The sequence below is a fragment of the Betta splendens genome, chromosome 22 (genome assembly GCF_900634795.4).
Source record: "Betta splendens chromosome 22, fBetSpl5.4, whole genome shotgun sequence".
NCBI lineage: Eukaryota > Metazoa > Chordata > Actinopteri > Anabantiformes > Osphronemidae > Betta > Betta splendens.
In genome coordinates this window covers 15004213-15289991 of record NC_040900.2, presented here as the reverse complement: position 1 = coordinate 15289991, position 285779 = coordinate 15004213, and the positions used below count along the sequence as shown (strand labels likewise).

Sequence of the window (285779 nt, the reverse complement as noted above, 5' to 3'; positions counted from 1 at the left end):
GGCATCTACTCTGGAGCCGGTATGGCTGCTTGCAGCTGCCGCGCTCGACAGAGTAGACGTCGGGCCTGATCGGGTGTGCATAGCACTTGTTCGACGGGTGGTGCCCTCTGGCTGGAACAAGACCTGAGCGTGGCTCGACTGGACTGGGACCTGAACAGGACTCGACTGGACTGGGACCTGGACGGGACTCGACTGGACTGGGACCTGAGCGTGACTCGACTGGACTGGGGCCTGAGCGTGACTCGACTGCACTGGGGCTAGCGCCTGAACGGAGCTCGACTGGACTGGGGCTATCGCCTGAACGGAGCTCAACTCGACTGGGGCTAGCGCCGGAACAGAGCTCGACTCGACTGGGGCTAGCGCCTGAACGGAGCTCGACTGGACTGGGACTAGAGCCTGAACGGAGCTCGACTGGACTGGGGCTGGAGCCTGAGCAGAGCACGACTGGACTGGGGCTGGAACTTGAGCATGACAGGGCTGCGCTGGAACCTGGACGTGGCTCGACGGGACTGGAACCTGAACGTGACTCGACGGGACTGGAACCTGAACGTGACCGGCCTGAGCTGGACTTTGGATGCGACAAGGCTGAGCTGGAGCCTGAACGGAGCACGACTGAACTGGGGTGGACACCGAGCGAGGCTCGGCTGAACTGGGGCTGGACACCGAGCGGGGCTCGGCTGGGCTGGAAACCGAGCAGAGCACGGCTGGGCTGGAAACTGAGCAGCGGGGACCGCGGGCTGATCTGGTATGGGGGGAGGAGCGGAGGAGTCAGCTGAATCCGGGGGCATCGAGGGCGCTACAAGAGCTGGCGCAATCCGAGCGGACGGCGTGGGGGCTGGTGTGGTGCGGAGCGCGCTGTTTAACTCTCCGAGTCGCGCGCACATCCGCTCGTAGAGACGACGGACACTGGGGCGTTCTAGCACGCTGTCCTCGTCCTCCAAGGTCCACACCGCCACCTCCACGGCGGTTCGCTGGATTTCCGGGTTGGGCGCCCTTCGGTAATTCTCCGCGAGGATCTTAAAATAATTGCGTAGGTCGCTGGGTAGCTCGGCGCATGTAAACTCCATTCTCCCCGCGGGTGAATGATATTCGCAGCCAAAAAAAAACAAGAAACAAAAACAGTCACTGACCTGGACGGAGACTGAGCGCTGGCTGGGTCCAAGTCTGGCCAGATCGTTCTGTCACGAACGCACGGATGAGGACCCAAATGCACAGCGTAACACAGCTTGACGGTGGTAAAAGGATGGTTTATTCCAGGTTACGGGATCAGTTCAGGCAGAGTCATACACGAGAGGTTATGCGGGTTTAAACGAGGTCAGGCAGAGACAGCGTCAGGGACAGGCAAGGTTCATACACGAAAGGCAGGTTTACAATACCAAGTCGTCAGGCGGGGAATCGTGGTCAGGCAGGCAGGCAAGGTCGGTAACATGCAGAACAGAAGACCAGGGCAGACAAGACAGGCAGGGATTAGGCAGGCTCGGAATCAGCAGTCAAAAACAGGGTACCCGATACACGGCAGGACTGGATCAATGAACTGGAAAATGACAGTAACACACATACAACGATCTGGCGGAGAACTAAGGACACAGGTGGTGGTTAAATACAAGAAGTGATTCCTGATTTAAAACAGGTGTGTGTAATGACCATGTGAAGCAGGAACAGCTGTGACATGACATAAACTGGAAGTGAAGCTCGAACTGAAACAGAAACCTGGGAGACTACCAAAATAAACCCGGAAATGGAAACTAGAACCCCAAACCATGATAATATGGCCAATGAACAAAGTCCTTTTCAAAATAAAACTGAGCACAGAACCAGAACCTGACAGCGGTGTGTTCTTCCTTCATTTGGCAGTTCTAGTTTATTTAGAAATGCCTCTATGGCTGAAGTGGATGGATCTATTTGGGATGTATATAACTCTTGGTGTAAGTTTTTAAAGGCATCACTTATTTCATGGGGATCATGAGTGATGTTCCCTTTCTTATTAATTATTGAATGGATGTTTTTTCTTTATTATTTTTTTAATTGGTTGGCTAGAAATTTACCACATTTGTTAGCATGGTCAAAGTTCTCCCAGCGTAACTGATCTATCTGAAACTCCATTTTGCGATCGAATATATTATTAAATTTCAACTTTAGATTTCTTTCATTGGTTGGACAGGGACCCATTCTAGTAATAATGTAATAAACCTCTAATTCTGGGTTGAATGTGTAACTGTCTTAATCAAGGAAATGGACACTGGTGTATGATCACTGATTGTGATAGAGTGAATATTGGTGTCAGAGACAGTCACAGCTTTGCTTACCCTGTCCAACTCTGGGTTAAATACTATATATTTAAATATATTTGTGTGTTGTCTATGTATGTGCACATGTTTTGCCTGTGCAGTAGATGTTTGTGTGTGGCTGCTGAAGGGCTACATAGCTGGTTGAGTACGTGGGAAAATGCAGAAGAGAGGGATGTACACAGTGTGGAGTAAAAGTAGGTTATGGAAAAAGAGTAAAGGAAAGGAAAATTAAAGTGGAAGAAAAGTAATGGGCCTGAGCACTTTTAAACTGTGGAGTGAGTGACATTAAAATGACAATAAACATTTAACTGAAAAATCTGTTTGAATACTGGACGTAAAGTTATAATACAGTCGTAGCACTTCAATGTGTCAGCCTTTACGGCAATCTGTTTGCATTTTCAGCGCGGTATCACCGGGTTTTCAGCGCGTTGGAGCTGTGTTGCGTCTATTTGGCCTATAGGTGGCGATCAACCCCCACACTGGCCTTTATGAGGCTGTCTTATACTTATGTTATATAGGCCCATGTAGAGCTACGTCACAACGCCTCCGTGGTGTAATGGTTTGTTTATTGTTAACAGCCTTGACGTGTCCATTTTTTACCCCGGGTTCGAATCCCGGTGGAAGCAGAAGTTGTAATTACTGAACATTTTTATATTTTGGCATACACGAAAATAACAAATGATTAATAGGGCTGGCTGCCTGTATTATTTAGCAGAGCTACAGCCATGTTACCAAGAGGTTCACCAGCCGCATTCGGCAGTGAGTCATAGACGGACGTTGTTCTGCCCGCTTTCATGTAGACACGGAACTCTTCACTGTTTTTTTTAAACGTAGATTTTGTTGATTTCGTTATTCATTTACAACAACATGCAAATGCTAAAAATTTTCTGAAAAGATGACTGTACACCCATCAAGTTTGGGTGAACAGAAAACGCTTGAAAGTGTTTCCGTTTTATATTCCGTTTATTTCGTTATTCCTCCTTTCACCTGTACCACATAAAGTCATTGCAGAGCTACAGCCATGTTCCTACAAAGTTAACCAGCTGTTTATCAAAAAAAATCCCATACGGTTTGCACTGTCATGTCACCAAAAATTACGAAAAAACGAGTTTTATTAGATGTGCATTGAAAATATAAACAGAAAACGCTTGAAAGCGTTTCCTTTTTATATTCCGTTTATTTCGTTATTTTCCCTTTCACCTGTACCACATAAAGTCATTGCAGAGCTAGAGCCATGTTCCCAAGAGGTTCACCAGCCGCTTTCAGCGTGACGCACGCATGGACGTTGTTCTGCCCGCTTTCATGTAGACACAAAACTCATCAAAGTAAAAGAGAGCTCAGTGCAGCATTTGCAATTACAACAGGCTGAAAGAGGAGGCTGTGGCAGAGGAACACAGGTCTTTGTCCTGTATGTTGATGCGCCCACCCCCACAGTCAGCGCTTACCTTTGCTACGGGGCTGATAGCCCCGCCCACTTTTATTATCAGACAGATATGAAAGTGAGACTAACAAAATAAACGGAATGTAAAGTAAAATGCTTTCAAGAGTTTTGTGTACATCAAAGCAGACAAATCACATGTGAACGTTTTATTTTTTTTTTGTAAATAAAAATAATGTTTGCCCTGTTCAAACCTGGTGAATAAAAACGATTCTGATTCTGAAAGCGGCTGATCAACTTCGTAGGAACACATTTCATATGGTACAGGTGAAAGGGACACTAACAACCCAACGCAGCCGAGGCTGTAGCAGCCGAGAAACAATTTATTTATTTTTATTATATGATATTCTCTACACGTTAGCAGTGGTAGTCTGCCAGACCTGTGTAAAATACCATAAGAAGAGCGTTTAAAAAAGTCAAGTGAAAGGTTTTGGCGTCTCACAGCCACGTAGGTGCAGCTGATCACGCGCCCGATCTCCCATGGAGCTTTTTCTTTGTCTCGGAGCTAAAGTATTTTACACCTATTGACCGAGTGGAGACAATATGTTAATGTCTCTGTGCCAATACGTAGTAGGGGGTGGGGTTTGAAGTTTGCTTTTGGAACTGAATCAGCATCAGACGCCGTAACTCGCGCGGAGCGAGTTCCAAATCCACTGTGTTGCCTGTGTAATAAAACATTGTTTTTCTGCAGATATTGTGGTAAATGTCATTACGGTAAAGTATAATACTGCAGCTTCCGTTTAAAGGGCACATTGCCTATGTCTTAGTGTTTTAACTGTTTAATTGCACCAAATCGTTGAAACCAAATGAGAAAACGGAAAGCGGCTTTAAATCTTTTCAGCTCGATTTTTCGTTTTTAACACGCTGCTTTGAATAAATGCCGTTTGTTTCTTTTTAATTGAGAAACAGAAAACGGTCCGTGTATGTTCCAACTGTTTGATTTGTCCCCCAGAATAAAATCCTTTTTTCCACAAAACGAGAAAACGGGAAACGGCTTTAAATCTAATTAAATTAGCTCGTTTATTTGGTTTTAACACGGTGCTGTGATTAAATTCCGTTTTTCGCTTATATCAAGACAAATAAGGAAGCGGATGTTCTTTGTATTTTATTTTCTGGACAATTAACCTAGAAAACGACTTGATTTATTCTAGAGGGGGAAATCAAACGTAGAACGTACACAGACCCGACACAGTACTTACACACGAGGACATACTGTATAAAGGCAGCAGCGAGATCAGCATTTGACAACAAACACTAGCGCGCATTGACAACTTGATCGAAGTCATCTGCCTATGAATAGGTGGCTCCTCAGCACCATCGTTGGAACGTCACATCACTGTCTGCTTCAGACGGTGACGCCACTTCCCCGATTCTCTCGTTGCCTGCATTATCACATGCATACATTTCTGGTTAAGCTCTACCTGGACACATCATCTATCATAAGGGCTTTTCATTCAGAGTCAGAGCAAACTATAGGTCATTAAATTTTAAGAGTTTGGTTAAACTTAAGCGCTGCTATAACGAGAGAACGACTTGGTTTTTTGTTCTCTGCTTTTTTCTCAAAACGAAAAATCAGCTTTAAATCCAACTCCGTGCCTTGTGTCGAAAAAACAACAACACTTGAATTCCGTTTGTCGCTCATATAAAGAGAGGACGAAACGAAACGAATCCAGTTTGTTTTGTATTTTTTCCTCATGATCAACACACCAGAAGACGAGTGCAAATATGCATATAAAATACATTTATAACACAGATTGATGAATCTGAAAAATAAAAAAAAAAATATAGATTCCTATTTTATGTTATTATACTTATATTATTCTATTGGATTGGCTGGAGGAGGGACTGTGTCTCTCGGCTGGCCTGAAAACTGTGTAAAAACATCAGCAGCTTCGGCAATTGACAACAAACACTAGCCCACACTAGCGAGCAAAGGCACATAATAATCTATACTATTTATATTAATTAATTTATAAAAAATTTCAATATAATATAAAATGAACTACTCTACATTTAATGATACAATACCATGCCATCGTTTTTTGTGCTTAATGTGCAGACACAGATAGAAATGAACAGTCTGACCTCACATCTTTGCGCCACCTGGTGGTTAAAACAAGACTAGCACCCTGATTTTTTTCATCTTGCTGCAGGATTAAAAATGCTTAGTCGGGGACGCACCCGTGGCGCGCTGGCGACGCGCACATACTGCGGTAAAAAAGGTGGTCGCTTTGAAGTGCTACGACTGTACTTAGTTACCTTTGCATCTATTATTTTCTTTTAACAAACCTTTTATCTTAAGCCATTGTTGTTACATACCACCTGCTAATAGAGCCAAGGAGTTGCTTCCCGGTCTAGGTAGAGCTTTCCATTGACGGACAATTTGTCGACGCTGATGACAGCCCTGCAGCCTCCTGCTGCGGAAAACGCGGAAACGGCGGTTTCCGCGTTTTCCTCCGCCTGTTCTGGAATCCTCGAGAACACCAGGTGGTCTCTCATGCCGCAGGCCTGCAGATCAATGATGCTTTCTTCTAATTTTTTTTTTATTTTCGTTTGCCAGCTGAGCCACATCCTCCGCCGTGAATTACTCCTGTCAAATGAGCCGCTGTTCGCTTTTCCGTGGTCAAATCAGCCGTCGCTATAGATAAGGGGCATGATTTGTGCGATAGTTACGGTAACAGTCTTCAAACAGTCAACAAAATATGAGAAATTATGGAATTTACTGTGTATGTTTGCAAAGACTCGAAATGTATAAAAGCACAATTTGCCTCTATTCTAAAACTTGGCTTTGAATAAAATTACTTCCTCAAAGTAATAAAGCATTGTTCTTTCACAGTGCTACTACCACAGCAAATATGAATTGATTTTACTGCATCGTTTTGGAAAAAGCCATTACCAAAGTTTCTTACAGTAAACAGCGTTGAAACTAATGACTGAACTTTGACCTCTCATAAAATGAGTTCCTTAAATTATTAGAACACTGTTACTTCACAGTACTATTTAGTACTTTATAGATATCAGACGAACGGGATCTTTTGTTTGGAGGTGTGTCTTTTTCTCCATTACTAGACGCTCGAAGCACACTCTGATTTGTTTGTGATAAAAATATTAGATATACTGATTGTACATTATAAAAGCAGACACCAGAATATTCTTAATTTTTTACATTACTGATCACGCTTAAAATGATTTCAAACTTTTGAAATGTGTGGCCTCTTAATACAATGACTTTATGCTGCCTTCCACAGAATTTCGGTACAATGACCTGGTTTCCCCTCACTTCCTGGATGTAATTGCCAACCTATCAGGCTGCACAGCCCATCGGCGCATCAACAACTGCTCAGACATTTGCTTTCACCAGAAGTATCGCAGTCACGATGGCACCTGCAACAACCTTCAGCACTCAATGTGGGGAGCATCACTCACTGCCTTTGAACGACTCCTGAAGTCCGTCTATGACAATGGCTTCAACCTACCAAGGGGCGCCACTAACCGGCTGCACAATGCATACAGGTTGCCGCTGCCGAGACTGGTGTCCACCACAATGATTGGAACAGAGACTATCACTCCTGATGACCGCTACACTCACATGCTGATGCAGTGGGGTCAGTTTCTAGACCATGATTTGGATTCAACAGTGGTAGCCCTAAGCCAGTCGCGGTTCTCTGATGGCCAGCTATGTTCTCAGGTCTGCACTAATGATCCACCATGCTTCCCTATACAGTTCCCACCCAATGACCAACGGCAGCTGAGAAGTGGCGCCCGGTGTATGTTTTTTGTCCGATCCAGCCCAGTTTGTGGCAGCGGGATGACATCGCTACTCATGAACAGTGTATATCCAAGAGAGCAAATCAACCAGATAACCTCCTATATTGATGCCTCAAATGTCTATGGCAGCTCACAACGTGAATCGGAAGAGATCAGAGATTTGGCCAGTCAAAGAGGTCTGCTCCGACAAGGTATCATACAGCGAACAGGAAAACCACTTCTGCCCTTTGCCACTGGGCCACCCACTGAGTGCATGAGGGATGAAAACGAGAGTCCAATTCCATGTTTCTTAGCTGGAGACCACCGCGCCAATGAACAGCTTGGCTTGACGTCCATGCACACAGTTTGGTTCAGGGAACACAACCGTATAGCCACAGAGCTACTGAGGCTGAATCCGCACTGGGATGGAGACACAATCTACCATGAGGCTAGGAAGATAGTCGGGGCTCAAATGCAGCACATCACCTATAGTCACTGGTTGCCAAAGGTAACAGCTGCAGTATCAGCTATAGACTTGAATTATATAGATATTTAAGTTTCATATTTTAATATTTTGTGATGATGTTGGTTTAATTTTCAACATTCTTTTTCCCCATCTCCTAGATACTGGGAGAAGCTGGTATGAAGATTTTGGGTTCCTATAAATGTTATTACCCCAATGTTAATGCAGGGATTTTCAACGCTTTTGCCACTGCTGCGTTCCGCTTTGGTCACACTCTAATCAACCCGATACTCTACCGATTAGATGAGCACTTCAACCCTATCCCACAGGGACACATTTCTCTACATCGGGCCTTTTTTTCCCCGTTCCGGATCGTAAACGAAGGTGGCATTGACCCGATATTGCGTGGACTTTTTGGGGTAGCTGGTAAAATGCGAGTTTCCACACAGTTGCTGAACACTGAGCTGACAGAGCGATTGTTCTCAATGGCCCACACTGTGGCTCTGGACCTGGCAGCTATGAATGTACAGAGAGGACGAGACCATGGCATCCCACCGTACAATGACTATCGAACATTCTGTAACCTGACCACGGCTCAGACGTTTGATGATTTGAGGAACGAAATTAAAAATAATCATGTTCGTGAGAAATTACAGAGGTAATAAATCTGTCTACCTTATTAATACTATTATTAACTTTGGTATCAGTGGGACCAGTGTTATAGTCATACAGCAGTAACGGCCAAGTAAATGTAGAATTGGATCTTTTCAGACTCACAGTTTAGTGATCTTGATTATGTTTTTTTGTATGGTAGGCTGTATGGCACTCCTCTGAACATTGACCTCTTTCCTGCCCTAATGGTTGAAGATTTGGTCCCTGGCAGCAGACTTGGGCCAACCCTTATGTGCCTACTGGCAACTCAATTCAAACGTGTTCGTGATGGTGACAGGTACAGTAAAAGTACTCCAATATCTCATATTTTTGTAAAATATAAAGCTTAAAATTCTAAATAAAACACTAAGCATATATACATCATCAGAATAAAAAAGAACTTTATTGCCAGGTCCTGTATAGTGCACTTTATAGAACTATGAACTTTTCTTGGTGTTGGCACACCCAGGCAGCCATCTATGGCGACACATCCCATCTGACAGAACCAGGCTGCAGTACAAAACAATACAATACAAAAACACACGCACACAGTACAAGTAGAAACCTTGCTGGAATTATTTCTTGGGTTCATCAGGACAGATCGATAAGGTCGGAAAGCAGACGGTGAGACTGTAAGGTGGGGGTATCTGCATCAGTATAGTGAAGTGTTGTTTATAGATGTATGACAGAGGCCGACTAAGATGTTTACAAGCTAGTTAAACAGTTGTCCTTGAAGGAGACACAATAAGAGAAAGATAAAGGCACAGCTGGTGAGCTAGATTGGACGCGGGAAGGGATGGGTGAGGGAGAAGGGACAGAATAATACACAGCCAATTCTAATAGTAATTTTAACAATCTATGACTAATTTGTCCAGATTAATAGTCCAATCGGTCAGAACTCAGGGCTTCATCACCTCTTGTGGGACCATGGGTCACCCGTGACATCTCCTCAAGCCTGTCAGACAAGGCTGTCTCCATAGTAACCAAGTGTTCAGTCTGTCTGCAGATGTTATCCATCTGTCTCTTGTCCTTCTCCAAGTGGGCTGAGATCCTAGTCAGTCCTGTAATCCAGGCATTTGAACGGGCTGAGATGTTACTTGTTAGTCCATCAATCCGGGCCATCCTCTGGTGTAATTCTGCCAGCCGAGTATCCCTGGACCCCAGGGGCATTTGTAACTCCAAGGTCGGTGGACGTGCCAATAAGCCGTCCGCAGATTTCTCAACCTTCCGATAAAGCAGGGCACCGCCAAGGCTAATCATGAATAGCCCTGTCATCAAAATATGAATAGATCCTCTGCATCCTCGATGCGCAGTGGCTCCATCGAGGATTTGGTATATTTAAAGTTGATGGATCTAGACAGTACTTTCTGTCATTTGAAGGAAGTTTGTTTGTCTTCTCTAATAGTGATAATTTTATTAGTAAAGTAGTTCATAAAGTGATTGCTGCTGAGATTTAAGGGGATAGTAGGCTCAACACAGCTATGACTCTTAGTCAGCCTGGCTACAGTGCTGAAAAGAAACCTGGGGTTGTTTTTGTTTTCCTCAATTAGGGAGGAATAATATCTTTTTCTAGCAGCACAAAGTGTTTTTTTATATATTATATGACTGTCCTTCCATGCAATGCAGTTTACATTTATTTTGTTTAGAACACCACTGCCTTTCTAGTTGTCTGCCACTGTGATAGTCACTGGATTCTGTTCAGGGAGGTTGCTGTGGTCTTATCTCAGGTCCACCAGCCACTGTGCATCTCTGTTGTGTGATGCCTCCCTCTCCCATATCCCTTTCCAGTACTGTTCAGTTTCCAGCCTTGGTGGGTCTGCTCTGCTGTTATTACCCTGCCATTGCGAGTACACTTTCGCAGGTTGTGTTGCGAACAGCCGGTTTATTCGTCTGGCTTCGTTATCTCTGGTGTATCTCTTTAGGCGGCTGGCCAAGGCTTGTAGCCTTTGCTTGGCAGTTTCGAGTGCTTCAGGTATGGTCATCTGGTTGTACCTCTTGGGCATCGGTCTTTTCATTGCACCTCTCTTCGCCTCTCTTATTTGGCTCACATCCCTCCGAGCTGCCTTGATTTTCCTTCCAACCTTTGTTTCCATGGTGGGTATTGTTTCTCATGGTTGTTCTTATAGCCAAGCACCTCTAGGATCACTGATGCTGAAGCGTATATCAGCTCATTGGTTTCAGTGATTGTAGTGGTAGGAATCGCTCTCAATGCTTAGTGCACTGTATCTTACTTCTTACTATGTTGTTTAGATTCTGGTATGAAAACCCAGGTGTGTTCACTCCTGCCCAGCTGACACAGTTGAAGCAAGCCTCTCTGGCACGGGTCTTGTGTGACAATGGTGATAACATAACGCGCATCCAACATGATGTTTTCACGGTGGCTGAGCTTCCCCATGGCTTTGGCAGCTGCGATGACGTCCCTCACATTGATCTGCGCATGTGGCAAGACTGCTGTGAAGGTAATAGTTTGTGTATGTGAATATATTCGTTATCAGTGATGTCCTTTATGTCAGTTTTTACAGTTTTGTTGTTTAATCACAATTTGAATAGTGATAAGGTCAACCAAAAGATAATGGTAAATAGTGTGGTCCATTTAATGAAGTTTCATTTTTTGCCATTCTCCTGTTGTTTGTGACCCATCAGACTGCAGAACCAAAGGTCAATTCAATGCACTGTCATACCACTTCAGGGGGCGCAGATCAGCTGAGCACAGCTACAGAGAGGATACACCTGCCAACAACATTCAAGAAAACAGGTACCATAACATAATCATCAAGAATAAGTGATGTGATTCATGCTACTGCATTAAGGTGATTATAATTTAGAGGGGAAATTAAAGAATCTTGTGCTTGATTACATAGTTATTTTGTAATTCCTATATTGATAAGTAACTACCATTCAGTTCATTTCTAATTACCCCCCAAAAAACTGAAAATGTAGTGTATGGTGTACAGATTTAGCATGAGTCTTATGTTTGTGCTTCCACCCTTGCAGCCCAGAGGAGAAACCTGTAGAGCATTTTGTAAATGTGACTCTGATCTCCAAGAAACACACTAAACCCTCAGAGAACTTCCAGGATTTTGTGTCTGACATGCAGAAGACAATTGCAAGCTTACAAAAACAGGTGATTTTCCACTTTTACACCCACAGATTAATGTCTGAGCATTGTTACCCTTTTGAACATGCTTTATTCTGTGATGGACTGGTTCTCTGTGTGTCTAAGATTTTATCTCTGTTTATAGTAAATATAGTATAGAATTACTAGCTAAAGTTTTATTATACATGTTGTTGCACGGGTGGAAATCAACCCTTCCAGAGAGAGGAAGAGTTGTACAGACTGATGGCACCGGTAGGAAGGTGTTAGGGAATTTGTTAGTTCCCTTTGTAAATCTTAAATAAAGCAGACACAAACAGTTGAGACCTTCTTCAGGATTTTACTTGCAAGGAGTGAGCAGTTTACAGCGAAGGCAACTTCCTCTCACTAAAGAGAAGACCAGGATTCAGCTCCTAATATGTATTGCATTCTGGGAGGTGCATAGTCACACAGAACATAGGAAATATTTTCTGCACAAAGCATTGGTCACATCAGATAAGGATGCTACACACCGGTACTCCCAATTTCTTGCAGAGCAGAAGGGAGGAAACTTCAAAGCTATAGCACAGCTAACGAGGCTTCAGCAAAATATGTTTCAATGATTAAATGCAGTATTTTTCCAACAGAAGGATCTCCGGTGGCGTTCTGTGGAGAACCTAATACTGATCAGCCTGTGGCTGAAGGTGCTCCTCTGTCCATCCACACACTGTGTAGAGGGTGGGAGGTGTTGTCTAGGATAGAGTGGGGTTGGACCAGCATCCTCCTCTCAGCTACAGCATGTAGGGGGTCCAGCTCCACCCCCAGAACAGAACCCGCCCTCCTGATCACCTTGTCCAGTCTGTTACTGTCTGCTACATTCATGCTGCTGCTCCACAGACCACAGCCTAAAACACTGGACCCACAGACTCATAGAACATCCTCAGCATGGAGCTGCAGACGTTAAAGCACCTGAGCCTCCTCAGGAAGTACATCCTGCTCTAACCCTTCTTGTTCACAGTTGACGAGTTCTGTGTCCAGTCCCGTTTATTGTCCCAAGTACAATCCCAGGTATTTGTACTCAGTCGTGAGATAGTGAGAGAGGGGACTTGCAGATTTCCTGAAGTCTATTACCAGCTCTTAGTTTTACTGATATTTATTCAGTTGGAGGTGGTTCTGTCCACACCAGTCCACAAAGCTATAGCCACCACTTCCTGGTACTCTGTGACATCACCACCCTGGATACGTCCTATAATAGCAGAGTCATCAGAGAACCTCTGGAGATGACAGAGAGTTGTACCTGAAGTCTGAGGTGCACAGGGTGAAGAGGAAGGAGACAGGACTGTCCCCTGTGAGGCTCCTGTGCTGCAGAGCACGGTGTCAGACACACAGTTCTGCAGGTGGATGTACTGGGGGCGGTTGGTGAGGTAGTCCATGATCCATGAGATCAGAGGGAACTCAACCTGCATGTCCTTCATTTTCTCTCCCAGCAGCACAGGCTGGATGGTGTTAAATGCACTGAAGAAATCAAATACATGACCCAAATGTCCTGATAATGAGTAAGATACTGTCAGTTAAAGTTCAATCTATATAGTGCAGATATGTTTTTCATAAACATGTCAGCAGTGCAGTTAATTTGTAAGGATCCTGTAACATGCTGCAGACACTGAAAAGCAGAACTACAGTATCGAGCCCAGTGTGTATTACTGTAGCTGAAACTTTGTTGCACATACTGTAAAGTGTGGAATGGACATACACAAACTTGCTCATATATTTTGTATGTCACTCGAGTCAGTGTTGAAACAAGCATTTTCTTTGTCCTTGTATTTTTGTAGATTAAAAGACTTGAAGCTCATGTGAGTAAGACTGACTGCACTGATAGTGAGGGAGAAGAGCGTGCAAATGGAGCCCGGTGGAAAAAGGATGCCTGCACCGCATGTGAATGCAGAGTAAGTTAGTGACACATAAAGGTACAGTACAGTGCGAATGATTGTCACCACACAAACGCATGCACACGGTTCCCGTTCTGCTACCTTTTTACAGGAGCTAATCGTGTTCAGCTCTGTTTCAGAACACGGTTTGTGTGTCTGGTTCAATGTCAGGCGTTGCACCTTCGCCACCTTTTGGCACAACCCTTCACCTGATACATTGTCTCCCTACAGTGTGCAACTGGTATTTCTCTGCCTTTTATTTTTTTTTATCTCTGACACATTATCAGGGCCAGCTGCTGGCAGAGACGATGGCAGCTGTGTGCCAAAATTGTCTGCCTCAGATATTCAGTCATCTCTTTCCATTCCATTTAACCCTTCGTTGCCATCTTACCTACAGTATTCAGTTAACTCTCAGTATACTACATCTATTCATACTCCTTTCTCATTTATAAGACAAAGACAACCTCTTTCTTTTGGTTGACCTCATCACATTGTTGCTCTAAAGCTTGAGTTCTGTTTAGGTCAAGTTACTACGAAAATTAACTTATGCTTCTGTCTTTCCTGCATCTTGATATTTTTATTGTTGCAGATTTGTTTCCCTGAGTTGAACTAATATGCTGCCACTTCTTTGCCCCTACAGGATGCCCAAGTAACCTGCTTTGTCGAGTCTTGTCCACCCACTGACTGCGAACAGCCTGTAAAAGTAAAAAGCGCGTGCTGCCCAAAATGCCTTAAGCAAGAAGTTGTTGACAAGCTGCAAGAAGCACATACCCGCCTTGATTAACCCTCAGGACCCCCCCCAGCAACTCCAGTGTCTGAAAGCCACATACTCACATACAGACATCCACAGGGGATGAAACAGGTGTGCTAAGCACCTCGACATAGCCTCTTTTTTTTTGGGCTTGCCCCCTTCAGGGCCAGCAGCCCAAAACTTGATTTGCAATCCTTTGACAACAAGCCAACAATCACTAAATGGATTTATTTCTGAACCGATGGTTGGATGAATGGGTGGCGTGTAAACAAGACAGACAAACCTCTCCTCCAATGAAGTGTAAAAGAATGCCACTGCGTTTGTCCTTCTGCAAACCATACTTGATGGCAGAGCGCAGGGTCAGTTGCCGTCAACAAGCAGGAAAGGGAAGTAAATTGATAGATGGCAGCCATTTTGTTGTCTCACAAAAATTACTCAGGTTAGAGAAAAAATGGTGCTATTTCCCCGTTTTCATCAATGACTCAAACACTATTTACAAGCCTTCAAAGTATTTTCTTTAGTATGGAAGGTAGTATATACACTCCTCATATGCCTTTTAATAGTAAGCCACAAATGAGAGGACTGTTTAATTTTAATTAAAGGTATTTCTTCGTTTACTCCATAGTGATTTATATCTGTCTTATATCTGTTTTTTTCTTCTCTTTTTGTATAAAAATACTTACATACAGTATGAAGATAATGTGAAGCCCAACAAAAGTGTTTCTCAGTATATTGCAAAAGAGAAGTCTACTGATTTTTGCACCTCTGGACAATTTATTAGTCAACCCACATATCTACACATCTGCTGGCCTGTCCTGCACTTGAGTAAAGTGAAGAGATGTGGCAATTTACATCCCAGGACCCTTGATTCAGCCCTTTTCTTGTATTTTGTGCTTTAAGAAAGCAGTGAAAGAATATCCTTTTATTACCACTGTCCATTGTCCAACTGTTTTTCTCAAATATGATGATTAGCTTTTAAAATTTGATAAATAGCATGTGTCAGCCTGTGAAACTATGTATGAATCTTGTAATGAGGTCATGCTTCAGCCTTTTGTACTGCTAACTTTACCACAGCAGTATTCTCCTCATGTAGGGTCTTTAGTCACTACTAAAGGACTGCTTCCACCACTGCTGGCTGTTCTTCTCTGCCCTTGTGGACCTGCAGTACTAGCCCCAGTGTACATAAGGACACGTTTGCATGCATTCCTTTGGTCAAGCAGCCACTTTGTCTTCTACTCTTCTTTCTACAATTCTTTTCCTCGCGTGCCTTACATTTTTGACTGTCTTGGTCTCAAGTGTTACTATAGCTTAGGAATGTGTGACCTGGTTATTTTACATTGCCATGTTACAGGTTTCAAGACTGGGGTGACGTCACTTAGCAGAACGTGTTTAGTGCACAGGCTTCTCCAGCTCTCTGACCCTCATTCCACTGTAATGGAAGCCATATGGGAGGGGAAACAAGGCTAATGCTGGGGGAGGGTGCTGATGACTGGGATACCGTGTCAATCAAAACGAGTCTTAGCCACCATATTGCAATTGTGAGACAGATGTATTCCTGTTAGCTGTACCCTGCCCCATGCACTGTGTGTAACAAATGTCACATTTGTTTACATGTTTTGCGTTGCTGCTTCTGTGTTAAAGCAGCTACAACTGCAGTGTCTTTACATGCTTATGTCCTGAGCAAGAGTCTGTCACTACAGAAATAACCATTCAGGGTCCCAGGTGGCCTATGGGGGAGGCAGTCACACTGGTAGATTGTTATCATATCACGTTTCAATGTACTGGACAGGTTTGTACATCAAAATGTGTGTTTACAGATGTGTAATTTGTTTGTCCTTGACTTTTTGTAACATTGTGAAATAACTATTACCATATCGTTATCTGATATGATTGATTTTCTGACTGATGATTATGAGTCATTTGCGGAATAAATGCTTTTTGGCTCAAGGTTTAGACTACAAAGCACTGTGAGCTTTATTAATTACCGGTCTGTATTGTCATATACAGTATTTGTTGCATTAGCCTTGTCGTTGTGGTGCCCTCTTTTTATTCACAAGCTTCCAAGTGTCAATAGAATGCACTGCTCTGCAAGACTGAACATGTTTTACCTGCACTGTACGTCAACATGTGGTCAGTGTGGCTGTAGTACCTACCATGATATTTGTATTGTTTGCCAAAGAATGGTTTGCACTGTAATGTATGCCTGTCAATCAGTAATATTAAACACATAAGACGGATTAATTACAGTCACAAATGTTGATGCCTGTTCCTTTTCAGGTCCTGAACAACCTCACAGGTGTGACCTGTCATCGCTTCATACAGTATTTCATTTTCCAAACTCACATTTGCGGATTTTTAAGTTGCTTCTTACAACACAGCTGTGCCCAATAGCCTCAGCTGTGCTAGCATTTGATTTATGCTTCTACATACAGTACATGTAGCTACATTTTTCCATCTTTGTGTACCTCTCACTATTCCATGTGCTCCTAACTGTAGAATCAGTGCTGGCTTCCAGGATGGAGGTTCTGGACCAGACAACTGGACCAGGAAATGAGGATTCCAGTGACTGTGCAGATAAAAAAGCATTGCTTCAAGCAAGGCAGGGAAAAACATTATCATCTTTCCTTAGTATTGTAGTTTTCAGCTTTACATCACAGGCCAACACACGACACAAAACTAATGTTCACCCAGGGAGCTCACAATCAGACTAAATGAGAACGAAAGAACCAAAAATCAGCCTAGAGCAGAAAAAACATTTTGGAAAACTTGCTGCACAAAGCTGGATAATAAAGCACTAAACATCTAAGGAAAACTAAAAGAGTGACTAACAGATAAAACTGAACTGTGGATTCAAAAGTTAGAGGTTGGGAACAAGGAGTGAATAGCTAAAGGCGAGAAAAATTAATTAGGGACAACACATTAGCAACTAAAACAACATGGTACAAATACACATTACATATACACTACTATTGTCCTTCGCCAGAAGTGTCCAGCGAGTATAATGCCTCGAAGGTTGTTTTCACTCTACCAAGATCAGTCGGTAAATGGTGGTTTGTCACCACCAGAAAGTTGGAAATGTCATGCGATAGCTTCCTGCTAGTGTCTAGTGAGAAGCAGTTACTGTACATGTAAACCTACTGGTATTCACACAGATTATCAGGTTTAAACCTATCATACATACCTAAAGTAAATTCTGTTTACACAGTGTTTATTCAGATATTAATTTTATTTTGTGGTGACACAGAAAAAAAGCCAAGCGACCATTACTTACTGAAGTGGCATACTGTATATTAAAGTTGTAATAACAAGTCAATGCAGGTCCACAGACTTGCTTTGTTTTGAAGATTTGAATATAAGTGGCATTAAACAGTAAGTAAACATTATGACAGTCTTAATTTTATCTTTGACTTTACAGCAGATGGACTGTACATACATTACCCCTACCTGCTTGTCCATAAGGTCATGATATATTAACATAAGAGTGTGCTGGACTGTATGTAGGCAGATGCTGCTGGTTTTGATATTTCTGGTCTTGCTAGACACACTGTCTCATTCCCATTTTCTCCTCTTTGAGGTGTTTCCAGTTCCCAACGTTCAAGTTCAGCTTACATGATTTATAGCCATAATTCAGCGCCAGACAGTGTGTTTCATTTGACTCCTCTCCCTAGGGCGGCTTTGAAAATACCAAACTCCTTTCCACGCTGTTCTTTGCTGACAAATAGACTAAACAGGTTAAGAGATAAGAGAAGCCAAGTTATCTTTGGTGAAGTACACACAGCTATCATGTCGTGTCTGTGTGTGTTTATGTGTAGCTGAACAGTGTGTGAGGAGAATATACAGATTATACAGCGTAAATGTAAGAGAATCTGACTGAGCTGGCAGGATGGGATGGCCCTGTGCATGACCAACAGACTGGTTGACTGATGGGTTTGCTGAAAGATTTGCCCTGTCCTGAGTGGACACCAGTGGGGTACAGTCTGACCCAGCATGATAACCCTCTCATTGCCAGAACCCTTGATCAGCTGTGCTATAGACCTGAAGTGGATTAGATAATGGAGCATGTGAATAGAGTGCATGTTCATACACACAAGACCAAAACAAGAGACTGTCTTGAAGTTAAAACTTTCATTAAAGGAAAGATATCCTGAATTGGAAATGGCTAATGATATACAGTACAGTATTTTATTCTCAGTTTGACATATATTTAGATGAATGTGCAAAAAGTTCTAGTATACTTTGAGTTGTTGCTAAACAGAGACATACAATTTTTTTATCAGGAGGATTCTACTATGTGACAATGCTGTGAGCAAGGAAGAACCAAAGTTGCGACTGTGGGCTAAACACTGTCAACAGCAGGAGATTCCAAATAATCTGCTGTTTGCTTCTGTTGAATTGCGTGATTGCAGTTCATGTTATTGTTATGGTCACATACCAGGATGTTGTATTGTCAAACACAAGCGGGAGCATCATAGAGGGGCAGACAACAATTCATAGGGAATTCCCAGTCTGGAGTTAACTTCAGTACAAACTGCTACTATGAATCGTAGATAGAGTACTGTGTGTAATACCATTGAGAGACTACAATTTTAGGATGAAATCCATGTATTAATTCATATTCTAATGGAATGTACAATAAAGCAAACATCTCTAAGGAAATAACTGCTTTAGTAGCAGTAGTAGTAGTCGAACTTTAAGTTCATGGCAGAACAATGGCTCTCACACTACACTATTACAATAATGCACACTACCGAACGTAATAAATAGAACTCTGTTACTGGTTGGACGGGCGAGGCTCTATTTGAATAGAATTGAATATCTCTGCACTGCTACTCCCTGAGTTGTCATCCCCGACATCTGCAGCACCTCTTCAAATTTAGATCAGTTTAGAATAAAATTAATCCTATAATCACTGTTGTCTGCTTATAACAAGCAGAGCTGGCTGCGGACAGAAATGCGTAAGATTGTCTAAATCTGCTGTTAATGTTGGCCAGAGTAGTGTGTCATGCTCGAGTAGTTTGCAGCTGGGTTACAGAGGCACAACACTGATAAGTTTTCTCCACACAGCCTCAGTCAGAGTTACATATGCGCTGTGGAATTTTGTTGTGAAGCAACACAAAAAAAATGTTACCCTTGAAGACATGTTGCGTCTATCTACAAAAAACACCCTGAATTCACTGAACGACAAATCATTATGCATGAACCGTGTTTGCATGTTATCAGGCCTCATCTTTTATGAGAGTTCCTAAAAATATGATTCAGCAGCCAGACAGTGAATCTCCATCCTTAGATATACAGTACACTCAGATCAGCTGTGGTCAAAAAAACCTATGTGCAGTAAATGAGCAAAGATACAAACATATGTTGAATCCTGCTATCAACCTGTTTTCTGGTTTCTGAAAGAGGTCATCAGGGAATTATAGTAGATTATTTAGCACTTTGATTTTGTTGTGTTTATTCTTAGAAGACAAAAGAAATGGCAAATGTTTATATGCAGGCAAATAAAAGCAATAAAGGCACTATGACCACTATGTCCCTGGTATTGATTAATGCTCTGGAGCACTTCCAAACAGCTGTAGCTAACATTTCCAGGATGTCTCTAGGCCAAGCTCAAAGCCTAGGATGATTGTGTTACATAAAAAGCATTCTTCTCGAATGTTGTCTGCACAGCTACAATGAGGGATTGTGGATTATTTATGTCACACTATTGTTATCGTTCACCACCATCTGGTAAAGACCTTGTTAGGATTGAACAAAGGTAAAGACTCTGAAAACCCTGGTCTCTGCTCACCAAACAATACACAGTACAGTACCACGCTGCTACAATAAAGCCTTTCAGCTGCAATGACTCCAGAGAAAATGAATCATACCTTCATTGTGGTAAAAGAGTCAAAGGCGTAAGGCCATTACCGAACACCAGATGTTATATGAAGGTAAGGGAAGCAAAACATTTTGACCATGATGAAGGTACCAGGGATCATCTTATAGAAGAAAGACACAGTGCTTGTTACAGCATGTCTATAACATGTCAAACTAAAAGAAACTAAAAGAAGTGGAATGAGCCTGGGGCGAGAGGGGCCGTCTCTAAACCATCACCCTGACATGCTCTGTGCACAATGTCATTGCTCCGAAGACAAATGGTGATACAGCACCTGGTGCTCTGATCCCTGGATGGAACGGGTTTTCGGCAGTGCTTAGATTCTTTTCTGTACTGTTATTGTAGAGAACATTACTTGCACTGATCAGTATTCTTATATTATCATCATATGAAATCACTTTGTCTCATATGAAAGGTGTTACTCAAAGTGAAGGACTCATACATTGTTTTGGTTCAATCTTCTACCATTAGAAGTCACCTGTTTGTCTGCAGCATTAAGAAAATGTCACAGGACAAATACAGTTTTTGATTTATCAGATCAATTTGTTTGAGTCACAACTTCACAGGATATAGCAGTGTAATTAATGTTGATAATGGTTTTGTTCCATAGTGTCTCCTTGAAAAATCCCAGTGAAGCTTGATGTGTGTACAGGTATATCTATTACTGTAAATGGGAATTGGTCTTTAAAATTACAACTCAGCTATAACATGCCTTTTATTTTCGTGTGCCATAGCGTGTTGTTCTTCTTGCTGGTGATGATGACGTATGGCTGTTGTTATTGTTACTCACACATGGCCTCTTCCTGCTATTACAAGCTCATAGGAAACTCATTCCATGCATTTTTACAGGACAACCCGGTTCCCTACGTACCCACACACACAGAACAGTCAGGCAAACAAGAGAAGGGGAAGCAAAACATGCTGGGTGGCTTTTTCACAATGAGAAACTGACTTTTAGTGTCTTTATAGAAATCATGTTCATCCATTAACTCAACAAAGCTGACTGAGGACATCCAGTGGTGGACGGAGCCTAAAATGCAGTGGAGCTTGACATTTAGTGAACGTGGTAAAATTTTCCATAAAGAGGCAGATGAGAGAGTTGTCCTTTTGTGCGATTTATTAAAATAAAGAAGAAAATAAAAATAATGGTGAAAGCAAAAAAAAGCATGGATGTTGATCGTGCACATCAACAAACCAAAAACCAGCTGGGGAGATCAGTGCACACACCACGAAGGTGTGATGCAAAGAGCCCCCGATCCTCAAGTTGTTTCTGCCTTTTAACCCCTTTCTCTGGCTCTGGTGGAATGTCTCTCTGCAGCAATGGAATTGTTTGCGCCACCTTATCTCGCTGTGAGTGAGAATGTTTGCTTTCTCACTTCTGCATCGTCATGTCTTGTTATCCAAAGGAAGGAACACCAAGCTTCCAAGACGAGATGCATTCGCTTTAACAGCCTTGGGTCTGGTGGGGAGTCAGATAGGATGGAGCCAGAGTCCAGGTGTAAAAGACAAACATATATCATAAATTATTAGTCAGTTAAATGGAACATCAGATGTTTAGACTTGATGTACGTCAGGGCACAAGAGATTATTTGTTTGTGTAAGAATGTTCAGTTCAGTATTGCACCTAACCAGCACATGACGACTGTGTTGGATAAGAAACAGCACAAAGGCTCGTTTTTTTTTCCATTACAGTGAACCCTTGCAGAAATATGAACTAAAACATAAGCAGACTTTTTTAAGCTAGTGGCTGACGTCAGGGTTTAGTTGTTCCCCGCTGAGCATGTGACAGGAGGGTAAAAAGTATTAAGGCATTTATTTGAGTTCCCCCAAGACGATGAATCAGGAAGGTTCTGTAAAATAGGGGGATTCCTCCTGTTATTTATATAACATTTTTTCTGAATTGGGTTTAATTATCGAATTTTAACAAATGTGTTAAAGTTTCAGGTCATATTTGTAAAACAAACATCCAAAATGTTTATGATAATTCTCTCTGTTCTGGTATTGGAAATAATTGTATTATAATAATTGTAACTGTATAACGTTAGTGTGTTAGTTAGACACAGGCAGAATGGTTGGACCTGGGACTGAACTGGACAGAGGCAGAATGGTTGGACCTGGGACTGGACACCTGGGACTGGTTGAAGCAGAGACTGAACTGGACACAGGCAGGATGGTTTTACCTGGGACTGGACTGAACACAGGCAGGACGGTTGGAGCAGAGATTGGACTGGACACAGGCAGGATGGTTGGACCTGGGACTGGACACAGGCAGGATGGTTGGACCTGGGACTGGACACAGGCAGGATGGTTGCACCAGGGACTGGACACAGGCAGGATGGTTGGAGCAGAGATTGGACTGGACACAGGCAGGATGGTTGGACCTGGGACTGGACACAGGCAGGATGGTTGGACCTGGGACTGGACACAGGCAGGACGGTTGGAGCAGAGATTGGACTGGACACAGGCAGGATGGTTGCACCAGGGACTGGACACAGGCAGGATGGTTGGAGCAGAGATTGGACTGGACACAGGCAGGACGGTTGGAGCAGAGATTGGACTGGACACAGGCAGGATGGTTGGACCTGGGACTGAAAACAGGCAGGTTGGTTGGACCAGAGACTAAACTGGACACAGGCAGGATGGTTGGACCTGAGACTGGACACATGGTTGGATCTGCAGCTGCCCATCACAGACACAAACCTTTGAGTCTGATGATACCTGTAGGTGAGGACAGAATGGAGGCAGCAGGCTATGTTATATGTTTATTGCAGCCTTACTTAGAGATGGTTCCTGTGACTAACAATCATTGCCAGTGACCTGAACCATCTCTAACTATAAGCTTTATTAAAAAGAAGGTTTTAAGCCTGATCTTAAAGGTGGAGAGTGTGTCAGCTTCTCGAAACCTGAACAGGGTGTCACAATGGCACAATGGTGGCTTTAAGCAAATTAGTGTTTTAATAAGAACATAGTCAGGCAAGCAATGGTCAAACACAGGTTGGCAAAAACAAGATCCGACAAGGCGTGGGCAAAGACGTGGTCAAAGAACAGGCAGAGGTCAAACACACTAGACTGGACTATCAGAGACTGGGCTAGAATCAGAACGGTATTACCAAACTGGGTCATGCACGGGAACTGTGACACTCGACAATGCTGGCCATGGAATGAACACAGACAACCCGGCAAGGCGCTGGGGTGAGAGGTGGTGCTTAAGTACTGAACTACTGATTACTGATGATGTGCAGGTGAGGTTAACGAGGGCTGGAAGTAAAGCTGGTCTGACTGGATATGGGAGCTAAACAGGAAGTGGTGACAAAATAAGACCGGAAATGACTAAGACAGTGAAGTAGTTGACTGAGGTTGTGACACAGGGAGCTGGTTCCAGAGGAGAGGAGCTTGGTAGCTAAAGGCTCTGCCTCGCGTTCTACCTTTAATTTGTATTGGTATTCTTGTATTCCTATTTATTTTTTAACTGTTGGTTGTACGCTCTAGCTAACATGATATTTATAACAGATAACATCAGGTGCAGTATATTATCTTTATATACTCTTCTTGAAAAAACTAAACTGTCAATCGCAATACAGCATTTAGTTCAGTACATGCTGCTAAACTGCTTAAGGTAAGACATTAATCAGCATCATTATTTGGAAAATATTCCATGGCAAAAAGTAACATGGTTACAACAAAAGTAACAGACAACAAAAGACCATTGTGAGTATGGATTTCCACCGACAGTTTGATGATGACCTGAAAACTACCCCCACACAGCGTCAGAGCAAGACTTACATGATGCTATGATGTGCATAGCCTCCAGATCAACCTCACAAGCTTGTTCGGGCAAATAACAATAAATACAACTCTTATCAAAGGTAAATGATATAAACTAGCAATATATTTGTTGCAATATATTTATATTTTGGCTACAAATTAAATGATTTTTATTGTAGTGTTATACAGTAGGCGATACTAGATTAAGTAAATATCTACATTATTTGAGTTTCAGTTGTGTTTGGTTTAAATTCATTGTTTTATGCTTATCTTGCCACCAAAGCCACATGACCTTGCAAATTATGCTGATGGGTGGTTTGTGGTCTATGCTCAGTGTTTCAGTTTCCTGGAAATAATAGGGCACAGACACCAAAATGAGGAAAAAGTGAGACAGTAGTTCAAACTAAGCGGAAATGACTAACGCTTTAGGCACATAGAGTACATGATCTGCTCTCACTGATCTACATGTTAGTATGTGATCGTGCTCTGGACCGTTGGCTTCTCAGACTGGGCTGAGGTGAAACAGGGCCCCATCAGTGATATTCATGACACTGTTCTTTAGAAACTTGTGTGGTTTTTGACCTCATTTCTCTGTGTTGTTTGTACAATTTCCTGACTTGTTTGTGCTTACAATAACCTGACATCTGTTACCTTTAAAAATGGCAACATGTTCTGACATTTGTCACAACTGACACATAACCACAGAACATAATACAGAACAGGGCGGCACGGTGGTGCGGTGGGTAGCACTGTCGCCTCACAGCAAGAAGGTTCTGGGTTCGATTCCCGGAGGCGGCCCTGGTGCCTTTCTGTGTGGAGTTTGCACGTTCTCCCCGTGTTTGCGTGGGTTCTCTCCGGGTTCTCCGGCTTCCTCCCACGGTCCAAAGACGTGCATTAGGTTGATTGGCTTCTCTCCATTGCCCGTAGGTGTGTGTGTGAATGGTTGTGTGTCTATGTGTTGCCCTGCGATGGACTGGCGACCCATCCAGGGTGTACCCTGCCTCTCGCCCGTAGCCAGCTGGGATAGGCTCCAGCACCCCCGTGACCCCGCACTAGGGAGTAAGCGGTTAAGAAAATGGATGGATGGATGGATAATACAAGGAAGATTTGTTGCAATGTTGGTTATCCCCCCAAGAATTCAGCAACAGCAGCAGTAGCAACAACAACAACAACAACAACAACTATTGTTGTTATACTGTATGCCTCTTAAAAAGATCCAATAGAGTTCAGTGCATTTGTTAAAGTAACTGCTATCCATGCATTTAATGATACTCTAATCAGTTAGTTAAGAAAGATTTGGGCAACAAAACTGGTTTTCTCGTTTTGAAACAAATTTGGTGCATGAATCGTGTCTGCTCATGCCGCTGTTATCTGTAAACAACTGCAAGCTGTCATTTACTTCCACAGTTATTGGATACAATTCTCCACCTATTTCATACAGCTCACACAGCATCACAGGGTGGACATTCATTGCTGGAGCCTTGAGTTAGAAGAGCTTTTTTATCTAAACCACCACTCTGTTAGTGGACCTACACTTCAACATGACAGACACTATTTCTACCTCATGTGCCACACGAGCTTCAAGGTGTGAATTTCCTAAACCATTTCAACACTGTGTAAATACAATAACAGATTTTGTTGCACTTCTCCTATCTAAATTCTCAAATTTCTCTTATTTTGATTGAGCTAAAATTGGTTGTTTGAACAGATTAAATCATTTCCTGTTGTTTTCTGGTTAAAAGAATCATTTTTATCATTTCTACAGCAAATTTTACATATATACTGTATATATTATATTTCCCACAACCCTCATAAGGATAAGTGATGAGTCTGTGAGAGTACAGCATGTCCAAATGCAATGCCAATAAACTTTCTGATCAATACAAACAGTTTATTGAAGGAGCAGGATTTTCAAAAAGGTCAGTACCACAAACAAAAACTGACTTTACAATCTGCATTGGCTTAGGTCTCAAAGCATGTGTAAAAAATATAAAATTCTCATTTAGGAAACCATCATTTAACCATGATATATCTGCAAGCGTATATGCTGCCACACACAAGATGTATGTGATAGTAGACAGCATGTATCTAAGTCTATAGAATGCATTATGATAAAAATTCAGAATCTTCTCACACATCAGGGTGTACAATATTTTGTGCACTTCATTCAGTCTCATAGAACACAAGCAGCTACAGCTACACAAACACATAAAAATACTGTAGTTATTTGTTATTTACTAAAGTTATTTGCATATAAAATTCACCCTATATAAAATGACACTCATGCTTTCATCTTTGACCTACATCAGAACTTGAGAAGGTGAGAGGCTCCTGCTTCCTTGGCATAAACCCAGTCATGCAGTAAAGGACGACAGGTGGTTGGAGCCTTCTGAAGGCTTGGACCCTGATATGCATATTTCAGTTGTTGCACGCGATGAGCGAGCGGAGTATATATATTTTTTACTAAGGCACCAAAGGTCAAACATAATTTGCCAGAAGTGATTTCTGAACTTCACGCCAATGAAGGCATAGAGGATGGGATTGAGACAGCAGTGGAGGTATGCTATGCTCCGGGAAATGGCCAGAACCCGGAGTCTAAATTGTTCTTCCTCACAATCCCTCTCCTTAAAAAGAGACAAGGTATGAAAGAGAAGAACCACATTATATGGAAGCTGACACACAATGAAGACCACAACAACTGCCAGGACCACGCGGACAGCCTTGTGCCTCTTGGTGCTCTGTGCTCTCAGCAGGGTGTACACAATGCTGGAGTAGCAGAATACCATAACCACCAGAGGCAGAAGGAAGCCCACTGCCATTTGAAGGCTGGGAACCAGCACCTTCATCAGCTTTGCTTTTTCACTTGTCCTGAAAGTCATTTGACAAGTCACAGTGACAGACACAGACCATAGATTGTGCTCTTCATAGCGTTCAGTGTAGATGAGTGTGGGCACAGTTAAAGTCACTGCAATCACCCAAAGACCTGAGCAGATAAGACGACTGTAGATCAGAGTGCGTGAGCGAGCCGCAAAAAACCTTCTTGCCTGAACTATGGCGAAGTAGCGATCGCCACTAATGCACGCCAGCAGAAGCATTCCACTGTACAGGTTGATGCTGTAGGCTGATCTCAGCATCTTGCAAACTGCAAGACCCATTAACCAACTATGCTGCTCGTTGTATATAATAAAAGGCAGAGCCACTACAAAGATCAGATCTGCCACAGCCACGTTATACAGATACACATCTGTCATCGTCTTGGTTCTTTTGTAGAATACGTAGGTGATGATTACAAGAAGGTTGCCGATCAGGCCGAAGGCACAGATGATTCCGTGGATGTAGGTTTGAATGGTGACCTCCATTGGGTTGGGGTCCAGGTTGCAGAGGCCTTCTTCTTCATCGTCTAAACCGGTGTAATTATACGCTGTCCATGACTCAGTGCTCTCCATCTGAAGCACAGTAAAAAAGCATATGACACAGAACTTTAAAAGAGAAACAAACAATAGATTTACATATGGAGAACCCAAACCTTACCTTAACCATAATCAAATATAAAGGAAAAAGGAAATAAATGTACTCATTTTTAAATTATGAATATACAAATATATAAAACTTTGGAAAAAGAAATGTATAAATCCTTATATTTCCAGTAAAACACTTATTAATGTTCACGTTTATTTATTTTTCAATTTTTTTAAAGAAAGATTTATGCATTTAGCTTTTCCTTTTCTCAAGCCGTTTTTCTTTTTCTTTTTGGCAAAGTGTAGGCAAATGAGCCGGGCGTGTCTTAATTGTGTCACTGCACAGTCATTGCTCGCAGAACTTCGTTCGACCTCGAGGCTCAGCCTCTGGGAAACTTTATCCAGTAGTTCAAAAACCACCGTGGGTATTTCTCTGCCCGTATTGTCCGATAAACTGAACAGGTTTTCCCGAATCAAATCGATTTAAAACACCATGACGTCTGGTGTAAAACCTTCTGAATTGTCCGCAAGATGCCTTAAGTTGTTTTCTATCTGCCGAAGTTCCATTGCTAATGCTAGCTAGACCATGATGCATTGCTGTAGCATTCACCCAGGGTCCAAAGGAGATGAATCGATCAGGAAACGCTTCACAAATTGACCAATGACTGTGCAGTGACACACGCCCGGCTCATTTGCCTACACTTTGCCAAAAAGAAAAACAGCCTGAGAAAAGGAAAAGCTAAACGCATAAATCTTTCTTTTAAAAAAAAAAAAAGAAAAATAAATAAATGTGAACATTAATAAGTGTTTTGCTCAAAATATAAGCATTTATACATTTATTTTTCCAACGTTTTATATGTATATTCATAATTTAAAAATTCGTACATTTATTTCCTTTTTCCTTCATATTTGATTATGGCGGTTTCGGTTCCCCATATTTACAAGCTAATGGTAGAACAATATTTGCAATAGGGTAAAGTCCAGTTTGAGTTTTGGTACTTTTTTATGCCACTTTTCCAACTGAATACATTTTTTTTAATTGCAGCTTTGATTTTTTTTTTTTTTTTTTATAATTGTTGCCACTAGTTGACAAACCCAGTAGGGGTTAAAATAAGATGATCAGATATAAGGGGAAATGAGCTGTAGATGGCTGCAAAAGTGCAAAGAATATACAAACATGCAAATCAGTAAAGATTTGAGAATAAACAATCATGTGTTGTTGTTAACAGAGTTAAAGCAATAACAGATCAACTAAACTAAACTATACAACTAAAACCCAAGTTAAACGACAAGGTAAAATTGCACTATTTCTACTATTATTACACACTTGCAAGAAATAAAACATCTAAAATTGCATAAAAGGGTGAGAGTTGGATGTGTGAAGTCAATCAACATTGCATGGTGTCAGAACTGTCATTGAAATAGAAATATATAAACTTTTAAACTTCCAATAATATAATATGTTTACCGTTTTGGAATTAAATGTTTTGTAATTGCAAAAATTAGTGCATCTTCAAAAGAAACTACAACTCAGATGTTTTGCCATATGTCGCCAAACTGAAAATGTTTTGATGTGAACCTTGAATACTTGTCTGTGTACAGGATGAAAGCCAAAATGTTCTAGTTCAGCTCTTCCTCTGGTAGTGACCCAATTTCTCCCCCATTAGACATTTAGTGCCTGCACACAAAAAATATGCTGCAAGTGGCTGCACCCTGTGTTTTGCCTGATGTTAAGAATTGATTAGATTCTTGTCTATAAACATCTTGTACAGTATCTATCACTCACAATCAGTATTGGCATATGTAACAATGCCATTGAGCACCTACACCTATACATCACCACTTAACTTCTGTTTGCAGAAAAACAAATAATCAGTCTTTCTCTTCCTCTAGAACATTAAACTTCCCTTGTGTCCCTTCCCTTTCGTTTATTGGCTGACAATTATGCATCACCTCATTTTCAGCACTTTGCAAATGCACATTGTGGCACATGAAATGTTAACAATGACTTCTTCAAAAGCCTGTTGTAAGTAAAAAAACTTAATCATGTGATGATAACTCTTGTTTCAGCATTTTCACTTCTCAGAAACCAGCAACGTGAAATTATATATAGAAGGTGTAGTTGCACCTTTCAGTGACGAAGGTATTGCGTTTAGGATAAATCTAACTACAGGACAAGTCTTAAAAGAAAAGAATATGAAAACTTCTCATCTTTAAAACTTGTTTTGATCATTTCCAGAATTTTCTGAATAATTTTAATACACTATTTGGAAATCCAGAGTCATTTAATATTTTAAGCAAATCATAACTTAGTAACTTGAAAAAAATCAGTTTTAACATTAAAAAGTATGTTCTACAGTAAGTGTCAGTATCTTCTAAGTTTCCCTTATACAGTGTCAAAGACAAATACATAGTTTAAATAAATAATGCAAGTAGAACAAAGGCATCATAATATCTTACAGTACTATGCGGTTACTGAGCTGAACTCTGAGTTTAGAACATACGTACCTTTCAGAGTGACTCCTCAGTGTGTTTTTACACCTGTGGGTAAGATGAGGCGAAGTCTAAACAAAAGCTGTATCGTCCTCTTACTCAGTCAAGCTTTATGTTGCGAGTTCTGTGGGCTCAAACTGGTCTGAAAAGATAAAGATAAAGCCACAATCTTACAAGCTCTGCTTCTGTGTGTGTTCACACAGCTTCCTGCTTTCGATCTCAAAATCTTTGACTGCTCCCCACCTATATTCACATGCCCTCCTCATCTTATGGTTCCTGTAACTAAATACCACATTGTCCTCACTGAACATTTTATTTAAGTTTTCTGTCATTTCTCTCAACCTCATCAGCTTCACTTCGTCTTTACATGTGTCTAAACCACATGTACTGTATCAATCACATGAGAAACTTTTCAGACCCATTCACTTTTTGCACATTTTTTTATCTTTTAAAGAGAAAATGTGCAACTATAAATCTCACATTTGGATGATGGTTCTGACAACTGTCACCTTAATCTCACATACGCTGGAGCATCTAGAAAAATGTGCTGAGGCATGTTTCTGAGAAATCATGTTTCTGGCAGCCTGTCCCATCTCCAGAGAACTCTTCAAGCTCTGATCGAGTAACATTTTTGGTCTTTGCAAAATTGTGAAATGTGCAGAAAGGTCATCGAGGCCTACTTTGAAGAAAACATTAAAATATAATCTCTGTAACATATTTGAAGTACAGTTTTACACAAGACCCAATGAAAGCATGCTTCCTACTCTCAGTCTCACTTTCTCTCTTTGAACCTACATGCAGGTGTATTCCCGCAAGCATCCCACATGCAGAAACTGCCTTGCATGCCCTCAAACCTCAGGTTTTGTTGAAAAATAATTATTTCGGTTTCAAGTGGTATCTTAGATCTTTACTTTGGTGTCTAGTTGATGAAGATGTTTGTGTTTGATCTGAAGTATATGTCGCATATGTGGCAAAAAATAGTATTCAGTAATCTAGAGAAGAGGCTCCCAACCTTTTTTGTGCCACGGACAGGTTTAATGTCACATGATATCGGTTTGTGGCAGAAATATACAACTAGATAAAAGCATACCATTTTTTAGTAGAACAAGGAGACAGTGGTCTGGGTCTGTCATTATGCACCGAAGTCGTGTTATTTACCATCAAATTTGACAACTTACACTAAAGTGTAAAGTATCACTTTTAATTACAACAAAATGTAGAGCAAAAGTACATAAGCAGTATTTCATGTATATCCATCCATCCATTTTCTGTACCGCTTATTCCCTAATGCGGGGTCACGGGGTGCTGGAGCCTATCCCAGCTGGCTATGGGCGAGAGGCAGGGTACACCCTGGACAGGTCGCCAGTCCATCGCAGGGCAACACATAGACAGACAACCATTCACTCACACACTCACACCTACGGGCAATGGAGAGAAGCCAATCAACCTAATGCACGTCTTTGGACCGTGGGAGGAAGCCGGAGAACCCGGAGAGAACCCACGCAAACACGGGGAGAACGTGCAAACTTCACACAGAAAGGCACCAAAGCCGCCTCCGGGAATCGAACCCAGAACCTTCTTGCTGTGAGGCGACGGTGCTATTTCCGCCCTATTTCATGTATAGTTTTCAACAATTACAACCGATTTCTTATTACAAAAACAGGAACTAGCGACCCTATTTGCGCTGCGGTAAACCTTAAAATACGAGCGCAGCACATTTTTGTAGCGCGACGGCTCACTGAACTTGTCGTAATAACAAGTAGGACTCCTGGTATTGTCTTTTAAATGCAGCTTTTCGGTGTAGTCGCAGGCTCGTCTTCTGTCTTCTAACTGTCTCTTCTAAGCTGTGCAAAGAAACTTGTTTGCTTGGGGGTTTTAATATAGCGGTAATGTATAACGTGTTAGCGAGCGGAGCAGTCTGCAGAAGAAGCGGTGATGTGTCGTTCGCTAGGCGGCTCCACGAGCCGAAGCTTCACCCGCTATTGGTCAGCTCTGTTAAAAAACAATGCTCAGAGCGGTACTTCTTTTATGGGCACGCCATTCGTTCAGTTCAATCAAGTGCGAGGACAGACTAGATTCATACCTTTATTTGAAAGACGTACAGTACAGTAAGGGGCCAGACCGCACACCGCGGTCAAATGAACCGTCGCTATGTTGGAGGTGCGCGATTCGTGCGATAGTTACGGTAACAGTGTTACCGTCACTGAGAAGAGCGGAGACACTTACTCTAATAAGCAATGGCGGTTATTTTAGGATTATTGTCTTAAAAATACAAAGGTAAATTTAATAAATTATGGATTTTACTGTGTACGTTTGAAAATATTCACTGATGGAAAATATGAAGAGGCAATTTGCCTCTATTCTAAAACTTGGATTTGAATAAAATGAGTTCCTCAAATTTGTACATCACCAGTCCTTTACAGTTCTACTTACTGTAGTATCTCCTGGACTACTACTGTACCACAGAAAATATAATACTTTTACTGTATAGTTTTGGAGTAATACATTGGTAAAGTATCATACTGTACGTTGAATTGACATCAATAGCTGAAATTTGACCTTCCATAAAACTACTTCAACGACTACTGATGTTTTATTGATGTATTCATTTCATGGAAAGTCAAAGTTCAGCTACTGATGTCAATTTAACGTATAGTACGATATTTTATTGATGGATTCCTCCAAAACTATACAGTACAAGTATTTGATATTTGCTGTGGTAGTCGTCCATGAAATACTAAGTTGAACTGTAAAGGAACGGTGATGTACCAATTTGAGAAACAGGAGTTATTGAAGGTCAAATTTCAGCTATTGATGTCAATTCAGCTTACTGTATGATAATTTGTTTATGTATTGCTCTTCTCAGTGATCGCAACACTGTTACCGTAACTATCGCATGAGTCGTGCTCCTCGAAAATAGGTAGACGCTCTTACTGCAAGACAGCGAGTGTAGTGGTACAGGTACACAGACGAGAAAGCCAGATTTAAAATCAAAAAAGTGAAGAAATGACCAACATCGAAAAAGAAGCAGCATCTGGTTGCATTATAAATGAAAACGTGAGTGCAGACTTTGTAAAATGAAAATATCTGTCAGAGCAGGGTTAACAACCAACCTGCACAGACACCTAAGAACCTAAGAGCTAAAGGAGAGAGGGCAAGCGAGATTGCCATCAGCTAACCATGGAGAAGTGTTGCAGTTCTGAGCCAAGTACGTTTGCTGCTGCATTCACCATTTGTTAATTTAAAGGTTTGATAAAAATGCTAAACATGTGAATTGATTGTGTAAATTTTAATAGACAAAATGCATAGAAATAAGTCTTTTATAAAAACACGGAATAAACAAATGATTAGAAACCCACAAACCATTTATAATTGGTAATTTAGCCTAACATATAAGTGATAATAGGCTAAATATAGTAATAAAAGAGTCGCTTGGGAGTCACAAGAGAGAGTTGAGCCAAAAGAGCCAGTGTCAAGAGTGAGTTGTATTCGGATTTAGGTTCCGGTAGTTTTCCAAAATAAAACATGTCATAGTCTGGGGTTTTGTGTTTCATTTCCTGCCTTATTTTGAAGACTATTTCCGGTTTCTGTTTAGTCATTCCATGTTTCACTTTACGTTTCTAGTCATGTAATTCGTCAGCTGTTTTCAATACGGCCATTTAGTTCTGTATTTGTGCAGAATGACCTCAGCAATGACTTTATGAACTACTTCACTAATAAAATTACCACCATTAGAGAACACATTCAGCAGCAACTTCCTCCAAATGACAGAAAGCACTGTCTATATCCATCAACTTTATATTTACCAAATCCTCTGTCTTACCTAGACAGCTTCTTCCCCATAACTCATATGGAGTTAACCTCAATAATCAACTCTTCCAAGTCGTCCACTTGTCTTTTAGATCCAATCCCAACCAGATTACTCAAAGAGGTTCTACCTTTAATCAGCTCGTCCATATTAAATCAAATTAACCAATCTTTACATTTAGGCTATGTACCACAGGCTTTTAAGGTGGCTGTGGTCAAACAATTATTGACAATTATCTGAGTGGGAATAACCTGTACGAAGATTTTCAGTCAGGATTTAGAAGCTTCAATAGTCTAGTTTCTGTCCTTGTCCTGTTAGATCTTAGTGCTGCATTTGATACAATTGATAATAACATTCTATTACAGAGACTAGAACATAGAATCGGAAGTAAAGGAAGAGCAGTGGGATGGTTTAAATCCTATTTGTTGAACAGATTCCAGTTTGTTCATGTTAATGAGAAATTCTCCACATGCACAAGGATTAGCTATGGAGGACCACAGGGTTGGTTGTGCTTGGTCCAATTCTGTTTAGCCTATACATGTCTCCTCTAGGTGAGATTATTAGAAAGCATTCTATTAATTTCCATTGTTATGCAGATTATACTCAGCTATATATGTCTTTGGAACCAAATGAAACAGATCAACTAGTAAAAATTCAAAGACATCAAATCCTGGATGTGCCAAAACGTCCTTCAACTAAATTCAGATAAAACTGAAATTCTTTTTATTGAGCCTAAAAATGAGTCAGCCACCCTGGATGGCATAACATTAGCTTCAGATTCTACTGTGAGGAACCTTGGTGTCATCTTTGACCAGGATCTCTGTTTTACATCATACATTAAACAAATCTCCAGAACCGCCTACTTCCACCTTAGAAATATAGTTAAAATCAGAAGCATCCACTCTCAGAGCGATGCAGAGAAACTGATCCATGCATTTGTTACCTCTAGGCTGGACTACTGTAACTCCTTACTTATAGGATGTCCTAACAGCTCCTTAAAAAGCCTACAGCTTATTCAAAATGCTGCAGCCAGAGTTCTGACAGGACTTAGAAAGAGAGATCACATTTCTCCTACATTAGCTTCTCTGCACTGGCTGCCTGTAAAATGTAGGATAGAATTTAAAAGTCTCCTACTCACCTACAAAGTACTCAATGATAAAGCTCCTTCTTATCTTAAAGACCTCATAGTTCCTTGTGCTCCTAGCAGAATGCTTTGATCTCTACTTGTGGTTCCTAGAGTCTTTAAATGTAGAACGGGAGGCAGAGCTTTTAGCTACCAAGTTCCTCTCCTCTGGAACCAGCTCCCTCTTCAGGTTTGAGAAGCTGACACACCCTCCACCTTTAAGATTAGGCTTAAAACCTTCCTTTTTAATAAAGCTTATAGTTAGAGATGGTTCAGGTCACTGGCAATAATTGTTAGTCACAGGAACCATCTCTTAGTTAAGCTGCAGTAGACATAGACTGCTGGGGGACTTAATTTATACACTGAGCTCCTCTGTTTCCTTCTACCTCTTCTGACCAATAACCTCCCATCATTGTCCCATGTTTAACTAACCTTGTTTCTTTCTCTCCCGTAGTTGTGCTTCTCTCTCTCTCTCTCTCTCTCTCTCTCTAATACTGACCTCTCTCACTCTGTCCTCACCTACAGGTATCATTGGACTCATTGGTGTCTGTGATGGGCAGCTGCGGATCCAACTATCCTGCCTGTATCCAGTCCCTGGTCCAACCATCCTGCCTGTGCTCTGTTGTTGCTTGTTGTTGCTTGTTGTTGTTGTTGCTGTGCTTTTCTCTCTCTCTCTCCCCTCACCCCAACCGGTCGAGGCAGATGGCCGCCCACATCCAGTCTGGTTCTGCTGGACGTTTCTTCCTCGTTAGAGGGAGTTTTTCCTCTCCACTGTTGCTGTCAAATTAAATGCTTGCTGTATGTGGGATTTGTTGGGTTAAGTTGTGTAAGCTCTTAACCCTTACTTTGTAAAGTGCCTTGAGATAACTTTGTTGTGATTTGAAACTATATAAATAAAAAAAATTGAATTGAATATTTAAGCACCAGTACTTACCTGAATTCTCTGCCAGATCGTTGATTTTGTTCCGTTCCAGCATTCTGTTACTTGTCTACCTGTTACCCCTCCGTCAGATTGCCTGTCTCGCCTTCTGGATTCTCCCTGTCGGTTCTGTAGCCTGGATCTTTTGTCGTGTATGATCTCCTGCCTGTTTTGACCCGTTTACCTGCCTGCCGTCTCGTACCGTTGCCAATCTGTCTTCCTGTTTTTGACCTGAGCACTATTAAAGTGTTTTATCTGCACCTACAGTACGAGTCTCTGAAGCTGTGCATGTGGGTGCGCCGCCTCCTCTCAAACCCTGACAAAACATCGTTCAGAATCACACAATAAATTAAACAGAAATAATGTAAGTTGAGTATTCCTTCGCAGCCCGGTACTAATTGACCAATGACTTGATCTAGATGGTTGCTTTCACTGAACATGGGTACCAGATAAAACTGTTATTTCAGTGATGATGGCAATCGGTTCCTGAAGTTCCCTCGAAATACTGTATTAGTGTTTCTGATGAATGTCCTTAATTTATGTGCTTTAATACGAAATCTTATATCATAAGGGTGTTTCTTGTTTTAATGCCAATTTTAACACACTTTGTGTGAAATACTCAATCCCTATGTAGGTTAATAACCTATAAACACCTGTGGAGCTTTTAATTAACAAAACAAAGGCACCTTTTGTTATGTATCTGACATTACAGGATGTGAATAATGTTCACTTTCTACACAAACGTTTCACACAAACAAAAACATTATATACTGGAAAGAAAATACACTCCTGTTGAGCACCACAGCTGTCTCAGTTGTAGCCACAGTTGTGGCCATGGTTATGCAAGATAACGAAGCGCCTACAGTAGGTTAAGTGTAGGTTAAGGTTTTAACGAACAGCGAACGAATCTCAATATACAAATTAGTTCAGATGGAAAAACAAAACTTGGAAGTCTGCATGTTTTGTTGGACTAGGTCAGGCCTAAGTGTGGCCAGTGGGGGGTGCATGTGCACAACATGGTTTTAAAGCAGTTGGGAATAATTACCAGTGACACTAAATTACTGGGGACATTTTTTAACTTTGAACATTTAGATCTTGAAAGACCACGCACTGTAAAAAACAAATATCTACTGACATTCTTTTTTTTTCTTTAAAATAACTTATATTATTTTTACACCTATATCTAGAGAAAGGCATGCCTTTATTGACTTGTCTTTATTCACTGAGTAGATTTGTTGCAAACGGATGCAAAGTATCAAGCTACCAAAAGGCCAAGATTCGTTGGCAAAACGCTCGTTTGACACGAACTGCGCCTCGCCTGGAGCACAGTGAAGGGCAAGCGGCAACAGCTGGAGGCGGAGATAAAACGTTGCGTTAACGCTACAGTCTGTGCAAGAGTGCTCACGTACTGAGATCGGATAGAGAATGAATAAGGTGCTTCTAGTGTAAGCTACCCTCATTATAAAACTTCCACTAATGATCCCCAACATTGTGTAGAACAAGGTTCTCTGAAGCGTTACGTTGTGGCCGCCGTGGTTACACAACCTGCATGTATGCATGACATCCGATCCAACAAAGCTCAGGCGCATAATAAAAATAAATCTCCAAGGATGGAAGAGCCCTGCATCATCTTGGAGGGGAAACTCATTCTTTCTTCGGACAAAAACACCATTGGAGTTTAGTAAGTTGGATTTGTTGGGTTTTATATATAGTTTTTATGGTTTGTGTTATGTAATGTCTTAAACCTTACTTTCTAAATGGCAATATTGTAAATACTGTAAACTTAAGTTCTACAATTAAGTTAAATTTCATATTGTAGCCAGACAACTAGCAATGACTTAATGAATGTCACCAGATGACTGCCTTCATTCACTCGAAAAATATCTCTTTCCTCCAGCGTCAAAAATGAAATTCTAAGTATACTGTGAAAATTGTAGCGCTAGACTCTGTTATTTTGAAGGTTACAGGCGGAAGTGGATGTGTTTGTTGTTGTTAGCTTCATACAGATGGCACTTTCCTACCTTGGTGCGCAGCCATGAATGTGGGCAAGTCCACGCGCTCTCGCGGAAACCCGCTCTGCAGGTTATCCAGGTGGATACCAGCTATAAGTAGGACACCTCCGCTCGTGCTTTGGACCTAAGTGTCAGAGACGTCTTCTGTCAGACACCATGAGTAAGTCCAGCACGCTCAAAGTCAGGAGTCTGTTTAAGCTCAAATCCCCTGATAAGGAGAGCAAGGAGCGAAAACGGGCCGGCTCCGTGAGTGATGGAGGCAAAGCGAAGACGTTACCGGGGAGCCCCGGCCCTTTCAGTCCGGGTGAAGATCCCACTTTACCCGACAATGTTCTAGCAACATCACCCAAAGAAAAGAAGAAAAAGCGACTATTCTCTTTGGGACGAAAAAAGTCCAGGCACAAAGAAGATGACGGCTTCCCCGACACTGATGAACTGGATAGTTTCGGCACCAACGTGTAAGCAATGCGTTATTAATTAACATTTTCCTGCCACAGGTATTGATAGACCAGTATAATGAAGTGTTGTTGTTTACCAGTGGCATTTACATAACTTCAGCTATGATACTTACGTCACTGTCACAGTGTCATACGTGTAAATAACGAAATCACTAGGCCTATAAAAACCGTCTGTTTATAAAGCAAATGCCACTAATAGTTAAAAGAGCTCGCTCGAGCCATTATTGTTAAACACAGTATGCAGAGTTGTGATAAATGGTGTTTAGTCCTGGGCAACACGTGTAGGTGGAAACCCCTGACGCCCATGGCTTCTCTAAGCTGCACATTCAAAGCAGTGCTCCTCACAGCTGAAAAGGTCGAGGGAGGCGGTGGATTGTGCGAGAAGCGACTTCTGGTCGAGTGACTGTTTTCCCCTTGGCACTTTTTTCTGGAGCTGCAGCAGAGCTAGTTTAGTCATGCATCTCCTTTGTTGCAAATTTGAAAAATGCAGTGCGGTGAAGTGCACAAATGAAGTGAGAAGCACAGGGTGCAGTTTAATTGCAAAAGTTGTGGTGTGCTTAATGTAGTTCGAAATTGAATCATACCAAACAAGATGAACAGAATAAGTACTTTACGAGGCCTACTTCCCTTTGAGCAAAGCGCTGGACCTCTTCAGTCTGGTTTATTGACCAACAATATGAAAATCCCTTGATGGGAACATTTACAAGTATCCATAAATATTACAGCAAGTCACTCCCCCTTGGGCAAATAAAGTCAGTTAACCTCAGGTAGTCAGACGAATGACACACACGTAAAGTTTCAGGCATTTATTCCGGATATTTCCGATATTTCTGTTTTCATTCTCTGTGCATTTGATCCACATTTATCTCAAGCCACATTGATGACAGTGTGGCTTTTATTTTCTCTGGTTCAAGTGTAATAATCACATGCTGACATGTTAAGGTTTATTGACAGAAGCTGTTGTGATCTGTTAGTCAAGCCATGCATGAGATGTAACGTACTGTACATATTGAATAACCGGCTGTGCAGGTGTGACACATTTCCTGTTAAAGCAATTTAACAGCTGTGACTCAGTCAAGTTGATATTTTGTCTGAGTTGGTCTGGATCTCAGTAAATATGTCGATAACAGGCGGCTGAGCAACACATTAGTGGCATCACCATCTGCTTGTTGACAAGGAAATAAAAGTGACTGAGTGCCTGACTGTAAGTGTCTTGGTTTGTTGTTAATTACAAAAACAACCTTGTTCATTTTGTTTAATATTTTGAAAAGCATGAGAGCTGTGCCAAGTTTTAGGAATTTTTGTCTCCTGATCTGATTTGTGGGCTTCTCTATTCATATGTTTTACAGTTCTTGGGCATGAACCCTAAGTTGTTCTTGGTATAGTTGGTATATTGGTGGATATGAATTAACAAGTTATTCATTTTATTTGAGTTTAAACCTGGCCAGTCAGGCTTTGTTGTGCATTACAGATATGACCAAAAAGGAGCTCAGATTTATTGACCAAGCTCAGCCATAGTAAACAATCATCTTGTTTTTTTGTTTACCGATATTCCTGCTTATTTTCACGGATACCTATGACAATCTTTTTGGACATTAATATTGGACACAATGAAACACTTTAGACCCAGAGAAAATCCCTGCCTTTCCATCATCTATAACAGTGTTTTTCAACCTTTTTTGACCAAGGTACATTTTTTCATTAAACAAGAAGAAATCACAAATCACACCACCAACTGAAAATGTTAAAAAAAGCAATTCTGTAGCCTATATTACCAATATACAGTCATTTCTATAAGTGTTACAAACACGCTCTCACGAGCACACTGGGACCCACTAACACTGGGCTGAGTGGCAGAGGGAAAAAGTGGGCAGATCGCCAGCCAGATGCCACTAAACTCATCTGCACTCCCCGTGACTGCACTGGGCCCGCTCTACCAATGAATGGGCCAGACTGAAATAAGCCCCTCACTGAGGAAACTGGACTCAGGGCCAGGTTCAACTTGGAGCCAGTGGCCCAACTACACTAATCCCTCATTAGGAAGGCTTAACACAATTAAGAGTGTTTGCTGGCCAGGCCACTCAACCAAGAGTTGGCCTAAGTAAACAATACTAAGGGAGAACCCAAATGCAAAGACCCACTCAAACTTGTAAATCCAACATTTTAATACTCAGGTGCACACATAATTAAGGTGAAATCAAATACTTACGGGTACAAACATGGAAACCTAATTAACTACAATCAATGACTGGCAGGACAAAACATCCTACAAACAAAGTTCCCCAAATGAAAACACTGCTAATGCAGGAACATGAGCTAACAACAAGACATAGACCAAAACACCTACTGAAGCAGGACATGAATGTAAACACAGGACTTGACTTTACTTTTAAACACGGGACTTGAAATTAAACACAACAACATCAACTCACATCATGCAACTACAGACAGCACAAACAGAGAAACAAACATCACAGGAACATATGACCAACCAAAGTAGTAGTGACAGACCAATAGACACAGGGTCAGGACAAAACAAAACAAAAACAAACAGACATGACCAGACAAAGTGGCCAAACTTAAACATATTAAACAGGACAGACTACAAGCAATTCAATAACCAAACCAAAAAGAGCAAACAAACTGAGGGAGTCTATGAATCAACAGTCCATCGCTGCACAGGCACTGAAAGTCTTTACACAGTCACTGCCAACATGTTCATGGTGGGTGGTGGCAGAGAGAGTGTCTGCCCAGCAGCCGGTGACATCAAAATGACACTTTGAGTGCTTAGGTCCAGAGACAGCATTCTTTGGGGGGAGGCGGCGTCAGAACAAGACCTCTCCAGGAGTTTTGTGGAGAGTGAAGACATCCTTCAGGTGGAGGCCAGACAGTCGTGGCAGACCAAACAGTCCGAGTAGGAACAGGGACAAACAAGGTCCTCTTTGAACCACCAAGAACAGGAACAAAAGGGTTCCTCCTTGGAGCACCACCAGGAACATGAATAAAAGGGGCCCTTACTGGACCACCACAAACAGAAGGCGTCCTCGTCCTCTGTGGACCACCAAACCAATCTGTAGCAAACACAGGTCCACCAGTACGATTTGCGGGAGTGAAGACCTGAATGGCATCTGTGCTGAGCAGCAGAATAATGGAACTGGGCATGCACCTGACTCCAAACACAGGACTTCATCTGACTCTAAATACAGGTCTTTACCAGACTCCAATACAGAACTTGATCTGACTCTAAACACAGAACTTGACCTGACTATAAACACAGAACTTGACCTGACTATAAACACAGAACCTGACCTGGCTATAAACACAGGACTTGATCTGACTCTAAACACAGGACTTGATCTGACTCTAAACACAGAACCTGATCTGACTCTAAACACAGAACCTGATCTGACTCTAAACACAGAACCTGATCTGACTCTAAACACAGAACCTGATCTGACTCTAAACACAGGACTTGATCTGACTCTAAACACAGGACTTGATCTGACTCTAAACAAAGAACTTGATCTGACTCTAAACACAGAACCTGATCTGACTCTAAACACAGGACTTGATCTGACTTTAAACACAGGACTTGACCTGACTTTTAACACAGGACTTGATCTGACTTCAAACACAGGACTTACCTGACACTAAACACAGGACTTGACCTGACTTTTAACACAGGACTTGATCTGACTTCAAACACAGGACTTACCTGACACTAAACACAGGACTTGACCTGACTCTAAACACAGGACTTATCTGACTCCAAACACAGGACTTGATCTGACTCTAAACACAGGACTTACCTGACTCCAATAACAGGACTTGATCTGACTCTAAACGCAGGACTTGATCTGACTCTAAACACAGCACTTGATCTGACTTTAAACACAGAATTTACCTCACTCCAAATACAGGACTTGATCTGACTCTAAACAAAGAACTTGATGTGACTCTAAACACAGAACCTGATCTGACTGTAAACACAGAGCCTGATCTGACTCTAAACACAGAACCTGATCTGACTCTAAACACAGAACCTGATCTGACTCTAAACACAGAACCTGATCTGACTCTAAACACAGGACTTGATCTGACTCTAAACACAGGACTTGATCTGACTCTAAACAAAGAACTTGATCTGACTCCAAACACAGGACTTGATCTGACTCTAAACAAAGAACTTGATCTGACTCTAAACACAGGACTTGATCTGACTCTAAACACAGGACTTGATCTGACTTTAAACACAGAACTTGACCTGAGTCTTAACACAGGACTTGATCTGACTCTAAACACAGGACTTGATCTGGCTCTAAACACAGTACTTAACCAGGCTATAAACACAGGACTTGATCTGACTTTAAACACAGGACTTGATCTGACTGTAAACACAGGACTTGATCTGACTCTAAACACAGAACTTAACCAGGCTATAAACACAGGACTTGATCTGACTCTAAACGCAGGACTTGATCTGACTCTAAACACAGCACTTGATCTGACTTTAAACACAGAATTTACCTCACTCCAAATACAGGACTTGATCTGACTCTAAACAAAGAACTTGATCTGACTCTAAACACAGAACCTGATCTGACTGTAAACACAGAGCCTGATCTGACTCTAAACACAGAACCTGATCTGACTCTAAACACAGAACCTGATCTGACTCTAAACACAGAACCTGATCTGACTTTAAACACAGGACTTGATCTGACTGTAAACACAGGACTTGATCTGACTCTAAACACAGAACTTAACCAGGCTATAAACACAGGACTTGATCTGACTCTAAACGCAGGACTTGATCTGACTCTAAACACAGCACTTGATCTGACTTTAAACCCAGAATTTACCTCACTCCAAATACAGGACTTGATCTGACTCTAAACAAAGAACTTGATCTGACTCTAAACACAGAACCTGATCTGACTGTAAACACAGAGCCTGATCTGACTCTAAACACAGAACCTGATCTGACTCTAAACACAGAACCTGATCTGACTCTAAACACAGAACCTGATCTGACTCTAAACACAGGACTTGATCTGACTCTAAACAAAGAACTTGATCTGACTCCAAACACAGGACTTGATCTGACTCTAAACAAAGAACTTGATCTGACTCTAAACACAGGACTTGATCTGACTCTAAACACAGGACTTGATCTGACTTTAAACACAGAACTTGACCTGACTCTTAACACAGGACTTGATCTGACTCTAAACACAGGACTTGATCTGGCTCTAAACACAGTACTTAACCAGGCTATAAACACAGGACTTGATCTGACTTTAAACACAGGACTTGATCTGACTGTAAACACAGGACTTGATCTGACTCTAAACACAGAACTTAACCAGGCTATAAACACAGGACTTGATCTGACTTTAAACACAGGACTTGATCTGACTCTAAACACAGGACTTGATCTGACTCTACACAGAACTGTCACGGCGCTCTAGGTAGCGGACCCACATGCACGGCGGAGACAAAGCTCGGTGATGAAAAGGGTTTATTAGTACTCGTAGTCAGGCAGGCAAGGGTCGATACACAACTGAGGCAGTAGCGATGCAGGCATGGATTAGACAGTCGGTGGTCAGGAGGCAGGCTTAGTTCAGACTTACGGCAAGGCAGTATCACAGATGAGGCAGACGGCAAGGTCAGGGAAAGCAGGGTCAGTCACATATCAAGATATGAATTATTGGCTGGAATGCTGACTATTACACAAAGACAATCTGGCAGGGAACTATGGCAAGAGGTGGTGCTTAAGTACTGGGTGACTGATTACTGATGACATACAGGTGGAGATAACTAGAACAGGAAGTAAAGTAGCACTTACTGGGTAAAGAGCTAAACAGCAAGTGGTGACAAAATAAAACTGGAAATGAGTGAGTGCAGTGGCTAAATGACATGAGCTGTGACAGAACCCCCCCGTCTAGGGCGGATTCCTAGACGACCAAAAACAAAACAAAACACAACCAAGCAAGATGGGTGACGGGCTAGAACAGAACACGAGAGGATCAAAACACACATAATGAATTGCCGGAACAGAACAGAGTCCATGATTAGTGAGTCCACGACAAGAGAATGCAAAAGTCCAGATATTCCCTCAGGGAGGGTGGAGGCGAGGAGAGTCCCAGCCGTGCAGCCACCAGGCCGAGACGGCCCACTCCGTGCCCAAGGGTAAGGCTGGAGTTCTAGGGGATCGGCGTCGGAACAAGACGCCTCCAGTGGCCCAACACTCGCGTTGGTGCTCTCCAGACCGACGGCGCTCAAGCGGGCTGAGGAGATGCAGCGGTCGGCAACGGCAGAGGCCGCGCCATCGTCGTGGCAGGAAACAGCGACCTCCAGGCAGGGAGTCACCTCCGGAACCGACCAGCCGAAGTGGATGCGCCAAGGACCAGACCATCCATCAGGCAGATGAAGTGAGCGCTGGCGGGATGCCGGCACCAGCGACTGGGACAGACCGACCTCTCCAGGGAGGTCGACAGGAACTGGAACGGCGTCCTCAGTGGAGCCTACAGAAACTGGAACGACCTCAACAGGGAGGTCGACAAGAACTGGAACGGCGTCCTCAGTGGAGCCGACCGGAACTAGAACGGCCTCTCCAAGGAGGTCTGACAGGAACTGGAACAACCTCTCCAGGGAGGTCGGCAGGAACTGGAACGACCTCAACAGGGAGGTCGACAAGGACTGAGGCCTGGTTTGGCTGGCAAGAGGTGCCCACTAGCTGGCGTAAAACTGGAGCTTGAGCGTGACGTGACTGAGCTGAAGCTTGAGCGTGACGTGACTGAGCTGAAGCTTGAGCTTGAGCTTGAGCTTGAGCTTGAGCTTGAGCTTGAGCTTGAGCTTGAGCTTGAGCTTGAGCTTGAGCTTGACATGACTGAGCTGAAGCTTGAGCTTGACGTGGCTGATCTGACTCTAAACACAGGACTTGATCTGACTGTAAACACAGGACTTGATCTGACTCTAAACACAGGACTTGACTTGACTCTAAACACAGGACTTGACCTGACTCTAAACACAGGACTTGATCTGACTTTGAACACGGGACTTGACTCTGAACACAGGACTTGATCTGACTCTAAACACAGGACTTGAACTGACTCTAAACACAGGACTGGCTGGAGGGCTGAACTGCAACAGTATGGGATTGGAATCAAATAAACAAAAAGAAAAAATATTTTATTATTTTAATATTTATTATTATTATTATTTCTTACTGATATGAATCTTTTCCAACACCACACTTTCAGTGGGTACATTAATAAATATGGCAAATGTGTTATGAGAGTGGCAAATTTACATATCTTTTTTAAAATTGCTTTGCAGGAGGGCAGTATTAATGTCACTGCGACAGTATGGGACTTTTTTGATTTGCAGTAGCTACAGGCTACTACCTTCGTAGTTCTTCTCATTAAAGTTGCTCCTCCGTGTTTTCACATATATAAAATATAATACAGCTTACTTGGGAGCATAAGATTAAGATTAAGATTAAGATTAAGAATGCCTTTATTAGTCCCACAGCGGGAAAATTCCCATCAGCAGCCAGGTTACCCGGCGCTAGTCCGACAGTGGAAGCAAATTGCAGTACAAACAGTAAAAATAAAACGCACACACATACAGTATCACACAGTACAAGTGGAAACCTTGCTGGAATTTTTTCTTGGATTCATCAGGACAGATAGATAAGGTCGGAGAGCAGACAGTGAGACTGTAAGGAGGGGAGGGGGGGGGGGGGGGTGTATCTGAATCAGTGTAATGAAGTGTTGTTTATAGAAGTATGACCGAGGCCGACCAAGATGTTTACAGGTCAGTCCAACAGTTGTCCTTGAAGGGAGTCACAATAAGGGGAAGAGGATAGATAGAGGCACAGCTGGTGAGCTAGATTGGACCCGGGAAGGGAGGGGTGAGGGAGAAGGGACAGAGTAATACACAGCCAAAATTAATACATTTTAACAATCCATGACTAATTTGTCTAGATCAATACTCCAATGGGTCAGAACTCAGGGCTTCTTCGCCTCTTGTGGGACCATAGTAGCCCATGTAGCTTTCGTTATACTGTACGCCTCAAGACTTTGCTCGAGGAGACCGTCTTGACTTTCTTTTGATCTCTTTTTGGTTTTTGGCTGCCTGATGTGACCCATACTGTAGTATAAACATGTCCACACCTCTTCATTTTTGCAAACACATACAGGGCAGGTCGCCATGAGAAGAGACTTTAGTGCCATCCTCAGTCTACTTCCACTTAAGGTGCTGAAAATTGCTCACTTGGATAATTACTGTAAGGCTAATACATTCCTATGAATTTATGATTTATTTATGAAATGAGACCCTGTGTAAAGTGGTTCCATCTTTTTCCCACCTCTCCTGTCTCCTGTATCAGCCCCAATTACAAATGCACATACTCCTTCACACACACTACTGTAAGTTATCTTGCCACCACTTTTCTTCTCTTTTGTGATACTCACTTTCCAAACCTGCCAGCACCAAACTCACTTGTTTTCATCTACTCTGTCCTGTTGCCGGCTCTCCTCCTTTAGCGTTTGTGAACCACTATAAACAGTGCCTGGTGTTTATACTACTATTGCTACTACTGTTAGTGTCTGTCAGTAATTTAACCCCTGCTGTACAGTACTGTAAAATATTATTTGTTTTATGCACATACTCTGACAGAGGCAATTGAAAGAAGCACACTTTAAAATATATCATGTAGTCCTCTGTAATTATATACTTTACACATATTATTATTAGTCTAATCCTCAGTAACAAGCAATCTACTTAAACTAAATGCATCATTTGCATTTCTGCTAATTAGAGTCAGGAGTGAGCATGTTAAAAAACATCCAGATATTTTGAGTTCTAAATGAATTAAGATGATTTTTTAATATATTTTATCAATAAAAGTGCACACACAACTAAGATGCCTCTGAAAGTACGGCTCAATCTTATGTGGCTTAAAACATCGAAGCTGATTAACTTACAGTACTGTTGATGATTCTACTATATACTAATTACTGTATAGTTGCACCCTGGTTCCTATTTGAACACCATGTAGGAGGCTGCTGCCCTTTCTAGCGAAAATGACGGTATGCCTGAAGATAGTACACCTTGACATTTCTTAACAGTACAAGGAAAAACATTTCTAGTGCTGCATACCAACATGAAAACATCATCCCCATCACAAGATGGGGCTCCTAACTGTGCAAATGGGCCTGCACAGACAGGTTGATATCTATCTCACAGGATCCTACAGTACCAATGAGGTTGGCTGCCAGCTGAAGCCCACTAAAATCTGAGTGATGCATTAGCACAATGAATATAATCACAATCTACGAAAATATGACTTCAAACAATAGAGATGCTGTGAAATGTTTCAAGTCAGATGTGTTTTAGGACACAGCTGACACAGCAGTTCTGTAAGCAAGTGCAGTCCAAATTCTTCCTGAATGTTCGGTAGGTCTGATCCACAACCACATTCTGTGTTTGGTTGAGTTTTATTTTTTAACGTGCATGTGTGAGTTTTAGGACATGAGACACTGTAATGAAGTCCTATGGCAAATGGAGCTTACAGTTAAAATGATGCATTGCCTCACAAAGAAGTTTATTAAGCATTATGTGGCCACAGTATGTACTGTAATTCAGTTATTATTAATCAAATGTTAAGGGGAGCTGGTCATCTGTTAATGTGGCACAGTATGAATGGTAATAAAAGTAGTAGTATATAATAATTATTTTTGTTATTACACAAGTACTGTACATACATGGCAACATTTGCATTTGCATGAATTGTCCCCACACCTGGTAAAATAGGGGACAAAACCAGGGGCCATCTCAGCTTCTTAGGCCAATTTGCCACCTATTGAGTTATCAGGCCAGATTCCTTAGCAATGGCAAGGTATCAGTACTGTATATACACTGAAATATTTCTTCGTGTCATTGTGCAACAATTAGGAAGTTCTCTAAAATGGAAGACACGCACATGACAATAAAACATTCAACTATTTCTGTTTTACAGCCAACAACAGGGTGAACCTGCACTGAGCTGTTATCCATTGACAGACGTAGACATCACATACTATAGGTCAAATCAATATCATATAGTTGAATCATAGTAACAGGCCTTAATATTTGTACTTAGAAAGCTGATGGATTTTCCCAACTGGTTTCCTTATACCCAAGAAGTCACCTGGATGACAAATTTGGAACTACAGTAATAACAAAGTCCAAGAATATAGAGTATATCTTCTGTTTGAAAGTTAAAACCAGCTCCAACACACCCACTGATTTCTTCAATATGTCGATGTTCACATCTCAAAATGTGTTTGGTTGAGCTCTCAGAATTTGTTTTTGCAGGATTGCAATAAATCAGCAGCTTTTGATTAGTGGGGCTTAACAGTGAACAGTTCATGTTCACTGAAAAGTTCAAAGAACATTTGTCTCAGGTTCAAAAGGTAAATGTTTATACTTCTTACCATCATGACAGATGGGTGCAATTAAAACTTGGACATATGTCTTTTATGCTCTATTTACTGTAATATTGCAGGAGTTGACAGATGTATGCATGTGTCTGTGCACTCTAGGTCTTATTGTGAAGCTAGAATGAAGGATACTTTCTTGCATGTGTAGGGACTAGTGCAATATGTTAAGTAAACTTAAGCAGAATGCATTGACATACGTAAATCTCATAAATATGCTTTGCAAGATACACTGATAAAAGCAGGAGATTGGCAGAAGATGGAAACTTGATTTTCCATTCAGACTGTCTCACTGTTCTATAATAATGTACTATTTACAGTATTTAGGTTTTGGGTGTGACATTTTTAATCTTAATTTTTGATACTCCATCATCAACTCAACCCATCAATTTACAGTGTAGAATGTATTTCTGAATATGTTGAGAAACAAAACACCAATAGTGGAGTATCATAAAGGCTTAAACCGTGAAACAGAGTTATGTATCAAAATTTTGGCAGTATGGTTGCGTATGGCTTATACATGTGCACATGTGGAACCCACAGCTTAAACCAACACTGCAAATTACTGGCCTAATGTTCGGGTTAAAGTCTGTGGTGCGAAGCCATTTTTGGAAAAGGTGGCAAACACGACCTGTCAGTTTGGTGAGTCAAAGCAAACTTTAATACTGATGCACTGTTGTGTTTTGTGTTGTGTGTTTATTGTCTCAACAGCTCTCAAAAAAATTTTGCAGCAGGTGATGTTGACAAAAGTGAAAATAAATGCACCTGTCTACATAGTTTTAGTTTTATTTACCTAAAGACAAAACAAAAGCAAAAGCTTTTATGTCTAACAGCCTTTTCTTTCAGTTGGATATGCTGGGTTTTCTATAATGTCTGAAGACTAACTTTATAGAGTTCTTTACGATGAAGTTTGAAAATAAGAATAGTTTATTACAAAATGTGGAGACATGGTGATATGATAAGATCGTATTCTCCCATATGTTGTTAAGCAATGTTTGAGATGAGCTTTTTGTCTGATGTCATGCAAATGTATCTTCACAAATTCAAGGCAGCTTCAGTTTTTAGAGCCAGGTGTCAGTCAGTGCAGGACCTCAGGCATAAACGGAAACACCTGGCTTTCAACTGAGAGCTGATTGGTTCAGATGTTGAATCAGCCCTGCTGTCTGTTAAGATAAGAATAACAAGCAAGATAGCACGTGATTGATAAATTATATTATATATATTTTTTTAATTATTATATTTTCAATTAGAGCAGATAAAGCTATTATGCTCAGTGTTTGTCTGATGTATTTCTCTAGAGTTGCACATATCTCGCTTTTTTAATTTATTCTTTATTCTTTCAAACATGTAAAAGCAGTTGACATACCAACACACATAATTTTGCACATATACAGTAAAAGAAAATGCATTTGAGCTTTCAATTGACCTAGTACATGTTTGAAATACATGGAAATACATGAAATTAGTAGGAGTAGAAAGAAGTTCGACTTATCTAGTCCTAGCCCTATGGCCCTATGACCTCACCTTTAATCAATGTTTAAACCCATAATTCTTTTTACCAATTTTTCTACCAATTCAATTTTTAGCTTATGTTTAATGACATGTTTAATGTATGTAATTTAAATTCAGTGTTTCAACCAAATAGAAGATGATAAGATGAAGATGGTAAACTACTGTAGGATAATTATTGGCCTCAATCAATAGTTCTTCATTAGGAGTAAAGTGAACGTGTGTTTCAGTGATGATTATCTGTCTGTATCCATCTGGTTAGATCTGGTACATGTTCTGAATGCATGTGTGTGCACGTGCATGGCTGTGTGTAGTACCTGGTGTTATTGATCAGTTTTTGCTGGGTTTTATCTCATTCATCTCATGCCTCGTGTCAGTCATCTAGTACATGTAGAAGCTGAGTAGAACTGAAAATTTTAACCATTCTGTTTTCAGTGTGTTCACTACATGTACTATATACATACTGTATAGTAGCGATGGTGACACTTCATATGCTGTGACGTAGTTCAGAATAAAAAGAATAGCAGAGGGAGCAGATAAAATCTTCATTTATTGGTATTACACAAAAGCTAACAGAATTGACACACAAACAAGCACAGTGCACATCTATAAAATCTTGACAGAAAGCTCCTTTTGTGTTGAAAGAGTGTTTGGAACACAATCCAACTGGTACTGTATTAGGAAAGTCCTTTCTACCCCTGGAAAAGACGCGTCTCATTGTTAAAGAACTCTGCTTAAAATAGAAGTTAGAATAGAATAGAACTTTATTTGTCATGGTACAGGTACCACGAAATTAGGGGTTCACCCAGCAACAGTTTACAGTAATGAATGAGGTCACCATCAATGTTGCAACACAGCTTTGGAAAGACAGAACCTACAGTTTTCCCTTTGTATTGATATTTTTTTTAAAAAGAGCTCTTTGTCTAAAGAAACACTTAATGTTAATCTTAATGTCTAACCCAGTCTGGAGCATAGACACAGTTTTCTGTAATTTGCTTCTTGTAGGAAGGTGTATTTTTGACTGGAACAATGAGAATTTTATAGAATATTACTACATTTTGGCATGTTTTTTAAATATGTTTAGGCAGAATAACCATAGATATCTATATTAGTATTTATTATATAGATTATTAACGTCATTAATTTACATTTCATGTGCAGTCATCTAGTCATAAGTCAACTATTCTTGCCACTACTATTGTGACTAGGTTGCATTTAATTGACTTCCACTGCATTTACTTCCCACATGCTGAAGTGCACAGAAACGTGCTTTAAATTGGAAGTACATTGTGACCACTATGTTTTCAAAGGGTGCGTGTGAAAGGGTAGTATCTGGTGAAGTGTTACTTTATTCCATGCTGTCATGCTGGCTTCTGGTGGAGGGTTGGTGGCTACAGCCTGCTAGTTGTGCAGCCTACATGCGGTACATCTGGTAAACACTGCCCTGCAGCAATGGTTCAGGCACACCCAGATCCACAGTCTCCACTGGAAATAACGGCGGTTTGGATTCAGTCTGGTTAAAACGCTCATGGTGCGACTCACTTCACTAGAGCTTATTTATGCCATTTTATTAATGCTTCATTTTTGCACATTTTGAACTTTTTTAGTTTTAGCACATTGTTGCCTCATCATGAATCAAATGCGCATTGTGAATGCCCACATTTTGTTAAGCTGTTAAACTCAAGTTTCCTATAACCGGACTTGAATCAGCTTTTTTCATCAGGCACCAGTAAGTGCCTCCAGTGACTCATTATAACCCCCCCTCCCTCCCCCCATATACCCAACAGAGAGTGAGTCAGTTGAAACCCTGCCATCCCTTGTTTGCCTTTAAGAAGGAGATTCACACAGGTCTGACAGTTCGTGTGTTTGTTTTATTAGTCTGTTTGTACCTTTGCAGTGAGGGCCTTGAAGTCTTTTCTGCACTAAAACCTTGCTAAAGTGTGGTGCTAAAATATGTGATGGATGAGAACCTTCAATGAATTATGTTCATGAGATTTTATCCTGGGAACCCAGGAAGTTTCTTACAAAAACTCAACAATAATGTCATCCTCTGGAAAGGAAAAGAAAAATGCTGACATGGATTGCATCAACAGTTTTCCTTTTAGTAGTTTTAGTAGTTGGTAGTTTTTTGTAGGTTTTTCTTTACATGGAGCACAAATAACATGGGCAGCAAATGAAGGCATTTAGAGACCTTAATGATGACATGCAGCAAGTATGCAAGCTTGTATAGGTAACATTGGTATAAAATGTCCACCATGTTAAATATAGTCAAGCTAAATTAAAGTATTGTTTAACAAAGCTTGGTTAAGCCTGATCCTGTGGCAAGTTTCATTTACACTAATGCATCTAATTCAGCACAGACCCCACTTGCCAGATGAGCTGAAATTACTAAAGTGCAATCAGTTGCTATTGTTTGCCAAAGATATAACAGCAAACATCGCAACCACGTGTGCAATCTCATAAATTGCACACTTTCAACAGTGGAACTTTGTGCTGTGTGCAACAAAGAGAAGGTTCAGACAAGTTGGAGCTGGCTTGTGCCTGCACATTGACAGAACATGAAGGAGAGTTTCTTCCTGCAGTCTTTTTTAAGCAAGGGAGCTTTTACTGAATTTAAACCTGACTGGTCCTAAAAGTGATTATTGCTTTTGTTGATTTGGTGATTTTCTTTTACAAAGACCTTAAAAAGATTTGTAGCCAGAGCGTTAATATCTATTATTTAATATTCATAGAAAACCGACCAATAGGCTTGATATATCTCTCTCTGCAATGCTTGTGTTGTGCAGTAGTCTAATTACAACTAAACAAAAGCATTTTCATAAGAAAATGCACAGTGAATGCTTCCAAGCTGAATGTATTCCTGAAGAATTGCTGAAAGGAGCAGAAACATTTAAAACAGATGAAAATAGCTCAAGCATGTAAAGCATAGTTGAATGTATCTAAAGAGAAATACAGTAGGAATTGATTAAACAGTGCTTAATACTCGCAGAAGAAGCTGAAGTAGTTGAATTTCAAGTTGAAGTTGAGTTGAAGCTTTAAAGGAAGTGTGTGCAGGAAGTTTGTGCAGGTAATTGCTGAACAGTAAAATAGTTTCATTAACTAGTCATAATTAACTAGTCAAATGCAGAAAAGTGATATTTAGGCTGAAGAGTTAGATTGATACTTTTGTTTTGAAAGGAATTTGAGGAAGTGTGTGTCTTAAATTGCTAAACTGGAAAAAGCGCTCATTAAGTAGTTCTAAATAACAAACAAGCAGTCTAAAGCAGAAATCAAAAAAGTGTAAAGCTTAGTTAGTATTGTTTTTCTAATTTCTTTTTTCCCTACCAAATATATATATATATATATATAATATTATAATATTATATATATTATAATATATAATATTCAAATATCAAAATATTCAGCTTTTTAAGGAGAAGTGTTTGCTGTACAATATGTGTGATTTGTTGGGTATGTCTTAAACTTTGTGCCTTGACTACTAATAACTATGCTGTGAATTAGCACTCGATAAATAAAACTGAATTAGATTGAATTGAATTGAATTGAATTGAATTGAATTGAATTGAATTGAATTGAATTGAATTGAATTGAATTGAATTGAATTGAGCATTTTACAAGTATAATTGCATAGTTGGTGCTATCATGCACCTCCTCATAAAGGAAACTGTGTGATACAGTATGACTTGTGTTTCTAGAGGTGAGGAGGCATCGAGGAAGTTCAGGAAAAGCGGCCTGAAATTGCTAATATTATGAAACAACATAGTTAATACATGCGCAATGTAAGCGTATTTCTGCAGGGTATATCTCCAGTCAGTGTGCAAAAGCCCATGCCAGACTATAAATTAGTTCACACGCTAGAGGCACACATTGATGCAGCAGTTTGAGGATACTTCCTGTTACCTCACTGACAGCACATGTATTAACATGATCAGACTGTGGTGGAAGTTTGATGCTCATTTGGCCACATTTGATCGAAACTGACACGTCCTTACCTGTTACGTGTTACATAGACACTGAGGGCCTTTCAAGGAAAATAAGGAAGCTTAAATAGGATAAAGCATGTCCATTGGAAAACTAACTTTGATTATTTGACAGAAAACCGTAATTTATGAGTGATGTTCCCTTGACATTTTACTAATAAGGATATGCAGGATCCCATTTGCTCACAGAAACAAAAAAACAAAGTAAAAAAAACATGGACTCCATATCAAAGGTCTATTTATTTTACATAATAACTACAAAAAAGAACAACTGTTGCATAACAGAAATTCAGCGAAACTGTAGTGACCTCCTGACAACATTCTTTTAAAAACATTTACGTGCTGCCACCTTGTGGGGAAATACAGCATTGCAGGTAACGCACACAGCTACAAACCACAATGATTTCGTTCATTGTAGGCAAACAGGATCAGAACAGGTAGGTTGCAGCTTTTTTCTACTAGTGCTATACTATAAATGCAATTAACTTGTAACTGGTGTGCAAAGTTGTTGACATTTAGATATGTGGCACTACTGCTGCTTCTGAACCAGGCTTCATTGCACATGCATTCTAAAAACAAGAACAACCCACACAGCTACTTCAATGTTACAGACCACTCCTCCTCAGAACAAACACATATCCTAATGCCTCATACATGTTCCAGAATCCTGGACAGCATGCTAATTGTTCGGGCCGTGCGGTTTATCATGGGGAAGAGAATGCTGTCAAGTGTCCGTGTTTTTTTCCAGTTTTCCAGAAGACCAGTTGAGAACAATTACTGTAGTGGTGTCAGCAATTAAGAACACTGTGTCTCACACCACACAACAAGCAGCAGGGTTGGATTGTGTTTGTCTTAAGCACACAAGGAACATTACAGAACACAAGAAAGAGCCTAACCTGTGATACTGTGAAGTAACTAATCTTAGTTAAACTAAATAAGCGCTTTGGTGGTGGGATCAAAAAACTGTTCTACTACATCTTTCATATAAAAAGGTTTATGCTTAATTGAGACTAGATAAAAATAAAAAGGGTAAATAAAAGCCTTTGTTGGAAACCTAATAAAAACATGAGCATTAAAAAGCGAGAAGTGAAACAAAAGCTACTGACATAACATCCTCTCTGCCCCACCATTCTCTCTGTTCCTGCTTCCTGTCTCTTGCCTCCAGGAGCTTCGACCAGATGAGCGTTTCCACAGATTGTGGTTTCCGGACTGAATCAGAGTGGGACCCTCAAACTGAGTCCACCTCCATGTTCAGCTTTGACATGACTCAGCCGTACAGCCCTCCTTCATCTGCCAAAATGTTCAAGGTTAGTTTTATAAGGACTTTTTTTTAACATGCGTTATTACTAACTATGGATTTGGTAGTTTTGTTTGTGTGTGTGAGCCTGTGCGTGTGTGCATGTAGGTACTCACCTACTGTATTGAAGGTACAAAGTAGCATCTGCAGTCTGGAACTAATTCTGACAACATGATTTAAAATAAGGATTTATTTCTTAAGAATGCATTGCTGTTACTTGCTTTTTGAGTTTCAGTTTTAATTGTTAATTGTTGTAATTTATTGAAAATAAGAAGAAATCCTCCTGAAATACACACCCATATTATAAATAATAAACTGTTACACATGCTAATTACCTGAATATTTAAATTATAAATACTGACCTATTGTTGTCATTTGTATTTTTACTTTGGCAAAATGCACATATGTGTAGCTGTATTATTATTATACTAATAATTTTGGAGCCCCAGGAAGTTTAAATTTCACATCATACTCCATTATAAATATATGACAAGAGATTTTTCCACATTTATAGAATGTTCCCATGTTCATGGTTAGATTCTTTTTCCAGTTCAGTCTCCAGAACAGCTGCACAGCTGCATGACATCACCAATCTTCTCTCGTTTCTGTCTGTAGGGGACAGTGTTAAGTCCTCAGTCACTGACTGGATAGTCTTACAGTATCTGGATACCGTATAATAAAAGTGTGCTTCCCCTTTAAGACAAGTTGCACATACAGTACTGCTATCCTGTGGGAAGTCATGATTCATAAGCTCAACCTGTCCAACCAGCTCTTGGTGATATTCATTTTTATGAGGACTGTTTAAGCATAAAGCATGTTGGATTTCTGTTGTGTAACTACAGCATAAAAAAACACACACTGTATACATTTGTTTGCACTTTGACATGCCCCCTTCAAGACCCTGCAGTATTTAACAGTAATTAAGATGAAAATCTTGTTTCTGTGTTTGCCTTAGATTAGCTAAGTACAATAAGGCAGAGCTCCACCCAAAGTATCTGACATTTGTCATTGCTTTAAGTAAATACATGGGGATTGCTTAATAAACAGCTGATTATTATTGTCATTTGTAATGCAATGTACGCATCTTCAATATAATATACCTGCGACTGACCAACCTAGAGTTACGGTGCTACAATATGCTACAAAATGTCTGCATCTGAAAGCAAAAACTCAACAGGGTTGTATTCCTGTTCATTCAGTTTCTGTTTACGCATGAACTGGAAAATCTGTCCACAAACACTGTTTACCTGTTGTTTGAACACTACTGTCATGTGAGTGTCTGACAACATTGGAAAATATGTTGAAAATTGGTATTTTTATAGAAAAATGCCTGTTCAGACAGTGGAAATAATCAGGTTTAACATTCCTATCAGCTAAGATAAAATGTGGTATCTTTATTAACTTATTGGATTGCCCTAAAAAATGTATTTCATAAATGCAGTATATAAATGTTACGTTTTACTCCATTAGTTATGTCTGATCTAATTGACTATATATTTTTCTTAATTACAATGTAGTGTGTAGTAAGAAGGTGTAAGTAACAGACTGGAACCTTTGAGTTGCCTGGCTTCAGGCTGAAGGTGGGCGGAACTAGCTCCGGCAGGTCGATCCACACCCTTTCAATTTCACTGGATTATAAACCTCTTTGGCTTGTTTGCCTTATGAACAGTCTTCTTTTTTTACCGCATAGTTGCAATGATGCAAATAGTCATGCCCTCGAGTCAGACACTTTGTTCAGACTGTAGAGGCACAGAGGCAATTGCAACAAGTACTTCTTGTCTGCTTACACCGAGAGAGGACTTATTTTTTTATGAAGCCCCAGCAAGAAGAAGGACACTGACTTTAACAACTTTACCAGCATTTTTTAAACTATATAAGGGTTATTATGTCTTCAGGACAGCCCCAGTAACTTCAGGAAGTCAGAATGGTATGTAGCTAAAAGTGATTTGCAATGGTCTCTGCGACTTTTGTGTTTTTATCTGTGGTTCATGTTTCTAGTCCTAACATGTGCTCTTAATACTCAGTGTATATTTTATCATTGTGGTGCTTTGTCTTTTTTGTGTCATTGGCTGTCATGTAAATGGGGCTAAAACATGTGAAGCATACATTTAAATGTGGTTCATATTTCACCACAGATGCAGCTGTTAATTTAAACCATAGTTCAATATGAGGTAAAAATACAAACCAAAATGAAAAATAATCTCCTATGTCCATCTTGTTGTAGGACTTTCTTTCACTATTTATGTTAATCCTGTCGGTGTTACGTCAGTGTCACTGACAGACGACCCTTGAGCTGAGAATCAAATCTGTTTATATCTGTCTAGTTAGTCAGTAGTCATTCCAATGTGAACTAACTGTGACTGTCATCAGGGTGTCCTGATTTACATTTGCTTACTTTTTAAGCAAAGGTCAAAAAGAAGAATAATGCTATGGTTTTATATGTAGAACACTATAGTAGAATAAATTAGTACTATGGTCAGAAATGCCCCGAATGAGAATAAACATACTTTACCTGCAAATTATGAATTCTATATACCTACAGTATATATCTCAACCAAAGATAAATACAGAGTGATGATTTTTATGGTTCATAAAATAGATGTACATGGAAGTCGTACCACATTTTAAAGTCAGTAATATATGACAGAAATTTCAAGAGCTGTTTTTTTAGCATAACCATACATTATAAACAAACTCTATATAGTTTGTCGAACGTATTTGTAAAAAAATCACAACACACCTGAAGTCTTTGAAAGTGTAAGTCCTGAAGCATAAAGCACAGAAAGGTAGCCAAACAACATTTTTGTTTTATTTAGACATTGGTCCTTTATATACAACATGTATGAAGCATATACTTCTTTATTTCTCTAAATTCAAGTCTGCCCACTTACAGAGTTCAGAGGAGAAGAAAGGCGTGTTGGATCGCTTCAGCAGTTTCTTCAAAAAAAAGAAGAGCAGTAGGCAGAATTCAGATGCCTCCACGGGGGTGACATCCCCGACTTCGCCACAGCTTAAACAGGAGGACAGACTTCAGATTCCAACTCACTCACAAAAAGACAGTGACCTAACAGGGCTGCACGTTGAGTCCCAAGTGGGAACAGAGCATGGAGACACACTCAGTCAAAGCTCTAGTCCCAGTGCCTCAAGCATGGCTTCTCTAGTGACAAATGAAGCAGATTTCCCATTTGCAGACAGTAACAGCAGTGGCAGGAGCAGTGTGAGAGAAATGAATGTGCAGAGGATCAGCACAGCTGGGGGGGAGAAGAATTTGGGCAATGCGACTCCCACCACTTTGGCTTCTGCTCCTAGCGCTCATCTGGGTGCTGATACAACCTCGGAATGTAGTTTCTCGGAGTCAGTAGTGGAGGAAGTAAGCCATAGGCTGCATATTAATTTGGAAGAAAACACCCTGAAGAATATGAGTGTTGCCAATGAAGAGAAAACAGTTAGCCCACCTACACTTACTTCACCTAATACCCCCCTGTCTATTTCTTCTCCAGTTGAGACCCCAAAGTCACCTAATTTGACCTTGATCAGCTTAGCATCAAAGAAAATGTCTGTGAAAACTGGAGAGACGGGGCACGTCGCTGCCCTAACGGGGGCTTCCACTCAGCAACAACAAGATGAACACTCGACAGATTTTGGTGAGGAAGACTCGAGAGACAAGAGACGTGATCAGATAGTCTCTGTAGAAACTATACCCACGACATGGAGCAGTTCACCTAAGAAAGATATGATAACCAGTGGGGATTCTCCCACTCAACTTCACAAAGCTATTTGGGTAGAAACATACCTGGGAGAGGAGGAGACTGTAGAAAGGGAGGTGGAGAATGAGAATGACGGGATGAAACAAGAGGAGGCAGACTCCCCTCCAGTGCTGGCTGTACCTGTCACAGTAATTCCTGTGTGCAGCTCAGAAAGCCAGGGTGCTGCAGACAGACCCTTTTCTTCTCCTCACACTTTGCCACCCAGTGGCAGCTTGCCGGAATTAAACATCTCCTTGACTACGTCTACAGGGGAGTGCCTGTACACAACCTTACCACAGCCAGGGGAGCCTGATACTGGCACAGACACAAAGCAAAGTTCCTTTCAGGAGAAACACAAGTTGAAAGAAATCTGTGTTACGCGGAAGACTGTAAATCTGCCTTCAAAGCACAGGATCTTTGCCCAGAAGGTGTACCTAAGCCCAGAGCCGGTGTTGGATGGAACCGAACAGACAGAAGAGGAGAACAACAGAGATTCAGTTTTAACTGGTTCAGATGCAACAAATGAACGGTGAGTGTTTGTCTGTTTCATATTTCTGTGTTCTTCCTCCCTTTGATCCTAGATGTAGCAGAACAGACAGCTAAGCTGACATGCAACCTGAGCTCTGAGTTCCCATGCTCCTTTGTAACAAGGAACAATACAAGCTCAACCTCCTCTAAGACACTGAAATATTCATATACAACACATTTAATCATACACAGCTTTTCGGTTTACAAAACATTACGACTACTTACTAAACAGTATAATACTAGGATTTTTTTTATTTTGCGTTTTTTTGTCAACTTTGTCAAGTTTGTCAAAAGGCCACAATTACAGTACTGTGTTTACAATGACGTATTGTCAACTGACGACCTTTATAAGTTAGTCTTTATTGTTTTTTTTATTTACAAACATGTTGCTCTCATTTCTGTCTAAAAATGTTGTCAGTGCGACTGATTTATTGTTTGCCACAGTAAATGCTGCAGGGTGGTTTGTGCATATATTAATTTGATCAGAGTATTGGTGGCGAGAGTAGTTTAGTTTAATAATAAAATCATACATTTAGGTCTTTTAGGACTTTACAAAATAACAGTCAAGGGACAGCTTGCTAGAAGTGAAATTATTCTGTTGTCATGTTCGTGTTTTACAAAGCCTCCTGCTGCTTACTATAAAGACACATTATTGTTATACATAGGAATAGCAGGATAAACATGTAGTGTTACTATTATATTCAGTACATAAGTAGATCAAAGCCTAAAAGAAATGCTAACATACAATAGTAGAACTATACCACCGGTAATTGTAATAAAACAAACGGCATTTAATTAATTAATTGTAGTTTGTCTCAAAATGCGCTTCTCTTTGAAAGACTGAGTGTTTGTAAGGGCTACAATTGTTAATGCTTACATGTACCTATCTTTCTTTTTTGTCGGGACAGTTTGCAAAATACTCGAAACAACAACAATGTGGAACTCACAGAAGACAACCATGAGCTTTTCACAGCGACAGACACAAATGCTCCTGAACCTCTAGTTACAGAAAGAAAGGACTCTAAGGTCTCTGACTCTGCGGATGCTGCTCTTCCCTCAGATATGTACAAGACAAAATCACAGTCTGGGGTAACAGGCCAGGAAGCCTACCAGACTTCTAAACAAGACCTTAAAGCAGCTGCAGGAAGTGGGGCAAGTACCCAATCTTCTGCAACTGGAAGCAAGGTCAGAAATGTCACAACTAAGGCAAAGGGCTCAAAAATAGGAGCATCCAGTGATAGTCCAACAAAAAGCAATGAGAAAATAGTTTCTATGTTACCAGTGCCTAAAGACCAAAGCACCAGTGGTCTTTCAAGTGCAAAGTCTAAAATACCCAAAAGGTCAACATCAGATGCTGAAGTCCACTCACCAGTGACGCCAGATAAACCGTCAGTGACTGAGGGTGCTGTGAAACTGCAAAAGCAATCTAAAATCAGAGAAGCTTTGAAATCTCCAATCGCTTCAACTAAAGCGGCCAGGAAACCAAGTTTTGAGGAAGCTAAGGGAGGGCAGCCTGCTTCAGGAGACATTTCCCCCACAAAATTCACATTTAGGACAGAAACAAAAGTTACTAAGGAAAAGTCAGAACTTAGCATTGACTCCATGAACCGGTTAAAAGGTGTAGGGAAAGGACATGAGGAGCGCAGTGGGAAAACGGGACAAACACCAGACACGGAAGTCCGAAAAAAGCAGAGTCACACGGAGAAGAATGCCTCCTCGGCATCAAAGACTCAGTTGCCTGTTTCTTCTCCAACAAGAAAGAGGAACGATGATAGAGGCATTCAAAGCAGTCCAGAACAAGAGGTGCCCTCTGATGAGAGACCTGGTCATGACGCACCACCTGCACTCCCTGAGAGTCCAAAGAAAGGTACTGTCCAGTAAGACAGCACGGGCTCAACTTGTCATGGTATACTTATGTTGGACAACAAAATCAAATGTCCTAATTCATTGATTTTCATTTAATGAAAACATATTATTTAATTTAATTAATTCTATGTCTACCTTTTTTCATTGTTCTTCTGTGTGCTACTTTCAACAGGAAGCCTGCTGTCATTAAGATCATCCAAACAACTCTCTAAACGAAGTACTAACTACGAAGATGGTGACACACTTTGTCTGTCTCCCACCAGGCAAGAGAAAACATCATGCAGACTTCCTAAGAATGAAAACATCAAACAACATCCGACATCAAGCAAGAGTCATTTAGAGGATTCCAGTGATTCACCGATATCTGTGAGCAAGCTTCCTACACGTGGTCAAAGGAGCTCAGACAAATTAAAAACCAGAAAGACGCCACATTCTCCAGCTGAAAGTTCTGATAAATCGGAACAAAACACAGGTCCAAACACTATTACAGAGACAGCTGTCAAAATATATGTAGAATCTATAGCCAGTAAGGTGGAGGAAAATGTTAGTAGTGATAAGTCAGTGATTATAAAAAAAGAAAGCAAACAGTCCAGGACCAGTGAAGTCCACATGAATAGAAAGGAGACAACGATGTTAGACAGTAGAACCACTCCCACATCTAAAGACACTTCAAAAATTCAAGCTATACCAAACAATAATATGGTTGCTACAGCAAATGCTAAGGAAACTGTCACACCTGTAGCAGACACACCGCCTAGTTGTGAGATTATAAAAGCTCAGTCACCAGTCACTGGTGATAAGGAGGTCGAGTTACTTATCAAAGAAAGACAACATGAAGATGAAGTACAAGCAAAATTAGAGTCTTCATCTCACACCCAAAGTGCCAGCACCACACAGGATGAGATAAGACCTCTGCTTCCACAAATCTCCCCTGAAGATGTTGATTTTTCTGAGACAACCCAGCTTATAATAAACCTAGAACCAGATTTAATACAGGAGAAAGAGGAAAACTGTGCAGTGCCAGTTCCTGAAACAGTATCAGGTAATAAACGTGTAAATTATATGACTGAAAAACCTGTAGCAGGTGAGAATATACAAAGCAACATAATGACCCACTTTGATGAGGAAGGCGTAACAGCGAAAAACGTTTCCCTTAAAGCGACAACAGAGTTGACTTCTAAAGGAGTAATGACAGATATTTCTGCTGAATCAGGAAAAACTATTGGCGTATCAGTTGACAGTAATCTGGTCAATACAAGCAAGCAAGAGCAAAATGAAAAGGATCAAACCCCAAATTTAATTCTTGCCAATGATACATTGCCTTCTATGTTAAGCACAGAGTTAGTGAAAAGGAAAAATTATGTTGGCGGGAAACTATCAGAGGCTTTGGACCTTCAAATGGACACTGTGACTGTTTGCAAATTTCCCAAGAATGTAGAAAGTCAGCTGAACAAAGAGCCTCTTTCACAGGGTAAAGGCTCAAAACCCAGTGAAAAGCTGAATGATGCTGCAATAGAAAGTAGTGTAAAACATTCACAGAGCATTTGCAAAGAAGAGCTTAAGGGCATAACCACTAAGGATAAAGTAAAAAATGTTACAAAACCAGAGAAAGTATCTGACCTGACATTAGAGGAGAAAGATTTACAGCCTAACTCTGAGAACAAGCCATGGACAGCAATTACAGATGCCCTGGAAGGGAAGAGCCCAGAGAGAGAGCAAGTAATGAGCTGCAGCCAGGAAACTGCAGCCACTGTGGCTGATGAACATGAATGTGAGACAAGTGGGATTAAGGAAACACAGCAAGCTGAGCAGAAGATAAGGGCATCAACTGTGAAAAATCACCCATTTCCAGCCAAACAAGATACAGTTAAGGTCAACAACACAGATAGAAAAGACAAACATGCTGCTGATGGACAGGAAAAGCAAAATCCAGAAATAAAAGCCAGCCAGAGTCCTGAAAATAAAGATGATCAAAGTAATAAAGATTTGAATTTAACAGCTAAGTCTAAAATGAGGAATCAAAAGTATGAGGAAAGTTTTCATGCTACAGACAAGTTTGAAGATGCTATAACAAGAGAGGAAAATATTAATAGAGTAGCAGGCTCCAAATATCCAGCTGTTGACCTAAAACAGGAAGCTGAGACACATAAAGCTCCCAATGAGGAAATGGAAAGCCATATTTTACAAATGGACATGGTTCAAAAATCGACAGAAAAAATAAACAATTCATCCAAACACAGTTCAGTCAAAGAGATTGTGCTTCTGGATGACAGTGAAAGTAATATCCAGCAAAATGTAATGATTAAAGATCAAAATGGGAGTATAATGAAACTAAACAAATCAACAGAATCCAAATGTTCAAATGAAGAATTAGAAGAAGAAACTTTGATTGGCAGATCAAAAGTTATGGAAAGAAGAGTAGAAATTAAAAAAACAGGTACATCTCAGAAACCTAATATTATTACTCCCAGTACTGAAAATAAAGAAAGGGCTGAAAGAAAGAATTTATGTTTGAGTGCAGTGAACAAGACTGGAGTTGAGACTGCTATTCTGCAAGTCAACAAGAAGAGGTCTGTAAATAAAAGTAACCAAATTAAATCTGTGGAACAATTGGAACATCCAAATTTTAAAACACCAGTGGAACCAGATACACTAGGGACTAAAGCCCTGAAGACTAAGGAAAAGCAAAATACAGAATCTAATACAATCCAAGAATTTAATTTGGAAAGCACTAATGGTGCCACAAGAAAAACAGAAAGCAAGTATTTGTCAGTAGCAAGTTCAAATGGGGCACCAGCTGTGATTGCTAATACTAAAGTGAAAAAACAGCAGTTCCAGGAGCACATCCTTGTAGGAGATCAACATGGGAAGATAGGAAAACCAGAAAAAATCACTGAACCCAAATCTCCAAATAAATTAAAAGAGGAGACAAAAGAAAGACAAACGAGTGATGCATCTCCCACGGAAGGGACAGAAAAAGAGGATTCAGCTTTAAATATTTTGGCTAGTAACACTGAATTTGAAACTTCTAACTTAGAAGTGACTCAAAATAACTCAATGTTTGTTACAATTCAAAGAAAAGAAACTGAGAATTTAGAAAGAAACAAAACAGAATTTGAATATTCTAACTTGAAACAAGTAACGGAATCAGAAAACACAGAAGTGAAGAAGACACGTGAAAGCAAACATGAAAAACATGACAGCATCCAAGCAGGTCCAAAAGAAAGAACTGAACGTACTCATTCACCATCAAAGACTTTCACTTTGGCATCAACAGAGATTGCTAATAGTGAAGTTGGCAACAAAGTTGTTCACATACCCATAACTGTTAAAGACCAAAAACTAGAGAATAAATCTACTGAGTCCAATGTCCTACGTGGAAATGTGCATTTAAAACAGGAAATAGACATAGTCAGAAAAGTGAATAGATCAGAAAGCCCAATTCAGGAAGTGAAGGGTTTAAGGACCAATGCACTGAGTAATCAGGATGCTGAAAATAAGCAAACAAAGGATTCACAAAAGATTCCAGATGGAAATGTTGACACTGAAATGGAACAGAAGTCCTTAACTGTAACTAATGAACACAAAGAGATAAAAGAAACAGACAAATGTAGTGGTCGACCCAAAGATTCCAACGCCTCAAACATTAATCAGGAACGTGAACCCAAGGTTGTAACCAAAGACTCCAGACTTGATCACTCAAGTGTTGACATAAATAACCAGCAAATCACAGTTACTGAATGTGATGAAGATGGAATCAAAGTAAAAAAGGAAGTGGATCAGAAAATAAACACAGCAAAAAGAGATGTTAAGCAAGAATCAGAGGGCATTCTCATAAAAGATGCATCTAACAAAGTAGTTGGCAGAGAGCAAAAGAAAATTGTCTTTACTAATGTTGAGAAGAGTGACACAATGGAAACAATAAAAACAGGCCATGGAGTGAACCAGGAGTTACAGATGTTAAAAGAGATCAATGACAACAACAGTGAGACTGCAAAGCCAACATTCATTGTCAACTCGTCTCTTCCCACAACAAAGAAACAATCCACTCCATCTCAGGTTACAAAGACAGACTCCCCGTCTAGCTGGTTGAATGTAGAACATAAGCAAAAGAAGGAGCACAAAAAAAGACTGAATGCGTCAGCCAGTGAGGATGAGTCTGCTGAGCTTGATGACTTTGAGGACTTTATCAAAAGCATTAAGGATGGTGGAACTCCTTTCGCACTACCTCCAAAGAGGCACGTTCGAAAAAAGTCTGCATCTCCATCGCCCCACTTTGTCATGCCAGCTATCAAAGAGGACCATTTTGAGAAAACGTTTGATCCTGAGGAATTTCAGTTTGGCCTAAGGAAGACTGGCACAGGTTTTAGGGATCCCTCCCCAGCTATGGTGATAAAGCAAAAAGCAGCAAACAGGGAAGAACAGACCAGGGGAACACGTGAACAAGATGGCGACTCGTCCACCACTCTTCGGTCATTAGTTGACGAGGTGGAAGGAAAGGATGGAGTCAAAGAGGGGACTGTAACCAGAAAAGAGCAACAAAACAATGGAGAAGAACCTGGGAAGCTGACATCAAGACTGGAAAGGATGTCCATCCTCTCCAGCTTACTGAGTTCCCCTCGGACCAGCAGGAAGAACAAAGAGGAAGCCACCCCTGCCTCAAATAGCCAGCTTTCATCTAAGCAACAACAAGATGTCCCCTCCCTTGGAAAGCAGTTAGCTAATGACTCACCTCAGCTTGGCAATGTAGATACGGAGGGCGTGAAAAGCAAACATAAAGGCCCACTGGTGGCTGGTGGTATAGGTAAGGTTAGTGAAGCAGCACTTAGCCCCTCCTCCCCTCCTTCCCCACCCTCATTCTCAGAGATAAAGCTGCCTGATCATTTAGAGAAATACCTCAAGAAGAACACAAAGGATCCTGCGGTGTCCCAGAGCTGTATGCAAATGACTAAAACTCAACTAAAGCCTGAGGAGAGTCCTGTTATGGACACACCCTCTATAGCTGGAGTACCTACTGTGGATGCTGGGCTAAAATACAACCAGATGAAAGCTCAAAATGGAATTAGTTCTACTAAAACAAAGGTGAGTATGACTTTTTAAAAAGAAAAAAAAAATATTTATTGAAAGCACTACAGGAGAACCAATTTGAATAGACCTGATGTGCTTTTATGCCAAGTACTCATATTACTACTGTAGCATGGTTGTATGTGCCCTCATTCCATATCCTGTTCCTTTGTTTTGTGTTGCAAGTGAGGACAAGACAGGAACATGTCCTTGCTGTGGAATTTTGCACAAAATCATCTCAATGAAGCTTAGCTGTCATGTCATGATACTAGACTAGATTTGCATTCAAATGCAAATAAAGCAAACTATGCAAACAAAGCATGTATAAGCCCATGGGCAATATTGTTTCGTACCAATGCGATCGCTAGGTTGTTGTGTTTGATGCTGACTGCAGTTATCAGGTGTTGGAACACAGAGTGTGACAGCTTCCTGTGTGTGGGACTTGATGCAGCCCACTCAGAATTGATCCTGCTGACCACTGTGCCACAGCAACAATATAAACAAGGTGTTCTTAATGCTGTGGCTGATCAGTGTAATGTGTCGGCTCCATGCAACTACAGTAGATACGTGTTTTGACAATGTTGGAACATAACTAGTGGTGTAACGTTATCAAAGTGTATGATAAAAAATAACTTTTTTTGGAAGTAATTATACATATTAATCCCTGTTGTTCATAATTTTACATTTCCTCAGACACCTGCAGTGAGAGGGGTCCACAAAAGACCTGGAAAGGTATTCTTAAATCTATTAAACCCATTTTTGCTTTATATGTGTTGGATATGATGTTGCAATAACAACATCATAATTGTTTTTGTTGAGATTGTTATGTATGAGAATGCCGAATTTGGAGGGGATATGTTTGAGATTTACCGTGACGTAGAAGACGCCACCTCCATGAAGCTGTCCCATGTCATCTCAGTCAGGACCATCAGAGGATGGTATGGCTCATCTTGTTGTTGTCTATTCATTGTGGACAAAGATCCTTTTGTTCTATACTGTTTGTTAACTGCTGTGAGACTAATAAACGGTTCTGATAAATTATTATTATTATTCTGATAAATCTGGTAAATTACATTAAAATCGAGTTGGGATGACAGAATTTTGCATTTTTTCTATCCTTGGATGTAATGCAGCTGTTCTTCTCCATCTCTCTCTTAAACTATGCACGAGACAAATTTTTTAATGATCAATTCCATCCTTCTTTAGTTGGCTTCTCTATGAAAAACCTGGTTTCCAGGGCCGTGTAATTGCCCTAGAGGAAGGCTCTATGGAGCTCATAGTGAATGTGTGGGCAGCGGAGGCAACTACAACAGCAGTGGATGAGAGGGGCCAGGTTGTCCCAACAGAGCCAATAGTGATAGGTTCACTCAGACTGGCAGTCAATGTAAGAAACACTGTTCATTTATCACACTGCATCAATATTATTATTGTAATTGTCTTTAGGTATTGGTCCCTGCAGAATTTATATAGGATCTAAGATTGAATTGTTTAATGGATGAAACAGTTATTTAATGGACTAGGGAGTTATTTAATAATAGTTATATTATTGCCACCTGTCTTGTACCAAGAGCTGGCATTCAATACTTCACTATATAAGCAGGGTTCCTTATTACTTACTGTAAGTATTGTAAAGTATTTACAATGCCAATTTGCTGAAATTGCTACAATGCCAAAAATAGTATATGATTCAAAACTGTACATTCTGTACTTACTGTAGAATAGCAATATTCTTTTCTTGCGCTTTGGCTCTGAAAATTTTAAATGCCCAGCTTCATTATTATATACATTATTATATACGTTATTGTCTTATTTTCATTTGTAGGACTATAGCATTCCCCAAATTGACCTGTTCACAGAGGTGAATGGGATGGGGAGGATGACATCTTACTGTGATGAAACTCTAGAGCTTGCCTCTTTTGGGATCCCGCAGGACACTGGCTCTATTAAGGTCCATTCTGGAGTGTAAGTTCCACTGTGCACTTGTCGTGACAAAATATTGCGTAATGCATATACAGTACTGTACTGTGGAATGTTGCATCAAAAAGTACTGAATACTGAATAGCAATGTTGAATGAGTTACCTTATGAGTTGTCTAGTGTTAGGCAAAGAAGAACTTTAGCTAGCAAATTTTAAATCAATGGTTACTCTAGGGCAGTGGTTCTTGTTGGAGGTACTGAACCCACCAATTTCATATGCAGATTCCTAGAACCCTTCTTTATTGAAAAAAAATGTGTTTTTTTTAAATTCAAGACATAGATATATGTTTTACTGGTTCATAAAATGAATTGTGTATTAATAGCACTGTGTTCAAAGAACAAAACCAATACAATGCATGAACTCAAATTGTATACAAAATTTTTCAAAAAAGACATGACCTTTTGTAATACTACCACACTGAAATGGTTTCAATTTTTTACCTTATTTATTCCAGTGATGAACTTATCACCTAATTTCCACCAGGCTACACCGCTACAATAATAATGAATATTTACTGTTTTCTTTTACATGTTTTTAACACTCAAGAGACCACTTGAACACTGCAGTAGCGGCAAAATGAATTGGCCTCATTCAACAGGTTGAATTTGAACGTAGCATCCAACTCACAGACAGGCTGCTTGGTTTGCTCACCAGTCTCTGCACCACCGGAGTCTTTTCTTTTACTAGTTTGATTGATAGAGGGGATGAGCCAATCAGCTACGTGTGAAAACAGTTTTTGGTGATGTACGTGCCAATCACAATGAAATCAAAACATGACAAAAAAGCAGTGTCAGAACTATCGTATATTGGCTCTACCATATCCTCGATCGCGCAAACCCCAAAACTATAAATACAATAATTACCGTATGTCTGGCAACACTGGCGCCAAATCCCCTGCAGCACAGATTGGCCAAGTAATGTAGCAGGATCATCTGCAATCAATGATCGCCAAGCGGGTGTGTCATCACGAATCATATGAGTCGTGAGCGTGTCTTGTGTCTTGACCTCCGCCGAACCCTTGAGACTGACTCAAGGAACCCCTAGGGTTCGATCAAACCCTGATTAGGAAACACCTAGCACTACGGAACAGTTTTCAAGTTATTATTGATGCATCTTTCTGCCAGCTTATCAGAATGTTGGTGTACTGTGCAACTTCTGTTTTTTGTTTATGATGGAATGCAAGCTGCAGGCCAACACTTTTCATAGTCATAGTTTTGACTGCAGATGACTGCTGGAGGGTCGTACTTAAATTTTGAATATTTTGTGGTGTAGAGAGTGTAAGTTCTGCATTTTGCCCATTACTGTCATGTTAAGGACACTACCCACTTCCCCTTCCTTTCTCTCACCCACTCCCTCTTGCTGTGATTGTGTGTCTTTAGCTGGCTGGTGTACAGTGATCCAGGCTTTGGTGGTATGGTAGGAGTCCTGGATGTGGGAGAATATCCCTGCCCAGAAACCTGGGGGTTCCCTGAGCCCTACATCGGGTCTCTCAGACCTCTCAGCGTGGTATGTTAAATAAAATATTCATGCACATTTACACTGAACTGTCGGTTTTCTTTTCTTGACAAATGCATTCATTCATTTTAGGGAGCCATAAGGGTGGAGCATCCTAACGAAGTCAAGGTTTGTTCTGAATCGCATTAAAAATGTTACACAGTATCATTATCTGTGTCAACACAAACCTCAACTATTGAAATTCTAAATTTCAATAGTTGAAATTTGCCTGATTGAGCTTTATCTTTATGTGCCTTGTCAGTGAAGAGCAGAATTTTGAATTCTATTCTAGAATTTAAAGAGCAACAAAGCCATGGATTCATTTTTCAGCATTACTGCGAGAAATCTCCTAATTTGAGCAATATTCCTGAAATCGAAATAGACGGTTCTAATTTCTTTAATCTGTGATGTAAAATGGATGTCTTGGTCAAAGATGACACTAAGGTTCCTCACAGTAGAACTTGAAGATACAGTAGTAGTAGGTCAGTCTGATTTAACTATTGCATGTATCTCTGGGATTTTTGGGCCCAAGTACAGTAACCTCAAGTTAATTTGTATGGGGTGCCAAATGTAAAAGGAGCACCTATAACTAGTTTTCTCACATTTAACTAAATGACACAACATGTTTTCTCACATTTAGTTAAATGTGCAAAAGTCTAAATGTAAATGTTAAATGTTAATTGTAAATGTTAAATGTAAATGTTAAATGTTAAATGTTAAATGTAAATGTTAAATGTTAAATGCTAAATGTTAAATGTAAATGTTAAATGTAAATGTTAAATGTAAATGTTAAATGCTAAATGCTAAATGCTAAATGTTAAATGTAAATGTTAAATGTTAAATGTAAATGTTAAATGTTGGCCGAGTGTAAACTGAATATTCATGAATGGGCAAGTAGACTCCACCCCTACCCTCAAACAGCGCTGGTCTCAGATCAGAGACGCAAACTCAATCACCTCAAACAGTGCGTGCAAACCCCGCCCACATCTGATCTGGAAACTTTTGTTTTTAGCCTGGACGTAACTTCGGCTAGCTAGTATAGTTAGCCAACTAATCCTCCACCGGCGCCACAGAAATATTCTTTTTAAACCTACTTGACTCCTCATTAATGGTGTTTACGACAGAACGGCAGTTTGAAGCGGAGCCTCAGCCCGCACACCTGCCGTTACAGCCCGTTCAATCTCCCCCAACGGGAGGGAGTCGGAGCTGGCAGCCATGATGGCTTCGACTTCAGGCTTCTCTGTAGTATTTTCGTGCACCGAACCAGAGTCAGATGTGGGCGGAGCTATGCGTACTGTTTGACGTGTTTGAGTTCGCGTCTCTGATATGAGAGCAGCGCTGTTTGAGGGTAGCGATGGAGTCTACTTGCCCATTCATGAATATTCAGTTTTACACTCGGCCAACATTTAACATTTACATTTAACATTTACATTTAACATTTAACATTTACATTTAACATTTACATTTAACATTTAACATTTAACATTTACATTTAACATTTAACATTTAGATTTAACATTTACCATTTACATTTATATTTAACATTTACATTTATATTTAACATTTACATTTAGACTTTTGCACATTTAACTAAATGTGAGAAATCATGTTGTGTCATTTAGTTAAATGTGAGAAAACTAGTTATAGGTGCTACTTTTACATTTGGCACCCCATAAATTTGGAGTTAGTTGAAGGACATTACAACCGCAGGTCATTCTAATTCACGTTGTCATGGCTTTGACCCCTTTTATATCCTTCTCTCTTCCAGGCCTTAGTGTTTGAAAAGTCCAACTTTGATGGTGCGTGCATTGAGGTAGACAGTAATATCTATAACTTGATAAATCTGGAAGAAGAGGAAACAGACAAACATAATAAGAACACGAAGACACTGCCCACAGTGGGGTCTCTAAAGATACTTGGTGGTCTGTGAGTATCTAATGATGTAATCTGCGCATGCTTACCTTTCCTGTTGCTAGGGCAAAATGAGGTTGACAGTTTTGTTCACTTTCGCTCAATTTACAACAAAAGTCATCGTAATTTTTACCTGAGCAAAATTCATTCTTAATAGCCGTTTAGTGATGCTTGTGATATTGTCCTTGAAGCTGGGTGGCCTATCAAGAGGTGAACTTTGGGGGTGCACAGTTCGTCCTGGAAGAGGGGGAGTATCCTCACTGCAGTGACTGGGGGGGGACCGAAGATGGGCTCTTGTCACTCCGGCCTGTGTGTGCTGTAAGTATCATCTGAAAACCTGCAAGAATCCTGTTTGATGAGACTTTACACAGTTCCTAATTGATTCCTGTACTGAGATATTTCAAATTAGAAAATTGAAGGTTTTTTTGTATTTTCCCAAGGATTTTGTGTCTCCACACATTAAATTGTTCAGCGAGCGGAACTTTGGTGAGCTGGGGCTTAGTGTGGACTTGCTGAATCCAATCATCAACATGGAGGACACCCACCATGGTAGCAAAACCCAGTCCGCCAACGTGATGGGTGGAGTGTAAGTTAAAGACTTGCAGACGCAAGCTGTTACTACATGTAAACATGTCCACCTAACACATACTGTACACAGCCTCAGAGGTTACAATTGAGAAATATCTAGTGTGACTGAGGCATTTGTATTATGTGTCGCGTCTCAAATCAAAACAGTATGTTCTGAAAATGCGTTGTTTTTGGTTCCTGGCAGATGGGTGGCATTTGAACAACCTGGGTTCAGTGGAGAGCTCTATGTGCTGGAGAAAGGCCTGTATGCAAGTCCTGAGGACTGGGGGGCTCAGACCTGCAAGATCTCATCCATACAACCAGTTTTTCATGTAAGACACTATTTAAAATTATTTTTCAGTCATCCAGTAGTGCATCTACAGCTTAATGGCTCCAGATTTTTAAATGTTTTGTCTTTTGTTATTTTCTTAGCTCGTAAGTTGTCCATTATTTATTCACATATTACTTGTATTACTTTGTATTAGTATTATCGCTTGTAAGAATTTTGGTGCTAAGGTTTTAATGGTAGACTAAAAAAAGGCTAAAAGACTAAAAAAATGACAATATGCAAGATAAACATAACAAAGGAACCAAGCTCCAACCAAGAGTTCTAAAAGATATTATTATTTATTCTTAGCTATGAAGTAATGTCCAAATTGCTAAGTACTCACATTAAGTGCTTTTATACCTTCACCACTAAACGGTGGAAGATTACTTTATATACAGTAGCATGATGACTGCTTGGTCTCATTATGGGCTGCATATCAGTGAAAAAAAGTTTCTGTTCAGAAATATATATATTATATTGTAAATATTACACATACTGCACAAAAACCACTGCCAGCATGCATATTATACCCACCTGAAAATGTCAGAATAAATACTGTAAAGTGAGATACTTACAGTATAAGTACATTTATAGTTTTTATTTTAAATTTTTTTACCCTCTTGCATTACTTTTAAAACTTTGCAAAATATTCCTTCATACCAACAAAAAGTTTTCTTAATGGCCTGTATGTTCTGCCTCTGTGTTGTAGGATTCGCTGATGGGGACAACAAAATTTAAGGTACCATCTACGGTGCTTTATGTGTCAGAAGAGTGGTTGTGTTAGTCGAGTGACTAAGTGCGTTTTGATGCGTGTGTGTTACAGGTGCAGCTGTATTCTGAGCCAGACTTCCAGGGTAAGCTGGTGGCTCTGGAGGACAGTACAGCAGCTTTGGTTGAAGACTTCCTGCCCAGGTCCTGCAAAGTGTTGGCGGGCAGGTGGGCACCATTAGAACTGTAATTAGTGAGGAAGTTATTTGCAAATCATTTTGAACAATATTGATGAATGTGTGTGCTTGTGTGTGTTGCTGCATGTCAGCTGGGTGGCATATGAGGGAGCTCGTTTCACAGGCAACATGTATGTGCTGGAGGAGGGAGAATATCCCAACACAGAGGCAATGGGCTTCTTGTCCTCAGACTCTACCATCCGCTGCATACAGACCACTGGACATGTAAGTGGTGTATGTGCGTGCGTGCGTGCGTGCGTGCGTGTGTGTCATAAATGAAATGTCTCCTCTGTCCAGGAGTTCTCTCTGCCCTCCATCATCTTGTTCAGTAAGGTTGGCTGTAAAGGTCGCAGGGTGGACTTAACTAGTGGAGCTGTAAACCTTCAGCAGGCGGGCCTTCATACACACATACGCTCCCTGGTGGTAGAAGGAGGAATGTATGTCACCATTTTATACTTCCACAGTTATATTTTAGACATTTTGAGACAGTAAATCCTAACATAGCAGTCACATTTCTAATCTGAATCTAAGAGTCAACAAAGAATTATACATTGTTTCCAATTGTCGAAGGCTAAAGTGAAGGCTAAACTAGTACACATGGCTATCTTGACTCCAGGTGGGTTTTGTATGAAGGCACAAACTACCGTGGTCGACAGCTGCTTCTTCAGCCAAGTGAAGTGGGTGATTTGTGCAAGTTAACTGGCTGGCAGAGAATAGGATCCCTACGTCCATTACACCAGGTATAAACAGAGAACTACTCAAGTACAGCAATTTCAGTTAAATCTCATGTTCATAAATGTTTTGTTTACAAAAAGCCACATTTTTAACTCATAGTATATAATTAGTTCAATATAAATTAAATCTAATGTGGTGTTCCTGCAACAGAAACAGATGTACTTCCGTCTGAGGAACAGGAAGACAGGATGTGTGATGTCCCTGACAGGATCTGTGGAGGATGTCAAGCTGATGAGGGTTCAAGCACTGGAGGAAAGTGGTGGGATAGAGCAAGTGTGGCTCTATCGAGAGGGACAGATCACCTGCAAGGTACTGGACGGGAACCGCATCATTCATAGGAGGGACAAATAGGTCAGGGTTACTTTAAAAGGACTCTACTCCTCAGCAGGGAGTGGGCGTAGCACTGCAGCGAGGAAGAGAACCTTCACCTACTTTCCACATACAAACAGCCAATTGTGTTGGAATGACCCAGCCCAGAGCTACTGATTGAACATATCTGTTTGTTGTAGGATCTTTCTGAACCACCAGTTCTACATCTTACACTAGTATATGAAAAATGTGACCATTTAGATAAATCATAAATGTATGTGTGTATATAAATGCGATGTCGGACACTGTTTTCGTACAATAACTCTTTGCTTGGAAACAAGGGTCAGACAATATACAAAACAGGATACATGTTCATAAAGGAAAACTACAGCACAGAGAACTTAAACCTGTAGGTTTTAGTGTATATAAATATATATAAATGAGATTAAATAGAACTGATTTTCAGAGCTTATGATGAAGTTTTTGGAGTTCTGGTTTGGCTCTTAACACAAGTAAAAAAAAATGTTTTATTACAATGTAAGACTCTTATTTCGGAACCCTTATTTTGTCTACCCTGTCCTCAGCTGTTGGAGGACTGTTTTCTGGAGACTTCAGGCAGCATTCTGATGGCTGGCTGTCGGCTTTGTGTGTCTCCTGAGCGAGGCAAAGAAAACCAGCTGTGGAACGTCACCACTGACGGGCTGGTGCGCTGCCTCGTGAAGCCTGATCTGGTCCTAGAAGTCAAAGGTCAGAAAGCTGAGTCCTATCACACTTACGTTTCATAAGAACTGACTACTATGGTCAGTGCAGCTTCAATATGAATTCCAACACAACATTGCCATCTCCTGGTGCTATACAGTGGAGCAGCATCGCCTTTCATGTCGTGGTGTAAACACTCTGTACAGTAAATATATTTCATCATATAAAGCTATATATGCATATGTGCTCTCTCTGTGTCCCAGGTGGTCATCAGTTTGACAAGAACCAGGTGATTCTCAACATGTATGAGGAGAGAAAACTGAACCAGAAGTGGACTTTGGAGGTCCTGTGATCTGATAAGTTCACTACAGTACAGGGGATTTTTTCTTCAAAACAGATGTTTAGTCATTTAAGGAATGAACGGCAACCATTGCCTGTATGGGATATTGCCATTATTAACCAATCTCAGTGGCAACAGTTGAAACAGCAGGTGATCAAACATATATATGTATGTATACCCAAGACTCCATGACCTGTCTGCACTGCATGTACTGTAGAGTCAGCCTTGTTTCAGGGCTTTATGATGGTACGTTTCTACAGTGTCTGTCATGATCTGTGCAAATATGAATGTAGTGGCCTTCACACTGACAGCTGCGATACAAAATCGAATACACACTCCAAAGATGTTTTTTAAATGTGTGTAGAGTTTTTTTAACTTTTTAGGACTTTATAGTTTTTACACTTTTTCACAAACTGAACTTTACCATTCCAGACTGTACATAAGCAAGTGTAAAGTATAGTGTCCAATTTTAAAAGCGATGCTTACTGTTGACTGTAAATATGTGAATGAACAACCGAAATCCATTACAGATGAAAATGTAATTATCTTTTCTGTATCCTTTAATGCACAATAAAAAAAGTGTAAGGGCCGACCTTCAATCTTGTAATAGTTAGCTGAATGTGTGTGTATGTGTATAAGTGTACCTGCAACTGTGACAGCCATCAATGTGCGCAAAACAATTTCCCTCTGATGAATAAAGTTTTTTTAATCTTGAATCTTGATCATATTGCACAAGCTATAAAGCAGATACACTCACTTCCTATTTTGACTTTATAAAGCTTAGTCATGCCACAGAGTAATGCTCGTCTGGAACATATGAAGCAAGTAATATTACTCGAATGATCATTCTAAATAGTTGTTTTGGTTAAATATTAAATACAAATTAGATCAGTAATGAGTTGCAATTTCATTTGATTCATGTATCACAAATTTGTGTTTAAGTAGAAATGTGTCTCATCAAAATCAAATCAGGTAATTGCAGGACACTTCTATTGTAGTGTTTATCTAAGCTTGCTTGGAAGAGTCAAATGTTCTGTAATTGAAAACAGCCCCCGAAGCATGCAGGCTGACACAAACTACATGAAGTAGATATGTGTCTTGATGATGATGATGATCATCATCATCATCATGATGATGATGATGATGATGCATGTTGTGCGGTTGGTGTATGGGGGGGCCTGTTCTCTGCTCAGGGTGCATGGATCTGCTGCCTGGGTGGTCTCTTCTGCTGACTCCACCGCCAGCCTCTTGTTGTGGTCCCTTTGGGTGCTGTCTCTGTGGCTGCTGCAGCTCTGCCTGGGGGGCTCTGTGTGGGCGGCTTGGGTTGCAACACCTGCCCTCCTGAACTGAAGGTGTGTGGGCTCCCTGGCTGCTAGGATTCTTTCCTCTGCTTGTTGGATGGGCGTAGTGGCCGAGCTCCTCACATCACCCTGGCTCAAGTGGCATTGTTCATGCACCAACGTCTGCCTCACTCTTTGGGTGAACAATGTTAAGCTACAGCTTTATTAACCTTGTAGTGGGACACTCAACACCTGAGCTGATAAACAGGCTTTGGTATTTCTCTAGTTTCTCATGTTCCTTTTTCCTGATGTTGCCATCGCTTGGTATTGCCACATCCACCACTACGGCTTTCCTCTGCTCTTTATCCACCACCACAATGTCTGGTTGGTTCGCCATTACCATTCTGTCAGTCTGTATCTGGAAGTCCCACAGGATCTTGGCTCGCTCGTTCTCTACCACCTTGGGAGGTGTTTCCCATTTTGACCTTGGGGTTTCCAGTCCATACTCTGCGCAGATGTTCCTGTATACTATGCCAGCTACTTGGTTATGGCGTTCCATGTATGCTTTCCCTGCCAGCATCTTATGTGCTGGACCGTCTCAGGGGCCTCTTTGCACAGTCTACACCTTGGGTCTTGTCTGGTGTGGTAGATCTGGGCCTCTATGGCTCTGGTGCTCAGGGCCTGCTCCTGTGCAGCCAGGATGAGTGCCTCTGTGCTGTCCTTCAGCCCAGCCCTTTCAAGCCATTGGTAGGATTTGTTGAGATCAGCCACCTCAGTTATGTTCCGGTGGTACATCCCGTGTAAGGGCTTGTCCTCCCATGATGGTCCCTCTTCCAGCATCTCATCCTCTGTTCTCCACTGCCTGAGACATTCACTCAGCACGTCATCTGTCGGGGCCTTCTCCTTGATGTACTTATGGATCTTGGATGTTTCATCCTGGATAGTGGCTCTCACGCTCACTAGTCCTCGGCCTCCTTCCTTGCGGCTAGCGTACAGTCTCAGGGTGCTGGATATGGGGTGGAACCCTCCATGCATGGTGAGGAGCTTTTGTGTCTCAACATCTGTGGTCTGTATCTCTTCCTTTGGCCACCTTATTATTCCCGCAGGGTATCTGATCACTGGCAGAGCGTAGCTGTTTATTGCCCGGGATTTGTTCTTGCCCATGAGCTGGCTTCTTAGGACTTGCCTTACTCGTTGGAGGTATTTGGCTGTTGCCGCATTCCTTGTTGCCTGTTCAAGGTGGCCGTTTGCCTGTGGTATTCCAAGGTACTTGTAATTGTCCTCAATGTCTGCTATTCTTCCTTCTGGGAGTGAGACCCCTTCTGTGTGGATCACCTTGCCTCTCTTTGTCACCATCCTCCCACATTTCTCGAGTCCGAATGACATCCCGATGTCCGAGCTGTAGATCCTGGTGGTGTGGATCAGCGAGTCGATGTCTCGCTCACTCTCGGCGTACAGCTTGATGTCATCCATGTAGAGGAGGTGACTTATGGTGGCCCCGTTCCGGAGTCGGTATCCATAGCCAGTCTTGTTTATTATTTGGCTGAGGGGGTTCAGACCTATGCAGAACAGCAGTGGGGACAGTGCATCTCCTTGGTATATGCCACATTTGATGGATACTTGGGCAAGTGGCTTCCCATTGGCTTCAAGGGTGGTTCTCCACAACCTCATCGAGTTTGCAATGAAGGCCCTTAGAGTTCTGTTGATGTTGTACAGCTCCAAGCATTCAGTGATCCATGTGTGTGGCATTGAGTCATAGGCTTTCTTGTAGTCGATCCAGGCTGTGCACAGGTTGGTGTGTCGCATTCTGCAGTCTTTGGCGACTGTTCTGTCTACCAGGAGTTGGTGTTTGGCTCCTCTGGTATCCTTACCAATGCCCTTCTGTGCTTCGCTCATGTATTGACTCATGTGCCCACTTATCTTAGCTGCGATGATGCCTGACATGAGCTTCCATGTTGTGGAGAGACAGGTTATTGGCCGGTAGTTGGATGGGACTGCACCCTTTGAGGGATCCTTCATTATCAGGATCGTTCGCCCTTCGGTTAGCCATTCAGGGTGAGTCCCATCCCTTAGCAGCTGGTTCATTTGTGCTGCCAGGCGCTTATGGATTGCAGTGAGCTTCTTTAGCCAGTAGACGTGGATCATGTCAGGGCCAGGTGCTGTCCAGTTTTTCATACCTGAGACTCTATGTTGGATGTCTGCCACTGTGATAGTCACTGGATTCTGTTCAGGGAGGTTGCTGTGGTCTTCCCTCAGATCCACCAGCCACTGTGCATCACTGTTGTGTGATGCCTCCCTTTCCCATATACCCTTCCAGTACTGTTCAGTTTCCAGCCTTGGTGGGTCTGCTCTGTTGTTATTACCCTGCCATTGAGAGTACACTTTCGCAGGTTGTGTTGCGAACAGCCGGTTTATTCGTCTGGCTTCGTTATCTCTGGTGTATCTCTTTAGGCGGCTGGCCAAGGCTTGTAGCCTTTGCTTGGCAATTTCGAGTGCTTCAGGTATGGTCATCTGGCTGTACCTCTTAGGCATTGGTCTTTTCATTGCACCTCTCTGGGCCTCTGTCATTTGGCTCACTTCCCTCTGAGCTGCCTTGATTTTTGCCTCCAACCTTCGTTTCCATGGTGGGTATTGTTTCTCATGGCTCCCATGGTTGCTCTTATAGCCAAGCACCTCTAGGATCACTGATGCTGAAGCGTATATCAGCTCATTGGTTTCTGTGATTGTTGTGGTAGGGATCGCTCTCAATGCTGCATTCACATCTTCCATGAGACTTTCTGATGGCACTTCACTTAACCGTTGTAGTGGGGTTCGGGGTTGCCTGTTTATTCTCGCCATGATCTTATCTTTCAGGTCAGTCGCTGCCTCGCTCAGCGTATCTGTGCTTATTGGGGCTTCGTACCCAATTTCCGGTTGGGGAGATGGTGAAACCTCCCCTCTGACCTGGCGTCCTGGCTCCCCCTTGCCGTAGCATTTGTGTTGTATCTCGTCAATCTCAAGTTGTGATAGCAGTTGCCGTTTGTGGATGTTGGAACACTGAGCTACTAGTTGCTTCGCCATCAGCCTTGAATGTGGGTTTCTCCGTTCCCATTCACCGCACATTCTTTGCATGTAGCCCCTCTGACTAGGGTTACTTGAGTAGTAGCATTCCAACAGAGCCTTGTTCTCGCATCTCAGCCATTTCTTTCTTGTTCCAGTAGCCCACTTCTCGCCAAGGTGCTCTGGTTCCCCAACACCTGACGCAGACCTTGTTAGACCGGGCGACGTCTGAGCCGGTATCTCATGTGGTTCATTGTCTCTCATGATATGAGGTAGGCGGTAGCTTGAAGGGTCTTGCCCAAGGACCCACACTGGATGCCTATTCGCCCTAACGGGGATTCGAACCGGGAACCCCCCGCATGCAAGTCCTTACCGATTGAGCTATCCAGCGAGAGATATATATATATATATATATATCTTCAAATATGCACTGGAACTGAACAGATATTCAACTTTTCTCTTCATACCTAATTTTGTCTTTTTCTCTCGCTGGATATATATATATATATATATATATATATATATATATATATATATATATAGAGAGAGAGAGAGAGAGAGAGAGAGAGAGAGAGAGAGAGAGAGAGAGAGAGAGAGAGCAACATCAGGAAGAAGGAACATGAGAAACTAGAGAAATACCAAGGGCTCAGAGAAGAACTGGAGAAGGCTTGGAAGGTGAAGGTCACAGTGGTGCCTGTGGTGATCGGAGCACTAGGGGCTGTGACCCCCAAACTGGAGGAGTGGCTACAACAGATCCCTGGAAAAACATCCGACATCTCATTCCAGACAGCAAGGAACAGCAAGGATACTGCGCAGAACCCTTAAGCTCCCTGGCCTCTGGTAGAGGACCCGAGCTTGGAAAGTGGATGAGACCACCCGCGGAGGGTGAGAATAGAGTGTATATATATATATACCCACCACTCTATTCTCACCCTCCGCGGGTGGTCTCATTCACATATATATATGTGTGTACTTGATTTTTTGTGTGTTTTTGCTCCATCATTTCCCTTCATCTGACTTATCAAATGGTCATTTGCTTGACATCTACATATATTGATGCAAGACACCTGTACCAGTGTTCAAAACAAAAAGCGAAAAAAGAAAAGAATTCTGTTAAATCAAAAAACTAAAGCAAATTGGGATTTTTACTTACCAACCAATCTATCAATGCTTTAAAGAATACAAAAGGAGCTGCAGCAATATCAGCATCCAAATAACACAAAGCTAGAAAAGGCAACAAGCAGTCACCTTATTCGTGATTTGTGATCTGAATAAACCATAAAGCAAAAAGATTCAACTCGAATCATTATGATTCATTTATTTCTTCATTTCCTAATAACTTGGCAGAAAATCAGGAGTCAGTGCTATAGGTCGCCCCCTCCTTTGCTGATCTGGACCACCGTCTTTCCTCGAGAGTGACCCTTCTCCACCTTTTCCAGGGCTTGTGGAACTTGGGAAAATCTGAAAGTCTCTTCCACTACAGGTCGTATCTGAAAAAGACGCATAATAGTACATATATAGTGGAACAGAGGCAGGTTAAAATAATAAAAAATAAGGAAGTCAGAGGTTCACCAACAACTGAGTGCTAAGAAGCAGAGGTTCATCATCACTAAGCAGTTAAAAACAAATGTGGTCAAGTACCTGCCCTGCATCCACCATTTCCCTAATTTCATCCAAAGCAGGACCACTTGGTGCAAAGAAACCCCAACGGTAGTGAACTCCTTTAACAAGATGCTGCATAAAAACAAATATAACACAATACACTGGTTTCACAAACTATGTTGCTTTTATATAAATACAATCTGCTCACTATGTTCTAGTCGGGTGTATTTTAGATAAAGCTACATTTCTTCTCTTCTGTAGAAGAGAAGAAATGTAGCTTCTGTGGGCGGAGTATGTTTTTGCTTCCTGTCTATAAACTTCACATTTTTACTTTTGATCTACTTGTGGGTAAACCTTTTTGAATAGATGAAGCACACATTCCTATTCATGAATCTGCAGAACTCATGATGACTATTTTAATATGTTTTCTATACAGTACGTCATCCAAGTCCTGTATTCTCATGTAAATGTGTCATTTCAGCTCAAATGACAATTTGTCATTTGGAAATGTTAGGTCATCAAAATGTCAGAGTACAGTGGGTGCAAATGACACAAAGCTGCTTTAACATGGATTCACCTTGTGGGAGAACACTGGAAACAGTCTACAGCATAAAAGAATAAAAACAAAAGCCTGCCACAGCTCTTGGTAATTAGTTTGAATGCAGTCTTTTTGTCATGTTATAATGTCATGGAAACAGCCACAGAATCAACATTTCCAAGGCGTCATTAAAGCATCACATTGTGTTGCTACTTCATTTATAAATAGTGCACAGCACAGAATCAATGAACACCAGCCCCCTGCAAACGCTGCATGAACTCCGTTCAATGTCACAACTCCCTCTGCTTTAAATTAAAAAAGGGGCCATCCCGACCTGCGACCTTCCTCTGTCTGCACTACTTATTCTTTTCAATGATTGAAGTCTGTTTTTATTACCTGTAGCTACATTACACAATATTTAAAGATCATGTTGAACAATGTGCTTTCTCTGTAGGAAGTGCTACTTTATGCTTATATTGGTGCAGTATTTTTCCGATGACTAATGCTGCTTGTATGACATAGTCAGACACGAAGCAGCATTTATAGCTCTTTCTCTGGTCAAATTGTGCACACAGGTTTTACATGAGCTTTTCAACAGTTTTTTTGCTGCCTGTGTAAAAATAAGATACATTTTCCTGGTGACTACAAAATTATGATGAAATTGTGATGAAACCTTTACCAGATCAGCCAAAAAACTGATTAAAGCTTCCAAAGTCAATGCCCAAATTTGTATGTTGAGCCCAAAGAAAATCAAGGTATTGATGCCTTTTTTGACATTAGTAATATAGTGTTAAAAACATAGGAGAAGAATAGGTACTAACTACTGAGGTTTCATTTCTGTGGAAAGCGGTGACAAACACACACACAAGCCACAAATGCACTGCAGGCAAGCTTTGCTCTGCATGCTCATACTGACAGGATGTTCCTGGAGGGTGTGTGTAGAGAGTGAGGAAATAAAAAAAAGGATTTAGACATCACTTGTTGGCATACTGTCAATGTGGTATTGTTTAAATTTTTGTCCATTTTTATAAAAAGTAACCTTAGTCTACTATTACCACTTTATTAGATCTAACTTTAACTTCAGGTGAAGGCCCACAGCCGTCTGTCTTACTGTAGCAAATTTACCTTGAGGGCCTTGGTTGCCAGTGTAGCAGCAGTCTGCATCATACCATCAGCAATACCTAGCCTGTCCGTGTTCTGTATGAAAGGTGTCACCAGGGTGACATACTTGGCACCACTCCAAGGCTTAAGTAGGTTGAGGGCCCAGCGCTCCGTGTCACCACCTATATTATCCAGGATCAGGTCAAATCTTGAGTGGAGAGGGGGTAGGATAGTAAAAATACATCCGATAATAAAAATAAATAGAAGGGGAATTAAAGGAAAAAAGACATGAGATGTAATAATCGTGTCTGTGTGTGTGTGTTTGTGTGTGCGCGCGTGCATGTTTGTGTGTGCGTGTGTGTGTGCGCGTGTGTGTGTGTGTGAGTGTGTGTGTGTGTGTGCGCGCGTGTGTGTGTGTGTGAGTGTGTTTGTGTGTGCGCGCGCGTGTGTGTGTGCGCGCGCGCGTGCGTGCACGTGTGTGTGTGTGCGTGTATGTGTGCGTGTGTGTGTGTGTGTGTGCGCGCGTGTGTTCTCTCACTTCTCCAGAGCACTGAGTGGCTCCTCAACAGGTCCAGCAGTATAGTCCACCACGTAATCAGCCCCCAGTTCCTTTACAAACTGCTCAGCGTTCTGTGAGCAGGTAACAGTTACATGGGCTCCCCACACCTTTAACATCTGGATGCAAACAAACACATTTTACCATCAAATATGGAGCATAACGTGCATGCCAACTGCCACTGTCATTTCCAGTCATTGTATTAATTATTTTGCAAGTACACAACAAGCAAATGTATAATTAAGAGGCTCAAATGTTACATCTTTGTAATTTGAGTGGTTGCATTCAGGTCGTAAGACAATCTGTAACCTGACCGGTAATTTTCCACTGCCGTCACTAAGTTTACACGATAGGGAGAAGCTATAATAAAATGATTCTTTAGAGAAGTCTCTTTTAGCCTTTTAAATTCTTGGCATAATACAAGCAGCGCTCTCCTTTTTATTCATACCTGTACAGCAAATGTTCCGACTCCTCCAGATCCTCCAAGGATCAAAATCCTGGGGAGGAGAGGAAACGCCATCATGTACAATCAATAGCAGTGTGTTTCGACTTCTTCTGTTGTTTGTCTTTGTACCCTCACCTCTTATTGGAACAGTTATCCTTGCTCAGTCCACCAGTGTTGACCAAAGCTGACCAGGCAGCAGTTGCCACATAAGGAATAGCAGCTGCCTCTGTGTGGCTCAGTGACTTGGGTTTGTGGGATACCTGAGCGAAAAACACATGACATAATGTCAATTTTAATTGGGTGGTTTTCATTTAAAGACTTCAGTAGAACAACCACACAACAAAAAGCAGACTTACAGCAGAAAATACATTCAAAATAAATATATATATAGACATCAATTAAAGAAGACAAAATGATATTGTGATGAGGAATAAGAAGTGCATTTTCCAAAAACATTACTTCAACAAAAAGGAAAGGGACTTCACAGAACGGACACTGATGTCATTTTCTACTTCTGCACTAAAAGGAGTCAACATTTATTTACAGTATTTAACGCGCGCGGCCAGTTAGAGAATACCGTACCTCGTTGGCACTCAGAACTACAAACTCAGCCAAGCTGCCCTGCCTCCATGGCGGGATGGCTGCCCACACCTGGTGGGGAAACAAGGCAGCACACATCAGTTACACACACCTCTAAACCCACAGTTTAACAGTGTTCACACACTCTTTAGATTGACGAGATTAATTTGTTACATCAAATACGTCAAAGGGTGAAGTAATGTCACACTACGTAAGTCAGTCTCAACAAATGTATTGTGGGAACAGAAAGGGTAATGACCTAATGTTGTGCTAAAAATCATCCACCCCCCCACTCCCAATGCACACAGAAAACTTTGCAGAAAAAGAAGGTTTCCTGCCTTCTATGTAAAATTTTGGTGGTTTACTGTGTTTACCTCATCTCTCTCTCTGAAGTATCGCACATCAAGGCCACACTCCATGATGACACCTGACACGTCTCGTCCAAGGATCAGCGGGAATTCGCTACCGGACTGTTTGATATTTAGAGGGTCTCTCTTCATGGAGAGAGTAGTTGCACCATATCCACCTAACAGGGAGAGCAAAAACCTTAGAGTGCAGAATAGTCAGAGAGAGCCATGACTCAACATTAGAGAGAGAGAGAGAGAGAGAGAGAGAGAGAGAGAGAGAGAGAGAGAGAGAGAGAGAGAGAGAGAGAGAAAGAGAGAGAGCGAGAGAGCAGAGATGGACACTGATGAGGAATCATTATTCTTGTCACTTACAGAAGTGTTTGTTTCAACTTCTGCTTGCATTCAAGTTAGATTACAGCAATTTTTTGTAATAAGCTAATTACCTATGTTCTTTGTACATGTATCATTCTGAATTAGCTGCAAACCTGTTGCACAATGTTGAGGCTGAAGATGGCATCAGATTTATTTATCTATTTTCGCAACTAACAAAGCAAAAACTCTTTCCTGTAGGTCTAATCTGTAAACTATTAACACAGCAGCCTATTTACACACTTGAATCTCCTACTTTTAAATGGTGTCATGGCCATAATATTATATTGCTCTTCCCACTACTAGACCAGTTTAAAACAGGTCTAGATTCAAAACCATTGTTGTTTATCACCTAAGTCTAAAGTGTTAATAAATGATAGTTTCTAATTTAAGAAATCTAGAACTAATATGCTTTTCATTTGACATAATTAAATACAGTCCATCTGCCATGTTGTCTGTGTTAAGTAACACTTCCTTAAGCTTAATAATTATTTATTCCCTCCAAATTTCAGTCCAGATATTAAGACACTGTGATACTGGGACAGATGTCAGATCAGGTCTGGTACGTGGTTTTTTGACAACCGAAATCTAATTAATTACTTTTTTAGTTAAATATTAAGGTCAAGTGGGAAAATAACTTAGGGTGTTTCCTGAGTTGTTGTGGTAAGAAAAAGGCAAGTAAAGGAGAGTGTTGCATGCAACATCTTAAGCGACTTGTGTGTCCAATGCATTTTAATTGTTTTATTGATAATCCCAATTTTTCAAAAAGATTGTCAGAACCATGGCTTCTTGGCTATTTTTCTCTGGCAAACAATAACAATGTTGTGTTTTATAGAAAAAAAAACTTGTTATCATCATGTTAGATCAAAAGACATTTACAAAGCCACCTTGTAAAATATTTCCACTAAATAAAATCCAAATGAATCCTTATGTTGCCGCTTTCTGTCCGCCCCCACAGTCTTTAAAGTGTGGTGGCTGCATAGGAGAGGATTGTGGGCTCAGATCTCAGTTCAGTGGGTACATAGTACAACATAGTATTACCAATTGTGTTACATAATAAGAAAAATAATTTCTGTTAATGATTATTAGAGTAAGAGTTTTAATCCGTACATTAAATTTGTTCATTATATGATTATTTGTGTTATTATTATTATTATTATATATCTACCTATATAAGAGATAACACTGCGGTTTAACTAAAATGCCTTAGGAAATGGCAGTTTTCTTTTAATTGAAGACGTTTACGTATAACGCGTGTATTTATTTAAATTAAAGTGAATATTTTTAGAATTTACGTCCTATTCTGTAGGCTGCCACTGTAGCACACAGTCTGTAAACGCACAGTAAACCATCACTCACCTCTCATGTTGACGTCAAATGAATTAAGTCCTGCTGCAAACACTTTGACAACGACCTCATTGGGATAGTGGATGATGGGGAAACTGGCATTTTTAGTAAACCGTAAAACCTCATTGCTTCCGTATTTATCAATAACCCAGGCTGACATAGTAGTCATACACCTGCTGGACCTAGTAAACCATCTCCTCTTGTTCTGTCCAAACAACCACCTCCTACATAACAACTGTCTAACAGAACCCATGTCTCCAGATTTAAAAAGAGATCGAGAAGTTTGCGTCTATCCCTTTCCACAGACTGTCCTTTTAAGACGACACTATATTCTGAATATACCGACACCTTCTGAATGTCTAACGTACCTAGCTCATTTTTTAAAAAGTGCAATAATTCCACAAACAACAAAAACATATAAGGAAGGTCTAATTCCACTATATGCCTCTTTCGTAGCCTGTGTCGTAGCCCGCGCAGCCCTCGTCATCTCCACCAATCAGAACACGGTTCCTTCAGTAGCTTTCCAATCACGGCGAGTGTTGTTGACAAGTCGGTCCCCTATACAGTCATGGCAGCCTCCGGTGAGGAGTTTGGTGTTGACTTGAAAGGTTGTCTGGAAATACTGTCAACATGCTGAACCTGACGATAAAGCGAGTAAGAATGAGTTTGTGTTTACTGTTTGAGCTCCTTTCATTCAGAATTATTTTAGTATTTCGTTCGTCATGAGTTCAGACGTCTTGTCTAGTAGCCATGTTTTATTTTTAGTGAAAAAGTGTGTCATACACTGTTTGGGTATAGTCAGATAAAAAAAAAACACATACCAATTAAAATAGTGCAATTCCCTGTATTGTACAGACCTGAAATATTAAAATAGATTATTTCCATTAACCAACCTTCTGCAGTCGATGTTAATATTTTTTTGAAAACTATAAATCTGCTCACATAAAGTGTGTTTCTTTTTCCATGTTTTATAAATGCTCCATCGAGTGAACAATCCACCACTGTTGATGTTTTCTAGCTGTCACAGGCCTTCAGGGAGGGAAGACTCTCTCCAACAGAGGTTTGCAGAAGCTGTCTGAATCGCATTAAAAAAACCCAACATCTCAACGCTTACATCAGCGTAACGGAGGAGTTGGCACTAAAGCAGGCTCAGGAAGCAGAAACCAGACTGTCACAAGGTTTGTGCATGCGTGCGTGCACGTACGTCAGTTTTTTGTGGAGTCCGGTGTTTGATTTTGCATTTCTGCAGGTGCCCCCAAGGGTCCTCTGGATGGAATCCCTTTTGCAGTCAAGGACAACTTCTGCACAAAGAATATTAGGACCACATGTGCTTCCAGGATGCTCAAAGGTCAGTCTTTCTTTCTTCAGGTATTGTTATGTTTCACTTTCTTCATTAATCAAGTATAAACTAAATGTTCAACTTTTCTACAGACTATATTCCACCATACAGTGCTACGGTGGTCCAGAAACTCCTAGATCAAGGGGCTGTTCTTATGGGAAAGACCAACATGGATGAGTTTGCTATGGGGTAAAGTCATTAGAGTGGTTGTCTCTCTGTTTACAGCCCAGCAGGCATTTCAACATTGAATCATAGTTGAACCAACGTCATAATTATGGTTGAATGACTATTGGATTAGGTTTTGATTCTGAAAGGTGAATTATGTTATTTCAGCGTCTTGCTGTCAACGTTAGCATTAAATGTTGTTTCAAGATTGCATCAACATCACAACAATAGCTGACATAATTTCAACCATATTTTAATGGTGAAGGTCAGTTTTGTGCCTGCTGGGAGAGTTCACGTTTTTGGAAGTCATTTTCTTTGTTTTTTCCTGCAGTAGTGGAAGTACTGATGGGTTTTACGGTCCAGTAAGGAACCCCTGGAGCTACACTGCCCCATACAGAGAGCAGTCAAGTGCAGCGCCAGACTCTGACTGGGTCATCTCTGGAGGAAGCTCTGGAGGAAGTGCTGCAGCTGTGGCCTCTCTCACCAGCTACCTGTGAGTGTTGAGTAATTTAAAGTAAATAATGAATTTTGTTACAAGACCAAAACATTACAAAAAAGGGTAATAAAGAAGGCTGGATATACCATTATATGCTGTTAGTAATTTCCTGATCATTTCACTGTAATTTCAGGGCTTTGGGTTCAGACACAGGTGGTTCCACTCGTAACCCAGGAGCGCTGTGTGGCCTTGTGGCCTTGAAACCAACTTACGGCCTACTGTCCAGACATGGTCTAATCCCTCTGGTCAACTCCATGGATGTGCCCGGCATTTTGACTCGCAGTGTTAGCGATACCGCTATTGTCTTAGGTGAGTTACAATCTATAGTTCTGTCCCATCTTATTACATCTGTTTTTGCTACTTTTCCTTGTCATTCTGCTTTTTGTTATTTTATTGTTCTCATCTGTACATATTTCCTTTTTAATATTATAGTATATAGGTATATACAATATATAGGTTTGTATTAATAATAATTAAAAATATTAAAATAGTTCTAATACTAGAAAAGTACTTAAATAGCTTAAAATGGTCAGTTTTCCATTATGCCATGTTTACAGCTGTTGATGTTTTTCCTAGTGTATATTATACTAAAAATAGGTGGCACTATTTTGGTCATTAGTAGTTTGCCTTGGCAACACATACTGTAGCCCAGTAAACTCAGTAATTTACATGATTGCTAATAAAGGCAATTCAACATGTTTATTAAACACCCAAGGAATGAGAAAAAATGAGAAAACTGCAAGAATAGACTTTTGGTGTCCAAACCAGGGATTTTGTTAAAATGTGGCACAGGTATTCTTCAAGACCTCGATGTTCAAGACTCAACAACAATTCCTGCCCCTGCCTCTTTGGCAGATTTACCAGTAGACTTCAATGTCAAGAACCTCTGTGTTGGCATCCCCAAGGTGAGTTGTTCTGAATTAAAATTGTTATCTTCTTAGTCTTTTCCGAATAAAGTCTGACACCATTATACCCATTGTACATCAGGAGTACCACGCCCCAGGATTGTCTGAGGAGGTACTAGCTCAGTGGAGTCATGTTGCTGACATGTTTGAGAGATCAGGGGCAAGGGTGGAGCAAGTATCTCTCCCACACACCCAGTACTCCATTGTATGCTACCATGTGCTGTGCTGCGCTGAAGTGGCATCTAACATGGCTCGCTTCGATGGCCTTGAATATGGTATAAATATTGAATATTTAATTAAATATACTTAACGTAGATAAAAACTATGTAATGTACATAACTGTCAGGTCACCGGAGTGAGGTGGACAGCTCAACAGAAGCAATGTACGGCTCGACCCGACATGAGGGCTTTAATGACGTAGTGAGAGGGAGAATTCTGTCTGGGAACTACTTCCTGCTCAAACAGTAAGGCAACATACTGGTCCTGAACAGAGCCAAGATGTCTTGTTTTTCTTGTTGTTTGCAGATTCAAATGCGCTAAACTAACACGATCATCCTCATTTTAAGGAACTACCACCACTACTTTGTGAAAGCCCAAAAAGTCCGCCGGCTCATAGCAAACGATTTTAAGGTGGTGTTCGACTCTGGTGTCGATGTGCTGCTGACACCCACCACCCTGACAGATGCATCCCCTTACTCCGACTTCACACAGGAAGACAACAGAACACGCAGCGCACAGGAAGACGTCTTTACCCAACCTGTGAATGTTGCAGGTACTACAAAGGAAGGCTGCCTGCCTGAGAGCAAAACGTGTTGTGTGGGAGGGTTCAAGAGCTGAGATAATCTGAATGCATGGATACACACTTTACTACTGGTTGTAAGGCCCACTCACTGGAAACCTTTACCCAAATTTACTTCAGCAAAGTTATTCTTATTTTTTCGGCAACAGAGGATCACAAAACTCAAAGTGAAATTAAAAAAGAATTTAAATATGAGAGCCGAAGTACGTCTCGCTGTTTGAGTTTGTTAATCTGTGAAAGCAAAAATCCAAACCATGGAATTGTATACTGAGTGGATTTGCAGTTCTGTAAAACCTTTTCACATTGGTTGCTTTTTAATGAGCGATGTTTTGTTTCACCCCAGGTCTACCTGCTGTCTCTATGCCTACCGCACTATCAAGACAAGGCCTTCCTATTGGCTTACAGCTCATAGGCCCAGCCCTCCAAGACAGGAAGCTGCTCAGTGTTGCACAGTGGATCGAGCAGCGCGTGGGGTTTCCCTCCATCAGTGACTATGTAGAGTTTAGTGAGAGCAGAACCAGAAGAGAGCAGATTTCAACTGTATGGTGATATGAAACAACTGCTAAAGTCACACCTTGCAGACACATATTGAACTTGAACATGACCAACTAGCGTTTTGGTTTTTGCTGAGGTTGGTCAGTGATTTGACCCCCTGATGACATAGAACCTGCACTTAGACATATGGCATTTAAATGTTCACATGCTGCTGTGGTTTATGCCTAAAGGCACCGTTAATGATTTTAACTTCTTCACTATTCACTTTCTGCAAAAATACAATGTTAAAAAAGCAATCCTTTGTTTTCATTTATAAAAGAAAAACCTCAAAGGCTTGCATATAACTTGATGTGTGAGAGAAAACAGCACATTAGCCAATACATTGTGCAGAAGATTTGGGCAACACCTTTGCATCACCAAAAATCCATGGTTACTGTGTTACCCAATACAACGTTGTTAGTCACCCAACCCATCGACTCAAAGCTGTTTTATCCCAAGCAGAGTCTACAACTAAAAATGTGTCTGCACTGATCATACATAAACCCACAGTTCCACTAACTCCCTGGGTCATTCCCTTCAGAAGGGGCTTCACTTGTTCCTTCAGTCAGTAGCCTTGGCTGTGTGTGGTTCTTACACCTCACAAAAATGTTCTGTTTCTGTTCATTCAGCCATTGTGGTAGTTTGTAGTCATTTGGTTTCTCCCTCCAGAGAATAAAGTAAGGGGAAATGTGTGTGTTCTTTCAGTTTTACAATGAAAGAACGCACATATGCTCGGCTAACCAGAGAACTACCTGTCACACAAGATGTAACAGGAACATACAGTAGGACAACTGCATCATCACACATGCATCAGTCTGTGTTCTACTGTATGTCTACTGAGCTCAAACTGAGACCCCCCACATAGTGTTTCAGTATGTACTCATCCTGTAGCCACTTCTGTTTACTGAGTAAATGCAAAATGACTACAATCCACTTAATGCAAAGGTTTGTATCTGAAATACCACACAAGTGAGCTTAACAGCACCATATGCATCCTGATGAAGCACAGATTTGCTAGAGACTGGAAAATGTGAAGAAAGAGAATAGCTAGTTTTAACTGATAGGCTCAGTGTTTGAAGTCTTAAGTTTTGTCTTTGTACAGGATGTGGTGAGCAAATTTTAATTTCCCTGACAGAACATTGCATGCCATGACATCAGTGCAATGAATTAAATTTAATGGCTTATTTCTCTGCATTCAAATGCAACTTCCTGCATGGCTTCATGTCTTTAGGCAATGTGTGAAAGACCTTCATTGCAGCCACAAAGTGTGTTGTCACGTTATCGCTCTTACTTACACAAATCTAATTGCTGGAGGTCGTTGGCGCATCAGCTGATACTCAGTCTCTCAGCGTTTCAAATTCAAATCGACTTCACTGACAGGACCAGTTACAGTAGCAGTAAATTGTACACTTCAATAAGGATCGTGAGGAAGGAATGTCAAATAGTTGCCATGGAACAAAATTGTGATGCATCTCAGACCAGTTTGTGTTTTAAAAGCACAGTAACATTTCACTAACCTACACTATCTACTTCCCTTCCCTTAAGCTCTACTTCTACAATTTCCAAATGTAAACTTTGAGCCTAGCTGAAGCAGGCTGATGTAGGCATGGCAGGAAGCCACAGGAAAGGTAACGTGACACCTGTTCCCTGTGATTGTCTTAGACTTGTTGATTAGCTGCAGTTTGTGAGCTGCTGTTTTAGAGTCTCCATGTATGATGCTGCAGCACATTCTCTCTCTGGGTGAAGGAGGCTGCGTGGCTCTGATGAAAGCTCTGGAGTGTCCTTCACCTTTTAACTCTGACCTTCCTTCTTTATTTGCTTCCCTTATGTGTACACTTCCTCCCCATTTTAACCAGCGAAAACATATCTAACCCCACATTACAGGTGTCATGTGCAGGCAGAGGGGAAATGAAATGGCCGAACAAAAACCTTAGTGGTCACACTTTGATGGTAAACTAAAGGAGAACTACTGTACTCACACTGGTGGCGTTAAAGTTTCACTGCAGTTCACTGTGGTTATTCCGCCAAGGCTGAATCACGGTGTGACATGTTTGAGGTGGAAGCCAAGGCACCTGATGAACAAGAGGAATGAATACGAGGCCAGATCGTGGAGCCAAGTCTACCTTGGACAAGAAGTAAACAATACAGCTTTGTCCCCTTGGGTTCTGTGTGTGTGTGTGTGTGCATACCCGTGGGAGGGGACAACAGCTCAATTCCAGTCTTTCCTTATACAGCTGCTTTGGTGGCAAAATCCAGGTGAATGTGGTGAATGTGGAAGTCTTGTTTGCGGTCACTTCAGATCAAATATATGCATCTAGAGGCAATCAAATGACTTGAGAGCAGATATCCCACCACCTCTGTGCTCCGAAGCGAAACAAGCAGATTCAGATGACTCCAGGTTCTGTTGATACGTTTAGCGATTTTTGTTGTGTAGAGTTTGTACATTCTCTAGTTTTAACTTTCAAACCCACTTAACTGAGGGGGTGGTTTAATTTGGTTTCAAATCTTTTGCTCTAGAAGTTAAAGACGTCAGAAATGCCTCTCACCATGAACAGCAGTTCTCATTAGCACGCATTTAACCGCTCTGGGTGGGGACAGTGGCCTCACCTCACCTCCTGTACCACAGGGGTTTCTCTAAACGGGACCCTTTCCATTCCCACAGGAATAAACACTAACCCTTTCTACCAAGGAAGCAGTCACTTCAAGCTGGACAGAATGTGTGTCTTAGTGCTGCCTGTGGTGAAGCGCTTGGTCAAAAGAGAGAAGTTTCGTTAATGGCCTAATCACACAATAGATTTGGAAATGCAGGTCATTATAGCCTCATTTGCACCAGAAAGCTAACTTCTTTGTGACGCAAGCAAAACACAGACAGTAGGACTTCATTTTAAAGCTTTATTATACGTTTGCAAATTAAACCTAAAATGCATAAAATTCCAATTTCTAGAATTTGTAACTTTTCCAAAATTCAGCAATAGACAGTATTCGTGGTGGTGAATTCTTAGCCCATTGAAGCAAACGTCGGCCCACACCTCAAAGCGACTCCAGTTTCCCCACGGACGATCCCTGAAAAGAGCAGCAGGGCGCGTCCGAGGTTTGTGCCTTAAAGAGCGCATCTTTCCAAACGCCGACTAGAATCCACAACGTGTTTGCAATGACACCTCTTGTTCGGCGTTGCGCCCCGCCGCGCCACTCGCGTGTCCATTGCAGAGCCACGCCGGCGCTCACGGCAGGCTGTGGAGCAGCGTGGCCCCCAGCGCCAGCGGCAGCAGCAGCAGCGTCACCGGCTCGCGCGTCCCCGCGACGTTCGTGGAGTTTTTAGTCGTCGTGGAGTTCGGGCTGGAGGTCGTAGCGCTCGTCGTGTTGTCGCCGACCACCTGCAAAGCACAGCAGAGCCCCGCTTGCTTACATGTTCTAAGACCGTAGGGAGAAACGTTAGAGCGCTTTAAGGCATCCAGGCTCCACGTGAACGCAACCGGAGTGTCATCGAAAGACTCCTTTACACTGCGTGGCGTGAAACCCCGCTAACGTCGCTACCCACTAAAGGAAGTTGGACAAACTCATTTTCCTCCACACGTAAACCCGACAAATGGAATCGAGCCCACCTTGAAACTGGCTTGTCTTTTCTAAGTTGGTATAAGGAAAGGTGTAGTCATTACATAAAGTTAGATACATTAGTCTGATGCGGCTCAGCTTGGAACGAAGTTATCCCTTAATTGGGGTTTTTAACAAGATCAAACCTATTTTGGCAGCTTGAACCGTTTATTTCCCTCCAATCTTGCTGCTCGAATATCGCCCCGATTCATCTAAAAGACAACATCTAAACTAAAAAGCAGCTGTTTTAGTACACGTACCTCTGATGCAAGGTGGACAGACAACAGGAGAACAAGGTAAACCAAACACAGCTTATTCATCTTCGTGTCTGTCGGTGAGCGAAAAGGGCAACTCCGTGAGATCTCGAGGTTAGAGAAGAAATGAATGAAACCAGAGCTGAAGTCGCTCACTTTATAATCCCGTGACATCAGCAGCTACTCAGCGTCACCTGTTTGCCCTCTTGTGAGTTGCGACTTGGGAGTAACTTTCCTGATTGACGATGTCATTAGTAATCTTAAAAACAAAAAAACGTTCTCTCTCTGAATAATATGCCATGTGATTCGCACTGGAGGACAGTGAGCGCTTCTAAACTTAGAATATACCTACTTCAGTTATATATGCTCTGCTGGGTCTCTGTCATACAAGATACATGACCTAAATAAACTTGACACTTCAACTCAACCACTGTCAAAACGGACATTGCGTTACACCTACACATGCTTTTGTGGTAGCTTTTGTATTAACACAGGGTTCCAATACACTATGCACCTGTATCTGGTTGAATATTACACAAATACTCAAACGCCAACACATTAGGAATATTTATTCTGAAAAAGCACTTGCTGCTTACTGGTGTCACATGAGCTCTTCCAGTCTGACAGAATTTGAGACGACCTGCTGAGAAATAACTGCCCACATGAAGGTGTGCAAGGTTTAGAGTAACGTCTGATGCTGGAATTGTTGCCAGCATAGTACAAAGTACATAGTATAATGGAGTAAAAATTTTGTAAAGTTTCCCATTGTAATACAATTGCTACACTTCTAAAAGTTCGTTTTTTCTTTGTCTCTATTTGTGAATGTACACCAGTAGAGACTGAGGAGAGATCATACAATTAAATATGCAACCCAAACACAGCACAAGTGGCATATGCTGCACAGTCATTTGAATATTATTAGGGCATTTGATTTATGGACGAACCTTTGGGAACACAATGTAAATTCACTGGAGACCAGTAATGATGATATCTGTACAGAAAATAAGCTTATACATTTTAATGGAAGCAGAAATTATCACTTTCATATCACTAACAATTAAAACTTTGAGGATATAATTTAATTTGGGACCATAAACGTTTATACTATGTTGACTGTGTCATAACCTATCCACAGTTTCAAAACTAAGAAGTGCTGTATTGAAATGATTGAAATCGTGAAAATAATTAATTCCATTTCAACCTTCATTTAAACTTGCACTAATTTCTTCAAGATGGATAAATAGCGTCCTCCAGAGGCCGCCTAACGTTACAACCTTAAATAAAACCGGGTAGCCTCGTGAAGTCCCCTTTGGGCCACCGTAGGTGTCCTTCCTACTATTTCTTCCGGTAGAAACACCGCACCAAGGAGAAATAAAGCCGCACAGAAACAAGCCCCACGTTTTAGCTTCGCTGGTTTTCTCGGCCACAGCCAACGCGCCTCTCCATGCTGCTGTGCCGGGTTTCGGCAGGAAGCCAGACGCTAGCGAGGTGGGGACGGGGCTCACAGCGGGGAGACGGCCTCCGCCGCGGGGCCCTCTCCTTCCTCTCCTGCCGTCGTCATGGCGTCAGTTCAGGCGAAGGCAGCGCTCAGCCCGAAGACTCGGGCTCTGCTCAGGGACTGTACCGGGACACGGTCCTGCTTCCGCGGACTGAGTTCCCTATGAAACTCAGCGGACAGAAGCTGCTGGACCGAGAACTGGAGATCCAACAGGTACGAGAACCGCCGACGTGGTTCCACCTTGTTCGTTGACAATCGAACCACTTTGAGTTCGTACGTCACCCCTTATCTTCTACAGTTACTTGAGTCTTTTACCGTTCGTATTAGTGTTTATTATATATTTAGTGTGTATATATACAACTAGAGTATTTGTGTAATCAGTGTTACAGCTCATTTACACATGCTGCTGTCAAATATCAGTAATTCTTCTCTGTCTATTCTGCATATTCCAGAAATGTGGATTTGCAAATTTATACTCCTGGCAACGAGAGAGAAAGTCCAAGAAGGAGTTCTGCATCCATGATGGACCACCATACGCCAATGGAGACCCTCATGTAGGACATGCACTTAATAAGGTAAACGCCACAGTATTGCTCTGATGTGTCTGCCATTTGCTGCTCATGTGATTGGTGAGGTGTGAAGTAGTTGGTGCATCTTGTCTGGTGCCTTGTATCAAGATCCTGAAGGACATTCGAAACCGCTTTGAGATGCTCAGGGGCCGCCAGGTCCACTACATCCCAGGCTGGGACTGCCATGGCCTGCCAATTGAGCTGAAGGCTCTGGGAGAGGAGGGGGCCACCAACCTGACTCCACTACAGATCAGGCAGAAAGGTAAAAGCGATTGGACAGGAGTATGAACGGGAGCATTGTTAGATATGCAGCTTATATAATGTCTTGTTTCTTCCTCATTGAGCACGAGAGTTTGCTGAGCGGGCCATAGCCCGTCAGAAGGCTGCTTTCCAACGCTGGGGGGTGATGGCAGACTGGGACCAGTGCTACTACACTTATGATGGAACCTATGAGACTGCTCAGCTGAATGTTTTCCAGGAAATGCATGACAAGGTATACTTTTCATACAACCGCTGCAGGCAGCAGGTACCGTAGAAGCTAAGAAATAAAACTAACTCTGACATTTGTTTCTGGCAGTAGGCTGGACGTGTTAGTTTAACATTATTGTCTCACTGACTTATTCTTCAGGGTATCATCTACCAGGACTATAAGCCAGTCTTCTGGTCTCCTTCATCAAGGTGCAGATTATTAAAATTCTATTTTTTTGACAATTTATACTTTATGCTGTGTCCATTAATCTTGTCTCTGTGTCGCTGTAGAACTGCTTTAGCAGAGGCAGAGTTGGAGTACAACCCTAAACATGTGAGCAGAGCCATCTACGCCATGTTCCCTATGATCAAACTGCCACTTAATATAGCTCCTGAAAAAGGTACTCACACAAACACGTATAGGTCATTCAAAGATTTATATGTCTGGGTAATTTTGACCTGAATGTGACATACGTCAATTGATGTATGCGCATGTGTACGTCAGCAGGTCTGGAACAGGTCTCTGTGTTGGTGTGGACCACCCAGCCCTGGACCATTCCTGCCAACCAGGCTGTCTGCTACATGCCCAATGCCCAGTGAGTATCCTGTGCTAAGTGACCACATTTACACCCTGGGGATTTTTAGGAGCTGTCAGACTCACCTTGTCAGAGCTCTCTGTATATAATAGGAGATGCTGTTTCCAAACAAAGCATCTGCTTTATTTATGTCCTGCATTTTGTTGGTAATTATTAAGATACATAAAGATACCAATGCTAATGTTTGTGCAGCCAACAACAATAGCTTATAATATTTGACGCAATTGCTTGTTTTGTTACATATCATTGTAACAAAAATTTAAAATTTAGGAATTTACCTAATAACAGATGATGTGTGAAATTTAATTTAGTGTGTAGGGTCACATTATAAAGGCTCCTTGCAGGTACTCTGTGGTGAAGAGGGCAGACAGCTCTCAGCTGCTGCTGGTTGCCACTGAGCGCACAGCCAGCATGTCTATACTTCTAGCCACACAGCTGGAGAGTGTGGCCACCTTCACAGGTAATGCCCCCAGATACACATTGTGTGTTTCCACTTACAAAGGTGACCATGTCTCATGGCTGTCTGCCCTAAGGCTCCCAGCTCGAAGGATGTATCTGCAAACACCCCACACTCCAGGACAAGCAAGTGCCGCTGTTGCCAGCCAATCACGTAACTATGGCAAAGGGAACAGGATTGGTCCACACTGCACCGGCTCATGGCATGGAGGATTACAGTGTGGCTTCACACTTTAAACTCTCAGTGGTACGAAATCAATGAAATCAGCTTTTCAGGAATAAAACAAAGGCTTTTAATCAAAGTGCTTTTCTTTTTTCTATCTTTAACAAGCCCGTCTGACTGACGTACTGTGTTTCTACCTTAGGACTGTATAGTGGATGAGGATGGTAAATTCACCAAGCTGGTTGGTCCAGAACTACAGAATCTATCTGTGATGACGGAAGGCACTGATAAAGGTACAGCATACTTATGTGATTCACTCAGTTATGGGGGGTTGTGTTGTTTTCTAGTGCATTGTTTTTTTCATCTTACCTCTATTTATGTGTGAATCTGTGTGTTCCAGTGATTTCCATGTTAAAAGAATGTGGAGCATTGGTGAAAGAGGAGCAATGTGTTCACAGCTACCCATATGACTGGAGAACGAAGCAGCCCGTTGTCATCAGACCCAGTAAACAGTGGTTCATCAACACAGCATCACTCAAAGACAAAGCCAAGGTAGGCTGGCCCAAGTTGGCTGTGGAAAAAGTGATGTATATTTCCAGGAGGGGTTTTAGTGTATTGATCAAAGATAAAAATAACAATGTGTGATTGTGCAGGATGCTCTGCAGAAGGTACATGTTTTGCCAGAGTCAGCAAGGGGCAGCCTTCTAGCCATGCTCGACAGAAGGACATACTGGTGCATTTCCAGACAGAGAAGCTGGGGTGTCCCGATCCCAGTATTTTACCACAGGGAGACCAGCGAACCTCTAATTAATAAGTAAGCTGATACCCAGGATGCATACAGTACAAGCGCACGCACACATTTGTAATAGGTATTCAGGTCCACAGTTCAGTTTATGTGCCTCAGTTTTTGCTTGGCATGGATTTGGGGACCTTATGTAATACAGATGACCTGCACTCAGTCTAGTCCCTTAATGCGAGTGAGTGCAGATTCTGTTTCCAAAACTGTGACCATAAGCAGATACACAGATATGTTATGAACTAACTGCTGTTCTTGTGTTTGGTCTTGTTAGACACACGGTGGCCCACATTGCACATCTTTTCAAAGAAAAGGGCAGTGACTGTTGGTGGGAGCTTCCTATTGAGACCCTGTTGCCAGCAGATGTGCTAAAAAAGGTCGGTGTTCTGTCAGTGTTGACACTAGGGGCCAGAAAACAGTTAGGTTTGGGCCAGAACAGCTGTCCATATCATAGTCAAATCATATTAACTAAGACAGAAACAATCATCTTATCTCACACTAATAATACTGTAATAGTATGTTTATCAAAGAAAACAAATGTACTTTCACAGAATTACTGGATGTAACTAGTGCTGGTTGTCACATTTGGTTATTCAATTAAAATGCTGTCAATCTGTGAAATACAATGACACAATTTTTTTTTTGTCAGTGACTCAGAGTCACTGAGTCTGATTGTCGGTGAAAAGTGAGCAGCACACTGTAGGTAATACTGCTGTGTTAAATGAACTTCTGTGTCAGAGCTCATTTCATGTTATCCACAAATTATTAGGTGGCCTGGTGGCTCAGTGGGCAGAGTGTTGGTCTGGGAAGCAGGAGGTATTTGAACCCAGTTGTTTCCACCAGGTGTGGCTAACCCTAACTCTGAACGCCCCATGTATGGCTGTTCGCTGTTCCTTCTGTGTATGGGTCAAATGCACAAAACAATTTCGCCTTATGACTTATCTTTATCTTAAATTAATTAAAGATGAGTTCAAAGCTGTTGACCACTAATCTCTGTAGAGCCATAATATCAGGTCTGTTGTGTGATTCTTCTGCCTTAATGGCCAAAAATACTGGGTGAGGATCCACATTTTATTTTATTTTATTTGTATTCCCCAGAGTAAAGCAGGTCCAGTAGCTGACTACATACGAGGAGAGGATGTGCTGGACATCTGGTTTGACAGCGGCACATCATGGGCTGCTGTGCTAGAAGGTACTGTACGTGAGAGTGCTGTCCTCTTGGACAGATTATACTAGGGGGAAGTGGTTGTTTTGTGCAGGTCGTCATTTGTCATACTGTTAATTTGGCTCTTGCAAAGTATTTGCATCAGTGTGCCTCGTCTCCAGCTATCTTTATTTATAGTAAACCTAAGCTTACTGCAGAAAATAATACTTACTATAACATATAGTCGTACCAATTGGTTCTTCTCCGCCTCTCCTCTAGAATCGGACCCTAGAGCAGATGCATATGTGGAGGGGAAAGACCAGATTGGCGGCTGGTTTCAGTCGTCACTGTTCACCAGCGTCGCTGTCAGGAACAAGGCACCTTACAAGTGAGTGTCATGTTTATTTAACGGCACTGAATTTGATCATAGAACATCATACGACTACATCACATGCAGAGGAAAATTTACTAATGATGTTTGAAAAGGAAATTCAGTGCTCTTCCTTGTTGACTCTACTATACTTCTACTACAGTTCACTGAGAAATATTGTTTCTATTTTACACTTTATTATTTGAGTTTTTTCCTGCATGTGTTTAAATATCTTTTTGATTAAAAATCTTTTTTTAATGATTGAAAGAGTTGAGGAGCTACTTTTTGAAAACATTTAGCATGGTGTGTCCAGCCCACTATTTAATTTTGTGTCACTACTCGCTAAAAGGTCAAATCATCAAGAGACATCATCATTGACTGCTGTGACAAATGCAAAATGTATGCACTCTCTATAAGATGATTGTTCATTTGAAGGAAATGCTAACCAAATTATGTGTGCATGTGTCATATATATTAAGTGGAATAGAAACAAGCTGTTGTGAGGTTCTGTTGGCTTGTTTCTGTGTGTAGGTCCCTGGTGGTCCACGGCTTTGCGGTCAGTGAGAGGGGAGACAAGATGTCCAAATCGCTGGGCAATGTCGTGGATCCTGATGTAATCATTAATGGAGGAAAGGTGAATCAGTGGGAGAGGTGGCAAGCTGAAATGTTACACTTCACTTCTCTATGGCTTTTAGACAGTGTTGTTTATTGTCTCGCAGGACCCCAGCCTGACACCCTATGGCGCAGATGTGCTGCGTTGGTGGGTGGCAGAGTCAAACATCTTTTCTGAGGTCCAAATCGGGCCAAGTGTGCTGAATTTAGCTAGAGAAAACATGAGCAAGGTACCAGTGCAAGAAGGCTCTGTAATAAACTTTAACCTTTACATTTGAATGATTATTCTCTAGTCTCCCTGTTCTTTCTCCTCCAGTTGAGAAGCATTTTAAAGTTCCTGCTCGGTAACCTCCAGGGCTTCGACCCACGTGTTCAGGCTGTGGACCCCAAACAGATGCACTATATTGATCAGTATATGCTGCACATGTTGCGCGAGTTCAGCATCAAGGTTCGTTTAAGGCAGAAAATGAATGTTGTAGAGTGAAATCCATTAAGTGTATGCCTGTGTTTGCGTTTGCAGGTCACAGATGCCTACAGTGAGTTTGATGCTAGTAGGGTCATCCGTACCCTTCAAGCCTTCATCACTAGAGACCTCTCCAGCTTTTACTTCAGCATTATTAGAGACAGGTGAAGGTTTTCCTCAACATTTAAACCTTGCACATCATGCTCTGCTCTTTGTCTCTCCCATTCATTCCTCTATTTCTGTATCCTCCAATCAGACTCTACTGTGAACCAGAGGGCTCATTGGGCAGAAGATCATGTCAGACGGCTTTAGAGGAAATTCTGGATGGAGTGACGAGATCCATAGCTCCCATCCTGCCACATTTGGCTGAAGAGGTCTATCTGCATGCGCCAGGACATGACGGTATGTTACTGTTGCTTTGAGTTGCTCATGGGTTTTGGGTAGCCACACTGGTGCTCATCTATTCAAACTGCTTCTGCAGAGGGGGAGACATTATTTAAAAGTGGCTGGATCAAAAGCAGCTCTGTGTGGCGGCGACCAGGATTGGAGGAAGCTGTTGAAGGGGCGTGCGCCATCAGGGAATCGTTCCTGTCTTCCATTCCAGGCAAACATGCTGCCCAGTATGACCTCACTATCGCCATTGAACCTGGTCTGTTATTTGAACTCATGGAGGTTAGTCAAATAGAAGACTTAAACTGATTTTTTTTTTTTTTTTTTTTATGGGGCGTTCAGGGATTTTTTTTATATGTGTGGAGCTACTAGTTGCTCATATATATCGATCGATCATATATACTGGTTGACAGAACTCCTGGTTGACAGAACAGTCGCCCAAGACTGCAGAATGTGACACACCAACTTGTGCACAGCCTGGATCGACTACAACAAAGCCTATGACTCAATGCCACATACATGGATCACTGAATGCTTGGAGCTACTATGGAATAACGCAACCATCAGCCACCAAAGACATCAGAATGTCATTCAGACTGGATAAGTGTGGTCAGATGGTAGCAAGAAGAGGAAAGGCAGCCAGGACTAAGGGGATAGAACTACCAGAAGGTAAGATAGCAGATGTGGAGGACAGTTACAAATACCTTAGAATCCCACAGGCAAATGGTAACCACAAAGAGGCCGCAAGAAGAACAGCAACCACCAAGTACCTCCAAAGGGTACGGTAAGTCCTGAGAAGTCAGCTGAATGGAAAGAACAAAGTCATCCAACACCTACGCCCTCCTGGTCATCAGGTACCCCGCTAGCATAATAAGCTGGCCAAAAGAGGCGATGGAAGCCACTGACATCAAGACAAGAAAGCTACTCACATGCACGGAGGGTTTCACGCCAAATCCAGCACTCTGAGACTGTACGCTAAGAGGAAGGAACTATCCACTCCTACTATCCAGGATAAAACAACTAAGCTCCATGAATACATCAGGAAAATGGCCCCAACACACGATGTGCTCAGTGGTTTCTGCTGCCTGAGGTATTCAGAGGAGGAACCCTCATGGAAGGACAAAGCCTTCCACCAGATCAATAGAGGCTGTGATCTACCACACCAGGCAGGACCGCACGTGCAGGCTGTGCAAAGATGCCCCTGAAACAATCCAGCACATAACAGCGAGGTGCAAGATACTAGCAGGCAGGGCTCACATAGAACGCTATACCCAAGTGGCCGGCAAGGTGTACAGGAACATCTGTGCTGAGTACAGGCTGGAAGTCCCAAAGTCTAAATAGGACACACCTCCAAAGGTGGTTGAGAATGACAGAGCTAAGATGCTGTGGGACTTCCAGACACTGACAGTGTAATGGCCAACCAACCAAAGGTTGACAAACAAGAGAACAAGGCTGTAGTGATAGATGTAGTACCAAGGGCTGAAAGAAAAGATAGAGAAGATGTGGAGGGTGAGGGCACAAGTGGTACCCGTGGTGTTAAGAACACTAGAGGCTGTAACTCCCAAGCTGGGAGAGAGGCTCCAACAGATCCCAGGAACAAAATCTGAGGTCTCTGTTCCTAGGACTACGCTCTTCTGGACAGCTAAGATACTGCGCAGGACCCTCAAGCTCCCAGGCCTCTGGAGCGGTCTTATTCCTACAAGCTTGTGTCTACCAAAGAAGGGGCGAGTGGGGAATTTATTAAAAAAAAAAAAAGTAAACTTAAGCATGTGCAAATTCAGTTATGTCAGCCATTAACAGATGTTTAGTACAGTGAACAGTGGTTATTTGGTTTTATCGTTCATTTGTACAGTATTATAAATGTATTGTGTGCAAGTTTGCTGAATATCGGTCCATTTCAAATATAAATATGCAGTTTAAATCTTTATTCCATGCTTGACTTCAGTCTCTCCAAGAGGAGCCATCCTCCACCTCTTCCCAGCTGGCAGAGCTGATGATGGCAGCGCGGGTCAATCTGACCAGTGAGATGCCCCGTGACCTGCCTCCAGATGCCCTGCTGACCCAAGGCACCTTCCTAATCAACCTGGAGGGTGAGGAACATCAACATTAAGCTAGGGACCTGATACTGCAAATGTTAATTGACTGGGATTAAAAGGATGGTGAGCTGATGTCAATAAACTCTTAGTTCCATTATACTAAACATTAGAACAGTGCAGAGCTACTGCTGAAGTTACCCAGTTCAGTCTTTGGTCCTAAATCAGGTTCTTTGTTATTATAAAATGCGCTCACTTTTAACTACTGCCTGGTTGTCTATCATATTTAAAGCTGATCCCGATGAGAGGTGCATAAAACACACATCACCCTGTGGTGGAAACATGGCTCTTGGGACTTGAAATATATCTTTTACCAGACAACTTTACCGTATTTTTTCAGTTTTAACATATTTTTGCTTCTTTCAAAGTTACTTATTATTTTGTCTCGCCGAATGTCACCATTCATGTTATGTAAAGCCTCATGATACTGGACTCACGGCTGAGCTTGATGATACGGGTTAAGGACAGCTTTGTGTTAATAAATGCTTGTACTTCTGTTCCTGGGGTTAATTTATAATGGGGGGGGGGCAAATTTCTTCCACCATGTTTAACATGTGATTCTGTCTTCAGGCGGTGTCATCTGTGAGGATAGTGCCTACAGTATCGCAGCGGTGCCCACATCTGCCGCCCGGTGCCCGCGGTGCCGTCGCTACACTGCTGAGTCAGAAGACTGCCTGTGCCCACGATGCAAATCAGCTGTTTCACAGTCTCACTGACTCGTTAAGCACCATGTGCCCATCACGATGTCCTCCCCCTCCGTTTGACTTTAGTTGCCCTTGCGAATTGAACGGAGAGCTTTTCTTTTACCTGTGACTGTCTGCTAAAAAAATGTAAAACAGTGTATTTAAAAAAAACTTTTGGCAGTGACAAATTGCCACTTAGCATTCAATGGTAATGGCCTAACAGCACAGAACTAAGCATACTGTATGTAATGTGAGTTTGCTTTTAGCACTTAAATATTTTGCCTAACCAGCACATGGGAACTATTAGTGTCATTACCTTTAAACTTGTTTCAAAATCGTTACTTACTATATACATGTTGGTTTTCAGTCTTGATGGAACCCAGATCAATAAGTTCTGATTTGTGTAAATGTCACTGTGTGACAACAATAGAGGGTTTATGTTCTGGGAAAACCTTTGGTATGATGCATTCATACCATGTAAACTATAAATAAACACTGTAGAATTTTATTGTGAAGGTGTGAATAAAACAAGTTGCCAAGAACTCTGCTTTATCTCAACCATAATATCTAAGCTTGTCAGAAACCTCTTTATTCTGTGCTGGATCAGCCCAAAGATGTTACAGAATCAGAGGCGTACGGGCACAGCAAGTACAGTACTGCATGAAAATAAAAAAATAGGGTTATTGTTTTCTTTTGGTTCACTCTTGTTGGTGGCAAGAGGAAGGAAAAATAAGAAACAGAAGTAATATGGCACACACAGACACTAAGACCTGATTTGAGAGACAAACAGAATGAGAAAAAAGTGATAAAGACTGGTGCCTCATTCCTGTAGAACCAGCAAATCTTAATACTTAACAACACAAGTATTCAATATAATTTGTTGCATGCACAGAAACAAGTATTTAAAAAAGTTAAAAGCCTGACCTATCTATTGTATGGGTACAATGCAAGGGCGAATGTTACATGATAACATGAATTAAGTGAGAAAAGCTAGAGCTCCAATTGTGTTCCTGTCTTCCTCAGTCTCCGGCAAAAAATAAGTCTTGTATTTAGTTCCTGTGGTCTTTAATGCATTCTAAAGCCTCTCCATGTTCCGTGAGTCAGTCCTCAGTGGTGAGAGCATCCACAGCCTCCAGGAGGTGCAGCGTAAGGCTGTACTGGGCATGGTTCTCTGGTAGGATTTCAATCAGGCGTCCAACCAGCCGGCTGGTTTGGACCAAAGGGACGAGGGGGCACCGCAGCTCACTAGGATCCTGCACCACAGATGATTACATCCCACACATTGTTAAACACATACAGTATGTCAAGATGTTAAACAGGCCTTTTAATGTGTAACCATTTAGCTTTGAATCAGTATTAAGCAGCCAAACCCTAATATAATAATACTTGAAGTTTATTAATCCCACATTGGGGAAATTAATCTCTGCATTTTGACCCATTTCCTGGGAAAGAAGTGGTTGCTAATGTGAAGTGTCACCAGGTGTGGCTCAAGGACACCTGGTGCCTGAGGACCTTTTTTCTGAGAATTTGTAGCTCAAAGTCTCAAAAGTTTGAGATGTTGGTGCAGTGCTGAGTGTCTCACCATAGCTTTAAGCCATGTGCAGAGGGTTGGGGGCAGACGGGCCAGTAGCTCCATTGCAGCCTGTGTCTGGCTCTGGCTGTGAAGCAGTGAGTAGCTCAGCCTCTGTCCGGTCAGCACCAGCAACTGGGAGCCCAGCACGTCCTTATCTTCTACTTCCAGCATTACCTACAGGACATATATGAAACCACGCAGGAGAGGTGAGCAGTCATAACTGTGCGCGCTAGCAGAAAAAAGTTTTCACAGCAGTAGCGCTGTTCTAGTTGCAGCAAAGAAACTACAAAATTGAGTGCTAACCTCCTCAGCCTGAAGGTCCAGTCCCTGGTTGTAAAGCTCACAGACGAGGTGTCGTCGCAGGATATCAGGGTTGAGCTGCAGCAAGGAGCCCAGCTCCAGACACAGTGATGGCCACCAGTCAGCCTTTGGGTCACTAGAAGCTAAAATTAGGGAGCCACTGTCAGAGGGTAGGGTGGATGTATCATCTATAGCTTGAACCCAACTAGTCAGTGCTCGCAGAAGGAACTGAGGCAGAGAAAACATGTGGGAAACAGATTAGTCAAAAATGATGAATTTCATCTCAGCCTCAGTATTTTAGACCTCATCTTACCTCTTGTCGTAGTGAGACAAGGCCTGGATCTATGTCTCCACTGGGCATCAGCTGGATTGATGTGAGATCTCTGAAGAAGGCATTCTTACCCTGGATAACAAATATAAATTTGGGTGCACAAGTAAATAAAAAACATAAAAAAGAGCACTTTTGGTGTCTTCTACAAGCACTGATGTTCATCCATGGGTGGGTAGAAGGTGGTACCACAGAATTTTATGTCACTCATTTTTAGTAGTAGTAAAGGATGGACTTTACTACTGTAATGCTATGTAGCCTGTCTTCTCACCTTGTTGTCAAACAGGCTGAGGGGTTTCACTTTCAGATTGAAGGTCATAGCAGCATGTAGAAGGGAGCCTAACAAGCAGTGGTGCTGGACCAAGGGGTAGTGGACTCCTCTTTGCTCCAGTGCGAGTTCAGCTATGGAGGCAGGGCCTTCTGCCCCACACCACACCTCCTCCACAGACAGCTCTGGGGCTGGAACCTCCTCCACGGCTGAATCTGCCTGTGGGATTGAGAAAAGAAAAAAATAGAAAGGGAAAAAAATTGTTTGGCTCATGTGCTTAATGATGGAAGTTTAGTTTTGTATTTTGCAGCAATACTACTATTAGCCGTACTAACACTGATGTGATGTTAGTAAGTCAGTAGTAGTAGCCGTAGTAGTAATAGTAGTAGTATATCAGTATTAAAGGTTGTAGCAATAATACTTGATTGAAGTTGATTTGCACCATAAACACTATAAAGCTTCAAAATTCTCTAAAGTTTTCATCTGAAATTTCACAAGAAATTTAGAGAAACTGAATTGATTGGCCACACCTTACTAACCATGCTCTGTGTCGGATGTATGTGAGGTATCATTCTCCATGCTTCCTTCAGGAAACCTTTTACTTACATAGTAACTTATAAAAGACAAGGGACACCGATTTTTATGCAATACTTCAGTCACCTCCATGAGGATCTGCAGCAGCTGGACGCAGCAGCCGAGGAAAGACGTCATGGCTTTGTCTCCCATACCAACATCCTGCACATTAATAAGAAGACCAGATGTTTATTCTTTGCACCCAAACCAAATCATCAAGGACTAATGACGTTATACTCTAGGTTTTTTCCTCAATGATCCCATTTCAGAATGGCTATTTAGAGACATGCTTACCCGTCGACATAACCGATCTTTGGGTGCTTTCCCCACCTAGAAAATGAATTGAAATAGCTCATCACAAACTTAACAAGGACTCCACAGGTACACAGACACACTAAACGCTATGTCAGTTACCTTCTCCATGAGAAATGCTGCTGCTGAAAACCGCTTGACAATGAATGTGCTCCACATCATTGTACATATACCTGTAGGAAAGAGTCAGAGGAGCCCATTATATACTTCAGACTGTGGTTGTGTTAATAACATGACATTTTCACTTAGATGGTGCACTGCATCTTAGCTAGTACCTTTGTATACTCTAGCATAAAATTTAAAATTAATCTTCTACAAATATACGTAGATAAAAAAATACATTTTTATTTTATATACACATTAAAAGCCACTAACCCAGTTGAATATGTGGACTGGAGACCAGCTTCAGATGTTCCACAGCCCAGCACAAGTATCGACCCTCCTAGGAAGAAGCAGAAGCAGATATGATATGTTTAAAAACAAAAAGACTGCTTCTGTGCCATCCAGTTCAATAGTGCTGAAATGAAAATGTAGTAAACAAACAAATCTTAAAACATTTTTGGCTGTTGTGGTCCTGGTTGTGTATATGTCCACCTCGGGGCCTTTGTTCCACTGCACCACATATTCCCAGCAGCAGTGGGCGAAGAGCAGGTCAGGTGAGAGAGAATGTGGGAACCGCTGGCACAATGCTACCAAGAGCTCTGGAAAGCACAGTGGGCTGTGTTCATTTCTCACGGTATTACACTACTTAAACATTCTGGGTAACAGAGCACGGAGCCTGAAAGCCATTTTTTCCTCACCTGCTGTTCTATATGCATTATTTTGGCTCTTCTCTTTCTCTTCCTCACCTCCTTGTAGTTCCTCATCCTTTAGTTTGCCATCTGCTTCTTTGTCTTCTGATTTTTGGAGGACAGCCTTTAGTCGCTCAGGGTCCAAGTTGTGCCTGAACACCCACTTTGAGACACTATCAGCAATGCCACCTGTAAATATAAAACTTGAGGTAAAAAAACTAAAATAAAAATAAGAATACAAGTTTAATGCAGCCACAACTAGAACATATATAATAAAAAGGGGACAAAAGGGATCAAAATAGCAATAAGTGAATAAGAATATAATAGAGGTTATTATGTGCAGCCTACCTGTGCCTCCCTCCAAAAGGGATTTGATGGAACACTGTGCTACAGGGGTCCCTGCTGCCCCCTGAGGAGGAGCTACCAGCAACAGAGTCTGCAGCACCAGCACATCCTCCAGTTGGCGAACACATACCACCCACTGCTCCAGCTCAAGGGACACTGCCTCCCACTCTGACTGCAGCTGCCATATACAATAAAAAGCTTGTATTTGAAGCCTTAATATTAGACAATATTATGCTTAGTACTGAGAATAATTGCTTTAGTGCTGGATAACTAAAAGAGAGAGGTTTCATCCACCTGGCTGTCAGCCCGGCTGGTGATGCTGACTTTAGCGGCTCGGTGGGCAACAAAGGAAGCAAGTAGAGCAGCAGCAGCATTGTGGGACTGGATGCACATGGAGCGAACCTGTTGCCACCATGGGGAGATTGACTGAGGGTCCCATGACTCCTCCACTGCTCCTGAAAAGAGAAAGAACACGTTTTAGTGATGGTGAAGATGAACTGATGAGCTGAAACAAAATCCAAGCTAACACAACAGAGTCAAGATTACTAACCTTTCATGTTGCTAAGGGTGATAAGTAATGTGTGTAGGTTTTTCACAGCTTCATCTGTTTTCTGTAGTACTGCCTTCTCCCTTTGCAACCACAAGCTCAGCAGCAAACACTGGCAGGAAAGAAACAAGACATGAGTCCACAAGACTTTTTCTACCACTGCTTTCTTACTACATCTATCAGTCCTTTTGTATAACTCAGGGTTTGGCAACCTGCAGCTTGGGAGCTGCATGCGGCTCTTTCATCATTATACTGCAGCTTCGTGTGGCTTGTAAAGTAAATTAAAGTAAACTGAAGTGCATTTTTGTGTTGGTTCTTTTTTAAATTGTAGTTCTAAATTGGAAGATTATTGTCATCTTGAAATATTAAAATAAAATTATATTTAAATATTTTCCGATGGTCAAAATCGCATCGTAGTCGCTGCAGCTGTCGCGGTCCTCCGATTCACCTCCTTGCCGGTGTACAAGCCTAACATGGACACACTGCTGTGTTCCTGTTCCTCGCTGTGCTACTCTCTTCGTGTCCCTCATGCATCCTCAGGTGTGTGGCTCTTTGGGTGTTAAAGGCTGACGACCCTGGTCTAACTCACCAGTAGCTGCTGTGGACAGATGCCAGCCTGCTGTAGTGTATCACAGACTTTTTGGATTGGGCTTTTTCCACACAGACACCCCCAGAACAGAAAGTTACCTGCAAAAATTGCAGAAGAGCAAAGTCTGTTTCATGTGGATTTAATTTTACATTGTTGTTAAGTGTGTGGGAGATCAGTTGTGGAGTCTGTGTCCACTTGTGTTGACCTAATATCCATTTGGCGGCATGCTCCATCTGTGGTAGTGCTGATTGGAGTTGAGGCTCAGAGTGAGTGATATTAATCATCGTCTTTAGACGTCATAGCATACACCATATGCCAGACATTCCCTGACTCATCACTAGATTGACCATGCACATGATCTGCACCACAGTTTTTCCAAGCTCTTTTGTGCCTGTGCTCATGTGCATTATCTGTGACGGGAAAAGCTATGGCAAACCGGGCAGTTCTGGGGACCTCCGGTAAATGTAAATTAATTACATAGAAAAACAATATTAACATACGTAACTGGTTTAGTTTAGTCTTGATGATCATTCTGTGAAAGGCTGTCAACTAATGTGAAGTGTGCATTTATCATATCATCATTTATGCTGGTACTGCACAAACATAGTAAATATTGCCCATCCCTACACAGTCGAATCTCCATCCGGGGAAAGTAGTTGTTGGCATAGAATGTGTCAACAATTTTTGCCCATACCTAGCTGATTCCATTCAGTTTCAGACCTCCGGGTGACTTTTAGAGCCCCATGTTCTTCCCACTCCATCTGAGCGAGGAAGATGTGAGCAGGGAGGGGTGAGTCATGGGAGTCCTGGGCAAAAGAAACACTGGGCCTTGAGGTGAGCTGGGCATAACGTTGTAAGGTAGGGGCGACACGACACAATTCAACTTCTATGTCTTTTAGGGAGTCCTGCACAGTGGGAAAACAGAAAAAGTCATATGCTACCATGTAATGTACCCATTACCATTAATGAGCTATTGTTGTTTGAGTGTGTGCTTACATTTTCTGAGCAGGATTCTATGTCTGCACCAGAGTGCAGCTGCTGGATGTCAGTATAGACTTGAAGCAGCTTCAGCTGAGAACAGCAGAGCTGGAGTAAAGTGGTATCCACTTCATTAGAGTCTGTGAAACAATCCACCATAAATAAAGATGAGAAAAAACAGTTTCATATGTGCAGGTCTTTTTACTGACACTTTACCTTCTTGTTTCAGATCATCATATAAGGTGGATGTGATGCTGATAAGGCAAGAGATGGGAGCGTTTTTATGTGACAGCAGAGACTCCAGAGCCTAATAGGGAGCATAAAGATGACAGTTAAATAGTAAACCGGTGCCTTGTGCACATCTATTAAATGTGTACTGATCTTTCATGATACCTGCTTCTTTATGCTAGGGTGCCTGATATCCAGCAGCACACTTTTGCCTTCATTCTCAAACATATCTGCATAGAAAAGTAAGTTAGCACACTGAGAAACAGCATTTACTATACTTATAACTTCATCACATGCCATTTTTTTGTATGTCTTACCAGGTGACACCTCTCTGCTCTTCAGCATAGCGGTCAGTCTCTTTAACAGGTGCATATCTTTGGCCCGCTCACTTTTTTTGTCACTAAATTTAAAAACATGAATAAGATGGTGTTAGGATAATTTATTGGTTGGCATTAGTACAAGGACAACTTAAAACAGGCATGCCCAACTGATTCCCAAATTTTCTAAACCTCCCTGCACCAGCTCCTACTGATTACCTTAACCAGGTGTGTTCAGTCAATGAACACCTGGAAATTTCATGTAAATTATGAAACAGTTACTAGGCAACTGTTACATAATTAAAGAGCAACAATTTACTAGATTACTGAATATTCCTTCTCTTCAACAGTGAACAGAGAACTGGCTACTGGGTAACCTGGACCAGGTGGTTACGTTTGTTTTCTTTGAAGAGCGTCAAGTTAGCTCAATGTTCAGTTTAAGCTATTTGGTTCATGACTATAGCTCCTCACATGAAAGGGTATCTTAGAATCTTAGAATTAAAAATGGTAATCTTCTGAAAGATTCCTTAATATACTGTACGAGTGTTACTTTGTTGGCACACCAACCTGAGGGCAAGGTGAAAAGGGATGTTCACTGTCCTCAATGCTCCTGTGATGGGGTCCAGGAGACAGACCTGCTGAGTGTGGAGCTGCCAGCCCTGACTGGTCACACTGTTCACCCCCATTAGACGGTAGCCGGCATAAAGCAACCTAGAGGTTCACACGCAGTTTGTCTGTCAGTCATTGCTTCTGTGATGTGTCAAAAGCATGCATTATGTTTGTATAAAAAGCTTCATGCCTGCAGTGTTTGCCCACAGTGAAAGCACCAACTCGAGGCCCCTGCTGCATCGCCCAAACCTCCAAGATTCCCCTGCGAGGAGCATAGATGACCAGAAACAGAGCATGACGACTGGGGTGGAAAGCAGAGACAGACGACTGCCAATTACTTCGCTCCTCTGGGACCTGCAGCCATGCCAGCTGGGCGTCTCGGTAACCTGCAGTTAAATCACATTGGAGAATAGTCATTTTGAAAGCTATTGACTTCACCCCTCGCTACGTTGGCTTCACCTTTCCACATGCGGATGGCGATCCCTCTAGCAAGGTCCAGTAGTGTGACTCGGCCAAAGTCATCCGTCACTCCAGCTAGTGTGTTGCAAGGGGAAAGACAGATGGATTCACCATGGCGACGAGAGTCTGGAAGACCAAATCTGCATGGGAGGTCAATTGAGTTCAATTGAGTTCACTTTTATAGGACCAATTCCCAACAAAAGTCATGTCAAGGCACTTCACAGGGTAGTTTAAAACCATACAGAAAATACACAATTACATGGTGCACGAATTAAAAGTCATGATACCTTATTCCTAAAGGTGTAGCAGGCTCCACCTTTGGCTTCTGTTTCTGAGCAACCTCCTCTTCATTTTTGTTCTTGTTCCATCCTAGCCACCCACTGAGATAAACGGAGGAAGATAGAAAAAATTTGCCACCTGGATTTAATTAAACAAATAGGTACGAGCTTCCTATTGAAAAATTACTGCATTACTGCATTATCTTTCAGCTGGTTATTTTACTTCAACCCTTAAACAACCATGTCAAAAGACACATCCCATGGTCGTGGAAAGATGTTCGTCTGTTTGAGAACGGTCAAATCATTGGCATGCATCAAGCAGAGCAAACATCTAAGGACAGTCAGAAACTACTAAATTGGGTTAAGAACTGTTCAAGGCATTATTAAAAACTTGAAGGATAGTGAGGACCCATCGTCTTTGAGGAAGAAATGTGAACGGTGATTAAATAAAAGTGACATTGCAGAAGCTTATCGAAACAAAGCTACAGCAAATGCATGCCGTAATCAAAGCTAAAGGCAGTGTAACGTAATATTGGTGTGTTTTTTTTGGCGATGACTTTTTTTTGACCAGGCAGTGTATATTCATTCTATACTTGAAGAGACACAAATCAATAAAGCAACTACTTTCCTGTATGGACTACATTTAAAGTACTGGCAGGGCTGCTTTATGGTGTTCCAGTTATAGCAGCGGTACAGATTTAAGATAAAAAAAAATGTATTAATCCCAGAGGGCAATTATTTTGCACATTTTCATCGCTGTCACAGTTGAAGGTACACACCAGATGGTAGGGAGGTTAAAAATAAGAATGCCAAGAAATCTACGCACTCACAACTAATTAACTTAAGTTTTATAATACATGTTATTGCCTGGATGAAAAAAAACCCTTACAAAGAGGAAGGCGTTCTGCGGAGCACCTAATACTGAAGGTGTCTGGACTGCAGGTTGGAGACGATTGTCTGTATGACGTCACACGCCACAGCAGCGTTCGTGAAATCGGGATGTAAACAGCGATGAGTCTGGAAATTTTCTGGGTAAATAATATAGACGCAGGCCCACGGGCAGCAGTTCAATGTCAGGGCTGCAGATCCGCTCTTTGACCGTCACATGTCCAGGATGGCACCACTTATGGTTAATAAAAATGGCAACCCCCCCCCTGCTTCTTCCTAGTCCTCAAAGCTCACGGCGCTGAACCCCTCAATGTTAATGCAGCCAGGTCTCCGTGAAACACACCAAACTGCAATCAGCAAAGACTTTCTCCTCTCCTACTAGAGCTGTCAGTTCGTCCATTTTATTATGCAGAGACTTCACGTTGTCCATAATCAGCGAAGGGAGACGCGGTTTGAATCGTCTCACCTCTGCGCACTGCCTTACTTTGGTCTTTGTTCCCTCCACGAACCTCTTTGCCTCCTATGCATCCCCTCGTTTTTCTCCTTTTTTCTTTGGGAAAGCTTGACGTTTTTGGCGAAGTCTTATGGAGTTAAATTAGGGTCACATTAGATTTGTGCGTGCGTAAACCGATCTGTGCGTGCGTAAAGCAATTTGTGCTTGCGTAACCAGATTTGTTCTCAGGGCCTGGCCAAGTTTGCGCCCTAGGCGAGATCAGGATTTTGTGCCCTCTACTCACCCCCCTTGTAGACTGTACTTGTAGACTCAGTGAGGCTATACCATGCCTACATTTGGGATGTTAAAATTACACACAAATCGTGGCTAAATTTACAGGTAAAATAACGTGACCTTAATTTGCCTCCACGCTCTGATTGGCTAATGAACAAGGAAGTTGGCGCAGTCCTTTGACGTGGCACAGTCACAGAAATCTCCACAAGCAGCAATAAGCTAGTCCACTGATGACTTGAATTATATTTAATAATCAGACAGACATGACAACTCATATTCATGTGTATAATGTGTGACGTTACTCTCGTCATTTGCGGAGGTGATGCAGTTGTGCACGTAAACTGGTGTTTCTATCATACGTTAATGTAGCATGTTAGCCGACAGGCTATTAGCAATGCATGCTATGTTATGATGCAGCTGGAGTTAAGGTGGGTTTGTTCTAGTAACGCTACCGTTGTGATTCTGTGTGATCGTTTGTCAGACCACAATAAACACGTTTACTTTAACAATGCTTTTAAACAGCCTGATATGTAATGCAGTCGTTACAGGCTTAGACTTCAGTGCAGGATCTTGGTGCTTCAACCGTCAGCTGAGATCTGCACCGCTCTGACTCTGCTTTGCTTAACCCACAGTTTACTTAGGAGCTGACGGCGCCTGCTGGCTTACCTGTTAGAGTGCGCTTTCAGCGACAGAATAATCTGTGGATGAAGCGCATGGTTTACATTACATAACCCTAACAGGTAGGTAACATTAGGCGCTTTATCTACAGATTACTTTGTTGCTACCCGGTGGCTAACGTCAACTGGTGTTCTATATGAAAGAGTGACCGTGGTAACTGGCGACCGACTGCCGGTGGGTTGTTTTACCTGGTGACATTGTGTTAGCTGTCCCTGTCAATGCCTTGGTTTACGTTACCTCTGTTAGAGCGTGCGCTCTCCATGACAGAGTAATCTATGGACGGATCGTAGCGTTTAACTTTTTTTTTAACGATCGGGAGCATCTTGTCCTTTACCGAAGCAGCTGTTACCTGCCAGCAGGCGCTGTTAGCGCCTAAGTAAACTGTGGGTCAAGCAAAGCAGAGATTGGTTTAGGCACGCACATATCGGGTTTCGCATCTGGCTACACACACGCGCATCTGGTTACGCACACAAGCATCTTGTAGCAATCCACGTCTGGACTGAGGTAACCTGACCTACATGTGAACTTAACTCCCTCCTTTGAAGAGCCCCTACGTCCCTTTCAGTCCCCAGAGATAAGGGACCCTGAATCTTTCTCCACAACAGGAGACTGGCTTCTATCACCACAGGCACCAATTGACGCCAACATCTCAAATGTCCATATCAAAGAACCATGAGTCCACTTTGTTGATCTACCTGTAAATCCCTCAGGATTCTACCTCTGCTTATCATGCCAAAAGGACAGGCTGTCACATTTATCACCAAGAAGCTGTCTCTCCCAGAACTGGGACCACCAGCCATAAAATGTGGAATGTGCTCATCAAGACAACGAGAGACTTCATTTGGACACAGGTTCTGGTTCAGATGCACCAGAACTTTCAACTTCCATGAAACTATGCCATTGTATTCTGTGGACAAAATGTTTTGATTTGATATTAGATTGGTTTCTGTGTGATGTTCAATGCCTGATCTACAGATTTGCCAGGAAATTCCTAAAGTTACAAAGGGACTTCCACATATCACCATGCTTTCCTTTGTGTGTAGGCACAAAGTTGAAATAGAGAGAGTCACCTTCTTTACTTATTTTAATCTGTGCAACATACACATAGACTATGTCCACCAGCTACAATTAGGTATCCTCATTATTGTATTACATTTTTAAGTGTTACAATTGTTTAATTAGTAACGTCCAGATTAGGTCATTTATAATTTGATTTTACTTGCATTTATTATTCGTGTATGACAAGACCAGTCATGATGAATAACATTACATTTGTTACAGCGTTTTAAGGGACCACATATAAGACCTTAATATTCTATGCATTTAATATTGCTGTTTAACCATTCTGACTTCTCTGCTTATTTGAGTGTCAAAGTGATCGTTACACGTGTATTGTATTATGGTGTGATGGAACTTTGAGCTTGATGAAAAGAGGAAAGCTTAGTTATCCCAGATTTAGGAGCGATCCAAATCCAATAGTTTGATTCCTGATCTGAAGAGGCGGAACTCTTCACCACTGGTTGAAGTCATTTCTCCGCCCTGCAGTGACCACTGCCCCAGAGGTATTTAAACCAGTGACACCCTAGGCGAATCGGATTTCCCTCTATCTTCAAACTTCTTTCACTTTTCCTTTTTGCGTCGCATTACTTTTCTTTAATTTTCCTTTGTTTTCAAATTTTGTAAACCTAAGTTAAACTTAGAAACACGAACGAACAACGATTTTTGTAACGTTAGAAAGTCATCATGAACCTCCGCGAAACTGAAACTATCACAACCAGTCCTTAATTGACTCGCTATTTTTGATCGAACTAGTTAAATTAGATTCCAGCCCGTTTGCTTTTTGGGCTGGTTTAAGTAGCGCCGACGCTTTGCAACACCTTGGAAGTCCAGCCCGGCTGACTGTTACTTCGCTGACCCCGAGCCGTCATCATCACCGCAGGCGACGATTCCTGGCTCAGAGGCCGTGGCACCTGGACCAGAGAGGGCACGTCTGCTCAACCGAACCGGTAACGGGAGACGCTGCACAGCGGCCGACAGCTCTAAGCTAAGGCAAGACGAACATCTCTAATCCTCTGAGAATTCTGGTGTTTCTCAAAGCGCTAAAATTGAACATTCCAAATTCATTAGTTGTCCTTAGATTTGAACTAGTTAGAGACAAATACTCTTTTCTCTTGATCAAAGCCATCACACACTCAGGTCTTGACCATTCTTTGGGTTTTCACTCATTGATTCATTCACTGTTCATCATCTCATTCTGATCGTTCTCTCATTTTCTGTTCTGTTTATTTGAGTATTTCCATATTATGTTATTCATATATCCAGTAGTGTTAGATTAATAAAACGTTAAAAGGAATCTGGTTTTGTGTGCATTGTTCTTCAGATTTAAGCAGAGGTCACTGAACCGCGACAAGAATGCATGGCATAAGAGACTGATTTGGTTTTATCACAAGAAAGTTGTTATTGTTATATTATACGCTGGCTAGATTGATACAAGCGTGGTTTCAGCTTTAAAACAAACCTGGTGCCCCAACTTCGAGGAATATTAATGTTTCTGCATTAATATCAAACTATTAATAATTTGAATCCGCTACAATCTGGTTACGTACGCACAAATCTGGCTACGCACACACGCATCTGGTTACGCACACACGCATCTGGTTACGCACACACGCATCTGGTTACGCACACACGCATCTGGCTACGCACACACGCATCTGGTTACGCACACACGCATCTGGCTACGCACACACGCATCTGGCTACGCACACACGCATCTGGTTACGCACACACGCATCTGGTTACGCACACGCGCATCTGGCTTCGCACACGCGCATCTGGCTACGCACACACGCATCTGGCTACGCACACACGCATCTGGCTACGCACACACGCATCTGGCTACGCACACACGCATCTGGCTACGCACACACGCATCTGGCTACGCACACACGCATCTGGCTACGCACACACGCATCTGGCTACGCACGCACAGATCGGTTTATGCACGCACAAATCTAATGTGACCCTAATTTGGCTCCATAGAGTCATGTACTTTGCTGCCGTTCTTAGTGAGATCAGCTGACCATGGGTGTGTAAAAAAAAAAAAAAAAAAGTTTGCTTGCCGGGTCTCCAGTGCACCGGCGTTACTGTCGAACAACATGATCAGATGCACATGCAGAAGGTAAAAAGTAAGGAAAATACAGAAAAGACAGAACGGTGTTGCAGCAAGACTCACAACTGTATACTGACATTCTGTCCCCAACCATGCATTCTTTGCACCACGCACATTTCATTCATGTTTTTCGCTTTTGAATACCACCTATATCAATTTCTTATATATTAAGAGAAGCATTGTTTTACTTACACGCAAACATACGTGCAAGCACGTAGACACGTACACACACATACACAAACACACATCACGTCACCTGGCAACACTGAAGAGAGCAGAAGTAAGTTTACTGGCTACGGCCAAAGCCACATGGGAAAGGAGAGGCTGTGAGCTTCCCTACAAACAGAAGGAGAAAAAATTAAGTTCTTGAAAGGTCATACAATAAATTGGAACATAAAGGTTGGCACTCACCTCTACAGCATAGTAGAAGCCTGTGTAGGGACCCCCTCCTACAGTGATATACTGGCTCATGGCAGGGGGGCTGCCCTTGACTGAAGCATTAAACCCACCCAAGATAGAGGCATTCTTCATCTGGTCAAACACACATAGTGTCATAACACCTAAACATAAAGAAAATTAACACAAACACAAAAACAGGCAGGTTAAAAAAAGGTGTCAGGATAATTTTTTTTATTAATAATTAAAAAAACATTAATATAGGGCTGCAACTAATGATTACTTTGATAATCGATTAATCTGTCAATTTTTTTGGATTAACCGGACAAAAGAAATTTAAAATTATTTGATGTTTTGCTCAATAGAAATACCTTTGGATTTTTTAAAACTAAATTTAGATTTTAAACTCTTTAAATCTCAAACAAAACACAAAATCCAGCGTTTGAATAATAAAACTTCAATATACAAAATATAAATAAGCAAAGCAAGCACAGAGTTTTGTTGTGAAGATCTGCAGCAGCTCCCGTCAACCTGACCGTGAGAGAAAACCCAAAAAGACTCTGGGGAACATGTAAACAGATGCTCCTTCTGGCTCTGAGGTAACGGTGACAACCACTAAAAGCCATGTCGTCATATGTTAATGCTGCTGTTACATTTAGGTGTGCACTGTTTAAGTTGCGCTGTTCTGTGGTGGCGCCGTTCTTCACTATGTAGTGAACGAGATGATGCACAGCCAGCTGACGCTTGCGGCAGAACAGATTAAGTAACAAAGTAACTTTTAACACAGCAGCATTCAATGATAATCGCCTGACTAATCGATAACGGCAAATAATTATCGATCAATTTCTGTCATCGATTATTATCGATTCAAATAAAAAAATATATTTTACCATAAAATACTTTTATTACAGAAACGGACTTTTACCAACGCTACTGTGGTCCACGATGGTGTCCATGTCCTGAAGACCCCACTTCTTATAGGCCAAGGGAGGGGGTTGTATTGTGTCACTACCTGCTGCTGCCGCTGGACGGACATGGACACAAAGAGCAGATAAATATATAAAAAAAAAAACAAATACTATAAAATTACTGCTTTGCTGGTTAATTTAAGTAAGTAAAAATACTAAAGGTTGAGATATAGTAGGTTACTGAAGATTACTGAAAAGATACTCAGAGTATCAAGTATAAGTATTTGCTTGGTTGCTAATCACCTACAAGCTCCAAAAAGGTATTGCGTTTGCATATTGCTTAGTGTTTCTGTAGAGGCTGAATGCACCATAGCAAACTGTAAGTGAAAACCCACTGCAACAACACCAAATACCTTGAAGAACCCTCCAGATACACACACACATATGCTATAAACGTTACCTCTTGCCACTTGGTTCCTGCAAGCTCGTAGAGACTGAAAAAGGCTAAAGCCATCAATGGTGACAAGAGCAGCAGGGTAGAGGATACTCAACTCTTCATGCTGCAGTAGGATGAAATGAGCAAACAGGTTTGCTTACATACGCGCGGTAAGAGACAAACAAACAACATATTCAATTGTAATTCAACATAATTCTCATCCGCAGCCCTGACAGCCATGTTCCGTCTTTCCATTACCTGCTCAGTTACTCCAGGATGGCGAGGGATCTCATATGTGCGACACTTAAGTCTCAAAACAGGATCCTCATGCAGCAGCTGGGCCAGAAGCAGAACGCCGCTCTAATGAAACATCAATTAATGTTTTATTTAAAATTTAAACCTAGATTCAAAACCACCCTGACTATAGAGAGACTCTACTAAATGATTTTCTGGTTCTTTTTTTTGCAGATTATTTGTCTTTCACTACAATGTTTGTAGAACTATTGTAGATGCAAAGACAATCTTTTATTTGTGGTGAATAATGCTAAAGAATTGGACCTTGGTGCTCAATAAGGTGTCTGTAATTTTTTATTTCTACAATCTCTGTAGATTGTCCACACTGCCCGTCTCAAAGTGTGCATTTCCACCCTGGTTGAAAACATGCGCAGTTGATTGCCACACCCCTTTGCGGAAGCATGCAGTTTAGTGTCTAGCTTGCTAATGGACCATCAATGGCCCATTAACAGCTCATTAACAGTCAAAACAAACACCACCCGGCTGGGGGTGAATGGACCTCATGGTTCTCGCTGGAGAGTCTCACACTGTACCTGAGCCCACACAAAACCTTGGAACACAGAGATAGCTGCTTAGCTCTCTGTGATAAACGCTATGCTGCAGCTCCAGCTCCAATTGGGTGTGCGTCGGAAATACTGTTTAGGTATTCTGCGTTTGTCTGGACAGTGCCACAGGTGGTTCTGTAAGTGTTTGTTGAGGATTTGGCATAGTAAACTGTGGAACTATGACACAAATCGTGCTTAGACAGGATTGGCTAAAGTAGCAAAATTTTAAAAAAGTAGCAAGTGCACTTTTTACACACCCCGTGTGGCTTAACATGATCCAGAGAGCTATAGAAATGTACAAGAATCCCCCAAAAGTGGATCTTGCGGGCACCTTTAACGTTAATCAAGTACCTCTGTGTAGAAGCGGACGTAGCCTGAGCTGAAACCCACTACTACACATGTCCAGTCTGGTCGCCCTGTGGAGCTCCTGCAAAACACACCCAACCACGTGTCTACAAATATATTTCACTTCTCCACAGACTTCTTTTCTATAATCCATATAGGAAGCATTTCTTACCTCTTTTGGCTTGCAAGGGGGATACAGATACAGCTATTCACACACTCTCTAGAGAGAGACAAACATAAAATGCAAGATAAGTATAGTTTTTGTGGGAGAGAGTTTTCCGTTTTGTTCCTGTTATTGAACTGTGATTATGTATATTCATATGTTTCAATCTGGATTTCTGTTCTTTTTCTTGAATTCTCTGATCTTGGCTTAGTAGGTGTCTTGTATGGGTTGTCCCTAACTATACTGCTTCCCATTATCATTAATTCCCACAATAACAAAACTGTTTCTCACCCTTCTTCAGTGCTGAGGATTCCGGTCCAAGAAACATCAAGAGTCATCTCCTCTCTGCCACTGTCATCTGTATGCCACTTAGCTGGAATCATCAATAAAAGTAAAGTGTGTACTTAACGAGAGTAGCATACATCTTTGAATGTCTCACCTGAAAGAAAAACTGCCTTCTGTTCACGAGCAACCACTAGCAGATCTGAGCAGGGAGACAGGGACACAGCACAGTCCTGAAGCCAAGGTCCACTCTGCCCTCTTGTGTCTTCCTCCACCTGCAGTACACAGAGGAAAATCAGTAAGAAGGGATATGAGCACAATATTCATAATGTAGGGTAAAATGAGATCACAAAAATTACAAAAGGGAAAACAGACCACTGTTGCTGAAGTGGCTTTTCCTTCGTTGTACTCTCCACTATCCCATGCTGACTCCCAGTCAGAAGTGTCCCAAGACAGCTCATTATCTGTTGTAAAATAAGCCAAGAAAGAAGGGAACGCAATTTTAATTGGATCAAGCTTGTCAGGTCACAAAGACGAGAGGCACTAATCCAGTAGTTGGGACTTCTTCATCTGTCTTGGCTTTCAAAGGTGCATAACTTGGATAGTTATATATCCAACAAACAGCAAGGGTGAATACAAGTTAATCTTATACAGGGATGTGAAGTTAATTAACTTAAACAATTTATGATAGAGTACATTACTGCTATAGCAATGCAAACATCATTGCAATCACTAGGAATTTATTTAGGGAAACTAGGCAATCCGAATGAGAGAAAACAAGAAGAACTGAGGACGGTTGTGCCCCTGGGTAATAACCTAAAACCTTGAAGAGTAAGTGGAAGAAAAAAGACAGAATTCAAATCCTGCTGGGATGTGGTGCATTTCTAAAGGGACTATTTACCTCGAGGTGAGGTGATGACATATTCTTTGCATCCATACAGTAGTATCAAGTCACAGTGTGTCCATGTGCTTAATGTACGACAACGTGTGCTGAAGATCTAACAAGTGGTATAATGATCATATAATATATATGGTACAATGAAGATACATGTTAGGTGTTGCCCCTCCTCTTCCATAAAACCTCATATTTCTGCAACATTACATTTTGTATAATGTCAGTCACTTTACTCAACTCATGGCATTAAGAACTTGTTCTAAGGACAACTGCTTGACACCGGGTTACGCTGTCGTGAATGATGCAGTATTTTGAAGATAGACATCTGCCCTGGGTCACAAAAGCGTGATACCTGTTTGATTCTTCTCTTCGTTTGGTTCAGTTTTGTGGCTGTGGAACAAGTAGTCTCGGACCGTTTTCAGCTCTTGAAGACGACAAAACTCCAATAGGCTGCAGGACATTTCTCTCCCGTCCTGCCAGGTGCCAAATACACAGGGAATCAGCCAGCTAGCCTTTTGCTAACAGCCCAGCTGTGGGAGACCGACGGAAGTTAAGCGCCTTTTAGGTCTTTTTATCGTGAAAACTTTATGACAAGCTGTTCTGAAACGTAGTATCTCTTATTTTTAAAAAAGTCACCTACAAATATAACATTACAAGTCCGTTGCTCTTATTTTTCTCAACATTTGCAGTTCCCACCCTAATCCTGGAGCGTTGATGACATATCGTTAGCGCAACATTGGTTTACTTCCGGGTCAAAGCTTTGTGCAGATTTTCAAAATAAAAGAATGATAATAGTAATGAAAATTAAAACCCCAGATAAGTTAAAGTATATCACAGACAATTTTATACGATTTTAATGACTTATTAAGAAATGTATAACTTACTAAATTGCGGTATTTGTATCAATACTGTAAAATATAAATACTGTACATTAATTGTTTCACCAGAGAGCAGCAGAGGGACAGTTTTATGCAAATTGGGGATTTTGTGGCTCTTGTTTCACTTCTAAAGGAAAATGAAAGCATTTAAATGGAGTTTAATTCATCAGCTCACATAGGATGTAATGGTTAATGCTGTTTTTAACTATCTCACATGAGGATTTATTTACTGTAGACCATGTTAACTTTGGTCTTTGGAAGAGCTACATTGTGAACCTTATGTAATACAAATGTGTGTTATCTTTGCCTATATAAGAATAAATATGTGGACCTCAGTTCAAAAGTTGGACAAATCAAATCAAAACAAATCTGATTAATGCAGTGTAATGAATCAATTTTTTGTTTCAACAAATTAGTGATTTATGTCATGCACTCATTATAGAGCTACCCAACATGTACAGTATGTATTGCATGAAATGGAGATTCTTGTCCACATACTGTTTACAGCTATGTTTATAGCAGTATCCATAAATCCCTACCCTTATTCTGCTATGAAGGGTATTTACTGTACTGCCTAATGTAGGAGTCGAATGAAGAGTCATGGTGACTAATTTTATATGTAGTAACTACCTTTTAAAGTATACAGCCTTTGTATTGTATGGGCTATGGGTATTGAGTCTAGGCAGTGTGAATTTATTTGGATAGGACTATGGCCCTTTAAACATAATAACAGCAATTATTTAAGTATTTTAAGTTGCTACAGATTTAAAATTTGTTTTAGATTTTTGTAGTTGCTTTTAATTTTTCTGAATTTTCCCCTAAAACATATGCCCACAAACAACAACACAAAATGCAAGCATCATTGCCTGTATTATTTTAACAATATTTTTTAATAAAATTCTGCTAATTAGTTACATTAAGCAGAGTATCCTGTTTGAAATCTTTACACATTTCACATATATTCTAAAGAGCTGCGAGTCCCTAAAACACAGTTCAGTGTGAATGTTCCCAGGGGCAGAATATTGCGTGCTTTGACAGTGCTCATGTAATTCATGAACTCTGTTGACCTAACACTGTTAGAGTCCTGTGAGGTCAAACATCAGGGTTACTACTTTCTTTCCTCTGTGAACACACAGTGATGACTGCAGTCAACATGAGCAGCTGTTAGTGTCATTGTTTAGCACAGCAGTGTCTTTTTCCCATCCTTTTCCACACATCTTTAAAAAGCAATGGGCACTTTGCCAGTACACTTCCCAAGCCGACACTAACAATACCACCTTGCTCTCAGATCCAAAACACCTTCACACACAGCCCTATGGTACAATACAAACACACATGTACACACAAATACAACCCCACCACTCGGGGGGTAACCAAAAATTTCCGTTCCGGAAGGCCGGACACAGAAGCACAGGAAACAATTGGGTGTCAGAAAAGTCCTTGGGCACATCTCAGTCACATTTCCCTTTCCTCGGCCATTGCTTATTGAGTTGTTGTTGTGTTGGCTGTTTTACAGGAGACAGGAACAACTCCCCATCTGGTTCCCCTTCTTCCTTTGTTGACAAGAAGTGACTTGGCATCCCTCTGTCTCAGGATGGAAGTTTTGTTGAAGTACAAATAGCACTGATTTATCTGACACACATTGGTTTTTAAGACCTTGGGTAGTTTAGAGCTTGTTTTGTGTTCGAATTCTGCTACTCACTAAGTAAAATTTTTTCTCATAGCCCAACTATATTCAAGCACACACACACACGTCTTGGAAAAGATAAACCCTGATGGAGTGTGAACAGGCACGCTGCTGATTTCAGGACTCCTTGCAAAATGTAGAAATGAATAAGGAACTGTGAAAACATTATTATGATGAAACAATGCGTTAAATGAACTAAGTATTTTGTAATGTCTACTGTTTAGTCCCATGCCGGGTCACGGGGAGCTGGAGCCTAACCCAGCTGGCTATGGGAGAGAGGCAGGCTACCCCTTGGACAGGTCGCCAGTCCATCGCAGGGCAACACATAGACAAACAACCATTCACACACCACTCACACCTACGGGCAATGGAGAGACCAATGCACCTAACGAATGTTTCTGGACCGTGGGAGGAAGTCGGAGAACGCGGAGAGAACCTACAGGGTGAATATGCAAACTCCACACAGGAAGGCACCAGGAATCAAACCCAGGCCCAGTGCTACCCACTGCACCACCGTCCTATCACACAACTGTAAAATATATACTAAGGTCTAAAGACCTTACAACAAACAGGATTTACAGGATTGTGAATTCTTGAAAATGAAAATATTTTAGATCAGTTAAAAAAATAATCTTACAGAAACATGTTTGTCTATGTTTCAATCACTTGCAGGGCAGTTAAGGCAGTGATATCAATCCAAAAGGCAAAGTATGCTCACTGTACAGTAAAGTATTTTATAACAAATCGTAATCGGTTATCTGTAGTCTTGAGCTTTAAGAAGAATAAAAGCCTGTTACTGACAGCTGTGAGTAAGCTCATCTAGAGGTCAAACTTCAACAATTTCACATGAGCCTGATGTTTACTTTTAAAACGCCCCAACCAATCAAAAGGACTACAATTTACATTGTGGGCAAATTGGTGGTAATCTTAATATGAGTGAGGATATTTTTATATATAAGCCTTTTCATATATGCCCCTGATTTGGTTAGGATGTGTCATTAGAATTTGTGAATGATTTACTTGTTAGCCTCTTGCAGAGTGCTCACACACGACACGCATACCTATTTAATACAGATAATATAGTTAGGGGTCTAGTCTATAAATAGGGCCTGGCTTATTTTGAAAAAAAAAAATGGTTATTCTCCATTTCGAAAGACACTAACTCAAGACATATATCAAGGACACTTAATTCAATATGTACATTAAATACAAATAGATACAGCAGAGGCTGCACCACATAACATTCTGACTTACTATAACTCAGAAGATTGTAACCAACTTCTAATGCCACACCTTCACATGGCTCTAATTTAAATGATTTTATCAATAATGGTGGAAACATTATTATTTATCAATAATAGTGGAAACATCTTGTTTAATAAATCACAGAACAAATCACATTTTACAGTTTATTTTACTTGATTGAAAAGCACACACACACACACACACACACACACACACACACACACACACACACACACACACACACACACACACACACACACACACACACACACACACACACACACACACACACACACACACACACACACACACACACACACACACACACACAGCGACAAGACAACTATACTAGAGTTTTGAGTTTTTACACTATGGAACAACCTTCAGAGGAAAACATTGGGCAAACTAGCCTAACCTGTTCTTAGTTAAATGAGCTGGAGACACTCCAGAGAAGTACCGTTGGCTGCATAATGTTACACTAAGGCGTCCAGGAAAATCTTTGCAAACCAAAAGGGATGAATGAAATGCACAAAAGCTGTGGCCCTGTTCTGAAATAAAGGACATGTATATAATAAGACAATAAAAGCAAATTGTAAAAGGCCTAAACTTGTGAGCAGCAGCACTGTGTTGCTGATATCTCTGTTCAAATTAACTGTGCGAGATATTAAATCTCAGCTTTTATAAACAAACAAATTATAGTTTTGGTTTGTGTGCTCAACTAATGTGCAAATGGCAGTGAATTAACAAGAAGGCAGTGGACAGTCAATTTAGTTCCACTAAAAAATACATTGTTTACATGAAGGGACAGTAAATTGCACAAAAGCACCAAGACCGCCCTTGTCGAATGACTAAATCATACGTCAAGAGAATATTGATCTGTTAGAAGTTAACCTTGGCTGCCTGTCACAAGTCGTAATCATGCCAGTGCGAGCCCCTGAAGACAAACACAAGCAGCAAGGCCATGTCATGAGCTGGGGCTGTGTTTGAAACTACTGATGGGCTTCTGGCCAATGTTTACTTGGTAAATACAATGAAACAAGAGAGTGCTGAAGAGACACAAATTAAGATCATTGTTGCTTTAAGGGTTTCATTACCAGTATGTGCTGCCCTGGTAGCTGGCCTAGAAGCAATAGATTCAACAATGAACCGTCTCAGCAAAACACAACGGCAAAATACTGTATAACGTTACTATAGCAAACCCAGCATGTTTTTTGGATTTAGTCATTTCTGACAGATGTTTGCTGTGTCACAAAGAGAGGATCAATTTCAATGCTGTTTTTGTACGGCAGTTAAAAAATGAAACCTTGGAGCAGAACTTTCATTAATAAGATATTTACAGAAAACAACATTTTCCTTTCCAGTACTACTCCCAGTTGGTTCTAAGGCTCACAGATGTTACCTGTGCATATCTGCATATTTCACCTCTAGTTCAGTCACAATTCTGTAGTATGCAGTCAAAATAAATACAATCTCATCAAGGGCTTGATACAAGAAACAAAAAATAACAAAAAAATCAACTGGCCCACAATCCCTTCATGTTGGCTCAGGTTTTACAGAGACAATCTGCACTAGAAGGGACTTTGAACTCTTCTCATTAAGTGGTATTGTGCAACAGGAGACATCAATATGTTCTAACTATAGAATAAAAAAAGATTTTAATGTTAATAAATACTAGAAAAAAGCACCAATATGGTGAAAATTATTTTAAGAAACTAAAGGAAAACAAATATATCTCCACATAACTTCTTATAAAACTTGTTCAGCAGAAAAATTCAAAACTGTTCTTGCCTCACATGACAATAAAAACATGGTGCACGTTTCTAAATAGAGCAGCTGTTAAATACTCATAGGTTCACGTATGATGATCTGTAGTCCATATTTGCAAAGAATTTGTAAGACGAAGCAAAATTTCGAATAAAACAAATTTCAGATTATATGCCCACAGTGCAATAAAACATTGGGTAGCTTTTAAAAACGCATATTTAAATGCATAACTGTATATTATGAACAGTATACTGTATATTGCAGCGTGTTTGGTATACAGTATTATTTAATTATCCAGTCAAAAGTCAGGACTGTTGTGGCTATACATAATTAATTACTAAATACTCATCAAGGCTCTGTATTTTCTTCCTTTGCATACTCCTCTACCAGTTTCTCATAAGAGTGGCTGTTTTCTGAATCGTCACTAGTGAACACCGACTCCTCAGATTCTGAACATTGCTCCTCTTTTGATGAGTTTGTTTCAATGTTTTCGTCACATGTGGTAATAGACAGCTTTGCTTTCGAATCGTCATCATTGTCATCCTCCTCTTCCTCCAAATTGTTGTTCAGGAAGTTCTCCTCATCAATAAAAGTAATGTTTGCATTTTGGAATGTCAGGGGATGGTAGTCTTTGGGGTCCCATGCCCTTTGACCACTTAGTCCACAATCTCCCACTCCTCTGTTTTCGAGGCCGGCATCTTTGTCAAGTTGGTTCTCGTACATTTGGTCCTGTTCTAGGTCACCCTCAATGTGATCTTCTGTTAGCAGTAAGCCATTGTCTGAGCCAAGGAGGTAGTTCTTGGACTTTGAAAAAGCCACAGTGACACGGTCACTAAAACTATAGCGTCTCTTGTGGCGTGGTGAACGGTCCAGGCTGAGAATGGTGTGGCCATTAAACATAGGAGCATCATTGCAACTCCGAGAACGACTAAATTCTTTTGAAGTATTAATGGTGGTGACTGCACTGTTGTTAACACCATCTTTTTTGCCGATCTGCTTGATCAAGTCATTGTATCCTTCCTGCCTCTTGGACAGGAAGCTGAAGATGTTGACATCATTAGGAGTGGGTGACAAAGGAAGGGGGGCTTTGTGAGAGCCTTTGTACTGCTGTAGCTCTTCGAGAGACAGTTTGCGCAGCTTGCGACGTTTCTTTAGTGCCTTGTGAGCCTCGATCACCATCCGCACTTTCCAATTGAAGAACAAGGAAAGCCAGGCCAATCCCAGATATATCCACACTTCCACAAAGTATCGGTACAAAGTTGGATATTCTTTGTTCGGTTCCACGCCTGAAGGGACACAGAAAACAAAAAAGTCTAGGTATTATACGTTCTAGGAGATTACCCTAATAGTTTTTTGTATGTATAAGCTGGTTGAAGATTTCAAGGTGTGCCTTTTTATAAATCCGTCAAACTATACAGTTTGTGGTCTAAAAACAGAACTCATTAAATCATTTCTCATGTTACCTGCTACTAAATCTCCAAAGCCAATGGTGGTCAACGTTACAAATGAGAAGTACAATCCTTCAATGTATGTCCAACCCTCCTGGGACATAAATACAAAAGGTGGAAGGACTAAATGGACCAGCACACCCCAAAGGAGAAATATAGCCGTGCAGGTGAACTGAGCCTTTCTCTGGAAAAGAGAAATCCAAGCTGTTATTCAAGGTTAAGTCCTACAATAAACAGGTGAGCATTTATTTGCTATGAGTGAAGTCCATATCTACTAACCAGTGAAAATCCTTTCCTGGTTAGATACTGGCCTAGGTGCTTGGCTCTGCCACCAAAGAACTTTCCCAGCTCACTGATCCAGGTAAGACACAAAGGCACACCAAACAGTCCATAAAAGATGCAAAATACACGGCCTGCTGATGTTTTGGGAGCAATATTCCCATACCCTTGAAAAAAAAAAAAAGAAAAACAAGACAAAACAAAACATTCACATTTAAACGTTTTTGGGGATAAAGTAGATCATATCATTACTTAAAATAATCTGCAAAGCTAAAACAAGCCTAATTTGATGTTAAAACTACATGTCTGTAATCTCTAAAATGCACCTACCGATAGTAGTGATAACTGTTGCTGCAAAGATCACAGCATTTGGCCAGTTCCAGTTGTTAAACGTCTTACTGCCAGTTATTGTGACCCCTTGGCCTGCAGCGTCAGATACCACCTGGGAAAAAAGGAAATCAAGCTGAGCAAAGGGTGGAATTTATTTTAGAAATGTATTAATAGAGAACATCAGACAGATGCTAACAATTGATAAAGGACATATTAGGCTAAACAAAAAGGAAGACAGGAAGTTTGTTGCGCTCCATTTGCGCCATTTGTTCCACCATATCCTTCCTACTGTACGATATGCCGATAATATCACCAGATTTGCCTTTAACCCAAGGACTTAGTAAATTGAACCTCAACGTGTTTTTTCGTGCTTGGCAGCAGGTGTTTGCTATGTAGTTTCTTTCATGTTCCAAAGTTGCACTTCAAGAGAAAAGATCATTTCCAGTGTCTGAAGTCCAGATGAGAACAAAAATACTCTGAGATTTCCAAACAACGATGTGCTTGAACAGCCATAACAGAAACTGCCTTGCCCCTCTTGGGAATTTGCAAACAGCCAGTCGTGTGTGCTGGGACAATGCATTCCCTCACTAAAGTCCTTCTTTCGCCAAATGTTTTGGCAGGGGGAAATGTGCCGAGCTTAGCAAATATCATATAGTTCCCTGAGTACTAAAAGATACTCACTATTTAGTAATAATGGGTCTGTGACAGTTCTGCTCTTTAATTACCAACACAGAGAAAGACAATTCTTTTTTCTGCTTAACAACACAATTCAATTGGGTTGGGATTAGAGATGGCCAGACAATCAGAGATGAGCAAGTTTGTGTTCTACATTCTCTTAATTTTACTTTTACACTGTCAAGTCCTGATAGATCATGACAACTGTTCGCCTTCATATGCATGGGGTAAACTGAATGTAATCATTGGACATGGCTAAAAATTTATTTTGCATTAAGTGTTTACAGGAACTTTTCATTATCAGCAAGAGCAAAGGTGTAGTATGGCCTACATGCAGACGTACAGTAGATGCAGAGGAAAGAGATGAAGAATCTATGAAGTTCATTAGAATATTCCTTTATTACCATGGCAGTGGGAAAATGGTCACATATGCAAATAAATGTTCACATTTTACTGTATTAAATGAAAGCATATTTAAAATGCAATGTGTTTATTAACCTATTTTGAGTCTGTCTTACAGGAATACAAATAAATGTAGAATGTCAGCTAAACCATTTGTCCATTGGTGGACTTTCAAATATTCTAAATAAAGATACAGTAGATAAGCTATTTATTCATTAGTGGAAAAATATGAGACTGATTAGACATATTTTTCAGTGCCAGTGTGTTTGATAGTTTCAAAGGTCACCCACTGTTCAACGTGGGGTCACTGCAGGGCACAAAGAACAAGCGAAGGGGGAGGCAAATATTTGATCAAATTCATAAAAACACCAAACTAGTATTACCAGCAGAAGCAGTAACTACATACCTGAAGATGTTTATTTGAGCTCATGCATTTATAAGATAAAACACCTTAATAAAAGTATTTGGCCATAATAGTAAGACAAACAACACTCCTTAAGTTAAAGCCTCCAGTTTACTTACTTCAGTTTGTGGAACTGAAAGTAACTGCCAAACTGCTGACTTAGCAGTTTGGCTTCCAGAAAACGATTTCCACTTCCAGAAAACGATGTGCAGCTGTTTGTGCGTAGAACCGACAGTCATCCAATGAAGTCATTCAAACTTTATGTCAGTATGTATTGATTTATTTTATAGATATAGCGCGTGCAGGAAGGGTGCTGGGATATTTACTGGTACTATTTATTGATCCAACACAAAGAGCTTTAGTTGGAAGGTTGTGTGATCTTATTTATCACTAGTTACGGTTTGCACATAAAAGAGCGAGCTGTATAAAGCCTAGACAGTGAAAGTATGTCTTATCCTACATCTGGTAAACAGGGCATATCATAGCATTAACACATTGCTGTGCTGCTGCGAATTTGCCTCCTTAAAGTGCATGAGACATACTGTACATGGCATGTTTCCTATGCCTCTTATTGTTGGTTGGGTGACATCTGAATAAAATAAACTCAAATTAAACTTAGTTTATACTACGTTTAATTAATTTAATTGTAATAATAAGACTGTTGGTAAGCACATTAAGTTAACCCCATAAACAGCAAACACTAAGTAGCTGTCATGCTGATTTTGCAGGGTAACATCACACAATATCACAGTGTACAGCACACGCAATCATTCAAACCGGCAATTAAATCCATCCGGCATACAGGACAATAAAACTATTTCTTTCTAATTAATTGTCTGGACTGCATAACATCTCAAATCACTGCTACCTTCCATGACCAAATTGGAGCTCCTCATTTTTTGTAAGATTCTAAAAGAAGAAGAAAGACTTTGCTTTGCAAGCTAGAATCACTCGGCACATGACAAAGTCAACAGTGTACTACTTTTTTCTATTCTAACCAGGGGCAATCACTTGCAATTAGCATGTGACTGTAGTGTGTTAATGACAAATGTGATCCAAGTCACATGCAAGGGGACGACTGAAACAACTTTCACTGACATGTACAAAGCAACAGCGACTCAAGATGTGCCAAAAGACAACCTTAAAAAGCAAGAGAGATTTCTCTTGAATGTTGAATGTTCACAATTTATAGCCTCATGTACTGTGCACATAAAAATCGGTTGCATTCTGCAGCATCCCATAGCATTAAGCTAGAGCAGCTATGTAAAGATTTAAACACTATGCTTCCCTTTAAACATCCTACTTTCCTCCCCCGCATGTAGTGCTTCTCTAGGCTTCACGCTACAACATCGATGCCGTCAGGGTTGACGTTTCAGTTTGGCTGGAAAGGACCATGTTCAACCATCCATCCCTTACAGTGAACTTCAACAGCTTCACAACTGTGTTGATGGGCCATAAAATGTAATGTGTAAACTGTGACCACTTCAAGGGTTCTATAGTTAATGGTAAACTTCTTGTTAAAGTAATAGTGGAGACTAACTTTTATAAGACTGTTGCTTTTTCTTGTTAAGGCAGTGTATATATTTTAATTGTTAACAAGCTGAACAAAGTTTCCACTGTGGAAACCAAACCATCTTCTGAAACAAATAAGGCCAATAAATCCAACTCAATGACAGTACTTAAGTACATACTCCTTTGCTGCAGGTGTCTGCACATTCAGAATAATGGCAACACAAAAACAGGTCTTCATGTGTAAATGTGGAAAAGGTGAAAAACTAGTCTTTCACTTTCATCTTACAACAAGTGATAAAGCTCAGAAATCTCTCAGCCATGATACTCTCACACCAGATTTGACTATTGAGGACATTTGGCAGCTACAGAGGTGACGTGAATGGGGGAGGGGGTCATGGGTATATCCTTTTCAGCCCCTGAAACACACAACAAGAGGCAGAAGGGGGGAGTAATAAATCTTCCCCATACTAGAGTATGAGAGTATGAGCTTCTATCAGGAGTCTGTTAAGAACATGTTGTGGCACGTTTCTAATCATACTTGCAGGTTTACAAGCTGAAAAATATACAAACAGAAAGCCTGTAATGCAAAAAGCGCTCACATCAACTTTGGGGAAGATGACAATTGTTTTATAATGCAGATGATTGCATTAAGGATTAGAGGAAAAGCTTAAATTACAGAGAACTGTCTATAAAGGCAAACACCTGTACCCATTCAGCATTAACCTAACAAGGACTGGCAACACCTTCACTATAAATTGACGCAAGGCACAGAAACGTACCTGGGACTACAGACACAGCTATGCTTACACATCAGTCCTGCACGTTGCAACACAAAGATAAAGTAGTCCGTCAAGTTTAAACCGGGGAAATTAATACTCAAAAGTATTAGCCAACAAGAGTCGTAGCAAAGGTAAAACAGACGGATGCAGGGACAATCAAACAATAAACGTGTGCTTGTGGTCGGAATACCGTCACGTTTGGGCCGCACAGCTGATAAACTGGCTGCCTACAGTGTGAGCGCGTGGACCCGCAGTGGTGGATCCAACACATGGTGGATTTGGATTTCTTAGCGTGTGCGCCGCGGCTCACGGAGCCCGTGTCTGTCATTCATTTCAACTTCAGAGGAGGCTGCGCCGCAAGATTAAACACGCATCAGGTGATTCACCGTGAAAGACTCCTGCTGCAAACGGCCAGTGTGTTCATACCTCCAGGATTCTGTCCAGGTCATCCTTCGTCAGACAGGGATAGTCCTCCAGTATTTTGTCCTTCTGTGCACTGTACTGCTTTGCAGCCAGCTCCCAATTAGGCTCCTCCAGGACTTGAAAAATTGCTGCCCCAATGGACAGGTAAAAAATAATGGCAGACGTCAACAAAGGGCCTTTATCTACCATTCTTATACACAATGAGTCAACAGTGAAAGCCCGGGAGAGGGGAAAAAGAGTGAAAGGAGGGGGCAGACAACAACAACACTCGGAGTTATGCGGGACTCATTCTTCTTCTACGATTCCCCTCTGGAGACTAAAAGGAACGCGCCGCAGGTGACAGGACTGGGCTCGAGGCATAACAGTAAAAAGGAAAAGTCGTCACGAAGCGGGGGTGAGCGCGCGCGGGACAGCCGGCGCGAGCTGAGTCGCCTCCACGTGCACAAGCAAAGAAATCGAGTCTGGGAGCTGTGAGCGGAGCAGCTGTGACCAGCGTAGACCCGCCCAGGCACAAAGCATACGTATGGTAAGTAGAGGGCGGGGGTGGACGCCTCGGTTTCCTCAACAGGTGTTTGTGGCCACCAAAGCAAAAAGAAGTAAGGTATTATATTTAACCCAATAGAAAAACCTAGCAGTTGCTGCACCACAAAAAGAAACCTTTCAGTATTTTAGTATTTTCACTTTACTTGAGATGCAATGGCAAATAATGGTCAATATAAAGTAATGGAATTATAATGGATTAATGGAATTTTAAATTGTTTACATCTAAATACTGACTTAATTGCTTAAAACGTTGAAATATGATTTCATATAATACAGAACTGCTTGAATGAAAGAACCACACACCTAAATCTGTTTAACAGAAGTGGTCTAAATATCTGCTTTTGGTTTTAACAGTAACAAGCAACAGTTAATGCAACATTCTTTGATTCTGTCTCAGTGTTGTGACAGACTAAATCCAATCATCTGATTTTATAATTATGTTGGAGCCACAAAAGTTGATGTTGAACTGTGGAATAAAATCTTTTTTATTCACAATTTGGCAGACAGATGTATGTTCCCCCATTAATATGTTAAATAGCAATACAACAAACAATAAAGAAATGATGCTCCTAAAGTGAGATTGCTTTTTATGTAGTTTAGGGTTTTGCTGCACATGGTCTCATTCCCACATATTCTGCTAATCTATGCTCATCTGCTATGTTGTTCTTCAACACCTGCTTGCAGTGCGGTATACACATAAAAATGCTTGTATGGAAAAACAACACACTTTTTGAAATAGACTGACTCACCTGGTTTTAGTAGCCCAGATAGAGTGATCTGCTGGTAGACTGATTGTAGCTATGACCACTGCCCTGCTGGTTTCTGCTTACTGCCTCTCTCTATGTCTAATATTCAGTGTTTGTGAATTCTTAAAGGTGTGGGTAAGTTGCACTTTGATTTGCGATTATATTTTATTGGAGCTTGGTGTGACATTTTGTCTATGCTAAGTTGATTTTGTTTGTTAAATTTGTGTGAACTTTCATTTTGGAGGCAACAAATATGCAGTCTGAGCTTTAAAGCCTGCTCTGTAATTTGAGGACCTGTTCCTTCACACCAACCTAACCAGGGAGGTGAACAAAGAGCTTGTTGTGATTGCCAATATGTCAAGAGGTCACAGTCTACTTCTATCTTTTAACATGTACATGGCACAGATACAACACTTATTTCTGATTGGAAAGCTGTTGGGAGAAGTCACAGCTTAGCAGCAGTGGTCTAGTAACTACGAGAAAAGATTACAAATAACAAAGTCTGGAAATTACAGTCCTCCATTGTGCAACAGCAGAAGCCACAAAGTTTTTGTCATGTGAGTCAGGTGTGTTTCATTTAACCACCGTAGGGAGGATGTTGCTCATGCTGCCCTGTGGAAGCAAAGATAAACAATGCAGACTACCCATGTTGCAGAACTGTTTTAATATGAATCTAAAGAGATGGACCTGTTACTAATGTTTGTGTGGGTGGTTAGTATTCATTGTGTATAATCAGTAGATGTTCAGCAATACCACATATCAACTGTAGAGCTAGTGGTCTGCTAACCTTTTGGGATATGTGGGGAATTTCAGATAAGACAACCGCATGAGCCACATCATTTAAACAGTATCACTCTGAATGTTAACACATTTTATTTGGTGAGTAACACAAAGACAGGGGGCTAATATCATTATTGCAAAGTTAAAAAAAGGCTCAAATGTCTGTTTAAATGATGTGCTTCCTGTTTTTTGTGGTGTTAAATACCTTTCATTTGTAGAGGATTATTTTTAGGATGTACACTATGTGAAAGCACTGAAGAACTCCTTCCTCATCCCATTGTTTTATGTTTGTGTTACGGTTTGCTCTGAGCTTCTCAGTGGGAAGGAAACCTGTGCAATCAGCCAGCAGTGAATGTACCTCATAGGTATGTGGTACTTTGACTGTGATCTTATATGTGTCCCTAAAGATGTCATAGTACCTACAGTTAGCACAGAAATAGGGCTCCTTTAAAGTAAAAGTACTTTCACAGTAAAATTTACTTGCATGTTGAGTCAAATGTATAATACAGAAGTGTTGCGATGTCTGGATGGGCGTTAGCATTGTTGGCTCTGTGATGGAGTGGTGCCCTGTCTTGGGTGTCTATTGAGCCGCTAGGTGAGACTTTGTAAGGTTGCGAGTTGCATATGCACGTATAAGAATTCAAATGTTCTATAACTTATTGTTCTTCCTGCTGAAGAAACAAGCTTTAAGTTAAGTTTTTGTCTCTGTCATTGTGCTGCCATGCTCAATGACTCAATGAAGATATTCAGGTGGTCTTTGACAGAAATATCAAGTGGAAGTTCCCAGACCATTTGGACAGAAAGATAGTGTTCTTTGTACTGCACTAGTGTATGAAAAGAGGATTATTATTGATTCTGGTCAAATGTGGGACAGTCTCTGTTTCAGTGTCTTTGCCAACGTGACTTTGTTGGCAACAATGAGAGCGATTCATTTTGACTATGAGATGTAGACTGTCAGGATGCAAACTGCTTAGTATACAGCGAATAGCTTGTGTTTATAGATGATGGCTGTGCACTCAGGAGATATGGATCTAAATACAAATATGAATGTGGCTTCAGACTGACATAAATAAGTGCTTTTAGATCACAGAGCAGCGCTTACAATGATTATGCACACTAAGATACATTCACTTATCACAGTGAGCACTAATTAGTTGGTGAACTCTGTGTGTAGTTGTTGAGCGTGTGTTAGAACACATTCATTTGACAGGAGAAAACCAGAAAGGACGTGCTTACGAGCGCTTCCATCCCTGCATTGGGGCAGCGGCCTGGTCGCCCACTGGATAGAACTTGGGCTGAAATGCAGTATCTGATGAGCAAGATGCTCCACGTAGCTAGAACAAATTTACTACTTGTACTACTATATTACATACAACTTGGGTGACTGCTCTACCACCTTTACGTAGGTGTCAGACAGGGATGTTTTAATATTCAGAACCATTTAAGGTGAATGACAACTAATAGCAAGCAATAGAAAGTTGTACTCTATGACTGTTGTGTGAAGCACACACTGTAGCTTATGATCTGTGCAAACCAGAACAATAGTAACAACTAGTTTCAAAAAGTTGTGACAATATGTAAAATGCAATGCCATGATTTGAACAGAACATAAACAACATCAGATGTTAAACCCGAGACATTTTACCGGGTTATGGAAAATATTAGCTGATTTTAGATTTGATGGATACAACACAAAGTAAATGCTGCAAATCAAATACAAATGAAAGAGCTTTAGACGACTGATTTGGTTGATTGGCAACAGGTCAGGACCATGACTGGGTATAAAAGGAGCATTTCAAAAAAGGTTCATAAATCTGTGACAAGCGTCTGTGATACAGTTCCTCATCTGCCTTACTAGTTTTTGGAACTACAGTAGGGTTTCATTCAGCAACTAGGAGGCCGCGTGTTGTGAAGGTCAAGGAATGAAGTATGTACTAAATACATGCAGTGTGCGGTTTCTTTGAAAAGCGATGATGGAAAAATCAAGCCAGCATGCTCCGTAGGAAAACCAGTTAGCGATAAGATGGTTTACTAACATCAAACTGTGACAATCTTTCCATTTGTTTTTAAAGCGGGTGGGCGACTGCATTAGCTCAAGTTCAAAAGCTGCACTATACTTGGCTGACTGGGGAAGGTGGAGACGGATGAGCAGAGCTGCAGAGTGTTTATACTGCTGCCCCTCTCGTGCATAGGCTTGTCCGAGCAGCATAGACGGACTAAGCCAGAGAGGAAATGCTGTGGATGAGCGAGGGCTGCTATTGGCTGCCGCTGTAAGTCTCCGACTCCATGGTAGTAGTTACTCTTACAGATCAACTGTTCCCGAAACAAAGATTAGGGTTTGCGTGAAAAGCAGTGAGTCAAAACACACTTCACATCATATCAGAGTTCAAAGTTTCACTTTGGGATCTTGAACCTTACTGTTATCTCTGGGTTTCAGTTTTTAAAATATCTTTCTACCATAATACAATTATCATGTTACTAATCACTTTTTTTCAATTATTCCAGTCAACAACTTCATAGTTACAGATTTTGGAAAATATCATTGAAAACTAAAATTTGTGATGTGACTTCTTACTTGTGGTTTGATGCTGCAACATACTTGAAAAAATAAATCAGAAACCAAAAACAAAAGAAGAATACGGCTTTAAATGTTTGCTACATTAGCATATTCATAAAAAATGTGAGGGGAAGGTTCCCACTTTGTGCCAAGCTTAGCGGGACAGTTGTGAATTCATTGATCCATAATAGTGAAAGGATTCAGGGGAAAAGAAGAAGCCGTGCTGAACGTCCTTAAGCGACACTGAGACACACTCTGACTCGCTGAGCAAACAGCAGAGAGACACATGCTTCCATGAGTCAGTGGCTCGTTCAGCAGGACAGTGCTAGGCTTCATTCTGCACATGCTCCAAACACAGAGCATGTGTTCAACCAAAACAACTCTCAGTGTGTTGACTACTGTGCTTTTATAGGTCACTTTTCAAGAATCAGTTTTCACAAATATTTGCCCTTTGCCCAGTGATACGCATCAACACGTGAGCCTGCAGATGGATCTTCTGTATTTAATCTTTATATGTTTTTATTTATGAGAATGATATGATAATTAGGTTAGTGAGGGTGAAAGGAGGAATACTGTGTTTTGTACTGTTACAGCTGCATCTGCACAAACACTAGTTGGTTCAGTGGCTCTGACATTTATTACTAGGCCCAATAAAACAGTTTGCAAGAGTTATACTAACAATAAAGCCCTACTAATAAAATATCTTAATCAGTCATATGGGCTTTAGAACGTTTCTGGTAACCAGGGTGGGGACAGATCTTTAATTTTCTGTGGGTTTACGGCGCAGACAGTCAGACAGTCACGCACAGTAAAGATACTGTATGTCAGCTGGTACGAAGTAAGGCTGCGTGGCCTCCACTACATTAAAAGCAGACAAGATCAGGGTTTCTCTGTTTTCTGCCAGTAGTTAGTTTGTATGCATTGTTTGAAGCCGTGTGTCATGTTCCGTTGTGTAACACAGTGCTGATGCTTAGTACATTGGGTGGAACAGTACAGTACAGTTCCTCTGACACTGACTGAACAGCCATTCAGTGGAGTGACATGATTTTTCTAGACATTCAGCGTCCCCACACAATAACAAAAGCGGTGGCACCGGTGATCCCCTGACTTTTCCTCCGCTTCCTGTGGCTCAGGGCTCTGGTTTATGACCCAGTACCTCGGTGACTGCCATTGTCACAGCCTCGGCTGGACTTTGTGGATGAATGATGGCATGGTCACATGCTGAACAGCTTGGGTGCTAAACATTAACTGTCCGCATGTTAACCTTCCAGTTGTAAAGCAAGGTGCCTAGGTACTGTACAGCCCAACTGAGCCACCTGCTTCCCCAAGATATGCTATCAGAAGTATTTGCCTCATGAGCCGGTGATAAAAGTCTTAAACTAGCTTCTTGCCTGCTTGCGTTAAATAATAATGCTTCCGTGGGCGTAAACAGCAGCGAACGCACAGGTGTCTGCGCGCGGATGCCTTTGACCTCACCGCGTAGACGCACACACATGTTTTGGCAGGAGTGTTAATAAGTGTTTAGGTGAAGGTGAACCTTGGCCGTGTTTTGGGCAGGTCGCTGTGGCCTCGGATCATCAGCTCTGTTGTTATTAAGGCAGATTGTGCGTGACCTTGCTGCTTGCTCCCATGTGTTTGTTAAAGAAGCGTTTGAGGTTTCTCCTCCTTGCTCTCCAGCATCCTGTTACCATGTGCATGACAATCACTTATTCTGCATATGTCCTTGTGTACACGCTCTGACGCAGGGGCGAGACAAAAGCACAGCTGAGCACAGTTTGCTAATGGAAACATGTTAGTGAACCTCATCAGGCAAACACACCTGCATGTCCATTTCTCAGTGACCCTGTGTGACACGTGGTTTTCTTTCGTGTCACTTGTTTGTTATTTCTCATCATCATTCATAATCTGACGGGAGAAGGCTTGAAGCTGTGTAATGGATACTCCTTATCCACGGTTCTGCCTACCTGCCCTTATGCTAAACCTTCTGGCTCCATCTTCGTGCACCAGTTCCTTTGGCAGCACTTGCTTACTGCAGTCAACTCAGCAGAAGCATATCTGATTCCAGTAATTGTTAGGACTTGTGTGGGCCAGGGTGAGAAAGTAAACGAGGAGGCTTTGGAAAATCAGTCAGGATCAACAATACACACAAACAAGGACCGATCCATGTGACTCAAGAACTTGGAGGAGGTAAAAAGAGTGTAAGTCACAGTGTCAACTGTGTCAGAGAGAGACAGAGCTGGGTAAGTAGGAGGCAGCAGAGGCAGGATGTGCATGTTGTCCTCCCATTGGCTCAGAGCAGAGAGTTCAGGCCCAATGAGTGGGATGGAGAGGGACACGCATAAGGCAAACATGTCAGCAGACGACTACAGCGACGTCAACTACAATGAGCTGAAACCTGGAGTTGGTCTCTCTCTAAACACTCTTGTTGTGGCATCTATCTGGTATATCTGCTGCGATTAGCGGTCCAGGGCTGGATCAATAAGGTTTTCTACATGAAACTTTAAACCGGTCAAAGCAGAGTCCTTCACAGGAGTATTTGTTTTATCTCCCACACTTATCTGAGTCATGCTACTTGTCTTTGGTCAGATGAGCAGATGCTTTGCTCGTCAATGATTAATAACCACAGTAATGCTGTGGTGAAACTGGTTTCTGATAACAAGGCGTTAATATAGGTCATTGGACTCATTATTTCTTTGAGTCCAAACTGGCCATCTTCATTATCTCCAAGGGCTGGAGCCTCTCCCACCAGTCCATCACAGTGCACAGGGAGGAAGCTATTGCACCTTGTAGGCCTTGTAGACACAGGCTCCAGTGACCCTGGCACCAAAACCCTTGTGTCCTTGTCTTTCAAGTTTAGGAATTTAAAAGAGAAGGTCATGGAACATATTCTAACTTACTTCCAACAGGCCCAGATGGATGCCACTGTGTTTCTGCTTTGTCACTGTCAATGGTATATAACATTTTTTAGCAGCCAGATGAGATCCAGAGACAGTAAACACATCCCTACTGGGGCTGTAAGTCCATATTCCCTGTGTAAATAAGATAAAGACAAATGATAACAGTGAGGCTGAATCCAAAGCTCACTTACTGCAGCCAGGGCTTAAAACTTGCAAGCCTTTGCGTGGTGAACCACTGGTTGATTAGACAGGGCGAGCGTGAGGCACTGGGCTTGAGTCCTCATTGAACCATGGCCAAACAAGGTATGTGGGGTTTATCATAGTCTTTCACACACCTTTCCCTTTCACTTTGTTTCTTTATCCCACTTACCACATAAAACGCTGTGGAATTGATTGCATTGCATTATCCCTTTACTCTCTATTCATTCACTCTGCCTTTGCCATGAGCTCTGTTACCATTCCCCTGCCCCCACTGTTCTGCCTGTTATTGTCATTCATTTTGCTCTGATATACGAGCTCCAGTAGGCGTTTGCACATTTGTATTGTTCTGTTCCAATGTGGGCCGTTGTTAAAATCAGAAGAGAGCTGAACCAAACACACAATGAAATCACCACTGTACACATTAATTTAATGATGTAAAAGTACAAGAGGTTACATCAGACAGGAATAGCCTTACAACACAATGTTCAACTCAGATTTTTTCTGCTTTGTCTTTGATTTGAAGGCTTATTGCCATCTAGTGGATGTAAATGTGCTCTGCTCAGTAAAACAAAAAAGAACAGCGTTGTGTTATTTTACCTTTCTACACTATGAGCACTTTCTTCCAGTATTCTTCCTGTTTAGACATTAAAACATTGTATTTTAATATACTTTGCTTATGAAGGTTTTAGTCCAACTTTCAAAGGTGTTGCTGTAGCTCCGCAAATATCAGCACAGACTCAGTTCCCTTTAAAAGGTTGTCATCAATACATGAAAACCCTTTGAGACAAAACAAGACAAGACTATCTCCCTAAGCATGTATTACAACTGGGTCATAAAGAAGAGGAATAATCACAGCTAGGAAAACTGTTTAAGTGTTGACATGAGTCCATAACTGTATTACTGTACTGTAGGCCTGAAAAAATGTGAACTCCTGCTCATTTAAGATAAATTGTACATGATGCACAGCAGCTCTACTGCAAAATGTCACCAACATGGCAAATAAATTGAGTCATGGTTAGTGGTTTGAGAGGACAAAGATCAGCTGTTGTTTCTTCTGATTACTATTCATACACATACACAAGTTCTGTCCCAGTGTGCTCCTTAGAGTTATTTTTAACCACATACTGTCGATCGCATCTTGTTACAAAGCAGTCTGAGGAGTCAAACATCAAACAGTATGTGTACCTACTGTTAAATAAGACTCAGCAAAAATGAGTTAATATTTAGCTGCACCTACTGTATAAGAGAGGTGAACTACAAAACAGCCACGTGTTACTGTACAGTACATCATCACACACACACACACACACACACACACACACACACACACACACACACACACACACACACACACACACACACACACACAGCTATGACGTTAGGTGCAGTGGACCCATAATTTAATGCCTATGTGTCCCAGGTCCTGATTAGTAGTCTTCACTCCTAATTTTTACCTTCATTGTGTAGCTTGTTGGTTCATTGGTGACTTCTTGTTTTCATCTTCCTCCTCAACCTGTGTTTCGGGGTTCTCGCTTTCTGCACTGCCCGAATCGTGTCCCTGTTTCTCCTTACCCCACCTCATTTTGAAGTGGGTATTCAGCCGTTCCAGGATGTCGATAGAGTGGTTGATCACTAGGGCTAGCCAGGCCATGCCAAAGAAAATCCATGAGGCAATGAGCACGTTGTACCAATCTGGATACCATTTGTCTGGATTACTGTCTAGAAAGGAGAAGTTAATTTCATGGAAAAAATCATGCTGTAATGTAATGCTGTGCAATTAGGAAAATACTGCTTTATGGATTTGACACTCAGATGCCGCTGAGTGTACCTTTTGATGTACCTGCCACAAAGTCTCCAAAGCCAATTGTACTGAGGCTAATGAAGCAGTAGTAGATTGCCTGAGAGAAGGTCCAGCCCTCTTCTAGTTGGAATACAATCATGGGCATAATGAAGAAGAGCACTGTTCCGGAAATGTAAGATACCAAGTGGACAAAGAAACGAGTACACTTCTGCAGTGAGAGGTGGGAACAGAGCGCAGTCGGGTTAATCATGTTCCCCAGAATCACATAGTCAATTAAAAATAACAGCTCACCTTTCTTCCAGTCTTCCCCTCCAGGAAGTCAGAGATGTTCCTCTCTATAGCAAGCATGTATTTGCCAACTCTGTTCAGCACCACCACGTTGAGCGGGATCCCAAATAGTGCAAAGAATACACAGAAAATCTGACCAGCTGTAGAAGTAGGACACTGGTTCCCATAACCTGCAAAGTTGTCAGCTGTTATGTTCTGTACTTTTTTTCAGAATTTCACTACAGGTGAAAAAGAGGAGGAACAACGATCTTACAATAATTTATTTGTTTGTCATTTATTATCTCTTATTGCACATCCTGCTTGTCATAAGAAACAGGGCTTCATGCAGTACAAATGAATCTGAATGAAACCTGAAATGACAGGTCTGAATGAAAAGCTGTGATAACCACAGTCGTATGGATTATTGTAACTGAATGGGTAAAATCACATGCGTCACAATTCAATAGTCATTCAAGAATTGTTTGGTAACATAAAAAGTGTGACCTATAGTTGTGACCACAGTTGCAGCAAATACAGCTGAGCTGGTGAACTTCCAGAAACCTGCTGCAGTGTTGTTGCTTTTTAAACTTAGGCCAATCTTTGAGGAATCTTGCACCAACTGAAAAAAAATTAAAATGACACATAAAGATACAAGGACTTCACTCAGAGCTCATTACCCACACCAACAACAACACCAACACATCTATGACAAGCATTTAAGTTTTAATATAGAATTTAAAGAAGCTTCAAATAAACATAAAACCTTGCTGAGAGACAAAAACCTCCCCATCACTCCTCAACACATATTTGTTTCTAATATAGTTCTATTGCTTCGGCATCGAGTGGGAAGGCATGTTTAACATTTAGCTTTATGGCCTCTTTTCACTAATTCAAATTCAACACCTGGGAGACTGAGCTTGACACAACACGAACAGTGAGATGCTGTCTTTGAATTTACATGTAGTTGTGGTGGCACACGGGTACCTTCTAGAGGAGCTGCTCTTAGTACTGTGCATGCCTAGTTACAGGTGATACACCGATGGCCACCGATGACGCATCACGATGAGTCACTATTTAAAATGAATCATTCATCTCATTGATACAGTAGGTTTGTCAGTTCGTGTTAGCGAGATTCTTCTTGTTTTATCTGTTGGTGAATGCTGTTGTTTATACCTACTATATTTTACATACAGTGTTTTCACTGTATGTAAAATATACTTCACAGCTTTTATCATGGATGACAATAAAAAAAAGATATAAACTAACTTGTCGGTTTTAGAATAAAAAGGGGCCTAGCTTTGTTTCTGTGTAAATGAAGTGAGCCTAAGATAAATAAGCAAATGTGCTGTAGCTAAAGGGCTGAATAAGATGGTATTTGCATAGGAGAAGCTTTGTTCTTGCTGTATAAAGCCAACATTTCTAGGACTCTCTGAACTCTTGCTTTGGGTTAATTTAACCTTGAGTGGTTTGTCTTTTTTGTGACTTTATTTAGTTTTGGAAACGCAGCGCTCATTCATCACTTATCAACACCATGGTGCCTTTGAACAAGGCCTTTAGCTGACCTACTGTACAGCAGCACAGTGTGGAAATGTACAAATGTGAGGGCTATCCTCTGAAAGAGAAGTGGCCTCACTAATAAAGTACTGATAAAGTTTATAAACTGTTATAGCATCAGTGAGGAGGCAGATAAATGTCCTAACAAGTATAAAAACACGACTTACATAACCTTGGTCAAATTTTGTCAAATATAGAAAATTATCTAGAGTTATCTGTTATTTTTTCAAAAACCTGAATTGTGGTAGATGTAAATACACTGGTCCATAATACATACTGCAGCTGGGCTTATGCAAAACCTTTTAACACATTATAGATATTATTTAACTACATTTGCTGTAAAATGCTTCCCTCATATTTGCAAGTAAACCAAACATTTTCAGAACATTTTCTGGGGTCATTAAGACATGAAATCCTCATGAAACGAAATGTTGTGCCTTTGTGTACCTTACCTGAACTAGTGCTTCTAGGCCCTCTTGGTCCAGACAAGTGTATTTGGACAGAAACATTTTTTTTGTCAACAATAACTGACTGACGTCCTTCTGCCCAAGATCTCCTTCTAACTTCCAAAATATAACCCCACCAATCAGCACGTAGGCCACATAAACTAAACCAAGCAAGAGGATGGATGGCACCCGAGCCAAACTGAAAACTTCTTTTATTTCCATCTTGGCTCCCTGGTACAAGTGATCCAAACAAGCTCAGCGTCTCAATCTCTGCACCCAGGCAGTGACAACTGAGCACTCTTCTGCTTAGCTTCCAGGCATTGTAGGCAAATAGCCCTCCACCTGCACTACTGTTCTAATCACTCCAATGGCCTGCCATGCAAATCAAGTTGCATAAATAAGGAGAGACACCAGAAGACACTGAAAGGACAATGTGGGAGGGCCTATGAGGTAATGCAGTTGTAGAGTTTTTGGTTCAAAGACAGGGGGCTATAAAAAGCAAATGACTGGGAAACCCATTCCCAACTAGACTGCTCAAATTTAATAGGATCATCTACATTAATGTATAAATTAATTTGTCTCTGCACTAAAGGTACAGAAATTAAACTATTGGTGACCTTAAAGTAGTAGTTAACTATTTTTATTATTGTTAATTGGCGGATAAAGTTACCTAGACAATGGTCTAGTTTCCTTCTATTGCATCTGCTGAGACGTCCTATTACAGAGACAGGAACATAGCATTCCAATTTCTTCATGCTAATAATGAATCTTTTATACACTCCCCTTCTAAGTTCCTTAGGGTTCTGTGATTGGTCGAGTATTATTCACATTATACAGTACATTTACAGTACAGTTTTCTTATTATAATGTATAGATGTTTTAATCCACTTTTATACACTTTCTCTGGCTCAGTTATTTCTGGCTCAGCTTTGCTTTAATTAAACATGCTATAAAAGACAGCCTGATTCATTCAACCAGATTATGGTGTTTGGTCATTTATTTTGTACCACTCCCTCTGGTAAACAGTAACTTTCTATAAGTGCAGGTGGTTATGATGAAAATGAACGTCAAATAAAAGTAACAGAAAAAATTACAAAGAAAACACAGCATTCAACATACCTGCACAGAGCTCTTCCATTTAAACATCTCAACACAAATAATACGCACAACAGACCAACACTAAATGGCTTTCTTCCTACCAATACAATAGGACATCCAACAAAACACAAACCACTGTCAGGCATTTAAAGTGTGCAATGGTGATCAGATACTGTATCCTCTTCTTCCTCTTGTTTCTTGAAGTCTGGTTGAGTCAGGACAACCACATGCTGTATTATTTTGGCTCCTATGCTGAGGACAAGAGAAAGCCAAGCCAGGGCAAAGATGATCCATATGCCAGCAAGGCTGCGATACAGAGAAATGTACTCCTTGCCTGGGTCAGCCCCTACAATCGACATTACCTTTTTAATACAGTATGTTACGGTGTGTAGAGTTAATCCCAGGACCAAATTCAAATGTTAACGTCTGTATGATCTGTATGATTAATGACCTCATTTGCACATCTCACAAGACATATAAAGCAAAGCAGTAAAAAATGTAGTATAATGTGAGACATAGTAGGTGACGGCTGGGGTCTGTGCTCCACAGTACTCACCCACCACATAATCTCCAAATCCAATGGTGCTCAGAGTAATGAAGGCGAAATAGAAGCCCTCACCGAATGTCCAGCCTTCTACGTAACTGAACAGCAAAGGTGGGATGACCAAAAACAACAGGCTGCCGGTGAAGACAAATAAACTCACAGCCAGAGCCTGGAATGTTTGCTAGGAAATGAAGACAGATTACATTTAGGTCACAATCATACTGTAAGTAGAAATATTTAAAAATGGCAACAATTCTACTGAATATTTCTAATTATTTTCTTTAAATCCCCTTTTCTTCTGCTCTGGTAAAGCTGTTGAGCTTTATATACATTATAAAGAGGAATAATGAAACAGGCGTAACATTTTGTAAATATTGCACAACACATTTACATCTAAGTAAGTCCAACTCGTCCAACAACGTTGTTGTGTTGCTAAGGTTTTGCTGGTTTAAACTACATCACAGGACCCAAGCAGGAAATATCAGCCATCAAAAATCAGCCACATGTTTTGACGTTTTCATCTTGAAGGTGCTATACTCGGTGCTGGGAGGCACGGTGGTGCGGTGGGTAGCCAGGTCCTGGGTTGGATTCCTGGAGGCGGCGCGGGTGCCTTTCTGTGTGGAGTTTGCACGTTCTCCCCGTGTTCGCGTGGGTTCTCTTCGGGTTCTCCACAAACATGCACTAGGTTGATTGGCCTCTCTCCATTGCCCGTAGGTGTGAGTGCGTGTGTGAATGGTTGTTTGTCTCTGTGTTGCCCTGCGATCTGGCCCATAGCCAGCTGGGATAGGCTCCCGCGACCCCGCATATGGGATATTAGTTATAGCAAAGACACGTGTGGTTACGATTAGTGGACCAGCGTCAGTACCTTGTGTGTAACAGCTGAGACCACACCCTTTTCCAGTTGGCCCAGTTGGATGGTGAGACACTTCCCCAGCTGTTTGAGGAAGGCTAGATTTAGCGGAATCCCACCAAGAGCATACAACACGCAAAACACTTGGCCAGACACAGTGCTGGGGGAGAGATTACCATAACCTGTGGAACAGATACATCAGTAGCAGCACTCAGAAATAAATCGTTTACATTTCAGAAAGGTAGGAAAGCTCACCTATAGTTGTGACTACTGTGCCTGCAAAAAAGAAGGAGCTACTAAAATCCCAGTTGCTGTGGTTGGTGGAGTTGCCAGATGGATTGACTCCCTTTTCCCAGGCATCCAAAATCACCTACACACACGGGATCGTGATTTATCAGAGCAAGTTACTGCAGTATAATTTGTTGCTATGTACCCAGCATCAACATAAAATCGATCTTTCATTTCTCCATCTTTAATAAGCCCTTATTTTTTTGTGTACTCAGTGATTTAAAACCTATTTGTCAATGTACGTACTGTACACCATTCTCTCATAATACGTGTGTGTGTGTGTGTGTGTGTGTGTGTGTGTGTGTGTGTGTGTGTATTTAAAACAGGCAGATTGAATATAATACAACAAAATGTAGACACATAGTTTAATATGAATATTCACTTTAAATATGTTACGTAAATACTGAATATTATACAGGAATAATGCTACACTGCAGTTATGAATCATGTATTCTTAAAGGAACTGTAGGGAAACTGAATGACAACCTGCACAAACTTCTCCAGGGCAGATCTGTCCAGGCAGGTGTAATTAGCCAAGAAATTAAGCTTCTCCAGCTGGAAGTGATTCCGGTTGTTGCTCTCAGCCTCGCGCTCCAGAATTTGGAAAATTGTGGCTCCTAGAACCAGGTATGCAAAGTGGGCCAGAGCCAAAACTGCTATCCAGCTCACTTTGACCCGGATCACCTTGAACCTCGCCATCAACCTCCCACAGTACAAAAAAAAATCTGAATAAATGCTGAAGATGCTCAAACTCAAAGAAGAATTAATCACTTCAGGGAAAAAAGTAACAATGTCCTGATGAAATACACAGATCTTGTGTCACTCTCCAAAGAAAATGTCCATCCCTGGAGAGGCTGTAATTTATTACCAAATGAGGGAGTAGAAAAAACCAGTAGAAAAAGAGAAGCAAAAACCCCAGCCTTAAACCCCAGTTTTTAATCAAACCTGATGTTTGATTTAGTTCCGTTTTGTCTCTGAGTGACAGCTGTAACTGGGTTTGTCCGCTCAGCACTCTACCTCTGATTGGTTAGATGAATGTTGTAATTTATGGGTTGCCTGGGCAATGACCAAACTCCTCTTCTCCATTAGCCCGACATGTGGACACATACACACTTTTACCTGTTTCCACTAATAAGGAAGTGGCAGCAGCATCTTGTCAGCAGAACAAAGGTTAATATTTTACCCAACTGCTGTTAGTTGTTCACACAACCGCAGCTGTAGAGATTAAGGGTTGCTTCCACAGCATATTCATGAGTTTGCCATGTTTATGATCAGATGAAGAGGAAGGGTATTAATATTTGATTTCAGGCAATACAGAAATCCTAAGAGCTTACTGCAGTTCTATAGCTTTAGCATTTATGATGCTATTTACTTTCTTCGGTACAGCTTCTATTCTTGTAGACTGGTGCTTTTTAGCTTCCAAATAGTAGTACTGGAAGGTTTACACATACTGTTATTTGTCTTTCTAATGAACAATGACATCTCATGTTTGGTGCACACTAGAAAGACAGTATATGATTTGCTACAGTACATAGCATTTCCTGTTTTCTGTAAAAACTCCATGTGTAATAGAGTAACCTGTACGATAATTGTCCTTTGGTTCTTTGCTTTACTGTCATTTGGTACTATCGCCATTTAGGTGATGACCAAAGTCACTGAATAACAACTCTGTGTGGATGCAAATTGGGCAGCTGGTTGTCATCAGCCAAACAAATCAAAGCAAAACCATGCAAACAGGCTGCTGAAGGACAGAGGTACAGGCAAGTACTGATGGTTCTGAAGTTAGGTCTCAGAACTGCTTTTTGACATTAAAAGATGCAGTAAACGTATTAAAAAATATAAATATTTAGATGAGACTTTTCCCATGTCTGATGGAATGAAACTGTGATGTATATGCTAACTAACGTATAGTGCCTGCAGTGCACACTGTGTTTTGTTGATCTGCCTCCCACAGCTACTTATGAAAATTTAAATTGAACAACCCAATGCTGACATTCAATTGAATGTACATTACAAATATTTGTAGGGATGTAATAACTCAAGAACAACTCATACTTCCAACTCATAATTTCCCCGCTGTGGGACTAATAAAGTCATTCTATACTCAACAATTAATATTCTATGCAAAGACACGTTCATAACCCAATTTGAATTTTAAATACTGTATCCATAGGGTTAAGCCCTGCTCTGTAGGCTGTTTGCTGGGATTAGCTCCTACTGTAAGCCAGATGAAATGAATAAAAAAAGTTCAATAATAACAAAGAGCTTTCAGGAATTACCAATGGGCTATATGTTCAAGTAACAGTAGCTGATCTTCAAGGTTAAAGTTTGCAAGCTGTCACTTTAGGGAAGTCTATTTAATTTGAAAGTAAAAGAGCCTACAGGAGGACTTGAGGTTACAAATAACATTTGTAAGAGTGAGACTATAAAGGAGTATAGAAATGATACATGTATAAACAAAAGAAAATGGACTTGGATTGCTCCTAAAGTCATATGGAAACAACGACCTACAGATGAGAAACACAGGACGATCTGTGAGACTGATGAGTCTTTCAGTGTACTGCTGCATAGAGGCAAAGCAACTAAGAAAGTAAACCACCAACTACTAATTACATCACTTTATATTGTGGCATAATACAAATGCAATGCCGCTTAAAATTTACAGAACATTAATGGTGCTTTTTTGTTTTGGCAAAATGCAGACAAAGAACATTTGAATCAAATGTCAAAAATAATAAACGTAATTAAAGTATATACAAACGCTTTGCTAATTTTAACATGAACCGAGAAATATGTAATATATGTGTCACTCTGCATGCTGTAACTGTCACATTTTTAAAAAGTAATGATTCATGATATCCTTAAATAGACACTGCAGCCTACTGGTTTCTGATATCTAGAGACAACATTTGTCCAGGTCAAGCGCCTGGTGCAGACTGTGATTTACTGTTAGTGCTGCCTATTACGGTATTTGTAATGGGCAGCTGGCATCATCTCCAGGAGCTTGCATGTGTGTGCAGACTTGGTTTTTTGGAGTTCATATGACTCATATTCTCATATGGCATGACACATCTCCATCACAACACAACAGAAATTCTGTTACATGTTCCTGATACCATTCTTTCTCCTGAAAGATGTGGGGGATGAGTCCTGTCTCTACTTATTTAAATTCATATCACTGCTCAAGTGGGCAAAACAACAATAGGCTGAATGGTAAGTAAACTGTGATAAAAGACAAGCAGAGATAGTAAAGTGGTGATTCTCAGTGGAGAAGACCTTGCCCACACTGTAAATGACATTCTCGTAATATCATAAATTACTGCTAGAAAAAACAAAGTCAGAAAGAGTTAGAAAAAAGTTTTACTTTACAAGCAGTGGCTGATCACCTATACAAATTATAATAAAAACTGATGTGTGCCAATTAAATACGCTCAAATGTTCTTTGCTCAAAGGCTTGTCAAAGTTGTTGTACATGTTGTGCCACGTCACACCACCAGAGGCCAGTGCTGAACGGTTGATGGGGTGTATTGCTTCTCATTTTAGTTTTGCACTACCTGTCCTCTTGAGAAGGTTTTGTCTGGCATTGATAAAGGCCAGGATGTCAGCATCGGCCTGTTGGTCTCCAGTCAGCGGAATGGAGGACGATGTGAGCTTGGTGGCAGAAAGGGCCCTGAAAAGCATTACTGTCTGTTAAGGAAGTGTAAACAATTTTGGCGAACATTGTTAACAGGTTGTGGTAAAATGTACAATCAATTTTAGTTATGTTTATATATTTGTGTGTGTGCGTCTGCATTGTACTTTTTACATGTAATAAATGTTCAATCTTAGCAGACATGCAGGTTTAGGTATATCAAATGTTAACAACTGTATCTTTGTGTTACACAAGGCTGGTAACAGCGACACAGTACAGCATGTATGCAACAGGTTCCATGGTTTACTGTGGTAGTAAGTGTTCAAATGAGACTCTGCCTTTTTAATTTGTTATGGAGTTTTGAGACATTATTTCACAAAGAAATAAAAATCTATGGCCAAAGGGAATAGAAACCATAGAATGTTTAATAAATAAATTTAAAAAAATAAATGAATAAAATAACTGCTGGCTTTAAGTTCAGTGTAAGGATTTACTGGATACATAGAGCTACATTCATAGAGTAGTGCAAGCTTATGAGATCTACTACTTCTACTACAGTATCATTACTGTATTGTGTGTGTTATACATACATTATTTATTTATTCAGTGAGATCAGAAATTACGTACTTCCACTCAGAGGTAGGAGGTAAGTCAGTAACTTTCTCATCCATTGAGGGCGGGATACTTTTAGGGACAAATCTTTTGAAATTCATAAAAATATAATTATATGGCAATGACAAACAAACAGCAGCTGTTAAATCAAATTAAATGAAGGTAGGCTGACCTCACATCTTGAACAAAAGAAGGCGAAGGGTCTGAACTGGGGTCTCCCCATGATGGGTAGTTACTCACAGTACTGATCAGAAAAAGAAATGTTCTACAAATAATCAGATCCTGTGTGCAGCAACAAGTCTGAAGTAATAGCAGGCCATGAACTGGTAATAATGCATATTACACAATATCTTTGGTCAGCATGTGACAATATGATGGAAAATCATTGGCCTGGAGTTATTATTATCATATCACATTATTTCCAGGCAGTATTTAACAACATCATTAGTCATTTATAATTGAATTGCTTCAATTATTAAATTCCAGGTAACTGACAGAAAATTAATTGATTAATTACAATAAATAATTAATGTCAGTTTAGGTTTATTATACAATCCTAGGTACTGCACTGAAGCAAGCACACATGTCATGGCAGGTTTTGGTCAGCTATAAACAACCAATGACAAATGTCAACATATAGAATGAGGTAAAATATTAACATCATTGTTAGGAGTGAAGTGGAAAACGCTGTGACAAGACCTTTCTGCACTTTTTAAATATTTGTTTCATAGGAAAAAGTGATGAGGAGCTGCATGTTGCTGAGCATTAATCAAGTGCTTTTCAAGCACAGACGACAAAAGGGTAATAATAACATTAATAAAAGGTTGGGCCAATTGAAGGAAGGGTGTTTCTCCCAATGGGTTGGCTGGTTTCTGTATGTAACAAACTAAAGACTAAAGAGACTAAAACAAATGCCTAATGACTAATGAATACCATGTCTGAAAGTAATAGTCCACATGTTAAGACGGGAAAACCGGTCAAAAAGCCAGTCAACTGTTGACAGTAAATTAGAACAAACTCTCACCCATATCCTGGAGTGCTAGGTGAAGCTGGTTGCAAGGTTTCCCTCTCCAACTCTGTGAGACATCTGCCTGTGGCCTCCGACACAGATTCCTGCCCACATCAATGAAAACTTGAATTTATATAGTATTAAATATATGAATTAAAATTAAGGAATAAACTCATCACTACTGTACATGCCGATGACAGTTACACGTCATTTGCTGAAGCACAGCTTACCATTACAGTGATAGGGCCTAGTTTGTGTCCACTAGCTCTAATATAACTCTTGTAATTTAATCAATTACATGTGTGCTGTGTACCAAAAAAACAAAACAATTAATAGTTGTACATGTTGCATTTGCATTGGCAAGCAAATTGTCTGCCTGGAAGAACACACAGTCTGCACATGTGAGCACTGTCTGTCAGACTTCCTCTTTGTCATTCAGTGATAAATACCCAAATGTTGCTCAGATGTGAGTGAGATATTGTTCTCCATTCATAGGATCAAAAACCGAAGACTAGACGCCAACAGTCTGCTGGTCAGATGTTGCCCTTTAACATTGTGGTGGCTTTCCAAAAGCCTTTAAGACTAAGGAAGGTACTAGCTATGGTACTATTTGGCTCTTTTAAAGTCAGTCTTATTAATAGTTTTTCATTTTCTCCCCAAGCTTTACACTGTGCACCTCTCTGTATTTAGGAATAAACACATTATTATTTTGCCTGACTCACTAGTCGTCCCCCCACTGTGTTGCTGTGGAGCCACATGAACATGTTGTCCTCATTAAGACTGAGGCTTAGTACAGTACAGTACAGTACAGTGCTGTTGCTGACTTGCCTTTAAGCTCCTCTCCAAGTTTTTATTTGCGTCACATGATGTTCTGTAAAAAATATTTTTTTGTGTATTTGTTCCTACATCTTCCCACCAGGGCCCTTAAAAGATAATGTGGAATGAAGGCCATTGCCTGTTACGGTATGTCTCTCTCAATATTTAGAAAAACAAACTAGAAACCCTCTATAAACATGGAGACACACGGACTTGCTCCTCTGATCATACACTGTGCAATGGGTGGTATTGTCACATATAGTCATACTGTAGCACATACTGTAAAGGTGTCCTTAATTGCTTTTTTTGGCCTGTTGTGATGGCACAAACATCATGTGTGACATCATATTGCCTGCTGATGGCGCTCAGCTTGTACTCCATAGCGTGATGCATTAAATACAGTAGCGGCACAATGAGTACACCCACACTGAGAGAACAGATTTACTATTTGGATCAGATTTTTTCAAATTTCGTGTGAAATGTTATATTATAGACCAGGAGCTTCCTTGTCATGAATGAGCAAAGTTTTGTAAGAGATAGAGGATAAATATAAAATATAAATGAAATAATTATGATCTGAGTTACAGTGCTTCACTGGAAGAGTGCGTCTCTCGGGGAGAACGGAGTTCAATGAAACAGCCAGTACAACCAAGGTGGCGTTGGGGGCTGATTTCTGCTGCGTTCTAGTTGAACTACTTTTTTGAACTACATTCACCTGCATACCAGTGGTCTCCTGACTCCACCAATTATGAAAGTCCTTCTGGAGCTTGACCTTTGCTTTCTCTAGCAACAGCTGCAGGTGCTCAATTTCCATCTTCAACGATTTTAGTTGACCGATTATACTATTGTACCTGATGGGAGACATTAGAAACAGAAATTTGATTTCAATTGACAATACATGCCTTTGGTACACTAAGCAATGTACATTTGATACAGAAATGTTTGAATAGGAAATTCCAGTGTACCTACATTTTTTTTTCATGTTCGATTTGTTTGCGTAGGTTTTCTTCTACCGAGTCCACCTCCTCCTCAAACTCATTGCCCATTACAGCTACTGTATGGTAGGCAAAGAGAATTGAATTGGAATTGATTTGAATTGAACCTATTTTTGATTGATATTGATAGTAAAACCCAGAAGCTACTGTAGTAAGACTATTACTTTTTTGGATGTGGATAAGAATCCAAACGGGTGTGAAGTGTTCTCTTCAGTCTTTGGTGCCATAGTGGAGTAAGATGTTTGTGTACATAAAGAGAATAAATGAAGGGGTCTTAGTGTTGTGCGTCTCAGTCTTTGGTCACTAAACCTTGGGTTTTTGAGGTTCACTGCAAAAGCTTTTAAGAGGATACTGATGCACAGACAGCACAGCAGCCACAATGTGTTCAAAATGTTTACCAGTCCCTTCTGAAAGAAGTTCAGCATTTGTAAGAGCAGTCTGAGCAGTGAATCTAAACTCTGGGTCACAGTGTAAACATGCATTCTTAAGCAAATATTGATATGAGGAGTCTGTGAATTTGAAGACCTTATTTGCTTTGCAAGTATTCATGCATAATTTAACTGTTGATGAGTAGATAGAGTGGTATATTTTTTTTGTGGGTAAGGTTTTGCTGTGAGAACATCCACTCTCAGTTTAAGCTCACCGTGTACAGCCCTTCGTTTCCTCCGCAACACTAACTGTTTCTTTAACTCAGCTGAAAAACAGAGAGGGGAGAGAAACATTCTCAAGACAAGGTATACTGTATCTTGTACATTATTAACATACACATTAATATTTAATGCTTAGGAAAGGGAGTTATAGAAAAAAAAATTAAGTAGTAATAGTAGTAAGCCAATCTAAGCAATAAAAATGAGAAATCCATTTGAAATATCATTTTGTGAAAGGTGTCACAATCAGCCCTTCACACCACTAGAAGCGCTCTTATGCTGTTTTTGTTGTTTTTGTTGCTGTGTTCTGATTAGGGTTAATTTGATACACCTGTTTGGTTTTGTATCTAAGTCCTGCTTGCGTTTCCTTTTGTTGTTGGTGTGTCAAGTTGTAAGCACGGCTGTCTGTTATACAGTGTTACAGAGGAGATTCTGGAGTTTGTTGTCACTAATGTCGTGTCTCTGTCTGTTGTCAAGGTTTGTACCTCGTGGTGTCTTTCATGTTTAGTTTCATGAGCCTGTAGTGTACAGAGCTGTTAATTTAGTTTAGTCATGTTATTTGGTTTTCCTGTTAAGCAGTGAAGCTTAGAGCTTTAGTCCTGCCGAGCCGTGAGTTTAATAAATTAATTGTTCATTTCAGTTCTGAGTTGGGTTGTTGCATTTGGGTCCTACCCCTCTCATGTCTGCTAATGTGACCCAAGTGAAGCCTATTCTAATCTCTAACTCACACACACACACACACACACACACACACACACACACACACACACACACACACACCAAATGAAGTATAGAATAGTTTGTCTTTGATTATAATATATTCATATATATAACATATTCATCTGTAAGCCTTCTTTATTGCAAAAGTGAACTGAAAAAACTAGGGTCATGGGGTCAGTCCACCAAAGGTGAGTAGATGAAAATGAGCTGATACCAGATCACTTCACTGATGACTGAGCTGCATATGTCCCTCCACATGTGGCAGAGAAATTAGGAAATGGTTGTGCACTTTTCATGCTCTATATTGTATAAACAGGTGATCTTTCAGCAAATGATGTCATCTCTTTCACCAGATTAAACAAATATACCATAAAATAGGGACATGTTTGGACACTGATATTGCTTTGTGTGACATTCAGCCGACGGGGCGAGTTCGTAACACTTTGGGCTACCACATGTCCCTTCCTACTTATTCTATATTATGCTTACAGTAATATATCATATACGGGTACTGTATATGATATATGTACTATTTTCCAGGCAAAAAAGGCAATCACCTTCCACAAAAAACACGGTATGTCATCTATTAAAAATGCTCCATGCACCTAAGGACATAACCATTTTTGACAGCATCAAGATATTATATGGGGGACCTTTCCAAATTTAAACAAGCAGAGGAATTTTGAAATTAATTCTCACCAAAACCTCTGTTGAATTAATAGAAATTCAATTTCTCCATACCATGCCCACACAGTGAGTTCTGTCTACTATTCTAAGCATTGTCATAGTTAGTTTTTCGTGATGGATGATGTATACTATATGGCTATGTCAGCACCTCACAGAATGAATCTAGACAAAAAAAATTAAGATTTCTAAGTCTGCACTGGCTTGGATGAGGGTAACCTGCCAAAGATACCAAACCACCAAGCATGATCTAGGGCAGCTATAATGCCAAGCACTGGAATGAGGTAAATCTATCCATTTTAGTGGTATGTGAAGCGGGCCACAAATGCACACAACCCAGGGAAATTCATAAACGTAGCTTAAAAAATAAATGCAAACCAGACCAACTCCTAATAACACATCTTTGTATTTGCTGGAAAACTTTACAAAAATATAGTGAAATAATTTATCACTTTTGCCACAGTTGGTGAGGTTTGTCTTTTAGGATCCATTTGAAAGAAAGCTATTTTGACATTATTAAATAAAGCTATTTTTATAGTATCTTGAAAATCAGTGTCGGCTTATTTATAACTATGATAAGGTTTATGCACTGCGCACAATAGCACTATAAATCCTATATGCAGATACAGAACTACACCTGAGAAACTCCAGCTGAATTGCACTGTATTGTGTTGTATGACATTTCTAGCCAAACAGAACCCTGGTCATTACCAATTTCCAGCAGTTAGGTACAGTACCGTATGTTGGTGTTACATGTATTTTAGATATTAAAGGAATTTATCAAAGCTACTCTGTTTGGCATTAGGATAATGACAATGAGATGTAGAACTATGCGTGGTTACCTTCTGAACGTATTTTTGTAAGGCAACTTCTACTGTGGGTGCTGAGATGACTTACTGATTCTGTTTCTAGCTTCATTGAGCTGCTCTCCAAGTCTCTTGGCATCAACGGATCTGTCCAGGTAAGGATTACAAACCTTTTCATAAACCGTGTGATAATATAACAATAACCACATTTTAACATGAGTGTATGTTTGTGTGTGCCTGTGGATGACCTTCAAGTGACTGTATGAATATATGTATTAAAGTTACTCTAAAACAAACACCACATCAGGACACTGGGACACATGTTCAAATTGAAGGATATGATAATGTGTTCATGTATGAATCACAGCTTTGTAATTCTCATCCTACTGGTCACTGACCTCTGCTTGAGGAGGCTTTTGTTATTTTCAATGCTCACATGAGCCTCATTGTCCCTGATGAACATATCAAATGCCTCTTGCTTTCCCAACGACAGCTGTGGACCTAAAAGAAGAAAAAAAGTCAGTAGTTACAGTAAATGGATGCTGTACTCTAAGACTCAAGACTGCATTAGAATCAAACAAAACAACTAACTTTAAAAAACTGCTTCAGACAACGCAGTGCAGATTTGAAGCATGAGACCAGGGCTGTACTGTACAGTACAGTACATGTTCCCACATCCACAGGTACTCAACAACCACCCGCTTCGGGTGTTATCAGCCATAACAAATGGGCTGATCAGAACTTATCAGCGCATTCGTACGGACCAGTAGGTGCCTGCTCTGCCTCCTCGCTAACAGCTTACAGCTAGCTAAGTTGCTACGTTCAGCTGATTCTGCTGGTTAAATCATCCGAGCCGTGATCAAACTCACGGATCAATGACGGCGACCTACTGCACCTATTCACCGCTGCCAGCAGGTAGGTGGGCACCTAATGTGGCAGCCAGATGCGAGTTAGAGCCCCACTGATACAGTGGACCTCCCACCTATTACTATTTACAAAATTGAACAACTATTAGTCTGCCACTCAGAATTTACAGAGAGCATAAACATAAACAGTGTTCTGAACATGTCAGCACTACAGTACAGCTGCCTGCCACCTTCATTTTGGCAACTTGCCATATGTACAGCTAAGATGCTGCTGACTGTTGTTTTTTTATGGTCTGGTGAAATTTTTAATGAGCATTTTTCTATCTATGCAGTGTATCAGTGGTTGTGTGTAGTTTTCTAGTTGTGGAAAAAGAGATGTTTTTTTCAAAATATTGTCCCTGTATTGTTTTCAATCAAATATAGGTTTTAAATTATTTGCAAATGTTACAGTGCAAAACACAAACAAGAATAATAGAAAGGAGAAAAAATGAGTGGGTGAAAAATTTTACAACAGGACAAAAAATAAAACAGAACATACTGTAATTTAACAAAAATCAAACACATTAACATCTATGGAAACACAATTAAATATGATAGAAAATACAAAAAGCACATCTGATTGGTTGGAAAGAAATCAAGCGAATACAGAGTAAGATCTCTTACTCAAGCCAACTATCAGGGATGCGGTAATCAGATGTACAGCAGTGATAAGGTTATTTCATTTACAGGACCATTTGGGTTTCTACTTTCTCAGGGAAGTAAATTACAGGTTGAGCTTTAAAATGTAAGGTTTGGCACCTTCTCTGCATTATAACAGTAAGATTAAATGGATGTAGTTTGCAGGGCAAATTAATAGAAAATGAAATATGTAGATGTTTGGTGTTCAATCAGAAACAAAAGCTGGTTCCTAATTTTTTTTTTTTTTAATTTTCACTTCCCATAGTGTGATTTTGAATTAAATCATTATGTTTTCTGTAATGTTGTTCTGCTGTCTGAAAATGTTATTTCTTTTGTCACTGTGGACTGTTTTGGTTTGGTGAAATTGTAATTTGTCAAATATTACTATATTATTTTTCCGTACAGTTGTATTTTAAACCTCTAGGCCACATCTGTTTTAGTTTACATTTCAGTGAGCATCCCAACTTTTTTGGGAACTGAGAAAGGAAGCCAAAGGCACATCGGTGAACTTCAGCACTTTCTAAACATGAAATGTTCAGTATTACAAGCATTTGAGGAAAAAAACATTTTCCATGTCTCAGGTTGTACCTCAAGAAGAGAATGCAAATTAGCTTTATTCTGAAGGGGTTTTTCCTGAATGAATTAAAAATCTACAAATTTATTCCATAAAGTCCACATTTATTAATTGAATTTTTGTGATAGTAAGAGTCTAACCAAATAATGACAACTGAGATTAATTGTAGGACTGCCAGGAATGTTGCTTCTTTATTTTTGGAAAGTTCTGATTGAAACAATCAGGCATCTCACAGGCAAACCGTGCAAGAACCAAACGCAACAAATAAGTTTGGGAGTTTCTTGCACTCCATTCAACTCTTGCAAAAAGCAACATTTCAGGAATATTTAAAAGTTCTTGACAACATATTATGTTGTACTAACATCATTTGTGAGGTAATGAGATCATATGGAACTTAGTCCAACTTTCTATTTTTTGCTTTGAGTGCTGACAAATGAGAGGAAAGAGGAGGAATGTGTCATGACGATTAATGCCATTTCAACAGATTTTGTAAATGTAATACAAGCACACTGAGGTATGATCATTCTGATCCATCAGAATATCACTTATCACAATTAACTGATTCTCATGTTTTTTTCTATGTTGTTAAGACTAGAAACATAAAAAAGAAGCATGTATTATGGAAACAGGCACAGCTACTCCATCAGCACATACTGTACGTTTACATACGAAAGTTATTATCATTACATTTACAGTTAATATTCGGGAGACAGTAATCAAAACTCACATTTAATCTAAATTAGCATGTACATAAACATTTTCGGATGCCTCTAACACAACCACAGGATATTAAACTTACTGAATCAGGACTGAGTAAAGGACTGTACTGGAAGAAGATGTAACTGAATGTAATGGCCTCCAGGATTCACTAGCCTTTTAAAAAACCCGAGGTGTGCTCCAGGAGTCAACTTTACAGTACAAAGATCACAAGTGCCTTCCCTGGTTCTCCCACAACTGCTCAGTGTTTTTTAAGGGCTTTTGCTTCTTATAGTATATGGCCTCTCTGGACAACATCAAGCTTTTCCTGCTGGTTAACAGCTGAGTTTGGAATGAAGTTGTGCTTACAGTTCTGTCTGTAGACAGAGTAGAAAAAATTCTCATGCAGTGTGAGAAAAGTGGAAGAACATTCCAGAGTAGACATGTAACAGCATAAGTGGGAGTGTGAGAACTGGGATCTTTTAGGATGTAACAAAGTTTCTATAGCAAACTGAACAATGTATACAGATATACACTCTTTAGGCTCTGACCAATTAGACTGTTGTAGTGTGTCTAACTGTTAAGTCTCAAACTGATCAGTGATGAAATGTTTTAGTTTATAGTAATTAAGGGTAAAGGGACATATAATTTATATTTATCTACATCAACTCTTTGCTAAATAGTACAGTTATCAATTTAAAATGTGCTCAGAATTGGTTTTATTTCAAATTATTTTTGAAGATTTGATTAAGAAATATATATATATCGTATAATGGTAATGTAAACAAACATGTAATCTAAATTTGAATGGGTACAGTTGGTAACCTTTAAAAAAATGACTAGGAAAAATAGCCATTACAATAACAGCCTGTTTTCATTGTGAGGTGAGGAACTATATTTATCACTATGTGATAAATCATATAGTTTATCACATTTTTTATGTCTGGATCCATAGTCTCTATGCTTCCTTGATACAGTACAATTTGTCAACAATTCTGACGAGGACTGAAGTCTCTTTTACTCACTATCAGATAACCATTGCTGAATGATGATTCCTGAAACTTGGAGTGTTTTCCGCACAGATGACTTGATAAAAGATGTGTTGGAGTATTCACCAGTAGACGAGAGGGTCACTTCTCTGTGCCCTCGGGTCGGGGAAAGATCACCCACTGTTGTTCGCGCCTATGGCCTGAATGGCCTTTTGGCCTTTTTGGGGTCTCTGGAGGGAGTGTTGGAAAGCGCTTCAACTGGGGATCCAATTCATCCCGTTCTGCTGGGGGATTTCAATGCCCACGTGGGAAACGGACAGTGACACCTGGAGAGTCGTGACTGGCTGACTCAGGACGGACGGTGAAGAAGGTGTAGACAGATGGTGAAGAAGGTGCAGACGGACGGTGGAGAAGGTGCAGACGACGGTGGAGAAGGTGCAGACGACGGTGGAGAAGGTGCAGACGACGGTGGAGAAGGTGCAGACGACGGTGGAGAAGGTGCAGACGACGGTGGAGAAGGTGCAGACGGATGGTGGAGAAGGTGCAGACGGATGGGAGGACGGTGGAGAAGGTGCAGACGACGGTGGAGAAGGTGCAGACGGACAGTGGAGAAGGTGCAGACGGACGGTGGAGAAGGTGCAGACGGACAGTGGAGAAGGTACAGACGACGGTGGAGAAGGTGCAGACGGACAGGAGGACGGTGGAGAAGGTGCAGACGGACAGTGGAGAAGGTGCAGACGACGGTGGAGAAGGTGCAGACGGACGGTGGAGAAGGTGCAGACGGACAGTGGAGAAGGTGCAGACGGATGGTGAAGGTGCAGACGGACGGGAGGACGGTGGAGAAGGTGCAGACGGACGGTGGAGAAGGTGCAGACGGACGGTGGAGAAGGTGCAGAAGGACGGTAGGACGGTGGAGAAGGTGCAGACAAGCAGGAGGAGGCCGGTGGTGAAGAAACACAAATAGTGAGTGGACGAGACACTATGTTCGGGACTGACAACAAACAGTCTAAAAAGGCTGAAGTTTAAACAGAAGTGAAGTTGCTGATATGTCAACTGTGGGAATGCAGAATGGAAAATGATGTAGAAATGTGTAATCAGGACTTAAATGTAAACAATGTTGTACCTCAAGAGAACGCAGGGATGGACATAAAAAGAGAACTAAAAGAAGAAGAGAACTACGACGATCTCAAGCAGAAACTATCCTTGTGTCACTAGTTTGTTTAAAACTGACTACTAAAGTCTTGTGAAAAATCAAACTCTCTCTCTCTCTCGCGCTCTCTCTCTCGCTCGCTCTCTCCCTCACCCCAACCAGTCAAGGCATATGGCCGCCCACATCCAGCCTGGTTCTGCTGGAGGTTTTTTCCTTGTTGGAGAGGGAGTTTTTCCTCTCCACTGTTCCTGTCAAATTCTAATTAAAGGCTTGTTGTACTGTATGTTGTACTTGTTGGGTTTGGTTGTGTAAGGCCTTAAACCTTACCTTCTAAAGTGCCTTGAGATAACTTTGTTGTGATTTAGCACTATATAAATAAAATTGAATTGAATTGAATTGAATTGAATATGGTTATGAGCTTTGGGTCATGACCGAAAGGACAAAATTGCGGATAAAAGGGGCCAATAAGCTTCCTCCGTACGGCGGCTGGGCGCTCCCTTAGAGATAAGGTGAGGAGCTCTGTCACCCGGGAGGAGCTCGGAGTAGAGTCGCTGCTCCTCTACATTGAGAAGAGCCAGCTGAGGGGGCTCGGGCATCTGGTTCGGATGCCACCTGGACGCCTCCCTGGGGAGGTGTTCCAGGCATGTCCCACTGGTAAGATGCTCTGAGGAAGACCCAGGACACGCTGGAGGGACTATGTCTCTCGGCTGGCCTGGGAACACCTTGGGGTCCCACCGGAAGAGCTGGAGGAAGTGTCCGGGGAGAGGGAAGTCTGGAGTTCTTTGCTTAGACTGCTGCCCCCACGACTCAGCCCAGGAGAAAGCAGTTGAAAATGGATAGATGGCCTGATTGGCTTGACACTGAGCAACCTCCACATTCCTGTTGCACTTTAGATTCAATTTTAATTATTCACTTGTGAAAAAAAGAGACACTTCTGGTTGTTTTGGAAAAAACAAAAACAACTGCAGTACTGTCCACCAATACTGGGAACTACTATTTAAGATGTTAAGGCATATTTTTACGTTCGACTTTGACAGTAAATGTGGTGGTGGAAGTTGAAAGAGATTAGCAGCATCCTTTTCAGAAAAGCCTGTGATATTTCAGATTAAATCCATTTACAGCAAATGCAGAAAAGCCTGAGCTTGTAAATCCAATGCAAATGGAAGTAGTGATATACCTTATTTCTTTCACACTACTACTGTATACTTAAAAAAAAATCCTGAAATACCTTTTTTCAAGTACTGGACAGCTCGTGTGTCTCTGTCAGCTGAGTGGGTGTCAGTGCTTCCTTCCCCCAACATTGGTTTTGTCGATCCATTCTTGGAGGCCAATCTCTGGCCTTCAGTGATATCAACAAGTTGACCAGCATCATTTACCCTCTTCTTTTCTCTCTTCAACATCTTAACAAGGATACCTGCAGACATTCAGTTAAGGGCTCGTTTCTTTCCTTTGCATGGATGTTCTGCATGAATTGCACATACAGAAGTCAAAGGTCAGCTACATAATATAAATGTATGTTTAGGATACAAAGAGGAGCTACTGTATAGCATCTTCACCTAAATATACAAACAAAGTAAATGCTGGACTGAACTTTAAAAGCATTAGAAGGTACAGTACAGTAGCAATACAAGCAGCAGGCTTAAATGTGGTCGTTCATAATGACAGAGTCATCATCTCAGATTCTGACCTTACAGACTCACAGCGTGAGATGATTTAGTGAGGATATGAGCCAGACAGACTCTGCCAAGATTCCACATAATCTTTTCCTTTTTTAAATTTTTTTTTACAATCTTTTCCCACTGATGCGATCATATGTTTACATTTGTCTAGTTGAATCCAAGTGTACTGTAGATGTGTCAGTAAATGTGTGTGTGCTTATGAGTGTGATGCAGAGATAAATGATTAATTAGAAGAAGCTAACTGACACAAGCCACTCTTCAGATCCTTTCACACTTTTAGACCCTGTCATTTTTCATGCTCATATTCAACATCTCTATAAATCCTGTTAGAGCGAGAAAAAAAACTTCATCAGAAGTTCTTTGAGACAAAGTAGTCAGTTCAAGCATGAGTCTGTCATGAGATTCGTAGACAGGCTATGGAAAAACTGAGGTTCAGCAAGTAATGTGGGTTATCAAAGAGAAAAAAATCTGAATGCCATTATTTTACATGACAAATAAAATTAGTTTTAAAGGTGATGTTGACAGTAATATATACTTTCTACAGTACAATGAGTTTAGTCCAATCAGGGAATCAGCAAATATAATAATACAGTCAACTTGAAAAGCCAAAATCCATTAGTTTGTACAAAGTGACATAGTCACAAAGTGAGTTTCAAACTGCACAGTAAAGGTTAACAATGGACTATGTGCTGTACTTTTCCTCCTGCACCTGCATTTCATCAATAACGGTAGATTAAGCACATATAGAATTAACAAATGCATGTGCAATATTCATCTTTCAAATGAGCTGTGTTTGTTCATTCTTCTTCTACAGGTCCAAACTTACATGCAGACTTTACTATGCACTGGAACACACAGAATGTCATGGTTTGGTCTTGTTTCCTGTTTTACTCTGAAAGGACTTCCTGCTCTGTTCACATCACAGCCTTGCTACTGCTACTTCCGGTTCTCATTACACACACCTGCCCGTTATCAGTAATCACACACCTGTATAAAAGCACCACTACTCACCTAAGCAAACCGCCAGATTGTTGTGTGTACTCACCACTGTCCCGCGTTCTTGCTCGTGGTTGATTTCTGATCCCTTTGGACCTGAGATTGCCTGACCCCGTGTGCTGACGCTGCGCTTACCTGTGTGTAGAGATGGCGAAATCGAAGCCTCATGAATCACTGAGCAACTATGATACAGTTGGGCTGAAATCGACACATTGCTCGACACCATCACGACAGTTACAACAGCGACATCTGCTGGTTGTGCGTGAGAACTGCTTGAGCAGACTGACCAAACCCTCGTTGATACGTCGTTGTTCAGGATCACAGTCTATGTTTTATTGTCAAATAAAACTTATTTAATCAAAGGTGTGTAATTGTGTTTCTCTGTGGATAATAATGTATAAGTAGCCCTGATGTGGCAAATATGTTATGATAGTCAGATGTTATTAGAGCTGTATTTGTTCTTCTGCAACTCTGTTTATTACTACATTGAGGAGACATGTTTGTCAGTTAGTTTAATCAAAGACCTTTATTTAATTTTATTTTTCCACAGAACATGACTTTAATCACATTCTCACCACCTCTCCAGCTTTGGAGAAGAGCCGTTTGCACGGCACTGATGTCTGATTAATGAAGATATTTGTATTGGATTTGCGACTTGTGAAAATGTAGTTCTAGTCTTTAATTACATTTTGAACTTGTTATAAATACATTGCAGATATCTGTAATGTGAAACTTGTCTATCTTATATATCGTCTATCATCTTATAGATCATCTCCGGACCGCTTGCCACGTCTATGAAGCTCTGACATATAAAACAACCGTCCGTTCAAACTGCACTTAAGTCGCTCGGCAGTCACGTGACGTATCGACACCTCTCGCTCTCATTGGTCACGTGATTCGGAACGCGCTCGAGATTCTGCTTGACGACACTTCCGCTTCAAAAGATCGATGCTGAGTCGAGTGGGAGGTCTCGAGTTGGACATCTCTACCTGTGTGTGACCTCGCCTGAAACTCACCCTGTCTTCGCCTAATAAATCCTTTTTTACTGCAATCTACGTCTGTCTGAGCCGTGCATGTGGATCCGTCACCTTAGAGGTTCTGACAGAACAATCTGGCCAGAAATGGACCCAGCCGGCATTGAGAGCCTCCGCGCTGTGCTCCTCGCTCGAGAGCAGTGACTCAGCGAACAGGAGGAAAAGACAAACAACTCACTCCAGAAGCTGGCGGAATGTGCGCTCCGCCAGGAGAATGCGGTAGCGGGACTGGTGGAGGCAGTCTTTCTCAGAGAGGTACTGGCGAAGCAGCACCGATCCAGGTCCCGGCACCCGCAGCGGTGAGTGCTCCCACTGTGGTTCCCCCGGTTCCCATCCCGGCACCAGACGCACGCCTAGGATCACCCTCTCGCTTCTCTGGTGAGTCTGGCGACTATCGGGCGTTTCTCACGGAGTGTGAGATCCATTATGAATTACACTCTCCCGCTTTCCCTACGGAGAGAGCCAAGGTGGCATACGCCGTTTCGCACCTGACTGGGGAGGCGGAAGCGTGGGCGACCGCCGAGTGGCAGAACGGCTCGTCCTGCATGTCCTCGTTTAAAACTTTCTACGACGATCTCAAGCAGAGTTTTCAGGAGATCACACCCGGGAGGGAATCGGAGGCCGGCTGGGACGCTACTGCACTGGGCGACGTGTTCATCCGCGGCCTCTCGCGGCATGTTAAGGACTGTCTGGCGGCACGGGACTTGCCGAGTGAGCTGAATGCTTTAATTGCACTCGCCATACAGATAGACTGGGAAGCAGCGAGCGAGAGCACCGCAGAGAGGAGAAAGTGAGGGAGTCGCACCGAGGCAGGAACGAGAGCGCTCTGAGAGGTCAGTGTGACGCAGGCGGTTCCTCCACCTCACAGGGCAGAGGTGCAGGCAACAGAGGAGCCCATGCAGCTGGGACCTGCATGCCTCACCGAGTTAGAGATGCGAAGGAGAGGATCCCAGGGATTATGCTATATTGCGGTCAGGCCGGGCATTTCGCATCAAAATGCCTGCTAAAAGACAAGATCTGCTGTTCGTTCCCTCCAGCAGGCGGTGCTCATAGACTCTAAAGCCGATGCGAGCTTGATGGACGCCAGGCTATTGGAGAGAATGGGCATCGCCACCTCCCCGATCGCGGTATCGGTGAAGACAGCAGCGCTGGATGGTCGTCGGCTCTGGAGAGTCACTCACCACACGGAGCCCATCACCATGGAGTTCGCGGATGGTCACTCCAAGCAGATCAATTTCCTGGTGGTGGAGTCATGCTATCATCCGGTGGTGTTGGGTCACACCTGGCTTCGGGGCACAACCCTAGGCTGAATTGGCGGAGTGGCGAGGTAAGCGAGTGGGATTCAGATTACAGGAGCACCTGTTTCCCGGTCACAACCGCAACAGAGAACCCACCGGTCGGAACTGAGCAGGAGAAGGCGTACCTGACAGGGGTTTGGGCTTTTTATCGCGACCTCCACTCTGTTTTTAGCCAAACCAAGGCCATGTCTTTACCGCCTCACTGAAACTATGATTGTGGCATCAACCTGTGGCACGGCTCAACTCCACCGAAGGGGAGATTATTCCAACTATCTCAGGCGGAGAGGCAGGCGATAAAGGAGTACCTGGACTCAGCTCTGGCCACAGGTATCATCCGGCCTTCTTTGTCTCCAGCAGGGGCGGGCCTCTTCTTCGTAAGGAAGAAGGATGGCACAATACAGACGGCCGAGGCCATGTTAAAACACGTTTTTCGACTCCATGGCTTCCCCCAGGACATTGTGTCTGATCGAGGAGCCCAGTTCGTGTCCAGGTTCTGGAGGGAATTCTGCGCCCACCTCGGTGCCGAAGTCAGCCTCTCCTCGGGATATCACCAGGAGACTAACGGGCAAACCAAAAGGGCCAACTAGCAGCTGGAGGTGGGACTACGGCTGCTGGCATCCAAGAACCGCGGGTCCTGGTCTCGGAAGCTCGTGTGGGTGGAGGTTGAGTCCATAATCCACTCCGTCAGATGGAAGTCCACACCAGCCTCATCCAGTTTGTGTCTCAAAAGCACCGGCTGGATGGTGTTGAAGGCACTGGAGAAATCAAAGAACATGATCCTCACAGAGCTGCCGGGCTTCTCCAGATGAGAAAGAGCTCGATGTAGGAGGAAGATGACAGTGCCCTCTACTCCTATGTTAGGTTGGTATGCGGACTCTCTCCAGTGTCTTTATCAGATGGGGCGTGAGAGCCACTGCTCTAAAGCTGCTGAGGTCTTTGGCGTGCGGTGTCTTGGGCACTGGTACCACGCAGGAGGTCTTCCAGAGCTGTGGTACCACCCTCAGCTTGAGGCTCAGGTTGAAGATACGCTCCAGAACTCTGCACAGTTAATCTGTGCAGGACTTTAGGAGTCTGGAACTGATGCTATCTGGTTCGGCTGCTTTCCTGCCCTTGATTTTCTTGAGGTCATTTCTCACCTGGGTGCTGGAGAAGGACAGAGGTTGAGGGTGTGTCGCAGTATCAGGGTGGTGTGAAGTGAGGGGGTGTTGCTGGGTTTGCAGGGCTGATTGTACAGGGCTTTATGTAGACGTGTGAAGAGCTGTGAGGGGTAGTCCAGTGTTCTGAGACGTGCTCTTTATGTCCTCCCCATATGGGTCACACAGTCCGTGAGAGCCTCGCTCTCAGCTGTCCACCCCTTCACTGTGCGAGGTACCACCGGCTGCCTGTGTACTACATGTTTATACACAGGAGCTGCAGGATGTTGTGGTCAGCTCTGCCCAGGGGTGGGAGGAAGGATGCGCCTCTTTGGTGTTGGCGTAGAATAGGTCCAGGGTTTTATTGTCTCTGGTGGGGCAGGTGACGTACTGAGTGTATGTAGGCAGAGCAGCTGAAGGAGGTGCGTGATTTAAGTCCCCAGAGATAAGGAACAGGGCCTGTGGGTGCTGTGTTTGCAGCCTGCTAGTGACTGAGAGCAGGGTCTCAGAAGCTGTGTCTGCATTAGCGAAGGGTAGGAGGTACACAGCAATTATTATAATGTGTGTATACTCCTGTGGCAGGTAGAATGGCCTCATGGCCACCGCTAACAGCTCAATGTCTCTGTTACACAGCTTCCTTTTGGTAGTGCAATGTCCTGGCTTACACCATCTCATGCAGATGAAAATTGTCCAGTGCCACAGTCGAGTTGAGTTAAGTCAGCCAGGCCTCTATGAACAGCAGGACGCTGCTCGTCCTGTACTCCAGGTGGTGCCGCTTGAGCGCCGCAAGCTCATCCATCTTATTCAGGAGAGATCTCGTGTTTCCCATGATGACGGAGCGGAGAGTGGGTTTGAAGCATCTCGCCTTTTCCCCTTGTTTTCTAGCGCGGCATCCACGTCAGCTCTTTACCAGCAGCTCAGCGGGGATTTATTGTCTGTCCCTGGGAAGAGCTCTGCGCGAGCATCTGCTCCGCGGTGTAAACAATTCGCACTCTGGGCCCACCGTAGCTTTTTAAACAGCATTTGTACTGTGAAAAAAAGCTATATACAAGTTGTGTACAGTTACAGTATATACACTAATATACTTAACGAAAACAAGAGAAAATAAGTATTAAAAGGGAGCGAAGAGAACAGGAGCTGTTGTAAACATCTGCCAGCTCGTCTGGCGTCGGAAGTAAAGGATACACATAAATATATTTGATTTCATAATACTGTATATATTTTTTTTATATTTTTTCTTTAATACTGAGAAATATTAGCCAAAGCTATTCTCCATGATACATTTGTGTTTTAGTAATGTAACTCACCTACTATTATGTAATATAAAGTATCTATTTAATGTAATACTGTATATAGGGAAGTTACACATTATTTACTTCTATTATTTACTGTCAAAGGATACTAATTTCATTGTCGCGCTGAGTCAGCATCTCCCTTAACCTGGTCACTTCTCCTGCATTGTGTTGGGCACTTTGCAGTCCTTCTTTCTGCACTGCAGTGGCTGCTGAATAATGTCCATCCCTGTGCCGCTTTCCTTCTTCTTGTTTGGCTAGAACCATTCTCTGTGCATAAACAATGTACATCAATGATTGAAAATCAGCGTGACGACAGAAGAGCAGAGAATTAAGCGTGAAAGAGCAAGCCCAGCGAACAAATAAGGAAAACAAATGTAATTCAAAGCAGATCCAGTTCTCAACAGAATCACTGGAGTGTGACTGGACTGATGCTCAGAGCGATGTAAACCTTACAGGGGATCATTTGTAGATCATAACAATCGCTAAGAGACAGACACAATTAGGATCGGGAAATGATTGTGATGACTGCTCTAACTCCAACCAAACCAGAGTACAGTAACAGTATGAGTACTGGAGTGGTTTCCCTGCATTCATTCCGTTTGTTTGTTACAGTAGTTGCATGACAATCTGTCTACAGTACTAATGATTTAATTACAGATCTTCTTTATTTAAACTTTTAATATACTGCACTAGGGCTGCACTCTGCTATTGTTTGTCATTATTAATAAACCCATTCATAAACAAAACATGTATTGGTCTATAAAGAGGAAGAAAACAAGATACTGTACTGTACACTGCTGCCCTATAGTGTCTCAAATCCATTTCTTAAAAAGGGCTTGCTTACCCCAACCAAGTCATACTTTTGAGTTGTCCTTTACAGTAAATCCTGAAGGTTTGTTGACTGTACCATGTTAACATTACACCTTGTAGCTAATTAAACAGGCAAATAATATCACCTCTATTCAAGTTACTAATTCAGGCAGGCAGAATACATTTCATCTCCTTTTACTTTACAGTATTCTTTCAATAATAGGATGAAGATATAGGGCAGCGTTCCGCATAAGCATACTGGTACTCACACTAATGGTTGTACTGTACTGTATATACAGTAGGCACTAGTAACAGCATGTTAATTTGTTCCGGTGTAGAGCGATGTAATAAACTAAAATAAAACTGCTTCGACAATGATCAACAATGATTATTAATAATTTAAAAAGGCTGACCTATTAGAGTAGAGCAGAGGGGGCTGTTTATAAACAAATACTGGTCAGCTGATCACTACTGAACTGGGAGAAAGTGGAAATGTGCACATATTGTACATGGAACATAGATTGTACATAGAAATAATACATTGGCATGTGGATAGTAAATATATTACCTTCAGCAAAAAGAAACAATACTGGATTTTCCTCATGTCTGGTCCCAATGACAGTCTTATTTCTGGATCAGGGTCACTGAGAAAGGCTTTGATCAGCTCTTCCAACCTAAACACAGACTCTATATTACAATCTTCATTCAGCAGGATTTAAGATTAAGTTAAGATCTATAGTTGAAAAGTACTTCCAGTGTGTACTGTACATGTATGTGACCAAATGTGAGTCTGGTCAAAGAGAACAACTTACTTAAACATGTCTTCCATATCCCCTGGGCAAGACTGTTAATAAACTATGGTATAATTAGATGATACCCAAACATTGGTTCTTCAAGCTCTGTATCTGTACATCTTGATGCTGCACTGCACTAGATTAAACTAAAAAAAATCTGGAGGTGACATACTTCTGGATCTCCTCTACTGCAAGTTGGTCTTCTTTCTGCTCTCCTGTCACCAAGGTCAGCTCTTCTTTCAGCAACTGGTTCTCCCTTTTCAGACGTGCTATTATCTGAAACACACATGGGGGGTGCGCATACACACGTTACAGACACACAGTATAAAAGTGCTCACATAAGCAAATGTAGACAGACACAATTTTGCTGCTGCCAAACGATGAGGCAATCTCTCCAAAAAATGATCTTGTGGCTTATCTTTCTGATGCATTTGAGGACTAACTTAAGTGTTTACACGTGTTTGCTGTTAGTAACTGCTCCCCATGTCTGGTTGCTGCATATATATGTAAAACTTGGAATATTGCACCAACCCAGACACAAATTCTAACAAGCATAGAAAGGAGCTTTGTAAGGAATAGCATTATTAATATAAGATTTATTTTATTGGTAGTTATTTTCGGATGAAAAATTACACTGAATAATGAGACCTTGACTTTGGCTATAAACAGCCTAATCATACCACTGACAAATACATTTTATAACTTTGATGGTTTCATAAGATACAAACAACAGCTGTTAAGAGCAATGTTTTGGTCCACAACTAGAGCTTGACTGCTAGCTTGATATCACAGTAGCAATTGTCTTTAGTTTAGTTGACATTAGATTTGCATGGAGGCAGGTTTGACACAAAGTTGCTAGTAAGCCAAAGGTCAGAGAAAACTTAATTAAGAGTAAAGGTCAAATGTTGTGCTTAACCTAACAAAAACTGTTACTAGTAGCTGAAACCAGTCATATCCAGACTGTCAACTTGAGATGCTTAAAAAAAAACCTTCAGTGTGATCAATAGTGCCACTCCTCGTATCTCTTTTTTGGAACTCATGGTCTGATGAAACTGTTCCAGCTGCATCCTCCATAGCTGATCGCTAGCTGTCGGTCAGCAAAATCATGTCTATTCAGTCTATTTCAGTATGCCAAGCCTATATTGGTGCCACAGCACCACAGCAGAGTTCCACACAGTACACTGGTTACATACTGTAGCCTAAGTCAGTTTTTATTCAATTATGTTAGCATATCAGGTCAGGCAAGTAAGAAAAGGCAAGCTAAAGTACTACAGTACATGTCTGCGTGACAAAATCCACTTGGTGTGGCATTCAGCCTTTGCGTCGTGTAATTGAAAAATTTTACCTTAGTGCTATTTCTTATCCAACACAGTCGTCATGTGCTGGTTAGGTGCAATACTGAACATTATTACACAAACAAATAATCTCTTGTGCCCTGACGTACATCACGTCTAAACATCTGATGTTCCATTTGACTGACTAATAATTTATGATGTATGTTTGTCTTTTACACCCGGACTCTGGCTCCTTCCTATCTGACTCCCCACCAGACCCAAGGCTGGTAAAGCCAATGCATCTTGTCTTGGAAGCTCGGTGTTCCTTCCTTTGGATAACAAGACATAAAGATGCAGAAGTGAGAAAGCAAACATTCTCACTTACAGCGAGATAAAGTGGCACAAAGCCAGAGAAAGGGGTTAAAAGGCAGAAGCAACTTGAGGATCGTGGGCTCTTTGCATCACACCTTTGTGGTGTGTGCACTGATCTCCCCAGCTGGTTTTTAGGTTGTTGATGTGCACGATCAACATCCATGCTTTTTATTTGCTTTCCACATTATTATTATTTTCTCTATTATTTCAATAAATCGCACAAAGGGACAACTCTCTCTCATCTGCCTTTATTGCAAAATTTCCACCACAGTCGCTAGGGACGCTCCTGTGTTTTTTGAGTGGATCATCGCCTAAGTTCATTTCCTGCCTTTCCTCTTAAATGAGGTAATGATATTTACCTGTTTTCCATCCATCCATTTTCATCCGCTTATCCGGGGCCGGGTTGCGGGGGCAGCAGTCTAAGCAGAGAGTTCCAGACTTCCCTCTCCCCGGACACTTCCTCCAGCTCTTCCGGTGGGACCCCAAGACGTTCCCAGGCCAGCCGAGAGACGTATTCTCTCCAGCGAGTCCTAGGTCTTCCTCGGGGCCTCCTACCGGTGGGACATGCCCGGAACACCTCCCCAGGGAGGCGTCCAGGAGGCATCCGAACTAGATGCCCGAGCCACCTCAACTGGCTCCTCTCGATGTGGAGGAGCAGCGACTCTACTCCGAGCTCCTCCCGGGTGACAGAGCTCCTCACCTTATCTCTAAGGGAGCGCTCAGCCACCCTGCGGAGGAAGCTCATTTCAGCCGCTTGTATCCGTGACCTTGCCCTTTCGGTCATGACCCAAAGCTCATGACCATAGGTGAGGGTAGGAACGTAGATTGACCGGTAAATTGAGAGCTTTGCCTTTCGGCTCAGCTCCCTCTTCACCACGACGGACCGATACACCGACCGCATTACTGCAGCCGCCGCACCGATCCGTCTATCAAACTCACGCTCCTTCTTTCCCTCACTCGTGAACAAGACCGCAAGATACTTAAACTCCTCCACTTGAGGCAGGAACTCTTCTCCAACCTGGAGAGAGCAAACCACCTTTTTCCGGTCGAGAACCATGGCCTCAGATTTGCAGGAACTGATTCTCATCCCAGCCGCTTCAGACTCAGCTGCAAACAGCACCAGCGCACGCTGGAGGTCCTGGCCTGATGAAGCCAACAGGACAACATCATCTGCAAAAAGCAGAGATGCTATCCTGTGGTCCCCAAACCAGACCCCCTCCGGCCCCTGGCTGCGCCTAGAAATTCTGTCCATAAAAATAATGAACAGAACCGGTGACAAAGGGCAGCCCTGCCGAAGTCCAACATGCACCGGGAACAGGTCTGACTTATTGCTGGCAATGCGAACCAAGCTCCTGCTCCGGTTGTACAGAGACCGAACAGCCCTTAGCAAAGGGCCCTGGACTCCTTACTCCCGGAGCACCCCCCACAGGATGTCACGAGGGACGCGGTCGAATGCCTTCTCCAGATCCACAAAGCACATGTAGACTGGTTGGGCAAACTCCCACAAACCCTCAAGCACCCTGCTGAGGGTATAAAGCTGGTCCAGCGTTCCACGACCAGGACGAAAACCACATTGTTCCTCCTGTATCCGAGGTTCGACTATCGGCCGAATCCTCCTCTCCAGTTCCCTGGCATAGACTTTCCCAGGGAGGCTGAGAAGTGTGATCCCCCTATAGTTGGAACACACTCTCCTGTCCCCCTGTTTGTGAAGAGGGACAACCACCCCGGTTGTCCAGTCCAGAGGAACTGTCCCCCTCGTCCACGCGATGTTGCAGAGGGGTGTCACCCAAGACAGCCCCACAACATCCAGAGACTTGAGGTACTCAGGACGGATCTCATCCACCCCCGCTGCTCTGCCACCGAGGAGCTTACTGACTACCTCAGTGACCTCAGCCTGGGTGATGGGGGAGTCCGCCTCTGAGTCCCCTGCCTCTGCTTCCTCAGCGGAAGGCATATCGAAGGGGTTGAGGAGATCCTCAAAGTACTCCTTCCACCGTCCAATAACATCCCCAGTTGAGGTCAACAGCTCCACACCTCCACTGAAAACAGAGTTGGTAAAGAACCGGTTCCCCCTCCTGAGGCGCCGGACGGTTTGCCAGAATCTCTTTGAGGCCGAGCGATAGTCCTCCTCCATGGCCTCCCCGAACTCCTCCCAAGCCCGAGTTTTTGCCTCCGCAACGGCACGGGCTGCAGCACGCTTGGCCTGCCAGTACCCATCAGCTGCCTCAGGAGTCCTACAGGTCAACCATACCTGGTAGGACTCCTTCTTCAGCTTGATGGCGTCCCTTACCTCCGACGTCCACCACCGGGTTTGGGGATTACCACCACGACAGGCACCAGAGACCCTGCGTCCACAGCTACGAACGGCCGCGTTGACGATGGAGACGGAGAACATGGTCCACTCGGACTCTATGTCTCCCACCTCCCTCGGAATCTGGTCGAAGCTCTCCCGGAGGTGTGAGTTAAAGGTCCGTCTGACAGAGGGTTCAGCCAGGCGTTCCCAACAGACCCTCACAATACGTTTGGGCCTGCCAAGTCGTTCCAGCCTCCTTCTCTACCAGCGGATCCTACTCACCACCAGGTGGTGATTAGTTGACAGCTCAGCCCCTCTCTTCACCCGAGTGTCCAAAACATATGGCCGAAGGTCAGGTGAAACGACTACAAAGTCTATCATCGACCTCCGGCCTAGGGTGTCCTGGTGCCATGTGCACCGATGGACACCCTTATGTTCGAACATGGTGTTTGTTATGGCCAAACTGTGCCTAGCACAGAAGTCCAATAACATAACACCATTCGGGTTCAGATCAGGGAGGCCGTTCCTCCCAATCACGCCTCTCCAGGTATCACTGTCGTTACCTACGTGGGCATTGAAATCTCCCAGAAGAACGATGGGGTCCCCAGTTGGAGCGCTTTCCAACACTCCCTCCAGGGACCCCAAGAAGGCCGGGTACTCCACACTGCCATTTGGCCCGTAAGCACAAATGACGGTGAGTGACCTATCCCCCACCCGAAGGTGCAGGGAAGCGACCCTCTCGTCCACCGAGGAAAACTCCAACACATGGCGACTAAGCTGGGGAGCTATGAGCAAGCCCACACCAGCCCGCCGCCTCTCACCGCAAGCAACTCCAGAGTAGAAAAGGGTCCAGCCCCTCTCAAGGAGTTGGGTTCCAGAGCCCAGGCTGTGTGTGGAGGTGAGCCCGACTATTTCTAGCTGGTACCGCTCGACCTCCTGCACAAGCTCAGGCTCCTTTCCCCCCCGTGACGTGACATTCCATGTCCCAATAGCCAGATTGGTTATCCAGGGATTGGGTCGCCTAGGCTCCCACCTTCGACTGCTGCCCAATCCACTCTGCACCGGCCCCCTACGGTTCCTCCTGCGGATGGTGGGTCCACTTGAGGACGGCCCCACGTCGCTCTTTTGGGCTGTGCCCGGCCGGGCCCCGTGGGAATATTCCCACGGGGCCCGGCCACCAGGCGCTCGCATACGAGCCCCAACCCCGGGCCTGGCTCCAGGGTGGGGCCCCGGCTGCGCCATACCGGGCGACGTCTCTGGCCTTGGTGGTTTGTCCTTCATAGGGGGGTTGTGAACCGCTCTTAGTCTGGCCCGTCGCCCAGGACCTGTTTGCCTTGGGAGACCCTACCAGGGGCATTTAGCCCCCGACAACATAGCTCCCGGGGTCATTCGGGCACACAAACTCCTCCACCACGGTAAGGCGGCGGTTCAGGGAGGAGTTTTACCTGTTTTGTAGTATTTAAGTCATGGCCTTTGTTTCACCCGTTGCTGGTGTGTTAAACCGTAAGACACGGTTGTAAGTTTGGAAGCTACTTAAAGAAGCTACTTATAGAGAGCAGGGTTTGGATGGAGATGAGTTTTGGTTTCCTTTGATGTTTTTGTCACCTGTGAAGGTTTGTGGTTGTCATCTGTGTTTAGGTTGGTTGCCCGGAGCGTATTTAGTTTTGACCTATAGAATTGTGTAGAATTTATGTTGCCCATTAGGAACGGAGCTTTTATTAACATAGTAGTGTTTGTTTTTTCTTTGTGATTTTTAATTTGCACGTTTTTGTGTTGGATGTTCGTATTTATCTACTTCCGTCTCTCGAGGAGTGCAGACGTGTTTTCTCTCTGCTCCCACTCTGCTTTTGCTTGCAGTGTCCTTGTCTTGTCTTTTTCTGAGCACCCTGATCTGCTATTCTGGAATAACATTTTTGAACATGGAGCTAATCAACTGGTCACTCAGCGCATTGGACAAAATGTTTTCACAAAGGAAAGAATCTCCGGGAGAACCACTATGCCCCTTGGGGACTTTTGCCTCCGGCTATGTGCAGGACGCGTGGGATTCCTGGTGCCCCGTGTGTCTGGAGCCTCTGTCCATCGAGGATGCAGAGGATCTATTCATATTTTGGACTTTGATAACAGGGCTACTAATGATTGGCTTTGGTGGTGCCCTGCTTTATCGGAAGATTGGAAAGATTGGAAAATCTGCGGCCGGCTCATTGGCGTGTCCACCGGCCGTGGAGCTACAAACGCCGATGGGGGCCATGGTTACTCGGCTGACGGAATTACACCAGAGGTTGGCCCGGATTGAAGGACTGATCAGTACCACTTTAGCCCGTTCGGATGCCAGGATTACAGGACTGACTAGTAAGATCTCAGCCCGTACGGAGGAAGACAAGGGACTGAGGGATAACATCTGCAGACAGACTGAACACTTGGTTACAATGGTGACAGCCCTGTCTGACAGGCTTGAGAAGATGTCACGGGTGACCCATGGTCCCACAAGAGGCGAAGAAGCCCTGAGTTCTGACCGATTAGAGTATTGAGCTAGACAAATTAGTCATGGATTGTTAAAATGTATTAGAATTGCTCTGTCCCTTCTCCCTCACCCCTCCCTTCCCGGGTCCAATCTAGCTCACCAGCTGTGCTTCTATCTATTCTCTTCCCCTGTTGTGACTCCCTTCAAGGACAACTGTTGGACTGACATGTAAACATCTTAGTCGGGCTCGGTCATACTTCTATAAACAACACTTCACTATACTGATGCAGATACCCCCCACCTTACAGTCTCACTGTCTGCTCTCTGACCTTATCTATCTGTCCTGATGAACCCAAGAAAAAATTCCAGCAAGGTTTCCACTTGTACTGTGTGCCACTGTATGTGCGTGTGTTTTATTGTTTGTACTGCAATTGCTTCCACTGTCGGACTAGCGCCGGTCAAGCTGGCTGCTGATGGGAATTTCCCTGCTGTGGGACTAATAAAGGTCTATCTATTTATTATGTTTGTATTTAATAAATCATTTTATGTTAAACTGTCTTCTCCCCCTTCTCCCCTTTCCCTTTTCCCCTGCGACTTGGCCCACGGATGCAGCCAGGTGAACGTAAAGGTTTACTTTTAAACCCAGTGTTGTAGGTAGCGCGACAAGCCGTGTACAAGTGTGCACGTAGGCCGTAGCGCCGTATCCCTCCTCCAAGCTCCGTTAGAGCTATAGTTCCCTGCTCAGCACGGGCGTTATTGTCCTTCCTCCGCCTCCACTGCATCTCCTCTCCTGGCCCCATTTCCCTGTCAAACCCCGCCGGTTCGGAACCGTACGGGGGGAGGTTGTAAAACTTAGAAACATTAACCTGCCCTGTTGAAAACACAGCAACATAGAAGTATCATAGTATAAACACGGTTCACGGTTATGTACAGTATTTCATACAATAGAGCTATTTAGCTGTTGTATGCAGCAACAGGAAAACAGGAACGCTGCTTTGCACCACTGTACATCACCACAAAGAGTACAAACCTGGCTCTGTCATAACTCAAAATACTGTGAGTATGTAAGATGTTGATGCAAGATGTTGTGTGTCTTAAAGTGAAAGCAAAACCAGACTTGCATCAAGATATTTTGGACCAGCGGAGGAATAAAGTACTAGGTTGATGACACCACTGCAACCTAAAGTGCTACAATTGTTCAGTATGCTATGAACAGTACTAAAAGAAATGCAACAATAGTAAAAAGGAGAAGGTTTATCCTCTGAAAGCTGCACTAAGAGCTTTATCTTCCAAATGGAAGATAAAGCTAAAGATAAAGATAAACCATATACTGTATGATGCGGTGCCTATGGCTAACTTCCTAATGATCACAAGTCACACACACTAATTATTTTTTCCTGTCTAGAGGACTGTTGTTGTGACTGGACCAGCTGGTAAGTGTTTTACGAATTGAATTTTGAACCCTATAGGCTAAAGTGCAGGATCATTAAGGCAACATGCATTCACAAAGCAAACACTGACCAAAAGACTGTGAAAAGCAAACTCCAGGTTTCAACCCAATTATGTCAGCCAGCGCGACCAAAGCACAGTGTGACTTCAGACAAAGAACGACAGAAAGGGGAGAACCAGAATAACTGACTCATTCTAAAAACGTTTGTTCAGGCTTTTGGCTTCTTCCCTATAGTGAACCAGAAAATGAGATGGACAGACAGAGAAATAGATGCAACCACCAAAATGAGAAACAGACTAAAAAGCCTTAAGCAGAGACAAGCAGTGTGCCCATGGATTTTGGCTTGACTGGAGCTGTAACTTTGCCTTACCAGACTGGGAGCGGGCAGACACTGTCACAATTACTGGGCTGGCCGCAGACTCTCTTAAAAATACCTCTGTGGTGTTGCAAGTGGCCAGCCAAGACTTAGTAGCAGTTAATTCTAATCAATGTGTGTGGAGGACCTGATATAAATATGATCCTTCACTTACTACAGTATCGGGCCAACAAACTAATACCAGGGCTTCTGGTGGATACATTGTGACAAGGAGTCTAAAGGGAGGCCACTTGGCTGAACTACAAAATATGTGGTTTGTGTACAGTAATATTAAATAGAAAAAGGGTAAACAAAATGTATTTAAAAAATATTCACAATCTTCTTCCCATAAATGTAAAAGGAAACTAAATGCCTAGTTAAAATTTTTAATTTTAGACTGTGTCCAGGGATGAAAAATGCTTGTCAGCCCAGGCTCTCTGTGGCTGCACATGTGCAGTTTGTAGTCATAAATTGATTGATGCATAAACACATGCCATTTAACAGCCAGATGATTACTTAAGAGGCTTTGGGGTATTGGGATAAAATATGCTATAATAGAATTGGAGGTGTCGCACTGTGCCACAAAATAGTGGAACAAGTTTGTGGTTAAGTATAATGCATTAAAAGGACCAAAGGAGCACGAAGAGAGGACAGTGCTGTTTACTATCTAACAAAAGCTTTCTAATGAATTCCCATTATACAGAAAAAAAACTACCACAAACATATGAACAAATGCTAAAAAGCAAAAAAACTCAAAAACATGGCAACACAAAACAACAACATGATTGAGGGGTATAGTATATACAGTATACACTGAGGACAGAAGGGAAGGCACAGGTGAATGTGATGTATGTATGTGTATAAATGATGATGAATAACTAATCTGGTGTAAGGAAACTTAAAGAGAACCTTCTGGCATATGATGAGTGAATACATTGGATTTTCTTTACAATTAATTTGCTGCAGATTAAATTATACTTCTGTTGTGTGATTGTGTGGCCAAGCTACAGAATTGGCAGTGACTGCTACGTGTCAGCTTTTTCTTACCAGAGTAGGATCCACTTCTTCATTCAGTACTGCCTCGTTTTTAATTAGAGCCACACGTTGAGCAAAGCGACACGTTGAGATGGACTCCTGATGAAAACAGATATTAAAAATCTCTTCATACCTTTTTTGTGCCTGTTAATTGTTAATAATAAAGATTATTACTATTAGTAAGAGAGGTAGCTACAGTATACCAAGGAGAATCAACAGTGTTTCATTTTGAAACTTTGAATATCCTGAACATGACACTGAGCTACAGTACTCATCCTTACATCAATGTTTCTCTTGTCAACTGCTATAGTGGCAATCATACTGGTCATGCAGTTGCCACCGAGGCTGTCCCGCAGCACAGATGTCAACGTGGAATTTCTGAAAGGAACATGGAAGCGATTCTTCTCGGATAAGGCAATGATCACCTAAAGGAAAGAGTAATAAAAAATACCTGTCATGTAAGTTACGTAAGAATGATAGTCCTGATTGCAACACAGTAATAGCTGAAAAATGAAATGAACTTAGAGTAGTTCATAAGAAAGCTAGTGATTTTCACCTACACCATATCAGTAAAACACATTTAATTTTATATTAGACACATTTCTCATGTTAAACTGTTGAACAAGGTGATTACCTGTTCTAAGTAGTGAAGAGAGAGGTTGATGTATTTGGCCTCAGTGAGAAGGTGCCCATTCAGTCTAGTTTTGCTGACTCTATCTGATCCAGCCAGATCCACCAGGTGGAGCTTGGAGCGCCGCAAGATGGCTGAACCCGGGTCACGTCTGCATATGTGCAAAGTGAAAATACAGTGGGAACGTGTGGAGGCCTGGTTCATGGGAGTCTGGAGGTGGCAGAACAAAAAGATTTTAAACGCTGTGCCTTTTGTGTTCATCTACTAAAAACCCATTTTTATTCTCTTTTCTTCTTCTTTTTGTTTGCTCCTGCTGTTTTGAAGATTAAACACTAACCATGTGTAACTGATGACCAGTAAACACACTGTGGACAATCTCAAAAACCTGAGGTTGAATTTTTGATGGCCAATAAAATAGAGTTGAGGCCAGGAGGAGACAGGAATAAAGAATGAGTCATTTGCACCAACAAAAAGTTGGTGTTCTTTTGGTTAGTCTCTAGTTTGTTTGGTTCTTTGAGAAAACAACCCCAGAAAATGTTTGTACAGTAGTGTGTTGTGTGAATGAACAGTAGTAGTAGTAGACCTAACAGTACTCCGTACTTTTTATATAGTTTAGATATAATGGACCTTTATATATAAACTGGTTTTTGGCAGGCTGTATATAAAGTAAACTGGCAAGAAGCTTTGAGCCTGATCAGTTGATTTCACACATGGCAGTTTCAAAAATACTCAGAGCTGCCCTAGATAAGGAAGCTGTTATCTTATCGGAGTGTTATTGTTTTTTTTGTTTAATAGCTTTATCAAGATTGAACGCCAGCTCTGGCTTGATAAAGCTTTTTAACTACAGTATGGTACAATTAAAAAATGAGGACAATACAACCTCACCAGAGTAATTTCCTTTACTCTACTATACAAAGAACAAAACAGATGCAGTTTCCATATCCCTACATGCGAAGTGAAGAAATGAGGACACAAAGAAATGACCAGATGACATTAAATGTTTTCCCATGAGGCTCCTCGAAATGTCATAGTTTAGAGGGTGTATTTCTTTCTCCATCTAGTTGCCAACTCTCAAAGTACCTGAGCTGACATTCTGCTTGGAGAAGCATGAATTCATGTGTCATTTTTTAGCCGCATGGGTGGGAGCAAGAGAAGAAAGAAAGCATTGCAAATAATCTTACGAGGAGCAAAGACTTCTGGGGTGATTTTGGCAGCAATACACTGACTAGGATGGTTCTTTGTTTACTTTGAGCTCTTGAATTCTTGAATTCTTTTTGTGACTCAGAGAAGAGAAGTTCACAAACGTCAGTGTGAATGTCTCTAATGAGTCGTTGCTGAACTGCATTATCTTGACCACTTGATAAACAGACTATTATAACATCCAAAAATGTTTTAACTGAAACATTCCCAGCTTTTCATGTTTTCTAGCAGTGAATGGTGCCTTTTTTGGTAATAGGTTACAGTATCTTCTGTGGGGTAAACATTTGGTAAAAACATTTACAGTACTCACAAACTACACATGCTACATGTATATTGGTAGAAAATTAGTTACATGAACTGCACATAGAATATTGGAGAATTACAGTTTGTTTACCATAACCATTTCTGGTTTCCTGCCACATCAAAAGCAGGCTGGGGAACAGTCTTTAATTTAAATGTGATCTTAAAGCTCACTTTTACTTTCTGGGTTTTGTTTACCGGATTAAACAAGGTGAGATCAGCCTCAACTCATCAGTGTGAGGAGTCTGTGTGAAAGCTTGGTTTCACTAGAAAAAACATGCTACATGGCTGGTGCATTAAATAAAAGGATGCAAAATTACACGTGTTTAGTGTAAAGGTGTGAAAGCCTTTGTTATATATAATATAATATAATATTGTGTTATAATATTTCTTACTTCTGCAATCATACGATTGGTGTCACCCAAGAAAAGTAGATTCAGAGCCTCCTCCTCATTTGCCGACTGCTGCATTGACAGATTCCGGAGATGAATGTTCTGATCAGAGTCCTCCATGATAATTACTTTTCTGCAAAACCCAACCCCAAAAAGTACAGTCAGGACCATAAATATTTGGACAGAGACACATTTCTTCTAATTTTGTTTCTGTACATTATATATATATATTATATATGACTACATGGGAAATAAACATAAGAAATTAATGCAAAGAAATTCTTTAGCCCAAACATGCACAAGCAGGCCAGCATGGATTGTGACCAAGTTTGACATGTGCTTTGTGATTTATCAGGGGGCCCATAACATGATAACAGACAGAACTTACTTAAACAAATAAATGATGATTGGTTCTTGCTCGTATAAGAACTCCTTTACTTCAACATATGGGTTTGTTATGACTCTACTGTCAGACCCTTCAACATGAGCCCTGCTTTAAAAGATTTGAATATAGTACAGCATATTTAAACGTGACAGAAACAGATACAATTCCAAGATTAGCAATTTGTTCAGTATTTAGCAGGGTTAATGCTAAATGCAGGATGATAAAAAGAGAAAAAAAACAAGAAAATAATCTTAAACAGAAGGAAAATGCAGCAGGCCAACAGTCAAAGAGTAATTTGTCAGTGCCACAGCTTCTCTTTAAATCAGCAAGTGTGGCCACATGATGGTTAACATCAGGCACTGTCTATTTCCAGAGACTGTGATTTATGGCAATCTAAACCTTGAGCTGGATCTTCTGAAAAAGGAGAGATGAAACTACTGTAAGACAGATCTGGTACAAGGAAATAAGGGACAAACACCAAAATGATGTCCAAAAACAACGCTGTGCCTGGAAGTCAAAAGTATAGTTTGTAATGAATAAGTCCCAAGTATGACAAAAATAGGCAAAAAAAATACAGATTAAGACAGATGGAATTTATAATTATAAAACGAGATGGACAGAATAAACAAATAAAACAGATTGAACAATGAGAAACCGAGACAGTCAAAGAGAGAGAAAAGACATAAATAAAAGACATATTTTTTCTCATTGACCCTTTCTGCTCAGAGTCTGCCACCAGGTTGACCACATACATTGCTGTCTCAAGAGCTGACTATGTCAGTTGGCGGTGGTAAATATTACAGACTCCACATTTCTCCTAGTCAGGCCAAACTTAAAAACAGCCACTTAGGAAAAAGGCCAAGATGAACCAAAAAATCTTTACAGGAATGATGGACTTCTGATAGTTGTTCTTAAAATAAAATATCACCCACTACATGTTTTCAAAATAACTAGAATAACTTTGTTATCTGTAACTTTGGAATGTCCAAGCAATCAAGTGTCTGTGACATCAATGTTGTACAAAAATTAAGAACACTAACGGTAGGTCTTCTAGTCGAGAAGCTTCATGTCGGGAATCCAGAAGATCATATCCTGTCTCATTGTAGATCTCCAGGTAGGAAATATGTATGGTGTAAACCATACTACTGTCCTGTGAAGCAAAACATGCAGTATGTAAAATTGTGCTGGCTTCTGACATTGGCAGCTTTGCAACACAGGAAAACAAATGAGGGTGGTTGGAATTAATTTGTGTAGTCTGGCTTTGACACAGAGCAACAGTGATGTTATGGTGTGCTAACCTGGCTGAAACGTTCATACAGGTAGGACAGTGTGCGTGGAATAATGCCTCGATCGCTATAATGCTCAGCGCCTCCTGTGATGGTAAAAGTCTTTCCACTGCCTGTCTGCCCATAGGCAAATATGGTTCCATTATAGCCAGCCAAAACACTGCAAAAAAAGGAGATTTAATTAATAGTTTTGCTAAAACCAGATATTTTGTTCACCATTCAGTTCAATTGAGCAGTCAGTCTATGACAATTCCAACAATTGTGGAGGCGCTTTTAATTGATTGTTTTTTTGTTTGGTATTGGTTTTGCCTTTTGACATCATTTCCTGTTCATGCTGCCTTGGACTAATCACTACAATCCCATACACCTGGGGCCCGTTTTAAGAAGGAGGTTTAACAAACTCTGAGTTCAAACCTGAACTCTGAGTTGATTTACAGAGTTTGAAAACCTGGAGTTTTCAGTTCCAGAACAGCTGAGAAGAGTTGGTTTAAGCAACTCCGAGTTAATTGACTCAGAGTTAAGCGTGTGCACCGCGACGATACAAAGCCCTGATCAATGGAGTGAAGACATAACGAGTCAACATGGCAACAGGACAACAAAAGAGGTCCGGAAATGGATATGATACCTCAAGCATGTATCAACCACAACACTGCACTTTTGCAGTGATGTGGTTAATGTGGGATTTGTAAAGTAATGATATTCCAATAATCCAATACGTTTTATGGTGCAATTAGTACATCTAATTACGTTTATAAAAGTTACCCAACACTAATGTAATAATATAAGAATTTCATTTTAATTTTTAAGTAGGTGCAATCCTGCAGGTATAAAAAGAATGTGGCTAAAAATGAAATATAAAAACATAATTTAAACAGGTAAGGCATCATCGTATTATGGGTGTAGACTACCTGACTTTACAAACATTTGACATATTAAATAACTAAATAGCATGCAAAGTATGTATAGCAATGCAGCAGCATTTTCAACATGGCTGTAATGTTTTCACACAGTTAAATCATTTGACTTCTACTCAGCCAACAGAAAGAAGGCAGAGGCTAGAACAACTGGTGGAGGACCTGCACCTCCACCACTGACGCATGCAGAGGAGAAGGCACTCAGCCTGAACACTGGAAAGTAGGGGCTGAAGGAATTCCTGGAGAGAATTCATCAGAACCAGTCACTCCCCAGGATACAAGTGCATTTGTAAAATGTAAGAGGCCATTTCTTAGAGTCTGGGTTGGGTTCTTTTTTGGTCTTAACAGATTCTGATAGTAATATGTGAATCTTCCTGTCACAACAGAAGCCCAGGAAGTATACTACTAAATAAAGCTTAAATTATGATAAGTAGTATTATAAAGTGTAGTCTAACCAAATGCTCGTCTTCATAGGACTATGAGGATAATGAAACCATTTTCTGCCACGGACAGGTCTACAGAGGTAATATTAATACAGTTTATACACATCACATGACGTTTGTGTTGCGTAGCCTAAAGGATGTAAATTATACTGACATTATTATCTCCCCTCTGTCCCAGAGTGTGAAGGACAGAAGAAAGAAGGGTACATCACATTCTGTTGCACAAATGCACACAGTTTAATGATGTTCAGTAAATGCCAGAGTTCAATTCTGTAAGAATAATGAGAGCCTAAAGGTCTCCAATGCTGTAATTGCTGCAAATGGAATGAATTTGACGAGAGCAAAGTTTGAAGGAAAAAAATATTATTTCAAATACAAATCATTATTTCTAACCTTTTCAGTGCCTTGACTATATTTTCTATTCATTTTACAACTCATTGTGTTAATAAAAGTGTGACCTTTCATCACTCTCTGGGTGTATGGGGGACCGCAAACCTTTGAACGATAATGTAGGTTCTACAGTTGGTTAGCTGAAGTTTGTAACAGACACATGTCTAGTGGCACAGGAAAGATTATGATATTCAATCCACTTGGCAGTTCATCCTGACCCTTGGTATTAGAAAGGTAAATACTAAATATGCAATTAATAATACTAAAGGGCCTACTAAAAATGGTTTATGGAATAAGGGAAAGTCATTAAAAATGGCTGTTTTTATTATTTATAACCTAGTTTTTTGCTCACACTGGATGATATTGCTATCTAACCTACAGTATAAAAATACAAACCAGTCAAGCACACAGCAAAGTACTGAGCAAATGAAATCTAACCTTTTAAATCCAAAGGAGAAGATGGCAATGACTGGAGTGCCCAAACCTATTCAACCAGACAGGACTTGGTGGAGCAGGAGATTTTGGTCTGGCAATGAAATGCCTTTTTGTACATGGAACCAAAGTATCTAATTCTGAATGAAAAAAAAAATCCAAAATGATGGTATCATAAGAAGTTGGGTAAACTCGCACAATAGTCTTTCTGTCCTCTAGTGAGGAAGAAATATTGAAATGACAGAGAGGCCTCTGACACACAAGCCGTCATAAAGGGGTACAGTGAATGTTTTCCTATTGCAACAAAAATGGTATCTCGACATTACAGTTTTCAAGATAATTATAAACAAACGTAAGCCACGGGTTTATATTTATGAAGCTGCAAACTCAGTATGAGTTGTGTGTGGGTTTCCCCTTCCTGTGCTGCAATAGCTCCACATCCTACAGAAGGGTAAGGAACAAATAAGTGTTTATATTAAACATGGTGCCCTTTCTGTGTGGTTGTTAGTCTGATTTGGATGACCACTGCATGTCCATGTAACCTAGCATGACTCATGGCAGTGATTGGCAGCAGAGAGAAAAGACACAAGCTTGGTGTTTAGTTTAATGTCAGTGCCAATGATGTGGTCTAAAGCCCTGCCACTGAGGCTTGGGCATTTTCCAATGCTATCTCCTGCTTACACCTCATTTTTCCTAGAAACTGGCAACTCATCATCCAAAATATCCTTTGCCTATTTCATGAGAAGCAGTACATGTTCACTACTGTATGTCCAATCATTTGTGTTAAATTGGTTCAAGAGGACAACAGAGCAACAGTCATTTTTGAGCTGAGCCTGGAGGTTTCACAGCATTGTTAAAAGCTTTTATAATTTACAGTTACAGTGTTGCCTTGTGGCCCAACATTATCATGGCCCTTACTCCTACATGTTTAACGTACTTTTAAATGTACTGAAGTACTGAAGGAACCTTTGGATTAACGTGAAGTGTAGCGCATGACGGAATACCAACAAAAACAACAGGGTTTAACTGGTTAACAGGATAGGTGCATTAAAATAGATTTTACTGTAGTAAAAGCCAAACAGATTGTGTGAAACAGTGATTTAGAGAAAAACTTTTGACTAAAACTAAGAACATGCTAAAATGCTTCGCAATGGCCAATTACATTATTTTTCTATTTTTTATTTCGAATGGTTCTGTCATTAGACTACAATTAAAAAAAAAACTGATATAGTTGCATCTGAAAATGACCTTATGACTTGGATTTGTTCATTTGTATAGTGTCTAATAATTCCTATGTTTTACTATGGTATTCAAGAATATTTGTCCTATAGGATTGAACTTTTTGTGCACTCTATTCATTCTTGCCCTGCAGCTTTTGTGGTGAAGCTAAATTTAAAAGGTTAAAACCTTGTGGAATTCAGAACGTTCCACACACACACAAGGGGGCAAGGATTTTACAGTTAAGTAGGAAATGTCTGAACGGGACAACATACTGCCCATGACTGGATGACGTGTTATCTATTGTACAGACTTTACAGTAATATCAGACTAAAAACTCAATCTGATATAGTCTATATTATCTTCTATAATATAGTATAGAAATAAATTAAAATCAAACTACTTTAATTTAAAACATTCACACTATACTGTATACACATACATTAGTCATGAAAAATGGGATTTACCTGTCTGCAACTGGTTTAGCAATATTTTCAAAAATCTCCTCTTGTTTGACTGCTTGATCAAAGACTCGTTTGAACCTAGACACAGGTAAGAAAGACAAAATCAGTGCCCACGTGATACTGTCAATTCAGCAAAACAGAACAGATAATGGGTTAACAGGACCTATGTACCACACAGTCACTTACTCATCATCTAAGATGCTTCATCATACTGCAATAGTTGTGCTAGAGCGTATTATACTGTAGCTGGCATTTTGGGGACAGGCAGAGTATACCTTGGGCAGGTCGTCAAATCATAAGGCCACAAACAACCGCTTGCTCCAATTAACCTCCAATCATCTAACTGCTAGTACTGTACTTCACCTTCCTCCTACAGAGATTCAGGCACAGACACTTGTTGCTTAATGATTAGAATTGAGGAACTGAATAAAAAAAAAACTTAATTTTCCAAGTGGAAGAGATTGGTCACTATTTTCTAAAGCAGTCCCAACCGTCATCTTTTATCCCACAAAAAGATGAAAGTGATGTGAAAGTAATGAGCCCAGGAAGATTGGTAAATGTGGAAATGGTATTTGTATAAGGGCACACAAGCTATTTATAAGACATTGTGGTGTCCACTGCTGTTTGACTCCCTAACTGGGAAGTGTGGCATGGGCCCTGCCCAAAGGGTACATAAGGCTGCAGCTTTCACTACTAGCATTACACAGAGGTTCTCGCTCTGCAATGACAGAACTGGCAGATGTTTCTTTTTAATACAAGTTAACCATGAGAGTTAAATTTCAGTTGGGCAACGCAACATACCATGCTCTATAATATGTCTCACACAGTATGTGTATTATATGTCACATCATCTTATTTAATATTTTTGCTCTGCCTTCACGTTAGAATGATATAGGATTAGGTTGTTTTGATTTTATGTTATTAGATCTATATAAGTTTGCCCTGTGTTTGAATTGCATGCAGGTATTTTTCTTATTTACTCAATTTTCTTTTTCAATAAACAAGCTGCTGATAAAGCTTGTGGTGAAGAAAACTTGGTTTCAGGTAAGTACTGAAAATGTAAAGGTTTTAACCTAAAAAAATGTTCTTCAGCATCAGCAACAGATAGGGCCTTAGCCCTTTAGTTGTCAATAAATAAAACGTGTTTTATTAGCTGGCTATGTGCAGTCTGTACAAGACATGTTTTATAAATTCCTTTGTAACTTTACCTAAACATGTAGCACTCTTTTTTATTGTTCACAATGCCATCAGCCTCGTCCTTGGGCACCACAAACTCCAGATTAGCACCTGTCGGCTCCTCATTGTTCACAGAATACACCTGGGGGAGCCAAAGGCAATAAGGGAAAAATGGAGATGTAAAGACTGTGCACACATTTCTCTCTTTCTAATAAAGCTAAGGAGGTGTAGTACTTGTACATGTACCATTTTGCTGGATGTTGTCACCTGAAGCTAAAGTGACAGAGAAAAGTAATTTCACTAACCCATCAATCATCTACTGTCCGGACAAACAAACATGGAAAAATGTATTTTGATAACTCACGGATTGCAATATGGCAAATGTGTACTTCAGTACAATGCAATGTTGTTGTGTAAAACTGATCCCTCACTACAGCTACAGAATTGCAAATCTGACAGTGCCTCAGAACTTTACCTTAATGATAGTAAACCTCAATGTATTAACATACACTGACAAAAGACAAAGAAAAACACAGAAATTGTCACTTTCTGAATTCATCAAAAAACAATAAATCATACAAAATACCTATATATTCCAAGCAGAGGAACACATAAAACGCAATATTAGCGACTTACTTGTTTTATTTATTATGTGTTAGTGTTATGAAACGCAGCTCGTCTTCACAATGAGATATTTTGACATGTCACAGCAAGAAAAACGGAGCTGACTCAAACTACCTATAGCATAATACTCCATGCAGGTGTGGCAGATCCTGGGCTATGGTGACGTATTGTAAATTGTTCTTCACTTGAGTAATGTCCTGGAAGTGAGCCATTATTATTGTAATGTGTTACACTCAATATGCATGCCATTAACTAACACTAAGGCTATTATAACCACACCACTACTAACGCTAGCTAAACATGTATCCTAACTTTATTAGCTAACTAGTTGATCTCTTTTTGCTGTGGTTAAAAGTTACTTTTCACTACTTACTTACCGCCGTTTTTTTCTTAGTGGGTTTAACGCGACCAAATATTTGTATTGTCTGCTTCAACATTTTATCTGAAAACCAAAAACTGCTTAGCGGTTAGCTTGTTGCGGCGTAGCTTAGCATTATTGTTGGTGCTGTGTTCGTTTTAGTTTGTTGTAGGTGGTTGCTAGGTTACCAGTGTCCCTGCCAGAGATCTCAAGATGACTTTCCTCTCAGATCCGTGCCATTGACAAAGATCGTCTATCGTGTGTAGATGATTGACCGGCGTAAAACATCCAATCTGTCCCACTATTTCTTTCGTTTCCCTTAAACCCGATGCTATTAGTCAGAGCCAGTTTGTGTGTGGGTAGAAAGAACATGAAAACAATAACATTAAATACAGCATCAGAAAAAAGTGACATGGCTAGTCTCTCTGCTCAGCAGGTCTTCTGGATGTAACTGCAGGTTCAGTGACTCATTCATTAAGTATATTGACTTAGTATATTTAGTTCCTTAGGCACTCCCCTCATTGGCAGTTACTCACAATACAAATAGGTGCAACCAACTGACAGATGTAACAGTAAAAATGAATATGTGAAAAGGCTGGAAAAGGGAAAAAAATTGTTAATGTTTTCAGTGTAACATAAAGGGCCATAAAGTCAGTGACCAAATGTTGCAGCAGATCATAACATTTAGGTTGCTTTGATGCACCACAAACCAGGTTTTTATGTTTCGTAAATGAGTTTTGCGAAAAAACTGTTAAAATGAAAAATGAGAAAGGCCAGACCCATGTAAGAGCTTTTCTGTGCGTATGTTTTGCATTTTATGAGTAGGAAAATGCATACAAAGTAAGGTACAGTAGAGCGATACATAAACTCACATATTTCATGAGTTTTTACCTTATATTACCTACTCTATCCACAGCTGTTATTTTCCAGATGATCTCATCACTACCTGTCACCATACCACAAGGTTAGCAGAAGTACAGAATTACAGTGGTTTATACCACGATCCACCACAGAAAAAAGGAATTAATTAATAATTCAATTTAGTTTCAACCTACGTATGTTATGGTGTTAGTGGTATTTTACCTGAATCCCTATGACCCGAAAACAGCCTACCAGGAAGGAGGAAGCCAGCCACCCGACAGGATACAAGGAGGGCTGTGTTTAGTTTCACACTGCCATTCAGCAGAGTGCATCATGTTTGTTCCAGTGCATTCCTCTGAGGTGCAGAAAATACATCTTGTTGGTGTGCATTATGCATAATTATACACTACCTTCTGCCTGGAAAGGGCACTTTGGTACAGATGTGTTGTTAATCCTCTGCCATTGAGGGTAAGCGTCACTATGAATGATAATGACTGCCGCTATGACTATTGGTTGAATCCTGGGATATTAGTGAGGTGATTTTTTTTACACAACTATATCTCTGTAGGAAATATTGTTTATTATAAATTATACATAAGTTAATAATGATGTTATTGTGGATTATGCCTGGATAGAAGCCACCTAATGTAATGGAACTTTGCTCCACATTGACAAGCTGTGCTGTTCTTCAAACAAACCAAGTTTCTAGTTAGCATTAGATTTAATTTATTTGTTTATTGTGTATTCGTTAAAATCATTTTTACACATAAAGGAGTTTTGAGTAAATCTAAACTGGATCTTTTATGTGTGTGTGTCATGAGGTAAAGCTGTCACCCACCAATCATAGGATCAGTGGTTCGATTCCTGTCTCCTCCAGTCATGTGCTGAGGTGTACCTGGGAAAGACCTTAAACCCTAAGTTCGCCCCAGCGTGTCACGTTGAGGGTATCTCTGTGGGCTTGCATGTACAAATGTGTGTCAAAGCGCTTTGAGGTAGATTGGTGTTCATGCGCAATCATTTAGTTTAAGCAGTTAGTAGGCAAGATTCCTGCCATGCATGGCTGAATAAGAGATGTGTTAGCAGAACCCTGCAGCAGTAGGACAACTTCAAACACAGTGTGTGCAACACACCCTCTGGTAGCCACGCTAGAGGTGGAGCTGGGGCTGGAGCTGGAGCTCCCAGCTGCAGTGTTGCACATATGCTGTTTGGTCCAAGTATGTTGAAAAACTGTTCAGATTTGCACAGAAGTGATTACCTTATGCGTGTTAAGACAAATATTCTAGAGACTTTGCCGAATTAGGCCAGAGAATATAACATATATCTAGCATAATAACATCTGTTTTTTCATGTAACCCTAGCTGACTCTTCAAGCTCCAACTAGCAACACTTTGTAGCCAAGAGCAAAAATGGCAAAAATATTCATGCTTTTTTTCATATCTTTTTTGCCTCGTTGGAATTTAACTTTGCATATATAATATAATGCCATAAAAAAAAGATATACAGCCCCCTGTGTTAAGCCCTTTTTCTGTGTGTCTCACACTAAACACAGTATACAGGTTCTAAACGTTTCAGCTTTCAAAAATTAATCCAAGCACACATACATGACTTATCCAAGAAGTCACAACAGATCCAAAGAGGGACTGCGGGACTCCTTTGATTGATGTCAGTGAAATAGCTACCATTGTAAGTTTAATGGATGAAATTTTTTTTCAGTTTGAGTCAGGTGATTCAGGTTTGGACTACAGTATGTTCATGTTCATATACTGTACCTGTAGTATATAACCACCTTGATTTCATCGTTGCTTTCTTCCAGCACAGACAGACAGTGGAGCTATGTAATGACAGAGTGACATCTGAATAAATGATCCAAGTAGCAGCTGATCCTCCCATATGAATTTTCTCACATAACTCTATGAACTATCTGTCTGTAATCAAAGTGAAGTCTTTTCGCTGACTAGGACACAGCAGTAATTAAATGCAGGAATCCTGTTTGTCTACAAGTCTGTTTTCTTCATAATGAAAAAGAAAATTTTCCCATGAAGGCCAAAATCAAAAGTGCTGCAGAAATCCTTTTTTAATAATACTTGCGATACATCACATTTTGCCAACTTTAAGCATTTCTATACAAAATGCAGCCTTTTCGAAAAAGGTCCACAAATTCAAGATAGAAACAACCATGTCCACTTTCTGCAGAACAATTATACAGTGTTTTTTCCTCGACAGAAAGCGCACGCAGTAAACAGCAACCACAGGCTGGACCGGGCTTGTTAGGGAGCTGAGAACTCTTTTCTTTTAATATCCTGTTTGAGTCTATGTGTTGTCTTTAGCTTCAGCTGACATAGCTGTGGTTTCACCCCAAAGGAGGTAACCAACTGTACTGCATGAGTCCAATGCACAGAAATGGACTTCAAATGAGGACGGGATGCAATAAATATATAAGCACTGCACTCGGGCAGTGCTTATATATTTATAAGCAGTCCTCCCTCAGGTTCCCATTAAGGACTTTATAATTCTGACACATCTCTTCTTTTTCCTACTGCATATTCAGTTCACATGAAGATCGGGACAATTGAAGATGTTCATGTGTTGCAAAAGAGGTGTCAACGCAGCTTATGGTAACTCACACTGACATGAGTAAGCATGCACGCATACACACAAATGCACGCTTCATTAACTCTGCACAGTAAACGCTGCTGTTTTGCTACAGATGAAGGATAAGGCTACTTGCTTTAACCACACACATCTTTGAAGGTAAAAACAACTTGAGCTCTGCAGGCAAATTAAAGAAACCTGTTTTTTCAGTCATCTTCGCCAGCATTCAGCACCTTTGTCTGTATGTGCCGGCCTGGCAGCCTATCAAAAAGGTGTGTTCAGAGTCAGGCTAGGTCTGTACGCAGCACACTCGTGACAAATGATTTGGTTTGTGGTTGTGATTGCATCTGGGTGTTTGCGAGATGACCTTGTACCAGGCTTAGTGCACATTCTACTTGGTGCACTTTGTCATTTAAAGACATAGAAGCAAAAATGCAAACGCAAATACAAGCTAAGTGTCATATCGCACAGTGACTGCTGAATGACACATTGTAACCTTTCATCACAAGGTCTTGTGTAGCCTTTAACTACATTAAAAGACTCCTTACGTCTTTCAAGGTAATCATATTCAACCTAATAAGATAAATGTGCAGAGGTCGATGATGCATCATCAGTACTTGCCAGTGCTTGTGTAAAGCATCATCATTAGGCTGACAGCCAACGAAAACTAATACAGATTGTAGGAGTACTTTATTTATATTTTTCTCCGGCTCTGTGCACCATCATTTCTTTGCAGCACGAGTACATTATTTGCAAGTGCACCCACCCAGTGTACAGTAAACCTCCACAGAGCCTGGCTAATCAATCCCTTACATGGCATCTTGTTGTTCCTTTGAAATTAGTGGTTCAGATTTGGTCAGGCCATTATTACAGACTAAGGGAAGATGATGCTTTAGACTGGTTTAGTGGTTGAGGTTAGATGCTGTAGATTCCATAGGATGATATGTTGCCCTGTGACTTTCTCTTTGTGTAAGTGTGTTTTTTTCCAGTTCTGACTGAGGCTGGCCGCAGAGGCTGACTGCTAAAATACCAAGATGTGCTTTCACTCCTTTAACCTAAGTGGTGATTAAAGACAGGTTTCATCTTCTACAAAATATCACCTGCAGTATACTGTACTGTCAGCCACATCAGACATGCGCTGCATTTTTACATGCATAAGTAGATACACGCAGAACTGGGGACAGTGTCCAAATGCATTGCATTCCTCCAACAATCCAAAACCATGCCTTAGGTTAAGGTCACTCTAAATTTCCCATAAGTGTGAGTGTGTGTGTAAATGGTTGTCTGTCTGTGTTGCCCTGTGATGGACTGGCGACCTGTTCAGAGTTTACCCTGCCTCTCCTACAGACAGCTGGGATAGGCTCCAGCACCACCCGCGACCCCCATGGGATGGATGGATGGATGGATGGATGGATGGATGGATGGATGGATGGATGGATGGATGGATGGATGGACGGACAGACGGACAGACGGACAGAAGGATGCATGGATGAATGGATGAATGGACGGATGGACGGACGGACGGATGGATGGACGGACGGACAGACGGACAGAAGGATGCATGGATGAATGGACGGATGGACGGACGGACGGATGGATGGACGGACGGACAGACGGACTGACGAATGCATGGATGAATGGACGGACGGACGGGTGGATGGATGCATGGATGGATGGACAGACGGACAGACGGATGGACGGACGGACGGACGGACGGAGTGACACTGTTGTACAATTACTTCTATTTCTTGTAGTTGGCAAGAAATTAACCTGCAACACGTTGAAGTTGTCCAATGATAAGATCCCATACATTATTTACAGTATCAGGGATGACAGCATATGCATGAATTCTTTAAAACACAAACCTAGAAAACGAGTCAAATGTTGTGGAGACTTTTACTGCTGAACTAAAAATGTTCATAATCAAGTTGGCCAGTGTGTTTTTATTTGTGCTTGGCAAATGAACCATGTGAGTCATCATGCAGAAGAATGGTGCTATTGTATATATTAACTGTACTGTAGGTCTCATTATAATGAAAACCTTAAAACCATATAACCCTGACAACATCATCCTTTGTTTATTGAAAAATAACTTCAAGAATTGGCCATATGACTTTACTGCTTTTGACCATGTCCAGACTTGTCTGTGTATGCATCATATACTGTAGTGTGATCATGTGATGCTAGAAATAACAACAAACAGTCCATGTCCATGTTTATTTCAATGTGAAGACACTAAATATATGCGCACAAAGTGCTGAGTGTCCATCTGTCTCCAGCAGTGGACTCGTGCTATTTAAGTCTGGGGTTTCTGTAGTTCTCCTGCCTTCCCCTCCAGCACAACTTTCTGGTTAGTAGCTTTGTCCAAAGAAAATTCTTTAGGGCTTTGGTTATGTATTATTCTCTGAGGCTTCTGCCCTGTGTTATGTTTGCTAGGCCAGGGAATATCAAGCTTCAGTCTGCATTCCTTAAATACTGTATTTTTGAGAGGCAGTGCTGTGGGATGGATTTGGGGATGAGTGAGGAGTCATGGACAGTGTAGCATCAAATATGTTTTAGTTGTTTTTCTGCAGGGACCAGTCAGGAAATGAAATGGCTATTAAATGATTTGTTTAGATATGTTTAGAAATGGAGAGGCATAGCTGTGAATAGCTGATTGTCTAGCTCTGGGTTTTAGTGTCTTGTTCATGAACAGCGTGACATGTGGCCAAGAGGAGCTGAGTCCTGGACAAGCGCAAAACTCAAAAAAAAAACTCAAAACTCACAAAAACTGCAGAAACTCCATTTGCTGGGAAAATCTGATGCATACCTTTTCCTTTTATAGCAGCAGTCTGGCTTGGCCTTTTACTTTGGTGTTTTTTATGCTGTCAGTGCATAATGAAGAAATGATATATTACAGTTCAACAAAAGAACTGTTATCTCTTTGTCTAGACCTTTTAACTATTTATGTTGTGTGCATTTTTTGTATCCTAACTTATGCTCATGAAAAAAGTTGTAACTTACTTACCAAGTCTGGTTACAAGGAAGACAACACACATGGCTTTGGCTGTTTGTTCTATAATACTGTGCCTCATTCAGCTCATGCATTTTCCCCCAGTCCTCCTTCTTGTTCTTTCTTTCCATTTACTCCATCACTCCGTCCCAGCTGCATGTGGTCAGGAGTTTGGACAGTAGGAAGGGACAAGGCTGGGTGGTGGGGAGCGTGGGTGTACTAGGCCCTCCCTCCCTCCCTCCCTCCGAGGCCTGGAGCTCTGAGCACAGACCTAACCACACTAACTGCACGTCACAAAGTAAGTGGAACAAACGTAGCTTTCATAAAGCCCACATCTGCACCTTCCCGCTGTCAAGCTGAAGAGGCAAGCACAAGAAGAGCTGGGTAAAAAAGAGACAAGGAGAATGTGCCTAGTATGAAAACAGAAGTAATGTTACTGAGGAGTGGAATTTCCTCGTGAACTTTTGAAAGTAGCAGGAGAAGAATGATAGAGTGCACAAAAACAGAGAAAAAATGAATGGATGTGAAATGAGAGACAGGGTTAAAAGAGCACCGGAGGAGTATTTGCAGCTGGAATGACAGGACAAGTGTACAGTGAATCACTTCTTTCCAACCTTTCCAAGCAATAAACAGCCAGAGCCAGCAAACGTTCTGTCCGGTTCCTTTGGCTGACACCGTCCAGGCCCGGTGATGGTTCAGCACACTGACCGAGCACCGAGCTGAGTGGGAGCTCCCCCACAGGTCCGCAGGTTCCAGCATTCCCCTCATTCCCAGTGTGGTAGAGATACAACTGTTTCTGAGCTGCTACGTATTTAAGCCCGTGCACCAGGCTTTTGTATTATGGGCTATGTTACGTCTCTGTTACTGGAGGGGGTTCATACTTCACCAGCATGATCCTTCTGCTTTTGACACTTTGCTGGAAATTGCATTGGGGGCATGGTGAAAACCACAAAGTAGTTTTGAACATGCAACTATTTTTTTGATAAGAACCTTATTGACCCTTTGGTTACATAATGCTATAATTCCTGCAACCATTATGTCTCTTTTAAATGAACGTCTCTGGCACAAACACTAACGGTGACAGTTCATCAAGGACGTTTCCATAGGAACACTGGGTTTGTGTATTGATTACTAGGAATGTGTCATTTTCAATTAGGCTATGGTGAAGAGATTAGAGTAAGCATGTGTGTGTGGATGCTGCTCTATTTAGTTTTGTTTTTTAGTTGCATACAGGGAGTTTCAAACTTTCGTTTTCTTTCTAGCTGCTGCCAGCAGATTAACATCACTGTCCATTATCATTTGCATGCATGTGCATAAACCATAAACAGTTAAAGAGGGAAAAGAAAAAAATGTGCTGTTCTACAACAGGCATGAAGAAAAACGCCAACTGAGAGAGACTTTTATGGCCAGCAGGAAATGAAAGGGAATCTATCACACTGGACAGAATTAGAACAAAGTGGTATCCTATTGATGCTCATGTTCATCATCACAGTTCATACAGGGAAGAGAGGGAAGATGGGAGAAAGAATAAAAAAGAGCACACACCCAGGGAGTTTTGCTAAGACGCACGTCCTCCCTCGGTCTCAACAAGGAACAGAGATTACAGAGTTTTATGGCAGCAGTACAGTACAGTATACGCATATATCTACCAGAATCAATTTGCAACTACAGTACTATCTACTACTGCTGTGCTCAAAGCCCTTTGCAAGTGAGTGTACACTGTATTTGTCAGAAAAGTGCTGTCTTCTAAACATTCTAAACTATGTTTCTCCTCTATTTTACAGACAGTCTTCAAAATGTTTATTGAACGCATCAGTGTATGGATGGTTGTCGTCCTCATGAGTCATCACCGGGCTCCAAGTAACAGATCCAGATGATCAAGTTTCACATGATTTTGAAATCGCCTGCATGAGGTCACGTGTTCATGTGTGGAGCTAAAGTGTCCTTAATCTGGAAACCAGACAACCATGGCCTAAGATATCAAACTTCACCGAGGAGATGATAGAATAATTCCAAAAGCACTAGCAATGCTTTGCCTGTGTACACCTTGGACACAATGGTGATGATAACTAAACCCTGTTGGGGTTCATTTAAACGTGAATGCAGCATTTGATTGCCATAAAGTGTCACTTGGCAACAATGATCTGCTCCACTGCCTGGGCACCTTAGGAGCATGTTTTTCTCAGAACAAAACAAGCTGCTGCTGGTTGTTATTGTGACCCTGTCTGATAGGTATTAAGAAATAACTCATGCCATATTATTCCGTTCAGTAAAATGTATTTGTGAGCAGCTTTTGTTTTTGTTTCCACCATAACATGTGACATGTTTTATCTTTCATCTTTGAGTCATCTGCTGCAGATGCGTGTGCTTTTTAATGAAACAGACAACAACAAATGTAAATAAATATGCATCAAGTCATCTCCCCACAAATGATTAATTCTCACAAAGATAAAAGCACACATTCACAAGGGCGATTTTCACCACTCACATTAAATATTTTAGTGATTGGATCGAAGTTTTTACAACTCATTGTGCGATTTAAAATGATTAATGAAGACTATGGCAACAACATTTTTGTCATCCAGATAAATAGGAAGCAGAAGATAGATTGGTGTCTGTTAATTTGTAATTTGAATTTACAGTTCAAGACTTGTATTTCTGTAATTTAGTATCCAATCTAATCTCTAGTCTCATCAGACTGAAAACAAAACTGAGATATTATGGATTTAAGGCCACTGGACCCTAGCTCTGCATTGCCCACAATGCAGAGCTAGTAGTAACAGAAATACTGTTTGCAACATACTGTAGTGTAGTGCAAGTTTTTTGTTACAATATGTTCCACATCCAGTTATAAACATCCTGATCATATCACTGAGGCATCATGACTATGAGTTATGCTCTCACACTTTTAATAACCTACAACAGCGCCCATAGGATGTTTGACCTGGTCTTGAGCATGTGTGGTTCATGTGTGAATGTTTCACAGTATACAAGAGCGTGTGTGTCTGTGTGTGCCTGTGTGTGCCTGTGCACGCTGCACTGACATCTGCGCATTCACTTAGTGGCATGTCTGTTCTTCCAGACGCCCCTGAGATCCCAAGGTGTGGACTGGACTTTTCCACATCTGCATCCCTGTCAAAAAGGGTCTACTAATGACCTGGCTCCCGTCTGAGAGACACCTAGACAATACTCCTGTAACTAAATCTGTTACTCTTGGCTCTCTGCGTTGGACCTGTGCTGAAATATCAAAGCAACATGGTTTCAGATTAATTCACTGCTTTTGGTGTCTGCTTGCTTTGTCTTCTTAGAAACCTCGATAGAGCCTGTACTTCAAGTAGCTTCATGTCTGTCAAACATCCAAACGTCTAACTGGAAATAAATTACAGTCTTACTTGAACAACAATTTTTCCTTGGTCAGTTTCCATCAATCTCTTGGAGGTCAGCATAAAATCTTGATTAACTAACTGAGCCCCTGACAGAAACTCACTGGGTTCACTGGAAAAATAATTCATTTGTGGTGGCGTCACTAAAAACCGTTCACAGTAACATGGTGCGTTCACTGTCTAATATTATGTGGCTTTTACGACATCTGAGATCAAACTGCATTCTGCGGTGGTCGATCAAGCAATAGAATGACCGGGATAAGTCTGAGCTGCCTTTGTAACACCTTATAAAGGAAGGTTTTCATGGCGCCAGAACACAGAACATGTAAAGTGAGTGATTACTGTGTGTTAGCAATTTGGATTCCCTGGCTTTAGGAATGATGGTAAAAGGCTTGGATTAAAGATAGTAAACGAATGTCATTATGTGACGAAAAGCTGACTGCTAGGATATAATAACTGCTATGGATTATAGATCTGGCCTCCTACTAGTTTGGCCAAATTCAGGACTTTCTCTATACTGTAGGACTAATCAAGGCAAGCGTCTGAATCACTCACTTGAACTGAGTAACATCACCTTGGCTTTGATCTTTGATCATCCAAAATAACTTACTTCAACTACATTTATGGAATAATACCTTTAAGGTGGCTCAGAGATAATGCACAGATGAGAATGGTATGTGGGGTGAATAACCTGAATACATACTGTAATTAAAACATGCCAATGAGTGGTAGCTAAATTAAAGATTGTCATATTAATAATGATATTGTCAGTTTTTACTCTTGCTTGTTGCAAATTGAAAAGGCGTGATTGTAAATTTAGCAAGCAACGTCTTCATTTTCATTTGTTGACAGAAAACACTGCTCCAATCGTGCCTTGGTGACCTGCCAGGCTCAGTCTTTTATGACCATGATCACGTTTCCCGATAGACGTCAGTCAGAATGACTGTGGCACTACTGAGGATCCAGTGCAATCAGCAAGTCTGCATCTTCAGTGAGTTCAGAAAAGGCCACGTGCGGTAAATCAGTTCCGTGATGCTCGGCCCAGTTTATTGACCTTTAGTAAACCAATTTCTTGCGGAGGTATTATCTGGCACACTCTTGCCACAAAACAATGCAGCATTTTCAAACCCATCAAATTTATGCTATTTATGATGTTAAAGTTCAAGCTTAGGTCAAAGCAGCTGCCCAGAATTTGCAGTTAATAAAGGATTACAGGCTGTGTGAAGATCAAAACACCTTTTCTCCATCTTTCAGAGAATTAAATACTCACTGTGGCAGCCGGAATGGTGTCATATCTGAAAGACTTTATTGGAGGTTTACAGTGTATTTTAGTATGGGGTTAATATGGTGCATTTGATCTTGGCAAAAAGCAATGACATTCTATGTGTTTATGGCTGTAGTAGGATTTGTGGTGTTTATCCTACGTGCAGGTTGCTGCTGTGAGCTTACGGTTTAAGAATATTAAGAAGAAGTATTGCACTACCACAAGTCCCCAGTGGTTCCTGCAGGGACCACTTCAGTGTAACGCGTTATTGGCCGTTATTGGTAGCAATGAATGTTTATTATTCTTTAAGCAGTGTTGGTGTTTGATGATGATGATTTGGGTCTGCACACACACACGCACGCACGCACGCACACACACACACACACACACACACACACACACACACACACACAGAGTGCGTTAGCTTTAAGAGGGGAGGCGTGGTGGTGCTGCTGTTTTGAACGACTTGTCAGTCCCTTCATTCTCCACTATCATTCAGTTGAATGAACGGCCTCGTACAGCCGACGCTGTACGACGCATCGGCTCTACTAATTCAACACATCCCAACGCTGACTTTGGCCAAATTGATCCTGTGACAGCGACACGGGATTATAATTATATATAAAGCGGCCGTCGAGTCTCTGCAACGAAGCTGGGAGGTAAGTTCCCGTCTTTCTGTGTAAATCAGTGGGATTCAGGCGATCTTCTGCCAGCAGCCGTGGACGCGCAGAGGCGGGCGTGGATGCAGCGAACGCGCTGCAGAGACTTCACATGGGATTATTTGACTGCATTTTATACATGAAGCTCCAGTTTTAGCCACTGTATGTCTGGGCCCCTGTTCGCTTCATCATCGCGCTAGCTACGATCAGCGTCAGGTCTGAAGCGTGTCATTCCGACGAAATTCTTCTTTCAGATAAAACCTAATGAAGCACCTAAATCGTGTTACCTCCTAACAAATGAAGACGTTATGGACCACGCTGGTTATTTTATGTGCTGTTTTTCCAGTAGATTTGACGTTTGATGGCAATGATATTATCGGCGATCGTTCGTAGTAGTAGTTGGTTTATGTGTTGCAGTGATGGGCTGCGTTCAAGTCTCCACATGACGCCTAACGCTTCTGACCTCGATATTAATCGGCTGTTCGCTCGCTGGGCTCAAGGGACATTCACGTGATCATCCACAGAGGGCGCTGTGTCACAGCAGCCACCAGCTGTCCACCCTCACTATCGCTTCCTGCTTCACCTGCGATCCAATACGATAGAAGAGAAGAACATGAATTTGTGATAAGGAATAGATGGACATAACAGATAAGGGCGAATAGCATTTGGTTTGTTTGGATAATGTTACTTTTTTCACTAAAGCCTTTTTCTGCTCTCCAGAAGAGCTTAAACGTCTGTCAATCTGCATTGGATTTATAGAAATACAATTCTGCAATCGACTAGGACAATTATATATTGACTTTGGAAAATCGAGCCCTTATCAGCAGAAATCCCGCCTCATGCTGCTTCTTGCAGCTGGAGCATGTTTCCATTTGCAGCTAAATTTGGCAACAGCATCTTCTCAGGTTGTGTTTTACATCTCCACACTGGCAGTCAAAATATATTTTCCAGTAACAGAAAACAGGTGTCTCTCCACTGCTTTGCTCAGAGGTTTTTGATAGAAGAGCTTTGTGAAGTTTTGTGTCTCCAAGAGACAGCATCCTGGCGTTTTTAATCAGGAGCATTACGGTAAACGCCTGCGCTCTTGAGGGCATCCATGCCTCATAAAGCCACACTGCTAGTCAGTTTATAGGCCGAGGAGGCACCGGGAGCTATTTAATCCAACTGAACATCTGGCAGTGATGCAGCGTTGGGTCCTCTCAGCCAGTTGTTGAGGCTTTACAAGCACAGCACCGCGTTTAGGGCAACGCACCCCCCCCCCCCACGTCTTTGCCTCAGCATCTGCCACCTTCCTCCTACTGGATCACGACTGGCTGCTCGGAATCAATCACAGTGCTCCTCAAACGTTTGGCTACGCGTCAGACACATACAGTACTGGAGGCAAAAGAGATCACAAATGTGATGATTATGGGTCAAAGGATTGGAATGGATTATGACATGGAAATTGCTTTTTTACCACGCTAACCCACTGGGGGTACTGGGGGATCAGTCCATGTAAGGCTGCTAAAGGAATCTTGAACAATATGTAATACACACTCTTCACATGCATCAGTAGGCTGCCCACTGAAACCCACAGACGTGTGTTAATGGATGTCAGCGATGGATGGATTTATTGAAAAGCCCTGCACTATAGTGGCTGTATAGCCCTAAGCAGAGTGGCAATCCACTGAGCTCTTCATACGCTTTAAGCTTTTTCACAGATTGAACTTCCATTATGAAAAATCATACATAATATTTGTTTACATTCAAGTCTGACCGGAGCAGCTGTTCCACCAATTTGTTTATAGAGGAGTATTTTAGGCGCACTGTTTTGATTATGGAGCATAATCCGTGTTCAGCTACGCGCGCGCGTGTGTGTGTGTGTGTGTGTGTGTGTGTGTGTGTGTGTGTGTGTGTGTGTGTGTGTGTGTGTGTGTGTGTGTGTGTGTGTGTGTGTGTGTGTGTGTGTGTGTGTGTGTGTGTGTGTGTGTGTGTGTGTGTGTGTGTGTGCTTTTCAAAGGGGGAGGAGGGAGGAAAAATAAGTGTGACATCCAAGAGTAACAAAACCCCAGCTGAGGTGTTCTTGCTTCTGGCTGCGTCTCTGCTGACTGAGCGCGAGGGCACAGAAGTCTTGGTTGTTTGTGGGAGTTTGTGGGAGCCTCGCTCAGTTCTGGGTGGCTCTGTGGATGTATTAAACAGGCGTGAGGGTGGCCACACATGGCTGTGGCGTGTGCTGGGAAAGGGCAGCTGAGAAGAGGGAGACAGAGCCATTGTTCCTACAGTAGGTCAGTCAGCAGAGCACAAGTTCACTCACCTTCACCCACCTCGTGTGTTTTGGTTGGAAATGACTTTCAACCGGTGGGTCACAGTTGAGAATCTGTGGTGGGCGCGATGGGGAGGAGCCAAGGCGACATGTTCTCCTCATGTTCTGAAGCAAACATGCAGTGCTTCCACTCTTACTGTTCAAGCAGCATTCCGTATCAAGGGCTTTGTTCCAGTCTCACCTTGTAAAATGTGCATACGAAACTTTGCCTTCTTCATCTTCTGTTGCCTTCTTTTCCCTGAGCTCTTTAACAACACACTGAACCTCCACCGTGCACACATACCTGTACTGTACAGTGAGAGCTCATGCCAGTCCCCACTCCAGGCCAGGCCAGTTTTCTCTCTGTAATGGGTGGATACGTTGTATTGCATTGTTTTGGTGGATCAGGCAATGTGGATTTTATGTTACTGTATCTTCTGTTTTAATTAGGGATGCAGATACAGATGTGGGCATATTTATTTGAAGTTAGGTTTTAGTCCGCGTGCAGGTTCTTGGCCATGGGGAGCAGCCTTCTCTGGTCTGTTTGTCCTATACAGTAGTGAGGCTGTTCTTAGCTGTGAAGAGCTGAGGACTTGGAAAGAAGCCCAGCATGACCAGAATGTCTGGATATGCTGCAAAACTCTGGCACCACACCAGCATGGGGTTTTCCAAAGTGTGAGACATCTTGTGATATCATCTTAATGTACATGTGGACTCGTCCCGGGATGCACTTTCTCTTTCTCTTCCGAGCATCGCTCTTTGATCTCCTACTCCTGATCTGAACGGAAGGCGTAGCCTGAATTGCATGTTATCAGAGCGTCAGCACCTTCCGTGTTTCATGTGTGTCTGCACGGCATGTGATCAGGGACTATATTGTGTTGTACCGATATGCAGTTATGCAAATAAAAGTGTAACATTCATTTCCAGGCTGTGGCAGCAGCCAAGCCTTCAGATGTCCCAAGCAGCTGGAGTACAGTAGCAACATGTCTGTTCTGTCAGTTCAGATGCTTGAAAAGTGGCTGACGTGGCTCCTCTGTAGACATCTTCTGTATATGTAAAGTCAGAAAGCTCTGAATGTATTCGCCATAATTGTTGGAAAAACTAACATCTAAGGTCCCACCTCCTCCACCTTCTCCTGCGTGATCTATTAAACACATCGCAGCATGTTTTGCATTTTTCCACTCGCCCTCTGTTTTTGATTCCATTTTCCTCCCTAATCTGTCCCTTTAGTCCTAATTTCCTCTCAGTCTTACCACACGCTCTGAATGTAAAAATAATGACTTTTGTAATCATGTGGTTAATTAAAATCTCATAAGCCACAGATACATTATTATCGAATACACACCTCAACTTCTGTACGCGCAGTCCTGTACAGTGTGTTCTTGTTGTTTAGGCTGTTGTGCATATGCGTCATTGTGGTGTTTTTGGAAACAGTAGCCTGCTGCCTTGACTACCTGATGAGACTTGCATGTTGCCTTTACCAGTTCAAACTAGGAGGGACTTTAACTCCTTCACCTTGCATTGTGTGATTCTACGGAGAGAAACTTGTGGCAGTGTGTAAAGGTAAAGCGTGCATGATGACTGAGTGATTGGTTCTTCCATCATATGGGCTCAAAAGACACAGAAAGCAGAGACAGCGCTCCCATAAGTTGGCCTCCTTTAAGTCTTGATGGATTATTTCTCCATCAGTGGAAATTATTTAGCACTGGGGGTAATGGAGGTTGAAAAAAATCCCAATATGTCTTCACTTCCTGACCCCCCCCCCCTCACCGTTCCAGACATCGGTGTCAATGCCGTGGTGGTTCCAGACCCCTCTTCATGTAGTCGCAGACAGTTGAGACTGGAACATCCAAATGCCCTGCTCCTGCCCCCTACACTTGGATAGTGTTACCCTCAGTTACAGAGAATGGGCTGTGTAAATTTAGTTAGTAGATGGAAGGAAAAGAAATGAGATGAGGTCCAGTTGGGAGCTGTGCACATGCTACTTAACGGAGCACAAAGCCGCTCTTTCACGTGGGATCTGGAGCACATATGGAATAGTTTATCAAATGCTGGTCCTTCGCGTTCTCTCGGCTGCAGGTTTCCCCTTACCTCTGCATCTCACATTTACTTTGCCTCTGGAGTTATGTTGAAAATCCGCACCTGCATGTTTCTCTATCGGTCTTGGATCTCACATTGAGTTCTACTGTAATGCCTTTTACTTTATTAGACATTTAACCTGGACCTTGTGACTCTGTATAGGCTCTTTCACATATTCCCTGATAGTTTTCCAATGCATCTCAGTTGCTGCTTTATGGAACAGTTCCAGTTAAACTTATACCTTCTGAAGGATTCTATATAGTATATATATTTTGTCTGCCTTGTCTGCATGAATGAATTACTGTCCTCACAAATTATAACAGTATTAACAGTAACACAATGCCAGCGTGACATCATCTCCAAGGACTGGCCTCTAAACGGCACAGCTGGGTGTAGATAACAGAGCTGCCTGGATGTTTATTTTTTTCCCCTTCTGCATTCCAGCTTCGTTATTTATAATGGCCATGATATCCAGCTCAGGGGGTTACTTCTATAAAAGGAAGTTTTGTAGACTTTTGACGATTCGCTTGAAAGGAGGCTTGCACGCTGCGTGTTCTCAAGATGTAACCTTTAGATTTTCAGTTGAAGGAAACACTTGGCAAATTAATGGGGAGATTGGCTTTACTGACAGACAGTGGTGAATGTGATTGAATACCTCACTGCAGACAGTGCATAATTCACACAGAAAGCTATCGGATACCATTTAAATACAGCAGACCAAGAGGTGCCAGTACTGTATCAAACCTATGTTTTGCTGAGAAAGGCTCCACACATGGTTAATTATGGTGAAAGTTGACCTTTGACCTCTGACATTAGTTCGCTAGACGGCCCTTCAGGAAATTGCTGTTATTTACAAAGAGCTTGTCCTCCTGTTTCCAGTCGTATTGTTTGGTTTGGCATAAACTCCAACAGTTCACCCGGTTTCTTTAACCTGTTTAGTTCCCCTGCATGTGAGATGAGTAGTGTTGAGTACTTGGCCCCAAATGCTAACAGTCCAGTGGTACTGACACCCCATTAAGTAAATAACTGATGCTGTTTGTTGAGGTGCTTAGAATTCTTTCCTTAAGTTAATTACTGTAGGTTGATTACCAATAAACTGTGTGGGTTTGGTCAAATTGTCTGCAATTCTAACATTTACTTTACTTTTGTTTTGTTACAAGTTGAATGTACTGAAGTGTTAGTTCTATTTAAAGTATGTACAGTAATACCCTTTACCATGTTTGTCTACAAAGCTCATTATTAGTAAAGGGCCTCTGCATAAGATATATGGCATAGCATGTACTACTGCTCCTGTGTTATTGTAACCATCAGATCTTCCTTCACTTTTTCCCTCTCTCCATCTGTCTCTTTGGTAGACAAGGGTCTCGTGTGCTGCCCTGTCCAGCTCTGTTTGTGTATCTGATTGTGGGAAAATTTCTCGACTGTCCGTGAGAGTCCCCGGCTCTCTGGACTGGCCTTTCCCTTGGGTTCCTTAAGGCTCATTGAGGCTGATCACCACACACACACACACACACACACACACACACACACACACACACACACACACACACACACACACACACACACACACACACACACACACACACACACACACACACAGCAGTCTCCAGTGGTAGCACACATTCTTGCACTTGTAGAAGCTGTTCCTTTTACTGTTACTTGAGCTAAGCAACACAATTTGTCATCACAGAAGGGGGAGAACCTACACTTTTCAGAACAGTGATGAAGTTGCCTGGAATACATCACTCCCCATTAATAAATGACTTCAGACATAAATTGAGATACGCTCTTGAGGTGGCACAGACCTTTTGAGACTGGGCTGGACTGTGGTGTATTTACTAATGTTACAAAGCTGGACTTTGAACTTAGGATGAGTTTTGTATTTACAGATGTTTATTTTTATTAATTTGGTTCGGCACTCACATTTGTTCTACAGTATGTGAATTCTTTGATGTCAGATATACCATCATTTTTTGTTTGTTTGAGTTTGGAAGAATACTTGGTCACAGAAGGAGAAATGGCCAAGTTCAGGGGTTCTGTAATTTCTAATTCTATAATTTATGTCCATGCAACTATGTATCTTGCTCCCCTTTTAAGTCGCCATCGTGTTGTTTTCTTGTCTTCACATATGGGGCTTTGAAGCCACGTGACCATAAATAGTTTGATCCTGAATAAAAAAAACTAAAAATTTGAGCCAAACCTCCCTAGTGACTAAACTGTAGAACATTTTATAAGATCCTCACCACCGTAACTCATACTAAGACTTCTGTATTGCTAAATTTGGCATCCGTGTCTTATGCATTTCTTCTCCGCCATGTCATGACTTCATGATGCAGCTCAAAGCTCTTAAGTAGAATACAAAGCTGTGACAACTGTGACACTTTTACTGTCTTCTGCAGACTTCTCCCAGGCTGCAATGCATCATCTGAGCTCACTGCCACTGACGTGGATAAATGAATGCAGTCAAGGAAGAAATGAGAAGCTGTTCTGTCTCTTTTGCTATCAAGTATCTAGAGAGACAAACACCACACATATAGTGCACGCCGGTCATAGATCCTGCTTCCCTGGCAAGTTCCTTTTTTAAAACTCTTTTTTTGCCAAGTGACAAACTGCACGGCTGGCAACAACTAAAGCATTCAGAGGCTCTATGAATAGAGGTCTGTCTCTGGAGAGGCTCGTTGAAAGAGGGCCTTTTGCCTTTATTCCTCTAGAGGCGGATTAATCTCACCCAGGTTTTCACTGGCAGTGCACTTCAAATGGACTTGTGAAAGGCGACGTGTTTATTTGTGCTCCATTATAAACCATGCACTCTTTTTTTTCTCCAGATTTCGCATCTGTGGGTGTTCTGTAAGCACTACCAGGCTGTCCCTCCTCCTCTCTGCCTTGACTATTCTTATATGTACCTGTGGCACAGATCCCGACTTTCCTTTCTGACCGGCTTCTTGGTGTTTTTCTTACACCCGCTGTAATTGTCACGAAGCCCCATTTTAGTCTTTCTGAATCTGCTCTCGCTGATCAATACTGATGTAAAACACAGGTACTTCTTGGGAATGTTTCCATGTACTGTATAACGTTTTGCAGATGGCAGGAAGCATGCTAAAACAATTGTCATCCTTCTTTTGATATACACTCTAAAAGTCCCTGGTGATAAATATCACATGTGGACATCAGGTGACTTTTTGTGCTGTTCTCTTGGTTACTGACCCTGCACTTCACTCCCCCCCGCCCCTTCCTCCGCATGGTGCTGCAGCCTCTCAGAGCAGTGTGCTGTTTTTCCTCTCTTTCCACTTGTATAAATCTGGAGACTATCTACCATCAGCATTCAGGAAGTTTAGAGATAAACAAATGCCAGGAGCCAGCAGGAGAAACTCATATGACCCGACACTGTCCTAGCAAGTGGGTAGAGTATTTTAGGCCCTTCATCTATGTATGTTGTTTTTTATATTTACGCAAACCCGGTGACTGTTACACATGGGTAGGAAAAATCAAGCAGGATTTGGCTCTGTTTCATTTCTAGCATCATCACTGACTCTACCAGATGGCACATGATGCACGTTCCAACCATGCCATCAACTAATTAGTTGTACACTATATTCAGCCTCTTGTGTTTAAAATCCTTTTAGAATGTGGTTTTGTGCCAACTCCTCTCCTGTATATTCACTGTTGGAAGAGAGTGGTTGTCATACAGTTAAATAATAAGAGCGTGTTTTGTTAACATTACTGTAGGAACATGAGACGTGAGAGAGAGGTGGAATGAATTATGGTGATGCTGCTGTAAAGTAGCCACCAGCTTGACAACTTGCCAGTGCTGGATCAATTAGGGGTATTAGACAGACCAAACCTTTGGTGGAGACAAAATCGCTTTTATGCAGAATAAACTTACTTACTGTAAAATAACCAGGGATATATCAGACATCAGCTGTATGTTGGAAGGAAAAATTTTACTTATTGTTTATACAATGTGGTTGTGAGACGCCAAAAGGCAGAGAGACTTGCATTCTGGAGAGCAGTTCAGTGTGTAAGAACCTTGATGGCATATTACTGGAAGAATCCCTTAAACCCAATTAGCCAATGAGAATTAAATGAGATTTTCCGTTACATTTGAGAGGTAGCCATATGGGTTTTGGATCTCCTGTTAAGTTAATTATGCAGAGCTCTGACCTAGTCTTAGATGAAGGGAGAGCCCAATGTTAAGGTTTATCGCTTCAAACTGGATTCTTGTGCCCTCACAAAAATATTTATGTTGTGGCATTTCAAAGTATCATTTTTTTACCAATCACTCAGGACTTGTGTTTATTACTGTTTTGCCTCCTTCTGTCGTTCTTACTGCTTACTCCTGGTTGCCTGGGTCATCTGCCACAAAACATAAACTTGGCGATTTAGGAATGACCTACTGTTGGAAAGGAAATTTTGTAAGTTCTTTGTTCCTCACCCCTTGAATGGAGCTCACATTCAGTAAAAAGCAGGAGCAACATGAATCCATAATCAAGTGGAAGCCTTATTTTTCTGTCTGATCTTGTCTGAAGAAACAAACTCTTGGAGGTATGAGCAATACATTCTGTATTTGCAAATAAAAAGAAGTTTAGAATGGATAAGCTTAGACACAGCAGGAACATTAATCTGTTTTAATATATATATATATATATATATATATATATATATATATATATATATATATATATATATATATACATATATACACACAGTACACACACACAAACACATTGACACACAACAAACCGTCAATTCCTTGCCTTCCTGACATTCCATCCAAGATTTTGAGGAAGAGGAAATAGCTTTGCTGATCAGTGGCCTGCTGGCTTGTGAAAGGAGAAAGGAGGAAAGAAACCCTGCCGAGACTGATTTGTGCATAACATACATTTCAAACACATGTACACAGTCTCACTTCGAACACAGTTGACGAAGTATTAAAACAGACGCTGGCCATAAATCTGTCTCCGGATTTTGGATGCCGGTCAGCGGTGTTCGGTACATTTGGCTGATTTATCTTCTTTTTCTTTTTTCAGATTAGATTCCTTGAAATGTAATAATATATCGATTTGTCAAGCTTAGTGTATTTTTAGCTGTAGTATTCGACTCTGGATAATTAGAATCATCTCTTCTTTGGCTTCATATTTTCACTGTACTGTAGAAGAACTCAATGCTGAGTAGGGCATTTAGCCTCCCCCAAGGAGCTGTGCCACTCACTGTCACTCAAACACTGGTGATAGTGAGCACAGATTAGCTGTTGAGTCTTTTTTGTCTCATCAATTGATTACTTCTCCTGCAACTCCTCCAAATCTTAACAATCAATGAGAATCACTATTTAAATAGATGCCCTATGCTACTGTGTTTAAAAGAAAAAGTTAAGGTCACTGAGTTTCCCTTCATATCACGGTCTGCATCTCCAGTCACTGTGGTCTGAATGCACCACAGTGACTGTTGTGGCCATAATGCCAGTCCCACAGCCGTTCTTCAGTCTCAGAAGGTAAAAAAAATAAAGCTCATTGTTCTGTAAAGGAAACTAAAATGAAAGGAGAGGAAAAGGTATGGGGGAAAAATGGTGACCCACATTTCTGTAGCATTGGTATAACAATTCAAACTTGACCAATTAAGTTAAATGGCATATAATCTATAATCATATAAACAGCGTGTGTGTTGATTCAGATCCAGAGCAGATGTGATCAACCCCGATTTATACCACAGGGATGGTTTTATTATTCACTGTATTATAGGTTTTATTTCTGAGCAGAGGCCTGTGAATGGGACAACTGCTCGTTGTGTGACAGCTTTTCTTCCCTTATAACCACCAACCATCCATGCATCTTCCAAACTGCTGAATCCCATATGCGGGGTGTGGAGGGTGCTGAAGCCTATCCCAGCTGGCTATGGGCGAGTGGCAGGGTACACCCTGGACAGGTCGCCAGTCCATCGCAGGGCATTCCTTTATAACCTGCACTTATATTTATGAAACACTGAGCATTTTAGCAAGGAAACATCTGCACTGCATTTAGACAAAAAAAGATGTATAGCAACTAAATGATGACTAAGGTTTTGTGCACTTCTGATGATTCAGCAATAATTTTGTTTTGGCATACTGATGCTTTAAGCTGGAGATCCAGTGTAAAAATAGCCCTGCCCCGAAACTGTGCAGGGGGCTGTGTCGCTCACACTAGACTATAAAAGTACGAATATGACCCAGCAGATTCTAATAAATTAAAGTCTTGTGAGAATGACTCTTCATGGTCCTTGACCAACAATAATTCCAGAAAGAGCCCTAGGATGCAGCTTTTTTGTCTGCCATGCTTTTGTTTTGAAGGTATTAACCGAGATTGAATCAGTGGAAATACTTATTGCAGGGATACAGTCAGCATGAAGAGTATGTGTTTTTCATACCAGAGTGGTCAGAGTCTGATGAATGCCATCACTGGCTCACTAAGGCTGAATTCTTATGAGCAGAGTCCTGCTAGCATGATTTCACAGGCACTGTGGCAGTGGGTCTACGTAGAACGAATAAGCAGATTGTCAGTGTGTCGCTGAAAAGCCAGATGGATGTCAGTGGCACATGGTGCAAGACCGTGTGTCTGCCACTCAAGGAGCCCATCCTGTGCTCAGCTGGCTGCAATCAACACTATCATTCATCCTTCTTGTGGGTAAATATCTCACTATGGCAACGACTCTTCCCTCCACTCCTGCTACCCTGACACCCCTCCACCCAAAACTACCTTTATATCGTCCTCTTTGCCTCACACACTGCTGAGATGATGCATCTTCACTCATTTGGCCGGTCTACAGATATGCCTAATAAGCAGCGCTGTCGACAGGAAGTTATCGGCCAAGGTACCAGTGTAGTCTTGACCCAGCCCTGAAACTATGCATTTCAAGGACCCTTTGTCTTAAAATGTTTCTCTCCTCTACTGAAAGGAGTTATTTATCTGGACTCTGAAGTCCATGTGACTGTGTAGAGAAGAAAACCCTTCAAGGGGGACCCTTCTCAGATGGGGGATAGGATGTGGCAAAGGGGTTATTTAACTCAGGGGGATAGTAAATCAGTGTAATAACATGCTTGACCCTTCCCACTATATAGGAGTCAGCTGGAATGACAAACTCTGTGGAGTAAGATGGGACACAACTTATGTACTGTACTCCTGATTCCATTGGATCAAGGGTTGACTTATTGTTGTTTGCCCTGGCATGTTTCTGCAGATTTGCACCACATGGTGTAATGTGGGAAAATCATCATCCAGTATAAGTAGATGCTGCAATGTTTTTGGACAGTGGTATTTTCTGAATATCTTTGGTTCAGCGATGTTGCAAATAGAGTTTTGATCTGGGCAGTTGTTCTTGTTCACTGCTGGAAACGGGGCATGTTTCCTACAGGGTTAAGACACGATAACCACTGGATCTGTGCGGAGCTCTGGACAGACTGTTCTGACCTGCTGTAGCTATAAACAGGAAGTGTTTGTTATTATTCTGCCATTTCTTATAAGATGGTCAGAGTGTAATATAGTACAACACCCCGCCAGGCCAGATTCCTAAGTGGTGTTCGCTCAAGAAAGGGTGAAGAACTGTGGAAAAAGGCAGTTTGTCATTTATTTTCAGCAGTGTAGCTCAGAGTAAACTGTGGGTTTAGCTGGTTTGGTCGGACCCATTATGGTCAAACCAGACCAAAGGGTTAGAGAGTGTAATTGGTATAGACTATATTTAGGCAGTCCACTTCCTTTGGTTTGCGATAAAATCTTTAAAGTGAGTTTTTTTTTGTCACAGTGGCTTTAGACCTTTGTTCAGTTGTTGCATTTGCTGTCACTGAGTTATGCAGAAGGATAATTGCAACTACGTTCTGCTTACTTTGCGTACTTACACATCAACACACCACCTGTCCATTATAACTCCATGGGCACGACTTGCGGTTATCAGATTTTGTGTTTGTCTGCACTGGTTTGTTGTCTGACCAACTCACTTTTGCCTTCAGTTTAAATTAACATGACCTTGGGTGTTTAGACAACACCGTCCTTGTCCTGCGGTGCCACTGGGTTCAAAGAGTTCTTCCACCCATAACAAGGGGTCATAGGTCAAGAAAAACACTTAAGGTCATGGATGGAGACACGCACCTGTTCACAGGGGGCCTCCCACAGCGTAACAGATGACTCCCAGATGATTTTACAAAGGTGTGCGTGTGTGCGTGTGTCTGTGTGTGTGCGTGAGTGCACATGTGTGTGTGAATGTAAAATAGAGCGTGGGGGGGGCGCTGATCCCTGCAACGGCACTGCTTAGAATTAGACTAAACTCTTTCCATACATTTACTAGTATACAGTACTGTACATTGACTTGAGAAATAAGTTTGTCGGAAAACCTGATTTACACTATGTTGTATCAATGTCAAAAATTCTTTACCTAGAAAAGCTCAGATGGAGTATTTGGTTCATGGTATGTAAGAAGGAAAACCTCTCCTCGTCTGTACTTTTCAACAGGCTCTCCTAACTGGCCGATATTACACATTTTAATGTGAGTTGTATGGCAGAGGGTGCACTCTGTGGTTGGACATCCTTATGTTGGCTATATAACAACAACTGGAATATATAAAGTTTTCCTTCTTAGTAGAATTACCTTTTTAATAAAAACCAGACCCAGGCCCTGAGGTAATTTTTACCATTAGTATTCTCTGTAAATCTGTCTTATAGTTCACATGATTTAATTCACTGTGGACAAAGAAGGGGCTGTGTGATGTGTTATAACAAATTGGTTTCTTAATAATTTCTCAATCAATTTTTCTTCAACCTGAGCGTGTTATTTAATAATAATTGAACTTTACTGATCCCACATTGGGATTATTCTCTCTCTCTCATCCCCTGAGCGAGCAGTGGGCAGCCACAGTGCTGTGCCCGGGGAGCAAGTGCAAAGTGTCTTACTTAAGGACACACTTGGTGCTTCGGTGGGGCTTTGACCCTGGGACTTTCCGCTCCCCAAGCCAACGCTCTACCAACTGAGCCACCAAATGTTGCACCACAAACTGAAAGTTTGAGTTCAAGGCGTTGCATCATCTGGTAAGATGATGAAGCTGACACGAGGCCGTCAACAGAAAGTTGCCGCATTGTGCAAACATGATGGCATTTACTGTAGCTGGCACTCATTCATTCTGGGCGACACTGTGGGAGCAGGCAGCTGAGTGACCTCTGACCCTGCGCAGTCTGGCTCTGGGACACAAGAGCCATTCACATACTCTACTTTAGTAAAACGCCATGATATTAGTACAAATGACTGGAAATCCTTGTTACCGTATTGTTCCATTAATCCTGATAAAAGCAGTATACAGTATACTCAGTGTATACAATTTATAAATGAGCCGTTTAAATACTAAAGTCAGGAAGGAATGCTACCATAGCCAGCACAATTTATGGCCTATGGCTTCACTAACATTGGAAAACCTTTCTGTAGAGAACTTGAGAGATGAATAGCGCAGTGCTCCTTATAATCATGATTCATAGCCAACATACAATTACACCACGAATAAAAATGTGCCCTCATGTTTATGTTGTCTGGGTTCAGTTCCGGCTTTGTGCAGCCGTGACAATTTATGTCTTTGTGGGCATGAAAGTAAATGATTGTCTGCAAAGTGCTGTCACAGGGAATTCCTGGCTTAAACAAACTTAAATAAGAGGTTGTTTTGACAAACCTTAAATAATACACAGGGAAACGTGCCGTAAAACATGGCTGTTCGCTGCATGAGCTCTGGCAGCTGCCTGCTTGTGGACGATGACTCCTGGAAGACTGCTCTGGATGCCAGCATCCGCAGTCTGAAACTGTTCCGTACGGCCTGAGCTCCAGCTGTTTGTGCGACCGGCCCCCTACATGTGAGGAACTACTATACGAGGGAGAAGGTGTGGATCATGAGCCTGAAAGAGACTACTTTGGATGAGTCCCTTCCTGTCCAATACTCCATTTACATAATGCCCCACCTTTTTTCCACTTTGCCCTCTCTCAGTCTAGCAACTTAGCACTTGTAACATGTTCCTGCACTTTAACTGTATGAAACACGGCTGTGTGAAATACAGCACTCTCAGTCACTTTGAGCTCAGGAAGCTTCTCATCACTGACAAATGATGGGGAGGTTGTGTCCAGCTAGGTGTCACTCTGTGTGGTAGGTAGTTGGCACACACTCGTCTTTTTTTTCTATTTCACAAAATGAGGTTAGTATTATAACCTGGAAAATATGATCAGTCTTATTATTATTTCTCCATCTCCCCTATTAGTTTTTCCAGGGGGGGTTGGTGTTTATCATAACCACTCCATTTGCGTCAATTAGCAACTGTAATTTACCAGGTTGTGATGGATGAGCCAGTGGCAGTTAAGGTCCACTAAGCTAGACTAGATTATGAGTGCAGCTTACACTGCAGGGTATAATAGCCTAAAGAGAGAGTGATGCTGCACAGAAAGGGGGAGTGGTCAGGACAGCAATATATACTGTAAGCAGGCTCTGCCTAAGAGCCCAGCTAATGGATGCATCCCCAGGGCTCAGTCAGGAATGTGCCCAGGCATTACTGCCAGCGACCTGGTGTCATCCGTCTTCTGTCCCATGAGAAAAGATGAAAAATGTTGTTATGACTCCCCTTTTCTTTACTGTTTGGCAAACTGAGGTCTCCTGAGAGTGTGTGCGTGTGCGTGTGTGTGTGTGTGTGTGTGTGTGTGTGTGCGTGTGTTTGTGCCGAGAGTCCTCCTCCAGGCTTATATTTAGTAATATGACAAATGCATTTTTATTAATCAATTTATAAAATACCATAACACATAACATCGTGGCCTCTTCCCTGGCCTCACACAGATGGCTCTCACATAGACTCTGTACATGCATACATTTATAGGATATATCACCTTTTTAATGACATCCACACGCATGTTGACATACACTGGAGCTAGAATGCAGCAGGAGAAGTAAGGAGGGGTGGGGTGTTCCAAAGACAGAACAGGAGAGCACACGAGAGAGAGCGAGAAAGAGAGCGCAAAAGAGAGAGAGAGCGAGAGAGCGCGAGAGGGAGGGAGAGCAGCAACGTGGGGTCAGCTGATATCCAGAGACCGGTTGAGAAGCTCTCGGGGGGAAAGCAGACCAAACGCAGCAGCTTCAGTCCATCGCCAACTTTTCAAAGCACATGGAGTTTTACCCAACCTCATACCCGTAGGAGCCAGAATGCTTGACATATTTTCTCTGACCTTACTTTATTGAAAGGTACAGTATTATTCCATCGTTAGTGACGTGACACGGGAGCAATCCATCTGAGGACGGCCTGTCTGAAGCGGGTGAGTAGGAGATACGGGAGCTTGATATGCATAATATTTCCCACCTATTTTCCTGACTAATTCACCCCGAGTAGAGGATTGCACACAACTGTGGACAGATGTTTAAACCTTGTGCATCCAATTTATTGCATCGTGCTGAGTTTAGCCAGGATAACACACACTAGTAAGTTCAGTAAAGCTGGTAGGCAACAAGAGCTATTTCCACATTATTGTGTTATTGAGATTCGTGGAACGGGCAGTATTTTATTTGCCCCAATGCATGTAATTTCCATCTCCTTTTTCCAGCATACAACCCCCCCTCTTGTGTGCTGGTACACTATATGAGCAAGGTATTTGCCATATTGATAGCAGTGTTGGATCCACTTTGTGCTCAGGTTGTTTTTGTCTGTGTTAATGTTCTGGGGAACATTTCAACAATTGACAGAGCATGTGACAGCGTATGTACAGTAATTGCTACTGGCCTATTTCAGGTCCTGATCACACTTATTATCATATTAATGACATAGTTAGTGCAGTGTTGGAAATAGTGACCTAGCAGCCAAACATTCCATATATACTGTACTATGCATATATAGTCTATACTGTACAATACCAGCGAAAAGTGGGCTCAATATGGAACTAATGAAGCAGACATCCACTTACCTCTAAATGTAGACTGCCTTTAATGGAGCGCTGGCATCGCTCGGCCTTCCATATTTTTCTTCAAGTAAAGTGGCAGTAATGCTTCATTACAGCCTAAACAACAACATAAACTCTCTTCTAATCTCCCCGGCTTCTGCATTTGAAGACATTCTGGAGAATCTCTTCCTACTGTATGTGTAAGCGTTGCCTATTTAGTCGAGTCTGTCATGCCAAAGATACTGTAATAGTGATATAAAACAATGCGCACAAACATAATTTAGTTTTCATCTCTTTTATAAGCTTGTGTTTGAAGATTGATCAACCGGAGCCAAAATTAATTCATATATTCTTGGGACCATGTGTTTTCTTTTGACGTGTCTTTTTTTTGCATTGTAGTGTCCATTTGCACCACATTAAAGGCTTATTCCCCAGTTGGTGGGGAATCCATGTGCGCCAGGGGGCAAGCAGGCTGACACCACTAAAAGATTCAGCGTGTTGGCAGGGCATTAATGAAAGTTGAGGGTTTGCACATGCAGTAGCGTCTGTACACACCCTATGCTGCCATCAGCACTTGAAGGGCTTTTCATATTTTATCGACCATTACAGATGCAAAAACTGCTGTTTCAGGATTAGAGGTAGTGTGAAGGAGAGCAGCCCCCTCCTTAGAAAAGAAAAAGACATGAGGCCCTGAAAGCTGCTTCGATTGAGCTACTGCCTCTGTTTATCTGAATGGAATTATCACCACATTGCCATTACAGTAGAATACTTACTGTGTCCTTTCCTTTCTCCATTTCAGTGGAAGTCCCCCACACTGACTATGTGTTACATAGTAGTATTGTATTTGTGTCAGTGACACACTTTCTGGGCCTTATGATGTGTAAGCATATCCTCTTCACAGTGCCTCGATTGAGTGCACTATTACCACAGGCTATTTTTAAGATTGGCTGGTCACTTCAGAGGGTTGTCTCTATCTGCGTGGCTATAACTGTTCCAGAAGAGCATTCCAGACTATACCCAGAAGCCCTCTGTACTGTATGCTGCAGCTGTTGACTTTCTTCCTGGCAAGATTAATGGCTCAACAATGCACAATACAATGTGCCCCCGATCGTCTTGCCAACATTGGTAGATGGAGTCAAACGTGAGAAACTAAACAATAGCAAAGTCACACTCGGAAACTAAGCTTAATTTACTAGGCTTGTAACTGTTTAGCAAGGGCATCTATTAGTTTGTGTCTATACCAAATAATTTATAGAGACTATGTTGACATAAGTGAGTTTTTATGGAGATATATAGTAATAGTTCTAAGCTGAGCTATAAAGCTGTACAGTACAACAACTGAAAACTCTGGTTGTACAGTGGTAGCAGTTAAAAGTGACTAGCGTTTTAACTGCAGTACTGTGGCGTCGCCACGGTGCAGCGAGTGCGTCGCTGACTAAGGATTCTTAATCCTGCAACGGGTTGAAAAAAAATCAGGACGCTTGTTTCGTTTTAACCACCAGGTGGCGCAGCGTTGATTAGAAGCCTCCAAAGCACTACAGCGTAACTGAGGTCCGACTGTTCATTTCTACCTGTAACACACATATATTACACCAGACCTATTTTACTATTAGGTTTTTACTATTAAGTATCTGTTGTGTGTTCAGACGTAGGGAGTTTGAAGGGCAACAACTTGTTGATGGCTTAGTTATTTTCTGTTCACTGCAATGTTATAATTGTTCTGTGTGGTTTAAAACAGGCAGCGCCACAGCAGCAACACATTCTTGTTTTCATTCTCCTCAGCTTTTTCATGTTTTTAAATAGCAGGTGTCTCTTAAGGATATGCACACACCCACCGCTCTAACATCTGATACAACATATTGACTTCACATAATTCCATGATTATGGGTCGCGTTTTAATTAATATAATTTAAATGCGCAAGTAAAGACGTAGAGCGCAGTCCATCTGCGACTACAGCCGCTTATTTAGGTTTTAAACTTCCAAAACTTGTTAATGAATGTTTTCCAATAGTCGTAGATTTTACATAAATAACCGGAATAATCATAGGAATTTGTTTTACAGCAGTTGTCGATCGTAATTTTGACAGGACACCAGAAATCAGCAGATCTACAGCGACGCATTACAGCAACATGTTTGTTCCTACGCGTTTACTCTGTGTCTGCAGAACTGCAGTTTGACTTGTTTTGACTGTGCGTGTCATTGTAACTGAGTGGCTGAGAGACTTATTCGACCCGTGTACGTTTCAACATTTTCATTTCCCATCCGTCCATCCAGCCACTTTCACCGACGTTTTCGTTTCTCTTTCGATGAGCGGCAAACGAATTTTAATCAAAGCACCGCCTTACAAACCAATAAAACAGGCAAAAATATTTGTTTTTTACAAAAAGACACGGAATTGGAGTTAATATGTTTTTATTGTTTAGAGACAAACGGAAAACACAAAAAGTCGTTCTCTCGTTACCTTTGCTTATAATTTGGTGGAGACATCAAACTCTTACACAAACACGTGACGTGTTTCGGAGTCATGTGTCCAGACAGAGAGTGACCAATACACAAATGGATGTGCAAATGCAAGCTACGAGAGAAACGGGGGAGTGGCGCACTAGATGTAGCGAGAATTTGTTTTGACTTTGCGTGTCATTGTAACTGAATGAGTGGCTGATGTGACCTATTCAGCCCGTGTATGTTTCAAAACTTTGATTTCCCATCCGTCCATCCATCCGCCTTCACCGGCTTCTCCTTTCTCTTGCTATGGGCGGCAAACAGATTTGAATAAAAGCACCACCTCACAAACCAATAAACCGAGCAAAACTATTTTTAACTAAAACACAAGGAATTGTATTTAAAACTGTTCTTTCGTTTAGAGAAAAACGAAAAACAAAAAACCTCTGCTTTTAGTTTTTAGTTAGGGCAGCAGTCTTAGCAGAGAGGTCCAGACTGCCGCTCAATGAAACACGAGATCGAATGATATGTGATGTGTTTCATACTCAGATGACTTGAATCTGAGTTCGACCAAGTTTTTGCTTGTCTCATGTTTGCTCACAGTCGCAAAGGCAAACTTCTCATCCCCCTCCCCTCCCCCGTAGAGGCGCATAGACATAATGTGTTGCTACCACTCGATCAGCAGGTGAGAAATACTTCAGCTCCGGGACAAAGCTCCGTGGGAGACTGGGCAGCATCGGGCGGCGTGATCAGCTGCAGTTGATCAGGCGACCAGCAGTTCGTAGTCTTGGGGATCCATGCACTAAATATTATGACGATGTTATCTTGTGGGTCAAATGATAATGATGAGACGCTGTTTTTCCAATAATTAAAATTGAAAGAGTGCTCCCACTGAGATTCGAACCCGGGACAAAAAACTTTACAGACACCCTTCTTAACCACTAGGCCAGCTAAGACTTGAAAAGTGGTTTTTCTACAACAGGCTATATGACATAATCAACCACGATGTTTTAGGACCAAAAGTGGGAGTCAATCGCCGTCTACAGGCCAGAAGGACGTAACACACTCTATCACAGTACAAACAGGGTGCTGACGCGCGGACACGAAAGCAAACCACAAGGGGGGCTGTCACTTTTAACTGCTGTCACTGTAGTTCATCAACAAAATATTGTCTGCTTCCTTTCCTCTCTGACATTATTAGTGAACGTGTCTCAAGTTAGACTGTGATCCCGTGACCGTGGCGCGTTCCTCTCAAGTGAAATAAAAATAATAATTTCACATGGCAGGGTAGTGTTTTGGGGGTTCAAGGGAAAGAGATGCCATGGATCGGATTTCATTCTGAGCCCTGTTAATATGTGGGAATGTCGGTCTTGAAATGCGGTGTGGCTGACTGTCTTCTTCTTCCCAGTATTAATAGCATCGTTTTCCCAGTGAACCGGTCCATTTGATGAGCAGACATGTGACTTGCAGAGATGTGCCTGTTGGCAAGTGGAGAAATGGGTCAACAGTAAATATGTGCTTCTGATGTTAGTCTCCCCACTTTATACAACCTCCCTCCTGTGCCAACAGTATCATCTGCCATTGGTGCACTTTTCTTCTGCATCATTAATGATCTTGTCATATGATTCTTGATCAGCCTCCAGAATGTAAGCCTTCAAACATGTGGGTAAACCGTCTTCATCTGTGCAGGTTGGAAACCTTTGGTTATGCAACTTTGTTATTTGTAGCTTGTATGAAAAGAACAACATCTTAGGTTAGCTTACAACATCTTAACATGGGTTTTATACTTTGCATTAAAATGCAGTAATTTCAGTTTGGGCCACCAAATATACTGTACTGCAACACAGAGCTATAATATTTAGTACTTAATACTGTCTGCACTGTTATGATAGTTCCTTGCATCAGGAAATAGCCTTTTAAATGAATCTAACGGAATGAAATGCCTATTAGTGATATCCCTGGGCGAACTGTCCCTCCCCTCCTCTGTTTTTTCCAGTGGTTGAGTTATTGAGGTATTTCCTCTTTATGACTAAGGTTGGTTACTTGTGCCTCGTGGTCCTGTTAAACTCACCAGTGCTTGTACGTTTTTTTAGAACGAGACTTTTATCCTATAAGACCTCTGAGAATTCTCAAATGTGGACCATGAAAGAGTTGGAAATGACAGTTCTATAGAGACCGTGTATGTCCTGAATTGGCTTCCCATTCAAACACATCGTCCTCTATCAGCCAATCTTTAAGTTTCTCTCTGTCTGATGAGCTTGTGTGGTGGACATTTTCCATAAAGAAGCAGATGAGAGAGTTGTCCTTTTGTGCGATTTATTGAAATAATAAAGAAAATAAAAATAATGGGGAAAGCAAATAAAAAGCATGGATGTTGATCGTGCACATCAACAAACCAAAAACCAGCTGGGGAGATCAGTGCACACACCACGAAGGTGTGATGCAAAGAGCCCACGATCCTCAAGTTGCTTCTGCCTTTTAACCCCTTTCTCTGGCTCTGGTGGAATGTCTCTCTGCAGCAATGGAATTGTTTGCGCCACCTTATCTCACTGTGAGTGAGAAAGTTTGCTTTCTCACTTCTGCATCATCATGTCTTGTTATCCAAAGGAAGGAACACCGAGCTTCCAAGACAAGATGCATTGGCTTTACCAGCCTTGGGTCTGGTGGGGAGTCAGATAGGATGGAGCCAGAGTCCAGGTGTAAAAGTCAAACATATATCATAAATTATTAGTCAGTCAAATGGAACATCAGATGTTTAGACTTGATGTACGACAGGGCACAAGAGATTAGTTGTTGTGTGAGAATGTTCAGTGTTGAACCTAACCAGCACATGACGACTGTGTTGGATAAGAAACAGCACAAAGGCACAATTTTTCCATTACAGCTTGTAAATAGCATACAATGAAAAATGCCTCTCTTTCCAGAAGTGTTTTCTTTTGCCTCGGAGAATGTCTGGAAATACTTAAGCAACTGTATTAAGCTAAAGTTATTAAAGTAATTGATAATAATTGTGTTTACAACCCGAATTCTAGTGGATGTAGTTTGACTTGATTTTGTTTATTCTCACAGTACTGACAATCCCATGGAACCAGCCGAGCCCCACTGTCTTTTAAAAGTTTGGGTATGAACTCCATCATAGTTTGAGTATACTCTGGTTTTCTGGTTCCCATCTTGTCCCAGGGGGACAGGGGACACCACTGGAGCACGTGATGAGTATCTTTACAGCTTCACTGACTCAGACTTGTAACCGTAAGAATGAAAAGAACCGCATGGTGCTGGGGTTAGAGGAAGGGTGGCTCTGTGATCTTCTGAATCTGGTCCTGAAGATGCATGTTGACATCCAATAGTAGCACAAATTGCCTTATCAGTAGCTGACTTGAACCTTTGGGAGCATTAACACAGCCACCACAAATCTGCTTGTCTTATCTTGTCACATGGCTTATAAATATTTACTTTGTTTTAATTTAGTCTGTTATATTTAAAGAATTCATATTTCATTGCAACCATTATCTTCCTGCTCACTTCATTAGTTTGCTGCTCCATCAAAGACGCTATAATATTTTGAAGCAAGGACGTGCTGTCAAACTGTAGCTAAAAATACAGGTTTTCTTGAACATCTGCTACTCACGGGCCCCAGTGCTAACATCTTCCATGCCTAAACCTCTCCCTCCCTTCATTCGCTTACCCTTTTCAAGCCCCTAGAATTGTTCAAACTAAATCTTTTGGCCCATTGTCCAGGTCAACACGAGAATGCCACTTTGACTCTGGTAAAGGCACTGGCCTCCCACATGAAATCCTCGGCAGAGCGTGCACTTTCACAGCGAGAACAGGAATGTAATTCCATGCAAATGTAGTGTGAACGAACGGCAGTTCTTCCACTGTCCACTCTGTTTGTTTGTCATTCGAGGTTGTAACTCACTGCACTAACCATGGAGATCAGCACTGGACTAGATCGGTGATGTCATTCCTCTGGAATGCCTCCTACAATGTGTATGTAGGCTGTGTGTCTTTAATGTAGTGCATTTGTTGTGTCTGCAAAAGCTTAATCATGATTGAATCACTCACTCAGTTTGCAGATGATATAAATAGTATTAGTGTGTGTGTGTGTGTGTGTGTGTGTGTATGTGTGTGTGTGTGTGTGTGTGTGTGTGTGTGTGTGTACTTGTACTTGCATCAAAGTGAGAACCAAAAAAAAACATATTTTCCTACCAAAGTGAGGACATTTTGACAATGTGAGGACATTTTTGCCAGTCCTCACTTCTTTGAAGGCCTGTTTGAGGGTTGTGATTTTAGGGCTGAGGTTAGAATTGAGATTTGGTTCGGATTACAGCAAGGATTAGACGTCTGCCTTTATTTGTGATGGTTAGGGTTAGGGTGAGGTGCTAGGGAAGCCATTATGTCAATTAAGGTCCTCACTTTGACGTATGTACAGGTGTGTGTGTGTGTGTGTGTGTGTGTGTGTGTGTGTGTGTGTGTGTGTGTGTGTGTGTGTGTGTGTGTGTGTGTGTGTGTGTGTGTGTGTGTGTGTGTGTGTGTGTGTGTGTGTGTGTGTGTGTGGGCATACAAAGGCATCCATGGGAGAAAGAATTTTTAGTATCCAAGGTGATTTGGCTTGGTCCCGGGTTTGGGAGGAGTATGGAATTGAAAGGTACTGTAGGCCATTACTCATCTAATAGACAGGCAGACTGTAAAGCGTGGGGAGGGAATGTGTGAGAGGGCATGTCTGGGGCACCAACATCCAGAGGGGGTGACATGGCTCCATTGTGTCCAGTGGCTGAGTTAGAATAGCTGCTTCATATCAGCGAGTAGTTCGCACACACCAGAACACACCATGACAACCCATCAACACCCACATGCAGGCATGTGCTAAAGCAACTCAATTAGTTCCTTTCCTTTTAGTTTGAGTTTTTTTTTTAAAATCTATTCAGTCACTAGTAGAGACTGGGCCCCATCATTGAGTCATGAGCTCCCTATCACCATGTTGGAAGACTGTCTAGACTGTAAACAGATCCACAAGTGCTTTACTGTTAGGGAGTGGAAGCTGCTTAAGTCATGTTTGCTCACCCCCAGTAATTCCCTGGGCAACTGTATATTTGTAAACTGTGTAAATTTGCCGAACGTTTCCCATTATACAGACTGTAGGTGTCATTAAATCAGTGGGAACTGGAATCCAAAAGAAAATTGTTTGGTGTTTGGTCTTGTTTTCACATGCAACGCTGGTGTTAGCTCAATGATTTGTGCCAGTAGCATGCCATTGGTGGACTAAAATGATGATCCCTTAATCTGTCCCGCGTTTGGCGGCTTGTTCCTCCCTGTGGCAGCGTGGCACAGGGATGTGCCCCCATCCTGGTTCCTCCATTGGCCTGCACCCTAGAGGAATGGTCCTCATTTGTGGGATGTAGAAAGCAGAAGTTCTGTAGCCAATCCTCTGATCTTTTATTTAGTGCCTTTTGTGTCTGTTATGCTTGTTACTGGTTTTTACAAGTTTTACTTTTGCTTTTTGTGTTTCCTCCTACAGTGGAGTCTTTACTTTTCTTGCATCCATCCATGTGTTGCAAAGGTGCCAAGAACACTTCCATTTCTTTCTTTTTAGTGTAAGATAAAAATAGGGATCACATGGAGTTACTGGGAAGTGATGCTGTGGGGTGGTACTTCAGCAGGACGTATCTGCATGCAGGAAAACACTTCCTCTACAGTTCCTTCAGAGCAATGAGGCTAACATGCAGAGCTGTTACAGTAAAGGACAGACATTGCATGTAGGATGCAGCATTTGTAGTTGTGGCAAATGTTAGATTGTGAAAAGAATTAAAAATATGCAGATACAGTTGTTTTAGACAATGTTCTCTGCATTGATACAGTACCTGTACAGTGGCAGCCGTTAAACGTTTCTACCCCCACCGTGCTTTGCTTCCGAATGCGCCGCGTCAGCGCCCAGTCTGCACTGCGTGAAGAGTGTGTTATGTCCTTTTGGCCGGTAGGTGGCGATTGACTCCCACTTTTGGTCCTAATACATCGTAGTTGACTGTGTCATATAGCCTCTTGTAGAACAGCTACTTTTCAAGTGTCAGCTGGCCTAGTGGTAGAAGGGTGTCTGTAAAGTTTTTCGTCCCGGGTTCGAGTCTCAGTGGGAGCACTCTTTCAATTTTAATTATTGGAAAACAGGGTCTCATCATTATCATTTGACCCACGAGATAACATTGTCGTAATATTTAGTGCATGGATACCCAAGACTACGAACCGCTGGTTGCCTGTGGCGGACAATTATAGTATTTAATATAGTTCAGTACGTAAGTAAGTTATGGCAAATTACGGCAGTTTAAAACCGAAACTAAGAAGCCGAACTGTGCGACCTCCGGCATGCAGTGTTCGATTTGTGGCAGACAAGCTACAATAACCCTGATTTCTCGCTGTTCGTACGGGCTACAATTTTCTTTACGTGGTGTTCTTCTTTAATGCACCACACGGCAAGACAGTACGGCACATGTACACTTTTTTCTTTACGCTGCTCTTACCCAATGTGCGTCACCTTTTTCCTGTCCCCCGTCAACAAGGGCAGGTAGGAACTAATGTTAATTACAAATAAAATCACAGTTGCTGAAATGCCACGTTTCCCAAACATAAAATAAAAAAAAGAACTACTAAAATTTAAAAAAGTGAATAAGGATGATCTAGACCAGGGGTCGGCGACCGGTAACACCCACGTTTTTATCAAACCGTCCTTGAATAACATCTATGAACTGCAGTTTCTTCCTTGATTATCCATGATTATTATGGAAGAAGCGCAAATCATCGCCAGTCCAAATTGTGCAATTAATACTGTGTTTACAATAAAGGTAATAAATAATAATAATAGTATTTTCAATTTAAAATGCACTGCATACAGTGCATACATACATACGTTTATTTTTGCAGAGTAAACATGTAGAACAAATTACTTGCTGCATTAATGAGTCTTAGACCTGCAGCTGATCACGCCGCCCGATGCTGCCCAGTCTCCCACGGAGCTTTGTCCTGGAGCTGAAGTATTTCTCACCTGCTGATCGAGTAGTAGCAACACATTAGCATGTCTATGCGGCTCTATGGGGGAGGGGAGGCATGAGAAGTTTGCCTTTGCGACTGTGAGCAAACATGAGACAAACAAAAGCTTGGTCGAACTCAGATCCAAGTCATCTGAGTATGAAACACATCACATATCATTCGATCTCGTGTTTCATTCAAGCTGCAGTCTGGAGCTCTGTGCTAAGACTGCTGCCCATCCACGGATGAGCTTCGATTAAAAATTAAAAGCAGAGGTTTTTTGTTTTTCATTTTTCTCTAAACGAAAAAAACAGCTTTAAATCCAATTTCATGTGTTTTTGTTAAAAATATTTTTGCTCGGTTTATTGGTTTGTGAGGTGGTGCTTTTATTCAAATCTGTTTGCCGCCCATAGCAAGAGAAAGGAGAAGCCGGTCAAGGTGGATGGATGGGCGAATGGGAAATCAAAGTTTTAAAACGTACACAGGCTGAATAAGTCACATCAGCCACTCATTCAGTTACAATGACACGCACAGTCAAAACAATTTGTGTATTGGGGACTCTCTGTCTGGACACATGACTCCGAAACACGTCACGTGTTTGTGTAAGAGTTTGATGTCTCCACCAAATTATAAGCAAAGGTAACGAGAGAACGACTTTTTGTGTTTTCCGTTTGTCTCTAAACAATAAAAACATATTAACTCCAATTCCGTGTCTTTTTGTAAAAAACAAATATTTTTGCCTGGTTTATTGGTTTGTAAGGCGGTGCTTTGATTAAAATCTGTTTGCCGCTCATCGAAAGAGAAACGAAAACGTCGGTGAAAGTGGCTGGATGGACGGATGGGAAATGAAAATGTTGAAACGTACACGGGTCGAATAAGTCTCTCAGCCTCAGTTACAATGACACGCACAGTCATAACAAGTCAAACTGCAGTTCTGCAGACACAGAGTAAACACGTAGGAACAAACATGTTGCTGTAATGCGTCGCTGTAGATCTGCTGATTTCTGGCGTCCTGTCAAAATTACGATCGACAACTGCTGTAAAACAAAGTCCTATGATTATTACGGTTATTTACGTAAAATCTACGACAATTGGAAAACATTCATTAACAAGTTGTGGAAGTTTAAAACCTAAATATGCGGCTGTAGTCGCAGATGGACTGCGCTCTACGTCTTTACTTGGCCATGCGCATTCAAATTATATTAATTAAACCGCGACGCATAATCATGGTATTATATGAAGTCAATGTGTTGTATCGGATGTTAGAGCGGTGGGTGTGTACATATTTTTAAGAGACGCCTTCTATTTAAAGACACGAAAAAGCTGAGGAGAATGAAAACAAGAATGTGTTGCTGCTGTGGCGCTGCCTGTTTTAAACCACACAGAACAATTATAACTTTGCAGTGAACAGAAAATAACTAAGCAATCAACAAGTTGTTGCCCTTCACACTCGCCACGTTTGAGCACACAACAGATACTTAATAGTAAAAACTTAACAGTAAAATAGGTCTGGTGTAATATATGTGTGTTACAGGTAGAAATGAACAGTCGGACCTCAGTTACGCTGTAGTGCTTTGGAGGCTTCTAATCAACGCTGCGCCACCTGGTGGTTAAAACGAGACTAGCGTCCTGATTTTTTCCAGCCGGCTGCAGGATTAAAAATCTTTAGTCAGCGACACACTCGCTGCACCGTGGCGACGCGTCGGTACTGCAGTAAAAACCCTAGTCACTTTGAACCGCTACCACTGTATGTACTTTCTACTGTATATCTGCACTCGTCTGCAACAGCCGTTGCGTCGCCTCTTCTCCCTCCCCCTCAGCTGACCTACTTCCCAACACAGGGATGAGGTAATGGGTTGAATGAAAAGGGGCAGCAGTATCTCCCCTTCGGTTCTGCCTCCCTCCTTCGCCTCCTTCACATCTCTCGGTCTGTCTCGCTCTGCTCAGCTGCTCTCCAGACAATTTCAAATGCCGATCAGTAGAGCAGGCTCCTCTCCTGCTTCTGGGCTTTGTGCATGCGTGTATGCATGCATGTATGTACGTACGTATATGCGGCTGTTGCCACTGGTTACCGTCTGCAGCTAAGATGGGAATACTCTAAATTTGCCTTTTCTCATCATGACAAACAGTTCCCAATGACCAATGTCCACAAACATTATCCTGTATCTCCCATACTGAAACACGCATTTGGCTTTAATTAGCACAAGCCTATAAAGATTCCTAAACTTTCACTCTCTCTGCGATTGCTTCCTTTTCCTGTGAGTTCATACATCTGTTTCCTACTGATGAGCCAGGAAAAATAGGGAGGTCTGTGTGTGAGCTTGTATTTAGTTAAGTATTGGATGTGCAACTACTCAGGAATACGATAAAGTTTAGAGAGGAAGTTATAGGATATAGGTTGATAAAAATACATTTTTCCTCACTGAACTCTAGTAATTTTCACAAAAGAATATCTAATATCTAAAATCAGCTATAGCTATACCTATAACATTAAATGTGATAGTGGAAAAAAAAGGACAGATGTTTCTGTCAGGGGACGAGATGATGACAGCGAGTCAGAAAAAAACAAACTGAATGGCAGATCAAAAGCTGGAGACTCTGAGGTTAGTTCTGCCTGTGTTTATGTGGTGACTATATAAACGTTCTAATAACGTTATACATCCACGTAAATACATTAAAGACTAAAGTATTGCTGTGTGTGTGTGTGTGTGTGTGTGTGTGTGTGTGTGTGTGTGTGTGTGTGTGTGTGTCTGGATTCCTTGACCAGTATTTTTGGGGCTTGGGTTGGAAGCAGGCCAGAAGAACTGGTGTTGAGTGACGACTGGCTGCACAAGAGGCACTGAGAGGGAGAGCAAAGGTGTGTGTGTGTGTGTGTGTGTGTGTGTGTGTGTGTGTGTGTGTGTGTGTGTGTGTGTGTGTGTGTGTGTGTGTGTGTGTGTGTGTGTGTGTGTGTGTGTGTGTGTGTGTGTGTGTGTGTGTGTGTACACGCACTAGACAGGAGTTTTTGCCTGAATGGCTCTTTTCCATAAGGCCCGGCCAGATGTCAACAGTGCACAGTAGTAACTCACCACCGTAAAGATCTGGCAGCAGCTCATACATACAGTACTTTACTTCCACATGGTAATAAAAACAAAGAAAAGCAGCCACTGTTAATGTTACGAGGCAGAGTGTAAATGTATGGAAAGCTTCTGCACGATTTTCCTCTGTGAAGTGGCTTCTCTGTTCAGACTGCTGTGCTGTGTCTCTTCCTACTGACTTGCCATAGGGAGCATTCATCTATGCCTATGCATCTTTGCTTCAGTGGCAATGCTTCGCCACATCTGGTTAGATGCAAGTATTACGGCCCATGAAAGGAGGTACCAATTATGCTGATTAAGTAATATTCATAGATTTGGGTATTACCTTGATACAGTATAAGCAAATGTCGGTGACAAATATGATAACAACTATAATATTTATGGTTTAAATTAGCATGAAAGACAAGGTAATAATTATATTGGTTGTACCGGGAAATTCATCTATTCTGTTTGTTTCTGGTCTTTTATTTGTTTATTGGTCTGGTCAAATCCTGTTGCACATGTGCCCAATACTTTGATTACTTTTATGTTTAGTTTTTCAACCCAAGTGCATTGGGAGATCCCCTCTGATTCACACATGGCTCTATTTTTTACATTAGCTATCACCGCTACATGACCCTGCGCCTCTGTACGCAAAGAATCTGGAAATCCCACCTGAGATAAGGAGGGAAAGGAGAAGCTGCAGAGCAGGATGAAGGCTCAGGGAGATGGAATGGAGATATAGGTAGATCACATAGCCCTCCACTGTGGATTAGTGCTCTGACATTGTGATGGTCACACAATACAGTCAGGCCATTACAACTCTTTTATTCTTTTATTCAATTCTTTATTAACAACCCCTCACCACTTGTGGATTAGCCGAGGGCTTGTACGCTTGAGTGTGCCGGCCTTAACATAGTGATTCTCAATTTCAAAACAGGTAGCAGAACATTTGCATTTGTCACAGCGCGAGTTACTGTACAGCATCAATACACAAACTATACACAGCAGTATAATTTAATGATCATCACAGCATCAACAAAACATTACCTAACTACTACTTCTACTCTGCTGAGACACTGTTAACTGTTACTTTTGCTGACACGTTGAGTGATGAGATGATCATCTCCGCACCCTGATGTGATGTGCTGGGCTGTCTGTCTTCTGTTCATGGGTGATGAGAGACTTGGGAATCCGTGCAGGACATCCTCATCATCCTGTTTGTTACTAATTAGTCGTTAGGTTTTAGAGGCCGGTGATGCAGGGACGTTCTGGATTTACTGCTCTCCACAAAGGTACAGAGGAAACACTTGGATACCCAAATCCAAATAGGGCAGATTGATGGTGGTTTATGCCTTTTGGGAGAAGTAGTTTGATTGGCAGACTTTAGCAGCAGACTCTGGAAGTGGGGATGGTCAGCAGTACCAGTGAATTTATGTATCGTCTGGTTACTGGAATTCAAAGTACTGTATGTTGTCAAAAAAATGAGACTTGTCTGTTTCAATAAGAAGGATTTTAGGCGCAGGGGTATCAACAAAACAAAGGGGGACACTGCCACTATATTACAATTAAGTAATGTACTGTAAGTGGATGGAGGGCTCAGTGTAAGGAGGAGGTTCCGCAGCATCTAAATTATAGCATCTTAAAAAATATTTGGTTCAGAGCGACCCAACCCATCTCTAACTGTAAGCTTATCCATAATTCTCTTCCACTATATTGTCAGAGGACAGATTCTACACTTTTCTATATACAGTAACTCCCTTAGATTGTATTGCAAATATTTCACAAAATATTCCGTTGGTGCAGTATACTGGAGCAGTATCAAATAAACCCCACAGCTACTATATCAACTATGAAACAAGTACAACAAGAACGTAAATGTTACAGTATAATAAAGAGTAATTTGAATTAATGGCCTTCTTTTATGGTTAATATATGGTCTATGCGTCCAAGTCAGGATTTGGTTCTTGATGATGATAATGATCTCGAGCAAAATGGAAATGTGCTGCTTTATTTTTTCATCCCTTCTTGTCAGGAGTCCAGCACATTTCATAAATTGTTTATCATCTGGCTATTTTTAGACTGTGAAAACTGTGCAGCGAAAGACAGCAACGGCGAGGAGTCGAACAGTCTTCTGGCTTTTTGCGGAGACTGAATACATAATCTTTCACAGTTTTATTTAAGATTTGGGTGTTTTGTACTAGATGGTGCGGTGGGTAGCACTGTCGCCTCACAGCTAGAAGGTCCTGGGTTCGCGTGGGTTCTCTCCGGGTTCTCTCTGGCTTCCTCCCACAGTCCAAAAACATGCATTAGGTTAAGTGGTCACTCTAAATTGCCCGTGTGTGTTTGTGTGTGTGTGTGTGTGTGTGTGTGTGTGTGTGTGTGTGTGTGTGTGTGTGTGTGTGTGTGTGTGTGTGTGTGTAAATGGTTGTCTGTCTGTGTGTGTTGCCCTGTGATAGACTGGCGACATGTCCAGGGTGTACCCTGCCTCTCACCCAAAGCCAGCTGGGATAGGCTCCAGCACCCCCGCGCCCCCACGTACAGGATTAAACAGAATTGAAAATGGATGAATGGTGTTTTGTACTGTACAAAAATCAATAAGGACATAACTTTTCTTTTTCTTTGATGTCTTTTTTTGGTGGAAGCTTCTTGGACATGGTTCTTCTCCAAATTTTGAAACATTAGTATTGAGTCAAATATTTCTCCTAATATAGAATAAAGAATATATCATTTAAATTATACACAATATATAAATAATTAACCTCATATACTTGCTTCATCGCACTGCTCCTTTCATCTGCACATTTACTTCTACCCAGCATCCACTCAACAGACTGAGGGTGATAAGATGTTTCCATATACAGCATGCACAGGGACACACACTGCACAGACACCATTTCACTGTACATCATCAGTTTACTAACTTGCTGGCAGAAGTTGTTAAAATATTTATTGTATACTGGTTATATCTTCATTAGGCCTTACTATCATTTTTGTTCCTCTTTCAGATCATGCCTCCTAGATAGCAGCCTGGTTCTCCTCTCTACTCCCCTTCCCTGTCCCTTGGACTCTCCCTCTACCTCCCTGGTTCAGTGTCACCTAAACACCTGTATCGCCTCCATCACCATGCCCCCCAGGAAGAGGACACGAGCAGGTCTGGGCTTCTTGTGCTGCTTCGGTAGCAGCGAGCCACTGGAGATCAACTTAAAGGACAGCATGCCTCTGCAGCTGCTGGAGTTCAGTGCTCCCATGCCGCCCGCCGAGGAGCTGCACGCACGCTTCTCTGAACTAGTGGTGAGTAAACCAAGCGAGAGAGAGTTACATTGCCATCAATTGATGATTCACCTACTGGATGTAATGTCTGGAAAATTGCAACTTGTTCAATAGCAGCACATTCATTCACTTGGCAAAAGTAAATAACTGTCTTTGGTTTGATTAAGTTCAACCTGAATGTGAAGTAATTTTGCTTTTGTGTAAATAGTTACCAAAATTAGTGGAGTCAATTGCCAGATGAAGTGGAAACATTTAAAATACTGTATGTAAAGTTTGATGCCTCAAGCACAGGTCGCTCCTGTTAGCGGGATCAGCCTGTGCCAAGCTGCCATAGGCATTTTCCCTAGTATTCTCCTTGCTGTAAGGAGGCATCGGGCCACAGCTGTCAGGGTGGAGGCGACGTCTGTTGCAGATTCCAGCTGGTTCTGGTTTAGAACAGAGCTTTTCTGTCTCTTGATCTGCTTTGGTCATGTCTCTATTCATTTTAGCGCCTCTGTCATTATTCTTCAGCCTCCCCATATCTTTTTTTTTTTTAATGTGTGCATCCATTATGCATTAATGTAATTTGCAGTTTTGCTGCAGGACTGCTTCTGGTGCTATTGAGTCTTGGGGAATACTAAAACATCACCACCTGCAGGATATACCACTCCAACTGTCAAAATCCATTCAGGAGATTAAGTGACATTCCATTTGTGGTAGGAAATGATCCACTGTTATCGAGGCAGATGTTTTCCCAGTTGGGATTCTTCTCATTTACTAGCCAGTTGACCTTATTTAATCCTGGGCCTCTTTTTTTATAATCCTTGCTAATGCACAAACCATTAAAGATCAGTAGCTCCTCTAGTTATGGCTTTTATTATAGAGAATATTAAAAGCTGGGTTTGTAGCAATCAAGATTTTAATTGCCCTAATCAGTACCCCAAAACTTCAGCTGTGTATTAAGCAGCGAGTTGCGGTTTGACACACGCCAAGGCCAATGTGTTTGGGGCCTCGCTTACGTTAATCAGGTTTCTGTCGGTTTCACAAAAGCAAACATTGACCTGTATGGCTGGGATAACAATAAATCCTGCAGGTCATGTGGGAGTTCAAAGCCAAATCCTGGTAGTCCTCATGGTTGAAAGAACTGAGTGACCTACTGTACAGCTTATTTTGGAATAAATATTTGAGTTTATGGTGAAACTGACACTGACAGATTTCGGAACCTCTTGACTTGCAGCTTTACTGCAAGTCAAGAGGTTCTTTGACTTGGAGAGAGAGAATTTGGCATTGTCTAATTGGATCTGAGCCCTTCCACATGATGCAGAGAGATTATTCCCAAGACGGCTGTTAGACAGCTGTCTCTGATGATGGTGTTCACAAACATTGATGTTTTGTCTTTTGGGCTTTTGCTTATACTGACTTGCTTTACTGGCCATCCTAGAAAGTTTCAAAAGGAGCGGATCAGTCACCTCGTGACATTTTGATTGATGCCTGCTTTGATTGGACGGCCAGTGCACAAACTGCTTCTACCTAATAATGGTCATCTGGTCGAGCCATTGGTCCTTCACATCTGTTTTACTGATCCTAGAGCCGGCAAGCTGACACATTCGACTAGTAATCCAAATTCTGTACGAGCAGACCTCAAGATGTCACTCAGTCTGGACACAGTGCTTGTAATGCAAGCGGAGAGGTGCTGTAGGGTGGCAGGGAGCTGTGCTACAGGGGAGTAAATAAAGAAAAATAGGATAGCACAACATAGTGTGTTTCCATGGAAACAAGTGAGTGGGATTATTATGAAAGCCTTTTCCTGAGGAGGAGGAGAATGAGACTCGATGGAGCATGTGGTGTGGGAGCGACAGATCTGGGCCAAATGACGTAAACCACCTCCACGTGTCTTCATATCTAGAATAGGGTCTGTGTCTAGAGTGTGCACAGTCAACTTACACGGTTTGTGGAAGAAAGGTCTTCAAAATACTATGGCAATATTATGCAGGCTCTATTTATACTGTCAAGATTATGTACATTTGGACACAATGTGCTTACAGTAAGAACAGTCGATCTGAGGTGACGCCAAAAATACTAGAATAAAATGATCAATACATTCCAGCTCCCTTCACAAGCTAAAACATAGCTGTGCAACATACTTTAACAGCGGCGACCTTGGAACCTTTTAGCAACATATACCTTAACAACTTGCATAGTAACTTACAGAATAATATTGTAAATTCCCTTGATGGATTCAACAGAATAAAGGGATCCCTCATTGACTAACCTGCAGAAACTCTATTAGGCGTCATCCTAGAGGAAGAAGTCTGAAAGTGCCTATATGAAAGCCGTCTGCGGATGATGGTGACCTTGATGAACCCTCAGAAATGAACCTGGAAGCATTTGTCACTGATTTTAAGCCCAGTAAACAAACACCACATCAGAGGTTCCAATAGATTTGACCAATCAAACTACACATTTTTTCAGCTGCTTTGATCCAATAACAAAGCCCGTTTGTTATCAGGAAATTCCGCAGTGTGCATTTTTAGACTCTTTACGAGCGTTTGGTGGCTGTGCACATATTCGACCATGTATTGGCCCTGTTTGAACTTTGGCGGTGCTTCAGGAATGACGACAGGTTTTTTTGTGTTTATCAAAGCGGTTCCCTGCCGGTAACATTTGATTGTTGGATGTGAATTTGGTTTCACTTCTCAGTCATTCGGTCATTATTCAGTCCTTAATCACTAGGGTATATTTTTCACAGGTGGCACTTTAATAAACCCAGGCATGTGTATGTGGTTTTCCCCTAACAACCTCGCTCATTGTCAACTTTCATCTGATACCAGTGAGCACAGTGTTTCTGTGAAAAGGCTGGCATGTGGTCAGCACATTTGCCCAAAGCCAGGAACACTGCTCGTGCCAGAGTGTGAATTGTAAATGTAAATGTGCTGTGAGTGCGTCTGTATGACATTATCTCTTTGCTTTTAGTACAGAGAAGACCCTGTCTGCAGTCATTTGTTATTAGATGAGATGAGAGGATAATATTGTAGGTGCAGCTCAATCAGTTTCACTAGGCGAACATCTGGCAAGTTCAGTATTGGAAGACATCCGATTAGTGCGTGTTCCCTCCATCCTTATTCTTTGTTTGTGTCTGTATGTGAAGGCCTCGTTCGTTCTTTGTGTTTTTCTTTTAATTCAACAACTCTGGGTATTTTCAGTTGTCCAGACATGTCAGTTTGGATCATTATTTGAAGCAGTGAGGACTGCTGTTCCTGTGTTTGAAACATAAATCTTCTCTTAATGTTCCTTCCATTGTGACCTTTGTGACAAATAGGAATCAAAAATGTGTTGCATAACAAGAGGAAAATGTTCTCCGCCCTCTGGGCCACTGAGAGCAAGTTTCCTCCACAGCGTATGTCCTGGGATGTGCCGTCTTTCCTTTTTGTTTTCCTCCCATCCTCCATTTAGTTAATGCTCTGCTGTAAAGCCATCTGCTGTAGGTGTTTAAGTCTTTGATTGAGGCACTGCTGACTTATTGGAGTGAAGATGCTATGACTCACCTGGTGCTCGGCTCGGCCTGACTCCACAGGAAATCTTGATCTAGCCCCCATCATATCAGCTAAACACCTACTGTAAGGCTAACTCAAGCCCTAAACTGATTCTAACCTTGGCTCTGAAAGTAGGTTTTCACTCTTAAATGTCCTCACTTCAATATTAAAACACAACATAGTTCCAGCTCTGCTCAATTAACGGCTCAGTTTGACTCGTCTGAATACTTGCCAGGAAACTCATTGACATCATGCATTCCATAGCGCGAAAAAATAAAGGCTCAATCCAACCTCGTCCCTAAAGCTGACTCCCTTTACCTTTTAGCCCAAAACCTTATTATGACAGAACATTTGTCTGTGCAACCAAAGAAACTCACGCAAACACACGCTGTCAGACAGTCACTGAATCTTGGGTCACCATTGGCAGCTACAGCTTCCTGTGGGTCCTCTGGAGGCCTCATATGACTTCCTGCCATCTTGCCTATCTCTCCTCTGCTCTCTTCCTGTCTCTCCCAGAAACTGCTGCAGGATGTACAGTATAAAGTGTAGGTTCAGCATGTGTGTGGCCCTGCTGTGCCAGACAGACGCTTATGGTCAGCACTGATTTCACATGAGCTGAAGACATTTTTACTGTAGTTGCTCTGTAAGTGCCCTTTAACATGTTAAAGCATGTGGATGCTGGACCATGCTTATTTGCCAAATAGGTGGTGAGTTAGACATTCTCAATTAGTTGTCAAAGAAGCATTTCCTCTCTCATGCCATCCACTTACTGTAAATGAATTGCCACACCCACATACTGGCTGTACTGGAATACTGTAGAAACCACTTCCTCACCTTTAGAATCCTTTACTCTGCAGATAACCCTAACCCTTATGTTCCATTAGGGTTACAGTAACCCATATTTTTTAGATTATATTTAAAGTGCATAATTTTGAGCTACAGAATGACCTTTTCCAAACATAAATGACTAGACTAGAACCTGAATGCGTCATTGTATTGATGGAATTAATGTATTGATAGACCCCCCTCACATTTTAAATGGTAAATATGTTTTGATTTTTTTATTTACATTTATTGTTTTAATAACATTAGGATTATTTAATATTTTAGCTTCTAGGAAGCAAAATCAGCCTCAGGAGGACTGCCATGCTAGAACTACCTAATGTGTGGATAAGCTCCTATATACAGTTTGATATTTGAAGCTCAACTTGTTAAGAGTGCAATCGTGATCTGTTTAATTAATGAATAATGACCAATAATGAATACATTTATCAAGCCAACTGGATCTCATAACAAGGAATTTGTAGCAGACATGATCGGAAAATTCTTCAACAATCCCCTAATTTTATTCACGTGCGTTTATTCAGTTTTGAATGAGTTATGAAATGAGTTCATGATCCTTGCGTACGTGTTTCTTCCACAGGTGTAACAATATTAACTTTGGTTTATATGAAATCCCAACTGGAGCATGCTGGCACTGAACGGCTGGGGCACGTCAAGTGAAGGTTTTAGACAGCAGTGGAAAGTGGCTCGGTTTTGTTTTGGAAGGTGGAGAGAGTTATACGGAAAAGTCCTTTGGCTGAAATGACAAACATTACTCCACCCACAACTGTCCTCGTCCTCAACTTTCTGTCTTTCCTCTGGACCTAGTAAAACGACACTAAATTTGATGGGGCTTTTACATAATTCACCTCCAAATAATAATGAATATAATCCTTTAATTTAGAGCCTTTCACGGTACCAGAATAGGAAACTCCCATTTAGTTGACATCTAGTAGTCTGAATCTCACATAGCCTGTTTCCTCATTTACTCTTGGTTTGGGTTGGGGCTTTGACCCAACAAGGAGGTGACAGCTCACAGTACAGCTGGCTTTTGGCCCTCTTTTTTTTTTTTTTTTAGAGCGCCAGAGTCGGCTGCTCCAACATGGTGGTAGCTTGAAAACTCCTGTCATTGTCTAGGGTTGTGAATAATAGCAGCATTCATTGGTTTATTGTATTGTAGCAGGTGATGTAGGTTCTGTATTATGCGAGTGAAGACATGAAAAATGTTTTGATCAAAGGTTAAAGGCTTTATTGTGTGTGCGTGTGCGTGTGCGTTTGCGTGCGCGCTATCCATTTCCAGAACCACATTGCCTTGTTTTTCGCTCTCTTCTTTAGTCTTTATTTTTCTCCTTCGCTTTTACTATGTGTCTCTTTTCCTCTTGAGCTCACAGAGACTTATTTCCTGGGCTCATATGCATTTCAAAAGGTACAGGAGGCTCTTTGTACCCAGCGGAAGAATTGAGCAGAGCAGCGGGGTGAATATTAAAACACTCCCCAGCAGGCAGTGGAAAATACTTCTCATTTAGACCGAAGGAATGTTGGACAATTACATGGCACTGAGTAAACGTGACTCCTCATTGCCTAAATGTTTAGCTCTGTATTGTTAGAGGGATAGCAAAACCACAGAGATTGTAGGATTGTGTCCTTGAGGGATGGGCTGATTATATTTCCGTCTCTGAGTCATTACTGACAACGCTGCTTGACTGTTGTGTATGTTTGTTGTGCAAATTGAACATGCTGCAAAAGGAATGCTGTACTGATAAAACAAACTTGTTCTCCCTTGCAGGATGAGCTGGACCTCACAGATAAGAACAGGGAGGCCATGTTCGCTCTGCCTGATGAGAAGAAATGGCAGATCTACTGCAGTAAGAAGAAGGTGAGTTGGCTTTTACTGTCCACGAGTTCCAAAATGTTGCTGGCCCTCAGTTCATAGCTTCATAGCAGCTCCACAGCATCAGCTCACAGTGGCCTCCTTTTTCCAACTCCAGTATATGCACACATTGTCCTCTACCCCAAATCATGGGCAATGGTTTCTCACACTGGAGCAGGGTAATTCCTTGAGCTATACAATAAGTGTCAACATATCTTGGGAATAAGAGAACCCTCTGAGCCCTTTGTTTCATCCCATTCCCTTCGCCAAAACATCTCCTGTTCTCTTCATACACTTCAGTGTTCGGTGTTTCTCTCTCCACAACAACTGTGCTCTGACTTTGTGGACAAATATCCACCAGGAAATGATAAAGTACTTGAATGCAGCTGCCTCATCACCCATGGCAAATTGAGTAAATAGTCAGTGTCTCTGCTAATCTGTTTTTGTGGCTGAGGGTGTGGTGTTGCATGTAGGACAGGTGGTCCCTGTTCTTGCAGGCTCACCTTGGCGACATGTGATACTGTATGCTCTGGAATCTTGTATTTTTTTAGTAAACACATTGTCTTGTGTTGTGTGCATGTCTAAACGTTTAGCCACTGTAAAAGCCAGTATTGACTTACTAGGAAATAGTAGACAAACTAAATTGTAGTTGTGTTTAGAGGGATGTCGAGGCGAGTGGAAGCTGGATTACCACAACAATGTACAATGAAATGTTATATCATTAGCAAAACACAGGAGGAAGATATAATCTTTCTTGAAATACAGTCAATCAGAGGACATGGTGCTATGCCCTTTTATACACTGTGTAGTAGGGGATTAGATTGTTGGCAGAATGTGTATTTGCAAATAACCCACATAAAAGGCACAAGTTCAGTGTTGAATATCTCACCGAAGCAACCACAGATTTGTATGAGGATGCTTTGAATGGTACTAAGAGGAAGTGGAAACAACATTTTGGCACTGACCTGGGTGAATTGGACCTGAAATGATTTGCTGTGCACGCCTAAGCTGGCTTCAGAGGTAGGATGTTAGGTTGTCATTCCCCCTTTTTTTTCTCCCAGTCAGGAATAATTTCCTGTGAGACTAAGGTTAAAAAAAAAAAAGAAAATCAGCCGTTTGTCCAGGCCAGGAAATGGAGAGCAAAACCGGAGTAACAGTCCAGAACGGAAAGCCGGAGGAAAAACCAAACAAACCCCTCATTCATGGATGGAGGCGGTGTAATGGAGAACAACCGGCTTTTATTATCTGATCTGATAATAATCCACATGTCTGTCCATAAATACAGTATGCAGGTGGGAAGACTGGATCACTCTGAGGTGTACCAGCAACCATACATGTAGGCACGTTCACACATTACCACGCACACATTGGCTTTACACAGTCATTGTGTGTTTCTACGAACTACAGCGTGACAGTGATTTCAGTGGGGACCAGAGGACAGCAGAACCTTCCTCATCCTTTACCGTCTGCAGCAAACACTGCTCCTCTTGTTTCCTCCAGCCATCCATGGCCAATGGTTGTGGTTGAACAACACTTGGGTGGAACCAGAGTGCGCGACAAAAGGAGGCATTAAATAAACTTTGCTCACCTGCAAAGTAAACGAATCGACACATTGGTGCTACACCTATGTTGTCTTTGCCTCGCTCCATCCAGCAAAAACCACAAATGTGCTTTGGAAGGTTTTGATATTTTCACATAATCTGGACAACAAAATGCTTCTCCGTTGGCTGAGGAATATGATCCTTATTCTTCAGCCAATGGAAGCACTCAAAGCAGCTACTATATTTGACATTTCAGTTAGAAGCTTCTTGCTTTTTTGGCTCACTAGTAGATCACATTGGATCCTTGTGTCTGTCGAATGACGAAATGTATTTTTAATAATAATTATTGAAGCAGCATTCTCATTGACATTCAGCTACCGTCAGAGGTAGTAGGAGTGTGTTTGTGTTTTTATAGCCGTGTACTTCACCCGTCACTGAAACTAATGTTACACCAGGCTGCTAAAACTTGGCTTCCACAATCCAATATTGTGTCCATTTGCTGCCTGTCTGTATTTCTTTTTAATTCTGGCTCCTACAGATAAACATTCCCTGCAGAGAGACTGGCTCTTAGGAATGTCAGTCTCCCCCACTGTAAAGATTCAAAGCTGGAGTAGAGGAAATGTTGGAATCTAAGCGGTTCTGCAACACACTTGTTTTTTTCTGCTAGTTCTGCATTTTTTTATTGTGCTGTGTTGTTGGTGACTGAATAGTCTTTGTACGTGTGTATTTTATTTAGTGTTGTGCTACTTGCCAGTGGTGTCATGGGTTTTGGACAGCCAGGGTCCCCCCAGGGCGCCTTTGAACACATGGGAACCAAGTGTGAGAACCCCGATTAGTGCTTTAATTTCCAGAGAAACTGCATATCTCATGGAAACAACTTAGTGTACAATGAGAACCACTGCATACATTCACACATCAATTGTACGGCACCAGATGGAGGCGCTGGACTAAGTTCTCTGCCAAAGCCCTAAGAGTGGAGTGGATTGTCCTCTTTGTTGCACAGATCATGCTGATATTTGACCCTTTGTGGCATACTGTAGGTCAGATGAAGTACACTGATGTTGCCTCTGCAAATGAAATTACCCACCAAAAACTCCTGACCTCTGAATGTATTCAGGTATTTGGGTCTTTACTCAGGCAATATACCTGTCCTTCAACAGATGTTTGTAACACCTCACGGAAACATATCTGACAAACCGTCAGGGATTCCCCTGTGCTGCAGCCGGCATAGTAAATCATACTTAATGTCACTAAAAACACTGTACTATGTAGTGTAGGTTTGACCCTAAATTGTCACTCAGTGACAGCAATTTTTTTTGCCCAGCAAACTGTCAGTGGAGGAGCATGCAGTGTGTTTTTGTTGCAGTGCATGCAAACCAGACTCACCATTTGCTTTCAAAGCGATTGCTTTTCACTTTCCATCTGTAACAGGCTCTAATCTTTGCAGTCTGGTTTCTTATCGTGAACTTATATCAATCTTCAAGTGTGATTAGGTCCAGGAACTGCTCCATCAGACAAGCAACACGTTCACTTCAAATTCTATTAAAAGGGCAAATATTCTGGAAGTGTGCAACCTGATATGACGACTACCCCTAAATACATCTCACATGGCGATCATTTGTCATTTGTGCAAAACGAGATTATAATTGTAGCGCTCAGCCTCATGAAACTGCCAAAGTAAATGCTGCATTGGACTCAACATGTTGAGGGTGTGCCGGTGGCTGTACTGTACTTCGGCTCAATGACCAGAGAGCAGCACTTAAGTTAATCTCAGCGTCAGGATTTGTCTGGCACTAGCTCCCGGGTGTGTGAGCGCTGCAGTTTGTTGTGACTTCTATTGTTTTTGATGGAAACTAGCCGTGTACCAACCTGACCGAGCTACACATACTGTACCTACTGTATGTGTATATGACCTGTTACTGCAAACTGCGCTGCCTGGGGCTCATGGTGATGAAGGGTTTTGACGTTTGGGGAATTAACAGTCCAGGTTGACCATTTAAATTTGGCTGTGTAAAACACTTTCAGAAAAGAAAGGTTTAAAATCCAAATTCAATACATCATCACATAGAAACGCTGTAGAAACTGATGACCTCTTTCTGAGTCCTTCCTTTGCTGTCAAATCCACATAATTTTTAATAAAAAATGTCTCTGTATCTATTATACATCCTATTGCTCCTTTGATCATCAAAGTATGATCAGTGATCAATAACCTGCCCTAATGCTCTGACAGCATGGACTTTTCATGATGCATCATAAATGTTGGACTTGATGAGATTGTCACAGACCAGCTGTGGTACAGTAGGATGCAGTAGGTGCAGGCTTTGGCCATGACGGAGGACAGTATGTTACCAGAAATTACAAGCTCTGAGTCTGGAGTAAATAGTCTTCCTTGATCTGTCCTATTACAGTAAACCGTTTTCTATTTACTAAAACTATTTAGTAAAGGGAAGTTTTCTATCATACAACGGTCAAGATTTTGACATTTAGATGCATTTCTAGCAGGTTTTGTTGCCGGTGCTTTAACTCCTATCCTTCCAGCTGTCATTGGCATGCATACGGGAACAAGAACCACAGCAACGCTCTATAGCCTGGGCTAAACAAGACCAGATGTGGACAAGGAGCACACTCTCCGTATTCCCCTGTGCCTTGGCTGCTTGTGGTATTGTGCTTCCTTGAAATGGCCAGGACAAATTGATCTCAGGCTGAGCTATTTGCAAACTATTGCAGAGTGCACTTTGCTCCTGGAGGCAGTTCTTCTGCTTCTCTATGCAATAAAAGTTCAGACTAGCGAGTAGAGATGAGACGTGATGACCCAGTTATTAGAGACTAGGCTGCCTGATCCATTTAGTCTTAGATCCTTAAGTAAAGAGCTAGGTTAGAAAGACAGATGATGAATGTAGGAATGTGAAATAATATAAAAAGGAAAGGGCTTATTCAGAATTGAATACCAATCATCTGCTGATGTAGTGACTCGATCCAGAGTTCTCCATCTCATGCCATTCTTACAGTCTCATCTGGGTCACCATGGCATGCCGTGCTTAACACTGATAATGGGACTCTACCGGTGCTGTACTCTACATACTGTATGTGTCTGATTCAGCGCGTCTGTGTGTTTATGCACAGGAGCAGGAGGACCCCAACAAGCTGGCGACCAGCTGGCCTGACTACTACATCGACCGCATCAACTCCATGGCTGCTGTAAGTCTGTCGCTTCCTCTCTTCTCACATGACTGTCCACTCTGGTTTTATTTGTACCCTTGAAGAACATTGCACTCACAGTCCTACAGGCTCTGCTCCTTTAGACACAAGTCTAAAGTTGCTTTTGCTCTTTATGCTTCTTCATAAAGAGCCTTTTTAGATTAGTAATGGACTTTTGGATATTGCACTGCTGTAGGTAAATTCTTGTTTCCATCGGCCTCAATGAGCTACTGAACATTGTCCAGGAGGCCACCTGGGCTTAGAAATCATTTTTATTTAACTTTTTTATTTTGGTTATCTTATTAAAGACACACTCGAAAAACCACACACTCTGTACATAAAATATTATGTGGGTCTGTTTACAGTCTAGTGTAAGTTTTAGATTTGTAAGGGATAGGACTTGTTTTGTCAGGGCTCAGAAATAGGCTATTCACACTATAAGAAGCTGAATAAACTGTGTTCTAAAATTGCTGACTAATAGGTTTTTTCACTCTGCCTTCATGTTTTTCCCCTTCAGGCCACTTTAGAACGTCTCTCTCATTCACCTCAACTCCAACCACTGTCCACCCTTCCCTGAATCATTCTTTTGCGCCCACACTACTTATTCTCTCAAAGCTTTCCAGACAGCATCTTGACAGAAGAGCGTTTTTAAGAGTTGGAGGAGCTCTCTACATCTATGACTTCATGTCTTGGCTTTTAGGCAAACTCACCAGGGAGAGCCCTTCAACAGTAGCTGAGTTATTGGATGAGCTCATTTTCGCTTTGCCGCCCAGAAAGATTACTGTATGTCCACCTCACTGTTCATTCATAAAACAATGTCATTACCCAGAGGTTGTTTGATAAACTCAAACCCCCTAAGAATTATTATAATTATTATTATTGTCAGTATTTAGTAAAAAGTCTTATTCTAAAACCAGTACAACTCCTATTAGTTTTTAAAATGCTGCTCCTTCTGCATAGCTCTGTAGCATCATTGTACATTCAAGCCTAGATTGATTACAGATTGTTACTGCAGACGTGCTTCCTTTAGTGCAGCAGTACCTGCTTTTATGTGTCAAAATTAGTCTAGATGTGTTTTACTTAAAGGCATTCCTGATTTGGGTTTTACTCAAAGAAGGGCCAAATTGTAAACAAAATGTCAAATCATTTTGCATTAAAGCAAATACATTTTCTAGCAAGTTAATGGGGCAGCCACTGTGACTAGCTTACTTCTGAGCCTGAACCACTTACTGCTGAAGCTCAAACTTGGCAGTGCGCTGCCTGGAAAGGCTAAACAGAAGCCCTGTGGCCCTGGCTAATGGGAGCGCAGCAGCTCTTTGAAGTTGCTGAGGGAAGTCTTTAAGTGATGCAGAAATGCATTACATTACTGCTGCTTTAAGTACTTTTTTTATGATTTTCCCTATTTTCTGCAAGCCTGATTAGAGCTAATTGTCTGCATGACTTATTTTGGCATGTTGTATAGCTTCGGACTGTTTCTTTGAAAGAAAAATGTCACTGCAGGGGAAAATACACATAATCTGTTTGATTTGTGAGGCTTGAAACATTAGCCTAGTAATGAGGGTCTGATTGTAAGTGGTGCAGGGGCTAATTGCAACAATCCAGTTTGCTTGTTAGGACTTCTGACAAATTCAAATTAGCATAATGTTTTTGATGAAGTGGGAACAATGAAATGCTCCTAATTAGAAGTGACGGGTTCAGAATTTCTGCCAGAACGCGTCTGATGACACCTAACTTGAAGCGAATGTTTGGAGGCTTGTCTTTCCAGTTATTTGTAATGGCACCACTGTGCATTTCTCACCTTCTATGCAGATGCAGACACTGTTTGCCTTTGATGAGGAGGAAATGGAAATGAGGAACAAGGTAGTAGAGGATTTGAAGACAGCACTTCGAACTCAGCCAATGAGGTGAGTGTGTCTTCTACAATACAGAGCAATTTCTTTTCTCATGGTTCTCTCTAATTGACAGTGAGATATTTAAATATAAACAACCCAGTTAATAATGTAACCCTTGTGGAAAGATTCACTTTCCACAACGTCTGTCTTCTTTCATGGCAATGGGACCTATTAGGCCTCACTCAACACTGCAAATTCAAGGACATTCTAATACAAAACTGCCCAATGTCCTCATCAGCAGCTCCTGGTCTGAATGAGCCAGCTTTAAATCGACACATCGCATGTGTAGAGTGACAACAAGTAGCCTTAATGTCAGGGTCGCGTCTGGTGCAAATATGCGCATCCACAGTTGTTTGGGTCTTCAGACCACCACAAGCAGGAGCTCCCAGGCAGGATGTCAAACACATATCTCAAATCTCCTTTCTGTACAGAGATGTTTTAAACTTCCTTCTCTAGGCCGGTTGAAAGAAGCTACTGTAGTTTCACACAAGAAGCTTACAAAACCATTACTCACCCCATTACAGTGTTAGGTATATAGTCTGAGGATTCACTGATGAGCTAGACTAGATATCTGACATATTGTCAATCAAACAGTGTAACCAGTTTAAACAGATAGTCATTGTTGCTCTACAAACCCAGCTGAAAGCACAGGCTGCTAAAACTTTCATAAACCTAATTCAATTATAAGGTCGGCTTCGGAGTCTGTGATTTAATGATGGCAGGTTATAAATTCTACCTCATTTGTAACTTCTGGCAAGATTTAGTTTGGAGAGTCCCACTGTAAATAGTGTGCTTCGTTGAAAAAAATGTTTGCTGAATTTGACAGCATGTGGAAAGAGAGACTAATTACCAGATACAGCTTTAGGACAATATTTATGCATATTTAATGGAGTTGTTTTAATAGTTTCTATTACTTTGGTCACTACTTGTACTTCTGTGGCCTAGTGTTTTTAATGTACCCTCCAGCACTATTAAGTGCTGCACCTGCACCTGTGCTGTTCACAGAGGGAGTTGTAGCTAGCTCATTATCATACAGATGTTTTGAAGTAGTGCAGCAGACGCAGGTGTGCTTCACAGGATACGAGTGTTGAGGGAGAGCTGGAGCGCAGTGCGTTGATGTCCTGCCAAGTCTTTTTGTAACAAATGAGTGAGTAGGGCAGAGAAATGGCTTCGTCCCATTTGTCCGGAGGCCGTCTAACCAGCCACTTCTATGCACCTTTGTGCACACTCTGTCTTGGCATGGTTGTTGTGAGACATGGCGGTGGTTGTCCGTGTCCAGCTTTGATTCATGCCTGCCTTTGTGTGGCTCCCTCAGACGCCCCTCCCTCCCTCCCTCCCTCACTCCCTCTGGCATTTCAGAAAGGCAGCTGTGTCTGCTTTTGAAGAGGTGCCCTTGTGCCCTCGTCCGCTGCAGAGCCACAAGACCCAAACGCATGGTGGACATGCCGGGTGCCAGGCAGCGTGCACAAAAGCAGCGCCTTGTCGACAACCACTCGGTGTTGTGACTGTTCACTCACAGGCTGAGCACAAGCCACTGAGCTGCCGAGGTCACAAGCTTTATCGCTTTGTTTTTGCTTAATTTTTTGCTTTTGGTCTTTTCTTGTCACGCTAGTACAGCATTTCATTAACATCTCAACTTTGGTAAACATTGTAAATGAACTGTTACTGTAGGCACAAGGTCTTGTGTTTTTATGTCAGTATATATGTCAAAATAGAAATTCATACTGTAGCACTTATTCACTAACTGCAAATGCTCAGGCAGAGATACTTTATAGTAGTATTATTATTATATGTTAGTATGACCTAATATCCAGTCCAGCTGCAATTAAGTGCAATTGATGATTTTTTTTTTAGAGGATTGTGTCAGACATCAGCTTTGTCACTGGGTGGAGGCAGTAGATTGGTCCATCATATCATTGAATGACTGCTGAATGCTTCATTCAGACGTGATTCTTCCAAAATGAATTAAGTGGCTTTGATGTCTTATTTCATGTACTGCATAACTTTAATTTATTGGAAACCTGCCATTAAAAATGAGACATTTATAAATGTGGCCATTTGTCTTGTTCCCTGCTCTAGCAGTTGTTGCTTTGTTTACCACTGTTTGAATGCAGCCTCAAGTGCTCTGGGCTTGTTTGTGCTGAACACAACACTGAGCGTTAACTCAAGTGGTCCAGTGTGTAAACACAAACCTACAGTGTGGTGTACATTTGCATTTGGCTTCCACTGCACACGCACGTAACTGTAGTTACATAAGCAGTGTGGACCCGCGTTGTTTGTGTGTGCCTGTGCTGATGAGCGTGACGCATATGCATTCTTGTGTGTATCGGACATCACGCCCCTCAATCACTGCCATCGCAGCCGGAAAGGGAATGACACTTTTTCCCCCCTCAAAGTTCACCAGAGCCATTCTGGCCAAGAATGCAGTTTGACTCCACGCTCATCTCTCTAATGCATCATGGTGCTTCCCAGGACACCGATCACGGACACACTATCTGTAAATCTCTTCCAGCAAGAATATTGACTTTCAGCAGTTCTCCTGTTCTTGTTTGAATAAGCCGCCTGGATGCTTTGCTACCACCACATGCAAATATTATGATAGAAAATATTTTTTCGGCAGATCTCTCAAAGCTTCCACTTAACAGAGGGTGAATTTTTGACTGTTTTCCCATATTACGGGACACATTCGTTGGGGAGCGTGTTGCACGCTTAAAAGAGCATTGCACTGAGCGGTGTTTTGCTTCTGTCAGTACACGGATTTCTCAGCCCTTGGTACCTACGTAACAGTTCTAGGGAAACTGGGGAGAAACGAGGGCCAGGTGTTTAGACAGGGCTGGCTTCAAAATACTGAGTCTCCTAAGAGATGTTTGTGTTGGAACGACATTAAAGAAGGAGGAATGGGTGAAGCTCAGGGTTTCACTCTGCCCATGCAGTACCTTAATCCCCGTTAGCGCTGTGTTCACATGTAATTACATACATCCTCTGGTCTGAAGTATATCCACATAAGCAAATACTGTGAAAGCAAAGAAGTGGGGAGGTTGTTTGCAGTAGCTAAGGCTGATAATTCAGGTGAAAATTAGGAATACTGGTTTGGAAATACATGCAACACTTCTATAGCTCTCTATTTAAAGCTAGTACAGTAGCTCAAAGCCAATACTACTTGGCCAATATTGGCTTAACATTAGTTAAATGTAAGTGTCATATTTTAATCCATGATTACAAAAAGTCTATACACCCGTTAATTGATTGTTGTTGTTTATCTATAATAATTCTGAGTGTTACAAAATCCAGGGAGTTCCTGTTTAAGCTATCATCTTCAATTTGCCGGTAGGTTCCACAACACACTCATCAGGCAATTAATACGAATGCTCCAAAGTCTGTTCCTTCAGGGGGAGCCCTTCTTACAAGCTCCTCGCTCTCACTCTCACTCTCACTCTGTATACTGTACACACACACACACACACACACACACACACACACACACACACACACACACACACACACACACACACACACACATGCAGTATATAGATATAGGTATACAGTCTATACATCTGGACAGTTTAGAAACATCAGGTATTCAAACCCAAACTTTGTCTGGGTTAATGTAAACCGTGTCCATACACTCCATCTGTCAGTGTATGGGGCGTATGTATTGTGGTATTGTCTACTGTGGCCAAGGGCTTTGTTGTGACATTAATATGTGTGCGGCAGTTTTAGATATCATACCCTGAATTTAATACTCAATTTTACCACATTTATACACACAGCCTCACATCACATATCATATGACATCTGTTGTAAGTGTTAGACACCTCAGTCAACTCTGTGCGTGCGGCAGACGTAGTGATTGAGTTAGAAGCTGTGTGTGTGCGTGTGTGCATGTGCATATTTGGTTTTGGGGCTTCGGGGTAACGATGAATTTCATGGACTGAGTGCCATCCAGAGGTTATTCACAGTTCAAACAGTCAGAATGTTTTGTCCATGTAGCCGAAACCTCAAACCCTCCACAGTGTTGGAATGGATTCCTGAATTTAGATTTGATTGTATGGATTAGTTTTCCACACTGTCCTGTTCATTTCCAACGTTGGCCAACTTTGCTTGATGGGTTTTACACTTTATAGATCAATGGAAACGACATGGCTCTCGTTTTTAAGAGCCACTCAATCATAACATTAGTAATCGTTTAATAATATGTAAAATCACATATCTCTTTTCTTAGTTTTCAGTCTGCACCTAACCCAACATTACCTTCAACCATCCTCAGCCCTGACTCATTTTATTGCTGCACTGTCACATTTGTTTAGTATTGCTTGTTTTAGGTTATGTTCCTCAGTTCTCTCTTGTGTCTGTCTGAAGGGTTTCATTTGCGCGTGCGTGTGTGCGGTTAGCGTGGCCCCTGTATTGTTCATGGCCTCATATCGTATGCAGCAGTTGTCAAGGGTTCTCTGTCTTGAACACAGCCCTGGTGGGTTTTCAAGTATGCAGCGGTCGTTAAAAAAAACAGAGGCTTGCGCACGCTACTTGGCTGAGCGTGAATGTCAGTGGGCAGGAGGGGACTGTAAGAGACCGAGAAGTCAGAGAAGATTGCAACCACTGAATCCAGTGCTCATCGGAGCGAAAATAAAAACAGTAGAATGGATGGGGAAATAGTTGGACAGCAGCTTACGACTTTGTTAACAGTGCACAGGATTAGTCACTTTTAAATACCCGTTCCGGAGCCTTGTGTGTTTGTGTGCATGCGTCTGCATTTCCACTTCCACTATATAAGCACATTCTCACGGTTCTGGTTGTGGCACAAGCTGCTGCGTACACACACATGTACATTTTTTTGGCAGGCTGTTGACCAACCAGGAGAAGGAAGCCTAGAATCCCATCCACCCTTTTGAAGCCAGACTCCAACATGCTTTTCTAATTAGTTCAGCTAATGACGACTGACAGCAGGAGCCTCGATAAACTGTGTCAAAGTTGTAAATTAGAGTCTCACAAACAGGAGTCACTGTAACTGATGGGACCTGTAGGACCTAGTACTTGTAGTGTTTAACCTGTTTAGTTTTTCACAACCTTACTGTATGTTATCAACAGTCTTAAGATGTTGGATGTTGCTCACTTCATTGAGATTGTTTCATTTTATTTCATCACACTCTCACATGCAAACTTCATTTGATAAGGAAGTGTCCAGTTCCCTTTGCTCTAATACTATAAATCTCTAAACCTCCTGTCCTCCTCTTTACTGTTTTGGCAGGTTTGTCACGCGCTTTATTGAGCTGGATGGCCTCACCTGCCTCCTCAACTTCCTGCGCAGCATGGACTACGAGACATCGGAGAGCCGTGTCCACACCTCCGTTATTGGCTGCATCAAGGCCCTGATGAACAACTCGCAGGGCCGCGCTCACGTCCTGGCACATCCGCAGAGCATCAACACTATCTCGCAGAGCCTTCGAACGGAAAACATCAAGACCAAAGTGGCGGTGCTGGAGATTCTGGGGGCAGTGTGCCTGGTGCCTGACGGACACAAGAAGGTGCTGCAGGCCATGGCTCACTACCAGAAATACGCTGCTGAAAGGACTCGATTCCAGGTGAGGTAAACCCCACTGCTCCTCTGCAGCTGAAGTAGAGAAGTTACAGTAGCTACTGCTTTTGCTGGGGAAGGGCAGACAAATAGTTTTGAATACTGCTGAAGTAAATCAAGCTGTAGACATATTGATAATAACTTGTAGACTCGTGCAGCAGTGTGTCTGACTCTTGGCCTTGGGTTAAGTCAACAGACAGGAAATATTAAAGGCAGGTGAGGAATGTGAGAGTCGGGGAGGTCAGAGTGGTGATGTGTAGACTAGCTGGACTTAGTCAACAAGCCTCCCGGGGCCTGCAGTAAGTCACACAACCTCGGGCTGAGGTAAAACCACAGGAGCTAGATGATTCAGACGTTATTAGGTCTATTAGTTTTGGTTAGAGTCATGATTAATCCCATGAAGTATGTTGTGTGTGAAAATGGGGAACAAAGAGTATCACATACAATGAATGATGAGCCTGTGGGATCCTGAATAAAAAAAATGTTCCATGATGTGCACATTGCTTTGTTACTGAACTTGTTGCTACTGTTTCTCACACTAAAGATCCTAGTGTAGATTAAACATGCTGACTAACTCGTCATCGGTCCTGATTATGCAGACATTGCTAAATGAGTTGGACAGGAGTACGGGCCGCTACAGAGACGAGGTCAACCTGAAGACAGCCATCATGTCCTTCATTAACGCTGTGCTCAACGCTGGAGCTGGGGAGGTCGGCACAAGCACAAATACACTATAACAATAATTAAACAATAATAAGTATTTTTCACATACAATGAATGTAAAATGTTAATTATTACAATCATTGTATTTTTATTTTCACTAACCACTAGAACCTGTTCTCTAGTGATTTTGTCTATCTAATGTCTGGCTCTAACCTCTTTGCTTCCAGGACAACTTAGAGTTCCGACTCCATCTCAGGTACGAGTTCCTGATGTTAGGTATCCAGCCGGTCATTGACAAACTCCGGGAGCATGAAAACGCCACTCTAGATAGGTGAGAGTGAGACATAATTGGACAGTTAATACAAGCTTCCTCAGTTATCAGTCTGCTTTGCCTTTTGTGTGTTGTTAAAATCAGCCTTAGTTCGTTTTTATATAGGATCCCACACACCACACTGGTTAATATTTGTAGGTGGAGTATTATAGTATTTCTCCTTTTCCAGGCATTTGGACTTTTTTGAGATGGTGCGGAACGAGGATGACTCAGAGCTGGCCAAAAGATTCGACTTGGTGAGCAGAGCACTGTGCTTGACAATTTGAGCCACAAAGGCGACAGCAGTCAATTATTTTGACTTTAAACCTGTGCATATGTTTTCCTAATAGACCCATGTAGATACTAAGAGTGCCGGTACCATGTTTGAGCTGATCAAGAAGAAGCTGAGCCATACAGATTCCTATCCCCACCTCCTCTCTATCCTCCAACACTGCCTTCAAATGCCCTGTGAGCAGCTGCAGGTTCTTCTGTTTTCAGTATCTGAGGTGTTTCTACGCTGCATCATTGTCTCACCTGTCCTTTTGCTTTAACTCTAGATAAGCGTGGCGGTGGCAGCCTACAGCACTGGCAGCTCTTGGACAGGATCCTTCAGCAGATTGTCCTGCAGGATGACAAGGGAGAGGATCCCGACATCTCTCCACTTGACAACTTCAGTGTTAAAAACATCATTCGAATGTGAGCAGATTCTCAGCAGACACAGTGGGAATTCGATCACTTATTTGTTTGAGCTGGTAATGCATCCAATCTGCATTACTTCCAAGAACAAGGGCAAGTGGCATATGAGGCAGGGCTAGAAGGCCATAAGGCGATAGAGTGTAAGGAAACTCTCACAGCTACCTGCAACTTGTTTTAAGACTCTCACTCTGTTTATTTTCATTTTCATGAAGTGCTTTTCTACCAGTGATAGTTAGGAGAGAATGTGATTACATAGTCAGGTGAGGCGAGGTGAAGGTGCCTGCAGGGGTTAACAGGAAGTACCGCAGGATGCCACACTCCAAATGTGAATGCACATGAAAAAGGAAGCCAGAGATCAAAAGGAAATAGCTGTAACCGCATTAATTTGCACAGGCAGGACAAGTCAGCCATGTTTAAGTGCAGTGAAGCAGTCACTTGGATTCATGTAGGTGAAACAGAGAAAGTAAATCATGTTGGAAGGAAAGTGTAGGCACTGCAGTGTTGTCCATACTTTTGGTTTCTCTTCATCCTCTCACTCGAGCTCTTTTTTCCTGATGTGCTGCTGTTCTTTTTCACCGACTCCCTTCAGTTTCTCAGTCCTCGGTTTAGCCTAATCCTCAAACAGGCTTCATGGTTGGTGATAAATGTGTTTGTTCTCAGCAGTGAAAGCGACTGTTAAAACAACTGGTAGGCAAAGTAATTCATCATCTCCAGTCACCATGATGACTCTGACTCCTTCCACATGTGCTTGACCTAGAATTAACACTGCTGTGCAAATGACCCTTTTCCCCACAGCTGTGTAAAGCTATTTATTAGATAAGTCAACAAAAACAGTCAAGGGGTGCGTTTGTTTCAATGAGTTGCTCGAGCAGTAATTAATGCCGACTGTAAACACTTTGAGTCGCTAACTCAAGCACTTAGAAGACCTGATTAATGGCCAATTTGCTTTTTGACTGTCTTGTGGATTTCCTTGTACAAATGGATGACAAGTGTGAATTATTGCAAATGTGTAGTTACTGTACTTTAGCCTCACTGGACGTTTTGCCCAAACATTGATCCTGTTGCTGTATACTCTTTATTTGTATTCATGTCTACTCTCTGAACTCCAGCTGTGACTACCGCCAATGCTCAAGGTTCTACTTTCCAGTCTTTATTTATTTAAATATGATTTCCCAAAACATTCCATTCAATGATCCATTATCAAAAACACTAACTTCTAACTAGTACCTTCATGTACCTATTTTCTTTCATTTTTATATCAGTGTAATATCATTAATATAATATGATAATATTAATATGATATTTAAAATAAGACTTAATATAATACTTACATAAAACCAGAACACATGGGGTTTCAGCGCAGCAGGGTTTAATTATAACTCACTAATGTTTGGATATGCAGCTTAAATGAGCAACCTGCATCAGCCCAGTCAAATGTTAATCAGTAAATCTCCAATTAATGTTATTTCTTGAACATGTCAAAGTTTGACTTGGTTGCAATGCAGTTGACTGTTAACGTTAAGTATTTTCTGTGGTGCTTTGCTCAGTTTCTCTGTGCTTCTTTCTGCATTGGTTCTTATTTTTACGGGTTTGCTTCAAAGGTTGGTGAATGAGAATGAAGTGAAACAGTGGCGAGACCAGGCAGAGAAGTTCAGGAAAGGTAAGACCTGCTGGACTCACAGAGAAAATGCATCAGCTAGTGCGTCATGTGGTTACTGTCTATAAACACTAATCTTTTTTTCACCTTGTTTACATATTAATATTCTGGAGCTCTCCATCATTTGGGCATCATTCCCTCTGTTTCCTTCTTTAGATCACGTAGAGCTGCTGGCTAAACTAGAAAGGAAGGAGCGCGAGTGTGAAACCAAGACCCAGGAGAAGGAGGACATGATGAAGACTTTGAATAAGATGAAGGACAAGCTACAGCGTGAGGGTGTGGAGCTGCGCTCGGCCAGGGAGCAGGTCCTGGACCTATCATCGCGCATTAATGACATTGCTGTAAGCACTTTTTTACTTGCTGTATAATGGCCTGATGGTTTCTCTCTTTGTGTTTATCTTATCGTAGATGTTATTATTGTGTTTCATAGTTTACCTGAGAAATAATTGGAATCAGAATAAGTTTTATTGGCCAAGTTTGCACAGGACAAGCATGGAATTGGATACAGTCTGACTGCATCTTTTCGTACTTCGTTATTTACAATAGTTTATATAAACTTACAGCACATACATTTTTACACACATACTGGGTTTGTTTATGGTATTTGTTTTGGTGAATTTTTTTGAAATTATTAACTAAGTTTAATTTATAGTTTAGCCTTATTTCATTGGATTTCTTTTGCAGCTTCTTTTGAGATTAGCATTATTTTACCACATACCACATACCACATGTGTGATGCAGCATCTAACTAGCTAATTAGACATGGTTTAATTCTTTTTTTAATCACATTTCACTGTTGAACTTGAGTGTCACTTTCTCTGACTTACCATTGACAGAAACGTCTACCAGATCATCTAGAAGTAACTTTATACAGCTCTAATCATGTCCACTTCTTACCTGTAGGGTGGGAGTATGCCTTATCATCCTCCACCGCCCCCTGGTGCACCCATGGCTCCACCTCCACCACCTATGATGGGTGGCTTCCCTCCACCGCCGCCCCCGCCTCCGCTTCCATTCAGCTGCCCACCTCCCCCGCCTCCTCCCCCACCGCCCGGAGCACCGCCTCCCCCACCAGGAGCCCCACCCTTTTTTGGAGCCCCACCTTCTCCTATGACCACTTCCTTCAACACAGCGACCACCATGCGTTCCAAGTCCATCCCTCAGCCTTCGCATCCCCTGAAGTCCTTCAACTGGGCCAAACTGAGAGAGGTGCGGTTATCCTCTGTGTGCTGCTGTCAGAAAACAGAACCTAAAAAACATACAAACCTTATTTTAACAGACAGGAAAAATGACACTTCTAATCTAAGCATGTGCTCATTTGTATTCTGAAAAAACACATAACGAATATTTAATTATACTTTCAGCATTAGGATTTGTGTTAAACATTATTCTCTTGTGTCCCTTTACTCATTAACAGAATGATATCAATGGTACCATCTGGAATGACATTGACGACCTGAGAGCATTTAAAATTCTTGACCTTAAGGACATAGAGAAGATGTTTTCCGCCTATCAGAGACAGCAGGTTTGGCACATTTTATGTTTTTGTAAGTGATTGTGAGCGTGTGTGTGTGTAAAATTGGCTGGCGAATCCTGAGAGAACTGTGGGTTGCTGCATGCTGCTGTGCACTGCTGAAAATCTTATTGTAGCAACGCCACAGACCTCAAGCTTTGCCGTTGTACCGTACCTGAAAAAGGGAGGTCCTCATGAGATAATGGATGACGTCAACACAGAGAAACACAGTCATCAGCCTTAATGTCACAAGGAGTCATGACATGAGGCTGGCTAAAATAAACAAGCAATTGAAATCGAAATCATCGAAAGGACTAAGTCAGTATAATTGCAGTATTCAGGCCTTCAGGGCACCACCCTACTGCACACAGCAATTACTGTGCTACAAACTAATTACGCCCACCGGTCACGTGTTAATAATGGGTGCAACTGCATAAACTGATGCATTTTACTGCTTCAAATGAGTTTAAGTGGAATGATAATTAGCCCTAGTTAACATTAGAACTAGTAATCACAGTGGCTCATACATTTAATGCCATGCTAAAAAGCATTCTGACTTCCTCTGTTACAGGTTTTATTAAATTGTAATATGTCTTTGGCGGAAGTTACTGACGGTGATTTACTAAGGGTATTTATTTATAAAGAGCAGGTTTTTTATTGGCAGCAACCAACAGTTAAATGCATTTATGGATAAAGGCACATTAAAAACCCATATTGTTACTGTCTATGACAACTATGTTCCATTTGGCAGGAGCTAGCTTCAGTTCAGCTAAGTGTTATGTTTTTACTTGCCATAGTTTTTTTTTTTAAAGGTTGCCACCAGCCTTTCTTTCAAAACAAGCTTGTATTGACATCTGCCAGCAGCAGGATTAATAGCCACACCAATTCTTCATGTTGCTGGTTTCCCATGTCAAAACAGATGATTCAAGCAAAGAATACAATACAGCCACAATTGTATCAAAACTACATAAACCAAACTGGAGAAAGTTTCGAAGTTGCAAAACCGAGGTTTTGGATTTTCATGAGCCTTTGACAACTTTAGGCCGTACAGTAGAGGATTTTTTTTTCAGCTTATAGTGTGCATAGTTGTATTTGGCACCACGTTTTCTGCTTGAAATGCTAATCTTTGCATGTATTTTCAATTTCTTGTGTGTGTGTGTCTCTCTCTGCGGCTGCCTGCACAGGACCTGCTCACTAACCAATCCTACAAACAGGTGAGTTATAGTAAAAGTCCAACCATTCATTTTCTAACACTTTTTCCTGTTCGGGCTTGTGGGGGAGCTGGAGCCTATGCCAGCTTGCTGAGGGCGAGAGGCGAGGCACACCCTGAACAGGTTGCCAGTCTATTGCAGGGCCACATAGTGAAAGTCTTCCAGCATCATCTTTCGTTCAACGGTGACCTGACCTGACCTTACCTTATCTGATATCACAAATGGATGTCTGTTTATAGCTATATCAATAATATTTAGACAGAACCATTTTAACTGACTCGTAAAATTGACCCCAGTTGACCCCAAATAAAGTTTGGAGTTGCCACACATCATTGAACTATCATCCAGTTCTGCAGATCCTCCCAACTCTACCAAAGCTTTTAAGTATTTTATAATCTGGAACCTTCTTATTGTGTAACTTAGAGAGTAGTGAATATTACACTGCAACTCATCAGGTAACCACAAAACTGGAACCTAAGTCTGAATGAATGTAAATGTTCCCTATTCAAATGGACAAAACATTCACTGTCTCATCTGAGCAATAATTTATTGCAGATTAATTATGTTCCAAACCGTAAACACTGGTGTAGAAGGGAAGGTGCAAAGCTACAGGCTATAGGCTTTGACGGTGTCTTTTGGTGGAGTTTCAGGAAAGTGCAGCATTCATCTTAATCACCATATGCATATTATTTATTATCTCCCTAATTTTCGTATGTATTGTGTTGATTTTTTGCATCCTCTTTCATTGCAATAATGCTCATAATTCATCATAAAGAAAAAAAGTCTAAATGTTTCCACTTTACAATCAGAAAAAAAAGACACAACCACAACCAAAAAGAGAGGCAAGTCTGTGGTTAAACTGAGTGCACATACTGTACACATGCTGGCTGAGGTCCCTCCAGCGTTGGCTTGGCTCAGTGAATGGGAGTAGTCCCCCCCAACCCAGTGCCAGCCTGCGTCTGCTGCCAGGCACCACAGGTCATCGCAGGCGTGGACACATGATGCGTTCTAGACATGATGTACGTCACTACAAGCAACCTCAAAAGAGGAGATTTTATGGCAAGCATGGAATCAGTTGGACCGTAAATAAAATGTGCTTAACACGAGTAGCACTGACCACTTTTCACAGACTTTTTCTTTCTGAATTTTGAGCATTTTAATACCTTTTGTGAGTGTTATTAACTTTGAGAACTGATCTCTACTACATTTGACAGTTGCAAAAGCAACCAGAGAAATTTGACCTGAAGCCAGCTGAAGTATTTGGCAGGAATGCAACTTTTTAGTTTGCGCTTTGATGATGACAGTGATCAAACTGTAAAAACTGGCATTTGTTTGTTTTTTTCCTTCCCCTTTTTGTTAATCTGCTGCAAATTAACACGTTAAATGCTTAGAAAGGGTCATGTCATTTCTTTGTGAGATAAAGATGTCAAACAGATGTGAAGCGGAAACGTTGCAGGCTTTGCATTTTATGAGCACATAAATGAGGTTGTCTTACAAAGTTAATGTTTCTTTCTTTTGATGTCTCTACAGAAGGAGACAGGCTCCATGGATGACATATACGTGAGCACGCGGAAGGTCAAAGAGCTGTCTGTCATCGATGGTAGACGTGCACAGAACTGCGTCATCTTGCTTTCAAAGTATGAAATGTAGCAAAGAATAATGCTCCATGGCAGTACAGTAACCTAGTTATGATCTGGTAATTAGGTTGTAGCTTTAAAGCAACATCTCTGGTCCAGGTTCTTGTAAAAATAAGTGATGCGGTTAGAGTTGTAACTCATTGTGGAGCTGCTCACGGCAGGTGTTTCGTATGTCTGGTACGGGAGATGTGTTTTCAATAGACACACGAGTCATATGAATTCAATCAGAACGCTTTCAGTCCCACTATATCTGAGCTGAAATTAGTTGTCACCGTGCCACCCTCCACCCCTCTGAAATCAATAAACAGGCTTCCTGTGTCATGTCTGACACTACTGCAGCTTGGTCCCTGGTCTTCTCTGTGTCCATAGGAAATGACCCAAGGGAACAAACCAGACGCAGATGGGGTCAGCAGCTGGTCATTATGCCTTTGATGCACAGACTAACAATGCTTTTATTGATCACAACCCGGCTGATCAGATTCACTGAGAACAGCTGGCGGTTCTCCCAGTGCATATATATACTGGTCCAGACTGGTATTTAGAAAGTTGGTGTCATGCCAATCACACAGTCACAGTTGCCTATATTGGTTGTTTGTAATATTTTAGTTTATTACGTTTAGTAAATGAATGTTTCTCTGTTCCACAGGTTAAAAATGAGCAATGAAGAGATTAAGAGGGCAATCCTTGAAATGGATGAGAGGGAGGAGCTAGCCAAAGATATGCTGGAGCAGGTAAGGCTTTTGGCACAGGTTAGCAGCAGACCTTTAAAACCATTATGAATAGTCACACCAATGCAAATTATTTTACAACTATTTTTACAATTACAACTTACTAGACAGCACCTGCATCCGATGACAACGCATTACCATGGGAATGGCTGCAGGAGGCACAGCCTCTTTAAGGGCTCATAAAGTATCGGCACCTTGTTTGTGTGTTTATTTTAAGACAGACTTGAAAATATGTTTGAACCTTTTAAAGGTAACATTGAACTTGCATCTTTGCAGCTGCTGAAGTTTGTCCCAGAGAAAAGTGACGTGGATCTGTTGGAGGAACACAAACACGAGCTGGAGCGCATGGCCCGGGCCGATCGTTTCCTCTTCGAAATGAGCAGGTACACGAGGCTGAAGTATAACAACATGATCAAGACATCTGCCTGTCAGGCACAGATAGAGTCTGAAAAACACAATGTCCTCAATGACAAAGGTTGGAAGCTGTAAAAGGAAGGATTCCGCGTTTATCTGAGAAAGCAAGTTGTGGCTGCCCTTGGAGGACTCCAGTGACATCAGAGCATGCTTTCTGCATTCTTGATCAGACTCTGCACTGTTTGTCGTGTGTGCGCGTTTCATTTTTCATTTCTTTCCATTTTCTTAATAAAGTATTAGCCTTTTGACCACACACCTTTTGCTTAAGAGTTTTTGTAGTGTGTATATAGTATTTTCCTTTTTTCCACATTTACCATGACTGCTCCCTCTTTGAAATTCGCCTTCCTTGCTGCTATGTTTAACACTCTTTTTTTCAAACCTCCAGCATGATGGGAGCCTATTAAGTGACAAAAAGGCCAGTGAAAACTTAGAGGGGGAGTTTTGTATGACTTCTAGCTTTGAACATACACTCCCATGGAAACAAATGTAATTCAGACCTCCTGTTTCTTTTTTTCCCATTAGAATTGATCACTACCAGCAGAGAGTGTGTTCTCTATTCTTTAAAAAGAAGTTTGCAGAACGTCTCGCTGAAACCAAGCCTAAAGTTGAAGGTAAGGAAAAACACCAAACACTGTTGAATAGCAAAAGAGTTTTATCAGTATACTAGTAAAGTGACACGTGACGTGATTTGCATTGTAACAATTAAAGTCAGAGGGCGTACCAGTAGTGGCACATGGCTGAGTCTTCATTGGAACGAGTGTGTTGCGTTTAAGCACACTGCAATTGTACAGTTAAACTGGCCACTATTTGCATATGTGTGTGACCATGTAGCCAACGAGACCCTCTGCGAGTCAGCTTCCAGCTTACCAGGCTGTTTAAGAAAGCTGGACCTTACCAAGAGGCCAGCCTCTGTCGTTAAACAGTAACAGCAAAGATGGAGGGAAAAGGCCTCAAGTGAGGCCCATGGACATGTGTGCACATGGGTGTGACATGAGTGAGCTGTCGTAGCATCTGTTTGATCCAGAGCTTCTTCTCTGGCTTGAAATGACTGTGAGCTTTGATAACTCACTGCATTATTTGTGCCTCCAGTGTTTTATCTGCGCTGAGCATTGCCTGCCTGGTTTAGCTATGTGTGTGCTGCAGATCAAATAAAAATATATATTCTTACTTGAACTGCTGGCTGCTGCGAATGGAAAGAAAGGACAAGCAAAGCCATAATCCTGCGAGTTTAAAAATTCATTTCATTCATTTCATTTCAAGACTCCAAGTTCCAAATGTGCCTTAACCACATGGTTCATACAGTAAATACCCATAATGGAGTTCTCATCCACTTTTATTATTCATGTTACTTTATCGTACGCTCCATGTTTCCCTCGACCACCTAGCATGTTCAAGAGAAGGGGCTGCTGTGTAGCTAGGCCACTCTGAATCCAGCAGAACAGTCAGCAGAAGCAAAGAAGAATTGTTCCCATGCTGCATCTCAGCAGACAGAGCTGTAACAATAACAGTGTGGATTTTCACATTCACACTGAGGCTTTCTTTGTTGTGAGAGGAAATCACCTGCACTTTGCCAGACAAGTCCGCTCTCTGGGGGGAAAGGCATGGCTGTGTGGGGCTGTGTTTGGAATATTCCCATTTTATGGGTGGGTGGAAGAGCTTGATGGATTTCCCCACTGAGCTGCCCAGTTGTTGTGGAGAACACTGATCAATCATTGTGAGGGATGTTGAAAAAGAATGAGAGTCACTGGGCCATGTACAGTTGAGGCTTTGGTTTGCATGTGTCCAACAAGGCTGAGCAAAGAAACAGAAGGAAATGAAATGTTAAAAGGCCGCTTTGTTATGTAACTTAAGGGATTAAGATACACACTTAGCAACACCCACACTTATCTATCACCAACAGTATGACCTCTCCAGCTGCTTCCCCCTCTCTTGTCCTCTAGCCCTTCTCAATGCATCCAAGGAGGTGGTTCGCAGCAAGCGGCTGACTCAGGTTCTGGAGGTGGTACTGGCCTTTGGCAACTTCATGAACAAGGGTCAGAGAGGCAACGCCTACGGTTTCAAGATCTCCAGCCTCAACAAGATCGCTGACACCAAATCTAGCATAGACAGGTAACCTAGAAGAGAGCCTCGGCCACTTGGAGTGATGCATTCTGTAGCATAACTCAGCCATTATCGTCTCAGGGTTGTAAAAGCCAATACACAGAGTATTATATGGGTGACTGGAGTAAGCATGACTTAGTTTTTCAAGTAAAAAGTTCAGGATTTTTTTCTTAGTACATTGGACTTAATGTCCAGATATTTTAGGTACATGTTTGGTCTGGTTTCTGGAGCTTATCATCGTCAAAATGCAGGTACATGAGGCTTAAGCACTTTATATGCTGCAGTTTCACATTTTCTGTTTCTGTTGCATGATGGGAACTTAAAACCACATAGGAATAAATTCATGGTCATATCAATATATTTTTAAGAGTACTGAAGTAATGCAGATATCAAAGTTCATATAAATGATGAACTGCAGCCACAAATTATAAAGACTCTTTAACGGATGAATAAATGTTGTGTGTGCAACAGGAACATCACCATGTTGCACTACCTCATCATGATCTTTGAGAAGAACTACCCAGACACACTGCACATCCAAGATGAGCTTGGCAGTGTGCCAGAAGCTGCCAAAGTCAAGTGAGTGCACATTCAGTGGATGCACTTTATCCATGAAGGATAAGTAGGTTTTTATTATAACTTTCCAGATAAAAGTGTCTATGAGAGCACCAAGCAGCACACAGCAAGCATGTGTTAGGAGAAATGTGTCAATGATTGTTACTCGACTTGAAGCTGCTCAGTAATGTTATAACGACTGTCTTTAAATCCTTTTTATGTATTTCTTCTTTCTCTTAGTTTGGCGGAGTTGGAAAAAGAGGTGCACAATATCAAAAGTGGTCTAAAGGCTCTCGAGGCGGTGAGTTTGAGCGTTTATGTCATATTCCCTCCTACTGGTTCTTCTCCTGTTTGTAATTATGTTTTGGATCTGGGCAGAGATGGATGGCAGCGTGAGGTGTTTAAGTGCTGGTAATGTTCCATGCGCTGAGACATGGAACACTGAATGTCACATTTGCCACCACACACGAGGCTCGTATGCACAGGCAGAGATTATGAGGAATAAGAAGCTGGCATCAATGCCATGAGGCTTCTCCAGGCTGCGTGTAGGCGTAGCTGAGATAGGTTAACATGCAGTGCTCTACAGCCTCAGCCTGCGTTTTCATGCACAAATTCCACTTGTCTGCATTGCCTCTCCAGGAGCTTCACTACCAGCAAAGCAGGACAAGGGAACGTGGGGATAAATTTGTGGCGGTAATCGGTGACTTCATCACCGTGGCCGGCTTCAGCTTCTCTGAACTGGAGGACCAGCTGGGTGAAGCTAAGGACAAGGTACAGTACAGTGACCTTCTGAATGTGAGAGACATTCACAGTCTTGAGTGTAAGTTCATACGTCTGCACATGTCAAAGCTTACAGTCCTCATGTTAGGCAGGCAAAGAGGAGGAAGGGAAGTGACAAAGTACAGGAGGGAAAAACTGAACACCTTTGTACATCTCACTTAGTCTAATGCGATGACTTTAGCAGCTTGGGGAAATCCACAACTGACAGATGACGTTGAACCCCCCCATGCATGTCTTTGATTTGTCGCTTTCCTCTGCTGTGTGCACAAAGGCCCTTTGAACATGTGTGGCTCATGCATTGATGTATGGTAGGAAGCTCAAGATGACACTCGGCCGGTGGGAATCCAAAAGTAAGACAGTGTTGAGAAGATTTATTCGAAGAGATTATATAATATGCTCTGCTGCACATTTAGCATTTTGATAATTTGATCACACTGGAAACGTTTACTCTTCCAGACTCACAGGAACTGTCATTTAAATCATGCAAACTCCCACAGGGATCAAGTGAGAGGAAAGGTCCTTGAGTTCCACGCAGACGCTTCATACGTCTTTATAAATAAAAAATATAAATAGTAATGGAGGGAAAACAGGTTAGCGCTAACATTGCAGGAAAAGTATGGGAGAAGCAGGGCACCAGTAAAACAGAGGGACCTGTGTTCGCTGGCCCAGACTGGGAACACACACACTTCCAAATGTGACTGTGCACTGAGCAGGTTTCCAACGATACGTGAATAAGAGTGGGCTTGAGCTCAGGAGGTAAAGGAGGGTGATTAACAGCAGAGCTTCCACTTAGGCTCATCACACACCATGACGACAAGTTTGTGCCTGAGTTGTGTTTCTGCAAACAGACACAAAAGCTAACAGTTTTTTTTTCACCTCACCACATTGTTCCACTCGTATGACTTGGCCAATTCACCAGTTCACCCATTCTCCCAAAATGTGCTTCACCTATCGAAATATGACTGAAAAAGTGATAGATGTTAACATGGGTAAACAACTGGGATTTGCTGTATGAGGTTCAGTAGGTTGTGGAAGTGTTAGGTCCTGTCACACATGTCCTGTCTGTTATAGTTGATATAGGCTATAACATGCAGATGTGCCAGAGTGATCCAAATCTGAGTCCCACTGGGTTCTTGTTTCAATATGTTCTTTGATTTTTGACCATGTGACACATGTGCAGTGAAGCGATCAAAGTTATGTCACTCAGCAGCATCTGATTGTTTTGGACCAGTACATACTCTAAGTATTGTTTAACTTTCCAGCTTTACATTTTATTACCCACTTTCCCATTTTTCATCAGACCTTCCACCTTCCCGGGTTTAAGAACTCGGCTCTTGCATGAGGCTGTTTTTGTTTTTTTTTTTGTTTTTTTTTCTGGCACACATGTTGACTGGTGAAGATTGGGATCCTTTCCAGGGGGTTCTTGCCGCTGACTAAAAAGATGAAGTTGGCACTTTTCCAGAGGTTTTGACTGCATTAGTGTCAACAGAGAATCAAAATCATTTCCAGGACCACACAGATTCTCTCAGAACCCTAACCCTAACCCCTAACCCTATCTCTGCCCTGCGTTACAAGCTCTTCACATCAAAATAAGGAAATGCACTGTACATGTAGATGCATCTATGTAACTAGGTTGTCCCTGAGACACAGACCACAGTCACAATACTTCAGTATAATCGGAAGCTTTGGGTGAGGAGAATGGGCGAAGGCCATCCACATTTTTGAGCCTTTGAACTAATTAGTGATCTTTATATCTTTATACATATTTGTTGGGCAATGACAATTTCAGCCAATTATAAAATCAAAGTTGTTAAACATCAAGCCAGTAAAGGAACATAAATGCAAACTGAATTTTGCCAGCTGTGTGTGTGTGTGTGTGTGTGTGTGTGTGTGTGTGTGTGTGTGTGTGTGTGTGTGTGTGTGTGTGTGTGTGTGTGTGTGTGTGTGTGTGTATGTATTTAGCAAAGACCCAAGGGGACGAGAGGAAACAGATTTGACCGTATGCGTAATTATAGGCGAGAGAGGAACGATGGTGAGAGTTGCTATGGCGACTTGCCCATAATGACAGGATGGTTATGGATCCTCAAAGTAATTGTGATCCCCAACTCCTTCTCATATAACAACAGAGGGACCACATAGTGTCCTCATACAGTAGAAACTGTAAACAGTACTATAGATAAAATACTGTACTGGATACAGTATTTTCATAATTTTAATTTTAATCAAACCTCTACTTTACTTTGTTAAAGCAGAGTTCATGCAGTGTAGTAAAATCATGTCATGCGCCTGTTGCATGACTGTCCTGATGTTCTGGTGAGTTTTAATTACAACCTGATCTCTGCATTCAGCTTCAGGTGCTGCATCATGTAAGGATGCGATCTGTTCGTTGTGCTCTTGCCGCAGCACGAGGCTGCGTGTGAGCACTGAGCAGCTTGGACAGAAGATGTTGAATCAGCTGTTTGCCTGCAGTGTGTTGTGTGTGTTGCATGCGTGCACGGTTTTTAGAATGATCAAATTTATAATACAGTAGTAAGTAAAGGCCTGGTGTATGTTTTATGTACCAGTGTGGTTCATATCAAAACTGAAGAACCATGTCTTTGTTGTTGCTGTGTTCAGTTTGCCAAATCGTTAAAGCACTTTGGGGAAGAGGAAGGGAGGATGCAGCCCGATGAGTTCTTTGGGATCTTCGACACTTTCTTACAGTCATTCAGCGAAGCGCGTCAAGATCTGGACAACATGCAGCGACGCAAGGATGAAGAGGAGAGGAGGGCACGGATGGAGGCCATGGTGAGAGAGACGTCCGCTGGTGAATGCGTGAGGACAGTTGGCTTTGTGTGTTATTCTGTTCCTTATGTCTATTATCATCTGGCAGCTCAAGGAACAGAGGGAGCGGGAACGACGGGCCAAGAAGAGTGGCGTGACTGATGAAGCTGACGGGGAATTTGATGACCTAGTCTCAGCACTGCGCTCCGGTGAGGTCTTCGACAAGGACCTGATTAAGTTTAAGCGGAACCGTAAGCGCTCTGTCAACCAGCTGGTGGAGGGCGGTGGCGGGCGAGAGCGAGCAGTCACCAAAGTCAACTACTAAAGAGAAGAAACACACACCAGACCCCTGAAGTCTGTCCCAGTGGAAGTTTGGTCCAGGTTCCTAATAAGTGATGGTTTACTTTGGAGATCATGGTGACTGTGGACAGTCGTGCCGTATTGAAGAATGAAACCCTCTCCTCTGATCAGTGTTTTAATCCCCAACCTGTTGTTCGTGGACGTTTTTTGATCTCCTTAGCTGGACGAAGGCCAAGTGGGATTGCTGAGTGGACAGAGAGACCACTGTGACACGTTCATACCTTGTGACAATATGCTTTTAACACTGTGCTCAAGCTTCTCACTGTCTCTTCCACTTACGTCTCTCTCTTCCTGTGTTCACCTGTGCCCTCTGGATAATCTTTGATGCTGGAGCTGCAACATTTTGTCTCAAACACACAGTCGTGCTGCAAATAGTCGTGGGGCCAAGAAAATGGGTTCGGGAGGAAAGACAATTCCAGATTAAGAAGGTGATAAAGGGGGATCTGAGCCTCCACAGTCATGGTTGCTTACCCCAGAGATCAGGTGGATAGTAGGAGACCGCAAATCCCTAAATGCTTTCTGAAAGGATGTGGAAACAGACAGTATGTAACAACATGATTTATCTTCTGGCCTCTTCCATCAGTCCCATGCAGGACATACAGTGCATCAATCCTAAACTCTCAAGGTGATTTCAACCTTATCCTGGCATTGACCTGTGCCAAAGCATAAAGAGAAAATAAATGTAAATGTAATAATATAAAAGATGCTGCAATTGGGCCTTGGTATATATTTATATTTACATGCAGACAAGCTAATTGCAAAGTTGTAGAGGTTTTTTTTTTTACTGTAGGCGATTTTGTAAACGATGCATTATTGCAACTGCACATCGCTGTTGGAGGTGAATTTCTAGACATTTTGTGCTTTATGTAAAAAAAAAGACAACACAAACAAACAATTACTTGGTCTTTTCACGTTGGTGTGTCTTTGTTTGCACTGCAGCTTTTCTGACAGACTCGTAGGCTTCAAACTGATCTCTGGAAAATGGACTGTTTTTAATGCAAAGCTAATGAAGGAGCACCATGAATGAATCTGCATTGAGTTTGCTGTGTTCACTTCCTGCTAAGCTGTTTGGCTACACCTAGTTTGCTGTCCATGTGGATGGTGGTGGTGGCCACCATGCTGGTGGCCAGGGGGATGCTACAGAAGCCCTGGTTGGGCCTTTGATGTCTCTCATCCATACAATACAGTAGTGTGTGTTTCACTGGTGCTAAAACATGAAGCTATCAGTCCAGCTGGAGGAGTGTTTGCTTCCTCTCGCCTCAGGTTAAACTAGTGCTCCCTTACCTTGATCCATGCTCCAGTTTCTCAGTGTGTTTGAATTGCAGTTGACCTTGTACTATCAGACCACAACATGATAAGTCTGATATTGGAGTTTCAGCATACTTAAGGGTATAGATATTCTTACAGTGGCTTGATGCAGTTGTTTGGGGTGTATTAATGGGGCGTGCTGATAAGATGCCAAGAGAGAGACTGAGCGCAGTGGCTAAACTCAAACTTACCTGACAAGCATGTTGTATATCATGCCGGAACCTGAGAGGTTTACACTCAAATAGGTTTTTCAAGCAGGAGGAAAGATCATAAGATTATTATGCCCGTGCATAATAATCTTATTAAATCTCCTTTTCTTCATTTTACTCATTTATGGATGTGCATCTATACTGTACCACAGCAAAGAGACGTGAGCTGTGCAAGAGGGCAATAGGACGAAAGGACTTTTCAAGGCAAAATGGCTAATGTGAACTTTGTTTAATATTTGTTATCCAGTGGATTCTGTTAACCCACGAACTGAATAAGGAACCACACAGTGACGTGTTTGGCTTTAATCACATGGTTGTTGCATTTAAATTAGCTGAGTTCAATTGACCAAATGATTTGCACAATTTTTCAGAATAATAATAATTGTTATTTTCTCTCAGCTTGCAGCAAAGCATTAAACATGGTCCTTAATGTTATTTTAAAACCCACCACAAAACATGTTTCTAGTTCTGCTGTTACTAATTGTCCCTACGATTTGGATTCCTCATCTCAGACACATTTTGCCTTTAAGTGCCTCTCATCCCAGTTTCATACAGTACATGTATCATTCATAATGTGGTACTGAAAGTTTGATTTTAAATGTCTGTTGGCGCCACCTTGTGGCTATAGATGATTACTTTCTGTTTTTGTAAAAAACAAAAAAATTTGTCCAAAGTATTTACATTATCACACATCAATCCGGCTAATTTGACCTGTGATCTTCTTTATTTTTTCATTAATATTTATTTCCAAGAGGCAAGGTTATTGTGGTTAAGCCTTTCTCTGAACTTAAACAGACAAAAACTGATGTGAATGAAAAATGTTAACACAGAATCAAAGATTTTTAAACTGCCATGTTCGACACTTCTGAGATTATCCAGTGAACCAAATAGACCCTTTGACAAATCTGAAAGTCCTAAGGGGAAACTGACTTATGATTGCTTACTGCTTAACCAGCATCTGTATATTAGACCTATTCTATTTTCTAACCTCTGGTCTTTTCTCTTTCCAGTTAATCAGTTTGTATATCTGACTTGGAGATCCCCGAAAATCAAGAAATCCAGAGCTTTAATCCATATTGTAGACAGACTAGGGGTATTGCAACTTTGTCAGTATTATTTTGTTTTGATTCATATTTTTTGTTGTTAGATTTTTGGTTGTTTATTTGGCCATTGACTGGCTGATGTTTGGGGTATAAAGATGGAAACCAGAGGAATAAATTTAGTAGCTTGTTCAATGCACTTTTATTGTAGGACATTTCCATTTGCAGAGCTTTGATCTCCCTGCTATGAGAAGGGAGCAACTAAGGTGTTTAAATGACGTCAGGTAGTCTAGATGAAAGGAGAAAAGGAGGCAGGTGAGGTTGGAGACTCCAGCTTGAAATGTTCTAATGTTGAGTGGCAGACACGGGTTTGTGGGAACAGGTATAGAAAAGGTAGCAGTATGGAGTTTAAAAGCCTCAACATACTGTCGACTTGCGTTGGCATGCGGGGGGAAAGGGTGGGGTGGGGGTGGGGGTGAAGGGTTCTCAGGCACCACCACATTTCTTTCTAATCATGCACTCGGTGTCAACCTGCATGCCTAAAGAGAACGGAGTGCACAAAGTGTGATGTGTTGCCTGTATAAAAAATCATGCCTGCAATGTGGAACACACTTTTAACACTATTTGTACTGCCGGAGGAAAGTTGCACCCAGGTCTAGAGGTTGTATAATTGTGAGGAGTCAGTATTTTTATGGTTGGAACAAAAAAAAGTATTCTCCACCGAAAGATGTACAGCTGGATAGAAAGAAAGCATTTTGTAAACCGTTCTTGATGTTTGAAATATGATAAAAATGTTGAGGAATGTTCCATTTTCCTGTAAATTGTACCTCTATTTATTTGCCTTACTTAGTTTGCTATATTTTGTATGTACACACATATTATGAGAAAATGTTATATTAAAAATATGAATAATTAAACTTTGGTCTCTTTAGGATGGATAGTTTGGAGACATATTAAAATGAGTTGGGGTTTTTTCAATTTTTTTTTTTTTTTTTTGATTTCCATTTTTTCTCACCCTTTGTCTTTTGTAAGGTTACAATAAACTTTTGTCTCTTGCCAGTGGTCATTTTATTCTCCTGTCTGTTGAGGGTTCAGACATTTGATGGGTTGCTGGATGACGTGTGTGATCCTATTTGAAGTTTAGGCATATATGCTACTCAAAAAAAGTTAAGGATATTTGACTTTCTGTGTGAACTATCATATTGCATCTAAAATATGCTATAACATTTACAGGCAAACCTGAAAGCACTGTCAATGCACATGCCAAAATGCTCTGTGTGTAAGTACACTCTGTGTAACTTGCTGCTCTCTAACGAGATTCTTAATAGCAAAATTCACATCAGGTGAATGATCCATGAAATCTCCGGTTCAATTAGAACTGGTATTTAAGCAGTCCTCTCCATCATGCTGTTCACATTTGGACACAATAAGACCAAGATGACACCTAACGATTGATTAACAGTACCTCCCCATTGCAAGGCTTTGAAGGGGACTTTCTCAGAGAGGTGGCCGCTGGGCTCTGTGTGTCTCAGAGTGTGATCAGCAGGTTGCAACAAAGATACAGAGAAACTGGAACAGTCACAGAAAGGCGTAGAAGTGGATGTCCTTTGGCCACATCCCATGCTGATGACCGCTACATTGTGACCATTACCCTGCGAAAGCGGATGATGAATGCCACTCAACTTCAGGCACAGTTACGGGAGGTGAGAGGCACTCAAGTGTCACGTCAGACCATTTGAAACTGTTTACATGAGCATGGTCAGCATGCTAGGCGACCTGCAAGGGTACCTGACTATGCTATCAGGCACAGGCAGCATTGTCTTGCTTGGGCCAGGGAGCCAGTTGGCCTGAGTGCTGTTCTCTGATGAAAGTCAATTCACATTGAGCAGAAATGATGGCCGCCAACGATGTTGGTGATGTCATCCGACGACCCTTTGGTGGTGGTGGTGGTGTTACAGTCTGGGCAGTTGTGTCTACTCAATACAGAACTGCCCTACACATTGTGAATGGTACAGTGACAAGCCAGTACTACCTGAATGACATCATTAATCCTGTAACCGTGCCCCTGCATGAACAACACAGACCCAATTTCATCTTTATGAATGACAATGCTCCAGCTCATCGTGGACACATTGTTATGGAACGGCTGGTGGAGGCTGGGGTCCCTCACATGGAGTGACCTGACTTTCTCCAGATCTGAAACCTATAGAACATCTATGGGATCAGCTAAGTTGCAGAGTAGGGGCTCGTACACCAGCACCCCAAGAAGAGTGGAATGCCATGCCTCAGCAAGCAATTAGTCGACTATTCAACAGCATGAGACGTTGTTGTCAGGCTGTGATTGATGGTTGAGGGCACATGACACGATATTTAGGTATTGTCATTTTTTGTTGCGCTATACCCACCACTGTTCTTGAATTTTGCGTCAATAAATTGTTTGATATGGGGAAATTACAATTGCATTCTTCTATGTAAATGCCCTACTTTCTGTCATGTTCACGCCATGTCCTGTTGTCACACTACTTCCTGTTTTATTTTGTTAACTTCCTGTTAACCCAGTCACTCTCCGTTTCCCAGTATCCACACCTGTTACCAATCAGTAATCAGCACCAGTATATAGCCCCACCGTTCACAGACTCATGTTGCCAGATTGTCGAGTTTCTTTAGTTCCACACTTCGTTCCACCGTGTCGTGTCTAGTTCCCTCGTGTTTGACCCTGATTACCTTGACCGTGTATCCTGCCTGATCCTTGTTTGTACCGTCGCCTGTGAAAAGAACCTAGACCGAACATCTAACCGTGAGTTTGTCTTATCCCTGCCTGTACCTTTGCCGAGCCTGCCCGTGTAACGAACCTCGCTTGTTTACTGGACTGGAAACTGCCTGCTCCCTTTGGTAATTCCCTGCCAAGCGTTGTGTATGACCTGGACCGTCTGACTCTGTTTTCTAAAATAAAACCTGTGTTAATCGTCACCTTGCCTCTGCGCTGTGCATGTGGGTCCGCCGCCTGCCCCAAGTCTGACAGAACAATCTGGCCAAACTTGGACCCAGCCAGCACTTAGCCCCCGGTCAGGTCAGTGACTGTTTTTTTTTTTCCTGCTTTTTACGGCGAATATTATTCACCCGAGGGAGCATGGAGTTTACCTGCGCCGAGTTACCTAGCGACCTCCAAGTTTATTTTAAAATCCTCGCGGAGGATTACCGACGAGCGCGCAACCCGGAAAACCAGCGCAGCGCCGTGGAGGTGGCGATATTGACTTTGGAGGACGAGGACAGCGTGTTAGAGCGCCCCAGTGTTCGTCGCCTCTACGAGCGGTTGTGCGCAAGGTTCGAAGAGCTAAGCGACGCGCTCCGCACCACGCCAGCGCCGGTCGCACCGCCGATGGTTTCGGTTTCCTCCTCCCAGCCCCGTCGGGCCGTCGTGTCTGCACCAACCTGCCCAGCTCCATGTTTGTTCCGCTGGGAGGATTTCCTGCACTCATGCGGTCCCCCGTCTCCAGTTCAGCCGCGAGCTGCTCAGTCTCCGGTCAAGACGCGAGCTGTTCAGTCTCCAGCTCAGTCGTGTTTTGCCCAGTCTCCAGCTCAGTCGTGTTTTGCCCAGTCTCCAGCTCAGTCGTGTTTTGCCCAGTCTCCAGCTCAGTCGTGTTTTGCCCAGTCTCAGCTCAGTCGTTTTGCCCAGTCTCCAGCTCAGTCGTGTTTGCCCAGTCTCCAGCTCAGTCGTGTTTTGCCCAGTCTCCAGCTCAGTCGTGTTTTGCCCAGTCTCCAGCTCAGTCGTGTTTTGCCCAGTCTCCAGCTCAGTCGGTTTTGCCCAGTCTCCAGCTCAGTCGTGTTTTGCCCAGTCTCCAGCTCAGTCGTGTTTTGCCCAGTCTCCAGCTCAGTCGTGTTTTGCCCAGTCTCCAGCTCAGTCGTGTTTTGCCCAGTCTCCAGCTCAGTCGTGTTTTGCCCAGTCTCCAGCTCAGTCGTGTTTTGCCCAGTCTCCAGCTCAGTCGTGTTTTGCCCAGTCTCCAGCTCAGTCGTGTTTTGCCCAGTCTCCAGCTCAGTCGTGTTTTGCCCAGTCTCCAGCTCAGTCGTGTTTTGCCCAGTCTCCAGCTCAGTCGTGTTTTGCCCAGTCTCCAGCTCAGTCGTGTTTTGCCCAGTCTCCAGCTCAGTCGTGTTTGCCCAGCTCCAGCTCAGTCGTGTTTTGCCCAGTCTCCAGCTCAGTCGTGTTTTGCCCAGTCTCCAGCTCAGTCGTGTTTTGCCCAGTCTCCAGCTCAGTCGTGTTTTGCCCAGTCTCCAGCTCAGTCGTGTTTTGCCCAGTCTCCAGCTCAGTCGTGTTTTGCCCAGTCTCCAGCTCAGTCGTGTTTTGCCCAGTCTCCAGCTCAGTCGTGTTTTGCCCAGTCTCCAGCTCAGTCGTGTTTTGCCCAGTCTCCAGCTCAGTCGTGTTTTGCCCAGTCTCCAGCTCAGTCGTGTTTTGCCCAGTCTCCAGCTCAGTCGTGTTTTGCCCAGTCTCCAGCTCAGTCGTGTTTTGCCCAGTCTCCAGCTCAGTCGTGTTTTGCCCAGTCTCCAGCTCAGTCGTGTTTTGCCCAGTCTCCAGCTCAGTCGTGTTTTGCCCAGTCTCCAGCTCAGTCGTGTTTTGCCCAGTCTCCAGCTCAGTCGTGTTTTGCCCAGTCTCCAGCTCAGTCGTGTTTTGCCCAGTCTCCAGCTCAGTCGTGTTTTGCCCAGTCTCCAGCTCATCGTGTGTTTTGCCCAGTCTCCAGCTCAGTCGTGTTTTGCCCAGTCTCCAGCTCAGTCGTGTTTTGCCCAGTCTCCAGCTCAGTCGTGTTTTGCCCAGTCTCCAGCTCAGTCGTGTTTTGCCCAGTCTCCAGCTCAGTCGTGTTTTGCCCAGTCTCCAGCTCAGTCGTGTTTTGCCCAGTCTCCAGCTCAGTCGTGTTTTGCCCAGTCTCCAGCTCAGCTGTGTTTTGCCCAGTCTCCAGCTCAGCCGTGTTTTGCCCAGTCTCCAGCTCAGCCGTGTTTTGCCCAGTCTCCAGCTCAGCCGTGTTTTGCCCAGTCTCCAGCTCAGCCGTGTTTTGCCCAGTCTCCAGCTCAGCCGTGTTTTGCCCAGTCTCCAGCTCAGCCGTGTTTTGCCCAGTCTCCAGCTCAGCCGTGTTTTGCCCAGTCTCCAGCTCAGCCGTGTTTTGCCCAGTCTCCAGCTCAGCCGTGTTTTGCCCAGTCTCCAGCTCAGCCGTGTTTTGCCCAGTCTCCAGCTCAGCCGTGTTTTGCCCAGTCTCCAGCTCAGCCGTGTTTTGCCCAGTCTCCAGCTCAGCCGTGTTTTGCCCAGTCTCCAGCTCAGCGTGTTTTGCCCAGTCTCCAGCTCAGCCGTGTTTTGCCCAGTCTCCAGCTCAGCCGTGTTTTGCCCAGTCTCCAGCTCAGCCGTGTTTTGCCCAGTCTCCAGCTCAGCCGTGTTTTGCCCAGTCTCCAGCTCAGCCGTGTTTTGCCCAGTCTCCAGCTCAGCCGTGTTTTGCCCAGTCTCCAGCTCAGCCGTGTTTTGCCCAGTCTCCAGCTCAGCCGTGTTTTGCCCAGTCTCCAGCTCAGCCGTGTTTTGCCCAGTCTCCAGCTCAGCCGTGTTTTGCCCAGTCTCCAGCTCAGCCGTGTTTTGCCCAGTCTCCAGCTCAGCCGTGTTTTGCCCAGTCTCCAGCTCAGCCGTGTTTTGCCCAGTCTCCAGCTCAGCCGTGTTTGCCCAGTCTCCAGCTCAGCCGTGTTTTGCCCAGTCTCAGCTCAGCCGTTTTTGCCCAGTCTCCAGCTCAGCCGTTGTTTTGCCCAGTCTCCAGCTCAGCCGTGTTTTGCCCAGTCTCCAGCTCAGCCGTGTTTTGCCCAGTCTCCAGCTCAGCCGTGTTTTGCCCAGTCCCAGCTCAGCCGTGTTTTGCCCAGTCTCCAGCTCAGCCGTGTTTTGCCCAGTCTCCAGCTCAGCCGTGTTTTGCCCAGTCTCCAGCTCAGCCGTGTTTTGCCCAGTCTCCAGCTCAGCCGTGTTTTGCCCAGTCTCCAGCTCAGCCGTGTTTTGCCCAGTCTCCAGCTCAGCCGTGTTTTGCCCAGTCTCCAGCTCAGCCGTGTTTTGCCCAGTCTCCAGCTCAGCCGTGTTTTGCCCAGTCTCCAGCTCAGCCGTGTTTTGCCCAGTCTCCAGCTCAGCCGTTGTTTTGCCCAGTCTCCAGCTCAGCCGTGTTTTGCCAGTCTCCAGCTCAGCCGTGTTTTTGCCCAGTCTCCAGCTCAGCCGTGTTTTGCCCAGTCTCCAGCCTCAGCCGTGTTTTGCCAGTCTCCAGCTCAGCCGTGTTTTGCCCAGTCCTCAGCTCAGCCGTGTTTTTGCCCCAGTCTTCCCAGCTCAGCCGTTGTTTTGCCCAGTCTCCAGCTCAGCCGTGTTTTGGCCCAGTCTCCAGACTCAGCCGTGTTTTGCCCAGTCTCCAGCTCAGCCGTGTTTTGCCCAGTCTCCAGCTCAGCCGTTGTTTTGCCCAGTCTCCCAGCTCAGCCGTGTTTGCCAGTCTCCAGCTCAGCCGTGTTTTGCCCAGTCTCCAGCTCAGCCGTGTTTTTGCCCAGTCTCCAGCTCAGCCGTGTTTTGCCCAGTCTCCAGCTCAGCCGTGTTTTGCCCAGTCTCCAGCTCAGCCGTGTTTTGCCCAGTCTCCAGCTCAGCCGTGTTTTGCCCAGTCTCCAGCTCAGCCGTGTTTTGCCCAGTCTCCAGCTCAGCCGTGTTTTGCCCAGTCTCCAGCTCAGCCGTGTTTTGCCCAGTCTCCAGCTCAGCCGTGTTTTGCCCAGTCTCCAGCTCAGCCGTGTTTTGCCCAGTCTCCAGCTCAGCCGTGTTTTGCCCAGTCTCCAGCTCAGCCGTGTTTTGCCCAGTCTCCAGCTCAGCCGTGTTTTGCCCAGTCTCCCTCAGCTCAGCCGTGTTTTGCCCAGTCTCCAGCTCAGCCGTGTTTTGCCCAGTCTCCAGCTCAGCCGTGTTTTGCCCAGTCTCCAGCTCAGCCGTGTTTTGCCCAGTCTCCAGCTCAGCCGTGTTTTGCCCAGTCTCCAGCTCAGCCGTGTTTTGCCCAGTCTCCAGCTCAGCCGTGTTTTGCCCAGTCTCCAGCTCAGGCCGTGTTTTGCCCAGTCTCCAGACTCAGACCGTTTTTGTTTGCCCAGTCTCCAGCATCAGCCGTGTTTTATGCCCAGTCTCCGCTTAAGCCGTGTTTTGCCCAGTCTCCAGCTCAAGCCGTGTTTTGCCCCGTCCTCCAGCTCAGCCGCTTTGTTTTGCCTCAGTCTCACAGCTCAGCCGTGTTTTGCCCCGTCTCCAGCTCAAGCCGTGTTTTGCCCCGTCTCCAGCTTCAGCCGTGTTCTGTTGCCCAGTCTCCAGCTCAGAGCCGTGTTTTGCCCAGTCTCCAGTCCAGCCGTGTTTTCTGTTTTTGCCCCCAGTCTCCCGCTCAGCCGTTGTATTTGCCCAGTCTCCAGCTCAGCCGTTGTTTTGCCCCAGTCCTCAGCTCAGCCGTCTTGTTTTGCCCAGTCTCCAGCTCCAGCCCGTCCTTGTTTTGCCCAGTCCCAGCTCAGCCGTGTTTTGCCCCAGTCTCCAGCTCAGCCGTGTTTTGCCCAGTCTCCAGCTCAGCCGTGTTTTGCCCAGTCTCCAGCTCAGCCGTGTTTTGCCCAGTCCCCAGCTCAGCCGTGTTTTGCCCAGTCCCCAGCTCAGCCGTGTTTTGCCCAGTCCCCAGCTCAGCCGTGTTTTGCCCAGTCCCCAGCTCAGCCGTGTTTTGCCCAGTCCCCAGCTCAGCCGTGTTTTGCCCAGTCCCCAGGTCAGCCATGCTCCGCTCAGGCTCCAGTCGCTGTTCAGCCTCGCCACGCTCATGCTCTAGTGCAGCCCTGTCATGCTCAGGTTCCAGCCCCAGTCCAGTCGAGCCCAGTCGAGCCCAGCCCAGGTTTCAGCCCAGTCGAGCCCAGCCCAGGTTTCAGCCCAGTCGAGCCCAGCCCAGGTTTCAGCCCAGTCGAGCCCAGTCCAGTCGAGCCCAGTCCAGTCGAGCCCAGTCCAGTCGAGCCCAGTCCAGTCGATCCCAGTCCAGTCGATCCCAGTCCAGTCGATCCCAGTCCAGTCGATCCCAGTCCAGTCGATCCCAGTCCAGTCGATCCCAGTCCAGTCGATCCCAGTCCAGTCGATCCCAGTCCAGTCGATCCCAGTCCAGTCGATCCCAGTCCAGATCCCAGTCCAGTCGATCCCAGCCCAGGTTTCAGCCCAGTCGAGCCCAGCCCAGGTTTCAGCCCAGTCGAGCCCAGCCCAGGTTTCAGCCCAGTCGAGCCCAGCCCAGGTTTCAGCCCAGTCGAGCCCAGTCCAGATCCCAGTCCAGTCGATCCCAGTCCAGATCCCAGTCCAGTCGATCCCAGTCCAGATCCCAGTCCAGATCCCAGTCCAGATCCCAGTCCAGTGCCCAGTCCAGTCGAGCCCAGCCCAGGTTTCAGCCCAGTCGAGCCCAGCCCAGGTTTCAGCCCAGTCGAGCCCAGCCCAGGTTTCAGCCCAGTCGAGCCCAGCCCAGGTTTCAGCCCAGTCGAGCCCAGTCCAGTCGAGCCCAGTCCAGTCGAGCCCAGTCCAGTCGAGCCCAGTCCAGTCGAGCCCAGTCCAGTCGAGCCCAGTCCAGTCGAGCCCAGTCCAGTCGAGCCCAGTCCAGTGCCCAGTCCAGTCGAGCCCAGTCCAGTGCCCAGTCCAGTCGAGCCCAGTCCAGCGGAGCCCAGTCCAGATCCCAGTTCAGTTGAGTCACGTTCAGGCCCCCGTTCAGTCCGGTCACGCTCAGGTCCAGTCGAGTCTAGCCCATGTTCCAGTCCAGTCGAGTCTAGCCCATGTTCCAGTCCAGTCGAGTCACGTTCAGGCCCCCGTTCAGTCCGGTCACGCTCAGGTCCAGTCGAGTCTAGCCCATGTTCCAGTCCAGTCGAGTCACGTCCCAGTCCAGTCCAGTCACGCTCAGTCCTTGTCCCAGTCAGAGGGCACCGTCCGTCTGACGACTGTTAGTTCCACCCAATCAGGCCCGACGTCTCCTCCGTCGAGCTCGGCAGCTGTAAGCAGTCATGCCGGCTCCGGAGGGGACGCCATCCTAGTTCCTGTCGACCCGTTAGGGGTCGTTCCTGTCCTCGTCGGCTCCAGTACGGACGCCGTTTCAGTCCCTGCCGGCTCCTGTGAGGAGCCTGAGGGCAGCGCCACTGGCTTCTGTGGGGAGCCTGAGAGCAGCGCCGCCGGCTCTAATAAGGACGCCGTTCCTGTTCCAGTCCCTGTCGGCCATGTTGCGGCCGTTCCTGATCCTGTCGGCCATGTTGCGGCCGTTCCTGATCCTGTCGGCCATGTTGCGGCCGTTCCTGATCCTGTCGGCCATGTTGCGGCCGTTCCTGATCCTGTCGGCCATGTTGCGGCCGTTCCTGATCCTGTCGGCCATGTTGCGGCCGTTCCTGTTCCTGTCGGCCATGTTGCGGCCGTTCCTGTTCCTGTCGGCCATGTTGCGGCCGTTCCTGTTCCTGTCGGCCATCTGTTGGCGGCCGTTCCTGTTCCTGTCGGCCATGTTGCGGCCGTTCCTGTTCCTGTCGGCCATGTTGCGGCCGTTCCCGTTCCTGTCGGCCATGTTGCGGCCGTTCCCGATCCTGTCGGCCATGTTGCGGCCGTTCCCGTTCCTGTCGGCCATGTTGCGGCCGTTCCCGTTCCTGTCGGCCATGTTGCGGCCGTTCCCGTTCCTGTCGGCCATGTTGCGGCCGTTCCCGTTCCTGTCGGCCATGTTGCGGCCGTTCCCGTTCCTGTCGGCCATGTTGCGGCCGTTCCCGTTCCTGTCGGCCATGTTGCGGCCGTTCCCGTTCCTGTCGGCCATGTTGCGGCCGTTCCCGTTCCTGTCGGCCATGTTGCGGCCGTTCCCGTCCCTGTCGGCCATGTTGCGGCCGTTCCCGTCCCTGTCGGCCATGTTGCGGCCGTTCCCGTCCCTGTCGGCCAGGTTGCGGCCGTTCCCGTCCCTGTCGGCCATGTTGCGGCCGTTCCCGTCCCTGTCGGCCATGTTGCGGCCGTTCCCGTCCCTGTCGGCCATGTTGCGGCCGTTCCCGTCCCTGTCGGCCATGTTGCGGCCGTTCCCGTCCCTGTCGGCCATGTTGCGGCCGTTCCCGTCCCTGTCGGCCATGTTGCGGCCGTTCCCGTTCCTGTCGGCCATGTTGCGGCCGTTCCCGCCCCTGTCGGCCGAGTTGAGGCCGTTCCCGCCCCTGTCGGCCGAGTTGAGGCCGTTCCCGCCCCTGTCGGCCGAGTTGAGGCCGTTCCCGCCCCTGTCGGCCGAGTTGAGGCCGTTCCCGCCCCTGTCGGCCGAGTTGAGGCCGTTCCCGCCCCTGTCGGCCGAGTTGAGGCCGTTCCCGCCCCTGTCGGCCGAGTTGAGGCCGTTCCCGCCCCTGTCGGCCGAGTTGAGGCCGTTCCCGCCCCTGTCGGCCGAGTTGAGGCCGTTCCCGCCCCTGTCGGCCGAGTAGAGGCCGTTCCCGTCCCTGTCGGCCGAGTAGAGGTCGTTCCAGTCCCTGTCACCCTCGGAGCCGCAGCGCCCGCCGGCCTCCAGGAGGAGGCGGCGCCCGTCGCAGTCCCGGCGGACCTCCAGGAGGGGGTCGCGCCCGTCGCAGCTCCCGCTGCACCTGCATCTGTACCTGGCGGCCCGGCGCCGACCGCACCTGCATCGGTTCCTGGCGGTCCGGCGCCGACCACGTCTCAACGTCTGTTCTCGCCTCGGCAGCTGGACTGGTGGCATCGCCCTCGGCGCTTCCTGCTGCTTGGATGGCGCTGCCTCCTGCGGCGCCGTCCGCCTCGACTCCTCAACCTCCTGGATCAGCGTCCGCCAGGAGGACATCGCCGTTCGGGGGGGTCCCCGTGGACGCTGGCCCAGCCCAAGGGCACTGGGTGTGCCCCTCTGCCCCAGCGGCGGCTGGGCAGGATCTCGCCGCGTCTCCACCCGCCTTAAGAGGGAGCGGCGAGACGTCGTTGTTGTTTTTCCTGTTCGTGGACTTCTGTCTTGTCGTGTAAACTCTTGTTTTGACCCTCCTCCGGTCCTCCCTCCACCCACCCTGCTCGTGTGCCTTGTGGGGTAGGGGTTCGGTCCCTCCTCCTGGGACCACCCTCCGCCCGCCCTGGTTTGGGGGGGGGGGCTTCCGTGGGCGCCGTGGAAGGCGCCATGGGGGGGGGGGGGGTACTGTCATGTTCACGCCATGTCCTGTTGTCACACTACTTCCTGTTTTATTTTGTTAACTTCCTGTTAACCCAGTCACTCTCCGTTTCCCAGTATCCACACCTGTTACCAATCAGTAATCAGCACCAGTATATAGCCCCACCGTTCACAGACTCATGTTGCCAGATTGTCGAGTTTCTTTAGTTCCACACTTCGTTCCACCGTGTCGTGTCTAGTTCCCTCGTGTTTGACCCTGATTACCTTGACCGTGTATCCTGCCTGATCCTTGTTTGTACCGTCGCCTGTGAAAAGAACCTAGACCGAACATCTAACCGTGAGTTTGTCTTATCCCTGCCTGTACCTTTGCCGAGCCTGCCCGTGTAACGAACCTCGCTTGTTTACTGGACTGGAAACTGCCTGCTCCCTTTGGTAATTCCCTGCCAAGCGTTGTGTATGACCTGGACCGTCTGACTCTGTTTTCTAAAATAAAACCTGTGTTAATCGTCACCTTGCCTCTGCGCTGTGCATGTGGGTCCGCCGCCTGCCCCAAGTCTGACACTTTCATGATCCATTATCACTGTTGTGTGAACAGCTCACATTTTCAATGAATGCCACCCTAAGGTCAAATATCCTCAACTTTTGGTGAGTAGTGTATGTGGACTAACCCTTACACTAGACATTTCCAGTCTGCTCCCACCTCACAGTATCAGAGATATGTCTCCTGCATCTATAGTAAAGTCTTAGTGTAGTGTATATCAAATACTGTAAAAGGAGATAATTAACATCTGTGTGAGATACTGAGGTGCAAGACATTCCTGCCTCAAAAATAAACGATAATAATAAACGATCAATGAACGATACCCAGCACATCTTTTCCACTGGATGTTTGCAGTTTTCTGT

General features: G+C 42.2%; 12 protein-coding genes and 4 long non-coding RNA genes across 49 annotated transcripts in view; 8 read left to right on the top strand and 8 right to left on the bottom strand.

Moving 5' to 3' along the window:
- LOC114848125 (peroxidasin) overlaps positions 1–16585 on the top strand; it is a 64065-nt gene extending 47480 nt beyond the window's left edge. For both annotated transcript variants that reach the window (XM_029138350.3, XM_029138349.3), the window contains 8 exons: positions 6975–7981; positions 8098–8594; positions 8751–8885; positions 10838–11046; positions 11231–11342; positions 11582–11711; positions 13493–13606; positions 14229–16585. In XM_029138350.3, the coding sequence (XP_028994183.1) occupies positions 6975–7981; positions 8098–8594; positions 8751–8885; positions 10838–11046; positions 11231–11342; positions 11582–11711; positions 13493–13606; positions 14229–14372 (2348 nt within the window). In that variant the 3' untranslated portion in view covers positions 14373–16585. The remainder of the gene's footprint in view (positions 1–6974; positions 7982–8097; positions 8595–8750; positions 8886–10837; positions 11047–11230; positions 11343–11581; positions 11712–13492; positions 13607–14228) is intronic.
- A 9270-nt stretch (positions 16586–25855) lies between these two features.
- On the bottom strand, positions 25856–36114 carry ccr6b (chemokine (C-C motif) receptor 6b). 5 transcript variants are annotated; one of them, XM_055505510.1, is made up of 3 exons: positions 35796–36110; positions 29946–30072; positions 25856–27425 (listed from the first exon to the last, which is right to left on the bottom strand). In XM_055505510.1, the coding sequence occupies exon 3, from the start codon at positions 27423–27425 to the stop codon at positions 26334–26336; it is 1092 nt and encodes a 363-aa protein (XP_055361485.1). In that variant the 5' UTR covers positions 29946–30072; positions 35796–36110; the 3' UTR covers positions 25856–26333. The 5 variants fall into 5 exon arrangements, with proteins under 5 accessions (XP_055361485.1, XP_055361486.1, XP_055361487.1 ...); XM_055505511.1 differs by lacking the exon at positions 35796–36110 and adding an exon at positions 29017–29115 and having other exon boundaries at positions 29946–30955; XM_055505512.1 differs by lacking the exon at positions 29946–30072 and having other exon boundaries at positions 35796–36114.
- LOC129603566 (uncharacterized) lies at positions 31046–36046 on the top strand. Its single transcript, XR_008693558.1, has 2 exons — positions 31046–31514; positions 35387–36046. It is a non-coding gene; the product is annotated as an uncharacterized LOC129603566 (long non-coding RNA).
- Positions 36115–37826: 1712 nt separating the features above from the next.
- Positions 37827–76747, top strand: crybg1a (crystallin beta-gamma domain containing 1a). Of its 3 annotated transcripts, XM_029138495.3 has the most exons (23): positions 37831–38250; positions 55392–55533; positions 58417–59798; positions 60706–61664; positions 61836–66745; positions 67421–67459; positions 67547–67665; positions 67934–68111; positions 68550–68689; positions 70084–70210; positions 70292–70327; positions 71967–72124; positions 72301–72427; positions 72550–72695; positions 72882–73008; positions 73714–73743; positions 73828–73940; positions 74041–74173; positions 74246–74385; positions 74565–74688; positions 74834–74992; positions 75577–75739; positions 75955–76747. In XM_029138495.3, the coding sequence occupies exons 1-23, from the start codon at positions 37949–37951 to the stop codon at positions 76041–76043; spliced, it is 9843 nt and encodes a 3280-aa protein (XP_028994328.1). In that variant the 5' UTR covers positions 37831–37948; the 3' UTR covers positions 76044–76747. The 3 variants fall into 3 exon arrangements, with proteins under 3 accessions (XP_055361484.1, XP_028994328.1, XP_028994329.1); XM_055505509.1 differs by lacking the exons at positions 75577–75739; positions 75955–76747 and adding an exon at positions 75069–75570 and having other exon boundaries at positions 37827–38250; XM_029138496.3 differs by lacking the exons at positions 37831–38250; positions 55392–55533 and adding an exon at positions 56808–57450.
- Positions 76748–81642: 4895 nt separating this feature from the next.
- rtn4ip1 (reticulon 4 interacting protein 1) lies at positions 81643–87697 on the bottom strand. 2 transcript variants are annotated; one of them, XM_029139542.3, is made up of 9 exons: positions 87247–87697; positions 85546–85697; positions 85175–85243; positions 84728–84852; positions 84596–84644; positions 84130–84266; positions 83616–83799; positions 81992–82084; positions 81643–81840 (listed from the first exon to the last, which is right to left on the bottom strand). In XM_029139542.3, exons 1-9 carry the CDS (start codon positions 87485–87487, stop codon positions 81715–81717), a joined length of 1176 nt encoding a protein of 391 aa, XP_028995375.1. In that variant the 5' UTR covers positions 87488–87697; the 3' UTR covers positions 81643–81714. The 2 variants fall into 2 exon arrangements, with proteins under 2 accessions (XP_028995375.1, XP_028995376.1); XM_029139543.3 differs by lacking the exon at positions 81992–82084.
- A 43-nt stretch (positions 87698–87740) lies between these two features.
- qrsl1 (glutaminyl-tRNA amidotransferase subunit QRSL1) lies at positions 87741–91729 on the top strand. Its single transcript, XM_029139541.3, has 11 exons — positions 87741–87888; positions 88253–88412; positions 88484–88582; positions 88666–88762; positions 89070–89231; positions 89368–89543; positions 90027–90139; positions 90222–90414; positions 90486–90603; positions 90706–90911; positions 91282–91729. The coding sequence occupies exons 1-11, from the start codon at positions 87865–87867 to the stop codon at positions 91485–91487; spliced, it is 1554 nt and encodes a 517-aa protein (XP_028995374.1). The 5' UTR covers positions 87741–87864; the 3' UTR covers positions 91488–91729.
- Positions 91730–94350: 2621 nt separating this feature from the next.
- On the bottom strand, positions 94351–95902 carry LOC114848124 (uncharacterized). The gene is made up of 2 exons (XR_003784359.2): positions 95324–95902; positions 94351–94846 (listed from the first exon to the last, which is right to left on the bottom strand). It is a non-coding gene; the product is annotated as an uncharacterized LOC114848124 (long non-coding RNA).
- A 705-nt stretch (positions 95903–96607) lies between these two features.
- iars2 (isoleucyl-tRNA synthetase 2, mitochondrial) lies at positions 96608–106160 on the top strand. Of its 5 annotated transcripts, none has more exons than XR_008693542.1 (24): positions 96608–97028; positions 97268–97390; positions 97493–97646; positions 97729–97877; positions 98013–98062; positions 98144–98253; positions 98358–98448; positions 98793–98908; positions 98982–99151; positions 99270–99360; positions 99468–99619; positions 99721–99881; positions 100138–100240; positions 100962–101055; positions 101287–101395; positions 101909–102011; positions 102097–102219; positions 102306–102437; positions 102510–102616; positions 102709–102854; positions 102934–103124; positions 103256–103511; positions 104788–104932; positions 105506–105645. XR_008693542.1 is itself a non-coding variant. In XM_029138347.3 (23 exons), the coding sequence occupies exons 1-23, from the start codon at positions 96762–96764 to the stop codon at positions 105649–105651; spliced, it is 3033 nt and encodes a 1010-aa protein (XP_028994180.1). In that variant the 5' UTR covers positions 96620–96761; the 3' UTR covers positions 105652–106160. The 5 variants fall into 5 exon arrangements, 2 of the variants coding, with proteins under 2 accessions (XP_028994180.1, XP_028994181.1); XR_008693543.1 differs by having other exon boundaries at positions 96609–97028; positions 98361–98448; XM_029138347.3 differs by lacking the exon at positions 103256–103511 and having other exon boundaries at positions 96620–97028; positions 105506–106160.
- Positions 106161–106186: 26 nt separating this feature from the next.
- rab3gap2 (RAB3 GTPase activating protein subunit 2 (non-catalytic)) lies at positions 106187–124606 on the bottom strand. 13 transcript variants are annotated; one of them, XM_055505436.1, is made up of 36 exons: positions 124483–124606; positions 124195–124315; positions 123323–123411; positions 123105–123222; positions 122957–123038; positions 122675–122722; positions 122509–122584; positions 121577–121678; positions 121343–121442; positions 120894–120998; positions 119990–120138; positions 119835–119914; positions 114123–114215; positions 113836–113975; positions 113567–113762; positions 113335–113478; positions 112768–112850; positions 112616–112680; positions 112439–112529; positions 112241–112362; positions 111939–112149; positions 111245–111342; positions 110659–110767; positions 110403–110563; positions 110112–110286; positions 109773–109952; positions 109528–109673; positions 109348–109414; positions 109075–109145; positions 108955–108990; positions 108694–108822; positions 108091–108306; positions 107805–107894; positions 107495–107719; positions 107201–107365; positions 106187–106871 (listed from the first exon to the last, which is right to left on the bottom strand). In XM_055505436.1, exons 2-36 carry the CDS (start codon positions 124301–124303, stop codon positions 106719–106721), a joined length of 4224 nt encoding a protein of 1407 aa, XP_055361411.1. In that variant the 5' UTR covers positions 124304–124315; positions 124483–124606; the 3' UTR covers positions 106187–106718. The 13 variants fall into 13 exon arrangements, with proteins under 13 accessions (XP_055361411.1, XP_055361410.1, XP_055361416.1 ...); XM_055505435.1 differs by having other exon boundaries at positions 124195–124372; positions 124483–124603; XM_055505441.1 differs by having other exon boundaries at positions 109821–109952; positions 124195–124587.
- Positions 124607–127352: 2746 nt separating this feature from the next.
- Positions 127353–136124, bottom strand: kcnk5a (potassium channel, subfamily K, member 5a). The gene is made up of 5 exons (XM_029138443.3): positions 135671–136124; positions 131474–131585; positions 131144–131310; positions 130880–131048; positions 127353–130702 (listed from the first exon to the last, which is right to left on the bottom strand). Exons 1-5 carry the CDS (start codon positions 135854–135856, stop codon positions 129765–129767), a joined length of 1572 nt encoding a protein of 523 aa, XP_028994276.1. The 5' UTR covers positions 135857–136124; the 3' UTR covers positions 127353–129764.
- Positions 136054–189825, top strand: LOC114848163 (uncharacterized). The gene is made up of 5 exons (XR_003784370.2): positions 136054–136193; positions 160266–160314; positions 188620–188795; positions 188974–189022; positions 189121–189825. It is a non-coding gene; the product is annotated as an uncharacterized LOC114848163 (long non-coding RNA).
- kcnk17 (potassium channel, subfamily K, member 17) lies at positions 143833–147694 on the bottom strand. 2 transcript variants are annotated; one of them, XM_055505612.1, is made up of 5 exons: positions 147466–147690; positions 145964–146078; positions 145484–145650; positions 145220–145400; positions 143833–145110 (listed from the first exon to the last, which is right to left on the bottom strand). In XM_055505612.1, exons 1-5 carry the CDS (start codon positions 147679–147681, stop codon positions 144848–144850), a joined length of 942 nt encoding a protein of 313 aa, XP_055361587.1. In that variant the 5' UTR covers positions 147682–147690; the 3' UTR covers positions 143833–144847. The 2 variants fall into 2 exon arrangements, with proteins under 2 accessions (XP_055361587.1, XP_028994277.1); XM_029138444.3 differs by having other exon boundaries at positions 143835–145110; positions 145232–145400; positions 147466–147694.
- LOC114848162 (potassium channel subfamily K member 16-like) lies at positions 148696–152080 on the bottom strand. Its single transcript, XM_029138445.3, has 5 exons — positions 150726–152080; positions 150207–150321; positions 149967–150133; positions 149114–149282; positions 148696–148903 (listed from the first exon to the last, which is right to left on the bottom strand). The coding sequence occupies exons 1-5, from the start codon at positions 150936–150938 to the stop codon at positions 148704–148706; spliced, it is 864 nt and encodes a 287-aa protein (XP_028994278.1). The 5' UTR covers positions 150939–152080; the 3' UTR covers positions 148696–148703.
- On the bottom strand, positions 153582–193781 carry kif6 (kinesin family member 6). 6 transcript variants are annotated; one of them, XM_029138433.1, is made up of 24 exons: positions 193624–193781; positions 192869–192895; positions 192655–192764; positions 191450–191524; positions 187598–187745; positions 187340–187449; positions 186303–186404; positions 185918–186047; positions 184026–184232; positions 183673–183816; positions 183404–183490; positions 174324–174427; positions 173926–174031; positions 172655–172814; positions 166341–166526; positions 160558–160660; positions 160251–160306; positions 157946–157996; positions 157277–157361; positions 157023–157158; positions 155507–155595; positions 154655–154726; positions 154498–154569; positions 153582–153909 (listed from the first exon to the last, which is right to left on the bottom strand). In XM_029138433.1, exons 1-24 carry the CDS (start codon positions 193681–193683, stop codon positions 153774–153776), a joined length of 2556 nt encoding a protein of 851 aa, XP_028994266.1. In that variant the 5' UTR covers positions 193684–193781; the 3' UTR covers positions 153582–153773. The 6 variants fall into 6 exon arrangements, 4 of the variants coding, with proteins under 4 accessions (XP_028994266.1, XP_055361584.1, XP_040925050.1 ...); XM_055505609.1 differs by lacking the exon at positions 154498–154569; XR_005897190.2 differs by lacking the exon at positions 154498–154569 and having other exon boundaries at positions 153842–153909; positions 157031–157158.
- LOC114848164 (uncharacterized) lies at positions 190047–204125 on the top strand. 2 transcript variants are annotated; one of them, XR_008693630.1, is made up of 4 exons: positions 190047–193405; positions 194521–194568; positions 197014–197099; positions 201834–204125. It is a non-coding gene; the product is annotated as an uncharacterized LOC114848164 (long non-coding RNA). The 2 variants fall into 2 exon arrangements; XR_003784371.3 differs by lacking the exon at positions 194521–194568 and having other exon boundaries at positions 201834–204124.
- Positions 204126–205159: 1034 nt separating this feature from the next.
- daam2 (dishevelled associated activator of morphogenesis 2) lies at positions 205160–274817 on the top strand. 3 transcript variants are annotated; one of them, XM_029138105.3, is made up of 26 exons: positions 205160–205355; positions 237147–237432; positions 243532–243621; positions 248280–248354; positions 250164–250258; positions 255492–255825; positions 256418–256528; positions 256709–256812; positions 256982–257048; positions 257142–257259; positions 257349–257487; positions 259089–259147; positions 259301–259485; positions 260048–260353; positions 260562–260669; positions 261842–261871; positions 263399–263505; positions 264152–264236; positions 264510–264616; positions 265170–265258; positions 266588–266756; positions 267219–267326; positions 267543–267603; positions 267942–268073; positions 270699–270869; positions 270955–274817. In XM_029138105.3, the coding sequence occupies exons 2-26, from the start codon at positions 237265–237267 to the stop codon at positions 271168–271170; spliced, it is 3234 nt and encodes a 1077-aa protein (XP_028993938.1). In that variant the 5' UTR covers positions 205160–205355; positions 237147–237264; the 3' UTR covers positions 271171–274817. The 3 variants fall into 3 exon arrangements, with proteins under 3 accessions (XP_028993938.1, XP_028993940.1, XP_028993939.1); XM_029138106.3 differs by lacking the exon at positions 205160–205355 and adding an exon at positions 220747–221004; XM_029138107.3 differs by lacking the exon at positions 261842–261871.
- Positions 274818–285779: the final 10962 nt, after the last annotated feature.

Bases quoted from the DNA above. Each gene is read 5' to 3' on its own strand.
- rab3gap2 (XM_055505436.1), bottom strand. From the start codon at position 124,303: ATGTCCTGCAGCCTATTGGAGTTTTGTCGTCTTCAAGAGCTGAAAACG. The intron at 112,530-112,615 runs GTATCATGAAAG...GCTCCCTATTAG, and splicing joins ACCCTAGCATAAAGAAGCAG to GCTCTGGAGTCTCTGCTGTC. The intron at 110,768-111,244 runs GTGAGTTAGACC...CTTTCCTGCCAG, and splicing joins TCTGTCCACAGCAGCTACTG to TGTTTGCTGCTGAGCTTGTG.
- kif6 (XM_029138433.1), bottom strand. From the start codon at position 193,683: ATGTTGAAGCAGACAATACAAATATTTGGTCGCGTTAAACCCACTAAG. The intron at 186,405-187,339 runs GTTAGTGTTCTT...CTTTTAAAGCAG, and splicing joins TCTCGACTAGAAGACCTACC to GGCTCATGTTGAAGGGTCTG. The intron at 183,491-183,672 runs GTAAGGATGAGT...TGTTTTCATCAG, and splicing joins TTGACAAGAGAAACATTGAT to GAGTCCATCTCAACGTGTCG.
- iars2 (XM_029138347.3), top strand. From the start codon at position 96,762: ATGCTGCTGTGCCGGGTTTCGGCAGGAAGCCAGACGCTAGCGAGGTGG. The intron at 100,241-100,961 runs GTCGGTGTTCTG...TGTATTCCCCAG, and splicing joins CAGCAGATGTGCTAAAAAAG to AGTAAAGCAGGTCCAGTAGC. The intron at 102,617-102,708 runs GTGAAGGTTTTC...TCCTCCAATCAG, and splicing joins TTCAGCATTATTAGAGACAG to ACTCTACTGTGAACCAGAGG.
- daam2 (XM_029138105.3), top strand. From the start codon at position 237,265: ATGCCCCCCAGGAAGAGGACACGAGCAGGTCTGGGCTTCTTGTGCTGC. The intron at 256,529-256,708 runs GTCGGCACAAGC...CTTTGCTTCCAG, and splicing joins TCAACGCTGGAGCTGGGGAG to GACAACTTAGAGTTCCGACT. The intron at 267,327-267,542 runs GTGAGTGCACAT...TCTTTCTCTTAG, and splicing joins CCAGAAGCTGCCAAAGTCAA to TTTGGCGGAGTTGGAAAAAG.
- kcnk5a (XM_029138443.3), bottom strand. From the start codon at position 135,856: ATGGTAGATAAAGGCCCTTTGTTGACGTCTGCCATTATTTTTTACCTG. The intron at 131,049-131,143 runs GTTAGTAGATAT...TCTCTTTTCCAG, and splicing joins CCAGGAAAGGATTTTCACTG to AGAAAGGCTCAGTTCACCTG. The intron at 130,703-130,879 runs GTAACATGAGAA...GTGTCCCTTCAG, and splicing joins CTTTGGAGATTTAGTAGCAG to GCGTGGAACCGAACAAAGAA.
- rtn4ip1 (XM_029139542.3), bottom strand. From the start codon at position 87,487: ATGGGTTCTGTTAGACAGTTGTTATGTAGGAGGTGGTTGTTTGGACAG. The intron at 84,853-85,174 runs GTACGGTATTCT...TTTTTCGCTCAG, and splicing joins TAGTTCTGAGTGCCAACGAG to GTATCCCACAAACCCAAGTC. The intron at 81,841-81,991 runs GTACTTGACCAC...CGTCTTTTTCAG, and splicing joins AAATGGTGGATGCAGGGCAG to ATACGACCTGTAGTGGAAGA.
- qrsl1 (XM_029139541.3), top strand. From the start codon at position 87,865: ATGCTGAACCTGACGATAAAGCGA. The intron at 87,889-88,252 runs GTAAGAATGAGT...GATGTTTTCTAG, and splicing joins TGAACCTGACGATAAAGCGA to CTGTCACAGGCCTTCAGGGA. The intron at 90,604-90,705 runs GTAAGGCAACAT...CCTCATTTTAAG, and splicing joins AACTACTTCCTGCTCAAACA to GAACTACCACCACTACTTTG.
- kcnk17 (XM_055505612.1), bottom strand. From the start codon at position 147,681: ATGGAAATAAAAGAAGTTTTCAGTTTGGCTCGGGTGCCATCCATCCTC. The intron at 145,651-145,963 runs GTCACACTTTTT...ACAACTTTGCAG, and splicing joins AACTGTGGTCACAACTATAG to GTTATGGGAACCAGTGTCCT. The intron at 145,401-145,483 runs GTGAGCTGTTAT...CTCTCACTGCAG, and splicing joins AGGGGAAGACTGGAAGAAAG to AAGTGTACTCGTTTCTTTGT.
- LOC114848162 (XM_029138445.3), bottom strand. From the start codon at position 150,938: ATGGCGAGGTTCAAGGTGATCCGGGTCAAAGTGAGCTGGATAGCAGTT. The intron at 149,283-149,966 runs GTACTGACGCTG...TTCATTTCCTAG, and splicing joins TCTCAGCTGTTACACACAAG to CAAACATTCCAGGCTCTGGC. The intron at 148,904-149,113 runs GTGAGTACTGTG...TGTCGATTGTAG, and splicing joins ATTTGGAGATTATGTGGTGG to GGGCTGACCCAGGCAAGGAG.
- crybg1a (XM_029138495.3), top strand. From the start codon at position 37,949: ATGAGTAAGTCCAGCACGCTCAAAGTCAGGAGTCTGTTTAAGCTCAAA. The intron at 55,534-58,416 runs GTTAGTTTTATA...GCCCACTTACAG, and splicing joins CATCTGCCAAAATGTTCAAG to AGTTCAGAGGAGAAGAAAGG. The intron at 72,125-72,300 runs GTGAGTATCTAA...TTGTCCTTGAAG, and splicing joins CTAAAGATACTTGGTGGTCT to CTGGGTGGCCTATCAAGAGG.